General features: G+C 41.0%; 1 protein-coding gene and 2 long non-coding RNA genes across 14 annotated transcripts; 1 reads left to right on the top strand and 2 right to left on the bottom strand.

Annotated features, from left to right (window-relative positions):
• Nucleotides 1-14,067: 14,067 nt before the first annotated feature.
• Nucleotides 14,068-21,111, bottom strand: LOC118237456. Its single transcript, XR_004767175.1, has 2 exons — nucleotides 20,361-21,111; nucleotides 14,068-14,219 (listed from the first exon to the last, which is right to left on the bottom strand). It is a non-coding gene; the product is annotated as an uncharacterized LOC118237456 (long non-coding RNA).
• A 10,003-nt stretch (nucleotides 21,112-31,114) lies between these two features.
• Nucleotides 31,115-32,085, top strand: LOC118237457. The gene is made up of 2 exons (XR_004767176.1): nucleotides 31,115-31,277; nucleotides 31,686-32,085. It is a non-coding gene; the product is annotated as an uncharacterized LOC118237457 (long non-coding RNA).
• Nucleotides 32,086-89,819: 57,734 nt separating this feature from the next.
• Nucleotides 89,820-275,249, bottom strand: LOC118237336 (formin-binding protein 1-like). 12 transcript variants are annotated; one of them, XM_035435926.1, is made up of 18 exons: nucleotides 274,892-275,230; nucleotides 238,641-238,756; nucleotides 199,235-199,291; nucleotides 196,813-196,960; nucleotides 192,419-192,481; nucleotides 169,487-169,591; nucleotides 169,071-169,199; nucleotides 156,085-156,231; nucleotides 142,201-142,362; nucleotides 138,051-138,257; nucleotides 135,064-135,153; nucleotides 99,307-99,321; nucleotides 94,318-94,427; nucleotides 93,386-93,518; nucleotides 93,150-93,262; nucleotides 92,570-92,706; nucleotides 92,017-92,175; nucleotides 89,820-90,913 (listed from the first exon to the last, which is right to left on the bottom strand). In XM_035435926.1, the coding sequence occupies exons 1-18, from the start codon at nucleotides 274,922-274,924 to the stop codon at nucleotides 90,906-90,908; spliced, it is 1,932 nt and encodes a 643-aa protein (XP_035291817.1). In that variant the 5' UTR covers nucleotides 274,925-275,230; the 3' UTR covers nucleotides 89,820-90,905. The 12 variants fall into 12 exon arrangements, 11 of the variants coding, with proteins under 11 accessions (XP_035291817.1, XP_035291818.1, XP_035291820.1 ...); XM_035435927.1 differs by having other exon boundaries at nucleotides 135,064-135,150; XM_035435929.1 differs by having other exon boundaries at nucleotides 138,051-138,227.
• Between the last annotated feature and the right edge of the window lie 13,109 nt (nucleotides 275,250-288,358).

The following is a 288,358-nucleotide window of genomic DNA, read 5'->3' as shown; positions in this document are numbered from 1 at the left end:
GTTCGAACTCCATAGCAACGTATAAAAACGCAGTTCAATTCAAAAGAGAACGTTCTACCACTGCTGTCAACGGCAACGAAATACCGAAAATAAACTGGTATGGGTATATGGTAAATGGCAATACAAACGCTACCAAGAAAATAGCGTAATCAAAAGATATATCAAAACTATTTACTACAGCCGGGACACAATGTTGCAAAAAGCAAAATAACACTGTTACTAAAATCCAAAACTGGTACTACTGTAATCCCCGCGGGACGAAAAATCGTACCAAGCAAAGTAACACTGCTAATTCCCAAAGTAACCTAACAGCATGAATGAAAACAGAGTGAAATCTGCGATCTATGGTTCAAATAGGACGAGCCCCCATCTGTTACGGAATGAAATATACCTGCGTTGCGATAACCAGGTGTACAATATCAGACGTAACACTAAGCCACTTAATCAACCACCACAACCCGAAAGGAGTACCAGTGAAGCAGTATTATAGAAATGATTAAACGTATATTTATTAATGTGTACACATTTAATGATTAGTTCTCTCTATCTATAACTAAAGTCCTTTAAAAGACAGTAGTAGGCTGCGAGGTCTCACCGGGCAGCCAGCTAGCAGTTCCAGACCCTCGAAGATGACAGGGGAGGTCTTCTCCTCGGAGTTCCCAAATTAATTACGGTTAGTAATAACAATAATTAATTATAATAGTTAATTAACAACTAGGCGGTCAAACAAAGTAACGCATTAACAAAGCTGTAATTAACAATGTCGTAAAGGGAACTGATGGCATTCAGATGGCAACAGCTATATATAGTCCGGCATCTCCTAAAAGATTCTCCTCGGCGATGGTAGTCAGAATCTGTAAACATGTGTCTCCCCAGTGACATTGCCCAGCGATGTCCTCAACGCGTCACGTAGACAGCAGGGTCCCCCTGGAAACCACGTGTCTCGCTCCAGCAGGGCCATGACGTCATCTCCACTTAAAGGGGACACACAAAGAGGCACGGCAGCACGCAAAACCAAAAGGAAAAAGGAAGCAGTGCTAATACAAAATAGAGGGACGTAACAGACATTGAAAAAAAAAACGAAATATCAACTCGCCTACCGTCATTTATTTCGACATTGGCAGACTACAGCATAAATTGCGTCTTTTGTTTATATTCAATATTAGTAATTGCAGCGAGAAACTGCAGCTACACAAGAAGGTTTGTTATATTATGGTAGCAATGGAAGGAAGCGGACTATATATATAGGCTATATTGACCGTCATTGTTTTATTATACCAGCGTGTTTGCGTGCATTTGTAGAGAAACTCAAATACAGCTAAACCATTTTTATTGATGGTATCTGAGCATAATGCCGGATGGGGATGGGACTATATGAAAACAATGTTCAACCGTCAACCACGTTTGGCAATGTTCCAACACTCTCGTCATCACTGCTGCATCACAAAAACACTACAGTGTGCAATATCCACATTATATAATACCACTAACCTATTTAAAGACACTCTATTTCAAAAATAACGTATAACCGAAATATTTTGAGCAGTAATACTTACATAGCAATGACATGTTATCTGTGTTCAGTAGTATAGAGACAGAGACAGTAAATCAATGACAAAGTCCTGTCCGCTTCTGTTTTGCGTCAGAAAACGATGTCAGATATGTCTATAAGCAACGATATGGCTTCGCTATGCCCCAAAGTCCTCAATAATAATAGTACTCTCGCAGAAATGATGAAAATCGTTGACAACGTTTCGTTAGGTGCAGCGTCTTTCAATGCTGCCCCAGATGCGCAAGTGAATGCGATGATAAGACAATTTTCCGTTACGCTGACCAATAAAACGCTATTCCAAAAGCAAAATCAGACATGTTATACATCGTTAGAAAGCTTATACTCTCACCTACTGACTAAATGAATTGTCAATCAAGCCAAATTGCACTAAAAAGGGCGACAATGCCGGAAGCAACAGGTGTGGTATTACGCACAGCTATCTTTGAAGTTAGCCTACCCAGGTATAACAAATGTATGCATATTTCACAGGTGGATTGTCCAAGACAATATATGACCACTCATTCGCAAAAGGGACATCTACGCGCAAAACCAACGATAAGATTGTATATTTATTCAATGTTTAGTCCCAGATATTGACTGTAGAATGACATGGTATAATTTAACAAGAAAATTTGTCTTGTTTTCTTCGTTATTAAGTGAGCAGCGTTTTCACTGCTGTATTGGCATATTTTAGGGCTAATGTCGGATTTATCTTGTTGCTACGGAATATTACATTACATTACAGGCATTTGGCAGACACTCTTATCCTGGGTGACGTAAAGCAAAGTGTATAACCATAACCAGGAACAAGTGTGTCGAAAACCCTAGAGAGAAATACCGTTCCAAGTGCAGGGAACAATCGCATAGTTCAACTTGGACCCTGTAGATTAAACTGATTAACACTAACACAAACAAGAACAGCAACAACGCAGGCTATGCAAAAATACAAGCAATAGTTAAGACGAGTGCATTAACTAAGTCACCTATGAAACAGCTATTTAGAGATTAAATTGAGAATACGATTTCTTTCAGCATAATGACGGATTTAAAGACTAAACGAACTCACCCGATATTGTCTTCAAATGGATCCATGCCAAAGAAAAGTAATGATTCATCCTCTCAAAGCTTTACCGTAGCGTATTATTTATTTAGACATTGGCAGAGTACAGCATAAATTGCGTCTTTTGTTTATATTCAATATTAGAAATTGCAGCGAGAAACTGCAGCTGCAGACACAAGATAGTCTGTTATGTTATGGTAGCAACGGAACCAAATGGACTATATATGTATTACCGTCATTGTTTTATTATACCAGCATGTTTTCGCGTGTGTGCACAGAAACTCAAATACTATCAATAAAATGGTTTAGCTATTTCTCAGCATATTGACAGATTTAAAGACTAAACGAACTCACCCGATACTGTCTTCAAATGGATCCATACCAAAAAAAAGTATTCATCCTCTCAAAAAGCTTTTACTAACAAACCTTTAATAGCCTAGCATCCTAGCATGCACTCTGGCTGGCACTGTCTTCCATTGCTTCTCCGACGTGCAGACCCTACCCTCACTGATAAAAACTAGACCTTTGGTGTCGGATGACATGGATGTCGCTTGCCGTAAAGAAGTTTACTAGATGTCGTAACACTTAGTTTTGGAGCTCCAGCTCTTCCGCACCCCAACTAATAAAAAAGTCCAAATGGCGGGCAAACAATATGACGGACATAGGTGCTCCCAATAGCAAAGTTGTAGAGCACATTCAGATGCATCGGTCGATGAAGTTTTGTGTTGATTTGACTTACGGTGTGGGAGTTATGACCTTTTAAACATGACCCATTTGTTATAGCGCCACCATCTGGCCTACATAGGTGATTTTAGTGCCTGAGTAGTGGGGTGCCATAGGAACCCACTCACCAAATTTGGTTGGTGTACAACTTATGGTTGCTGAGCCTCAGACATTTTAGCGGAGAAAGCTTCCACACCCCAACGAAAAGGTCAAAATGGCGGGCAAACAATATGGCGGACATAGGTGGTGCCAATGGCAAAGTTGTAGAGCACGTTCTGATGCATAGGTCGATGAAGTTCTGTGTTGAACTAACGTATGGTGTCGGAGTTATGGCCTTTTATGCATAACCCTTTGTTATAGCGCCACCATCTAGCCTACATAGGTGATTTTTAGTGCCTGAGTAGTGGGGGGCCTTAGGAACCCACCTGCCAAATTTGGTTGCTCTAGGACTTATGATTGCTGAGCCTCAGAAACTTTTAGCGGAGAATAATAATAATAATTAATAATTAAAGCCGCAAGCGGCGTTGGGAGGGGTCCAAGCATTGGCACCATCGCGCCCCCTACGGAGCGATTTTAAAATGGCTTTGTCCTCATGATCATATGCCTTCACCCAACATATCTACTGAATATCATGATGATTGTATAAAATATTGATGACTTGCGGCCAATTTTGTGCTAAGAGACGCTGTCGGATGACTTAGTTACGTCGCCATGGATGTGTCCTGGCCGCTTCCCGTCAAGGCCTTTACTATGTCGTAACGCTTAGATGGGATGTCGTAACACTTAGATGGGATGTTGTAACACATATATGGCCCGGCGTGTATGTACAGCTGCAGCGCTTCCATGCTGTAACTAAAAAAGGCGTCACACTAGTGCTGTCACGATTCCAAAATTTTGACTGTCATACCGATACTAGGTTTAGTATCACGATACTCAATACTGAAACAATATTGATTCAGTATTCGGTACCTAACAATACTGAAAATACCTTCATAGATCAGAAACCTAATGTCCAAAAGGGTTAACCTCATTTTCGAATTCACAGTTTATTAAAAACCTGGTTTATGAACAACCTTTAAGTTGAAGCCTGTTCAACATATTAATAAGCATAGGCCTATCATGTTACAACACTGAACAATAGAAAAAATATTAAATAAATTTCAAAAATGTAACTATTGTAAACTAAATAATCTTTAAATAGGTCTTTCACTTTTAAATAGATCTAAAACAGCATATTCTACTGAAGTGAACTGAGTCAAAGCTTGCGCTGTATCAGGGAAGTGAATGCACAAGCGCAGGTCACCTCACTTGGCAACCTTAGTTGCTACTGCCACCTAGCGAAGATTCTGACAAACTACACTTTTCATCCTCTAAATCAGTAATGCGGGAGACACATTTCCCTGGCTTTTACATTTGACGCAGAACTACCGAACGTTGAAAAATTCAAACACAAAACCGTTTTTTTTTTTTTTTTTTTTTAAGTACCGAGAAAGTGCTGAAGTTTTGGTATACCGTGCAACACTACGCCAGACACATATTCCAATCCATTGCTCAGTTTAGCAGAGAATGCACATTTCAGAGCGCCTCAGAGACAGATGGATTGATAACACATAAATACACATTTCAAATAATAAATACGACATTGAGAAAAAACGAAACAAAGATGAGTTATGAAGTCGCGACCTACGCGCAGAGCAGCCGACCGTTTATTTATTTATTGGCAGATGAGAAGCAACAGGAATCACAAACGGATTGTCCAAGACAATATATGACCACTCAGTCGCAAAAGGGACATCTCTACGCGTAAAACCAATGGTAAGATTGTATATTTATTCAATGTTTAGTCCCAGATATTGTCCTATCCTATCCGCTTCTGTTTTGCGTCAGAAAACGATGTCAGATAGGTCTATCAGCAAAGAAATGGCTTAGCTATGCCCCGAAGTCCTCAATAATAATAGTACTCTCCAAGAAATTATGAAAATCGTTGACAGCGTTTCGTTAAGTGCATCGTCTTTAATGCTACGCCACAGTGAATGCGCAAGTGAATGCGATAAGAAAACATTCTGTTACGCTGAACTATAAAACGCCATTCCAAATGCAAAATCAGACATGTTATACATCGTTAGAAAGCTTATACTCTCACCTACTGAATAAATGAACTGTCATTCAAGCCAAATTGTACTGAAAACAGTGACAACGCCGTAAGCAACAGGAATCACAAACGGATTGTCCAAGACAATATATGACCACTCAGTCGCAACAGGGACATCTCTACGTGTGAAACCAGTGGTAAGATTGTATAATTATTCAAAGTTTAGTCCCAGATATTGAATGTAGAATGACATGGTATAATTAAAGAAAAATTGTCTCGTTTATGTCGTTATTCAGTGAGCAGCGTTGTCACTGCTGTATTGGCATATTTTAGGGCTAATGTCGGGTTTATCTTGTTGCTACGAAATATAACATTACATTACATTACAGACATTTGGCTGGCGCTCTTATCCAGAGCGACGTACAACAAAGTGTATAACCATAACCAGGAACAAGTGTGTCGAAAACCCTAGAGGGCAGTAGCCTACCGTTCCAAGTGCAGGGAACAACCGCATAGTTCAACTTGGACCCAGTTGGTTAAACTGATTAACGCTAACACAAACAAGAACAGCAACAACGCAGTCTATGAGAACATTCAAGCAATAGTTAAGACGAGTTAAGACTAAGTCACCTACGGAACAACTACCTAGTTACAACCCTAAACTTACAGTCAATTTAGAGATTAAATTGAGAATACGATTTCTCAGCACAATGACGGATTTAAAGACTAAACGAACTCACCCTATATTGTCTTCAAATGGACCGTATTATTTATTTAGACATTGGGAGACTACAGCGTAAAATGCGTCTTTTGTTTATATTCAATATTAGTAATTGCAGCGAGAAACTGCAGCTGTAGGTCGTTATGTTATGGTAGCAACGGAACGAAGCGGACTATATATGTATTAGGCTACCGTCATTGTTTCATTATACCAGCGTGTTTTCGCGCGTTTGCACAGAAACTCAGAACCTATAAATAAAATGGTTTAGCTGTTTCTCAGCATAATGACGGATTTAAAGAGTAAACGAACTCACCCGTTATTGTCTTCAAATGGATCCATGTCAAAGAAAAGTAATGATTCATCCTCTCAAAGCTTTACCGTAGCGTATTATTTATTTAGACATTGGTAGAGTACAGCATAAATTGCGTTTTTTGTGAATATTCAATGTTAGAAATTGCAGCGAGAACTGCAGTTGTAGACATAAGATAGTCTGTTATGTTATGGTAGCAACGGAACGAAGCGGACTATATATGTATTACCGTCATTGTTTCATTATACCAACGTGTTTTCGCGCGTGTGCACAGAAACTCAGAACCTATCAATAAAATGGTTTAACTTTTTCTCACCATAATGACAGATTTAAAGACTTAAGAACTCACCTGATACTGTCTTCAAATGGATCCATGCCAAGGAAAAGTAATTATTCATCCTCTCAGAAAGGTTTTACTGAAAAACTTTTGGTAGCCTATCCTAGCATGCACGCTAGGTGGCACTGTCAGACCGTACTTTCACTGATAAAAACTAGACCTACGGTGTCGGATTACTTGCGTCGCCATGGTTGTCGCTTGCCGTAAAGAAGTTTACTCGATGTCGTAACCGTTTGGATTTGGAGCTCCAGCTTTTTCCACCTAATGAAAAAGTCCAAATGGTGTGCAAACCATATGGCGGACATAGGTGCTCCCAATAGGAAAGTTGTAGAGCACATTCAGATGCATCAGTCGATGAAGTTTTGTGTTGATCTGACTTATGGTGTGGGAGTTATGGCCTTTTAAAGTATGACCCTCTTGTTATAGCGCCACCATCTGGCCAACATAGGTGATTTTTAGTGCCCGGGTAGTGGGGGGCCATAGGTACCCACCTGCCAAATTTGGTTGGTCTACAACTTATGGTTGCTGAGCCTCAGACATTTTAGCTGAGAAAACTGCCACGCCCCAACTAAAAAGTCTAAATGGCGGGCAAACAATATGGCGGACATAGGTGGGGCCAATGGCAAAGTTGTAGAGCACGTTCAGATACATATGTCGATTAAGTTTTGTGTTGATCTAACTTATGGTGTGGGAGTTATGGGCTTTTACGCGTTACCCTTTGTTATAGTGCCACCATCTGGCTGACATACGTGATTTTTAGTGCGTAGTTGTTAGTGAGTAGTTGGGGGCCATAGGAACCCACCTGCTAAATTTGTTTGCTCCAGGACTTACGGTTGCTGAGCCTCAGACTCTTTTAGCGGAAAAAAATAAGAATAATAATAATAATCCTAACAGATACAATAGGGTTCCACCAGCTTCGCTGCTTGGACCCCTAATAATAATAATAATAATAATAATAATCCGAACAGATACAATAGGGTTCCACCAGCTTCACTGCTTGGACCCCTAATAATCCGAACAGATACAATAGGGTTCCACCAGCTTCGCTGCTTGGACCCCTAATAATAATCCTAACAAATACAATAGGGTTCCACCAGCTTCGCTGCTTGGACCCCTAATAATCCTAACAAATACAATAGGGTTCCACCAGCTTCGCTGCTTGGACCCCCAATAATAATCCTAACAAATACAATAGGGTTCCACCAGCTTCGCTGCTTGGACCCCTAAAGATGCATGGGATGCTATTACTCGTTCAGTGAACGCCGGAGAAGGGTGCACAACTGATGAAGTAAAAAAAAGTGGTTTGATGTCAAATCTGAGGCAAAAAAAAAAGAAAAATGCTGATAGGAGTGTGCGCAAGGAATTGCGTGTTATGCATTCAAATGACAAAGCGCTTCTCGTCACATTAATACCGCTAATTAAATCAACCGGCAGTAAACTGCATCGGAGTAAACCCGTCGCTGCACAACACACTGCACAAAAAATGTATTGCCAGTCATTTTGCTGTCATCCCCCTAGTGACGCCTCTGAATAAGTGTTCTCTTCTTCAACGTGTCCATGTGTTTAAAAAGTGTTACCCAAGTGCTTAGTTTGTATTCAAAATTTAAACATTTGCTTTTGCAGTATAGACCAAACATAGCATAATTGAAACCCCCAAAAATAAAAGGTCACTACAATGGTTTGTTTTTTATCATTTATTTACAGATGAACTCCCGCTGAGGCCCTCTGAGGTGGAACCTGGCACCTTAATGCTTTGTAAAATAATGAAAATAATTATTTTTAAAAATATTAGAAATGATAAAAATGTTATTGTAATTTAAATCCTATAATATGCAACTGTAGAATTGAAGAAAACGCAATAACCAATTATTTTGCACAAACATGTCAGCACTCAAATGTGCGTATGTGTGCTCTTGAGTTTGCGTAGATTCTGTTCTTACCTAAGAACAAATCCCAAATAAGAAAACATTGGTGAATGTCAGAATCTTTGTGAAAACTGCGTAAGTGGGTTTTAAGAAGAACATTCTTTTTAAAGGAGTAGCATGGTGGTTGAATGTAACACTTGCCAGTTGTCTTTAGGCAACAACAAAACAAATGTGCATATTTTTTTATTATTCAGTCATTTAAATGTATTTTAAAAAGTATTTTTCTAAGCCTAAATTTCCCACTATAAAAGTTTACCCGAACTGTCTGGGCGTGGTAATGAGAACTGTCAGTTATGCTTTTCAGCTATGGTTGACAGACCGTGCCCCGTTACCATAGCTACCTCCATGATACGCGCTCATCTTGGGAGACTGAATTTTTACAAGCTAGCTAACTTAGTATATCAAGTATCGACAGCTAAGGACGTTGATTTATATCCAATAATAATTTTTGCTAGCTAGCTAGCCAGCCAAGTTAAGATAAAACCACAACTAATGTCCTTATGAAAGCAAACTAGCTAGCTAACGTTATCAATAACATTACATTAAGAAAGCAAACTGCATAGCCAGCTAACATTAGCTAGCCAGCTATAAATTAATATAACCAACCAGAGATAGTCTAATAGTCCCTAAAAGGCACTCTAATAAGTGAACCTAACATTAGTCAAATATTTGCATTGTCTTGCCTGCACAAACTATGGGTCACGAGTTATCCATTTAGAATGAGCTATCACAGCAATGTGACTGACTGTACGGATGGCAAAGCGTAGTTTTAGAATGTCGCCAGCAGTGTATGCGCGTGAGCTCTGCAATACATTTCTCACAGAAAAGATAGTTTGTCGCCTTTTTTTTTTAGTTCATTACAGTGGTGATAGAAGTGACAGTAATTAAGTGGTGCTGTGCTGTTAGCCTTTACTGATCGCCGTACAAGGTTAATGTGAAGTAGCTAGCACAATCGGACAGCACTAACCCATAAAAATGTACTTTGAATGCTACTTGCTCAATCGAACGGTAAATCTGAAAAACATTCGATTATAGTCAGCGGCAACAAAATTTTCTTTCACACCCTCAATAAATGGCACAAGTCCCAGTAGAAGATTTAATTAAACCTTTTAAGGTTATATATTTTCTGAAACGTTATCGATTCTGCTTGGCCACAGTGAGTGAAACTAGGCGATCTGAGCGCATAGTTTCTATGTAAATTACGTCAGAAGGATTCAGCCTTGTTGTTTGCTACCTAAAATTCACAGCACACTTGTAGTAGGACGGTGTGTCCAGTCAGATTTCTTTACGGGCGTGGAAAGGGGAGTGGTTCATAACATTCTCAACCGGCTGAAAATAGGACGATAAATTTAAAACGCATATTTCTCCAAAAATAAAGAACGGACATATTTAATACTTTACTCATCGTGTTTCTTCAATGCCTCTTGTGCAAATAGCACATAAAACTGAAAAAGTGTGAAAACCACCATGTTACTCCTTTAAGAACGGTTGGTGAATGACGCCCAATGTGTCCATTTAAGTGCAGCCTTTGATATCATTGACCACAAGATTCTCATAAACCACCTTGAAAATTATGTTGGCTTCTCAGGGGCTGTTCTAAATTGGTTTAAAATGTACTTAACTAATAGTCACTTTTTCGTTAGCCTAGGGGAACATGCGTCCAAAAAACATGATACTCTTTATGGTGTGCCACAAGGCTCCGTACTTGGTCCTTTGTTGTTCTTTGTACATGCTGCCACTTGGTGAAGTAATTAGAATGCATGGAGTCAATTTCCATAGCTATGCGGACAATACTCAGTTGTATGTTTCTCTTAAGCCTGATGACCCTCAGAGCTTAAATCAGTTAACTAACTGTCTGACCAGTGTTATAAAGTGGATGAATGAGAACTACCTTGAACTAAACAAAGATAAAACAGAGATACTTGTGATAGGCTCAGATGCAAAAAGAAACTAAATCTTGAGCAGGCTAGGGAATCATGCTTTACAAGTCATGCCAGCCGTGAAAAGTCTAGGAGTCACTATTGACTCAGAGCTAAGCTTCAAAAGTCAAATTGGCAATATCAATGTCTTCTTTCTTCTCAAAAATATATCAAGAGTTAGATCATATTTGTCATTACAATTTGCAGAAATATTGACTCATGCCTTCATTTTCTCAAGACTGGATTATTGTAATGCTTTGCTCACTGGACTGCCAAAAAAATGGATTAGTAAAGTTCAGCTTGTTCAAAATGCAGCAGCCAGAGTAATGACAAAAAAAAAAAAAGGAAAAGTGAACATATCACCCCGGTACTAGCCTCTCTACACTGGCTACCAGTATCTTTTAGGATTGATTTTAAAGTTCTTTTACAATGGACTATCATACATAGCAGACTGTCTCTCACTTTATTCTCCAAATAGGATGCTAAGATCATCAAATATTGGCTTACTTACTGTTCCAAGAACTAAAAAGAAACATGGTGAAGCAGCTTTTAGTTTTGTGCCCCAAAGCTATGGAACATCTTACCAGTGTCAGGGTTCTGTGTCTTCCCCCCTTGTTGTTCTCTGTTGGGCCGCCAGATGGTGGCACCCCTACTTTGTGTTCTGTTAATTGTTTCATTGTTTCCAATTACCCCATTATTAGTTACCCATTGTCTCGTGTTCCCTTCCCTCTCTGTGGCCTGATTGTTCATTGTGCCCTCCTGTGTCTCGTCTGCGTCGCTTCTATTTAAGTCTCCCTCTCCCCAGACTCAGGCGCTGGATTCTTGCGGTTCTGTTCCTGCCCTTACCTGCTTGTGGTTTTTGCCTACCTTCATGCTTGTTAGTAGCCTGCCTGTTGCCAGCCTGTTTCTCTATGTTTTTTGGAGTTTTTGTACTTTTGTTTTTCCCGTATTTTTGGATTCTCGTTGTGTTTGTTAAACCGCCCTGCGAGGCTTTTGGTTCCCTTTGTTCCCAGTTGAGTTTATTAAAGTCTTTTGTTTTCCCCATTTTGGAGTTTGTGTTTTTGCACTTTGCGCTTGGGTCCCTTCCCACGCCCCGCCCTGACAACCAGTACATATCCCACAAGCAAAATCTGTGGATGATTTAAATAAAATAAAAAAAACAGCTCAAAACTTACCTTTTTACCCTAGCCTATCCCGAGTTTGCTCTTAATGATCTTACTATCTTATTTGTGTTTTTATACCTTTAGCTTGCTTTTCATTTCTTCACTATCTTATTTGTGTTCTTGTTTTTTTTGGTTAATTTATATTTTTATTATTTTCATTTTATGTGAAGCACTTTGAGCTGCATGTTATGTATGAAAGGTGCTATATAAATAAAGTATTATTATTATTATTATTATTATTATTACCGCGTCTGCTAAATTTAAATGTGATGTCACCACTAACAAAAACCGGTCTTAGAAAAACTGTGGGAAACTGGTCGACTAATTGGGCACTACTTGTCTGTATTGTTGACTCAGATGTGTCTGTGTTAATATCAAATAGGCTAGCCTATTAGACCTAGAGCGAAAGCAGACCTACTATAAGGCTCATAACGCATTAGCCAAATGCTTTGTGCAGTAGTAGCCCTATTGCGCTTGCTAATTAAAAAAGAGTTCGGATTTTCCGCGGTTGGTATTTCCGAAAGCGTATATGGGCGTATTCCGCAGCGGTGCTGGACCCTTTTATCTCTTGGCAGCGATTTTGCCTAAAATAGAAACAGCCAGCTGTCTCAAGGCGACACGGGTCGACAAAACGTAGGGTTTATTCAGACCCGCAGGGTTAATGTTGAATGTTAATGTTAATGTTAAGGTTAATGTTAAATAAGAATAACGTGGCAGAGATATTCTATATAGTTATATTCAGTGTCCTATATAGGCTACATATCATTTTTAGCAGAACCACAATGTTACAGTATAGAATACTGTACGGGACATGTCGACATTGAAAATGAACGGTAGATATGTTCATGTATTATTACTTGCATAATAATTATATCCATTCTGAAGAGTTGAATTACAACAATGCAATTTTTTGTTTTCATAGAAATTAACATACCTCCAGTTTTAAAGATTCCCGATGTCCTATCGAAGCAGCGGGCACGGAGAGCGTCAATGAATACTTCCATTTAATTTGGAACTATTTCCAAAGTTTTTGTTGCAGCTCGATATACACTGATACTGTTAGAGTGAAATGAATCACCCCTACCCTTCTCATTTTCTTTTTGTGTTAGCTTTCCTGAGGAAGTTAAGAATAAGACGGACAATTGCAAACCGGAATTCCCGTGAGTGTTTCCAGCTGATAAAAACAGCACAAACATCCGCCATTCTGCTTTAAAGTGCCTAATGAATCACATTTTCAACACGACTTACGCTGTCCGCGCACGACAGCAGAGCTACAGTCATTTCTAAACGTTTAGAGCAGAGCCCTCATTTTGACCACCCGTCAACCGTTTTTAGAAATAAACTTTAAGACCAATAATTATTGGTGAACATTTTGGGAATGCAAAAACAGTCCGTTTTTAAAAAATCAACTAAGACCAAGAGTCAGTGTAGAATTCCACTGTACAAACATTTGCTATAATGTCATACACGAAGCTGCTGAGGGCAATCAAGAACTAGAATCGCCTTTCCATATATTTGGATTTAAAAACGTAGCGCATCAATGATATGGCCACTAATGTGTGTTCATACGTGTGTGCATGGAAATGTGTATGTGTGATAGATTTTCTGTGTGGCCATGTTTCTGCATGTACAATTTTGTTCATGTGTGTAAGTGGCATGTGTGGTGAATACACAATTTATGATTTAAGGTTACATCGGCGAATCCTGTACATTCAACCTTAAGATGTTTTTCCAAAGGCCCTGAGAGGAAAGAAAAATGTGATGAGTATGTTGTCACTTCTCTTGCGTCATGTTTGTATTTAAGCGGGGTGGTCAACTCATAACTCAGTTCTCCTCACAAGGTTGGAAATTGAAATGATTAAAATGTTATACCCAAATACATATAGGTATCTTGAGGTGCTAAATTGGGAAATTAAACCTTGGGATTAACACCTATTCTGTTGAAATCATGGTATCATTAATAACAATGGTGAAGATCTTGGTCTAAACAATTGACCACATTTAATATGTTAAGTTATTGCAACCTCTAAAGCAGTGGTTCTTAACCTTGTTGGAGGCACCGAACCCCACCAGTTTCATATGCTCATTCACCGAACCCTTCTTTAGTAAAAAAACTAACTAACTGCAGACTAGACTGAGGGGTGGACCTCTGCGGCGGAGGCTCCACCGAACCCCTGAGACCGACTCACCGAACCCCTAGGGTTCGACCGAACCCAGGTTAAGAACCACTGCTCTAAAGTATCACAGACAGGCACCATTCTACACTTATTGCACCACCATGTTTATTAGCCTTCATGAGGTTGGTTTATCTGAACTGATACTAGCAGCTCTCTTGCGTTTTTAAGTATTGAAATGTAAAGGTCTTCTTCATCTTCTTCATTATGGATCAGCACTGGATAGCTCCTGTGTAGCAGACCCTGCGGAGGATGGGAGGCAGTGTTACAACTTCAGCACAAGAGCTGTCCAGCCTAGTACCACAACCTTGTATGATGATTTATTATTTTGAGCACCTGGGGGCATAAGTCCCTGTAGTGTTTCCCCATTGCTTAATAAGTAAAGCACAGCATTAAAAAAAATACATATATATATATATAAATATATATTCATTCATTCATGTTAGATTTACCCAAAAACGTTTTCCTTCACTTCATGGCATAATTATGAAATTTAAGGGCTATTATTTATGAACAAGTCCTGAAAATGATATTTATAAATTCACCTATATCTTGTTATATATGAAGAATGAATACATTTACTCTTAATATATACTCAATATATTAATGGTGTGAGTGTACTGGCACTCATTACGTGTTGTAACAACTTTGTGTTAAAGATTGGTCAAACACAATCATTTATAGTTCCATGAAAAATAAATGGTCCCAATATACTTGAAATCCAGGTGATAGACTTAAAGACCCTGTGCAGTCAAAATCATGATTTTAAAATGCTTATATTTTGACCAAAGTCTATAAGGTTACTTACACATTGATTTTAAAAGTATTTCATTCATGTATGTAATGAATTAGATTTTTTCCCATAAAAACTATACAATGCTCGACATTGCCGCCTAGCAGAGTATTTGGTATTGGTGGTTTTGAGACCAAATTTGTGACGTTGCGAATGTTTCTAATTTGCATTGACCAATGTGCGGTGGCCAAAACCATGGATATAGAAACATAGATACCGCATTGACCGCTTCGGCCCGTTGCTGCCATACACCAACGTCGCCGCCATATTGGAGCGGGCAAGACTGGCCTGTAAACAAATACAACCGATTTCAATGAGTCGTTTTTATATTCAAGGGTTTATGATCTACGTGGAGTAGAAAAAAAGTTTTGAGAAAAAAAGTTTTTTTTCTCCTCCACGTAGATCATATTACCCTTGAATGAAAACGACTAATTGAAATCGGTTGAGAAATGTAAACGTTAGCCATCTACAACTGTTCTACTGTCTAGCTAACTGGCTGTGGCTAGTCAGTAAGACAGTTCGAGAGCTAGTAATAGTTATTTAGTTAGCTAGCTAACCAGAACTTCTCACTGCATTTCAGTCTTGCTAGCTCGGCGTAGCTTTTTCATAAGTAGACAACGTATCTAGCTAACTAGCTAATGTAATGTACAGTCTTGCCGAATGCTTCTATAAAAATATCGACTGCCTTATTTATTACTTTTACTCAGGGGTGGACAGTAACAAAGTACTTGAGTACTGTACTTTAGCACATTTTTTGAGTATCTGTACTTTACTTGAGTATTTATTTTTTTGGAAACTTATGACTTTTACTCCACTACATTTGAAAGATAAATATTGTACTTTTGACTCCACTACATTTCTATGAAGGTTGTTGTTACTCGTTACTTTGAAGCATAGCTTTGAAGTCAGCAGTTGAATCTTTTTTTATTTTATAAAATGTGATTGGCCACACGCTGTGTTCCTCACAGGAGAACAACCAATCACAGTAGCCTACTCCTAACATGCTGTCGGTCAAGTTCAAAGTGCTTGCTTATTGCACCAGTGACTGAACAGTTCAATTTGAACTTGGCAGCGGTAATGATGGCGACGGCAGAAGATAAGGATGATTCTTCGCCACCAGAGCACCCATGGCCATATCTCAAGTCCATGTTTGAGATTTGTGAAATTCAAAAAGATTCATATTGTTTTAAATGTTTTCTCTGCTTACCGCACACAAACTACATCGCTGCATTCAAAAACTCGCCGTCCAACCTGAGAAAGCATGTCGAGCAGGGGTTAAATTGGGGGTGGACGCGGGTGGATGGCGTCCACCCACCTTTGGTAAATAAATAAATAATTTTGACCGGCAGGTTTACAAATGACTATGACAATCCAGTCCAGTTTTTTGTAGGCTCCAGTCCATGTGTTCCCTCTAGCCAGTTACTCGCTCAACCAATCAAAAATCAGAAGAAAAAAAACAGTCGGACAGTCGTTTATATAGACTGGCACAGAAAAAAAATATTGTTGATTGTCTTGATTGTTTAGAAGTGGGCGCGGTAGGTAATTTCATTAACATGTAATTTTATCTATGCAACATTTTAAAGAGAGATGAATAAACAGCCCCCACGAACGCCGGCTATTATTAACGGCAACTTTGATTGCTTGAGCAAAATCAGCAGGTTGCTGGTCAGCAGCTAAACTAGGATTGAGTAGGCCTATTCCCCGCATAGCCTACATAACATTTTATTCAGCAGCGACTGGTAAGCTGAAAATTGGTGGGGCACAAAACTTTCCTTTAAACTAATCATTGATCTCAACCTGTTGTCATTAGTAATTTTCCTTTATAATCAAAAGCATGCCAACGATCGGATTAATCAAATGGCAAGTAGCCTAACATAGGCTACAGCGTCTTCATAGCCTACCGTGTTTGAGGGATTAAATCATAAATTCAATTTATCCGTTAAAAATCCGTTTTAATCACCAAGTAGCTAGTCTACACTTAACAAACAAGATACACCAGTCTGTTATCTACCGTGTTAGTTTTCAGAAAAATAATACCTGCACTTCTATTTTGTTTACAATCTACGCATTGCAGATATTTGCCATGAATACGAGTGCATGTATCCGCAAACAAAATGTGCACAATTTTGTACAGCTAATGAAAATAAATGTAGGCTATAAGGCCTAGGCTACTCGCTAAAACTGCTTATTTGGGGAGAGCTGGCTATATATGATAGTATTGAGTAGGCTTAGCCTATTTTGTGGATTAATTGTATTGATACTCAGTGAAAATCGGCGGAATCTTCCGCCACTGCTTAGTGATTAAAACTGATTTTTCTAAATCGCATTCATCATTTAATCTCGCTAACACAATGCGAAGAAGATGTGTCCCTTTCCAATTGATTAGTCAGATGTTTGCATGCTTGTTAATCACTGAAAATGAATTAAAACAGTTTGAGATCAATGATTAGTTTAAAGGAAAGTTCTGTGCCTCACCAGTTTAAGAAAGATGGATAAATGAGGAAGAAAGTGAGGACAAGAGGATTATTTTCATGGGTAAAAAAAAATTCTCTGCATTAATGACAGTCAATAAACTTGAAATATATTATGTAAAAGCTTGCATCAATGGTAGGGGAGAACCGGGACAAAAGAAAAACTTTTCACTTTTATCCCGTTTATTCGAAAGTTAATAGAGATTGAGATGCCATTATTCATGACAAACAACTTGTATGTGTCCTTCACTAATAGCAACTGGAATTTTGTTTCTAGCATAAACGAGTCGGATATATATCAGCCGCAAACAGGATGAGTGCAATGTTTCTTTCGTCCCTGCTGCGGGGGACGGAAGAAACACTGAATTGGGTCGAAAGAAACAACTGACGAAAAGTATGCATTTGCGGTCTTATCTCTGTTGTTGTTTTTTTATTTTTCATTCCTTTCAGCTAGTGTACTGTTACCCACAATGTCATGTTAGTGTGAAGTCAATAAACAATGTTACAGGTATAAAATCCATGAAATTGATCTCAGGGTCCACCCACCTCCCAAATCCCAATTTAACCCCTGATGTCGAGGTATGTAAACGTTAGCTAAGGGTAGCCCGTTTGCTGATTATGAAGTTGTCTGAGCTTGTAGTGGTTGCAGTTTTTATGCTAGGTTTGGTCAGATGAAATTTTATGGAATTTGAGCAAAGGGTCATCCAACTGTTTCACATTTCAGGCAATGCTGTCTATCATGTGTTGCTATCTAATAACAGTACAAATCCATCTGTAAATGAGCTTCTGTAAATGCATCATAGAAACAATACAACAGTGCGTTGGCATTATAAAGAAAATGTACTTTTGAATACTTAAGTATTTTTAAAAGTAAGTACTCCAGTACTTTAACTCAAGTAAAAATTTGACTGAACAACTTTCACTTGTAGTGGAGTAATATTTGACCAGGGGTATCTATACTTTGACTCAAGTAATGGAGTTGTGTACTTTGTCCACCACTGCTTTTACTTGCAGAAATGTTATAAACCATATCAGAAATAGCCACAATGAGTCCTGTAGTTAGCCAGCAAAGCATTCAGTTTCACCTAATTTACATGACATCACACAAGCTAACGGAGCGTACACAAATACCACACACACACACACACAGACCCAAACTTGTATTTTGTTCATATGTTTATTGTACTCATGCTTTGGCAATATGTATGCCAATAAAACGTATTTGAATCTGAGAGAAAGACGAATCTTTTGCTAGCTAATACAACACTAACTGATGGTGAAGCCACTGTACGTGACACCGCCGAATGAGAGGTGGCAGCACATCCCCGCAAGGCATGTTCAAGGATTTATGATCTAGGTGGAGTAGAAAAACTTTTTTTTTCTCCTCCACGTAGATCATAGACCCTTGAATATAAAAACGACTCATTGAAATCGGTTGAGAAATGTGAACATTGTAGTGTTTTTTATCCAGAAAAACCGCAGCTCCCCCGTTTACTTGTATTTGTTTACAGGCCAATCTTGGCCGCTCCAATATGGCGGCGACGTTGACATACGATCCAAAGGCCAATGCGGCGTCTTTGTATATGTCTATGGCCAAAACACTCACCCAGTATGAATATTTATGTAGTGTGCGCTCCCAAGTTCAAAGCCGGTTGAACAGGCCAGTTCCGGCAAGCATCCGTTCGGGCTAGTTGACGTTCTGCTATTAATCAAGCCTACAAACTATAACATTACAACCTCGTCTCCCCAATTTACTTGCTGTCTGGCTATCAATAATTTTGCTAGTGTAGCAATGAGCTGTACTTATCTTGTGTAAATATAGCTAACGTTAGCTGGCGAGTGTAACGTTACTTTATTCTCCAGACTGGTATAACGTTACTGCCGCAAAAAACCAATTGATAATATTATGTGCTAATGTAGGTTATCCTATAACGTTAGGGTCCTATAATGTAGGCTGTAAGCGATGGGCTCATACATATACGACTCAATAAACAATGCTGTTATTGCTGTACTCGTTATCCATTATTACGGTCGTATGATATCTAGCTAACGTTAGCTAACGACTGACGTTACGTGGAGTGCAGTGTTGCCGGATCAGATTGACAGTTTCCAGCCTAATGACAACGTAAAACCCGGCCAATTCAATGAAAACCAACCCAAGTCATAACAGGGCCTGCCTGTTTTAGATAGGTGGGCTGTGGTCGAGGGGAGGGGGGGTGCTGCTTGGTGTGGACGCGAGGAATTGCATGTTATGCATTCCGCTAATACCGCTAATTAAATCAGAGCATCAGTTTGGTAAATCAGTGCTACTTGTTTGGTAATATTGCTTTCACAATATTTTCAAAAACCCGCCTAACTTTTTATAAAAGTAGCCCAAATTTCATCTACCAGCCCAAAGCAATTTCCCCCCGCCCAACATAATCAAGAGGAGTTCAATTGGGCGGATATGCCCAATATGGCAGCACTGGAGTGAACACTGATCCAGGTCAGTGGGAGTGAGCGGCCCGAGCTGTCAATCAAACGTGAATGCATAAATAATGAGGACAGAACTGACATGCCCAGCCAGTCTTGAGTCTGCTATATTAAGAAATTCAGGTTTTACATCAAAGCAGGTTTTTTATCTTTTCAAAGTCTAATAAGTAGAATAAATACATATATATTGTAATTTAGTAACTAAAGCAACAATTTAAATGTAAGAAAAGGGAGGCTGCACGGGACTTTAAGCTTAATTTACACTATCCATTGTAGAAGACTGTCATGTTTTTATTCCCTGACAAAAAACAAATATATGATTTGGCTCTACTCCACAAATTTAGCTTTGTAATCAAACAATTGACACAATTAAAGTGCAGATCCTCAGCTTTTATGAAAGGCAGGGTTCATACGCTTTTTCACCAATGATTTTCAATGACTTTTCCATGACTTCTCCACAACCTTTAACTGAATTTCCATGACCAAAACAAATGACTTTATCTCAGCGGGACGATTTAAAATTATTTAGTGTAACAGCTCCAACTACCCTGTACCCTCCAACAGACCCTGAATGGTCTTGATATCTGGGTAGAGGAGCACAAAATCAAACTCAACCCAAAGAAATGTAAAGTTTTACATGTCACCCACATGAGGCATCCACCCGCCCTGCCGACTCTCTCCACTGACCAGAACATCCTGGAAGTCTGTGACACTGTCAAGGTCCTGGGGGTCACCATCCAGAGTAATTTTCATTGGGACAGTCAGGTGGACCACATGCTGACCTCAGCGAACAGGAAGCTTTTTGCTCTGCGTCGCCTGAAGAAATTTGGTGTCCGAGACCCAGAACTGGTTTCCATCTACACAGGCTACGTACGCCCGGTGCTGGAGTATGCAGTCCCCGTCTGGCACAGTTCCCTGACTACAGACCAGGCTAAAAGGCTGGAAAGCACGCAGAAACGGGCTTGTAAAATCATACTTGGCCAGAGGTACTCAGGGTATCCAGAGGCTCTCTGCACTCTCGGGTTGTGCACTCTAGAGAGACGCACTCAACTGTGTCTTGGCTTTGCCAGAAAGCTGCTAAAGTCCAACAGTGACTGGCTACTCCCCCTCAGGGAGGAGCTCGCAGGTCGTCAGACAAGGAATTCTAACCAACTGGCCATCCCAAGATGTCGAACTGAGAGATACAGGAGATCACCAATCCCCTATATGTGCAGACTCCTAAATGACAGCGGATTTTAAATTTTAATTTGGGATACAAGATTAGATCTCAGCTTAGATAATTGCAATATTTATTGTAACAGCAAAATAATTCAGTGTTTTTAATGACAACTGTCTTTATGAACCTGTAATAATGCTGAAAGGTCAATAAATAAATAAATAACACTAAGTAAAATTAGGTCTGCATCTGAAACATATGCTGCCTCTCTAAAACAAATAAACACCAGACAGACACACTTAGATACATTCTCTCATATTTTAATTCGAATAGTTTAACATTTTTGTCAATGTCTCAAACAGGGCTCGAAATTGCGACAATTTTGGTCGCATATGCTCCCGAAATTTAATCTGTGCGACCTCGAAATATAATTGGGAGCATTTGTGCGAGTGCAAATAATTGTTCTGGTGAGACCTTTTTTTTCTTCTTCTTTTTCCAGTCGAACGTTTCTTTCTCTGTACATTCGCTAGTTAGTACACTTGTGCTTGTCCCTTGTAAACTGACGGTGACCCTTCTAACCAATCGCGAGCTTGACATTCTTACCTTTAATGCTGATTTTAAATTGGTTAATATTAGCCTTCAATCACTCCCTTTCGCTGCACTCCACTGTCACGCGACACAGAGAGCTAACGCGTTAACTAATGTTACCTGAAGACAAAAGTTTATGTTCAATTTATTAGCATTATCGAAAGCTGAAAAGTTGAAGCGGACGTTTTGTGTAGCGACCCGGTAGGAACAGCTAATTTCTCCGATGCAGTTTACTGGCGGTTGATTTAATTAGCGGTATTAAAGTGACGAGAAGCGCTTTGTCGTTTGAATGCATAACACGCAATTCCTTGAAGAGTCGGTACATTTTATGACAGTTTAACTGTTACTTGTAAACCGTACTGTTATATTGTCGTTTTTTATTAATAAAAAATCTATTGCATATATTGTTGGTGCTCCTTACATTTCGGTGGGTGTTCCTAAGTTTTTGAAGTTGGGAGCACCAGTGCTACCGAGTAAAAAAGTTAATTTCGAGCCCTGATATATTACTGAAGCTGCACTTCCCTGGCATATTGTCGGCACAGTAGGGCCTACGTTTACTAACTGCTACATCAGCAGAGGCGTGCCCGTAAACAGACTGAGCCGGACCGAATTAACTTCTCACACCACCAAAATACCGCGAAGGTTACGTGCCAATTTACGTTTTATTACTATACATACTATTTTTATGATTGGATTAATTTGTAATTATATTTGATGCAACTTTAGCTATATTTCCATTAATTTTCAAAAAATATTATTTTCCATAACTTTTCCAGGGCCTGGAAATTGCATTTTAAATTTCAATGACTTTTCCAGGTTTTTCATGACCGTACGAACCCTGGAAAGGGTATTTTCATACATTTTGTTTTCACCATGTAGAAATTACAGCACATTTTATTTATACAGTCCTCCAGTTTCAGGATGCCATTATGTTTGGGACATATGGCTTCACAGGTGTTTCTGATTAGTCAGTTGTGTTCAGTTGCTTCCTTAGTGCATGTATAAGAGAGCTGTCAGTATCTTGTATTGATTCTAAGCTTTTGATTGCCTTTGGAGTCTGATATTGGTGTTTTTCAACATAAGGACCACAGCGCTAATGAATGTCAAGGAAGCCATTATGAGGCTGAGAAACGCAGTCAGAGACATTGGCCAAACTTTATGCCCACCAAAATTAACTGATTGTAACATCATTAAGAAGAGAGCACTGGTGAGCTCAGTAATAGCAAAGGGTCTGGTAGGTCAAGGAAGACCTCTACAGTTGATGACCGGAGAATTCTCACCATAATGAAGAATAACCCCTAAACACCTGTCCGACAGATCAGAAATACTCTTCAAGAGGCCAGCGTGGATGTGTCAGTGACTACCGTTCACAAAAGACTTCACAAGCGCAACAATAGAGGGTACACTGCAAGATGCAAACCACTAGTTAGTCGCAAAAACAGGACAGTCAGGTTTTTCAAAGTCAAAAACTGGAAAATTCTTGACTGGCCAATATCATTCACCTGACCTGAATCTGATTGAACATGCATTTTGTGTGCTAAAAACAAAAAACTTAATTAGCAACAGGCCCCCTGGCAGAGCATCACCAGAGAAGATACTCAGCACCTGGTGATGTCTATGGGTCACAGACTTCAAGCAGTCATTGCATGCAAATGTCCGGGGTGTGGTAGTATGGACCCAAATGCAGACCAAGAGTGAAGTCAAAAAATGGATTTAATAAAGATTCAAAACAAACAAAAGGCAAAAATCAGAATCCTAAAAACAAGCAAGGTTCACAACCAGGAGATCAGAGGCAACAAATCCAAAAACAGCAAACAGAATCTTAATTTAAAAAAACAGGCAGAGTTCATAACAGGAGTTCAGGACAAGAAGGCAAACAATACAAAAACAGCAGGCAAAAAACTTGGTCTAAAACAGGCAAAGGTAGTAACAGGTCAGACTAGCGCAAGCTAACAGGCAAGAACTGGCAGGAACACAAGGGACAAACTGATGATCTGACACAGAACACAGACAACAGTGGAGAATAAATAGCAGGCAGAATGAGGAGATAAGCTGCAGGTGAGGTAAGTGGCTGTGGCTTGATTGAATAATAACATCAGGAGCAGGGTGTGGCAAAATGGCTGACAGCACCTGAAGTTGGAGAAGTGGGCGGGGCCAAGGCATACATGGACTCTGTAAACAAACACAAGCACATGCTCTCACCCACAAACAATCACACAGACAGACAGGAGGAAAACAAACAGAAACGGGGGAGTTCAGCCCGTGGTACTGACAGCAAAGGATATGAGACAAAGTACTAAACATGACAACTTTCATTAATGTTATATAAATAACATTAATACGTCCCAAAAAATACAGTTATGTATAAAAAGTGCTGTGATTTCTAAATGGTGAAACCAAAGTGTATAAAAATATCCTTAAAGTTACAATCTCGAAGATTTCCGTTTCGTTCTCTTTGGCGGTACCAATGGCGAGAAGCGGTAATTGCAGGTGTGTTTTTGGACCTCACTTCCCATAGATCCAACCAGATCCAACCAGTGTTGCCTGTGTGACGTCAGTCAGTTGGCACCTGGGCCACGCCAACTATAACTACTATTTACTGAATAAAAAATGGTTGTTATAAAAGTAACATTATGTACATACTCATTAATTGTCTAACATTAGGCTAACTTAAGCTGTCTTTACACTGCTGAGCCAGGTTAAAATGCTGTAGCGGACCTGGTGTAGAATTAGTGATGATCAATTTCCACAAACGTTCTTTATCCACCTTTTGCCCGGTATGAACGTCTTTGCACTGCAGAGAAGAATTCGCGGGATTCGCTGTGGTTCGTGCAATTATTTATCTTGTGCACAATAAACAGTCTTTTTCGCGAATGATTGTTGCGTGATATTTTTGAAACAACCGCCTTGCAAAATGTTACCCTTGGTGTTTCTGGTTTTGCTAGCTAAACTGTTTGAGGATAAAGCTGAGCTGGGTGTTAAATTAGCAATCAGAACAAGAAGAATAAAACAAAAACAAAGGAGATTTCATCAAAAAAGGGCATCAAGGCTGAAGGAACATGAGGAAGCGTAATAAAATAATAACAATGCTAATGCATACTGCCGTATTCTTTTATTTAGTTTTTTCCGGCTTGACATCATTACACAGAAATCAGACCCGGCTCTGCTCCACCTATACCCCGGCTTTATTCCGATCATTATGAACTTGATGGCAATGTAAATAACGGTAACGTTAAGGCCAGTTCAGATCTATCATTCGCAACGAGACGAAACGGTTTCAGAATGTTGCAGAGAAAATTGCAGCGGTGTGAACTGGTTAGTTGCAGAGCGTATGAAGCCGTTGCCTGGGGTCTCAAAAGACCCACCTTGTCAAATCGCCGAGTGCAGTTTTAGATCGTTTACAATCAGACGTCTTGGAATTTTGCAAGTTGCATCCAGTCTCGTTGCGAATCATTGATCTGAACAGGCCTTTAGTTAGCTACACTGCAACGTTGCACAAGGTAGCATTGCATTCGAGAGACGGTTTGCGAGGTCGGTACCAGTCGGTAGCGTTAGCTAACATTTTTTTATAGTTGTTAGCTGACATTAGATTGTGTTATTTACATTAGCTAGCTAGCTAACGCAACGTTACCTGATATGAGAGATGGATACTGTGCGCAACGTTGTCTAAACTAATGTTGCCTTTCTTGACATGGTCCGGTAGCTAGCATTAGCAGTGCAAATAGCTATGTAATTTAGTAACGTTACATTATCATCAAATGTAATACAAAATGTACATCAACAAATAATATGACCTCTCATATTACACAAAATCTTTTTAGGGTTCCATAACCAACCCCCTGCCCCCTTCTCTGTTATTGTAACGCTGGCAGACACCGGAAAAAACAGTACGCCGCTCACACACAAGTGATTTGAAGAGCGAGCCTGTTGCGTTAGCTCTGCCTACCCTCTCTGGCGGACCAACCACTGATGGGTGATGGAAAATGCGTCACTAACTATGCGCCGCTTGTGATTTTTTTCCCGGGAATGTCGCCACAGACACCCAGTTCTTTAATCATAAATAATAATAATAATAATAATAATAATAATAAAAATAATATAAATTAATATAATAATACGCTTAATCACCATTGTTTTACCTAATTTGGCGATAGATAGTGACTTAACAGACATTTATTTTAATGAAAATCTTTGAGATTATTACTTTAAACAAAATCTGAGAATGAGCATACTATCACGTGAATTGTATGATTATAAATCTAAGTACAGAGCCAAATCAAGAAAGAAAAAAAATCTTTGTCCTAAACATGGAGCTCACTGTGTATTAAATCTGAACAAATTTATGCAAATTCTTTTTCATAGAAACAAAATGTATTATATGTTCATGAAACATCACCAGTGAAATGATTAATGTCTTTCACCAGTGCTCTTCATCAAAACATCTAGAATATTTTGTCCTTAAATGATAAAATATAAGGAATGATTGTCTGCCATTAGTTGACAATAATTATTCTCATAAACTAAAGGAGCCAGTTGTAATGACATACCTGGAAAAAAGCTGTATTTCAATATCTCTCATCAAAATGATACATCATTTATTGTAATCCTTTGTCATGCGCAATATCTGGTTTATTATTTATGTTAATATTTGTTAAATTCAAGGTAACTGAAAATAAATTTTCTGTTAATTAATTTGCTTTCATTTTTTAAAATATATTGTTAATGACTTGATATGAAAGTATACATAAATACAAAACCTTTAAAAAAGAAAAAACTGCCTCAAACAATGGCTGGCCTGGGGAATTTCTCAATTACTTATGAAACCAAGTGTCTAAAACTAGTCTTATTGGATCTTCTTGTTCATTTATGACTTCAAAAATGTTTTTTAAATTTATTTAGTTCATTTTTTTTTTTTTTTACAACAAATGTATGGAGTCAATTGTGCCAAAAGTATTGTCCGCATAGGAAAAAAAATTGCAGGCGTAAAAAAAAATTGTAGGCGTAGATGTGGAAATGTTTCTTGTGATCAAAAAAAAAAAAAATCAAACGCATTCTTCTGAATTGTAAACGAAAAAGTTATGTTCAAAAATGTAAAAAATAAAATTGCAATTGTTTTTCTCACTCGTTTACCATTTAATTTTTTACGAGTACGATTTCTGTTTTTCTCGCGCTTGGGGTTTTTGGCACGATTTTGACGTGAGGCGGGGTGAAGGTCACTCGGACAAATGCGTCATTGGAATGCGCCATCTTTAGCTCTCCTGACTGAAGGCAATGCACAAAGAGATTCGAATCTCTGGTTAAGTTACTAAAGTTAACAATTTAGCTCAGTCATATATCCAGCTGTTCACAATGTCTAGTCAAGCGGATACCGAAGGAGTTGCTGTAAACAGCTAGCTCTAGGCTATCATACCTTTATCTTCATTTTTAGGTAGGTAGCTAACTAGCTTAGCTAACGTTAGCTATGGTTGTTGATGCCTATGGTTAAGGCTGTTTTATAATTCTGCGTAGTCTGCATACTTCGCGTAGTTTGCGTTGTGTGTGGCACTCGCAAACGGGCAGATGCTCAAAAATGCTCAGCTAGATGTAACTTGTTGCAACGAAGACATTCACCTGACAAAAGCGCTTTTAGCAGCATATTTAACGTTGAGGCAAGTACCTCCTCAAGAAATTAAAAGCGCATCGTTAGCAGTTACCAGTGCCAGCAAACAGTAAAGGTTGACTGCTGGTCACTGACATACGGCTCTGGCTAACAGGTTATAACAGTTGATTCACAAAACCGATAGGCAACGTTAAATATGCGGCTAAAAGCGCTTTCGTCAGGCGAATGTCTTTGTTGCAACAAGTTACATCTAGCTGAGCATTTTTGTGGTCATTGGTGCAGTATTTAGTAGGTTTGGAAATATGAATGAAGGTATTTTCTTTTGAACTATAAATGGTCAGTAACAAAATCTAATTCCGTGGCCTGCACAACTTGCCCCACAAGTATAAATGATCTGCCCGTTCGCGAGTGCCGCACACAATGCAAACTATGCAAAAGTATAAAACAGCCTTAACAGCCATAGCTAACGTTAGCTAAGCTAGCTACCTACCTACCTAACTCTGCCAGCAATCCATTACTTGGTATTTCATTATCCACAATACCAAGTTTAATAGCTAGCTAAATACCTGAGAAGGATGTAAGAATAGTGTTCAGTGTGTGAACTAAACTGTGTTCTTGGCTAGAAATAGATGTACAAAATAAGTATCTTATTGAACATGTGTTTTGTAGTTGTCCATGACCATGAAATGCACTTTTGTACGTCGCTTTGGATAGAAGCGTCTGCCAAATAAATGTAATGTAATTGCTCCGCCATTGAGCTTGTAAGTCAAATTGCCTCCAGGGGGCGTCTGGTTCGTGATGTCACAGCCCAATGTTAAAATCCTATTTTAAAAATCATTGATTGTAAAATATCTATAGCGATTAAAAATAAAATACTTCTCACGTTTTTTTGGGACCGTCATTCTCTACCGTAGCATGTGCTTGGTTATATTTATTTCAATCTCTGGAGGGAAAAAACGGATTTATGTCAATTTACGATGTGCTGGTGGTCCTGAACTACACTAAATCAATCAATCGCACGTATACACGTCACAACCACGTGCGCTTGTAAGTCTACCCGCCAAGTGCGGTGCCTTGGCTGCCCCTAACTGCTGGTCTGGGATCCGATTTCCCTTCCCAGGTCCTAACTTTAACCATTAGTAGGAGAAGAAAATAACTGACTCAGGACCAGCAGATAGGGCCAACTGTACCCAACACCGATGGCTGGCTAGCTGTACCCACGACAAATGCGGTGTCACTGGTTAGCTTAATGCATTTTTTCAATGGTCAGGACAATAATGTTAAGTTAAGAAGGGAGAAAATCATTCCAAATCCAACCATGTAGAGCAGGTCATATACAGCCAGTGTAGATTAGCGGAACTGTCAGTGCCAGCATGAAAGATATCGTTTATAAAGTTTCGGTCAGCTAATGTTAACGTTAGGAATGGCTGGATCAGCAGGTAGCTAGCTAGCTGTCAAAGTCAGGTTTATTTGTCATTACAAACTATATGCTGTACAGTGCACAATGTAACGAAACTTCGTTTCGCAAGGCTTCAGTGTAACAGACTTTCAGTCTGCTCACAGCACTTACAAAGGAATAGGCCTACACACATTGTGAAAATCAGAATCACGGTGCACTTAGACAAGACAGGTGCAGTAGGCAAGAGATAGACAATTTCTAATAAATAGTTTTATTAAAACAGTAAGTAGTAAATATATTGTCGGTAATTTAACTGCTGGCTAGCTATATTGTTGTTGTGTTGTGATAAAAATATATATGACGTTATATTCCATTTGAAATTACGTCTTAAGTTAGTTAGGTTAGGTTGTACTCTTTTATACGGTCTGTGGCTGTACTTTATAGATCCCTGAAAGGAAATCCTGTTGTCATCACGACCGTACAATTATGATGTGAAATAAACAATATAACTTAATAGTAACAAATCTGTTATTTCCAGTAATTTTAAATTGAAATACGATATCAAAGTGACACTAGAAGTAGAAGGACGCAAGCGTGTTCCAGCTGAGCCGTGACGATATAAGCGTGCGTCGTGAGCACAGTACCGGTATGTGTAGTTCCTAAGCGTACTAAACGTACACAACGTTGTGCCTTGTACTTCTCATGGGTCAATCGTGCTGCTGATATTATATTTCATGAGTCATACATGTCATGAGTACCGCATACCAATAGCTAACTGGTTCCCGACTTGTAACTAAAAATATCGCTTATTGAAAATTGCCCCATTCATTTTCCCATTGACAAATTTTCAGGAAAACGAGGGGAGTGGCTTGGTGACGTTTTCACTTACAAGCTCTATGTTCCCAAGTAAATTATGATGTATACATTTTTGCATCATACAGCCTACAACACCGTGGACTGTTACTAATATCCTCTGATAAAACATTCAATGTAAACGATCCAGGGTGTGGAAAAGTATTAAAAATTGTTCATTTTCAGGAAAGCTCAAATAATTTGGAATTACAACACAATTGTTACAAGCAACAAGAAATGTTTACAAGTCTTCCAAAGATAATTGATGTGTCCCATTGTGTGGCTAGAGAGAACAGCAGGAACAGCAAATTCAGAGGTTTTACAAAGACATTTACTTAACATAACATAACCTAATATAATGACGAGACCTCGCCATTTTCCTAACTACAGACTAGATCGCATCTAACACTGTATCAAGCCTAGTCTTGAGAATCCCCAGAGTTTCTGCCTGTACTACATGACCTGGCAGGCTATTCCACACATTGACTACTCTGTGTGAAAAAATTATTCCCAATGTCTGTATGGAATCTACCTTTTTTCATTTCCATTTGTGTCCCCTTCCATTTATGTCCTGTGGCTGATTTACAGGCTGATTTATACAGCCAGGAATAAAATTATTGAACCATTGTATTAATGTGGAATGTTAGGGGTAATTCCCCTAACATACACTTAATGTACATTAAAAGTTTTAAGGTTGTTTCATTTTCAGGAGCTTAGTATCAACTAATAAGTTGCCTTGTTATGAGAAGTGACAATTCTTAGTCACATCATTTTATTTGGCTGTGAGTGATTGAAGAACATTAACCATTAATTTTTCTAATCTGTGTTCTTACATACATTGCATTCTAATAGCGGTATTTGAAGGGATTACAGGTAAAAGATGTACTGCCTCTTATGAACCATTTGGCTGCTTCCCACAAAGTATTGTTAGAGTCTTTGACAATGACATGCACTAAAACAAAATAAGCCTTTTCCTAAAGATATGTAAAAGTTGTCATTTGTCCAAATCAAACTGTCTGGCTGATCATATTAGCCACATTTAGTATTCATTCTTCTTTTTAACCATACTGATGACAAGTCAGTGTTGCTCATTATAATTAATACACATGCATTCCTAGTCTTCCAGTGTTTTGAACTAGCTAGATAAGATAATTGTTTATTCGTGTAGCACTAAGTACAGCTTCAATTGACCAGTCATTTCATGCCTTTAAAAAAAAGACATATGACATTCATCCATCCATCCATCCATCCATCCATTATCTATACCCGCTTATCCTGGGCAGGGTTGCCGGGGGTGCTGGAGCCTATCCCAGCATGCACTGGGTGAGAGGCAGGATTACACCCTGGACAGGCTGCCAATCTATCGCAGGGCACACACACCACAGCACTTACTCACACACTCATATCTACGGGCAATTTAGAGCGTCCAATTCAGCCTCTACACAGAAAGGCCCAAGTAGAGATTTTCACCCACAACCTTCTTGCTGCGGCAGTGCTACCCACTGCACCACCATGCCACCCCACATGACATTCAATAAGTTTCAGTTGGAACACTTAATCAGATCAGTAACTGTCAATATCTTAGTGGTTCCCTTCCCAAACAATGGTTATATGGTTCTGTAATTGCTGCAGTTCCAGTTCAACACACTTACATGGTTCAATCTCTCAATATATCCATATTGCCCACGAAAAACACCAAGGTTTCCTTCTTCTGTTTAATATAACATTGAATTTAATAATTTAATTTCCAAAATTCACTAAAGTAAAATGGCTCCCTATTGAATTGAAATATTATGACTGCCAGCTTCTACAGTCAATTGACAAATTGTTTTGATGATTTGATGGAAAGAATTACATTTCTTTAATTCAGGACACTCCTATCCAGAGTGACTTACAGTGAAAGAGAGCATAAGTGCATCTCCCTTTATGTGAGCCACAGTGTCAGACCTGGCGAACAACAGTCCCAGATGAGTGAGTTTAAGTGCAACATCAATAAAGCATTAAATGTAAATTGATTTTTGCCAGGCTAGAACTGTAATACAAAGCATAGCTTCACACAGTTAACATCCATTTGAAACCACAAATTGCTACTCACAATTTACTTTGTGGCTTAAGACAGGGGGGCATGATTGGTGAAGACACAAATAGTTACTAGATAGAGGTCAATTTAGAAGCCAACGTTCAGTTTGTATTTTCACAGGAGTTGTGCTGCTGTCTAGATTATACAGCACCATGACAACAATCACTTGCTGACTAGTATGAACTTTCTCAGCTAGGACAGGAGGATAAGGTTACGGGGTTTACTTTTTACTAAAATATTTTCTGTCTTTAAAATCAAAGCTTAACTAATCCAGTTTCATTTATATCCTGCACTTACAGATTTGTTCTGGAGAAAGCAAAGAGAAGCATTTCTGGTCAAGCAGGAAGCAGGAAGTGGCTGGCTGAATTAGATACATGCACCCATCCTTGAACAATAGAAATGCGACCCGCACAGGAAAGGGATCTGCGTCAGTGGGGACCTGCACACTTGTAAGAGGTCAATGACTGGCCCTGAGGTGTGTCCACAAAACTAACAGGACCACACGGTCTGCAGGATCATAGGACTGCACCATCCTCAGCTGCTTCTCTTTGGGGTTTATTTATATATTTATTATTTTTGCCTCACTTGCTGGTGTTTTGGGGGTTAAGGCTCAGGCATTGCCAATTCTCCTGTTTCCTTTTTTATGTTAAGGGTCTTTGTGTCTGCGCATGATAAAAATAAAATTTACTTGAACTGAAATTGAATGTACAGCACTGGTATAATGGAAAGCTTATAAAACTGACAGTACTGTTGGCAGAGTATGTGTGTGACCAGGGATAGGGGTGTGTGTGAGATTGTGTGCACATGTGTCTGTGACTCAGGGCAAGGCAGTACTGTGTGTGGTAGAAAGAGAGCACAGATCCATCTGTGTTTGAGAGGGCAGGAGTGTGTGTGGCAGAGAGGGGACAGGTTTGTGTGTGTGTGTTCATGTATGTGTGTGAGTGTGTGTATGTGTATTGCAGAGAGAGCAGGTACGCTGTAAGTCTGGCCTAAATCATTCCCATGAAGTAGTAGGAGTAGTAGTGAACATTTCACCGTGTGGCAGCACTATATCATGTTTATTTCAGAATTAATTTGTACCAATATTTTAAAAAATCTGCTTTACGTACAAAAAACTCACAGTATAAATTGTGGGCTGACGTGGGTATGTTGCGGTGCATTCACAGTCTGCCTGCAATTAATGTCTTATTTGCTAAGGCTACAGCTAATTATGCAATCATTGAATGGTACCGCCTACTATTCACATCTACTATTCGCATATGAAGCAGAGCTTAAACAGCACAGTTAAAACATTTTTTTTAAAACTCCCGTTTAGTGCATTGAATACACAGCAAAATGTTCACTGTTTATTCAATATATATAAATGGTAGGGGAGCCTGGGGGCGTGCTCCCCCAGGAATAATTTTTTTAAAATAAAAAAAACGCTCTACATAATGTGCCATGTCACATGTGTAGGATATCTGACAGATCCATCACATTGTAAAAGGATATATTAGACCAGGCGTCGTGAGGAGGATGGTTGAGAACACTCAGAGGCTTAGGCAGTTGTAGGTCAGGAAGATGGGTTTTATTTTCCTAATTAAGGCAACAAAAATGCAGAAAAAAAATTACAGCTTAAATAAAGCAAAAGTGTAAAAATATATACAATAAGCAAAAGAAAACGACTTGAGAGTCAGAGCACAATGATAAGCAAATAATATGCAACTAAAGGAAAATACTTAATGTTAGACTTCTGTCTAGTCGACAATTTTGTTGCTCACACAACTGAGGTGGAGCCGGAAAGCAGACATCTGCAGTCATTCCAACCCTGAGCAACTGAATTGAAGTGCTTAAATAAACCCCTCACTCCCGCCACGATTGGACTAAACCAATTACTCATCACATCACAGGGGGAGATTTGGGGTGAAATAAAAAAAAAACGCAAATAAACTGCAAAGAAGGTTAAAAATCAACCACGAGAAGAAATTCATAATTATTATAAATAATAAAGTTAAATAATGACTGAGTCAAAATGGCACAAAACAGCATAAATAAAAGTTAACTAAATAAAGCCGTACTTCCGGCAAACTCTGAGAATTACAGACACATAAGACACCCACTCAGACGTGCGCTTTCGTAGTGAGACCGACAAACTGGAAGATGGGAAGATATTACCACAACCTTAATGTTAAATAAACTAAACCTTCAAACAACAAGATGGTGTAGTGTTTTTTTGTGTGGTTCAGATGATTGAACATTTAAACGAGCAAACGGAGGGTATTTTGTACTGTATGGATAAGGGATAATTGTTCTCGCCGCAGCGCAATTTATTTAAATGGTGCACACATTTAAACAAACTGGTATGAACTACGGGAGTTATGGAGGTGGTGTAAAGTGAATGGATGAGCTAGCCAGGTGAATGTTGGTGCTGTGAAGGTATTAAACCAATTGTCAACCATATACAGACATTTAACAAACACGCAAACAAAGAATTCAGTGGCGGTATTAACTGCCATGACGGTGTGTGAATTCTCCCCGTCAAAAACCCCCCTCCTTATGGGAGTCCCTCCTCATAGAGGCGGGACAGAAAGTCAGCAGTCACATTGTCCTTGCCAGCCTTGTACCTTACAGTGAACCTGTAAGGCTCCACCACGTAATTCTTACATTGCTGTCTCTCATGCGATGCAACCATTGCAAGGCTCTGTGGTCCGTCTCAAGGACAAACTCTTTCCCCAACAAATAGTACCTTAGTGTGTCCAAGGCCCACTTGATAGCCAGGCCCTCCTTCTCCACCGTATACCTGGTCTCACGAGGAAAAAGCTTACGGCTGATGTACTGGACAGGTTTCCTGTCCTCTCCCTCACCCTGCAGCAACACAGCCCCCAGACCCAATCCAGAGGCATCGGTCTGGACCGTGAAGGACAGTTCGAAGTCTTGGCTCTGCAGGACCGGGCTGTGACACATGCTCTCCTTTAGGTCATGGGCTCCTCCTGCTGCTCGGGTGACAGGTGGGCCACAGAGGGATGAGAGGCCTCCCCCCCAACAGTGGGAAAATACTGCTCTTTTAGCTCCTCTTCCTCCTCGACTGAACGAGCCCACATCTAGTCGCTGACAGTCTCTGGTCGGTCGATCCACTGTTTTAACAGGTTAATGTAGAATACCTGCTTAGGTCGGCGTCTATCTGGCATGGCAATCTCGTACGTGACCTCACCCAGTTTGCAAAGCACCACATACGGACCCTGCTATTTCGCCAGCAGTCCACTCTCGGATGACGGTAGCAGCAGCAACACTTTCTGTCCGGGGTCAAAGGTGCGACTGCGTGCATTCTGACCATTCCAGGACTATTGGCGTGACTGTGCCTGGGCCAGGTCTTTGGGGATCCCCATCCGTGAAAATAACTGAATTAGGCAGTTGGCTACCTGTCTGGTTTCTGAGGGGAAAAGCTTCTGGATAACGTGTGGCGTAGTTGCATATCACTAAGATGTAGTGGTGACCTGCCCTGCTCTTCTCTAGGGGTCCTACTACATCCATAGCTATACGGGAAAAGGAATGTCTATGATGGGAAGGCTCACTAGTGGTGCTTTGGTGCCTCTCTTTGAGCATGCTGTGAGTTGGCATTCTAAGCATGACTTGCAATAGCCAACTACATCCCTGTGCAGCCCTGGCCAATAGAACCTACTTGTTATTCTTCCTTCAGTTTTATCCTGACCGAGATGCCCTGCCCAGGGAATGCTATGGCCTAAGTGTAATACTTTAGCTCTGAGAACTTCAGGGACCACTCACTGCTCTGCATTGGCCTTTACTGAACAGTTTTCCCTCTTTCTGGATAAAACACAAGTTCCCATCCTCTATTGTCTTTTCTGCCTCATCTGGTGTCTTGAATAGAGCCCGACCGATGCCAGATTTTTGGGTCCGATGCCAATCCCGATTTTGGAGAGTCCTAGCCAACCGATTACCGATGTTTTGGCCGATATTTTGTCAAAAAGTGCGACATTATCAAATCAATTTGAAAAACTTATATTTTATTAAAGTTTCTATATTTAAGAACATTTAACTTATAAGCAAACAAATAAAAATACACACAAATAACTTTTTAGATAAAAAAGTAAAAGATGATATTAAATTAAATATATATATATTTATATATTAACACCATCTTTAAGTGTGTGAAATCAAAATAACTCCACACCTTGCTTTTACTCCTTTCTTTTCCAGCCATCTATAAAAACATTATTTAATAATTAAATTATCTAGTGAAGCTAAAGAGTGAATCAAGTGTAACGTTAGATGAAATTAAATTGACTGGATGAAATACGTGAAAAAAACTACAATGCGCTTTCGTGCAGGTTACCCACGCTGTTATCAACTGTTGGTTGATTCACTTCTCCAACAACAATCCTTCTCTCATGTTATCACGACAAAGCTAGATAACATGGCTTAAAATGATCCATGTTAGAAGTGTTTTATCTGCATTTTTACTGCCTGGTTAGCTTGCTACGATGACGCGTGACTAGATGACACACACGCTTGCAATCACGCGTTGGCTATTTACACAGCATCATATAGTAGCTAATATCATTATCTCAGATAAAAAACAAATGTGTGATACATTCAATCACCATTTTATTTTGGCTGGTTATTTAAAGTGAACCAAATATGTTAGCTAGCTCGCTCGCTTGATAATGAGGATTGATAAACATAGTGGTCGTATAAACGCATTTAATTAGAAACTTTCACTAAATATACATACCTTTATTGCGGCAATCGAATCTGTGCAGACAAGTCTTGCAGTGGAGAATATTGGATGAGGCACAAGTGACAAATGTCTTATTACGCCGGGCACCCACTCAGCAGCACTGCGAAGCAGCACGGCGCGACGCGTAGCGTGTCTCCACTGGTTCCGTTTGTGTCGCGCAAAGGCTTGCTTAAAGCTCTATATTCCTAGTAGCTCTCGCAGTCTGCAGTGGGCTTACATCATGTATTTCACGTTTGTTCAGGACTTTTGATTATGGGTAAGTGAATACTTGGTGAGAGACCTTTTTCAGTCTGTTAATATGGTAATATTTTTTAACACATGTAAATACGTGAGAAAGTAAACGCTTTAAAGAATTACCATAAGCTTAAATCGCAACGTAGCCTACATAATAATCAATCTCAAACTGCATTCATTAATTTGCTTGGTTAACAAGCGTGCCAACTTTATGAAGAATATGTAATGATCATAATAATAATAATAATAATAATAATAATAATAATAATAATAATAAATAATCCATAATCAACCATTGGGAATTCCCGTGTCGTCTTGTTATTCACGTCCAGACATTTATATGATCATATTTAGTAAAATCAGTTAATCGTCAAAAAGATAGCGTAACAGTTTAAACTTGAAGGGATATGAACACCACAACGTCATGAACACCGGAAGCTTTGAAGTACAAGTGCAATAAAGGCTTGCTTACAACTTAATTTATAAAATAGGTGCATTTTAATCGGCAAGACCACTAAATCTGATTTTTTAAAGCACTGTGGATAATCTGATTTTATTAATAAGCCCTTTTTAAAAGCACGGCGAACGAAGACATCGGAAAAGTCAAATAGGCTGAGCAATGGTTGGTTAAAAACTACCTTACAACACTCGAGCTAACAAACCGCTGCTCGGTGCATTCACGTCTACATCATTCAATAGGCTACGTCTTTCTGTGGTGTATTTTCAAATTTACCCCGCCCCCTCCGCAAAATAAGATAGCGAAACTAAGTTTGCCTTTTCCCCAGGTTTCAGTTTTTTGTTTGTTATTTTTTTCTCTGCAAGGACAATACAAAAACGAAAAGGCTTGTATTTTTTTAGCTGCTTATAAAATGTCTGGGAGGGAACTAGGGACACACCCCCAGTAATATAAGGATTAAATATAAATCAGAGCATGTATACCTAGCATTTTAGAGCATATTTCTGTGTATAAACAGGCCATCGTGACGCGCGACAAGCCGAAAAAATAGAACAGAAGCGAAAAACTACGCTTCAGTTCGCTTGTGTCGCGCGAGCTTCGCAGCCGGTACGCGACGCGTTCGCATCTGGTGGAGACGACGTCGCCCGCTGCCGTTGTAATAACAGTACTTCAACTACGCTTCAGTTACGCGTGTAGTGCGCTCGCGGTCAATACGCGTGCGGTGGGTGCCCGGCTTTATTTTGCGGAGGGGGTGGGGTAAATTTGAAAATACACCACAGAAAGACGTAGCCTATTGAATGACGTAGAAGTGAATGCACCGAGCAGCGGTTTGTTAGCTCGAGTGTTGGAAGGTAGTTTTTAACCAACCATTGCTCAGCCTATTTGACTTCTCCGATGTCTTCGTTCGCCGTGCTTTCAAAAAGGGCTTGTTAATAAAAATCAGATAATCCACAGAGCTTTAAAAAAATCAGATTATTTAGTGGTCTTGCCGATGAAAATGCACCTATTTTATAAATGAAGTTGTAAGCAAGCCTTTATTGCACTTGTACTTCAAAGCTTCCGGTGTTCATGGCGTTGTGGTGTTCATATCCCTTCAAGATTAAACTGTTACTGTCTTTTTCATGATTAGCTGATTTTACTAAATCTGATCCTATAAATGTTTTGACGTGAATGACAAGACAACACGGGAATTCCCAATGGTTGATTACGGATTATTTATTATTATTATGATCATTACATATTCTTCATGAAATTGGCACGCTTGTTAACCAAGCAAATAAATTAATACAGTTTCAGATTGATTGTTATGCAGGCTACGTTGCGATTTAAGCTTATGGTAATTATTGAAAGCGTTTACTTTCTCACGTATTTACATGTGTTAAAAAATATTACCATATTAACAGACTGAAAAAGGTCTCTCACCAAGTATTCACTTACCCATAATCAACAGTCGTGAACAAACGTGAAATACACGATGTAATCCCACTGCAGACTGCGAGAGCTACTAGGAATATAGAGCTTTAAGCAAGCCTTTGCGCGACACAAACGACTTAAAGCTCTATATTCATAGTAGCTCTCGCAGTCTGCAGTGGGATTACATAGTGTATTTCACGTTTGTGAACGACTGTTGATAATGTCCTTACCTTAGCTATCTATCGATACTTCATATACTACTAAGCTAGCTAGCTTGTGAAAAGTCTCCCAAAAACAGCACGTATCATGGGGGTAGCTATGGTAACGGGGCACGGTCTGTCAATCATAGCTAACTGATAGTTCTCATTACCACGCCCAGACGGTTTGGGTGAACTTTTATAGTGGGAAATTTAGGCTTAGAAAAATACGTTTTAAAGTACATTGAAATGACTGAATTATAAAAAAATGATGCACATTTGTTTTGTTGTTGCCGAAAGACAACTGGGAAGTGTCACGTTCAACCACCATGTTACTCCTTTAACCTGCTTTTACCCTCACTAATAATTGTCTACTTCTCAATTATTGCTTTTGCACCATATCTACCAGCCGTTCCCCGAACGTATACACTGTATTATGACGTACCGTCTGCACGTTCAATTGTTAACTGGCTACAATGTTGCAAAGCCATATGGATTCAACGGGAGCTCAGACTGGTAAACCTCCGGTTGAACGATTGAATCCCGCCTCGTCCTCAGGCAGATAATTTCCTCTTTTACACTAACGTTCTCTTACGCTTATATTTGCTTTACCAAAACTCACTCATGGCCACCCATATGCATTTCATGACGGCAAATGTATTCCTTTTATTAAAAAGTTACACCAGTTCACCGCTGTGCCATTTCTACTAACTACATTTCTTCACTTGGCTACCGTACAAAACCTTCTTATCAGCAAACGCCACATTTCTACATTCATGTTACCTCGCCCTGTTCTCTATCTAGCCACATACAAACAATTACTACGTATGTACGTTCTGCAACTCCCCATTAAAACATTACATTTAAAATCATGATTCACTCATAATTATAACTACTAGTACTGAACATGAAAAAAACACAGCAGTGCAATAGATTTCACACGTTACTTAATCCTCCACTTTAACGGTTAGCGCTTTATAGCGACTGTTATATATACCATTCGATAAGGAATATAAGCTCGCTCATGGTTACTCCATTTACTTCGCACTATACTCCGTGATCATGTCAACCTTAAAACATATTGTTTCAACTATGCAATTTCATAATTTCATCCTAATTTCTCTCACCCTGTTGTTATTTTCTCATATGCAAAGCCTGCTGGGACATATGCGTCTGCTCCTATTCTCCACTATCATGTTTTCCGGTTCTAGTTTAGCAAAACAGCGAAGAGGATTCCTACCTGCAGATAAGCCTATCAAAATGCCTTATAAACCTTACAAACACTAAAAGTGCATCTCCATGAAATAACAGACAACGGAGCAGGACAGAAGGATAAACCTTACAAACACTAAAAGTGCATCTCCACGAAATAACAGACAACGGAGCAGGACAGAAGGCTACACAAGTTGCGACCAAGGGAGTTATAATTCTACGGGCTTGCTGATTCTTTTGTCAGTGAAGGCTCGTTGGATGGACGTCAAATCCGTGAGTACATACACTGGCCATATTTCATCTGCGTTTCTGATGCGTTTACGCTTACGCCACCGCACTCTTTCTCACAGCCACTGTTTTACATATATAGCAAACCGAAACTGCCGAACGGTACACGCTCATCAGACTGTACAAATTCACACGATAGCCATAATCCACAACCGTTTCTTACAGGGTCGCGTTTCTCACTCTCATAATAAAACGCTTTGCAAAAAGAAATGATATCTCATAAAAAAACACATTTTCAACGTACAAAAATGCAAAGTTACTCAAAAGTATTGATATCAAAATGACGCCAAGTTACGGTACTACAAACAATATAGGCTATCTTGCCTCACCGAAATGACATAAGATGTATTTCAAAGCAATGCTACCCAATATTTCCTCAGTTCTTTCAAGTCACTTGGCCCTGTGTTTTGTAATCTTACCATTTTACAATGTCATGCAAACTTTTTGTCAAATCAAAGAGTCAAATATTTCGAATTGCCTCATGGAACACATTGAAATTAATGCACAAAACTGCTGCTGAGTAACTACAGGAAGCATATTTCTCCAGAAAACATGTTTATACTTGCTTCTGAATTTTATATGAGTACATGTGCAAGTTATTGTATATTTGTTACGTACAATAAATACTGCATGTAAAATACATATTGTACATACATACATAGAGAACTTCTTTATCCCCATGGGGACATTTCCCTCGCAGCATGTTACATTCACATTTACGAACACACACCAAGAAACATACTATCATTCATGCAACAGAAAGGCTGGGCAGCGAAATACATACATACCAATACAAATTGGACATATACACGCCTATTCAATCAATCTTGACTGTGAGAGAGCCATCCACACATATGTTTGGCCTGTCCATGTAGTGCATGCTTATACACAGGGCCAAGTGACTTGAAAGAACTGAGGAAATATTGGGTAGCATTGCTTTGAAATACATCTTATGTCATTTCGGTGAGGCAAGATATACTATATTGTTTATAGTACCGTAACTTGGCGTCATTTTGATATCAATACTTTTGAGTAACTTGGCATTTTTGTATGTTGAAAACGTGTTTTTATGAGATTATAATTACTCTCTATAGAAGGGGACTAGGGGAGGGGCGATGCAAGATCCATGTGAGAAATGCCAAGTCTGCGAAAGCAGGATAGAATGTCAAAGCATAGCCTAATTCACTTTTTTGAAGTAAACATTTCGTTTAATTTTGGAAAATGGCACGGATGACTGGACTCGACCTGCTTCATGCCTTGTTGGAGAGCGGCATCATTTCGAACAGTGAACTGATCCAGCTTAGGATCAACTTCATGAGTAAGTATATTTCTTATGATCATATTGCTAAATATGTACTGTATTACAACGTATCTCTGTGTTTGTAGGAATATCCAGCAATATGCGCATTTGTAAATTCCCACACTACGAACGATTCAAACTATTGCATCTCAAAATTATAGGCTAGGCTCTCTGCATCTGGTTGTGTTAGAAGAAGCAGGTAGACTGTATTTTTTTCGATCATAATAAATAGCCCATGCCTGGCGTGGTGGCGTGGCTAGAATTCTAAAACTGAGTGTCCTCGCACAATCGATATTAGCATACTGTATGTAAGTTCAGGAAATAGCAATAAAATAACCACTTAGCTAAACAGACCTATAGCCTACTTCAGATTGAGGCTATGCTGTATTACATTCTGTGTGTGTTTGTAGGAATATTCATTAATATGTGCGTTTGTAAATTCCCATAGGCTACGAACGATTCTAACCATTGCGTCTCAAAATTATAGGCTACCTCTCTGCATCTGGTTGTGTTTGTTTGGTTCTTGTTTGTATAGATTTTTTTTTTTTTTTTAGATTCAACTTTATTGTCATTGCACAGAGTACACGTACTGAGACAACGAAATGTTAGCATCTAACCAGAAGTGCAAAAGAAGCAGTAAAGTGCAGTAAGGTATATGTACATAAGTGAATAAATATGAATACAATGTTGATAAATATGAATACAATACAATGTGATATAAACAGTATAGACAGTTATAAACAATATAGACAGTGGATCGGTATAAATATGATAAATATATCATTAGCAAGGTGCGGCAGTGCAAGGTTCAGTCACTGGAGTAAGTTGAGTGGGGGGGGGGGGGGGGGGGCTGGGGGGGGTCCAGGTGGGGGTATCCGGGGGGGGGGGGGGGGGCGGGGGGCTGTCACCGTGGTGCAGAGTTCAGCAAGGTGACAGCTGAGGGTAAAAAGCTGTTCCTGAACCTGCTGGTCCTAGAACGGAGGCTCCTGTAGCGCCTCCCAGAGGGAAGGAGGGCAAACAGTCTGTGGCTGGGGTGAGAGGTGTCCCTGGCGATGCTGCGTGCCTTCCGCAGACACCGCTTGTGCTGGACAGTCTGAATTGCTGGGAGTGCAGTGCTGGTGATGCGTTGGGCGGTTGTCACCACCATCTGAAGTGGTTTCCGGTCCGAGGCAGAACAGCTGCCGTACCAAACTGTGATGCAGTTGGTGAGGATGCTTTCAATTGTGCAGCGGTAGAAGTTCATCAGAATCTGAGGAAACAGATGGGCTTTCCTCAGTCTCCTCAGTTGTTGTTGTCCAAGTGGGAGAGGGCGGAGTGTAACGCTGTGGAGATGGCGTCCTCCGTACTCCTATTTTGACGGTAGGCAAATTGGAAGGGGTCCAGTGTGGGTGGTAGGCAGGATTTGAGATGAGCCAGGACCAGCCTCTCGAAGCACTTCATGATGGTGGAGGTGAGTGCAACAGGGCGGAAGTCATTTAGGCTCGCTGCAGAGGAGTTTTTCGGCACCGGCACGATGGAGGTGGATTTGAAGCATGTGGGGACAGCTGCTTGGGCCAGTGACAGGTTGAAGATGTCAGTCAGGACCTCAGTCAGCTGCCCAGCGCAGGCCCTGAGCACGTGTCCGGGGATGCCATCAGGGCCAGCAGCCTTGCGTGTATTGATCCTGCTCAGTGCTGCACACATGTCGGTGGGTGCGAGTGTAAGGGGCTGGTGGTCTGCTGGGAGTACAGCCTTGATGGCCGCCTCCTGGTTGTCCCTGTCAAAGCGAGCGTAGAAGTTATTAAGCTCGTCAGGGAGGGAGGTGTCGCTGGTTGGGGGGGAGGTGTAGCTGGGTTTGTAGTCCGTGATGGACTGGATGCCCTGCCACATGCGTCGGAGGTCGGAGTTGTAGGTGAAGTGCTCCTCAATCCTTAGCTTGTGGCTGTGCTTGGCCCTCTTGATGCCCCTTTTCAGGTTAGCCCTGGCTGAACTGTAGGCCTGTGCGTCACCTGATCTGAAAGCAGCGTCGCGTGCCTTCAGCAGTAGGCGGACCTCACTGTTCATCCACGGCTTCTGATTGGGGAATGTTGTAATCTGTTTGTGGGTGGTAACACTGTTGATGATAGCGTTGATATAGTCCAAAACAGAGGAGGCATAGGCATCAATGTCTGTGTGGGAATCCAGGGTGGCCTGAGTGGCAAACATACTCCAGTCTGTGTGTTGAAACCGGTGCTGTAGGACAGAGTCTGCTCCCTCTGGCCATACTTTAACTGTTCTAACTGACGGTTTCACACGTTTGATGAGTGGTGTGTACTTAGGGAGTAGGAACAATGAGAGGTGATCAGACTGTCCCAGGTGGGGGAGGGGAATGGCTTTGTATGCCTCAGCCATGTTAGTGTAAACATGGTCTAAGGTCTTGTCCCCTCTAGTAGGGCAGGAGACATGCTGATGGAATTTGGGGAGTACAGTCTTTAGGTTGGAGTGGTTGAAATCTCCTGCAATGATAAAGGCTGCCTCCGGGTGTGTAGTCTGTTGTTTGCTAATGGCGGCCTGCAGTTCTTTCATTGCAAGCTTAGCATTAGCGTCCGGGGGTATGTATGCTGCAGTCACAACAGCAGATGTAAACTCTCTGGGCAGATAAAAAGGTCTGCACTTAACCATGAGATGTTCTAGGTTAGCAGAGCAGTGACTCTCGATAATGGCATTGTCTGTGCACCAAGCTTTGTTGACATAAATGCACAATTCCCCACCTCTGGTTTTACCGGAGTCATCAGCTGTTCTGTCTGCCCTGAGGATGTAGCGCCCAGGTAGCTCAATGGCGCTATCGGGAACGCCGCTGTTAAGCCAAGTTTCCGTAAAAATCATGACGTTGCAGTCCATAATTCTTTTATGAGTGGTGATCCGCAGTCGCAGTTCATCCATCTTGTTCGCCAGGGACCGTACATTGGCGAGGAAAATGCTGGGTAGAGATAGCCGATGAGGAGATAGCCTTAGCTTGGCTCTTAGCCCTCCTCTTGTCCCCCGCTTTTGTTTGCGGTCTCGACGCCGCCTGCGAGTACTTGCGGCCGGCGGAGCCGGGTTGGTAGCCTCCGGTGTCCTGACGGTCTCAGTTTAGAGCCGGAGATCGCTGATAAAGTTGTCCGAGTTGAATAATCCTATATCCAAAAGTTCTTGTTGGGTGTACGATACGTATGCAAAACTGTTCTGAGTGAACAGACTTAAAACGACTAAGTAGATAACCGCTAATTTGCGAAAACTGGAGAGACGCTGAGCCTCGCGTTGTGCACGCGCCGCCATCTTGGTCAATATCGGTATATGATGTAACTATGTCACATTTCCAAAGTTTTGTTTTCATTAGTTAGTGGTTTGTCCCTTTTTTTGTAAAGCACATTTAATTTTCACCTGTTGAAGGAAATGTGCTGTATAAATGAAGTATTATTTGATGTCACATTTCCTAACAATTTTGTTTTTATTATATTTACAGAGATGCTGATCAGGAAACACGGCCTAGTTCACCACTAGCTAAGAGGCCACCCAGCCGTACACCAGTCTCATCTCATCTCCCATGCATATAGTTTACTTCAATAAATGTTCCAAAATCAAAAGATGTCTTTGTTTCTCTCTTTTAAATGGCTCACCGAGTCTTTGTTTTAGTGATGGGGAGGCATGCAGCAGGTGTGAATAGCTTACTTAGCTGGCAGGTCCTCCTGCCCAATGCATATTCATTATAGAAAGGCCATTTGCCCTCCCATTCTCACCTGGTGTTGAAAAATAGTAGTCACAACACTAACTTTTAGCAATTTATTTTATAGTTCTCATTGGATTTGCTAAAATATTCTGTCACCTTTTGATACCCAAGATCTTGGTGAACACATTTCAGTGATCCAAAAACTTTGATACAATTGTTTAGTGTGTGTTATTACAACATTCCTGTGCATGTTCAAAACTACTGTTTACAGTTTGTGTGATTTTAGAGCAATTTACAATCCACATATGGTTATGACCTACTTACTGCTGCCCTATTATTGTAGCTGGGTTTGTGCTGAAAACATAGATATGAAACACTTTGTAATCACTGCATATAAAGTTGATGAAATTTACACAAATGTCAGAGCATGGCACAATCACCAATGTTCCTCAGTTTATCCTCAGACCCCAGAGGGTTAACATGTACTTCTGTCCATTAATCTCCACTACTACATTCACTGTCTGATGTTCATTTTCCTCACCATGAATGCAACAAACTCTTATTTTACCTGCAGTAGTGAGCTTGCCTGGGTTTAAGCATGCTCTGCGTATAAGGGTATGACTACTGCCAGAATCTATCAGTGCCTGCCATGTCTTACCAGTTACACATACTGGAACTGTAGCATCAGTGAAGCTATGTGTAGGCTTGTTGTTACTGGCGCCTGGGATATAGCAAAGCCTGGACTCAGACAGTTTAGCTACTGGATATTCTGGTTTAATATGACCTGGCTGAGCACGATTGTGACAGATGATCCTAGGTCTAGTGGATGGATGGGTGTTGGGTAAGAAGATGGCGTCTTGGAGATGTGTAGATGCCTGGCTTGTTGATTGTTGATCCAGTCGCTCTGTGCTCACCAAGGTCTGTAACTGCAGGAACTGGTGTTGCAGCGACCGCCACCTTTGGTCTCTGCCGACGTGTCTCCGCCTCCCAATGGTCTTGCTGTGCCTGTTGGGGCTGCATGAAGGACGTAAACGCAGCTTCCAGCCTCTCTGTCCGCTGTTGCCAACAGCGGCCTGCTTGTGGCTGCCGATTGCGGCCCGGCTGTGGCCCCATCTTCCTCCTCACCAGAGGATGGTGCTGCAGCAGCTCCTGCCGCACTTCTTGGGACCCTTCCCTGCTGGCCTTGTCTGCCTTGTGTTGCCATGATGTTAAAAAAAATAAAATAAAATTTTTAATTCTGAGTGCCTCCTACTAGCCACTGGAATCCCACCGCTGCCACCAAATGTAAAAAGATAGATTAGACCAGGCGTCGTGAGGAGGATGGTTGAGAACACTCAGAGGCTTAGGCAGTTGGAGGTCAGGAAGATTGGTTTTATTTTCCCAATTAAGGCAACAAAAATGCAGTAAAAAAGTTAACTAAATAAAGCCGTACTTCCGGCAAACCCGGAGAATTACAGACACATAAGACCATAAACATATATACGTAGACGCTGCATTGGCCTTTGGATTGTACGTCAACGTCGCTGCCATATTGGTCCAGGCAAGACTGGCCTGAAAACAAATAGAAGTAAACAGGGGGGAGCTGCAGTTTTTATGGATAAAAAGCACTAGCACTTACATTTCTCAACCAATTTCAATGAGTCATTTTTATATTCAAGGGTTTATGATCTACGTGGAGTAGAAAAAAAGTTTTGAAAAAGACCATAAACCATTCCAGGCAACTTGCCGCCATCTGGCCATAACTGTCAGAACATAGACATGTATATATGTCTATGTGTCAGAAGACTGAGAAGACTGGACTGGAAAAAAGATGCCTGACGTGTGCAGCTTGGGGCTGTACAAACTGTCGCACAATCCAAACCAGATCTCGGGGAATTACATTTCACAGGTAAGACTGAACAATTGTTTTGGTTGTATTTGACCATTATAACATTATGTTGAGAGCTAACTAGTTGAGTAGCATGTTCCTGCAGTAGCGGAGGCTGCAGTTTTAGGACCACAGTCCTAGGTCCACATTTCTAGGACCCTAGTTTTTTGCCACAATGCCATCTACTACTATAGCTAAAATTACCAACATTTTTTTAAAAAGCTGGCTGTTTGGATAACGTTAGCTAACTGTCTTTATCCAGCATGTTAGCTAGCTGAGGTAAATAGCTAGCTAGATATATAATGTGGAGTTAGGTTAGCTAGCTAGCTCTCAATAGCTCACTTTATTTTTAACAGCTCAATTTATTTTTAGTTTATATAGCACTAACATTAACTAGTTAGCTAGCTAAAATGACCAACAATTTTTAAAAGCTAACATTAGCTGTTTGGATAGCTAGCTATGACAGCTGAGACTTATATGAAATCATATAAACTAAATTGCCCATAATCAAGATTTTCATCTATATTGGTGTTTTTCTCCAAACAGACTTTTTATGACATTCAATTTGTAAAGTTAGCTAGCAAGCACATAGCATGAAATCAAGCTTGTTCAAATGAAAAACGTTTCAGCTAAAATTAATAATACATTCATTACTTTCTAGCCAGCTTGCCAGGTTAAAATTATTGTGGTTATGTTCAGTTTAATTCGTTCAAAATCAAAACTTGCAAGAAAACACTGGTTAGGTAGCTAATGCTGGCCCCACACTAGAGGATAATTGGGCCGACTTGTGCCCGATTCGCTCTTCCCGACAATCGCAGGGGCGTTCCCGATTTGAGGCTAGTCTGAACCGATTATCTGCCCAAATGATCCTGCATTGTGAGGTGTTTACAGACATAATCTTAATGTTACCGACTGGATCGGAGTCTCCCCGATCTCGAATCGTAAATATCAATCATGACTTGACATCTTGTAGTGTGAAAGGAACAGCGATGGAATATTGAGCATAAACCCACAAGAGCCAATGAGAGCGAGCTGACCGGGAAGCGTCATCAACCAAATTTTTTTCTGCTTGCCAAAACTGAAGAAGTTCTCTACAGACGAAATTGTTTTATACTCAATGCTGTTAGGCAACTGCATGTTGCATCAATATTATTGTATTATGTATTATGTATTGTATTATGTATTATGTAATTATTGTAACTTTGCCGGCAGTGTGGTCTCCATGGAGACAGGGAATCAGCTTGCGGAAATAAAAAAAGGCCCTGGAATCGCCACTCTGAAATCGTGTAGTATAAATGCCAAGTATGTGGTTGCGATTAAAATAATAAAAATCGGTTAAATCTGTCTGTGGTCTCCCACGTTTTTAAAATCGGTTAAGATTTGCAGTGTCAAACATCGCGTGAATAAAATGAACATTACTCTCCAAGTATAACTAACTTAATTTTTTTAAATTATGTTTTTGGGTTAGGGCTAGCGGAGTTAGTGCCAAGTTAACAAGCTAGCTATCTATCACATATTAAACCGGATAATTCGCCACCGATTTAAAATCCAGATAACATCACAATATATCGTAAACCCGCCACGGACCTCAACAAGAAGCTAGTAAGAGCTGCTCTGTACCTTGTATAACACCGGGAATGCAGCTACAGAAATTATCAGTTTTTCCTCCATCCTCAAAATGTGCGGAACTTTTTTTATCGAACAAGATTTTGGCTAGCCGGCTGACGAAACAGCAGCACAGCCTTCACCTGATTGGCTCAATGGAACGCGCTCAACGGATTTATTTGCATAAAGTTGAGCTTTGCTCAACTTTTTCGTCCCGCTGCTACCAAGCGGCCAAAACAAGGGCTGCATCCGAATAGTCTTTTTTGTTTAGGAAGGTTCCTAACTGAATGAAATGACCCAGAAGTATCTAAGTGGCAGCCGTGATGAGAGCTGTTTGAATTCTCTAAATGCTAAGGAAAGGTGCTTCATTGCTTCCTTTCTTATCTCCTTTAGCATAGGGGACACTGGATCGTTCTTTACGAAAAGAAAGGAGATAGTGCCATCCCATAATTCCTTGCAGCAGCAACATTTAAAGCGACGCACCATTCGGCCGTTCACGAAAACAAACGATCAACATGATTGAGTTGTGTGGTGGTTCTTGATCTATTATATGCATAGGCTTATAATCAGATCATAATCAGCATATTATTCATAACACAGTAATCTGTCTTTCAAGAAAAAGGGATATGAGATGTTTTTAACCAGATTATGTTTTTAATGCAACATGTTTGAAACTTAAGAATGATGATATGTACAGTAGTAAATGTGTAGGCCTAATATGTTATGCCTATCTTCCATTACATTTAATGAATTATTTTCATACAATCATACTAATTGGGATTCATGTCGATAAATATGAGTGGACAGGAGGGTGAGCGTGAGCAACCATTCTCAATGTGACAACCATTTCGTTTCACTTTTGTGACTGGTAGCCTATATTCCTTTTTTATTTCAATTCCAACCTTGGTAATGAAGTAATATTTTTCACCGGGTTGTCCACGTTTATATAGCCTGCATGAAACAACATGGTAAGAACGCACGGGGCGAAGTATCTAAGATGCGCTTTTAGTAGTCCATCTTCGGAACATTGTAGTTTTACCACGGCAGACTCACGTCAATAACATCCGCCGTTGCATAATTATGTAGCCTAGTGTAAGTGCAGTCGGATTCTCTTAGCACCGCGGTTGTCTTTTCCTAAGTCCTTTTGAATTCTCCTTCACATCTTTCCTTAACCTCATGACGTTTTCCATCAAGGTCAAGGAAAAGTGGTTAGGAAAACACATAGGACGTAATTTTTTTGACTATTCGGACGCAGCCCAGACTTTATTTTTGAAGCTCATTTCCTGGTCTTGTTGTTCCTGGTTGCTCACTAGCGCCACTGCGGTTGGCTCCAGTATAGGTGTTTTCATATCCGGTTTCCATGTAAGTCTACGGTACAAATGCAGTCAAAATACAAAGTCAATAATTTTTTCTCACAAGAACAAATAGTCACAATATTTGTATTTCATTCATCTTATGACTGTCCATGGGTCGATTTCATGATTTATTGTGTCATTTGGGCACTGTTATAATATTTGTTGTGGACCAATGAGGTACAGTTTGCGTCACTTCCTGATTAATGCGGAGGACTAAGCTACAGTAGGGGTACAGTCTATGGTCACTGGGGTGGGAGGTGGGGCCTCTTGGCCTTGAAATTGCGGCTTTGACTCATCATCCACGGTCCACCACGCATCCCATTTCGTAGTGATTTCATTATGGCGTGTGCTATTTACAGCTGCACTAGACGACCATAAAATAATCCTCCTCTGAAGTTTTTTCGGTAGCCAAGTCATTTTTACTATTTCCTTTAGCCTACTTAACCAAATAATTAGTTAGCAGAAAGCGTAATCAGCTAACGCTTATTTGATATATTTGGTAGTCCAGTAGCCTATGCTAAAACAGTTCGCAACTGCGGCTACCAAGCCATTTGACTAGCTAGCTAACCCTAACCGGCAAATATTCAATCTGTCAAACATGTTTGACGGCTTGCCAATAGTGTACATTCCGTAGGCTAAATGCTTCACGGATGTGACAAAGCTACTATAATCCCGATTTTGGGATAAACACTGCAAAATTTTCAGTTTCACAGAGCGAATTAAGAGTCTTAAGGTGTATTTCCTGGATAACATACTGTGGGAAAGAAATGTATTCAAAAAAGCACTAGCCCAATGTAACGGGAAAGAAATGTATTCAAAGAGCACTAGCCCAATGTATATGGGAAAGGAATGTATTCGAGAGCACCAGCCGCCACCTCCATGATGGATTATATGGCCAGCAAAGGAAGTGCGCGCAAAGCTGACAAAGGTCGACCTGGGCCATAAGATTGATGAACTGTAGCAGTAAGCACTACACACCAAAAACACATGCAGTAAAAACATATATGTAATGCGAACGCAGCTTCTGTCATGCAAATTAAGCCTTTCACGCAAATGTGTCGTCAGAATACATGATTTGTGATAGAAGGGGGAGGGAGATTTAGATGGGAGACGGGAGCCACTATTTTTTTTTAAATAAAGAAAGGAAAGGGCTCGTAAATAATGGTGTCTGAGAATTGGGAGATAATGGCGTCAAAAACAAGACCTAAGAAACAAAGAAAAATAAGTGGGAAGTACCGAGTTGAAGCTCCACAACAGGAGGGGCTATCAAAAATGGATAAAAGAAGCGCTTAGCCCCGGGGGATTTTAGTGTGTTTTGGAGTGTTTGCTGAGTGCTTGGAGAGTGCTTGAAGAGGGATTGAAGAGTGTCTGGAGAGAGTTTGGTGAGTGATTAGGGAATGATTGGATGTATTGTCTTTACTTTGTGAATGACTGTTGTTTGTACTGAACTGCGCAGATCAGCCCGGGTTCTTGTATGTAATCTTTGATTCACCAACAATAAACCCAGTTACATCAGACTCTGTGAAGTGTGCATACTTTGAAGAAGTATTCAACAGTGTGGAAGAGAGCGACCCTGGCGTTTCTGGCCCAGGCAGGGGCCCATTTCCTCCTGCCCACAATACAACACACGATGAAATCACACACACAGAATTTAACCATCATTTAACCATCATTTAACCAAAATTAACCATCATTGTAAGACTGGCATTTAGAAAGGAATATGTTTTTAGCATTTACGAGACCAACAAGAGCATTTAAGCCTGTGGTTCTCAGAATCGCTCCTGGGGGCTCCTTGCATATATTGGCTTTTCTCCATTGGTTTTGATGATCTACAAGGGAAAAAAAAATAACAATAATAATTAGAAATTCAATGTACATTATTTTTGTCTTCATGCACCAGGTGGAAAACTTGCTCTACAAAGTGCATTGTCATATTTACACACCTGCAGATCAGTTATTAAAATACTTGGTAGATTTGTTAATCACTGCTGACTGTGTTAATTTTTATTTGTTTAAAAGTGACTTGCGAACGATCGGTTAGCTAGCATCACCCAGCAAGTGAACACCACAAACGGCGATGGAGTAGCAGTTACTGGCTCATTAACTGACTGTGGCGAAAACCTACGGTGATAACTTGCTTGGTTAACAGCAGGTCTACCTGACAGAGTACAGTCACAGACGGAAATTAAACTCCGTAAACATTTGATAATATATTTTAAAACATAACGACAGACTGTCAGCTAGCCTCGAGTTCGTTCTGCAATCGTTCGTTCAGGTTGATGGGCTTTTCCGCACCGGACTGTCAATCACATTGTAAAACTCCAATGTTTTGGGTCCAAATCGACAACATGGCCGCGCCCGCCATTGAGCTTCAAAACATGTTTTAGAGACCCACGGAGAGTCAATGGGTGACGTCACGGTAGCTTTGAGAAAAGTGAAAATTCGGATTAAAATATCTCCTGAAAATTATAAGGTCTCAAAGTTTTGACACTGGTTCATGACGAATGGGGTCCTGGTCTACAACCTACCGCATTTCTGTGAAATTTTACTGTAGCATTTTTTAATATTCCCACTCCAAACCTTCAATGTAATCCAATGCAAAACAATTGAGAAAAGTGAAAATTTGAATTAGAATATTACATTACATTACATTATAGGCATTTAGCAGACGCTCTTATCCAGAGCGACGTACAACAAGTGCATAGGTTTCATGATGTAGAGGCGCAAAAGAAACACTAGAGTGAAGTAAGGATCGTAGTGCCAGAAGTGACCACATCGATCAGGACTCCAACCCTGTAGAGTAAGCTTGTTCAGCAAGCAAGAATCCTACCAAGTACAAACTAGCACTGGAATCACACCTAATCATACAAAAACAATCCTGCCCGATACACTAACATAATCAAATTATCCTAGCTAGATACAGTGAGCTGAACTATAGGCTAGAGAGGGGTGGGGAGAGGTGCAGCCTGAAGAGATGAGTCTTCAGTCTGCGTTTGAAAGTGGTGAGATTCTCTGCTGTTCTGACCGTCACGGGGAGGTCATTCCACCAGCGGGGGGCCAGGACAGACAGCAGACGGGAGCGGGAAGTGCAGACGCGAAGAGGGGGAGGTGCCAAGCGTCCAGAGGTGGCCGAACGGAGAGGTCTGGCTGGTGTGTAGGGTCTGATGATCCTCTGAATGTACCCTGGTGCTGACCCCTTAGCTGCCTGGTATGCAAGCACCAAGGACTTAAATTTGATGCGAGCCATAACAGACAGCCAGTGGAGGTCAGTGAGCAGGGGGGTGACATGGGAATGTCTGGGGAGGTTGTAGACCAGACGCGCTGCAGCATTCTGGATGAGCTGCAGGGGTCTGATGGCGGATGCTGGCAGTAGCGAGTTGCAGTAGACCAACTAACTCCAAACAGTTCTAATATAGCGTCGCTCCAAGCCAGACTACAAGCCCTAATTAGCAAATGAAAAGCAGCTGGTGACTAAGCAATTGCCCCACAAACCAGCAGCTAACTAGCTCCACACAATACCTGCTTGATGCAGTCAGTTAAGAGCAAATGAGGCTAATAAGATACTACACTTCAAACTACACTTCACAAACAAACACCAAAACTAATGCTGGGCAAACTACAAAACAGGTAGAAGTCTAATCTAGCTACACTAATGGCAAAAAACAGATACTTAGCCCGCTCTAGGAGAACTTCTGCGGGTCCTGCACAGCTGAATCCTGATTGCACTTTCTGACCAACTAACTCCAAACAGTTCTAATATAGCGTCGCTCCAAGCCAGACTACAAGCCCTAATTAGCAAATGAAAAGCAGCTGGTGACTAAGCAATTGCCCCACAAACCAGCAGCTAACTAGCTCCACACAATACCTGCTTGATGCAGTCAGTTAAGAGCAAATGAGGCTAATAAGATACTACACTTCAAACTACACTTCACAAACAAACACCAAAACTAATGCTGGGCAAACTACAAAACAGGTAGAAGTCTAATCTAGCTACACTAATGGCAAAAAACAGATACTTAGCCCGCTCTAGGAGAACTTCTGCGGGTCCTGCACAGCTGAATCCTGATTGCACTTATCTCCTGAAAATTAAAAGGTCTCAAAGGTTTGACACTTGGTCCTGACAGAAGGGGTCCTGGTCTACCACCTACCCCATTTCTGTGAAATTTTACTGTAGCATTTTTGTTCATCCACGGTTCATTTAGTGCGCATCTGATTGTGTCGTCACTTCTACTCTGCGTTTCAGATAAGCGTATCTTAACTTAATTTGTTTCTGCTGTTACTATTTAGAGAACATAGTTGTGTGTTAGTTTAGATGTCCAGAAAGCTGACTTCATTGCTGCCTTTGCCAAGACGAAGTCTCTTGACTTCCTGGCTCGCACAGAAACCTGGATCACTCCCGACAACACCGCCACCCCAGCTGCACTGTCTGCAGGATACTCCTTCTCGCACACCCCCAGGGCCTCTGGCCAAGGCAGGGGCACTGGTTTGCTCATTTCCTTGTCCTGGAAGTTCTGTGTCCTCCCCAGTCCTAACCTTATTCCCTCCTTCTTTGAAGTCCATGCAATTACTGTAACTCATCCCTCAAAACTTCACATTATTGTTCTGTACCGTCCTCCAGGTCCACTCGGCTGCTTCCTGGATGAGCTGGGCACTCTCCTGAGCTCCCTCCCTGAGGATGGCACTCCTGCTATTTTACTGGGAGACTTCAACCTCCCACCAGAGACCTCCCAACTATCCAGGGTTGCCTCACTCCTCCAGTCTTTTGCCCTATCCCAGTCTTTTTCTCCCCCCACACACAAGGCTGGTAACCAACTAGACCTTGTATTCACCAGAAGCTGCTCCATTCCCCAACTCACAGTGACGCCCCTCCATCTCTCAGACCACTTCTTTCTTTCTTTCTTTCTTTCTCCCTACTTACTCCTCCACAATTCATTTAACAGCTCACCCACAATAACTTTCAGGAGAAATCTATCTTCTCTGTCACAATCCTCCCTCCTCTCCACTGCTCTCTCTACACTTCCCCCTCCTGCTTCTTTCTCTAACCTGCCAGTTGACCTTGCTACCTCCACCTTCAACTCCTGCCTCTCCCAGTCCTTCGACTCACTTTGTCCTCTTGTCTCCAAACCAGCATGCTCTTCACCCCCTGCCCATGACTGACTGAGTCACTACGCTCCAGCAGAACATCACTGCGGGCTGCAGAGAGGAAGTGGAGGAAATCCCGATCCTCTGATGACCTGACCGCATATCACACCCTGCTGGCAACCTTCACATCTGCCCTCACATCAGCTAAAGCCTCATGTTTAGGGATGAGTGAGTACACCATTATCTGTATCTGTTCAACCAACAAAATTATCTGTATCCGTATCCGTACTCAGAATGGGCGGGGCTTAAACAAGAAATGGGTGGGGCATGACCGGAAGTTGGTATTTTAACCTCTTAGCGCAAAGTCCCTAGTGGTCGGCACGCCGGCGCGCCGAGATTACTGAACTCAGACATTCAGTGCTACTGCAACCGAAGTATGAGTTAAAAACAGAAACGCTCTGTTTTAGTTTAATTAGTCGACGATACATGATATCTATGCTGAATACGGAGTTTTGCTGCGCCACCATTGTCACTCTGGTCATTCATTTAACACGCACCCCCTCCCTGCAGTCTCATCTGCAACTACACCCCCCACCCATGACATAATGGATAATATTGTCTATGTGGGCATTTATACAAATATTCTTTCACCACTCAAAAATCGAATTCCGTCATGGCAACAAGATAAACCCGATAATAGCCCTAAGATATCCTAATACAGCAGTCAAAATGCTGCTCACTGAATAACAAAATAAACGAGACAAAGTTTTTTAAAATGATACCATGTCATTCTACAGTCAATATCTGGGACTAAATATGGAATAAATATACAACCTTACTGTTGGTTTTACGCGTAGTGGTCATACATTGTCTTGGAAAATTTGTTTGTGAAATATACACGCATTTGTGATGTCTGGGTACCTCACAAAATAGCTGTGCGTAATACCACACGTGTCGTTTACGGCGTTGCCGCCCTTTTTAGTACAGTCTGGCTTGATTGATAATACATATATTCAGTAAGTGAGAGTATAAGCTTCCTAACAATGTATAACATGTCTAATTTTGCTTTTGGAATAGCGTTTTATAGTTCAGCGTAACCGAAAATCTTCTTATCATCCCATTCACTTACGCATTCACTCTAGCAGTAAAAGACGCTGTTATCGTTACTCTGGTTTTTTTTTTTTTTTTAATGAATTGACGGTGTGAAGACAGTAGTAGACAGAGCGCGCCAGGGTACGATTGGCTAACCACAATGTAATGTATGTGTTGTGATTTCAGGTGAGCGACAACGTCTAAATGTGCACAAAAGTGATATTGCATTTGTACAGTGGATGTATAAGAATGCTAGGATGTCAGTGATGCTAGTAGAGTGTGTGTATGAGTTCGCTAAATGTTAGGAAATAAAAGTACATGCTTTATCATGTAGTCGCTAGCTAACTGGCTAGTTAGCCCCACTGTAGCAGCTAGTTAACTGGCTAGTTAGCACCACTGTAGCAAGCTAGAAGCTATGTCTGTTTGTAATCAGTAACATGTGCTTACGTGTGAATGTCCAGTAAATGTGTGTTTAGCTATGGTGAGAATAATGTGTTGAGCCGAATCTGAGAATTGCAAACTTTATTTTATTGAGAATATGTGACAATAGATAATAGATCCCTGTAGACAGAGTGGCGGTTACGATGGCAAGATTGTGTTGTGTTGTGTGGCCGAAGCACAGCAGTGAACTTTGTATAGGCTCTGTGTAGAGGAGGGGCTTTGTGTGCGGCTGGCCTATCATGGAACGATATGGACACTGGACACAGCTACCCAATGAGGATTTTCCTTCACCACGACTATGGATGTTGACACATTTTACTCGGATGGTACTCGTGCTCGTAAAAAGTACATTATCCGTACCGGATACTTGTTTCATCCGAGTATTCGGCTCAACCCTATCATTTTTCCAATCAAAGATCAGTGCATGTGTGTCTAACCCACGCAATCTATTCTTCACCTTCTCTTCCCCTCTTTGAAGGGAAGGTGGCTACAATCCGGAGCTCCTTTGCCCATCCAGTGAGCCCCCCAACCCCCCGGGACAAACCCACGGCCACACTGACCTCTTTCGAGATGCTGGAGGACTCTGATATACTGCAACTCATCACTTCTCATCGCGCAACCACCTGTCCACTTGACCCCATCCCATCTACAGTCCTCCAATCCATTTCCAGCGAGATCCTTCCCTATCTGTCCTCCATTGTTAATTCCTCCCTTGCCTCTGGTCATTTTCCCTCTGATTGTAAGATTTTAAGGCTCGCGTTACCTCACTCCTCAAAAAACCCACCTCAGACCCCTCTGATGTAATGAATTATCGACCTGTATCACTTCTACCTTTTCTGTCCAAAACCCTTGAGCGAGCAGTGCTTAAACAACTAACCTCTTTTCTCCATTAGAACGACCTGCTAGACCCTCACCAGTCTGGCTTCCTATCCGGGCACTCAACAGAGACTGCCCTCCTGGCTGTGACAGAGGCACTCGCCACTGCAAGAGCCTCACGCCTCTCATCTGTCCTGATCCTCCTTGACCTGTCTGCAGCATTCAACTAGGGCTGCCGCGATTAGTCAACGTAATCGATGACGTTGACGCTGAAAATGCGTCTACATCAATATTTTAAACTGACGCATCTTTTAAAAATTTAAAAAAAAAAAAATGAATTTACCTTTTTTATTTATAAAACGCTTCAATTCATTATAACAAATGTTTTTGTTCAATATCACTACATAATTGCTACGTAACCTCAGTCGGTTTTGGCTCCAGTCATTGGTCGGCTCCAGTCAACGCTACAGTTTTTTAAAAATCATGGCATCTGCAGTAGAGTCCGACTCGGTTCCAAAAATAGCTGTGCGTAATACCACACGTGTTATTTACGGCGTTGTCGACCTTTTTAGTTCAGTCAGGTTTGATTTACAATTCATTTATTCAGTAGGTGAGAGTATAAGCTTTCTAACGATGTATAACATATCTAATTTTGCTTTTGGAATAGCGTTTTTTAGGTCAGCGTAACCGAACATTTTCTTGTCATCGCATTCACTTACGGATTCACTCTGTGGTAGCAGTAAAAGATGCTGCACTTAATGTAATGTTGTAAATGATTTCTTGTAATTTCTTGGAAAATACTATTATTATTGAGGACTTCTGGGCATAGCTAAGCCATATGTTTGCTGATAGACCTATCTGACATCATTTTCTGGAGCAAAACAGAAGCGGATAGAACGGTCATTGATTTACTGTCTCTGTCTCTATCTACTGAACACATAAAATTTCATCATTGCTATGGAAGTATTACTGCTCAAAATATTTCAGTTATATGTTATTTTTGAAATTGAGTGTCTTTAAATAGGTCAGTAGTATTATATATTGTGGATATTTCACACTGTAATGTAAGCGTTAGTTAGTAGTGAAAAGTTTCTGAGAAAAGAGCTAGCCTACTGTATGTCCAGAACATGTGTTGACATTCTTACATCATAACACACATGTCTAACAGACATTTGATTCCAATACCAAGAGAGCCCCCCCCCCCCCCCATATCTTCCTGCCTGGCTGACATCTCTACCTGGATGGCCAGCCACCACCTGAAGCTCAACCTCAACAAAGCTGAGCTGCTGTTCTTCCCATACAAGACCTCTCCACTACGTGAGCTCTCAATCACGGTTGATGGCACCACAGTGACTGCCTCTCACTCTGCAAAGAGCCTGGGGGTGGTCCTGGACGACCAGCTGGACCTCAAGGAGCACATCAAGGCACCATCACGGTCCTGCAGATTCCTTCTGTACAACATCAGAAGGATTCGACCATACCTGACTACGCACTCTACCCAGCTGCTTGTCCAGGCTACAGTGACCTCCCACCTTGATTACTGCAACTCTCTCCTTGCAAGCCTGCCAGCCTGTGCCATACAGCCACTACAGATGATTCAAAATGCCGCTGCCCGACTCATCTACAACCTTCCCAAATTATCCCATGTCACTCCTCTGCTGCAGTCACTCCACTAGCTACTGGTCGCTGCCAGGATCCGGTTCAAAGTCCTGACCCTCGCCTACACTGCAGTTAACAGGATGGCCCCTATCTACTTGCAGCACATGATTCGATTCTATACGCCTGCTCGACCACTCCGCTCTGCAGCAGCAGGGTGCCTTGTACCCCCTCCCCCAGAGTAAAGGGATCACAGAGCTTCTCCACCCTAGCTCCCCAGTGGTGGAACAAACTCCCTGTCCCTCTTCAAACCTCTCCCTCACTACCCATCTTCCGCCATAGTCTGAAGACTCATCTCTTCAGACTATACCTGGACTAACTACCACCAATCTGTATATCACCAAACGCCACTTTCAAACGCAGACTGAAGACTCATCTCTTCAGGCTGCACCTCTCCCCACCCCTCCCTAGCCTATAGTTCAGCTCACTGTACCTAGCTAGGATAATTTGATTATGTTAGTGTATCTGGCAGGATTGTTTTTGTATGATTAGGTGTGATTCCAGTGCTAGTTTGTACTTGGTAGGATTCTTGCTTGCTGAACAAGCTTACTCTACAGGGTTGGAGTCCTGATCGATGTGGTCACTTCTGGCACTACGATCCTTACTTCACTCTAGTGTTTCTTTTGCACCTCTACATCATGAACCTATGCACTTGTTGTACGTCGCTCTGGATAAGAGCGTCTGCTAAATGCCTATAATGTAATGTAATGTAATGTATATCATTTCACTTTAAATCCCCCCCTTTCATCACACTCATTACATGTATATCCCCATTCCAGCACGTTTTGGTAATCTGTATTTGTCCTAATATTGTAGCTTGTTCTTCTGCCTAGTTGGCTTGGCAGAGGTTAGGTCAGAATAGTGTTCACTGTGTGAACTAAACTGTGTTCTTGGCTAGAAATAGCTGTACGAAATAAGTATTGTATCTTACTGAACCTGTGTTTTGTAGTTGTCCATGACCATGAAATGCACTTCTGTACGTCGCTTTGGATAAAAGCGTCTGCCAAATAAATGTAATGTAATGTAATTTTTGAATAATCTCACTTCAAACCTTTAATGTATTCCAATGCAAGCAAACTGAGAAAAGCGAAAATTTGGATTGGAATATCTTCTGAAAATTAAAAGGTCTCAAAGTTTTGACACTTGTTCATGACAGATGGGGTCCTGTTCTATGTCCTACCCCATTTCTGTGGAATATTTCTGTAGCATTTGAGAATAATCCCATTTAAAACCTTCCATGTAATTCAATACAGACTAATCTAAGTAAATTAAATTTTGGATTGAAATATCTCTCCAGAATTAAATTATCAGTTTTTTTTCAATATGGTTGTATTCACATGCATAGAAAGTCTGTAGTGGGTTATTTAAAAATGCTACAGTAGAACTGCACACAATCGGGCTAGGATGTAGAACAGAACCAGGACCAGTGACATAGCTCAGGAGGTAAGAGTGTTTGTCTGGCAGTCGATCCCCCGCCCTGGGCGTGTTGAAGTGTCCCTGAGCAAGACACCTAACCCCTAACTGCTCCCAACGAGCTGATTGGTACCTTGCATGGCAGACTTTCATTGTTGGTGTGTGAGTATGTGTGTGAATGGGTGAATGAGAGGCATCAATTGTAAAGCGCTTTGGATAAAAGTGCTATATAAATGCAGACCATTACCTTCTATTACAAACAAGTATCAAAAGTTTGAGACCTTTTTAATATGGGGAGAAATTCCAATCCAACATTTCACTCTTTTACAGTATATTAGCCTGCATTGGATTACATTGAATGTTTGAAGTGGGTTTATTTGAAAATGCTACGGTAAATCTTCACAGAAACTGGGTAGGACATAGAACAGGACCCCTTCTATCATGAACCGGTGTCAAAACTTTGAGACCTTTTTATTCTGGAGAGATATTTCAATCCAAAATTTCACTTATTTAGATTAGTCTGTATTGAATTACATGGAAGGTTTTAAATAGGAATATTCACAAACGCTTCAGAAAAATTCCACAGAAATGGGGAATTTTCTCTTGAGCCATATCTCTCATTTAGAAGCAAATTATAGCCTTTGTAAAAACATAAGGAAGACCACAAAACTATCAAATCATATAATGCAACCAATTTAAGGTGGACCGCAATTTTTGAATCGGGAGCTGCAAATCGGGAGCCTACTTCAGCGTCGTAAACGCAATATGTGTCAAAATGTCTTTTTAAAAAAGCGGCCTCGTGGATTCCATTCCATTGCACTGGAATCGACCAGGCTTATGTCCCCATTTTCACCCTAATAATACATTTTTTTTTAAAACATCCATTTATAAAACTGAAATCTTTTATACCATACTGTAGACATTATCTTTGAGAAAAAAATATATGTAAAAATAGTGTTGTTTAAACAAGTTTTCCCAGTGATCTAGCCGACAGAAAACATGTATACTAGCAGCAGGTCATAGCTGGCTATGGAATACTATTCAAGCGTCTGGGGATTCGGAAACCAGAGTGTTGCACATGTCTCCTTTTCACCATAATTAAAAAACACACCAATTTGTAAAACTCAAATGCTTTGCCGCTTTTCAGGGATCCCTACAAAAATAACCGGTGACCACAGACTCTCAGCCCTTAAAAGAATTTTGTTCTGTCCACATTTGAACAGACAAAATTCACAAACACCTTCACCCATCCACAAATAAATTTCCAAAATGAGGGGATTTTGCATTTCTCCTTCTTATTTTTCCTGCCAGATTACACCATCAATGCTCCAAGCCCTCAAATAATGTCTCCCCATTGGTCAATTTATGTACACCAGGCAATCCTTCACCAACACCAGCCAATCAAAATGTCACATGCACATGCAAAATGGACTTACATCTTTCTCCCCAAAAAAATTGCACCTGCCTGCAACATGGCGAGGTTCGAGCCCCACTCGGACTCATGAAAACCTTTATTTCACTCCTTAAAATAAAACATTAACACTTCTGCATCTGTATAATCTCTCCAGGAAACGAATTCATATTTCTGAAATACACATACCCTCACTTTGCACAGTTTTGCTTTCGCCATTTTAACCGAGTTTAACGTTTGCAATACCTTGCTTAACGACACTACAGATAGACTATTACTACTGCAGACGGCTGTGAAATTAATGAGCACTAAATTCAGCGTTGCACTTCAGGTGACGTTATTGGTTGAACAGAAACTGCCGCAAGATACTGACTTCTTCATGGCAGGTATGTCGCACGGGGTCTGGGGTGGTGGTGTAACCACACAAATAGAACAAAAGTGTTGGACAGTGGCTGCACGCAATGTTGTGAAGAAAGAACGGTAGGACTAACTCATTCCGCTGCACACGTCACAACCACGCTACTTCATCGTGTGCAACATGTCTACAATTTCATTAAGCAAACCCAAAAATTGTATTTACTAAATCCAACTATTTCTTCCTTATGTTTACTAAATAATACTGCATATAACCACTAGCCAACATTTCGTGTGTCTGCGTGTGTGTAATACATTTCCTACACGTGTAGGTGACTGTTGGGCAGAGCTACTACCTTAAGCCTACATTTTCTATTACCATGTGTGTACTTTCTGTTTCTAAAATCAAGTACCTAAAATGGTTGGCTAGCTGTATTGGCATAAAAGTGCGTTCGTTACACCACCATCATTTCTTCACTACGAAAATCCCTGTTCACATTTAAAACCCCATTGTCCATCGGATATTGAAAGCAAAACCTAAAATAGACCACATCGTGTTAACATGATTTCCTTGCGCCAAGTGCACTGCCAATGTTATTATCACATGCAATGTAAGCCAAATTGTATGGAAACCTGTATTGGCATAAAAGTTAATTAATTGCACCAATGTCATATATGGACGAAATCCCAGCTTGTACATTCATGCCATTATCCATCAGATATTTACAGCAAAATTCCCTGCCTAAAATGGACATTATTTATCCTGTTACCACAGCGGCTCTGCCCCATAGAAAATGCAAGTAATCGTGTTGAAGTCAAGTAATATTTGACATTTAAGTTACCATACCACTAATGCACACGCTTAATGTAACAAAGTTCTCAACAGCAGCATGTTGGCCACATTTCACATCAATCAAGCGTACCTGTCAGTCAGGCAGAAGCCGTAGGGAATGGGATGAAAATGGCAAGAACTCAGCACTCTTTAAAACGACACGCCTATCTACCAGCATGGCTATGAGAGGTTGTTTAGGCCATAAATCTTACTTCCTCTCACAAACACCATCATACTCTCTCAAAAACACCGTATACTCTCTCACACACACCATCATACTCTCTCACACACACCATTATACTCTCTCACACACACCATTATACTCTTTCACACACACCATCATACTCTCTCACATGCACCATTATACTCTCTTACACACATCATTATACTCTCTCAGAATACACCACCATAGAGAATAGTAGTGTGTGAGAGAGAATGATTGTATGTGTGAGAGGTTATAGTAGTATGTGTGAGAGAGTATGATTGTCAGTATGCGAGAGAATAGTAGTATGTGTAAAAGAGTTTGATTGTATGTGAGAGAGAATAGTATGTGTGAGAGAGTTTGATTGTTAGTATGCAAGAGAATAGTAGTATGTGTAAGAGAGTATGATTGTCCGTGTGCAAGAGAATACTAGTATGTGTGAGAAAGTTTGAGTGTCTGTGTTTGAGAGAATTTTGATTGAAAAACGGAAAGTAGTTGTGGTAGGGTGGTTTTGCATTGGCTGCAGAGAGAGAGTGGGCGAGGCAGCTCTTGGACTCTGCGCCACAGCTGTTGGGGATTGCTAATCAGCACCGATGTTTAATTGTTTGATTGATTGACAATGTGCTGATTACCTCGACAGTGAGCCTGGGCGCTTAAAAGATGGTCTACGGAGGCAGACGGGGGCTGACTGGAGACGGAGGAGGTGCTGACCAAGAGTCTGTAGCACAAATTGTGTTTTGTACTGTTGGTTATTCAAGACATTACCAAAAACAAGTAAAATGACCGTTATCCCAGGAAGAAGAAGATCAGAAGTTCGTAGTAAAAACAGGAAGATTTATTACGCAGCCGGCTACGGGAACAATTCAGCAAGAAAGTTCAAAAAAGTACCAGTGGGTAATTAGATTTATACAGTTTTCAGTGGGTACATTTTGCATAATGTCAGAACTGGAGCGCTGCCTCTGATTGGTGATAAGACGCTGTGTTTCCTTCCGATTGGACCATTCAAATTCAAACTATCCTATCTATTCAAACAGGTTCCATTCACATTGAAATTGAAATACAACAGGGGGCTCGCCCCCTCCCCCCCACAGGACCCAGCGGAAACTTCCCAAATGCAGAATACACAAAAATATCTGTTTCCTAACAGTACGAAACCGAAAGCCACGTGGCGGCCGTGAAAATAAAAAGACGCCTTTGCGTCCTGAAATAAATCTCGTCTCTCTTGTCTGTTAACCGAGCGGTGGCAGTCAGCTTGCCACAGTGGTGGCCCGTGCAGGGGGGACGGCAGGAAACAGAGAGAGAGTGAGGTAGATCAGCGTTAATTAAATCAGAGATGGATCCGAACCCGAACTGGAGCGAGACGGCGTAGCCTCTCGTAGCGCTGGCGCGGATGCTGGAAGGGATGACCCAAATGCAGGAGCGGCAGACGGCCGTACACGCAGAGAAGATGGAGGCTCTGCGTGCACAAGCCTCCCTCCAGACACAGGCGCTGCGACAGCTGGCTGCCGCCGGGGAAGCAAGCTCCCAGGACCCGCCGTCCCGATCCCCTCTCCGGATCCACCTCCCCAAAATGACCGCAGAAGACGACATCCAGGCATTCGTCAAAAGTTTTGAGGTGGCATCGGAGGCGTGCCAGTGGCCTCACGAGGAGTGGGTAGTACACCTCCTGCCCCTCTTAAGTGAGAAGCCCAACAGGCGGTGCATGGGCTGCCACCCGGCGCCCGGGCAGACTACAAGACCGTGAAGAGGGCGATTCTGGACCGGCTGGGCTGCAGCCCGGAGGATTACAGGCGCTGGTTCCGGACAGCAAACCTGGTGGCGGACGACCGTCCCTTCGCGTACGCTCAAAGGCTAACACATATGGCCCGGCGTTGGCTGCAACCGGAGATTCGGTCCGCCGGGGGCGTGGTGGAGCAGGTCATCCTAGAGCAGTTCCTGGACGGATTGCCGGAGGGAACGGCCAATTGGGTGCGGTGCCATCGCTCGACCAACCTAGAGGGGGTGGTCACCCTGGCTGAGGACCACCTAGCGCTATACCCCAGCACCCAGCAGCAAGCACGGCCAAGGAGACCCCCTCCTCATACTGGCCCCTCTCCTGTCCCCAGGGCTCTGCCCCCTCCCTTTCCTCAAACTAATCCCCCCTCTTTTCTGATTCCCTCTCCAGGGCCAGGCTCAGTGGCGTGGGGCTTCGGCTCGCAGAGGGCTCCTCAGATGCTCGGACCGGGGTGTTGGCGGTGCAGACAGCCGGGTCATCTGTGCCACGACTGTCCACTTATGGAAGTGGGGCAGGTGGTCCGGGTGGTCGGGCCGCCCACTTCCGCTCCCGATCAGGAGGGACCGTACTGCATCCCGGTAAGGGTGCAAGAGAGTGAACACCGGGCGCTGCTGGATTCAGGGGCTAGGCAGTCCCTGATCCAGCAAAACCTGCTTCGAACCAAGGCAATGGTAGAGGCACCCTGGGTTTCCATTCGGTGTGTGCATGGAGATGTGCACAAGTATCCAGTAGTGCCCCTGGAAATTTGTTACCAGGGAAAAACGCATATCGTGCTTTTGCATCCCCTAATCTTGGGTACTGATTGGGTGGGGTTTAGAGAGATTTCTAGAAACATGCTGGGGGTGCGATCACGACCGATAGGGAAGTGTGACGTGTGTGCTGTTGACGGTGGTGACGCAGGGCCGTCCAACACAGCCGGGGTGGGGAGGGACCCAGGCGAGCCTCAGGTTGAGAATCCCCGGGGTCCTGTGTTCCACCCCGCAGAGGATTTCCCACTCAAGCAGTCTCAGGACGACACCTTACGCTTTGCCTGTGACTAAGTGATGTGCATTGATGGTCAGCAGGTGCGCCCCGATGCAGTACTCTCGCACCCTTATTTTTCTATTATTAGGGACAGGTTGTATCGAGTGTGTCGTGACGCTCAGACAGGTGAAGAAACGACCCAGTTGTTGGTACCAAAAAACCGCCGGGAAATGGTTTTCCAGGCAGCTCATTACAACCCCATGGTGGGACACTTAGGGTATGATAAGTCACTACACCGAATAATGGCTCGGTTTTACTGGCCGAGCATTTGGGCAGAGGTACGTCGGTGGTGTGTGTCCTGTCCCAAATGTCAATTAGTGAACGCCCCGGCCACCCCAAAAGCGCCTTTGCGCCCACTACCCTTAATAGAGGTCCCCTTTGATAGAATCGCTATGGACCTCATCGGGCCATTTGAACGGAGCACCCAGGGATACTGTTTCGTGTTGGTCTTGGTGGATTATGCGACCCGGTATTTCGAAGCAGTGCCGTTGCGCAATATTTCAGCTAAGAGTGTTGCACAGGCTCTGTTTCAAATTATCTCCCGCGTCGGAATCCCGAAAGAGATTCTGACTGACCAGGGCACTTCGTTTATGTCACGTACACTAAATGAGCTATACAGATTATTGGGCGTTCGCTCTATTAGAACCATTGTATACCATCCCCAAACAGATGGGTTGTGGAGCAGTACTCTGAACATAGAACTTAGAACATAGAACTCTGAAGTCCATGATTCGAAAGTTCATTCACGACGATAGCCGAAATTGCGATAAATGGTTAGTCCCTCTATTATTTACAGTGCGGGAGGTTCCCCAGGCCTCCACAGGATTTTCTCCCTTTGAGCTATTATTCGGTAGAAGACCTTGGGGAATATTGGACCTAGTTAAAGAAAGCTGGGAGGATGGTCCAAGCCCCAGCAAAAATGAGGTGCAATACATCATGGACCTGTGAGAGAAACTCCATACACTGGGTCGGTTGTCACGGGAGAATTTGCTCGAGGCTCAGGAACGTCAGCAGAGGCACTACAATAGAGGGACGAAACTACAACAATTTTTGCCGGGAGATAAAGTCCTGGTATTACTTCCAACCTCCAGTACAAAATTACTTGCCAAGTGGCAAGGGCCCTTCGTGGTCACACGACGAGTTGGGAAGGTTGACTATGAGGTGGAGCGTGCTGATAGAGAGGGAGCGAAACAGTTTTATCGCCTCAATTTATTAAAACCATGGTGGCTGTTTCTCTGGTAACGGTGGCTCAGGAGAGGGACGAGCTGGGGTCAGAGGTATCAAATTCAATCAATCAGACCCCACCCCTTTCAGATAGCCACCTCTCGCCAAGTCAAAGAGCAGACCTTGCCCTGTTGCAAAAACGGTTTGCGGATGTGTTTTCTCCCCTACCAGGGCGCACTAACCTCATACACCACCATATCGACACCCCCCTGGGAGTGACGGTACGTTCCCATCCCTATAGACTGCCAGAGCACAAAAAGAAATTGGTGCAGGCAGAAATAAAGGCCATGCTGGAGTTGGGAGTAATAGAGGAGTCTCACAGTGCCTGGAATAGCCCTATCGTGCTGGTAAGTAAGCCGGATGGCTCTATTCGGTTCTGTGTGGACTATAGGAAAGTGAATGCTGTGTCACGTTTTGATGCCTATCCTATGCCTAGGATCAACAAACTCCTGGATCGGCTGGGCACGGCTAGTTTTTTCTCAACTCTGGATTTGACTAAGGGCTATTAGCAGATTCCCTTGTCTGCAAATTCCAAAGAGAAATCAGCTTTCTCCGCTCCGGACGGTTTGTACCAATTCCGAACACTTCCGTTTGGGTTGTTCGGGGCCCCAGCCACCTTCCAGCGCCTGATGGATCGGCTGCTGCATCTGCATGCTGCGTATACTGCTGCCTATCTGGATGACGTTATCATCCACAGTAGCAGCTGGGCACAACATATGCGGCATGTGGGGGCGGTGCTCGAGTCCTTGAGGCAGACGGGGCTCACGGCTAACCCAAAGAAGTGTGCGATTGGCCGAGCGGAGGTACGGTATTTAGGGTACCACTTGGGAAGTGGACAGGTGCGACCTCTAGTGGATAAAACCACGGCGATTGCGACCTGTCCACGACCCAAGACGAAAAAAGAGGTGAGGAGGTTCTTGGGGTTGGCTGGCTACTATAGGCAGTTTATTCCGGAGTTTTCACAGCTGACCAGCCCCTTGACTGATTTAACTCGCAAAGGTGCCTCAGATCCCGTCCAGTGGACGGAGCCGTGCCAGCGAGCGTTTGAGAGGGTAAAGGAAGCCCTCTGCAGGGAGCCACTCTTGTTCACCCCTAATTTCTCTCTTTCTTTTATCCTGAAGACCAATGCGTCGGACAGAGGGCTGAGGGCTGTTTTGACCCAGAAGGTGGAGGGAGTCGATCGCCCGGTGCTGTACATCAGTCGCAAACTATCCCAGCGGGAGGCGAGGTACAGCACGGTAGAAAAGGAGTCCCTCGCCATCCGGTGGGTGGTCGGGTCCCTGCGCTACTACCTGCTGAGTCGCCCATTCACCCTCTGTTCGGACCACGCTCCCCTCCAATGGCTCCACCACATGAAGGATACCAACCCGCGAATCACCCGTTGGTATCTGGCTCTACAGCCCTTTAATTTCAAGGTGGTCCATAGGCTGGGGGCACAGATGGTGGTGGCGGACTTCCTCTCTTGCCCCGAAGGGGGTGGGGGGGGGGGGTGGGGGTGGGCGGTCATTGACCGGATGGCTCCCCGGGCCAAAGTCGGGCGGTGGGGGTATGTGGTAGGGTGGGCGTGGTTTTGCATTGGCTGCAGAGAGAGAGTGGGCGGGGCGGCTCTTGGACTCTGCGCCACAGCTGTTGGGGATTGCTAATCAGCACCGATGTTTAATGGTTTGATTGATTGACAATGTGCTGATTACCTCGACAGTGAGCCTGGGCGCTTAAAAGGTGGTCTATGGAGGCAGACGGGGGCTGACTGGAGAGGAAGTGCTGACTAAGAGTCTGTAGCACAAATTGTGTTTTACATTACATTACATTCATTTGGCAGACGCTTTTATCCAAAGCGACGTACAAAAGTGCATTTTCATGATCGTAGACAACTGCTGAACACGGGTTCTGTACGAAACCAAAAGCCGCGTGCCGCCCGTGAAAATAAAAAGACGCCTTTGCATCCTGAAATAAATCTCGTCTCTCTCGTCTGTTAACCGAGCAGTGGCACTCAGCTTGCCACAGTAGTTTCATTGAAACAGAAGGCAGTTTCTATCATCAGTTCCTGATTGGCTTACAGCCTTTTCACAGACAAGGCCCACCCCCTCTCAGTGGCACCTCCACCGACAGGGAGTATCTAAATTAAGCTAGTTTTAATAAGACAGTTAGTTTAAATAACACTTTAAAATCAACTAGTTTTGTTTATACGATAGCAAGGTGTATGACGCTGGAGAAGTACCAAAAATCAGACTGCCGAGAGGCCGGCGGTGGCTATATCCTAACCAAAGCCAGCTACTGATAATCCGGTGTTACACCGAAATCTGTGACCCACCAAAATCTGTGACCGCAGAGGCCGTTGTTGCACATTTTCTGCATGTGTGTTGTCGAGAACGGGCATGAAGAACAGCGTATACGTAGCTACTCCTAAACATTGGATTGCCATCGCTCCCTGTCCAGTGCATGTAATCGCTGGTTTTTATTGCTTCCAATGGAGAAAGAGGCAACGTTGGTAGATCATACTAGCCACCCCAGGCATGGTATCTGTCAGTAGAAAGTAAATAAAAGAAGTTTAAAAAATGTTGTAGAAACAACTGTTTTATTTTTATTATTACTACATTTTATGAAATTAACTATAAACAGTTTCTAAAAATGTGTTTATTTGTGCCTGCATGCACAGTGTGACATTTGCATTACCTAATCTTAAAACTCTTTATGAGGCCTACAGTAACTTGTTTTTTAACTGTTAAACTAGACTAGCACATACTATTTAAATAACAGTTTTACAGATTTTACTGTAAGGAAACATAAAAATAAACACTAATTGATGAACCACCACATTGGGTACCCATGTGCAGTTGTCAGAATATGTGACCCCATTGTACCTTCACAATAAATGAGTCAAACACCAAACAAAATGTTTTCAGGTGATGTGTCATCCTCTCACATTCATTTGCACAAAGGTATTCATGTCTGGGATCAGCAGAGAGCCAGCAACGCAGGTCACCATTTCTGATGGCTAATTAAAGCCGCAAGCCGCGTTGGGAGGGGTCCAAGCATTGGCACTATCGCACCCCCTATGGAGTGATTTTAAAATGGTTTTGCCCTCATGATCATATACCTTCACCCAACATATCTACTGAATATCATGCTTGTATAAAATATTGATGACTTATGGCCAATGTTGTGCTAAGAGACGCTGTCGGATTACTTAGTTGCATCGCCATGGATGTGTCCTGGCCGCTTGCCGCAAAGGCCTTTACTATGTCGTAACATTTAGATGGCATGTCGTAACACTTTGGGTAAACGTCCCTATTAAACCCACGTACCATATAAGCCCACTTGCAACTTCTGAGTCAAATAAAAAAAACTACATCATTTTTTGCTGTGTGATGTTTCTTCCAATGAAGCTGCTTGTTACATGGCCACAAGCATGGTTTTGGCGGTTTTCGGCCTCGTGTAAATGGTCCTCACACCCAGAGTGAGAAGCCTACAAGCTTGGCTCACTCTAGCTCGCGAGTCATGAAACAGACTGGCAGTGGATCTGTAAATCCTAGAGAGGAGCGATTATGTTTTTACTGTAAAAAGCCTGGTCACCGTATTGCTGACTGCAGGGCATGGCAGAGCAAAAATAAGACATCCAAAGCACTAAAGCCCACAGGCTTTGTAGGAACAGTCTCCCAGACATCTCCCCTGGTTGACCCTGATAAGAAAACTGACTCTGGCTATGAGCCGTTCATTTTCGAGGGTCTGATATTTCTTCCTGGTGCGCTGACCGGTAAAAAAAATCTGTGCGGTTTCTCCGAGATACTGGTGCGTCACAGTCGTTCATGTTGGCTGATGTGTTGCCCATGTCAGAAGCAACTTCCAGTGGCGCTAATGTGATCGTTCAGGGAATTGAGATGGGGTATAAAACTGTTCCATTACACAGAGTGCAGGTTGACACTGAGTTGGCCTCAGGATCGATGTTGCTGTGTGTTCTGCTCTGCCTGTCGTAGGCGTAACCTTTATTATGGGAAACGATATTGCTGGTGGCAAAGTGCGACCTCTGCCAGAGGTTGTAGAACAGCCCAAAACATGTCTTATGTCCCAAACCATGTCTGAGGTGTTTCCGGCCTGTGTGCTCACTCGCGCCCAAGCACGGAAGCAGGAAGAAGAGATTAATTTATCAGAGTCTGTGTTAGCACCCCCTTGTGATGTTGATGAGTCAGAAACGGAGTCTAAAGTTTTACATAGTGAGATGCTTAAAACTGAGACCTTACAGAGTGAGCTGCAGGAGGCGAAGGAAAGGCAATCGACTAATCGACTAGTCAGAATTGCCCTCTCTTGTACTGCCTGTCACTCGTGAAAATCTTGTTTCAGCTCAGCAGAGTGGTCAGTCACTCCATCAGTGTTTTGAGGCAGCTGTCACACCTGAAGCGGCCAAAAAGATGCCTGTAGCTTATTTTGTGGACAATGGTATGTTGATGCGGAAGTGACCTTCTCCTGTTGCTGCTGGTATGGAGTGGGGCGTGACTTATCAGATTGTTGTGCCCGTTGCTTACCGACCGCAAGTGTTATCATTGGCACATGAAAACCCATGGTCTGGTCATTTGGGTGTTACAAAGAAGTATAACCGTGTGTTAAAGCACTTTTTTTGGCCTGGACTGTTGTGTCTGTAGCGAAACACTGTAGGTCATGTCATGTTTGTCAGATCACTGGAAAACTTAATCAGGTTGTTCCTCCTGCCCCTCTCTGTCCAATTCCTGTAATGGGTGAGCCCTTCCAGCATGTAATTGTGGATTGTGTGGGACCCCTCCCCAAGGCAAAATCTGGTCAACAATTCCTCCTTACAATTATGTGTATAGCAACCAGATTTCCTGAGGCTATTCCTCTGCGTACAATTACCGCTAAAAATGTGATTAAAGCACTGACTACATTTTTCTCTACATTTGGGTTCCCAAAGGTCATTCAGACAGATCAAGACACTAATTTTCTTTCCAAGGCTTTTAAACAGTTCTTACATTCTCTGTCTATCACGCATCGGGTTTCTAGTGCGTATCATCCAGAGTCGCAGGGTGCACTGGAACGGTGGCACCAAACACTCAAGTCGGCTCTCCGCAAATACTGTCTGGAGACGAGAACATGTTGGGATGACGCTGTGCCCTTTGCGTTGGTTGCTTTAAGAGAAGCGGTGCAAGAATCGTTAGGGTTCAGCCCAGCTGAACTGGTGTTTGTACATTTGAAGGTTTTAAAAGAACAGTTTATGTCTGATGACTCGACCTCCCAGTCTAATGTATTGGATTGTGCCAGTCAGTTTAAAGAGCGTTTACACAATGCCTGCTCGCTTGCCAAAGAGGCATTTACGTTATGACGAGAAGACTGTAGTCCGCTCTTTCAAGCCAGGAGATCAGGTCCTGGTGTTGCTGGCTATTCTTGGATCTGCTCTGTCTGCTCGCTTTTCTGGTCTGTACGCTGTGGAAGAGAAACTTAGTGAAACTGACTATGTAATTCGAACACCAGACCGCAAGCGCCAGTCGCGAGTTTGCCACATCAATATGCTTAAGACATATCATGTTAGAAAAACACCCCCGTCAGTGGACGGGAAGAAGGTATTGCCTGTTTCTATTGCTAGTCCTGTCCTAATATCCTCCCGTGCAGAAGATGAAGATAGTCTTGTGCTTCGGAACGCACCTCAACAGTGCGCTAGACTAACAAATTCTGAGACCTTGTTAAACTTGTCTTCTCATCTGGCTCATTTATCACTTCATCAGTGCTGTGATATAGTTCAGTTAATTGGTGAGTATCTGTCACTTTTCAGTGACATCCCCTCTCAGACAACTGTCTTGCAGCATGATATTGATGTGAATGGCTCTGTTCCCATTAGACAACATGCATACCGTGTCAATGCTGTAAAACGGGATGCTATGAAACAGGAAGTGCAGTATCTCTTAGACAATGAATTGGCTAAGCCCAGCTCCAGTCCCTGGAGTTCACCCTGTCTTCTCGTTCCAAAGCCCGACGGTACAGCACATTTCTGTACAGATTTTCGCAAGGTAAATGCAGTTACAGTGCCAGACTCCTACCCTCTGCCGAGGATGGAGGACTGTATCGATAACATTGGTTCTGCAAAATTTGTGACTAAACTCGACCTACTTAAGGGGTATTGGTAGGTTCCTTTGACACCCCGTGCCTCTGAAATTTCTGCCTTCGTCACCCCAGATGACTTTCTGCAGTATAATGTTTTGGCATTTGGACTTCGTAACACCCCCGCCACCTTTCAGCGGTTGGCTAATACAGTCCTAGCTGGTGTACCTAATTGCTATGCTTATTTGGATGATTTGGTTGTAAAGTCGGACAGCTGGTCCGATCACATTCAAGTATTGCGAATAGTGTTTGACAGGTTGGCCAAAGCAACGCTCACCCTGAACCTGGCCAAGTGCGAATTTGGTAAAGCGACCGTAACCTACTTGGGGAAGCAGGTGGGTCGAGGTCAGGTCCGTCCAGTTGAAGCGAAGGTTGCTGCCATCGCTGAGTTTCCTGCGCCTACCACAAGGCGTGAACTACGCCGTTTTCTCAGAACGGCAGGTTATTATTGAAGTTTTTGTAGAAACTTCTCTGTGGTTGTCGCCCCTTTGACTAGTTATGTAGTGCCCCTGTGCTCACTGCTCCAGACTTCGCACTACCATTTAAGTTAGAGGTAGATGCAAGTACCCTGGGAGCTGGTGCAGTGCTCCTGCAAGAGGATGCGGAAAGAATTGATCACCCTGTCTGTTTCTTCTCCAGGAAGTTTAATATCTTCGCAGGTACTGCGGAATTCTTCACCCTCGCGAGAAACCCCTTGACCAATTTGGTATCTGGTACAGTGTGAAGATACAAAGTTAAGCTGCACCGTTACGGCTTGTTACCCTACCAAACTTTATATCCATGGGTCCCTACAATGGGAAAATCACATATGTCAGACAGATACAGAGGTGCCACGGCTGCAATTCCCCTGATCACCAAGTGAAAGACTGCAACCTACTGAAGTGCTGGAGGTGTGGGCAATTCGGGCACAAAGATAAACACTGCTTCAATGAGGGGATCTGAAACTATTGCAAAGAAGTGGGACACTCGTACTCTGGATGTCCTGGCTCAGAGAGAAAGCAGAGAGAAAGAAAAGGGCTCACAGCAGCGAGCAGCCTGAGACCAAAAGGGATGCAGAGGAAGCGAAAGGAGATCCTGCCAAACCTCCAAAGCAACAAGCACCTGCTGCAGAATTAAATCGGACTCTAGAGGAGGCGGAGCAGCAGAGGAACCAGGGCAGGGGCATGGAGAAGCAGTCGGAAACCCCCCCCCCCCCCCGAGGTTTCTCACCTTGTAGTGGGCCAGTTGCAGATAAAATTGCTTGCCTACCACCTAATCCAATTAAATTCACTCCCTTTGTTATGTAGTACCTTTGTGTGCTATCCTCTAATCCCCACTTCTGTCCAATTCCCCCACACCTTGTTTCTTCCCCCAAAAAGTCTGATTACCCCCCTTTTCCTGTGATGTGTATTTATTTAAGGCAATGACCATTTGGCCCTTTGTTTCCTTGAAGGAACAGGGTATTCACTGTCTCCGTCATTTGTTGCTTCTTTGTTTATCTATACTTGGGTAACAGACCCACTAGTTCCTTTGCTACATTAAACTACATATTTTGAAACGAAGACGTGCCTGCATTTATTTTTCTACTTACAAAAGTACGGCGGAATAAATTGAACTCTTAAAAATTCCACAGAAACATCTTCAGGAGTGGGAGCAGCAGAGGAGCTTAGTGAATATGAAGGGGATGACAGCAATGACGACAGCACTAACGGTGAAAGAGAAGAGGAGTTCGAAAGCGGCTCAGAGTCAGAGGAAAGTATGGCCTTGTTTTCTCCGGACTCCTCCCCTGTGGAGATACCTTGTGATAATTTACCCAAAGAAAAGAGACCCCTGTCAGCGGAGGGTAACATCAGCAGAAAAAAGAGTAAAAATTGGGACATAAAGCCACGTTTCCACGAAAAGTACCCAGAACTTTTAGTCCCAGGAACTACTTTTCAAGGGACTAAAAGGTTCCTTCAGCCCATTTTTGTCTGCGTTTCCACCGCGGTCTAAAGTCCCGCGAAGATTAGGCAAATTAGCCCACTGACGTATGAAAAAGCGACGTTGTCGTCGGTCCATCTGTCCTATGATTTCTTCTGTAACCCCATACTGCCACCGAAGTAGCCTACATTATTTTCTAATAACCGGGACAGCCCGGAGGGGTTTATTCAACTTATATACAACGGGTTACCAACAATGACTATATATGGTTACTTTTGTATTTATTGATTTTTATCGATTTAATCACCTGAAATTGAAATATTCTTCCGCGGCCGTTTGGGCATATTTTACCATTGTCAAGCAAAACTGTCGTTGGTAGTTGGACTTGGACCGTTGTTATGCAACAAATAGGATATAACAGGCCAATAGTCAGATTGTAACTGTTTTATATATCCTCTCAAACACACAAAAAGACCAAGATGAGAATAGACAGGATTTATGTCTCAAAAAACATACAGCTGAGGTCGTACTCAACGGAGGTCTGCGTAAATTCAGACCACCTTGCTGTGAGGAGTACCATTATTATAATGGAAGGTGATGAAAGAATTCATTACTGGAAACTAAATGTAAATTGTCTGAAAAATCAATCCTTGGTTGCAGAATTAAAACTAGAAATTCAAAGAATAAAACAATTAAATGTTTAACAAAGTCCAGTGTAGAGTTGTGGGATATTGTGAAGAAACAGATTGAAAATTTCCTTGTACATAAATGTAAATGAATTCATATAACGAAATAGTCGATTGAGCTATAAACCCTCTGCATCCCACTTCTACCAGACAAACTTTCCATCCTCGCTGTTCAGTTTCTGCTACCAAATCAGCATATCTAAGCTTTTTCCTTTCATAAGCCTCCTCCACTGAATCCTCCCAGGGCACCGTCAATTCTATAAAATAAACTATTCACTGACTCACAGACCATAACTCTAGGTCAGACCTCAAGTTAGTGCTAACTATCTCTCGTGGAACAAGTTTTCCTCCCAAATCTACCTGCATCTCTCAAACATTAGCTCCCTTTAGGTGGCCTGACACATGCCTGTCTAAAAACCTACCTCCTCTACATTTCTCTCCCTGCACTCTCTACCCAACTACATCTTGAATTCACCTGTACTCTTCTGCTTTCAATTCCTGCCGCTAAGCTTTTCAAAACCTGGTTATGTCGCCATGTATACCAACCTTGAGAAAGACTAGTCTTACAGCCTGACAGAATACGCCTCAAAGTTGCCGTCTCTGAACACAGTGGACACGACGGGCCCCTATCTACCCACTGTTTTAGGTTCTGTGGTGATGGCAGCACATCATAAGTAGCCCCTATCAGGAATTTTATACAATATTCCTCCATACTCCACAGGTCCCTCCAGCTAAGCTTCCTCTTCTCTACACTTTCCCAGTTCATCCACTGTCCCTGCTTAGCCTGGGCCACAGCCTTTGTACACCTCACTACTTCCTCATGTTGACGTACCTGCTCCACTACCAGCTTCCTCTTTTCTGTGGGGCCTGCTTTGCTCCATATTGGTTTCCCTGCGCTGAGCCCTAAGCCCCCCTTACCTACAATGTCTGTATGCCTAAAGCCGGACACCCACCGCACGCGTAGCGGCTGCGAGCGCACGACATGCTTACTACGTCCCTAGTTGAAGTACTGTTATTACAACGGCAGCAGGCGACATCCTCTACACCAGCCGCGAACGCAACGCAAACTGAAGCGTAGTTTTTCGTTCTGTTCTATTTTTCGGTTTGCCGTGCAGCATGATGACCTGTTAAATATGCTCTAAAATGGTAGTTATACATGCTCTGATTTATATTTCATCCTTATATTACTGGGGGTGTGATCCCAGTTCCCTCTTGCAGTAATGGAGAACAAGAGAAAACCATATAAACGCCAGATATTTTATAAGCAGCTAAAAAATACAAGCCTTTTCATTTTTGTATTGTCCTGGGGGAAACAAAATTAAACTGGAACCTGGGAAAAAGGCAAACTTAGTTTCGCTATCTTATTTTGCGGAGGGGGCGGGGTAAATTTGAAAATACACCACAGAAAGACGTAGCCTATTGAATGATGTAGAAGTGAATGCACTGAGCAGCGGTTTGTTACCTCAAAGTGTTGGAAGGTAGTTTTTAACCAACCATTGCTCAGCATATCTGACTTCTCCAATGTCTTCGTTCACCGTGCTTTAAAAAAAGGGCTTTTATTAAAAATAAAATAATCCACATAGCTTTAAAAGATCAGATTATTTAGTGGTCTTGCTGATGAAAATGTACCTATTTTATAAATGAAGTTGTAAGCAAGCCTTTATTGCACTTTATTGTACTTCAGAGCTTCCGGTGTTCATGGCGTTGTGGTGTTCGTATCCCTTCAAGTTTAAACTGTTATGCTGTCTTTTTGATGATTAGCTGATTTTACTAAATCTGATTGATTACTAAATAATTTAAATGTTTTGACGTGAATAACAAGATGACACAGGAATTCCTGGAATGGTTGATTACGGATTATTTATTATTATTATTATTATTAGTAGTATTATTAGTATTATTATGATAATTACATATTCTTCATAAAATTGGCACGCTTGTTAACCAAGAAAATAAATGAATACAGTTTGAGACTGATTATTATGTAGGCTACATTGCGATTTAAGCTTATGGTAATTCTTTAAAGCGTTTACATATTTTTGATTTGATCTGAATTAAGCAATCTTTTTCCCTATCCAGCTTCATCAGGTTTCGGTAGCTTCAGCACAGACTTCTGTCAGGTTTCTGTTCCTGTTTTCTGTTTTTTCCTTTTTGGGCCGCCAGATGGCAGTAGTTCTGTTCCTTTTTCCCTGTTTAATTGTACGATTGGTTCCAATTATTCTATTATTGTTTTTCAGTTGTGTCTAGTTATCCCTTCCCTCTGTGGTCTGATTGTGCATTGTGCCCTCCTGTGTCTCGTTAGTGTTCTGTCTATTTAAGTTCTTTGCTTCCCTGACTCGGGTGCTGGTTCCTTGTGTTTCCGTATGTGTTTTCGCATGTGTTTACACTTCTGTGTTTCTGCCTGTGCGACTTGCCCTGTGTATCTCCCTGTGAGTTTTGTCCTGCCTGTTTGTTTTCCCTAGTTCTGTTCTGCGTTTTTTGGACTGTGTAGACACACGGTGCGCCGCGCCGTGCTTCTTTGTCGTGCTGCTTACGTGTAGCTTACGCTACATGTGCGGTGGGTGACCAGCTTAAGAGCTGCCTTTGCTTCCTGTACTGCCTGTCTTGGGTTCCATTTCCTCCCTCTAGTTGGATTTGGGAGCAAGTTACTAACTACTGTATCTTTGCTCCCTGATAGCAACAACTCTGTTCTCACCTTCATACACTTAAACTCCTCGGTTAGACTAGTTACTGATAGCTGGAGAATGCCTTTCCCATACAATGCCAGACTACTAATACACCGAGGAACTCCTAGCCATTTCCTAGTATATGAATTAATCAACCTCTCAAGCCTTTCCACCTTTGATATTGGCACTTCAAATACTGACAGTGGCCACATGAACTTAGGGAATAAACCGAACTGTAAACACCATAACATCAACTTGCCTGGAAGCCCTGACTTTTCTATCCTTCCTATCCCCTCTATGATGTCTTTCCTAAGTTGTTCTGTCTGTTTACTGTCATTCAACCCCCCATTATATCACCTACCAAAACTTTTCACTGGCTTGTCCCTTATAGATGGAATTTCTTCCTCATCTACGTAAAACTTTCTCTATTACCTTCCCTCTGGTCAATGAAATGCTTCTTGACTTACTAGGCTTAATCTTCATCCTAGCCCATTTGAGATTCTCATTTAACTTCTCTAGTAACCTTTTTGTACAAGGCACTGTCATTGGTGACACTGCGCCTCCCACCCTAATTGGTGGGAGGCGCAGCCCGCCCTGCCGACTCTCCCCACCTACCACCCACTTTGATGCTCTAATAACTACTTCCATCGCCATTGTGAAATCTAGTGGGGAAATAGTACACCCTGCCATAATGCCTATCTCTAGTCTCTGCCATACTGTTGTAAAATCTATAGTACTAAAACACATTCTAATATCTTGGAAGTATTTTCACCAAGATTTCACCAAGTTTACAATCACCCCTGGCACTCTAAAGAAATCAAAAGCACTCCAAATAAGACTATGCAGTACCGAACCAAACGCATTTTCCAGCTCTAAAAATACCATTTCTCTATCTCTTTTCTCTATCTTGGCTGCCTGAATCTGGTGCCATATCATGCTAGTGTACTCTATGCACCCTGCAAAACCTGGGTTTCCTGCTTTCTGCACTGTGGTATCTATTAAACTATTCCTTTCTAAATAGTTTGCTAGCCTCTGTGCCACTATACTAAATAGTAGGGGGAATTATGCGAAAAGTCATTATGTGGCGGATAGAAGCATGAAATTTGGTACATATATCCCTTGGGTGATCCTAAGACATCCATGCCCAAATAAATCTTAAACAGGAAGTGAGTTATTGAAGAAATTCAAAATGGCCACCTAAACAGATGGCAGTTGACACAAAAGGCACCTAAAGAACCTCATAAAAGCATGAAATTTGGCACACATGCCCCTTGGGCGACCCCAAGACATCATAGAAAGGGTTCCCAAAATAATATTAAACAGGAAGTGAATTATTGAAGAAATTCAAAATGGCCGCCTAACAGTAGGCAGTTGACTCAAAAGGCACCTAAAGGATTTCATAAAAGCATGAAATTTGGCACACGTCCCCTGGGAGATCCAAATATTCTTAAACAGGAAGTGAGCTATTGAAGGAATTCAAAATGGCTGTCTAAACAGTTGGCAATTGACCTATGATGCACCCAAGTGGACTCATTTCAATCTCAAGGTTGCTAACATTTGTCATCAGGTATGTGAAGGAATGGCCCTTCACTAGCCTGTTAATTATTTAATTGTATTTATCATTTAATTGATTTAATTTAATGTAATTTGTTAATTTGAGGCAATTGAAACCAGGTGCAATTGATTAGCTCAAGCTATTTAAAGATTGTCAGTAGGGGCAGAGGGGAAGAAGGTGAGCCACAACGATCATTTGTACTGCTGGTATTTTTAAAATAAATTATTTGTCTTTTTAAAGTCTTGTTTTTCTCGGTTGTTTTTAAGCCTTTTTACATTTGGTGTCAGAAGTGGGATTTAGCCCCTATCTCTGTGGGGTGACCCATTTTTAAAAGGATTTTTATACTGAGTTTATTAGACTTGGAAGTAGGGCGATATATTTATCACGATAAAAATGTTTCATTTCAGTCGATGTCGATAATTATTGATCATTTTTAATGACCTATTTTTAATAAAGACCAGGAGAAAAAAGGTTGAATTTAACCACTTTATTTATCAAGGCACACAGGTAATAATTTTACTTTTAGTGTTATTAAATAAAACGAGAGCCAATTTAGTCCCAAAGTTGTCAAGGTCAGACTGGTGGAAAATCTTACCTTCTACATTCAGGAGGGATATGGTCCAAAACTGGCTTAAAACTGAGGACTCTTCCTCCTTGGGAATTAGGATTCTCCCTGCTCTACACCAAGCTCTTGGTATAACCTGTTTGTCCCATATTACTCTCAGTAACCTCCACAAGAATCTAAGTACATCAGGCGCACTTTTTTACTAAACCCCAGGGCGGAATGGAGGGGACTCCATTTGGCCCTGGGGCTGAAAAAGCCTTTGTACGCCTTACTACAGCTTCCACGTCTTTCCACCTATTAGGTGGCCTAATATCCATCGTATACTCTATCAATCCTAACGGTGGTATATCAGGAGGAAGTCCCATTTCTCTATTCTTTCCTGTATCTGAGTAAGTCTTTTAAAAATATTCCTCTATCTTGTTTTGAAGCTTTAAGTTGCCCTCCCTTTCCTTGGCTGAACATTCCTTTAACAAACTTAAATGGATCCCTATAAAATGCTGTCCTGACTTGCTTGTTCTTCAAACTAAATCATGCAAAGACGGAGTGTGTTTGGATTGGTGAGAAAGGGGAGAAGCCTGCATTGACTATCAAAGACAAGGATGAAATTAAAATCCTTGGGTTATATATAAGTTCGGACAATTGTGTTAATAAAAACTGGGAAAGGAAAGAGATTGAGGTTTCAGAAGAAACAGAGAAATGGAAACATAGGGACACCTCTTATAAATCTAGGGTAGATATTGTGAAAACTTTCATTTTGTCCAAATTAATGTTCCTTGCGACAGTTTTTCCTCCACCGGACAAGTATATTTCCAGGATAAATAAACTTTGTGTAAAATGAATATGGGGAAATAATAGAGAGGTAACAAAAAGAGAACTAATGTACAAGAGCACAGAATATGGTGGTCTCGGAGCAATAGAAATCGGTTGCGAACTGAAAATAGCATTCTGTAAAAATATTTTTAACGGAATATTAAGAAAATCAGCCTGGGTCGGAGATATAGAATGTTGGAAACAGAAAAAAGGCTCGAAAAGGAAGGCCTTGCCATATTATAAACTCATATACAGTGATTTTATTGAAAAGCAAAAGGGTTAGGTATCAACTGGGGCACACCAATAAGACCAATAAGGTTATACATAACCTACATACATACATACATTATACATAGGGGCGACATAGCTCAGGAGGTAAGACCAATTGTCTGGCAGTCGGAGGGTTGCCGGTTCAAACCCCGCCCTGGGCATGTCGACGTGTCCTTGAGCAAGACACCTAACCCCTAACCCCCAACTGCTCAGGCGAATGAGAGGCATCAATTGTAAAGCGCTTTGGATAAAAGCGCTATATAAATGCAGTCCATTTACATAAATTAATCAATGATGATATAAATGGTGGATTTGTTATTTATAGAGATTGTACAGAATAACAAAGTAAATATTTGATAAAACTTTTAAACGATAAATATATATCAGGGGAGATGCATGATAAAATGTGGTTGACAGTGAATGGCAGACTCCCCATAAGAGCAGTGGTAAAGTGGAGTTGTTTTGTGAAAACAGTAACCTGCCACAATGAGTGTACCGAGAGAGAAACTATAGGACATCTTTTAATTGATTGAGGTCAAAGGAAGTGTGGGGCAAGTTAAAAAGAATTGGGCTAGACATAATATGTGACCGGAAAAAAATCTTTACTGCCAGATTTGACGAACATTTTAATGACAAAAAAAGGAAACTATACTGGTTGTGTATTTGCACCACTGTTAAATTGTGGAAAAACAGATGTAAAATGACAATGGAAAGTGTCTTCATAAAAAGTGTTACTGTTTTTAAACAAATTGTAACTGCCTTGAGAAGGAAAACGCACTGATTTGGAATGGGCTAAAATCGAGATATAGCTTTGTGTGATTTGTAAAGGGATGTATGTTATGTAATCTATTTGTGTATGCTCTTTTTTGATGTATTGTGAAATGTTATATAATCAATAAAGTTCTGTAAATACTCTATAACGTGCTGCTTGTGGATTATTTCTGGTGGCCAAGTCACCGGGAAAACTTGTTTGAACAACAAGATTCTTACAAGTATTTTGTTTTACAAATGGGTGTTTTTTGTAATTACGATGAAAGAAGACATGTGCCGTCTCTGGTTTCCGAATCCCCAGGAGCTTGAATAGCCACTGTTAGCTATGATCTGCTTGCCAGTGTACATGTTTTCTCGTGGCTAGGTCACTGGGAAAACCCGTTTGAACAACACAATCCTTACATGTACGTCTTCGTCAAGGTCTTATCTACATTGTAGTATAAAGGAGGACGGAGTGTAGCACAGTGGTTAAGGAACTGGACTTGTAAAAAAAGTTGTGTAAGTCGCTCTGGATAAGAGCGTCTGCTAAATGCCTGTAATGTAATGTAATGTATAAAGCATTTGAGTTTTATGAATGGTTGTTTTTTGTAATTATGGTGATAAGTGCAACCTTCAGGAATCCAAATCCCGGGCAGCTCAAATAATATTTTGTTGCCAGTGTACGTTTTCTGGTGGCTAGGTCACCGGGAAAACTCATTTGAACAAAAATATTATTACATATTTTTTTTCTCCAAGACCGTGTCTACATGGTATAAAGGATTTTAGTTTTACAAATGGGTGTTTTTTTTATTAGGGTGAAAATGGGGACATGAGCATGGTCGATTCACTCCCCAACTGCAATGGAATTTTGAAGCCATGGGGCCGCTGTTTGAAACGGAGACATTTTGGCACGTATTGCGTTTTGAGAGTACACTTTTCATTAAATGACGCATCCCATAACAAAACATACCAGTAAATGCGTACAGTATATTCATTTTACTGTACGAATACCACAAAATATTGGTTCAGGTAGTTGAAGGAAAACAGATAACCCCAACCTCAAAGTCGCACAGGTTTCTCTCCAACTACGGTGATTACATGCGGAGCGAAGCGGCTAATTTTTAAAATCGTATTATAGGAAACAACAGCTATATTCTGGCAAACTAGCTATTTATATCTTGTTATTTGCCTATACTGTGCCATTTATGACACTATGCATGAAGAATAAACTATCAAAATATGTTTTCTGAAAGATCGATAAAACAGGTTTGACCTCCCTACTACTCACACCACTGTATCACCGAGGTTCAGAAAATGTAAGCTGAAGTTCAGTGCTACGCTATGATCAACACAACACACACAGCATTAATTTGCCAGTATGCACTAATAGCTAGCCACCGCTACAGCATTTTTAGTAATATGGGAGCATGCAGCTGAAATCTACTGAAAACAACCTCACAGCGATCTTATCTACGATCAGTAGGTAGCGTTGTGCTTCACTTCGGGCGCTTATTCCGCTCAGTGGTTTGGCCTAGCTTGTTTCCAGGCCAAACCACTGCAAAGAGAGCCAACTTTTTCATTTAATTTTTTGTCAGTGACATTTCCTTCTGACGTCTATGGCGGTGATCGCAAACACAACATTTATTTTGCCTTTTTATATAGCCATTTCCGTGGATCAAATTGCATTTATTATTATTATTATTATTATTATTAATAATTTATTTTTTTTCTGTTAAAAACATTGAATTCATATTCAGGGAGATAGCCAACTATTTGCAAGTTAGATGACATGTGTAGCCGTTCAATAATACGATCGCATTTCAGGCTGGAAAATAACCCATTGAACGAGAGAAATTTCTGAGTCGCCTTAGAATCTTTGTCATCAGGGAATGTAGCAAGGCTCGCAGCGTCGGCATAGTAACGACACTTTAAGTACGTCACAATGGTTTTAGAATGTCATTACATCACCTGGATCATTTTTGCAGCCCGGATCAAATTTGGCATGAAGTGATAAAGTGATAACTGGCCATAAAGTCACTCAGAGAGGGAGGGGTCCACTTGGCAGCGATGTCGTTCACCAGCAACCCCACTGGCTAATTGGATGCCCGCATTCTGGCTGCTCAAGCTGCACATTAATTGTCTTCTTCTAACTGACATCCATGCAAGCTTTGCATGTGGACTGCAGTGTGAAATGAAGCAGCAGCTGACTTCCCATTCAGATGAGATCACAAGCTTGCCTGGTGGTTGTATCTAGGAGTGTGGCTTGTGAGTACAACAGGGAATTTCAAAATGAGAGAATTAGAAAAAGGAGAGAAAATCATACAAAAATATGCTTAAATGAAAATAATAAGTATCCTGTAATTGGTATGTAGGATATGTACTGCAGTGTTTATATTTTGGCCTTAGAGAGGGAAACAGTGAATAAATTCCACTGATACCCTAATCTAGGCTGACAATACGGGTCTCACCTCCTCAGAAAAGACAAACCAGATGACACAGGACACCATATCGGGGGTTGGAGACCCTGCATGCTTAGCATTACCCATTACTTTTAGTTTGAATGCAATCTTTAGGTAGGCCAGTCCTTGCCATGAATTAGTCTGACCCCCCTTCCCTTCTTTCCTAAACCTTAACTCAGCCAATCAGGGCAATCAAGCCATGGTGGGTAAGGTATTTAAGATGGCCACAGGAGAAAGTTTGTGTGTTGGTGTTGGTTTTGGAGCCTTGACGAAGAAAAGTTTTCCTCTTTTTATTTTGGTGGTGCTTCCTTGTTTGTGTGTTTTTAGCTGGTTTGCTTTCATCCTGTGAAGCTTATACTGGAAGTGGTTGAAACGTTGGCAAGGTATGGCTTATCCGTCCCTCTCTCTCTTTTTTGGTATTTCTAGATTAATTGTTTAATGTCTTGTATTATGTCTTCTGTTGTGTAATTTAGAAGTAGTGTGCCTGCATTCAATAAAGAATGTATGTTTTTAATTCATTAATATAATTGATTGCTTCTTATTGAATTCAATTATTTAATATTAAACCTGGTATAGAGCTTGTTTTGACTTGTTGATGATTCCACCAGTGCACTGTAGACTGACCTATCAATGAATTCGGTGATTTAATTGATAATTCTCATTTTAAATAATAATAATTAAATTAAATCACATAAAATGTATTTTACATGTGGGTAAGTGAGGTGTTTTAAAGGGTGATGCGCTTGTGTTCGGGATTCAGAGTGCCGGACATCAAACGATGGTGTTAATGGATAAAACCGCTAGATTCGACAAATTAAACATATTTAAATTAATCCTCATCTTGCTGACAGTTAAATACAGAATACTGCAAGCTTTCCAGTGTGATGGCCACCGAGTGCTGAATGCTAACATTAAAGAACTGAAACGCCCTTGCTAATGATTAAAGCAATGTCAACTTGTTTATTTTCAATGTAGGAAACCGTCATTCGCTCAAGCTGGTAGTTAAGGCAGTTGCCTTGTTACTGCTGCGTGAGTACAATGCTACATAGGAAGGATATACAGTGGGATCCAGAATTATTGGCACCCTTGATAAATATGCACAAAAAATGCTAAACTAAAAAATAATACAGTTATTGACATAGGCTTCATTTTCCAACATGTGTAAAATAGTGTGCTTGATTAATGATTCATTGGAATCAACCAAAGTCTTAAATTTTTTAAATAAAAAGAAATATTTCCCCAAAAAAACAAGTTCCACAATTATTGGCACCCCTGGTTTAATACTTTGTGAAAACACCCCTGGCAAAGACAACACCCATGAGTCTTTTCCCATAATTATGTGTGAAAGGTTAGAGAACACATTTTTGACCATTGCTCCATGTAGAACTTTTCAAAATCATTGATATCTTTGGGTTTGCGCTTATGGACCCATCCCCCCCCCCCCCCCCCTTCAGTTCAGACCACAGGTATTTGATGGAATTTAAGTCGGCCATTGGAAAACATGGATGTTGATTTCACTTAAGCATTTCTGTTTAGATTTTGATGTATGCTTGGAGTCATTGTCCTGCTGGACAATCTACCTATGACTAAGTCCTAGCTTCTTAGCAGAGACAACCAAATTTTCTGCCAGAATTTCCTGGTACTATGTTGAATTCATTGTGCCATTGATCTAAAATAGTGCCCCAGCACCACTGCCAACAAAACATCTCCAAAATATCAATGCACCACCTCCATATTTGACCATAGGTATGAGGTGCTTCTCCTATATGCATTCGTCTTTTGCCCGAAACATGTCGATGGTGTGTATGGCCAAAACGTTCAATTTTGGTTTCATCTGACAATAGCACTCTCTTCCAGTCATAATTCCAATGAGGTTTGGCAAGCTCCAGATTTCTGTAAACTATCTTGCTTAAGCCCTTTCTTCAGTATCATGTAATTTCAAATAGTAAATAAAGCACACTGTCACCATGATATGGCTGCGTCTTGATATTTTAGTTCCATTAAAACAAAAGGCTATATCTAGCAAAGGTTGACAATTTGCTAACCATTGCTAGATTGCAAATGAAATCAATCTAGATATTATAAAGGTACTCTGATAATGCTGTAGGTTAATATAATTTCTTATTATTGGTATATAGCCTACATAGACCAGAAAGGGACGCAAAGCAGAAGCCTACTTCATGTACACAAGTTTTACATTGGTTTGATGGAAGCTTAGCTATATACAAAACTTTATTTAATCTATTTCTCATAAAATATGTGGCCTGATGTGCACCATTATAGCTGATATTACAGGTGTTTGGGGAAAAAATACATATTTTTTATTAATTTGGGTCTGTACTCCACAATTTTTGATTTGTAATCAAACATTTCACTGGTTCACTGTGGTTGAAGTGCACATGCTCAGCTTTGATTAAGGATTTTTGTATACATTTCAATTTCACCATGTAGAAATAACTGCAATTGTATGCATACATACATTCTCTTTCATCACTGTTATGACTAAAGCTTGACTAAATGACTATGACTAAGCTATGACTAAAGCTCATACAGCATGTGCTTGTGAAGTCTTCTGGAGACAGTAGTCATTGACACATCCACGCTGGCCTCCTGAAGAGTATTTCTGATCTGCCGGACAGATGTTTTCTTCATCATGCTGAAAATTCTTTGATCATCAACTGTAGAGGTCATCCTTGGCCTACCAGGCACTTTGTGATTACTGAGCTCACCAGTGCTCTCATACTTCTTGATTGATGTTCTAATTGGATTCAGTTGATTTCGGTAATCCTAAGGTTTGGACTATGTCTCTGACTGTTTTTTCTTATTTTACATAATAGCGTATTTGACTTTCATTGGCACAGATCCGATCCTTCTGTTGACAAATGCCAACAACAAACTCCAAAGGCAATCAAAAGCCTAGAATCAAGACTAGGTATTAAAAGCTCTCTTATACCTGCACTAAGGAAGCAATTGAACACACCTGACTAATCAGAAACAACTGTCAAGCCATTTGTCCCAAACATTATGATGCCCTTAAATGTGGGGGCTATGTATAAAAAGTGCTGTAATTTCGACAACTAAAATGCCCCTTAATAAAAGCTGAGAATCTGCATTTTAAACTCATGTGAATTGTTAGATTACAAATCTAACATTTGAACGTTCAGAACTAAATCAAGAAAAAATGTCTTTGTCCCAGATATTATTGAGCTCACTGTACATGACGTGTTTTTTGCGATTTAGCTAACACTTAGCTATTTCCAAATCAAATGCTGGATTTTTTTGTGTTGCTTTATTATAAAAAATTTAACCTCCATTTTTACTGTGTGCTAAAACAGTAGGGTAAAATTAGAAAAAATATTTTTTTTTAAATAGGATATTACACATTCAGGGATATCGTTGTCAACAGATGTCAAATGATTAAGTAATTAGTGTAATATAGTGCCACATAGCCTAATAGTATAGCTAGCCTACCCCAATATGGATGACTTACGGCATATATTTTGCACACTATCTTCCCAACTACTGGCTATTTTCTGGAATAAATGCCACATCAGCACACTAGAGGGGCTACCCCTACTGCAAAAGCAGTGACATTGGAAAATTCTACTGCAAGTAAATTGTGATACTGTACACAAAAAAGTCGGTAGCCTGGCCTATTTGTACCACAATCTCAAAAAAGTTCTGGCCACAGTTTTCCAGAGACTTCGTAGCCAAATGCAGACCAATTCCTTTCCTGTAATTGCAACTCTCTTGCATGACCGCAACACAGTAACAACTAGAAGAGTGCACTCAGTAGAGTGCAGATCTCTGCCAGGCGTGTTAGCTTTGCTGATGCAACAATAGAGGCTACACAATCAATGAAACCAGACAAATACAATATTACAAGTTTTTACCATGTGCCACTGAAAATCCCAAAAACGCCAATTCAGTGAAGTAACGCTAAAGGTGGGGACGTTAGCTAATTTCATTCATATCAGCCACGATGTGTTAGACAGAGCTAACGTTGACGTTATACTGTAGTCTGGCACTTTCGTTTCAAATCTGGACATGAACAATTCCAAAAGACCAGCAATGTAAAATATCAGTTTCAATGTGAAAATGCCAACAAAATAATTGCCACAGATTCAAACATTAACGTACCCCATTAGTTGGCGGATTATTTTGTTGGCATTTTAACGTTGAAATTGACATTTTACATCGCTGGTCTTTCATTTCAAACGGAAGCAGTTGTTGATCACTTGCGGCCCCTACCGGCCGGTTAGGAGGAGTGAGGAGTTAGCGATCAATATATTTCAATGGACAATGATGGAAATTTATTCATACTTGTCGTTGACCGATTTGCTAAATATTCGAGAATTCAGGTCCTTGGGCTGCTGTCAGCATGCACAACAAATATTAGGCTGATCGGCCCAGTAGTATGTGAGATAAGCTGCGGACAGATACACAAACAAACACACACACGCGACCAAACGCATAATCTCCTCCAGGCTCTCGCCTGATGGAGATAATGATGACTGCTATTCAATCTTCTGGTGAGGAAAATAAATTTGTAAAATGAAGCACTTTGTAGCTATAGGAGAGATGTAAGAAGCAGGTTAATAAAAATATGTAAGAACTACTTATGCTACAAATTATCTTTTTGATAGTCTTGTTTCCCTTATCAGAAAATGCTATGAACAAAAAACTATAGGCAGCATAATTTGACAGTCTAAATAAACTCATTGGAAAATTCTACCAACATAAGCCCACCATTAATCTTTAAATATGAGGAAAGAACAGCTTCACTCATATTACAAAGGTGATTGAGTAAACAAGTGATGGCATACAGCATCCACAGTCAAAATCCACAGCATGATCACCACCATCTGAGACCATTCGTAAATTATTTGAATGATATTACTAAATTTGTGAGAAATCAAGCCAATCAATTGCACCCAAAATTAACTTTAAATAACAAGTTGCTTCTAAAATGTTACTGTACACATTTACCTTGATACACTGTAATATCTGCACTGCAGTAATAAGTTTTCCAGCCTTTTGACATTTATCATTTATTTTGCAAGTAGGTTACATTAGTGACAATCAACGTTTGGCCATTTGGATAACACAAACAAAATCAAGGAACTGAAGAACAATAAGTTGGTTTTGTACAATATGCTTGAAGAAAGGTTAAATTAACACCACAAATGGAATTATAATTTAATAAAACCACACTAATGATGAAAAACATGCAATACTAAACTTCGGTCAAAAATCCAGGTGAAAGTAACATAAATTTTTGTGTGCACCGCTAAATGTGAGAAAAACAAAGTAACTGTGATGTGCTCATGCGCAATACTCCTTAATAGGACAAAAACCAATAGGTTGGATGACATGTTAGAACACCATCTCCACAGAAAGCACCTTTCAACAAGGTAATGATTATAAGTTGTTCTGAATTTGTGTCTTGTTTATTGTTACTGTCAACTCAGTTCTGTTGCACTTTCCTTGTTTAGATGCCATTGTGAAATTATCATGAGAACATAACTAACTGTTTTTTATGCTTCGTTCTAACTATTATTCCATTCTTTTTTGTGGGCTGAACTCTGGAAATTAAACCTTATTTAACCATTTTTGTTCGGAACTGAACTAAATGAAAAATCATTCGTTCCTAATCCCTGGTTAATGTAATGTAATTTGAGGGTTAAGGCTAATGAAAGAGGCCATATTGTACTTGAGTTATGAGATAATGAAAGTGGCTGTAATGTATTTTAGTGCTGATGCTAATGACAGAGGCTCTAATTTATTGGAGTGTTGAGGGTAATGAATGAGGCTGTGTATTGTACTTGAGTTTTCAGTTAAAGTGGTTATAATGTTTTTGAATTTTGAAGGTAATGAAAGAACCTGTATTGTATTTGAGAGTCAGAAACTGTACTGTATTTGAGAGCTGTCGGTAATGCATGAAGTTGTAATTTATTTGAGTGCTGGGGTAATGAAAGAGGCTGTAATGTACTAGAGTGTTGAGGGTGATGAGGTGAGTAGTGAAATGCCTCATAGCGTCTCTGAGTCTGTGTCTAACTCCCTTTCAGGAACCGTTTCCCACTGCAGCCTGGCTTCCAGCCACACACTTAGGAATCTGCAATACAAATAAAATAAAAGAACAAACAAAAAAGAATGTTAGTGAGAATGCAAGAAAAATACACACAGATGGATAGATTCCAATGGGCAGAGAGGGAGAAAAAACATTTTCCAGATGGTTAAAAAAGTGCACGCAGAAGTTTTTTAATATCACATTAGACTGACATGGAAACTGAAAAATAAAATAATACATTCAACCACACTTCAAATACAATAACATAATACACTCAACCACACAGTAAAACTAAACTTTTGCACAATAGCAGTCTTGCTATATAGGAGAAAGCACGGTGCTGTGACAGCAAACATATTTAAGATATTTAAAATGGCCACAGGACAAAAGTTGTTGTGTTGCCTTTGGTTTCGGAGCCTTGAAGAAGAAGAGTTTTCCTCTTTATTTTGGTGGGGGTTCCTTGGTTGTGTGCTTTTAACTGGTTTTTACAAAGTGAGTAACACTTTGGCAAGGTCTGGCTTATCCGTCTCTCTCTCTCTGTCTCTCTCTCTTTTCTGGTATTTCCAGATTAATTGTTTATTGTTTAATGTTTTCCTGTATGTCTTCTGTTGTGTAATTTAGAAGTACAGTTTACTGTAGACTGACCTATCAATGAATCAGGTATTTAATTTTAAACATAATTATTAAATGAAATCAAATAAAATATATTTTAAATGTAGGTTAAGTGAGGGGTTCTAGCACGCAATATTGCTTGGTTCAGTGTTCAGTGCGCTGAACATTTTAACAAGGGCATTGACTGTTAGAACTGCTGGATTCAGAAAATAAACATGGTCTTAATTAATCCTCACTTGTTCGACACAGTGTAGGATATTTTCCTTCCATAATGAGGCCCAGAGCAGCAGACTGAAACAGGAGTAAGATTCCTTCTGGAGCTCCACACACATTTCAGAACCCTCAGGTATATGAGATGTGTAAAAGTATGTCACAGCATATACACTTACATACAGCTGGCCAGCCCACATTATGGATGTGCTTCAGACTTCACGATGAGATCATGCCCTTAACCCCCCCCCAAATTCTGCATGAGGACCAGAACAGAAGAAAAGGGGTTTTTATTCCCGGTTGAAGTTAGAAATATGTGACAGCACCTTGGCCGCTGTTGTCTAAGAAGACCTGGATGTAGGACGTGGGCACATATCCCTCCTCCTCATCATTCCTGCGCACGCGTGTCCAGCCATCGCCCTTGTCCTCCTCGATCATATGCAGCAGTTCGCCCTCTGACACAGACATGGTGCCTTCAGTTTGCCCTGAGACACAAAAACACATTAGGAAAGATTCATCACAGCCTAATCACAGCTACACTGCAGCCACATCACACTGACACGGCAGTAAAAGTTTGGATGGTGAGAGACTAGGTGACCAGCAAATTCTTGCCTAAAATAATTACCTGTACGAATAAAAAGACTTAGCTTTTATTTATCAGTGTGGTATCCCTTTATAATTCTTACCCCTGTGATGTTGTATTGGCAACAAGACCATGTGACAGTGTCATAGCAACAGGTTGAGTTGTGCTGCACAGAGATGCCTTTCGCTTCAAAAAAATGCAGTGCAGCCCACCCCATCACCATGACACTGTCACAACACCCTGTTACTATAACAACATTACAGGGTAAGGTGACAGTGTCACTTTTGCAGCATTACCTTCAAAAGGGTATAGCACTTTGCAGGTGCTGATGGCAGGCAGCGGTTCCTCATCTTCAAACTTGTCGGCCATCTCGTTGCTCTGACTCCTCTGCTGCATCTCTAAATTCTGATCCTCGGTGTAACTGCCATCTGGACTGCTCAGAAGGAGCACGTCACAATTATAAAAAAATGATATGTTTTTTTTTTAAACAGCACTTTTCATTTTATGGTGAAAAATCTCTTAAGTGCTTAAGTTACGCAGTGTGGCAACACTAAATAGGAGAAATTAACTAGGGTATGTGTGGTTGAGTAGGAGGCATGGGTGTGGCAAGTGTTGGAGGTGTGGCTTGTATACATATGCATGTGTGTATAGAAGCCATGGCTCAGGTGTGTTTAGGAGCTGTAGCTTAGGTGTGCGTATGTGGTGTCGCACAGGTGTGTGTAGGAGGAATGGCTGAGGTCTGTATTTTGTATGTGTGTGTGTGTGTGTGTATGCATGCAGGAGGTACAGCTCAGGTGTGGGTAGGATGACTGAGGAGTGTATGTGTGTGCGTGTGTGTGCAGGTGGTACAGTTCAGGTGGTTGCAGGTGACGCTACCTCTCACGATCTTGCCCACAGCTGCTGCTGTTCTTTGTCCCATATGGTCCACTCTGCTTTCTGGGGGGATCAGACTTCACTGGCAACCTCCCCTCTTCCTCTGCCAGCCAGCCCTGGAACACTCAAGCACACACAGACAAACATGCGCGCGCATATTCCCAGTTAGACCTAACTGGACTTTTTAGAGGAACAAGAAAGCAATGTTTCTTGGAAATACTGGAATAATCTAACACTACCTCAAATTTCTGGGCCTCAAGTCTAAGTCTATCGATGTTCTCGCAAATCTCAGCCAATCGCGGTTCCACACTGCTGGGGTCCCCCATCTGAGGGCTCTTCTGGTAAACATCCTTCATTTTGGTCAGAGCCTCTCTGAAATGGTCCAATCACCCTCAGTAACAAATCTCATGACACCAACAAAATCATAATCTCTATAGCTATTGATAACATCATATCTAGCATTTATAGAAAATGAGTTTAATGAAAAATTCTGTCATACTGGCTAGCTTGATCACTGGCCATGCGTAAGGCATGATGAATAAAAAACATGTCTGCGGCAATATTTCTCTGGCTATGCCAGCATATGCATATAGTAGTCTACCTATGTTAGACCACTATACAAATTACAAAAATGTGGATACAGTTGAGTTTTTAAATTTACATCACTGCTTAGTTTCAAATAATATTAAGCATACCAAGCATAGCTTGCTTGATAGCCAGGAAATGAACAATATGTTAGCCTTAATATTATGATTTCATGAGTTCTTCAATAAGCAAGATAATTGGTGAACTGATTTGGTTGGGCTAGTTTATTAAAGTTACTAACAAGTAAAATTATGTACTTTACATTATATATAACTCAAGTGAGTACATATTATTAATACTATTTCATTATTATTTCAGTTGGTTTCAATTATTTCAGTGTCTTTTAAAGTTAGTGGCTGAGTGGGCAAAAGGAAAATACATTTGTATAGGATCATATAAAAGAACTGTTAAGACCTGGTGATAACTATGCAAGAGTCTGAATGCTTTGACAAGCCACTATAGCTATATTCCTCCAGTGTTATAATTGTAATAGCATGTAAAAATGTGGCTAGTGGTGGCAATCAAATTGCCCCAGTGGAGATTTATTTTATTCTGTTTGCATGTTCTCTTCTGTTTGTTCCTGTACTTTTCGTCCAGTTCTTTCTGAAGGTGGCGGCCGATGTCCTGGATCTTAGCCTGCAGCCTTTTCCTCCGCTGCTCTGGTGGCAGGTGGCTTAGGTCTTCTGATCCTGATCCCTACAGGAGACATGCGCCAAAAGAGTCAGTGCTGTTCCCCCCAGAGACACCAGTCAGAGTTGTACCCCCCCTGAGAAACCAGTCAGGCCTGTGCATCTAGGAGAGAGCAGGCTTGGGTGTGTCCCCCAGGATACAACTTCACATGTGCCCACAATAAAGCCCCAAACTTGTTTTTTTTGTTGGTTTTTTCCTGTCAATTTCATCATCACAAGTGCTTCAGTCCCACAATCAATAATTCACCCCACTGGTCATTTAGCAACATCTGCCAATAACAACTTCAGGTCAAAGTAGTCTGATGAAATTAGCCAATTGCAGGATACTCAAAATACTACCTGCAAAATACTACCAATTTAATTGCAGTAGCATTGTCCAATAGGGCAGTAAGATTGATAGATATGACAAGCCTGTAGATTTGTGCTACCAGTAGGACCATTCAACAAAGTAGACAAATGGTGATGAATACTCTTTCTCCCCTATTCAAAATACATTATTGACCCCGAGTGGTAATGACATTCTGTAACTATTAGTAATTTAAAGTTAAGTATACAAGCCAAAAAATCTTCTTCTTTTTTCTCTGCAACCCAATACATGTATGTACATACATTACACTGCTCAATTATGCTTGTGTGAACTAATGCATGCAGGAATTTGTAATGATTATTACTTGTTTGATACAAATGCTAATAATTTCTACATTTCTTTTATGTAGATATTACATTTATTACAGATTACATTTATTATGCCAAAAAGAGATTATTGCAAAATATTGCAGTAATCATCAAAGTGTTTAAGAATGCATATCCATAATTTGCGCTAATACTGTAGCTGTATCATTTTAACTTCAGTCAATTAAAATGAAAAGAATGTTCAAGTTGTTTACTGTCACTCTTCTCATTACAGTCGGATGTAAGAGAAATAACTAAATACGGTACCCCAGGGACCACAATGCAGTACAAGAACAGCCAGAAACAATTAAAAATGGAAACTGTTCATTGGCTTTTGAATAGGCTATGATCTGTTGGACAAGTAAGGATTAATTAAAAATGTTTATTTTCCGAATCCAGCGGTTACAACAGTCAATGCCCTTGTTAAAATGCTCAGCACTCTGAATACTGAACCAAGTGATATTGCGCGCTGGAACCCCTCACTTAACCTACATGTAAATTATATTTTATGTGATTTAATTTAATAATTATTATTGAAAATGAGAATTATCAATTAAATCGCCAAATTCTTTGATAGGTCAGTCTACAGAAAACTGGTGAAATCAACCAACAAGTCAAAACAAGCTCTATGCCAGGTTTTAAGATTAAATAATTGAATTCAATAAGAAGCAGTCAATAATATTAATGAATTGAAAACATACATTCTTTATTGAATGCAGGCACTCTAATTCTAAATTACCCAACAGAAGACATACTACAAAACATTAAACAACTGATCTAGAAATACCAGAAGAGAGAGAGAGAGAGAGAGAGAGAGAGAGAGAGAAGGATAAGCCAGACCTTGCCATCAAGTATCACCCACTTCCAGTATAAGCGCCACAGGATGAAAGGAAACCAGCTAAAAGCACACAACCAAGGAACCACCAGCAAAATAAAAAGAGGAAACTCTTCTTCTTCCAGGCTCTGAACCAAACGTAACACAAACTTTTGCCTGTGGCCATCTTAAATACCTTACCCAGCATGGCTTTAGGATGTTTGCCCTGACTGGGTGATGTCGAGTTAAGGTTTAGGAGAGAAGGGAAGGGGGGTCAGACTAATTTATGGCAAGGACTGGCCTACCTAAAGATTGCATTCAAACTAAAAGTAATGGGTAATGATAAGAATGCAGGGTCTCCAACCCCCGATATGGTGTCCTGTGTCATCTGGTTTGTCTTTTCTGAGGAGGTGAGACCCATAGATTGTCAGCCTAGATTTGGGTATCAGTGGAATTTAAAATTGCCCCAATCACATTTGCTTTGATGCTTGTGTTCTTATTTACTGTTTCCCTCTCTAAGGCCAAAATCTAAACACTACATATCCTCCAGATCATAAACACATTGCATGGGAAAGACCGAAAATTAGCAATCCGCCATATGCTGGGCTGCAGTTTGCACCGTAGACCTAGTCTTAGCAGGCAGGCGTTGGGGGGGCCAGTCCCAGACTAGATGGACATGGAAATGGCAATGAGCTGCACTAAAATGCATTGCCTGATGTTGACCGACTCACTCCCAACAGCGACTCTCCTCCCACTTCGGCGCACGGCAAGTCACAAAATGACCAAACAGCTCAGGCGCATCAAAGTCAATGATGAAAATACCACTTTGCTAGTGCGACAGCTCGCAATACTCCATGCACAGAAAATAGAGCACCTAATCCTAAAACTGAAGTCACTTTGTATTTTGACAGCTCTGATCATTGCAGTGTGGACTGAGGGGGTGGTGACTCAGAGAAAGCCAGGAGCCGCACAGTCCAGCAACCTCAGCATAGCCTCACTTTCTTGTATGCTGAATATCACAGTGCAGTCAAAGATATAGATATATATAAAGATATTTATTAACTGAGCAATCCTACTGAAAGCCGTATTTGCTGTCACACAACCCATATAAGTTAAAGTCCCAATCAACCTCAATATTATTATTTTTTTTAAATTAGGTACATAAAATGTTCTCAGCTGTCAGTAAGAAATTTGCTGCAGAAATTAAATATTATTATGAAATGAGAAATGAAATATTCTGACCTTTATTATGACCTTGCTGGCCAATGTGAACTGTATAATTACAGTTTGTGTTGGATTTAAAATAAAAAAAACCTGGGAATGGCCCACATTCAATTGCCAATGAACTTTCTCTCTATAGACTAGCAGGAGTTTACTAGCTAGGCACTACAAATATGGAATATAGTTGCTAAGACTACTGCTATTAGGGTTTAGCACTTTCCCTTTAACCTGCTCTTATCTCTTCTTGAAAATTGCCGTTTCTACCCTCTTCCCCATGCTGCCGGCGGGGCTCTTGCCCCAACCCTCGAGAGTGCTTTGAGAGTCGTCTGGTCTCCCCCACCTCTGCGGTCCAGCCCCTCTTTCGTCATTGCCTCCACCCTGCCCACATCTGTCGCCACCTGCTGTTCCCCATCACCGCCACTCGGCCCCACCCATCATCTGAGCCACATCATAAACCTTGTAAAACTGACTGACATGTTGGTCACCAGTCGGCACCCTGAGCAAACCAGAGGAGGATGGGTTTCCCCCTTGAAGCTGGTTCCTTCCAAGGTTTTTTCCCATCTGCCACAGGGAGTTTTTCCTTGCCACTGTTTTCCTTTCACTGTTGCCTTAGGCTTGCTCCTGTGGGGGTTTATGCCAGGGTTGTATGTAAAGCGTATTGTGACAACTGCTGTAAAATACGCTATACAAATAAAATTTGATTGATTGATTGATTGATTGGTACTTTTGTTGCTGTTATTGTTTTTACCTCCATTACTATTTTTGTTGTTATTAAGAGGTGTGGAGGACATGGCAATGGTGGTCGTGGGTGCTGCGGGCGCGCGCACCTGCCGGGCATTTTCTCTCCCTCTCGCACGCTCATTCGGCATTTTCCTCCCCCTTCCCCCTTCCCCCCCCTCCGCGGTGCGGCCCCCGTGACTCCCCACCCAACCTTCGGGGGACCCGACTTCACCCAGGCCCCCGTGACTCCCCACCCAACCTTTGGAAGACCCGGCCACACCCAGGCTCCCGTGACTCCCCACCTGACCTTTGGAGGACCCTGTCACACCCAGGCTATCTCGACTCCCCGCCCAACCTTAGGGAGACCCGGCTACACCCAGGGTCCCATGACTCCCTGCCCAACCCTTGGGGGACCTGGCTATACCCAGGCTCCTGTGAAGTCCCGCCCAACTCCTGGGAAGACAGGAATCACCCAGGCTCCCGTGACGCCCCACCCGACCTTTGGGGGACCCTGCTACACCCAGGCTACCTTGACTCCCCGCCCAACCTTAAGGGGAACCGGCTACACCCAGGCTCCCGTGACTCCCTGCCCGATCTTTGGGGGACCCGGCTACACCCAGGCTCCCGTGACGCCCCACCCAACCCTTGGGGGACCCAAGGGACCCACAATCACAGTGGAAGCTCCAATGGCTAAATGATGTGAAGGTCCACGATGGGGAAAGCTCTGTTCAGATGGAAGCTGATATGGACTTGCATGGCATTGGCCACATGATCCAGCCCTCTGACCTAACCCTGGGAGGCTGGGCTGTGGCCCCATAGAAACTTGTGAAGATCCCAGGCAATGAAGCCCAAGCAGCTGGAGTTGGTGGAGCTGGAGGTGGGTTTGCGATTGGCTCCGGGTGGGTTGTGTTGGGGGGGTGGCGGTTGTGCTGTGGGGTGGGGGGGGGGGAGGGGCTGTTGGGTGCGTGTGTGTGTGGGGGTGGGGGGCATTGGGGGGGGGGTCTGGTGGGTGTGCGTGCCTGTAGCATTTATGACTACAATTTTATTTTCTCTCTTTCTCTTCTTCTTTTGTTCTGGTTTGATTAGGTCTGTTTATTTTATGATTTTGTTACCTCCTCTGCCCTTTTGTTTTGTTTGTTTTTGCTTACTTAAAATAAAAAAAGAATTAAAAAAAGAAGTAACAAATAAAAACAGCGTATACAACTCTGAAAAAATCCAGAGACCACATTAAAAAAAACAGGATACAGTGAGCTCAACGGACACACACAACTGCCAAAAAGGAAACTAACACATCAACAACAACAACAGCAACAAGAGAAACATGCAAAATCCACAAGTGCCCCCCACTGATGGTTTTTAGAGCTGTATGAAGAGCACAGCAGGCTATGTTCTGTGTGTTAGGAATGAGGCACATGTCAGGCTCAGATAAACATACGAGTCGTATAAGGCTAATGCTTACCAGCTTCAGAGAGAGCTTCAAACAGGAAACGGGAGTTGAGAGAGAAGAAAAAAAAGATAAAAGGTCAATTTTGCATATATGCCACACAAGAAGTGCTTGATCGGTATGGATGATGTCTAAGCACAGATAGGTCACAGATTTGTATGTCCTGTTGCGACCCACCTGTGTGGGACATTCACCAGGTAACCAAGCTGCAGACGACGCACGCACACACACACACACACACATACAAAACATACATGGCAGAGGCAGATGAGAGAAGGCATGTTTCCTGCAAAGGGAGAGACAGCCCTACCAAACACACACATAGCCACCAAAGGGTGTTTCAAGAAATGAGTAAATACATTGAGGGCTGAATTTCTCCATTAAACAACAGTACCACAAAGGACAGCAGTGTAATCATGAAAAGTCCTGGATAGCAGGCTTCTGCTTAAATTGTATGAGATGGTTATTCATTTATAATTAAATCAAACATAGAATGCATAAGTGGAGCTTGGGGGATGCAGGGGGTGTGGCTAAAAAAATCCTGCATAGGATTTAATGTACTAAAGCCAATACGGAGACAAAATTCTGAAACAGCCATGGCTCAGAATGGACAGAAGTTCTCAGAACTGATCAACTGACTCCATTGATATAGCTGCTAGTGATAGGAAGTTTGATTCTTTTTCCTGACTGGTTTGCGAAAGATTTGTTCAGTGAAAAGAATTAATCTTTCAAGTTGTTCAATTGATTCTGTAATCTCCACTTCCCCAAGTGCATAGGAACCCCCTTATCGGTGAACAAAGATTTGAAAATGTTGTGATTCCTGTTCAGAGTTCCCTTTACTGTTCTCGAAGTAATTTGTTCAGATATGTCTTATTCATTCAGCTGTTCTCTGGTGTGATAGATATTAACTTGGCCCAAAACCAAAAGTGCTAAACCATTGCAATGCATGTCTGAAGGAAAATATGACTAGATAATGTGCCCGATTAGAAGAACTCAAAAGAGTTATTATTTTCGAGCCCCGAAAGAGTTGTGATTATTGTTCATTTTGTTCAGTAGCCTAGGGTAATCCCATTCGTTCACTTGAGTGAAATACGAGTTTAAGCAGTCAGCAGCTAATGGGTTTACTTTTGGTTTTACAATGTTATGTCCTGCAGCATCGTGTCCATTTAAATGCTTTTGCACAATGTGATAAATTATCATGTTTAAAAACATGTTGATTGGACGCTGAGTGCAGAGTAGGCGGAGTAAAAAAAGTGATCAATTCAAACAAATCGTTTGCGAACTACATATCACTAATAGCTAGTGAGGTGGATTTCTAATGGTAGGCCAATTGAATGGATAGTATTATTTTATCATTAGACTCAATATTAATCATGAAATAGGTAACCATAACAAGTTTGCTATGCGTATTTGCTAACTGGCTGGCTAAGGAAATAACCTATAGTAAATGTAAGCAGATCGCTTCTTTGCTAGCTTTTAAAGTTTAGCCTACTGGTTGTACAATCTTGTTTCATGCAATGCATAGCTACCAGCGTAGTCATATCACATCATAAACATGCATTACATTACAGGGCTCAACATTAACAGTAGCCACGGTCTACCATTGCATTGCAAATGAGCAGTTTTGGCTACATTTCTTTGCTAACTGGTTGCCAGGTCAGACCAACATTAGCAGTTTCAATTACTTTTTAGTATTTTACTAATTTGCAAATATTAGCTAGCCAGATACATCCGTTTGTAGTAGGCTAGTATAGCCACTAATTGAGAGCAATGGTTAGAAGTAAATGTAGGGGATAACAGGTGTTCTGACATTTCATCCTACCAATTAAGTTGTCCTACCAGGGGGTATTGTGCACATCACAATTCCGTCATTTTTCTTGTGTTCAGCGGCACACCCATAAATGTATGCTGCCCGGTTTTTTAACCGAAGGTTTTTAATTGCATGTTTTTCATCATTAGTGTGGTTTTTCATAAGCTTTTATTCCATTTGTCATGTTAATTCAAGCTCTGTTCAACTAGATTATACAAATGTTATCAGTATTGTTATTGTTATCCAAATCACCAAACATTGATTGAAGTCAGCTAACACACCAATAGGTTTAAGCAAGTCCTTTAAGGCATATTTAATTAGTGATGTTCATGCACGAATTGGCCACTTTATCAGGTAAAGATACAGTACCATATAAGTGTGCCTATACTGCCATACGGCAAATAAGTAAAGTTAGTTTTGAGTCATGATCTGTTTTAAGTCTACCATTGCATGCAGACGTTAGGTGATGATGGCGTGTAACATCATAGGCTACTCTCTACAAGCCATGTCAGGCTGTTGGCCTTATTCATGTATACCTGTTTCAAACAATAAGGCAGCACAATCTTGCTGTTTTTGGATCTTTTATGTACTTTATGGAGTCAGGTTGTTTGAATTGATAAATTCATATTAAACACCAATGGTATGATTTTGAGATTTTCTGCAAATTATGCCATTGAAATATGCTGCCTATTGTTTTAAGGACAATGTGCCACTATTTACAATATTTGTCTGAAAGATAAATGGTAGTTTTTATGTTGGAACTGGGAAGCATTCTCTTGTGGTCAAGAGAGTTGAGATTAGAGGAAAGAAATAGCCTTTGGCTTTTTTGCTACAAAGTCGCTGGGAAACCGACGCCAAAACATTTTTGAGACTGTTGATGGATGTATTAATCAAAATAATTATGTAACTAGCCTAGAATCATTTTCTGATAAGGTACAAAGGCCTACCATACTTTTTTGGCTACTAAAGTATTTTCTGATGGGGTAGTAAAGATCGATAGACATGACTATAAAATTGTGCTACTGTAACAGTAGGAAATTTTCACTTTGAAAAGGTAATGCAATAAAAAGCTGTGAAATTCCACTACAAAGGGTATACACTTGTCTGCTACACTTTACATTTGAGGTGATCACAAACTGTTTAGCCTACAATTTAATCAAATGTAGGTTAAATGTTGTCCGGTGTTTCAGTTGTAAAGTAGGTTATGTGTGGAACAGATGTGGTACAATTTTAACAAAGAAAAATAACTGCATAATTCACTAATTTCTGCAATATTTTCCAGGACAAAACACACTTGGATCAAAGAGTATACTCTCCATGGATGTGTAAGGACTGGGCGCCATTTTAGTGAAATGACGTCACATCACAGGATCACATGAACTGGGTACTTCCTGTTGCTGCCTGTAAAATGTGCGTTTCCTGTCTATCCTCATCCCTTCTGCTCTTCGCTGCTCAATTGAAGAGATGTGCACAAGGCACTCTCTAAGGACATAGGCCTAAAGAAAGCTAAGGCTTCCCTGTAAAGGAACACATGGAGAGATGCACTGGGGTTGCTCTCTCGGGTTAAAGCCATGGCGTTTATAACTCAAAGTGAATGTGTTAGCTATAATGCAAGTAAGCGAAGGAAACTGATCGATCAATGGATCAATTCCTTTACCAACTTTACACTTGCTATCATTGTGCAAGAAGTTGAACGCGTGTCATCCATGTACTTTCCTGCCACAGAAAGCAAAAATAAATTCCAGCTCCAGGACAAAGAGAACAAAGACGAGGACCGGCCTTTCTAAAGCGCAACTGATTCACAGCAGGTGCCTAAGTCGCGTTTCCTTGGACAAGCCTGCACCATACGGAACCATCTGCACTCAAGCAGTATGACTGGCAAACATCCAAGCATCAACTAGCTTAGGAAATCTCTGTTCTTTGTCTTTAAGGAACTGTGTCATTGATTGTATATAATGTTGTGTTTAGATTACATTGTGTCTCTTGTTAATTAGCTACAGCCGCCTAGCCTGCATAGCTAATGTAAATACTCTTACTAGCATTAACTAACAGTCCGCCGTCGTTTTAACCAAGATCTGTGCATGTGATCTCTCATGCACTAACATACTCATTCGATATATGGTCTCGTATATTTAGAATTCAAAGGTACACCAAAATTAGCTAGACGTAGCCTTTTATCCATGCCATTCCCCTGAATTCCAGGCCAGCTTTTAGCAGCACATGATTCATAAGTTCACATGAACAGAGGAGCTTTTGTTTCCTGCCCCACGTGTGCTGGTGAACACACACATGACTAGACATATGCAAAACAGTCTAGTGCCGCTTTCATTTCATTTTCTATTTAGCCTATAATTACTTTAATTTACAACCCCAATTCCGAAAATGTTCGGACGGTAAATGAAACGCAAATACAAACAGAAAGCAGTAATTTGCAAATTTACTTTGTATTCAAACAAAAACAGTATAAAGACAAAGTATTTCATGTTTTACCTAATCAACTTAATTGTTTTTTGAAGATTACGTTTATTATGAAATTTATGCCTGAAACACGTTCCAAAAAAGTTTGGGCAGGGGCAATTTAGAACTAATAACGATGTGACAAGTTTAAATCACGGTGATGTGATACAGGTGATGTTAAACAGGTGAGGCAATCGTGTTATAGTATATAAGGAGCCTCCAAGAAAGACATAGTCCTTCATGAGCAAGAATGGGTTGAGGCTCGCCAATTTGCTAACAGATGCGTCAGCGAATAATCCAGCACTTTGAGAACAACGTTCCCCAAAGACAAATCGATAGGATTTTGGGCATTGCACCCTCTACACTGCACAGTATAATTAAAAGATTCAAGGAATCCAGTCAAATCTCAGTGCGTAAAGGGCAAGGCCGACAATCACTTCTGAATATGCATGACCTCCAATGCCTCAGATGTCACTGTCTTAAAAGTCGTCGTGTCTGTAATGGATATCATGACATGGGCTTGGGAATACTTCGATAAACCTTTGTCAGTCAACACCATTTTCTGCTACATCTGCAGATGCAAGTTAAGGCTTTATTATGCAAAGCAGAAGCCATACATCAACACCGTCCAGAAGCGCTGCCGACTTCTCTGGGCTCGGTCTCATCTGAGATGTACAGTAGCACAGTGAAAGCGTGTTTTGTGGTCCGACGAGTCAACAGTTCAAATAGTTTTTGGACAAAACAGCCATTGTGTCCTCCGGGCCAAAGAGGAAAAGGACCATCCAAGCTGTTATCAGCGTCAGATCCAAAAGCCAGCATCTGTCATGGTATGAGGGTGTGTCAGTGGCAGTGCCCATGGCACATCTGTGAGGGCACCACTAATGCAGAAAGATATGTACAAATTGTGGAGCAACATATGCTGCCATCTAGACTCTTCTCCCGGGACGTCCCTGCATTTCCCAGCAGGACAACGCCAAACCACATTCTTCCCGGATTACAAGTGCTTGGCTGCGTAAGCAGAGAGTGTGGGTGCAAGATTGGCCTGCCTGCAGTCCTCACCTGTCTCCGATTCAGAATGTGTGGCACATTATGAAGAGCAAAATATGGCAATGAAGGCCCCGTACAATTTCGCAGCTGAAGACCTGCATAATGGAAGAATGGGGGAAAATTCTGCATGCTTTTTAACCAATTAGTGTCTTCAGTGCCCAAACGCTTAATTAGTGTTCTTAAAAGAAATGGCAATGCTACACGGTGGTAAACTCTTGACTGTCCCAACTTTTTTGGAGTGTGCTGCAGTCATCAGATTTGAAATGCGTGTATACTTTCAAAAAACAATTAAATTCACAAGGTAAAACATCAAATAATGTTCTGTTGTAGTGTTTTCAATATATTACAGGGTGAATAGAATTTACATTATCACTCTTTTTTGTTTTATTAGCATTTTCCATACTGTCCCAACTTTTTTGTAATTGGGGTTGTAGATTAAATGTTAATTATTAAATTCTATTTCATAAAACCTTGTCGTCGGTCTGATAATTATTTGGATAAATACTTGACCTCAAAGAACTTACGCAAGTTATATCATTGGTTATTGATTTAATATTTAATATTGAAATTCATAATCACGATTTAATTAATTTTATGAGACTGATTAATTAAAAGACTGATTATACTTTTACACCATTTCATCACATGAGGTAATATATTTCAACTTTGTGCATTCTGTGGTGCTTACTTGTGAGGATTGTTAAAACGGACAGGTTTTAATAATTTATCCTCACTGTTCTACAATTCGTAGAGGTGTTTTTTCCTACAGATGCTTAAACCAGCAATCAACCTAGGAAGGTCATTTATTTTAGTTTATTTTAGGGATGGGTATCAATCAATTTTTATAGATACTAATATCAATACTGACAGTGCTTATTGATACTGGTATTGATATCAATGCTCTTATTTATACTATTCTCCATAATTTGGTGCAAGAAAAGAATCATGATGTGAAAAGACTTAAAGACTTGTTTTTTTTGCCAGAACATTACTATACTTCTTGAGCTTCTCAAAAGCTGACAAATGTGTCCCTGGAAGGGGGTGATAATTGGGGTCCAGGGCTATGGTCATCTCCCTACAATGGAAAAAATATTAACAACCAGATGTAATACAAAATCAGTTCTCTGGTTATCAGGACAAGGCTGGATTTGTTCATACTAAGTTCAAACTTAGCCTAGTTCAGTGTTATCCCTGCATAGAGGAGCCACTGCTGAATTTCTTCTGCCAGAATTTTTCAAGCTATGCTTTGAGGCAAATGGGTCATTTGGCTCAGAATATCTTTGTTGAAACAAACAAGTGAAACTGTGGCCTGTGTTATCATGTAAAACATTTTTTCCTAGACAATACTATCAGTAGAACATCTTTTGCCATACTGTTCATATACAAGCATAAAATTTGTGTAAATGGTTGCACTGATTTACTTTCACTTTTAAGTCAGGTTGTAATCTGCAACATCTGAGACACTAGCATGAACATCGGTGAATCAGCTGAGGTACGAATCAGCTGTAGTGAAGTTCCAAGAATCAGCCGTGTGTGCGCGCACGCCGTGTGTGTGTGTGCACTTTGCTATGGAATACCAAGTAGGTAACAATTACACCTTAAACGCATTTTACTTCCAAAAATGTGCATTATTACAAGCATCTTATGCCACTTGAAACACTTTCTCCTAACAGTCAAATTAGCTCCACCTGGTGATTTTCAGGGCCAGTAATGGTGTAATTGCTTCACCCAGTCAATGATGATCAAAGTCAGACTTGACCAGACCAGTTCACTACATTGCTACAATTCTCAGTACAGCTGTTCATACCACACCTTGCTGGCAGCCTTCACATCTGCCATCACATTGGCTAAGACTTCATTTTTCCAGTCTAAGATCATGTGTCTCTGACCCACGCAAACTGTTTTCCACCTTCTCTTCCCTCTTCATTCTCCCTCCACTGCCCTCTCCCTCTTCCCTTTCTGCAGATGACTTTCTGGCCTTCTTTGAGGGGAAGGTGGCTAGTATCCGGAACTCCTTCACTCATCCAGTGATGCCCCCTACTCCCCAGGACAAACCCATGACTACACTGACCTCTTTCAAGAGCCTGGAGGACTCGGATGTACTCATGACCACTCATTATGCAACCACCTGTCCACTAGACCCCACCCCATCTACAGCCCTCCAGTCTATATCCAGCGAGATCCTTCCTTACCTATCCTCTATCATTAATGCCTCCCTTGCCTCTGGCTATGTTCCCTCTGACTTTAATATGGCTCGTGTTACCCCAGTCCTTAAGAAACCTACCTTAGACCCCTCTGATGTTAGAATCAGAATCACTTTTATTCACCAAATGTATCATACAGACACACAGGAATTTGTCTTGGCAGATCAGCATGAGACAAAGTATAACTGAACAGGAAAAGACAGAAACAAGAAATGGCGGGACAAACGCACCATATTAATAAATAGGTGAAATAGGTGCCAACCTTTTTTTATAAAAATTAAAAACAGAATCAGAATAAAATAATATAAGTGTCTGATTTGAGTCCAATTAAAATGAAGTACCAAGCGTAAGGGGGGGGGGGGGGTCAGTTCCTGCTGATGTTCTGGGACTTATTGAGAAGAGAAATAGCCCTTGGGAAAAAACTGTTCAGGTAGCGTGTGGTTCTTGTTCTGATAGCACAGAACCGCCTACCTGAGGGGAGTTTTCTGAACAGGTGATTTCCTGGGTGGAAGTGGTCAATGGCGATCTTTCCTGCTTGCTTCCTGGCCCTGGCGTTGTACAGCGTATTGAGTGTCAGCTGCTGTTGTCCTGTCAGTTTCTCTGCTGTGCGCATGATACGGTGCAGTCTACCTTTTGCAAGGGCGGAGACTGAGCCAAACCACACAGTGATGGATGAAGAGAGAACACTTTCAATGGTGGCTCTGTATAATTTAGACAGGATTGGGCGGGAGACGTTGAGTTTCCGTAGCTGCCTGAGAAAGAACATCCCACTGTGAACCCTTTTGATGAAGGAGGAGGTGTTCGTCTCCCATTTGAGAACTATCTGTCTATCACTTTTGCCTTTTCTGTCCAAAACCCTTGAACAAGCAGTGCTTAAACAACTATCCTCTTTTCTCCATCAGAACAACCTGCTTGACCCTCACCAGTCTGGCTTTTGACCCGTGCAACCGAGACTTCCCTCCTGGCTTTGACGAAGGCACTTGCCACTACAAGAGCCTCATCCCTCTCCTCTATCCTGATCCTCCCAGACCTGTCTGCAGCATTCGACACGGTCAACCACAAACTACTCATCTCCACTTTGGCTGAGATGGGCATTTCTGGGACTGCCCTCTCTTGGTTTGCTTCTTATCTTGCAGATAGCTCCTACCAGGTCACCTGTATGGGGTTTGTCTCTGCACCTCACCTGCTTGTTATAGGAGCCCCACAGGGATCTGTACTGGAGCCTCTGCTGTTCTCTGTATACACTAAATCTCTTGGTTCAGTAATTAGTAAACATAGCTTCTCTTATCACTGTTATGCAGATCATATACAACAACTTCTCTTCCTCTGCCTTACAGATCAATGAAAGAATATCTTCCTGCCTGACTGACATCTCAACTTGGATGGCCAGGCGTTGCCTGAAGCTCAACATCAACAAGACTTATCTGCTGTTCATCCCCTACAAGACCTCCCTACTACAGGAGCTCTCAATCACTGTTGATAGCACCACATTGGCTGCCTCTCACTCTGCAAAAAGCCTGGGGGTGGTCCTGGATGACCAGCTGGACCTCAAAGAGAACAACAAGGCAAAATCATGGTCCTGCAGATTCCTCCTGTACAACATCAGGACTGACTACATGCTCCACCCAGCTACTTGTCCAGGCTATGGTGACCTCCCGTCTTGATTACTGAAACTCCCTCCTTGCAAGCCTGCCAGCTTGTGCCATGCAGCCACTGCCTGACTTGTCTTCACCCCTCCTAAGTTCTCTCACATCACTCCCCTGCTGAGGGCACTCCACTAGTTGCTGCCAGGATCAGGTTCAAAGTCCTGACCCTCGCCTACACTGCAGCCAGCAGCCCTTGCCTTCTTATAGGACACGATTCAATCCTACACACCAGCTCGACCACTCCGCAGGGCAACTTACACCCCGTGCCATCCGAGTAAATGGCTCTCACTCCTCTCTATCACAGAGCTTCTCCACCCTAGCTCACCAGTAGTAGAACAAACTCCCTGTTTACATGTTTTTCGTGGCCTACCTATATCAGTGAAAATCTAGAAAATCACTAGACTGTACATTATTTTCTGGTTCCCGTCTAATTCCTGTTCCATCCAAACAGTTGTATCAATTGATGTCACATGTCACCATGTAGCCTAAAGTTAAAGTTGAGTCAAATATATTTACGAAGATCTGGTCAAAGTTTAACAAACAATGTGCAACGCTGAACTGGCAACTACACTGCACGAAATTGTTCGCGAAGAAATATCTGAAGCGTTTGACACAAAGTTGCAACCTGTGAATGAGCTAATTGCAAGTCTAAAATCAAAAGTGGAGAAATGTGAGGGGAGTTTGGTAACTCTTGAATCTTTTGCTAACGACTCAGCCAAAAGGCTCTCACAACTCAAAATCGATCAGGCTACTCCACGGAATGAGAATAAAACCTTGCGATTAAAATTTGATCAGCTCGTGAACCACTCCCGTAAATGTAACATCCGAGTTCTGGGTCTGGAGAACAACATTGAGGCGGATAACCCAACTAACTTTATTAAAACTTTCTCTGTGAGCTGCTTGGGAAGGTGAAATTGGGGCCCATACCACCAGCAGTTACTGCTCACTGTACTGGCCCACCACACAAGACCTCTCGCTGCATGATTGTGCGACTATAAAGCTCTGAGCTGAAAATGACAATTATTCGTTTAGCAGCAAGACATGCGCCTTTGATGTACAGGGGCAAAAGAATCCAGACTTGAATGCAGATACCAGGAAACAGAGAGATGAGTTCAAGGAGCTGAGATTGAACCTGTGAAAATTGAGCATAAGAAATGGATTTATCAACCCGGCCAAGCTGATCCTCACGTTTCAGGACAAGACACTCACCTTTCCCTCTTTAGAAGAAGCCCCGGAATTCTATGGGAAAAATATCAAATCCAACCTGGACGAAGAAACTGAGTGATCACAGGAGTGATATATTCCATGGAGTGAATAATTTGATGGTGTAGCCTAATGATGAACACTACATGTGGACTTATAAACCTGAGAATGGACTAATAGCTCCTTAAATGTTTATTAATGGCAATTCTTTGGAGCGAACTTGGAAGGATCAAGCAATTGTCTAAGGCAAGGTTGTGTTTTCATTTTATTTCATTCTCTTCGTTAACTATGTTATGTTATGTTAATAATTTGTGTTCATGTATTATTTTTCTCCTTTTTCATAATGTAGTATATTTATCTATTTTGTTTACTTATTCTTATTGTTCTTCTATCCTATTTCTACACATCTTGTTAATTTTTTGACCTTGAATTAACATAAGTATAAATGTATATTTGAATAAGTCCAATATGAAAAGTATAGGATCTGTCAGGAGTGGTTATCTTATCGCCGCTATGCTTCAACCCTGCAAGGATAAAGTAGGGTGTTGGGGACGGGGGGGATGGGGGGGAGGGCAAGTGGGAGGGAGGGAGGGTAACTGGTTGGGATGTAGGGAAGGTGTGTATGTGGGGAGGGGGATGGAGGTGGGGGGTAGCATAGGGTCTTCTCTTTTTTTTCTTTCTTTGTGTGCAAATATAAAGTCAGGACTCACTTTAAAGTTGTGAGTGTCTTCAATCTGTACTTTTACTGTTTGCAACCTTTGGTAAAAATAGATTGCTTTCTTGTAAACATTATGGGTCTAAAACCCTATGGCTAGTTTGAATATTTTTTGTTGCAACTTGAAGGGCCTTAACTGTCCTAATAAAAGAGCAGCCTGCTTAGACTTACTAGCGAGAAATAAGATTGATTTAGCTATGTTCCAGGAGACACATCTGCTTAGAAAGGATGTTAGTAGATTGGAAAACCACCACTATAAAGTGTGTGCTTCCTCTTCTGCTTTAAATAAAACAAAAGAGGTAATAATACTAACATGTAAAACACTTAAAATAACCATTATTGGTAAAGGGTGTGATGAAGATGGTAGAGTCGTGTTTATTAAGTGTATATATAATCTCATAAAAAAAAACACGTTTTCAACGTACAAAAATGCCAAGTTACTCAAAAGTATTGATATCAAAATGACGCCAAGTTACGGTACTACAAACAATATAGGCTATCTTGCCTCACCGAAATTTAATAACATGTATTCCAAAGCAATGCTACCCAATATTTCCTCAATTCTTTCAAGTCACTTGGCCCTGTGTGTATATAAGCGTGCAGTACATGGACAGGCCAAACATATGTGTGGATGGCTTTCTCACAGTCATGATTGATTGAATAGGCATCTATATGTCCAATTTGTATTGGTATGTATGTATTTTGGTGGTCAGCCTTTCTGTTGCGTGAATGATTGTATGTTTCTTGGTATAAATGTCTGTTCGTAAATGTGAATGTAACATGCTGCGAGGGAATGTCCCCATGGGGATAAATAAGTTCTCTATGTATGTATGTACAATATGTATTTTACATGTATTTATTGTACGTTGCAAATATACAATCACTTGTACATTTAGTCAAATTCAGTTCAGAAGCAAGTATAAACATATGTTTTCTGGAGAAATATGCTTCCTGTAGTGACTGACCAGCAGTTTTCTACATGAATTTCAATGTGTTCCATGAGGCAATACGAAATATTTGACACTTTGATCTGACACAACGTTTGCATGACATTGTAATATGGTAAGATTAGAAAACACAGGGCCAAGTGACTTGAAAGAATTGAGGAAATATTGGGTAGCATTGCTTTGGAATACATGTTATTAAATTTCGGTGAGGCAAGATAGCCTATATTGTTTGTAGTACCGTAACTTGGCGTCATTTTGATATCAATACTTTTGAGTAACTTGGCATTTTTGTACGTTGAAAACGTGTTTTTTTTTATGAGATATCATTTCTTTTTGCAAAGCGTTTTATTACGAGAGTGAGAAATGCGAAGTGACCCTGTAAGAAACGGTTGTGGATTATGGCTATCATTGTGTGAATTTGTACAGTCTGATGAGCGTGTACGTTTAGCAGTTTCGGTTTGCTATATATGTAAAACAGTGGCTGTGACAAATAGTGCGGTGGCGTAATTGTAAACGCATCAGAAAAGGTGAAATATGGCCAGTGTAGCTATGTAGGCTACTCACGGATTTGACGGGCATCCAACGAGCCTTGATTGACAAAAGAATCAGCAAGCCCGTAGAATTAGAGCTGCCTAGGTCGCAACTTGTGTACCCTTCTGTCCTGCTCCGTTGTCTGTTATTTCGTGAAGATGCACTTTTAGTGTTTGTAAGGTTTATAAGGCATTTTGATAGGCTTATCTGCAGGTAGGAATCCTCTTTGCTGTTTTGTTAAGGTAGAACCGGAAAAGTTGATAGTGGAGAATAGGAGCAGACGCATATGTCCCAGCAGGCTTTGCATATGAGAAAATAACAAGTGTGAGATAAATTAGGCGAAATGATGAAATAGCGTAGTTGAAACAATATGTTTTTTAGCAGAATGGGCATGTAGGTGAAGGTTGACATGATCACAGACTATAGTGCGAAGTAAATGAAGTGACCATGAGCGAGCTTAGTTTGCTTATCAAACGGTATATAACAGTCTGTATTTAACGTTAACTGGTTAAATAACATGTGCAATCTATTGCACGAATGTGTTTTTCTCATGTTCAGTGCTAGTAGTTATACTTATGAGTGAATCATGATTTTAAATGTAATGTTTAGATTGCGGAGTTGCAAAACACATACGTAGTAATTGTTTGTAGCCTATGTGGCTAGATAGAGAACAGGGCGAGGTAACATGAATGTAGAAACGTGGCGTTTGCTGATATGAAGGTTTTGTACGGTAGCCAAGTGAAGAAATATAGTTAGTAGAAATGGCACAGCGGTGAACTGGTGTAACTTTTTAATAAAAGGAATACATTTGCGTCATGAAATGCATATGGGTGGCCGTGAGTGAGTTTTGGTAAAGCAAATATAAGCGTAAGAAAATGTTAGTGTAAAAGAGGAAATGATCTGCCTGAGGGCGAGTCGGGATTCAAGCCTTCAACCGGAGGTTTACCAGTCTGTGACTTCGTTAGTGCAGCACCATGTCATAGCTATGCAAAGCGTGAAATATCATTAGCAAACCTGTCGGTGGTTTTAAAGAAGAACACAGGCCGGTAAGCACAGAAGAGCTCCCGTTGAATCCATATGGATTAGCAATATTGTAGCCGGTTAATAACTGAACGTACAGACGGTAAGTCATAATGCATATGGCTTAGCAATATTGTTGCCGGTTAATAACTGAACGGTGAACGGCGGGTAGATATGGTGCAAAAGCAATTATTGATAAGTAGTAGACAATTATTAGTGAGGGTCGAAGCAGGTTAAAGAAACGTGTTCCTAGCTGGGCTTGAACCTACGACCCCATGTTCCCAAGACTGTAACCTTGCCCACTAGGCCACAGGTGGACTAGCTGTTTAGATTGCGGAGTTGCAAAACACATACGTAGTAATTGTTTGTAGCCTATGTGGCTAGATAGAGAACAGGGCGAGGTAACATGAATGTAGAAACGTGGCGTTTGCTGATAAGGTTTTGTACGGTAGCCAAGTGAAGAAATATAGTTAGTAGAAATGGCACAACGGTGAACTGGTGTAACTTTTTAATAAAAGGAATACATTTGCCGTCATGAAATGCATATGGATGGCCGTGAGTGAGTTTTGGTAAAGTAAATATAACCGTAAGAAAACGTTAGTGTAAAAGAGGAAATGATCTGCCTGAGGGCGAGTCGGGATTCAAGCCTTCAACCAGAGGTTTACCAGTCTGTGACTTCGTTAGTGCAGCACCATGCCATAGCTATGCAATGCGTGACATATCATTAGCAAACCTGCCGGTGGTTTTAAAGAAGAACACAGGCCAGTAAGCACAGAAGAGCTCCCGCTGAATCCATATGGCTTAGCAATATTGTAGCCGGTTAATAACTGAACGGTGAACGGCGGGTAGATATGGTGCAAAAGCAATAATTGATAAGTAGTAGACAATTATTAGTGAGGGTTGAAGCAGGTTAAAGAAACACGTTCCTAGCCGGGCTTGAACCTACGACTCCGTGTTCTCAAGACTGTAACCTTGCCCACTAGGCCACAGGCAGACTAGCTGTTTAAACTGGAAATGTTTCAGAGTAAAAAGGTATGGGTATTTTGCGTGTGTATGCGCGTTTTTGATTGGGTCGTGTAGGTGAAGATTTGGCTGGTGTCAGTGAAATGTCCAATGGGGAGACATGTTGTTAGTGGGATAGGCGGCAGGAAAAATAAGAATGAGAAGAAGAAGAAGAAGAAGAAGAAGAAAGAGAAGAAGAAGAAGAAGAAGAAGAAGGAGAAAACGCAAAATCCCCTTAGTTTGGAGCTTTATTGTGTGGACATGTGAAGTTGTTTATGAATTCTGTTTGTTGAAATGGGGTCAGAATGTACAGAATTTAATGTTTTTAAGGGCTGAGTGTCTGTGGCTGTTGTGGTTATTTCTGTGGGGAACCCTGAAAAGTGCCAAACTCTCGGTGCTGTATAGGTATGGGGCATGCCCCCGCCAAGGCGTAACTTGGCGGGATGGCATACCTGCCATCCCAATGGAAGGAAAGTGGCATTTTGTCAACATAAACTCCTCAAAAAAAGTTTGGAAATTTGTGTTTGGTCGATCATGTCTCTGTTGTTACTGTATTATTAGCATTGTATCTTACATCATTGGAAAGCCTGTTCATTTCCCTTTACAATGATTCCCCATTTGTAGGGATCATGCATTTGTGGGATGAGCAGCACAGCTGATTATGTGGGTAGAGTCCCAAGTGAAATGTGGCAAATTTCTCTGCCAATGTCAAACAGTGTATTCTTCTGTTGGTATTGACTCTATTGTTTTGAGTTATTTGGGGGATTGGATGATTGAACTCTCTATAAATATTATTACATTACATTACATTACAGGCATTTAGCAGACGCTCTTATCCAGAGCAACGTACAACAAGTGCATCAGTTCAAGGTGCAGAGGTGCAGAAAAACACACTAGAGTGAAGTAAAGATTGTAGTGCCAGAAGTGACCACATAGATCAGGACTCCAACCCTGTAGGGTAACCTGTTCAGCAAACAGACAAAAAAATCCTGCCAAATACAAAACTAACGTGATCGCATTAGCCTAACTAGGTACATTGAGCTAAACTAGAGGCTAGGGAGGGGTGGGGAGAGGTGCAGCCTGAAGAGATGAGTCTTTAGTCTGCGCTTGAAGGTAGTCAGATTCTCTGCTGTTCTGATCGCCACGGGAAGGTCATTCCACCAGCGAGGGGCCAGGACAGACAGCAGACGCGAACGGGAAGTACAGACACGAAGAGGGGGAGGTGCCAAGTAACAAGAAACAAACAAGACATATTGGTAATTTTATGCTTTATTCATTGAACAAACAGTCAGGAGCAGTCAGGAGCCTCAGTAGCGGGTGGAAGAACCATACGCAGCCACAACAGCCTGGCACCTCTTCCTCATGCTGGTCACCAGCCTGGTCAGGCGTTGCTGTGGGATGGCATTCCATTCCTCAACCAGGATTTGTCGCAGGTCAGCCAACGTGGTTGCGTTGGTTTTTCCACCCGCTACTGAGGCTCCTGACTGTTTGCTCAATGAATAAAGTGTAAAATTACCAATATGTCTCGTCTGTTCCTTGTTACTGATTTATCCTCTGCAAAGAAGCGTTCTTTCCTACTACTTGGCAAATCCGCCATTATAATAGCAATCCACCAAGGTACAAGCTCACCTGGCTTTTAAAGGGAATGGGAGATGACACTCTGATTGGTTTATTTCATGTTATGCCCAAAACACACCTATGATTAATTAAGAGACTAAGTACAACCCCTTTGAACCACGCGCCTTACCTTGCGCTCAGATTATCCGCTGTTAAACTAGCAAAAGTGGATTTGGACACGCCCTAAATGCACTTGCGCCATGCGCTTTAGACCATGCGGTTAGATCGTTAGAATATAGCCCATTGTGTCAAGTCAAATTCCTTGTATGTATAAATGGACTTGACTATTACAATTACTCTGATTCTGATTAGTTCTTATTGCACATCGCAGCTTTCACCTTCTAATGGTCCGTGTTGGCTTGAACCCCGGAATCGCCGCTTGCGGCTATATTTATTCTTATTCTTCTTATTTCCTTACCACCTAAATTTCTGCACGCTGCTCCTCATACAGCTTTTAAGCTGGACAAGCCTTTCCAACTTCATAATATTCAGCTTGATTCAGAGTAGTGTGCTTGTTCAAAGCTTTTTAAAAATAGTTTTCCAAATGTTTTTTGGGAAAAAATTACCACCGAGAATGAATGGGGAATGAAAAGTAAATTGCAACAATGGCAAATGTTGAACCATTAGTACATGTGATGCTATTCAAGCCAGTAGGATACATAGAAATAGCACGTGATGCTATTTCAGCCAATCGGACACACAGAAAGAAAGCCACCACGCATATTCATAACAACCAAATTCCTTAAATAATGGCAATGTAACAATAGTATCACAACAGATAGGTATCATACATTTAAATTGCAATTAAATTGCAGATTGGCATGTCTTTGCTTGAAAACTGCATTCATCAACTGGTATAGTGAAGCCAGTCAGCTGTGTCACTTTAATCTAGCCTATTATATTACATTACAGGCATTTAGCAGACGCTCTTATACATACTGAAGCAATTTCGGTTAAGTACCTTGCTCAAGGGTACAACGGCAGTGTCCTACCCGGGAATCGAACCTGCAACCTTTCGGTTACAAGCCCAGTTCCTTACCCACTGTGCTACACTCCGTCCTATATAACTACGCTACCTTAATATTTACCGACTGAATAAATACCGCACCCCTAACCACAAAAATGTTTCGCTATATGTAATATGTTGCGCCTAAGATATCTGCTGAATAAAAACACTTTTTCTCAGCATATTTAACCATCTTTTAGCCATTCCATCATGTAGGTGTCTAGTGCATGTTCTGCCAGGTCGTGGGCAGCCGGTTCACTCTTGTGGTTAACTTTAGTATATTTCTGAATTAACAAAGTGTGAGGCAATATGCCTTCTAACTAACACTTCTGCTATTTTAATATTTGTTATTTTCAGCAAATGCAGTTACATGTATGGTGAAACAGAACTAGACTATCTAGAGTTGTATCAGCCATTAAAAAATACGCCTTCCATTCTATATCGATCAAAGGTTTGGGAATGTGTGGTCTAGGCTACACTTTATAGCTAGCCTAATTACCACTAAGTGAGTGTTCTTATCTTCTTATTATCATTATATAATATCAATAGTGATGATAATAGCATTGGAGTGAACTGACTTGACACAACTCACTTATTCTTGGGCTGTGGTAAATGGCAAGTGAAGTCCCTAATTAATATAGCAATATATTTACAGCATTTCAAGAGAAACCAGTTTTGGAATTGATTCCCAATTTCAATCCAAATGCCCAACACTACTAGAAATGTATTACAGATTACCAGCATATAAAAAAAAATTTTTTTACAATCAAATTTTCTTCACAGTTTTCGGCTACAATACATGACCAAAAGTATCTGGACACCCCAAGGTCTGGGGCTGTTTTCCATGGTTTGGATTAAGCCCCTTTGTTACAGTGAAGGCAAATCGTAATGATATGGCATACAATCACATTCCAGATGAATCTGTGCTGCCCCAACTGTTTGGGGAAGGTCCTTTCCTGTTTCAGCAATGACAATGTCGAAGAACTTGACTGGCCTGCACGGAGCCCTGACCTCAACTCCATCCAACATCTTTGGGATCAATGGAGTGGGGTTGTTATAGCAGAAAAGGGTGGACAAACTCCATACTAATGCCCATAATATTGGATGAGATGTTGGATGTCAGGTTTCGACATACTTTTGGCCATAGAGTGTATGTTAGAATTATAGTGAATGGATTATGTGGTGTAAATACTGATAGAAGGACTGTTTCACCAGGACCACATTCATATTTCAGTTCAGAAAGATTAGGAACTGGTACTAATACTGGTTGTGACAAATGTTTTATTTATATTTTTATTTAGGCTATGTTTACTTTGCATTTATTTTAAAGGCTGCAATATGTAAAGATCCAATACCTAAGTGTCACACAATTTTTTTATACCCAAATTCTAATTGTCTCAACATTGTATCGTGTGTATGAGAGCAAAAATTAATGTACATTTGAAATGGTGTGGATAAAATATTGCTCCACCGTTTGTAAATGCACTCCAAACTGTCTGTGTAAACCAATACAGTAATATGAGCCTATTGAAAAAGGATTGCAATTTCTCCCTGAAATTTAGGTTAAAACTTTTGACACTTGATTATGACAGAAGAGGTCGTGAAGAGGCACTGACCTGATTTGGAAAATGTTTACTGAAGCATTTAAAAAAAAAATCCCAATCCAGACCTTCAGTATAATCCAATGAAGGCCAATTGGAAAAAGTAAAAAGTTGGATTGGACTGAATTTCTCATAGTCTTCATTCTAACCCATTTCTGTGAAATTTTACTGTAGTGTTTCAAAATAATTCTACTTCAAACTGCCTATGTAAACTAATACAGGTTTATTGAAAAAAGTGAACATTTGGATTGTAATTTCTCCACAAAATTAAAAAGTACTGTAGCATTTTCAAATAATCTCACTCCAAAATTTATATGTAAACTGGTACAGGGCTATGGAAAAAAGTGGAATTTTGGATTGGACTTTTTCCCCAAATTTAAGAGGTCTAAAACTTTTGACACTTGTTTATGGCAGAAAGGGTTTGGGTTTACTGGATTATCCAATTTGTAAGCAGTTTTACTGTAGCATTTTTTAACCCCACTTCAATCATTCTATATGATCTGTTCTAATGTTTATAGGTACAATGAAAACCTTATATTGAGGACGGACATCAAGCACGCGACCGCAAGCACATGGCACTTAATCCAACCCTTTGTTGTTTCCCCGTGTGCAATACAACACATCATATGAATGGTTCCTATGTGACATATTGGGACCCATAACTACATAATCCAATACAGACTGAAATACAAGTGAAAAAAGTTCAATCTTGCATTAGAATTTCTCACAAAATTTTAAAGGTCTCAAACTTGTGACACTTGTTCATGACAGAAGTGGCGATTATCTTGGTGAAAATGCAAAAATGAAGTTGTTTTCCTACTGTTTGAAATTAAATACTGAGAGATAATGTATATGTAACAAGTAAAACTACATTTCCTGGATCATAAACTCCTTGACCACACGTGTGCAAAATCTAAGGGTGATATGCGAAACTACTAAAGGTCTATGAAGCAAAAGGTAAGCAGTGTACTCTGGTGTCCCTTAGTATCTCCAAATCTATACAAAATGCCTAAATTTAACTTTGCTGTAAATCACAACATAAACATATATTTAACAACAAATCAGCTGTTTTGACTCATGAATCTTACTTCTGAATCGTTTTCACATGGGAACTACTATCTATTCATTAGTATGGGGTTCTAAGATATCTAGGGCCAAAAACCAAAACCTCTCTAAAATGAATTAAATGCTTTTTGTCCATTATAAGGCATAGAAATCTGTCTCTTACAATGTTTTAAAAGGAAACATTGATTCACGTTAAATCTGTGCATCAAACATAACACATGACTGAACCACTTATGAACACTGACACTACAGCATGTGAAATCCCTGCATTAGAGAACCTCTTGAAAAACATCTAATTTTAATGTGAATGATATGAATTCAAACAAAGCAGGACACTATGAGACACTACACTACGAGCCACTGACACTGCCCAATATATGCCAACAATGCTAGTATGCAAACACCTAGGTCTGTTAGCTCCCAATACGTTCTGAACATTATTTGCAAATGCTAATAGTTGTCTCTTATGATCAATGCAAATACAAAAATATCAAAAATATGACACAACATTAACCCTTTAGCACACATGCCAAATCTTGCCAATCCTTGCCCATTTAGGGGGTGCCCTATTTAAAGCCTTATGTGAACACCACAGAGACTTGAAAAATGTCTTAAATTAAGCAGGACAATTGTACAATTTACAATACTAATTAGTTTATATTCATAATTTTGGAAGAAATAAAGTTCCGCAAATGCAATTGTCTAGACAAAAAATCAAAAATGAATTTGCACTTTTTTAGTTTGCAACGAAATACTGAGAGATTGCATATATACAGAAGGTTAAACTATACATGTGCTGGATCAAAAACTTCTTGACCACAAGTTCATAAAATCTAAGGGTGGATATGTAGAACTACTATAGATTTATGAAGCAAAAACTAAGCAGTGCACCCAGCGTCTCGATGTCTAAATCATGCATTGCTGTAAATCACAACATATTCACGTGTTTCACTGCAAATCAACTGTTTTGTCACAAGAAACTCACTGTTGCATCATTTTTCAAGTGGGAATTACAAGCTTTCCATCAGTACAGCAGTGTAAAATATCTAGGGGTCCAGAAACATATCCAAAATCTCTCCAAAAATGAATAAAATGCTTTTTGTTCATTATAAAGCATATAAATGAGCCCCTTATGAAGTTTTAAGATGGAACATTGCTATCAGGTTAAAAAATAATGCAAAAAGATTGTCACACAATGCGATTCAATACCTAAATGTGTAATAATTAACTCTTGTATGTATTTCTATACTCTGTACTCTCGTATCTTTCCTTGTATGGGGATGGGACGGCATGAAAACAATTTTCAACCGTCCACCACGTTTTGGCAATGCTCCAACTCTCACGTCATCACTGTTGCATGCTTCACAAAAACTATTACACTACTAACTAACGCTTACATTACAGTGTGAAATATCCACATTATATAATACCACTAACCTATTTAAAGACACTCAATTTCAAAAATAACGTAATACTTACATAGGAATGATGAAATCTGTTTTCAGTAGATAAAGACAGAGACAGGAAACCAATTATATAGTTCTATCCGCTCCTGTCTTACACCAGAAAACGATGTCAGCTAGGTCTATCAGCAAACATATGGCTTAGCTATGCTCAGAGGTCCTCAATAATAATAGTATTTTCCAAGAAATTCCTAAAAATAGTTGACAACAATTTGTTAGCAGCGTCTTTGTTTTACTGCTACCACAGAGTGAATGCGTAATTGGATGTGATGATAAGAAAATTTCCGGTTACGCTGACCTATAAAACGCGATTCCAAAATTAGACGTTATACATTGTTAGAAAGCTTATACTCTCACCTACTAAATAAAGGAATTGTTAATCAAGCCAGTCTGTACTAAAAAGGGCGACAACGCCGTAAACAACATGTGTGGTATTACACACAGCTATTTTGGAAGATACCCAGGCATCACAAATGCGCGTATATTTCACAAAGGGATTTTCCAAGACAATGTATGACCACTCAGTCTCAAAAGGTACATCTCTACGCGTAAAACCAACAGTAAGGTTGTATATTTATTCAATATTTAGTCCCAGATATTGACTGTAGAATGGCATGGTATCATTTTTTAAAACTTTTTCTCATTTATTTCGTTATTCAGTGAGCAGCGTTTTCACTGCTGTATTGGCATATCTTACGGCTGTTGTCGGGTTGATCTTGTTGCTATGACAGAATACGATTTTTTAATGGTGAAAGAATATTTTTATGAATACCAAGATAGACAATATTGTCCATTATGTCATGGGTGGGGGGTGTAGTTGTAGATGAGACTGCAGGGAGGGCGGCGTGTTAAATGAACGACCAGAGCGACAATGGTGGCACTGCAAAACTCCGTATTCGGCATAGTTGTAGTGTATCGTCTACTTATGAAACTAAAACAACGCATTTCTGTTTTTAACTCGTACTTTGGTTGCACTAGCACTGAATGTCTGAGTTCAGTAATCTGGGCACGCCGGCCGGCCGACCACTAGGGGGCTTGCGCGAAGGGGTTAATTATTGAATACAAGCAGTAATATGTACATGTTCGTATGCATCCTGACTAGACTGCATCCCCCTTTTCTGAACTCTCCCTAGAATTTTCGTCATGAGTGCTTGTATTTTACTGTGTAATGTTATGGTTTACTGCACAATGCAGTGATGAAGCAAAAGTTGAAGCGGTTGCACAGGTCTGAACCCTTCTAGAGAAAATAAAATGAGGCATGCGATACACCGTTGGAAAGCTTATACTGTCTCCTACTGGATAAAAGAGGTATCATTAAATCTAGAATGAACTGTTACATTAGTCTAAATTAGGAGTGGTGTTTTGCAAATGGCTGTTGTAAATATCTACCCCTGCTTTCTATTTGCTTATTTATTTCTCAAACGGATTGTTCATGACAATTTCAGTCAGGACAACTCACTTATTAAAATATTTACTTGAATACTTAAATACATTTTTTGGTTTGGTGATGAATGGATCTGCTTCAGGTATTAGTGCATGCACCAGCGTGCATTACCCTATCGAACAGGGAGTACTATACATCTCCCCTACTAAACAGGAGAAATACAGGAAAGCCCCCAAAACAGCAGATCTGTCATGGTTCTGTGTTTCTGTCTCTCGTTTTCCTTGTTGGGCCACCAGATGGCGGTACTTCTGTTTTGTATCCTGCTCGTTCCCCTGTTGGATAACTGTATTATTGCTTTCAATTATTTTATTATTGTTTCTGCTTGTGTCTCGTTGTTCCCACCCTGTCCTGGTTTAATTGTTAATTGTGCCCTCCTGTGTCTTGTCAGTTTTGAGTCTATTTCAGTCCTTTGTCTCCCTGACTGGGGTGCTGGTTTCTTGTGTTTCTGACTTTGTTTATGCCTGTGTTTCTAGATGCCTTTCTGTCTTTGTATTTTTGCTTGTGTGTTCTGCTTGTGTTTCTGCCTGCCTGTGTTCTGACCTGCTTGTGTTTCTGCCTGCCTGTGTTCTGCCTGCCTGTTTCTGTTCACTGTTTTTGTCCTTGTCGTTTGTTTTTTTGTTCCAAGTTTTTTCTATTGTTTGAGTGTTTTGTTTATTGTTATAAGTATAAGTCTTTGTTTTATATACCTTTTGAGTCTCTTTTTTCACTCTGCGCTTGGGTCCAACCCACCAAAACCCTGACAAGATCATCCAATAGACAAAGACTAAAACTATGTATACAGTAGAGCACCTGCTGCTTCTTGAAATCAGGAAGACCATACTGATATCCCTCCAGCTCAGAGGAGGAACACAAGCTGTTATCCTGGATCAGACATTGGCCATGCTAGCATAATGTGATAGTGATGGTGAACTATGTGGACAGCAGAGCACCTGCTGTTTCCTGAATGACCATACCGATGGAAGACCATACCGATATCCCTCCAGCACGCAAGCTGAGATAGTGGATCAGGCGTTGGCCATGCTAACATTGTAATAGTGATAGAAAACTATGTGCACAGCAGAGAATCTGCTGTTTTCTGAACGATTGGGAAGACCAAAAGAACAAAAAGAGGGCTTCGGTGCTTCTAGAAAGGGAAAAGCCGAAAAAAGTATTGTGAAGGTGCTCTTTGGAAAAAATCAGGGGAAAAAACCAACAACATAATGAGTACAGCAAGTCCAAGGCACTCTTCTTAGAATAAAAAGCCTTTAATGAAGGGCTAGTTCATATAGAAACATTTAAAAACTACACCAACATGTTTCGGCCTCACACGGCCTTCGTCAGGGCTAAACAATGAAAGCAATTCAGGTAAACATTCAAAGGAGTAGCAATTAGTTCAAATGACTAACAGCTGATCAGAAAATCAGTTGGTACAGAAAACACTATAGACCAGTCATCACCAGAGGTCAGTGTAAGACTAAATCCACTGAAAATCGACAAGTAACAATACACAAATATAAACAATAACAGTACAAAAATAATCATACATCTATATCTATAGGAACTGCTAAAATACTAATAATCAATACATAAATCTATAGAAACGAAACCATGCCTATAGAGCCATTAAGTCCTGGAAATGTAGTGGCCTGGAGCTTCTGAATCCAGCAGCTCTCTTTTTGATTGACTACTCTCTGACTTTCACTTCTTCTGGATGTTAACGGGACAAAGTCAATACCTATGGCTGTAAATGAAACGGAAACGTCTTGGTGGGCATCTTTAAAATGTTTAGCCATTGCATAATAAAAATTGCCAGTTTTGATAGCATATTTATGTTTGGCTAAGCGGTCCTGTAAACAACGTTTTGTGCATCCTACATAAAAAGCATCACAATTAGAACAAGAGAGTATATAAACAACATGTGTAGTCTTACAGTCAATAAAATGATCAGTAGTATGCGTCTGTTGTGTTACTGGGTGTGTGAACCCTTTTGATCTGACTACTACGTCACATTGTTTACAATGTCCACATCTATAGGTGCCAATGGCAACCATGAGACTTGTTCATCTGCGGGTAAATGGCTATGTACCAGTCTAACTTCAAGGGTAAGAGCCCTTTTAAAGAGAAAACAGGTGGGTCAGGAAAAATGTTGCGCAAGGTCTTATCACATTGGATGAGATCCCGATTCCTTTTAATGATATTACGTACAGTATGTGCCTTGTTATTATAATGGGTGGAAAAAAAACCTTTTAGATCAGGAAGACCAATTTGATATTCCACTTACTAATACATGGCACCTGATGATACTGGGATCAGAAAAGGACATATTACTTTTCAAGAGTCAGTGCCCAGAAACCACCTGAATTAATATTATTTTTTAACACAAGTAATTAATGTAATTAACACAGCACAAGCAATGAATTTCCTATTTGAGCTTGGATGACGTCCTTGGATGATATACTGAGCCTGATATATCCTTCTAAAATGGCAGGGGACCACCAGAACATGGATTTGAGTGTGGCTGTTTAAACCTTAGGAGCTGCTGTGGTAGCAGCACAAATCCTGAAGGACAGGGGAGAGAGGACGCAGTCTAATGTAAATAGCAAATGTTAGCAGCACAGGCAAACATATTTAGACATGCATGTTTTGAGCTTGATTGAAGCCCTTGGTATTGGTGGTGGCAGTGTAGTGTAATGGATAAGGGACTGGCCGTGTAACTTAAAGGTCACAGGTTCGATTCCCGGGTAGGGCACTGTCGTTGTACCCTTGAGCAAGTGACTTAAGCTGCATTTCTTCAGTAAATATCCAGCTGTATAAAGAGATGCAATGTAAATACTATGTAAAAATTTGTATAAGTCGCTCTGGATAAGAGCATCTGCTAAATGTAATGTATTTTACTGTGCCTAATTTAGTGTTGGAAAGCAGGAGATGACTACCGCCATGATTTTTGAATGTTGCCTTGGGAACTTTAGGAGCTGACATGGTAGCTGCACCGATCCTGGATGACTGGGCAATTGTAACGGCTATATGGCAGTCCTCCACCTTAGCAGAGAAGGAGTTTAGAGCACAGCCAGGGCTGGACAGCATTGCTGGCATCAGTCATGAATGGAGGCTCATGAGCAACTGCATAGTGTGAAATGGAATGCCTGCAATAATGACTTTGTTAGAAATAACTGAATGTAATGAGACTGGGCTTTAACTAGGTTTTAATTCCATCAGGCTATTGAACTGTAAATCATTCTCTTATATGGACCACCCAAACCTAGAGGGTGCCACATTTGTATGAAATGCAAGGATTTGTAAGTATTGACTAGGTCAAGCAAATGAAACGTCATTTCAGGGATTAAGAAGCAAGCCCAGAACAGAACAGTATCCTTCATTTAGAAGGACTGAGCAAATCATGCAGATTCATCACAATTTGAGATCTAGGGCCATGTCTGAATCAGTGCACTTGCCCACCATAAACTACACAAGTAGAGCAGAGTGGATGGGAAAAATTCCAAGTAGGCAAAATTGCCTTTGTATTCCTATTTCTGGCGTTTGCTAAACATATTCAGAAACAAACTTTTCAGGAGTAAACAACCATTTTGATCCCATAAATATGGTGCACAGCTTCATTTTATAGGTGCACCTCAGCTGACATTTTACTTCAATGCATGAGCAGGGGCGCACAAGGGTGGAACATTAGTACACTTCCACAGTATATTATGGAGTATATTTAATATTTCTTATTATTATAATTTCATTTATTTGCATATTACACATTTCATTGGCCTATTAAAAATATACACTAAACAGTATGCTTATACAGTACACATTTTGCAGACTCAGCCTAGGCATTTAGAGAAAGGCATGTCCCAGAATTTCAATCATTGCAAAATTCAGATGAACCAACAGAAAAGCAAATCAGGTTTGGTAATGCTCTTGGATGCTACTGATGTAAAAGAGGACAGGCAGGGAAACTTGCATGAAATTACATAATACTCTGGAACTACAAAGGAGGTAGCAGGCCATAAAGTCTTTTGCCGATAGGACATTTGACCAGGCAAACGTTTCAGTATGGTGTCAGATTGATAGATTAGGTGGGGTCGATCATTAATTGCAATTTGTCTATGAATTAATTTATGCCCCCTCTCGATTTAATAATCGTGAATAAAACCATTTAGGGATCATTTCCGGTTGCCCTGTGGGCGGCTCGGCACTCTGAATACTGAACCCAGAGCAGCCGCGGTTCACCCTTATCAACCTTACCACTTAATTTATATGCGAGTGGGATTTTCTCCCAATATATATATTTATAAATCTGAATTCAGATACCTCTGTTCGACTTCGCTAGTGGATCATTCTGTCAACGTGAGAGAGAAACCATAACTCAACGTTTATCAATACAGTAATTTAATATGAAGTGACGCAGCCGCAATCAAAGCAGTGAAGTTTACACAATAAAAACAAAAACCTAATACGACACACAATATATAAAGGCATATAACTAAGGTAACCAAAGGAAGACAGACGGTACTATTCTAGGTTTAACAATGATATGATTATATCAATACAGTAATTTAATATGAAGTGACGCGGCTGCAATCAAAGCAGTGAAGTTTACCCAATAAAAACAAAACCTAATACGACACACAATATATAAAAGCATATAACTAGGGTAACAAAAGGAAGACAGACGGTACTATTCTAAGTTTAACCACAATATGACTATAGATGATTCACACACACAAGCGGTTAAGATAATGTAACACCACCTACTGAAAGTATTAAAATATTAAAAGCTAAGACCTTGTGGACAAAACATATAATATACTTAAACACAATGGGATCTAAGCACGGGGAGTTAGTAGGTGACAGAGAGGCGCGCATGCAAGAGGATGTCAGGAAGTCAGCCTGAGTCTCCGTTGTGTTCCTGTTTCTTTATTGTTTATTTCATTTTTTATCGGTTTATTTTGTTACTTTTGCATGTTTGCTTTTTGTGTGTGTGTGAGTGCATGGGGTGTGCTTTGGTTTTTTTTCCCTTAGGTTCCTGGTTCCCGCCCACGCTCCGCCCCAGTCCCACCTGCTCACCTCATCATTCAATCAAGCCTCAGCAGCCATCTTCACCTGCGTCTCATCTTCCACTCATTTCTGTTGCTATATATTTTCTGTTAGCCCTTTAGTCTTTGCCAGATCGTGCCTCTGTTTTTGTCAGTGCCGTTCAAGCCTTATACTCCGTATCTCTGTGTATTCCCGGTTTTTGAATTTTGCCTGTTTTTCGACTACGTATTTAGCTTGCCTACTCTGTTATTCTAGCTTCTGGTTTTTGACTTCCGCCTATTTCCCTCGACCTGGTCTCTGCTCCTGATTCTGTGCCTTTGCTTGATTGTGTTTGGATTTCTGGATTTTCGACTTGCGCCTGTATTCTGACTACGAGACTGTTGCTTATCCTGTACCCTGTTTCTGGAAATAAATCTCCACGTTTTTTCTCTGGACATCTGGTCTGCTTTTGAGTCCTACCCCGGAACCTGCCAGAGGATAGAGAATGCAGAAATACAAATTTGGCTACGGAGTAAAATTAATGTACAATAGAATGGAGGCTTTCCGGGTTGTACTGTGCTTGATTGCACCGTCGTTAACCAACCACCTAGCTATTAGTCTCACAAGAGGCGCACTTGGACAGCTAACAGCAAATGGAAGGTCAATCTGTTGGGATACTTACGAGAGTAGAAGGGAAGAAAGGAAAGGAAGAAAGATCTCCGAGACCCCAGCCCAGGCGGAATGCGCTGATTTTAAAAGTTACCAAATGTAGCTCGGACCCGACGAAATTGCGCCGTAATCGGCGGTACAGGAACCCCGTCCACGGACGTCACAGCAAGCACGGATGCGTTGGTGTACCAAGATGTAGGCGGCTACGGTTCTGGAGCGGAGAGGACACCTGGAGGTCCAACAGTATAACGGTCCAGGCTTACTAGGCGGGGATATGAAGGCCACGGCACTTTCAGAACGCAATGTACTCCAGGGCTTAGGTAGCAGATGAAGAACAACAAAAGTAAGACGAAACGAAAGATGAAAGAATAAAGAAAAAGTAATGGGTTTGAGTGTCTCTCACCTAAAAATATCTGCCAGAGTGGGGGGGGGCGGTTCAGGCTACCATTGGTCGTTTAGAGGCCCACCCTCCATTCCCAATCGCCTTCCCCTCAGGGGTAGGGTCCGATAATTTTTATTACGATATTAAGACGAATTTGATGAGGTGGTATAATATTTTAACTGTACTAGCTATTGGAATATGCTTCGTTCCCCGACCTTCGTCGGGAATTTTGGACAATAACCAGACCAAACATGATCATTTTAGGAATTGGTTACAATGAGATGATTAATCCTTCCTTAGTGGTGCCAGCTAGGGGATTCAGAACTGCGGTGCCGTCTAATTCTAATAGCCTGCACTCACTTCGCATTTTGTTTCGGACCAGTTTGGTTAAGAATTGTATTTAGTAATTGTTTAATCTAAACCTACTTTTGTCCATTCGTTTACGTAGATGGAGCGGCCTTGAAATACCTAGGGTGCCCGCTAGTCATCAGTAGCGTTCTGTGGGAGTGCAGCGCAATTATCCAGGCGCCAAGCTGTCGTGGTCCGAAGCTATCAGGCTGTGAGAGAGTTCGCACCTCATGCATGGTTCGCCAGGCACGAACATCTGTTCCTATGTCTCTACCATATGTAGATAGATTGTAAGCCCCCCGGTGTCATCAATAGCCTTTGATTCTTCAGTTAAGGGCGTCTGGCATGGGAGATATGGAGATCAAGAGGGGAAGTAGTAGATAAGGTCGGAATGTTAGAATTAACAGATACAGGGTCATTTGGGAGTTTACAAAGGGATATGGTGTTTTATGTCCTCAGACAGAGAGAAAACAAGAGAGGAGAGCAGAAAAGGAAGGGAATTCTTTTTTTTTGGTTGTCCTACAATGGTAATGCGACTGCAGGAGGCAGATTGGAAACTTCTCAAAAAAAAAATAGGGCTGTGAGATTTAGGTGTAAAAATGTAGGTGTAAAATCTAACGCAGAGCCTTGTTAGCACTAATAATGTGCATTACAAATTATAAGCTACTAATAGTAATACTAATACTTTAGCGAAATGGGAAATAAGCTTTGCAACAATAAATATGCTCAAAATTGTCAAATTTAGCCCGACAGGTAATACAGGCTTTGGTATTATCGCAGATTACTTCTCTGTTTTTGGTACACTGTGGCAAAAGCAAGATTAATAAAAATCTAAATAAAGCTGCACAATTTGCACTCCATTGATCTAGGATAAAGATAGCCACAAATAATGCATAATTGCAGGCTGTAAAAATAGTTAAATTATTAATTACCTTGCTTTTAAAGAACATCTCTGTAACAAAATGTCCAGAAATACTCCAGAAGACATTGTCCTTCAGCTCAAAAGCACAATTACTCCACAAAGCATTTGTCAAAGTAGTTTTCCTTATACCCAAATGCAGCACCACTTAAATGCAGGGAACGCTAATGGTTTCAAGAAATGGCAAGCTGGAACACATTACCAAATCTGTAACTTCTAGAAAAGGAATGAAGTTCATTTTAAGATACTGAACATCAGTGTGGCAGGGCTCAATTTGCGAGAGGAATTCAGGGCAATTAGAGGACCACGCCTACAGGTAAAGTAGGCACACACATGGATTGTGTTATGAATCAGCCCAGGATTTCCACAGTAGGCGCCTGAGACTGGGATCCCCATGACGGCGAGAGAGAGCACGTACAGGCTGCGAAAAAAGGCTGAAAAGCGACCGGGTATAATTTAATTTATTTTTTCTTTGTTGTTCTAGTTTATTGTTTTTGCCCAGATCCCATGAGGGTGACGGGTAAAGGTTTTTGCATTTGTTTGTGCTCATTTGTGCCAGAGGTGGGAGTAAGTCACACATGTGCAAGTCACAAGCAAGTCTCAAGTCTTAACCTTCAAGTCTCAAGCAAGTCCCAAGTCACTGTGTTTTGACTCAAGCAAGTCAAGTCGAGTCACTGCTAAACGTCAAGCACGACAAGTCAAGTCATTGCTCAGATCAGGCAAGTCACAAGTCAAGTCACCATGAAAGAAGCGCTTAAATCAAGAGAGAAAGGGGTACAATGGCAAGCCATGTCATGATAAAACTGCACCTGTTAGTTAGTTAGTTAGTCTCTACAACTAGGGATGGGTATGGTTAGGATTTTATCAATACCAATACCAGTATTGATACTGCTTATCAATACCAATACTTATCAATACTCTCATCGATACTTCCTAATTTTGAGTGCAAAATACATGTTAAAATAATTATCAGTACTACTTTTATATTAGTTTGGGCAAAAAATATTTAACAAAATTGTTTTGTTGATAAAATGAAATAGATTGTTTTTTCAGACAAAACATGATGATGGGACCAATTGGTATAGATATAGCTAGTAAAATATATTTACTTGATTTAATCTGGTAATTATTATCAAAGATAAGAATTATCAATCAAATTGCCAAATTCATTGATAGGCAGAGCAAACTGTTTGGATCAACCTTTATCAAAATGTACAACTCACAACAAATAAAAATTAAGAAATTTATTAAGTTACAACAAATATTCATGTCTAATCTATAGACGAGGTTCAACTACCTTAAAACAATTAACAAAGGTTACTGACAAGAACAGTCACATAAGAAATAAATGAAAGCAGACACCAAATCACAGCTTTTGTTCCAAAGTAACCCAAAATGCAGAAACCAAAAGACAGCAGAATAGTCCAAAAGAATCAGAGATGATTGCAAGAATTGGATTGCTATAAAATTAAGGGGAATGTTTTTTTCTCTCATTCAGGAGGTGTTCTATACAATCATGTATTCGCACTTCTGGAACAAACTGGTCTAATCCAAGCAATTCACCACAGAAGAACAACAACCAGTTACCAGCAGTGATACAAAGTTATACGATCATGATATCACGAATATTAGACAGTTTACGTGTTAGCAGCTGTAAATGCTATTAATCTCTGGCAGGAGAATCAAACAGGTAATGGAAAAAACCAAAATACTAAACAAGGCCCATTCTTGGAATTTTTCCCAGTGGGACGCAAACGGATTGTGCAGAACGCATTGATTAGTTTAGGCTTCAGAGGGATTATATAAGCGTTAGCAACAAGATACTCATTCGGTGCCAACAATGCTGACCACCTAAACACCCAAACACTGGTCAGGACTTTATTGTAATGCAAGTTCAAATCGTAGTATTTATATATTTTGTTTATTCATTTATTTTTATACCAGACAGAATTGATCATTTAATGTTGAAAATACACTGGCAATTGACGGAGAGCATGTCTTCCATAACAACGGTCACGTTAATACTGAAAATAAATAAGTTTCTTTCTTGCAAGCCAGCCCTTGCTGGCTAGCAATGCTTTGGTGCTATTATCAACCAGTTGGAAAAATCTTACAACAACCAAGCAAGGACGATAAGAAATGCATGGGTTACACAGGGTTTCATTAAAACCAAATGCTTAAATAACGCTCTCTTTACAGTCATATGGCAGGTACAACCGAGTTAGAAGTTCAACAACGGTAGCCGGACGACACATTACATTTACATTTATTTACATGTATTTGGCAGACGCTTTTATCCAAAGTGGCTTACAATAAGTGCATATTGAAGGTCATTGGAACAACTACAAAACACAGGTCCGATATGGTACAATACTCACAACACAAAAGTTGGCGTCATCAAATGTCACGGAGCATGCAGGAAACACAGCTCTAACTATCCAGCAGGTAGGCTATAGCCTATACCCATTTAAGCAGCGATTTTTAGAGCAGTAATTCTTTCAGCAGCAATTGTTACAACAATAATTATTTGGGCAGCGATTGTTAGAGCAGTAATATTTTGAGCAGCGATTGGAAGAGCAGCAATTTTTTGAGGAGCGCAATTCTGAACAGCAGCAAGTGAAGCACGCAAAGCCGAGCAGGCAAGCAGCGGCACTGAGAGGACTGAATGTTGGTTTCAAAAAGGTTTAAAAATTGGTATTGTGTGCCTGTGATTTTACGGGTAAGAGCAGAATGTTGTGTGTATGCAATTGGATGCATTCAATGGGGCCGACCAATTTTTCGGCTGCAATTTTGAGTTTGCTGGCTGAACTTGCTTTGGGCATTTTGTGCGCACTGCTCATAAGTGACCACTGAATTTTGAAAGGGACCTGTTTACATGTGAAACTAATGGTAAGATAGTATATTTATTCCACATTAGTCACAGATATTCATAGCAGAATGACATAGTATAATTCCAGAAAAATTGTCTTGTTTATTTCGTTTTTCAGTGAGCAGCGTTTTTCACTGCTGTATTGGCAATATGGGGCTATTGTTGGGTTTATCTTGTTGCTATGACAAAATACGAATTTTTGGAAGTAAAATAATATTTTTTATGAATGCCCAGATAGACGCTATTGTCCAGTGTGTCATGCTTGGGGGGTGTAGTAGCAGATGAGACTACAGGGAGAGGGTGCTTGTTATATGGATGACCTACGCCACTGTGGTAGCGCTTAGAAAGTCTGTCGTGTACTGTCTACTAATAAAGCTAGGACACAGAGTTTGTTGTTTCATCTCATAGTTTGATTGCAGGAGCATTGAATGTCTGAGTTGAGAAATCCGGCGTCATGGCCACTCGAGGGCTTGTATGAAGGGCTTAAGATCTCGCCAAAATGTTTGTTCCACTTATGCATTAGTTGATTAATTGCAATTATTGTGCCCCAGCTCCACAAACATATGAATCGGATGAGAAGGGGTCTCTGTCCCAGCTCTGGGGCCTCCAGGAGCTCCTATACACAAGATTCACATACAACATAGCACTAGTCACCAACAAACGAACAGGCCAGAAGAAAGGCTGTTGGTCCCAGATGACTCGGAATTGATGGGACAGGGACAGGCAGAGCTAGACAGGAGAACTCAGTTTCTCAGCATTCCAAAGTGTCACCAGCACAAAGATAGATCCAGCTGAATTGGACAACATTTTTTGTGAATCTGACCCCTGTCCCTACCACCACCCCCCACCACATTTACCTCTCTGCCTCTGTACCTGCGACACTTTGTACATGAACCCCTTACTATGTGAATAAGGAGAAGATATCTAGACTATGGGCATGTTACAGTGATCATCAGCTCAGCCACAAAAGCATAGGGGACTCCAGACAAGACTGTGTGATCATGTGATCTGTCAGCTAATTTGACCAAAAGCTATGGCAGTGGCTGTAGCCCAAGACACTAGCCCCATCTGACAGATGTCATTTTAAGTTAAAAACTGAGCTTCTCTTCTGGTAATATAAACACCAAAGCATACAACTATATGCAACTATTCACTGTTTGATATTGTTATTATAAATGGTTTCTTAAATATTTTTTCTCAGAAAAGGTAGAGATAGAATAAAAAATCAATGCAAAACCATGGAATGACACAATTTCAGAGCAGAAAACCATTAAAGTGCTCTGAATGGAAGGACAGAGTGCACTGATCTGAGATCAGCCGGGTGGAGCCGTCCACATACAGTAGCAGAGATTTGGACACCTCTACCATCTTTGCCTGAGGATAGTGTCTGTGTGGCACATCTATATCTCTAGTCAACCAATCAACACATACACACATAAATACAAACACATACAGAAAACCTGGGACAGACAGACACGTGCGCACACAAACAAACACACAGAGAAATACACACAGTAACAAACACACATTCTCACACTCACACACATATGCTTATGTGTGTCTCACAGACACACCCAGAAACATGAACATAAATACAAAAAAAACACAAATGCATACATACATATAGACATATGCACACTGACACACATGCATACTCACAAAAACAAGTGCATACATATGGCACAGACATAAAACCACATTAGCACATTACTCACACACACTCACTCTCTCCCTCTCTCACACACACATAAAGGAATACACATGCATAATTACACACATACAAACAGAACCCATTATAATTACTCCATTATAATTACTGCAACTTTTTATTTCTGCTCTGTGCTTAAGCAGTTGGGGTGTGTGATAAAAATAATGAATTTATGCAGAGCAAGTACAGGATGTGCCATTTCATTTCTGGCTAGTTCTAGAAATGCATATTTTGCCATTTTAAAATAACAGGACCCATTTTATCCAATCCACCATTTCAGGTCACATTGGGACAAGTTAACTTGGGCTTATTTACAGCCTGCTGAAGTATATTCTCCACTGCACATTCTTTTGCACATTTCATTGACATAACCAAACCCTTTGTTTATTCATTTGAAATGCTTTGCAATGGCTTTGTTGCTGTAGTAGTGTGCTATTCAATGTTTCTGAGCTGAATAAATCCTTGCTCAATGATTTTCCACTTGATGTGAATTCATAAGATCCAGACGTGTTTCACTTAATTCATCCATTCATACTGTAACTCATTTATAATTTATGTCATCTACAAAACAAAGGGAGTAGAACAAAGTTTTGGAGCTACCTTTCAAAAATTGTACAAATTCTTATTATCTTAGTACACTGCCACTGGATCTAATTAGCACTTGGAAATAAAAAGTATGAAATATTCAGTGTTAATCTTAAAAATGTAAATAATACTGGGCATGCAAACCAACTTCACTTTCCCAGTACTTACGATGGGCACTGCACATAAATACACACATATATACATACATACATACATACATACATATATATATATATATATATATATATATACACACACAATACATACATACATAGAATATTGCTACACATACAAAAAAAAAACATATACACATATGTACGCACTTATACAAACACACAAAAACTGAAGCACATGCACACATGTATACACACACACACACACACACACACACACTTAGACATGTACTCACAGAAACAAAAACACACATACACACAGAAACAGAAACACATACACAGAAACATAGAGATACACACACAAACGCACACACACACACACAAAAAATACACACACACTTACAACATATTGTCTGGCCTCGAAGGCATATGTTGGTTTGCCTAAAGTCCTCTTCATGAGCTCTTTGTCAAAATAGTTATCGCTGCTGGACTGCTACAGCGCAGATGATGAAAGAGAAAATGTATTAAATTAATAATGAATGAACACAGAGCCATACTTTTTACTTACCTCAGCCTACACACACACAATACACTCTACTAATACAGGGTTGTCCTTAGCCTATACTCACTTACCCCTACCACATCAAATGCAAATGCACTGAAAACACACAACTTCAGAGGTACCTTTATGGGTATACTGTATACTTATATGTCCAACTGTGCCCCAGAGAAGGCTACATAATACTGTACCCCACTGGACACTACAGGAGGTTATTCAATACTACTGTAACCAATTACAGAGATGGATATTTAATACTACTGCAGGAAACTATGTCCCAGAGGATGTTATTTAATACTACTGTACCCCACTGTGCCCCAGAGGAGGTTAACACTACTGTACCTCACTTTGCTCCAGAGGAGTATATTGAATACTCCTATACTTCAGTGTACACCACAAGGGGTTATTTAACACTACTGTACCCCAGTGTACACCAGATGTGGTTATTTAATACCAATGTACCCCACTGTATCTGAGAAGAGCTTGATACTACAGTAGACTACTATACACCTGTGGAGGTTAAAGAATACTACACGTCACTATACCCCAGAGTTGGCTTATGACTGCCTCGGTATTAGTAACTGCACCATGTGGATATGGGTTTACCTTTTATGTTTATACCTCATCAGCACAAATGACAAACCATTCAAAAATAAAATCTTATAGAGCTCAAAAAAGGTTTTCCTATTTCCTTAGCTATGTCTACTTCCTGTATGAGAGTACCCTTAACAAGAGACGCAGACATTCCGTTCAGCTTCATTTTTGTCTCTCACAACAGTTCAATGCAACTTCCTGTTCATTTAAAACACAAGCCAACTCTGTATGTTCAGAACTTCTACAATCCACAACCCACTAATTTCAAGGAATGAAAATGCTAGCCACCTGTAAATATGGTCTTATATATATAGTAAATCTTGTTTAATCTTACTATGTGCGGTGAAGGCGATGGAACCAACGATTACAATGTGAAAAAATTAAAAATTCTCAGTGTTTTCAAGCTTTAATTTACACACGGAGCAGTAGAGTAATCAGTTTACTCTGCCACAGTATCATCAGGCAGTTTCATTAAAAGGGGAAAGTGGAGTAAATTGTTATAAAATATGGAGTTATCTGATATGAACAGGTTTTTTGAAACATTTGCCACCTGCTGCACAGAAACACCAGAGAGAGTTCTCTGCAGTGGACTATCAGGAGACACATAGGAGCTTGTTCATGAGAGCCCTGCTGTTGCTTATGTCAACCTAGTCTCAATGACCTATTAATTAGACGACACACAGTCCCATGCTTAAAGGAAATAGTGTGTATTACAGATACTAACACAAAGAGTTACTATGTAAAGAATTACTAAAAGAATAATCCTCCCAGACATCAACCTATCCAACATAAGAGATGATCACTGATTTTTCAGTTCATATCACCTGAAAAATGCAATAAATAAACAGTGAATTCAAATTCAAAATAGAAGAGATCAATAATAATGAATATGAATCATGGAAATTAATGACAGACAAAAAGAAGAGAAGGACAACTGGTCCTTAAATTAAAGAAGCCCTATTTTTATTACACTAACAGCAACTTCTGAGACAAAGAAGTCTTTTCCTACTACATGGTGTTACTGTACACACACTCATATCCAGCACACACACATACACCATTTTCACAAATACTCAAACTTGAGTGCTATATGTATGGTCATACAGCAGATTTTAAACTGGAAATTGAATAAAAACAATGCAGAAGAAGAAACTGGTTAAGGGAAGGGGATATTTTCTATAATAAAGATGTACTGGCTATGGGAAGGAAATACTGGTTGTGGTAAAGGGGATACTAATAAAAAACTACACGTTCCTAAGAAAGTTAAAGGATACAGGATGGCATTACAGCAAGTAGTATTATGGGTCTCATGGCTGCCAGCATTTCAAAACCAGTGCATCAAAATCTTTGCTAAATGGATAACTCCACTCATTAATCTCAAGAATACAAGTCAGCCACTGCAAGATCATGTGACCTGAAGTATTCAATCAGAAGCAGGAGGTGAAAGGTGTTAAGAGGATTCCTGAGTGAAAGAGTTAAAAAATTAAAACAAAACCGAGGCCGAAAAGGAGGGACTACGGTAACATGCAACAAGCAGAAAAAGGTGAAGAAAGCTGAAGGGAACTCAGATACCATCAGAATCAGCACAGAATAAATAATTAATTAATGGAGATAACATGAATTAATGATGAACAAATACATTAATTAAGCATGAAATCTAGATAGTAGTTAACAAATACATTAACTAATGTAATAGTTACATGATTATTTATACATTATCTAAACAGGATAAATTTATAATTGGTTAACCATTAACAAATACATGAACTGTTTTAATAACAATATGAATTGGCATTAACAAATGTAGTAGTTAACATGAATTAATGATGTACAAATACATTAACAAAGCTGTACAGATTAACTTTTCAGTAGTTAGCAGTTTACAACTACATTAGTTAATGCCAATTCATGTGACCTTATTGTAAAGTGTTACCCATCTTTTTAATTCTGTGGCCATTTTAATAGAATCAAGCGTGACAAAAAATATCAGTTATGAGGGAAGAGACATCTAATAATTGTGCAGAGTCAATTTTCCGACTGAAAAATAATGAAACAATTGAAGTAGGGATTCTGCTTCCTATTTTTGGTGGACAGATACACCTTTTCTCCTTCATTTTCAATATCATCATTATCTTAATTTCTGACAGGTCCTTGATACCGCCCATACAGAGAATAAGAGAGTGAGAAACATGCTCACGAGTTCACGCTTATGGGAACATGCCCTCAGAATGACTTACCCCACGCTTCAGGCTCCGCAAGCAGTGCATTCTGGGTTTGGAGCTGCAATGCATTCTGGGTTTGGAGCTGATGAGTTCGGAAAGGCGATGTGAAAGAGGCTCTCTCTGTGGTTTGGGTGAGTGGGGGCCATTAGGGAGATCAGGGGATGGCGGTGAAGAGGGTGGGGGAGGGGGGGACTGACGAGGAGAGGTTAAAAGGGACATGAGCTATTGTTCAGAGAAATGGAGTCAGCAGAGAGAAACACAAAGGAGAGAAGTAAGACTCAACAAAAGTTAGTCAGGAGTTAGAAAACACTGACAAGGCCATAAGTATGTTACATATTCCTATTATTATCTTTTTTCTGATTCACATGAAAAGTATATTTGAAATTTAGCCCTTTCTCCTGAGTAACCAGCACATTTCTTTCCAAGCTGAAATGGAAGCTGGTGATGTCAGGGCTAAACTTTGGAAAATGGTAGCTTAAATTGAAATCCACATTCCCATCCCTATCCAACAGTATATAGTGTAAAACCGTGTGATCTGATGTGAATGATAATGCAATCGGATATGAACATCAATTGGGTGTGGAATGTATCTGACAGGGGACTTAAAGTCAGACTGCAAAATACCGGCAGGTCAGTTGGTTTCCTGCCTTCTTGTCATTCTAATAAGGCAACTGATAGACAGGGAGGGAGTACAGCAGGTCATACTGATCCTACTTACTTAAGCAGGACCAAACCAGATTAATAATAATGGCTATGAACTCGACAAATTCAAAGTACTTCCAGAGAAATAATTATCAGATTGCATTACATCTAGACTGTCCACTGTAGTCCACATCAGCAGCATACAGAATTTTGGAATGTGATATTCCAAAGAAACTCTCTCACTATGACGGTCCAGTATGGAACAGATAATCTTCACAAAAGCAATTTGCCCACTGTGCAAGGGCAGGTAATGGCTGCTCCATTAATGCCACACACTGCTTGTGTTCTTTTCTTCCCAAAGTCAAACACAATCCCACAATCTCCTGTGATTTCCTGTGTCCTTGGCACAGGAACTAGGCCACACTGAGACATGTGGTCCCCTGGTTCCAATGCAACCTCATTTTCCGGATCATTTTGTTCCCCACATTCTTCAGTCTGAAACATCTATAAACTCTACCATTCTGTACCACCAAAATCTCCTTCATCCCCAAACAGAGGCTGATCTCGCACACCTGCAGAGCTCAGAATGAAATATACTTTACAGGTAATGCACAGGATGAGTCACACAAAAATGCAAACACAAACATACATGCCACAACAGACAGACACACACATACATAGACCACTACAGACAGACAGACAGACAGACAGGTACATACACAGGACTACAAACAGACAGACAGACAGGCACGCACACACAACTATAGACAAACAGACACACTGACACACACACACACAATATTCACATACACACATACTACATACATGACAAACACATACCTACAGAGATGCTACATGCACAAAAAGTATGCACACATACACTACCGGTCAAACATTTTAGAACACCTCCATTTTTCCAGTTTTTATTGAAAATTACGCAGTTCATTCAATGTACTCTGAAATTAAAGCATAGAATGAATAAACAATTGGAGATAAAAAAGAAATCTTGGAATCATTCTGTTTAACACAATTTATTCTAATTTTTGAACTCATCAAAGTAGCCACCTTTTGCAGATATAACAGCTGAACATACTCGTGGCATTTGTTCAACAATGGAAATCCAATATTGTTTGGAAAGATCTTCCCAACACTGTTGCAGAAGTTCCCACAAATGTGTTGCACTTGTAGGTTGCTTTGCTTTCACCCTTCTGTCCAGTTCAACCCAAGCCAGTTCGATGGGATTTAAGTCTGGAGACTGTGCTGGCCATTCCATGATTTGAAGCCTAATGTCTTGTTCTTTTCTTCTAAGATAGTTCTGACATAGCCTGGAGTTATGTTTTGGGTCATTATCTTGCTAACAAGGCATAACAAGGCATTGACCAGAGGGTATTGCATGGCACTGCAAAATGCTGTGGTAGCCCTTTTGGTTCAGGGTGCTAGTCACTCTGTGCAAGTCGCCAACTCTGGATCCAGCAAAAGACCCCCTGATCATCACGCTTCCTCCTCCATGTTTGACAGTTGGTGTCACACACTGAGGAACCATCCTCTCACCTACTTGACAGCGTACAAAAACCCTGCGTGATGAAACAAAGATTTAAAATTTTAAAATTAAAAATTAATCAGTCCATAAGACCTTACAGTCTTCAGTAGTCCTCTGCCAGTGCTTCATGGACAAGACAAGCCTCTTTTTCTTATTTAATCATTTTAGCAATGGCTTTCGTACTGCCACTTGACTTGTCAAACCTGCAGCTCAAAGTCTTCTCTTCACAGTTGAAACTGAGTCTTGCTTACTTCGACCACTGTTAAGCTGTGCTTGAAGCTGTTATCCTGTGAGTCGCCTATCATGTAAACTGCTGACTCACAGAAACTTGTCTTATGATTCTGTTGTGGCTTTGGGTCTGCCGAACCTCTTCCTGTCAGAGTTTCCTCCAGTTTCCAAGTGCCTTTTGATGGTGTAGGAAACTGTACTCACTGACACCTTGGCTTTCTTCGCATTTTCTCTAAAGGAAAGACCTACACTTTTAAGGGTTATAATAGTCTGTCTTCCTTTGTTAATTGCCTTTATCTCGCCATTATGATAGCAATATACTACTTCCTGCAGTGCAATATTTTCCAAATAATACTTCATAGGGTGTAGCAATAAAGACTGTTCCAACACTGATTTGATACAGACAGAGGGTTTGTAGGTAATCAACAGGGACACCTGTAGGAATTATTTGCATCAACTTTCAAGGTTTAATTTACTTCTATTGCTGCAAAAAAGCTGTAAATTGTTAACCAATTACTTGTTCCCTGAAAAAGGCCTTTTTTATAACCCATTATTTGACATTATTTTCAGTTTGTGGTAACCTAAACTTTTTTTAACCTCTGGCAGTTTACCACTTACCTTCGTACCATTTCAGGTCATTCACTGGACTTGAAAAATTGGGGTGTTCAAAACTTCTGACCGGTAGTGTACATGCAGCACACTTATAGCACAGTTAACACTACTTACATACATCCCTAAAGACCTACAGACACACATACTATACACACACTACAAACACAAAATACACAGACAATATACACACTGTTCACAAACACACACTATATCAGGGCCGGCCGTAGGATTTGGGATTTTGGTGGCCCTAAACCCTAAACAAGCCTGTCTAGCAAGGGGGGGGGGGGGGGGGGGGGGGGGGGGGGGTTACTACATTACATTCTCATGAAATGTTCTGTTGCCGTTCCATTTTAAATGTATACCGCTAGTTCAGTGATAGGGGATGAATAGCGTAAATACGAAAATAACGTTATTTACCTTAGATAAACATTGGATCGTGTGGCCCCCCCCTAGCGGTTGTGGCCCTAAACAACTGTATAGAGCGTTTATGCCACGGGCCTGCCCTGCACTATATATATTATACATATACAGATGCATGCACACTCTTACATTGACAAACACACATTACACACACACACATACTCAGGTTCACCTCCACATACATACACACACAAACACTCAGAGGTATCTGTGCGTTCCCCGTAGCACCAGCAGTTTTATTATTCAGGGGGCATTAAGGAAAACCCCAGAAACTCTCATTATACACTACAACTCAAAAATCAACAAGCGGATCAGACACATAGGATTTTGGAAAAAGGACCAGGCAGGGGAGGGGGTACAAACAGGGAGAGCTGGTTTAGTTTAACAGCTATTTGACTACACATATGCAGACCTCACGCAAACAATGGTGTGTGTGTGAGTGTGTGTGTGTGTGACATGAACAAACTGAATAGTAATCAAAATTCTAACACTGGGTGAAAAATAGTTTACATAAAAAAAATAGAAGAAGCAAAAAAATAAATAAAATGCAACCACAAAATAACTGAGGCAGACCGAAGTGCAACAGGAAGTAAGGCAGGGACATTCTGGGAGTTATGGTGTGCTCTCGATGAGAGTGGCTGTTCTGGGATCAGTGTTTTTGTATGTTTACTCTGTTTCTCTTAATGGCAGGGGATGTTCTGGGATCAGTGTTTTTGTGTTTACCCTGTTTCTTTTGATAAATGGCCACAGTTTGCTCTTGCTCCTGCTGCGTGTGTGAGACAGGTTGGAGTCTGAAGCTGTCCTCTTTAGCCCGTAATCTTCAAACTCAACATCCCCAGGCGGCTCAAACCCGGACTTGTAGCACTCCACCACCTGCTGGGAGTCCTGTGGGCAGAATACATTTTAAAATGTATTCATTCTATGACTAGCAATGTCCTCAGGACACTCCAATTCACATCGTACAAGGGAGTAAATGTGTACTCTCTCCCCAGCAATGTTATTTCATCGTTACATCACACAAGGAAACAAAATCTGTATTTTCATCATATGGTACAGTGATGAAACTGGTTTCAGTTGACAGAATAGATTTGAGAGCAAAACTTTCCACACTGCAATCAAAAAATAGATTTGATTGCAAAACTATCGACACTGCAATCAAAAAATGTTTTATTGCAAGTAAAATAAATTTGTGATTAAAAATGTATTCATGAGAATCAAAAACTTTTGTTTGCGAATCCAAAAGTTTTGAACGCTGTTTTTTGCGAATCCAAAAGTTTTTGTGGGCAGGACCATCTATGAAAGATGTAAGGCACGTCTCTATTGGCCAGCCTCAATAGAGTCAAACACTGTATAGTTCCAGCGTTGAACTCCATTCATTTTCAGTGTTTCCGAGGCACGCTCGCTGGAAAGTTGATGAAATGACTGCATTTTTTGACATTTTAACGCATTAGCGGACCTTTCATCAATTTAGTCAATAGTGGTATTTTATGTAGCCAGCTTTAGTTAATGTTTATTGTAAAATAATAGCTCGTTAGTTTATAAATGCAGTTAGCTAACGTAAGCAACACTTCGCTAGCTACCATAACCAGATGTCAGTTGGCCTACATTTACCTCAAATTAATTGCGGTTATTGGTGTTTGTTGGCATACAAAGTTTATCTTCAGTTATTAGATCTATTGTTAAAGTTAACAACACTTAGTTTCGACTGTATTAGTACATCTGATTACAATGAATGGTAGCTAGCTGAACTAGATAACATGGCTAGTTTGTATCTAGCAAGGTTGTTCCTTGGTTAATTCAGTCATTACACACATCGCTTGTTAGGCAGTGCATCAATGACAGGTGATAAGATCAGCAGCATAAATGTGGATGATCACAGTAAAAAGAAAGTATAACTGCAGGTAGCTAATTACTTCACATATTATTCTGTTGAAGGCCTGACATGTGAAAGCATGGAAGACTAACTTTGATGACCTAGCAAGCCAGCTAACTATAAAGGATCCAAAAAGCAACAAGGTATGTAATTGTCAGTTATATCCAGGGGTTCAATTGGGATTTGGGAGGTGGGTGGACCCTGAGATCCAGTAGGAGGTGGGTGAAAAAAGGTACAAACCAATGAATGTCTCAGCTCAAAATAGTTGTATCTTTATTGTATTGTGCACATAATTGTAATTAAGGAAAACACTGTTTTAAAAAGAATGTCTATTGATTCAAGCTTTTACATAAATATTTCAAGTTTATTGAGTGTCATTAATGCTGAGAATTTTTTTTACCCACGAAAATAATAGGTTATCCTCCACTTTTGTCCTTCCTTTCTTCCTCCTTTATCCATCTTTCTTAAACTGTCGAATTGAAATAAAAGCGACTGGTGAGCTGAAAATTGGTGAGGCGCAAAACTTTCCTTTAAACTAATTATTGATCTCAAACTGTTTTAATTAATTTTCAGTGATTAACAAGTATGCAAACGATCTGACTAATCAATCGGAAAGGGGCACACAGCTTCTTCGCATTGTGTTAGGGAGATTAAATGATAAATGCGATTTAGAAAAATCAGTTTTAATCACTAAGCAGTGGAAGAATCTTCCCATGATTTTCCTTCAGTATCAATACAATTAATCCACAAAATAGGCTACTCAATACTATCATATATAGCCAGCCCTCCCCAAATAGGCAGTTTTAGCGAGTAGCCTAGGCCTTATAGCCTACATTTATTTTCATTGGCAGCACGAAATTGTGCACATTTTTAATCAACATTATTTGCGGATACATGCACTTCTTTCTCCGCACTCGTATGCATGGCAAATATCTGCAATGCGTAGATTGTAAACAAAATTGAGGTTTTGTTTTTGCTGGTTATTCTGAAAGCTAACACGGTAGATAACATACTGGTGTATCTTGTTTGTTCAGTGTAGACTACTTGGTGATTAAAACGGATTTTTAACGGATAAATTGAATTTGATTTACCCTAACACGGTATATGTATGTGTGTTAGGCCACTTGCCAGTTGATTAATCCAATCGTTGGCATGCTTGATAATAAAGGAAAATTACTAATGAAAACAGATTGAGATCAATGATTAGTTTAAAGGAAAGTTTTGCGCCCCACCAATTTTCAGCTCACCAGTCGCCGGTGAATAAAACGTTATGCATGTGGGAAATATTCAATTCTAGCTTAGCTGCTGACCAGTAACATGCTGATTTTGCTCAGGCAATCAAAGTTGCCGTTAACAATAGCCGGCGTTCGTGGGGGCTGTTTATTAATCTCTCTTTAAAATGTTGCATAGATATGAAATTACATGTTAATGAAATTACCTACCGCGTTCGCTTCCAAATAATCAAGACAATCAACAATATTTTTCTTTCTGTATCTGTCTATATAATCGACTGTTTCTCCTGAGTTTTTTTCTTCAGATTTTTGATTGGTTGAGCGAGTAACTGGCTAGAGGGAACACATGGACTGGAGCAACGAAAAATGGACTGGATTGTCATAGTTATTTCTAAAACTGCCAGTCAAAATTATTTATTTATTTACTAAAGGTGGGTGGACACTGTCCACCCGCGTCCACCTCCAATTTAACCCCTGGTTATATCTGTAGCATCCAAAACTTAATGCCAATGCCACTTAAATAGTTGAAGATGTTTGAAGATACAGTTAGACACTGAAACAATTTCTGCTTATATAATCCCTGTAAGATATGTGATATTTATACTAAAATACCAAGTTTCCCACAGAAATTTCTGAAACTGTGGTGGGTGAACTCTAAACCCTCTAAAATATTCAAATCAAATGAAAATAAAATCAAATCAAGTTTTATTGTCACATACACAGTGCAATGTATAGTGAAATTCTTAGGTGCCTAGCTCCAGAACGAAGCTAACAATTAGATAAATACAATATAATAAAGGTGAATTTAACAATAGAATAGAAAATGAATCTAGTAATTAGATAAAATAGAATAAAGTAAAATAGAAAACTGGGGTGGTAAAAGAGAAGAGATACAAGATGTGTGCTGTTGTAGAGAGCATGATCAACTAACTCGCTATCTCCCTGTTTTGTTTTCTACGATAAAATGTGCAGGAGCTGAATAATTTGGATATTTTATATTTTAACCACTATAATGACGTGTGTGTCTCCAGTCTGAGGTTTGTCAGCGGCAGTCGTGACAGCAAGGCCCGGATCTAGCACTACCAACAACAGGAGTGGAAGACCATGGGTGGGGGAACAGACTGGACCTTTACCCTCTCCCTGGACATATTATATAATAAAATGTTTTGTTGAATGCAATTGGTTGCCTTGTACATTCTGTACTATTACACCAAACTTCTTTCTTGGCTTAAATTGAGCAGTTGCTGGCATGACTGATATTTAGATTAGATTCAACTTTATTGTCATTGCACAAGGTACAAGTACTGAGACAACGAAATGCAGTTTAGCATCTAACCAGAAGTGCAAAAGAAGCAGTAAAGTGCTGTGCAGTGTAATGTACATATGTAAAATATATAAATAGGATAAACAGTAAGTGTAGGTATGAACGTGCTAAAATATATACAGTATGAACAGTATTAACAGAATGAACAGTATGAACAGAGTGGTATGAATACACTAAGATATGTGAACACTAGTATGGACAGTATGAAATGTAAACCCTAGGAAATGCAGAGTAACAGCTCGAGGTATGATAAGAATACGATGTACACACTATAGATCAGATATCAACACTATAGATAGTAGTATAAATATGAATACACTACTGTCTGTAGTGTTTATATCTGATCTATAGTGTGTACATCGTATTCTTATCATACCTCGAGCTGTGTGCATGTATATGTGAATGTCTTAACATAAGATAACATTAGGATGTGAGTAATTATAACCATAGAAGCAAGAGAAAAATATTAGTGCATACATACTGTAAATGAATACATTTACAGTATGTATGCATTCATATTTTTCGTAACTGTTCACTATGTCATGGGAACAGTCCCCTTCCCTCCAAAATTAAACACAGAAAAACTGATTAATGCTGTCTCTCCATCACTCCCCAGAAATGCTATTATATATATTGAATATAAGTTTCATCAACGTAGTAAATTGTAATGTAACATGAGTAGGATTGCAAGCATCATTTATCATTTATAAAGGCTAGCTTTGCTTGTTAATCAGCTACCAATGTTTTCTTGCAACATTAAATTTGTGTTTTGATTTATTATTTTAATATATAACATATTAAATGTCCAAATTGCCCCAATAGTTTCAGGCTAACCATTTGCTTTGTTAAATTGTAAAATCATTGTGGTTATTTTCATTTCAATTCGTTCAAAATCAAAACACGACTTGCAAGAAAACATTGGTAGGAAGCTAACAAGCAAAGCTAGCCTTACAATCAAGGTTATTTGATGCTTACAATCCTACTCAAGTTAGTTAGCAAGCAGTGAAAAAAACAAGCATGTTCTAATGAAAAACGTTTCAGAACCAGCATCTAAATGTTATAATGCATGTATTACTTTCTAGCCAGCTTGCTAGGTTAAAATTAACTGTGACAATTCCTTATGACAATTAATTATTTTCTACCATGTAAGTAATTTAGTTCATGTAAACCTAATGTTGATACACACTCCTCTCTTGAGCGTCTAGCAGCGATTATAGCCTAACTATCGAGATTCTAAGTAGGCTAACGAGATAAAACTTTTTTGTACTCCACGTTGATCATAAACCCTTGAATATAAATCGGTTGAGAAATGTAAAAGTTATGGTCATTTTTATCCAGAAAAACCACAGCTCCCCCGTTTACTTGTATTTGTTTTCAGGCCATTCTTGCCTGGTCCAATATGGCGGCGATGTTGACGTGCCGTTTTCGCGGCATTCAAGCTGAACACTAACGGTGAAGCCACACTATAGGCGGCCCCCAGACCCCGCAAGGCATGTTGGGATTGCCGGCGGCGCGGCGAGAGCAGAGACTGTAAAAAATATGGACACAGCTACTGTGACGTCACCCATTGACTCTCCGTGGGTCTCTAAAACACGTTTTGAAGCTCAATGGCGGGCGCGGCCATTTTCTCGATTTGGAGCCAAAACCATAGAGTTAAGCGGTCTTGTGATTTTTACAATTTGATTGACAGTCCGGTGCGGAAAAGCCCCTCAACCTGAACGAGGCTAGATGACTGTCTGCCGTTATGTTTTAAAATATATTATCAGATGTTTACGGGGTTTAATTTCCATCCGTGACTGTACTGTGTCATGTAATCACGTTATGTATGACATTAAAAATACAATTAGGCTATGTTCAGTTATCTTCAATTTATGTTTCTCAGCAAAACGAATATGCTTAGCTAGCATATCAGCTTGCCAGTGAGCTAGGTAGGCTGTCCGTGGTTAGCTCACGCGTTAGCAATATGAACCACAGGGGAAGACTTACATGGAAACCGGATATGAAAACACCTATACTGGAGCCATCCGTAGTGGCGCTAGTGAGCAACCAGGAACTACAACACCAGGAAATGAGCTTCAAAAACGAAGTCTGGTTTTGGCCGCTTGGGCGAGAGGCGGCGAGGCCGCGGGGGAGATGGCAAAAATTCAACTTTGACCCCCTCGCCACACCGCGGTAACCAATCTGATTTGATCTAATGATCAGTCAAGTAAACTGTCCCTATTTTTTTTCTAATTTTAGTTCCACATTCTATCGTTCCACAATGGAGGACCTAACTCGTAATTTCCGTATCGGGTTTCCCAACTTAATAAAATCTCCTACAGAGACATTGATAAGAGGAACGCAGCGTGGGGAAAAGTCTCTGAAATTGTCGGTGGCTCTGCAACGTAGTTATGGCCGTTAGCTACTATCACTGTCCAGTCTGAATAAAAATCTTTGCAGTAACCTAGCTCTGAAAAATGTTAATAAGCTGCCTAGCTAGGCTGTCTAATGTCTAGCTATAGTGAGGAACAACAAACAATAACAAACAAAAAAAAATCTTCCTAATGTATTAGTTGCAAGTTGTTAGTTTCTACCAGCCACCTAGCTAGCTGACCAGATGTAACTCTGAAGGCATTATCTGGCTAATTAGCCAGACAATGTTTTTGTTGTTGGTTGTTACTCACTAGCTAGATAGTAAACAGCCTAGCTAGGCAGCTAACTAACATCTTTCAGATCTAGGTTACTGCAAAAATGATTTTTATTCAGACAGGACAATGAATATGAAACACGATATTAAACCCGGTCAACATTTAACGAACACAACTGTCTGTCAAAAATAGGTGACACGCCCACAAACAGCCGACTGTGGGGACGCGGCGCGGCGACCGGCGGCTGTCGCCGCGTATAGTGTGGCTTCACTGTAACGCATTCAAGCTGAACTAACGCTGGGCACCCACCGCACGCGTAGCGTAATAATCAATCTCAAACTGTATTAATTTATTTGCTTGGTTAACAAGCGTGCCAATTTCATGAAGAATATGTAATGATCATAATAATAATAAATAATCCGTAATCAACCATTGGGAATTCCCGTGTTGTCTTGTCATTCACGTCAAAACATTTATAGGATCAGATTTAGTAAAATCAGCTAATCATTAAAAAGATAGCGTAACAGTTTAATCTTGAAGGGATATGAACACCACGACGCCATGAACACCGGAAGCTTTGAAGGAGACCGGGGGCAATTGTAACAAGGGGCAATTGTAACATCTCAAATTGCACCAATCAGAAACAAGACAGAACCATGAAACTCATTATGCACATGGTCTGTGATGATCCCTCTCTGCCTGCCAAAGGACAAACTGATGTCTCATACTTCTCAAAGTTTTTCTGCCAAGACTCATTTTTGAGGTCTGAAAGTAATTTTTTTTCATCTACAGTATTTTCCTCATACTGTTTTAACCTTTAATGTCTATGAATTTATATTTGTCTAGTTTTGATGACCATTCTGCTGGCTAAAATTTGATATAAATGTAAGCTAGCTTCGTTGTTCGTAGCTAGCAGGGTAGCTTGTGTCATGGGTGGTACGGTTGGGGGCAAGTTACAATTGCCTGTGACACCATCAAAATGATGTCTGGCTTAATAATGACATCAAAATAGCCGATTGTTTTTTTCTAATAACATCAGAAAAGTGTTTTGTGTTCAGTTTAAATATGTATATGAATGACCTATAACCTACTATATTATGTATACTGTGTTATTAATATGCTTAGTGACTGTGGTAGGGTGGGCGTGGTTTTGCGTTGGCTGCAGAGAGAGAGAGTGGGCGAGGCGGAACTCTGCGCCACAGCTGTTGGGGATTATTAATCAGCACTGATGGTTAATTGTTTGATTAATGAACAATGTGCTGATTACCTCGACAGTCAGCCTGGACGCTTAAAAAGCCAGTCTACAGAGACGGAAAGGACGGACTGGAGACGGAGGAAGGCCTGACGGACGGTCAGCCGGGAATTGTGTGTCTGTGTACCAAACAAAAAGCCGCGTGGCGGCAGTAAAAATAAAAGACGCATTCGCGTCCAAAAATAAACTCTCGTCTCTCTCATCTCTGACACGAGCGGTGGCACGCAGTTTGCTACAGTGACATAGTCCAGAGGTTAGAGTTCTTGCCTCTCAATCTGGTGACCAAGGTTCAATTCCCACTAAGAGCCAATTTCTCATGCTTTCAAAATCTTCAATGTCTGTGAATCAGAAGTTGTCTTAACTTTAAATACTGCCATATTGGCTGAAAATTAACATTTTTCAACTATTATTTTTGGTTTGTAATAGTAGTATTGAAACTCAGATTCAAAACCTGGTTGGAACAATTTAATTTTTACACATTTTACAGAGTAGGGCCTATACACTCTCTGTTCACAGCATGCCTAGGTTCAAACCAAGAAAAACAGCAAGGGGAGTGCCACTGTCTATATTGGAGGTTGCCTCTAATGATGTGTCCAGGGGCAACTCAGTGAGAGCTGTGGCAAAGTCCTATGACATTTGTCATGTGACCTTGTACCGCTTCATAAAAAAGAAGGAGAAGTTTCAGGCAGGAGAAAGACAGGGAACAGCAGCCCCAACTGCAGGCTACAACCCAGCTAGTAGGGTTTTCTCAGTGGATCAGGAGATCAAGTTGGTGGAGTACCTGAAGGAGGCACAGACCTGTATTATGGGTTGTCTCCTAAAGAGGTAAAGTACAATAGGTCTACACAGAGCCGGAGGCCACACAATGCATTTTATAAGCTATTTATTATTTTGCTGTGTGTGCGCGCGCGCGCATGCAAGCATGCGTGTGGTTGTGTGTGTTTGTTTTCATATAATTCATATTACATTGCATTCATATAGTTAATGTAACAGTAAATTCATTTAGTAGCCTTTTTTCATAAACCAAAAACCATGCTTAACATACAACCCCCCCCCCCCCCCCCCCCAGACCCGCAAGCTTGCCTACCAACTGGCTGTGGCATATCATCTTAAGTTCCCAGCTTCATGGAGTGCCAATGAGATGGCAGGGCCAGATTGGCTCACTGGCTTTCTTCAGAGGCACCCTACACTTTCCGCAGTCCCCAGGCTACAAGCCTTGCCAGAGCCACAAGCTTTAACAAAACCAATGTTTGAAGGTTCTTCAGTAATCTGGAAGAGGTTGTGGAGACATACGGTTTCAGTGCAAAAGACATATGGAATGCAGATGAAACTGGTATAACTACAGTCCAGAACCCCGGCAGGGTACTGGCAAGACGGGGTGCCAAACAGGTTGGAGCTGTGACCTCTGGGGAGCGTGGTTCTCTGGTGACCACGATGGTAGCCATCAATGCCTTGGGTAACACTATTCCTCCCCACTTTATCTTCCCAAGGAAGAACTTCCATCTTCACTGGACCACCTGGATCTACTGGGACGGCGAATGGATCCGGCTGGATGCAAGAAGAAGATTTCCTTGTCTTCCTGCGCCACTTTCAAGTTCAAACAAGATCCAGCCCTCAAGCTAAAGTCTTGCTGATTCTGGACAACCATGCCTCCCATCTGTCAGTGGAGGGGATTGATTTTTGTAAGACACATGGCATTGTGCTCTTATCTTTCCCCCCTCATTGTTCACATAAACTTCAGCCTCTGGACCGCAGTGTTTATGGCTCGCTGAAGAAATATGTCAACCATTTCCAGGACAAATGGATGAAGATACACCCTGGGCACACCATGAGCATCTATGACCTCCCTGGAATAGTGAAGGATGCCTTGCCACTGGCTGCCACCACCACAAATGCCCAGGCAGGCTTCAGGTGCTCAGGAATCTGGCCTTTAAACAGGGATATTTTCTCCAACCAGGAATATGCCCCCTCACATGTCACTGACCGTCCATGCCCACCACAGCCCTCAACCTCTGCCTCAGAGTCTGCACCTCTGCCCCAGGATCCTCTGCTCCAGGCACCTCCATCTCAGGCTCCTCTGCCCCAGGCTCCCCCATCTCAGACTCCTCTGCTTCTGCCTATAGATCGTACCTCTTCATCTCAGCCCCTTTGTGCTCCTTCCACTTCAACACCAGGGCAATCATCTGAGGTTGTCTTCTCACCTGTCTCAATCAGACCTCATCCAAAAGCTTCTCCACGCAAAGTGAGCGTCAGGAAAAGGAGAAGAACCACAGCAGTCCTAACCGATACACCAGTCCGAAACTCTCTGCAGCTGGAGAGGGACAGAGCCATTGGATCAAAGTGCAAGAGGAAGATGAATTTCACTGAATCCAAACACAAACCAAAGAAGAAGAAAGTGAATAATAGAAGAGAAGATGATAAGGAAAGTGTAGAGGAGTCATTCTGCATTGTCTGCCTGGAGAGCTACTCCAGATCAAGGGAGGTTTGGATATCCTGTGTATCGTGCCACTCCTGGGCCCATGAAGAATGCACAGATGGGAGCAAATACTATTTGTGCCACAACTGTGAAAGCAACTGAGACGTGCCCTGCCAACCTCTCTTCAGAAAAGAATAAGAGTTCCTCCATTTGTTTTAACTCCCATGTGATTGTGTTCCCATTTTGTCAGTTGTCTGTTTTCCAGTTGTTGTTTTTTTATAACTGTTGGTTATAGGTTTTATATTTGTATAATATATGATTATACTGTTTTAATTAAACTGGAATTAATTGTTCAATGAATATTAAATTGTTTTAACTATATCAATATTCTTGGGAGTTTATTGTGGTCCTTGGTATTTATATGAAGGTATTATGTGTGTTGTTACAATTGCCCCCATATGCTGTTACAATCGCCCCCGCACGTGGGGGCAGATGTAACATTTGACTTCTAGTCTTTCAATCAATATTGTGACTCTAACATTGCCTGTAAAAACATTTGATGACGGTTAACAAGTAGAACACAGATACAAGTTACCTACATAAAATTTGTATCCAAATAGTTCAAGAGGTTTTTGAGTAATGACATCAAAACCAAAAATTGTTACAATTGCCCCCGGTCTCCCTACAAGTGCAATAAAGGCTTGCCTACAATTTCATTTATAAAATAGGTGCATTTTCATCCACAAGACCACTAAATAATCTGATTTTTTAAAGCTCTGTGGATTATCTGATTTTTATTAACAAGCCCTTTTTGAAAGCACGACGAACAAAGACATCGGAGAAGTCAAATAGGCTGAGCAATGGTTGGTTAAAAACTACCTTCCAACACTCGAGCTAACAAACCTCTGCCCGGTGCATTCACTTCTACATCATTCAATAGGCTACGTCTTTCTGTGGTGTATTTTCAAATTTACCCCAACCACTCCGCAAAATAAGATAGCGAAACTAAGTTTGCCTTTTCCCCAGGTTCCAGTTGTTTTTTTTCTTTCTGCAAGGACAATACAAAAAAGGCTTGTATTTTTTTAGCTGCTTATAAAATATCTGGGAGGGAACTGTGGACACACCCCCAGTAGCCTAATATAAGGATGAAATATAAATCAGAGCATATATAGCATTTTAGAGCATATTTCTGTGTATAAACAGGTCATCGTGATGCGTGACAAGCCGAAAAAATAGAACAGAAGCGAAAAATTACGCTTCAGTTCGCTTGTGTTGCACAAGCTTCGCAGCCGGTTCGCGACGCATTCGCATCTGGTGTAGAGGACGTCGCCCGCTGCCGTTGTAATAACAGTACTTCAACTACGCCTCAGTTACGCGGTGGGTGTCCGGCTTAACTCAGTAGTCTTTCTGCCACTCAGTGGGTGTAACCGCAGTGACTTCCACTTACTGTGACGTCATGTGCATACCCTCTATATATGTCTAAACTCTATAAATGTTCAAAACTCCCTCTCTCGTTTACTAACTGTGGATGTTGCCAAGCTGTCACTACGATCGAGACTGGCCAATAGTCTTACATCTTTCAGTGTAGGTTTTGGATTCGCAAAAAACAGGGTTCAAAACTTGGATTCTCAAAAAACAGCGTTCAAAACTTTTGGCTTTGCAAAGAAAACTTTTGGATTCGCAAAGAAAACTTTTGGATTTGTAAACAAAACTTTGGATTTGCAAACAAAAGTTCTTGATTCGCATTAATACATTTTTAATCACACAATTATTTTACTTGCAATAAAACATTTTTTTATTGCAGTGTCGAAAGTTTTGTTCTCAAATCTAATCTGTTTGATTGCATAATAAAGACATAAAAGTAACTCCACCATTCTGCATTGTACTTGACGTCACGCCGCGTTGCATTTCAGGGTGATTCACAATCTTAAAATGAGTTTAGTTAATGAGTTGAATGATTTTAAGATAACATTAGAATTTGGGAAAAAATAAAGCCCTAATACCAGCTAATATTGGGCTGGTATCAGTAAATTTTAAATAATAAATAAATAAATTTTAAAATCGAGAGCTAGTTCTGTTTATGCAATTATATGTTTAATATCAGTCAGCAACACGAATAACCAATTGATTCTCGTTTTTAGATTTATGTTTTTAAAATGAATATCGAACACCCATTAATTTCTCGCTTTTTTTAATTTCTGTTCCTGAAACGGAAAACGATAGCGATAGCAAAAAGTGCACAGATCCTTTCTCCCCAACGATAGTTATTACTTGCCGAGAGAAGCAGCTAATTTTTTAAACATCGTATTAAAGAAAACTATTTTCTTATGTTCTGGAAAGTCAGCGATTTATATATTATTATTTGATTATACTGTAGCATTTATGCTATTATGGATTAAAAATAAACTGTCAAACTCTGTTTTCTGAAAAATTGGTTTGACCTCCCTATATGCATCATTGCACACCGGCAGCAGGTTTGGAACTGGGAATCGAAAAGACGCGTCTCCTTTTCACTGTAATTAAAAAATAAAAAACACCCATTTGTAAAACTAAAATGCTTTATACCACACTGCAGACATGACCTTGGTGAAGCTTAGGTAATGACCATGACCGATAGATGACCTAATGTAATCTTAATCAATTTCTTTGATAACAGACTGTCCAATTTACGCCTCTAATTACTCATTTGCGAAACAAAAGGAACCTGCCGGGTGAACGGAGATTTCACTTGCTTTCTTACAAATCTTCGAGCAAATAGAACATAAAAAATGTTTTTATGTGTTTTTACACAAATATGTGGTCATTTAACATTTAAAAGGCTGTGTTTTTATTACTTCTGTTACTTCCCACAACAAGTTCAGGTGTATTATGAAACAATAGGCTATGTTGCAAAACTATTTTCTTGAAATAAAGTACACAGCTGGCTCAATTCCAATAGTTGTATTTCTGAAATGTAGAATTTTTGTTATATAGGCGATAAGGGAGGTATTACCCCTTTACCCAGAAACAAGTTAGGCTACGGTGAAAATGGAGACTTCATATTTAATACTTGTTTGTGATAGTTAATACTTGCCAGCTAGCCTACTAATTAAAACGTTTGTCTTTTTTTTTTTAGGAGTTGGGTGTACATATGGGTGTTAAACAAACAAACTCAATAATATCAGCCAAGTCTGAAAGGATGACTTTTAATTTTAGGGCAGTTTACTTGAGTTTGGCTTGTCTTCACACCCCCACTGCCAGACGCCAGGTGTTGATGCAGAATGCGGATGTGTGAATGTGTCCGTCTCTCCTCTGGCAGGCTATTTAGCAACTGAACGATCAAACATCACACATTATCAGTGGAATAAACTATATTCACATTGTAGGCTACTGTAGGATACAGTGCTAACGAGGATAAATTGACAATAAATGTGTACAAGTCAATATATTTGAGGGGAAAGGATTTTAATGATATTGAAACAGCAACACCAGACCACAGATAGTGGGATGAAATTTTCTCCAATTAAATTGCAAAGGCTACATTCCAGTTGGTCCTGCTCGCAATTCCACAACTCGGCACAACACTTTGTTCAGATGATCAATGTATCTGTTGTAGAGCTCTGTGGTCAGCTTGTCAGTCCAAAATGTCTCGATAGCCGATACGAGTTCTGCTTTGATTGTGGGTTTGGCAAGCGAGAGCGCAGGATAAGCCAGCTATCTGGCGGGCGCTCCGATCATTACGACTGTTTCCTGTTCCAAGCTGCTGTTGGCACACACCTGTCATCAGGTAATGTCAGTATTTTGTAGAGACCACAAAAGACAGCTCTCAATAAATCTACTGACAGCTGAGGAAGTGCAGTCTAAACAAGCCAACACTTATAGCACTGGCTGGGTTCTAACTTACGGCTTTGGGTTGGATGCTCTCAGCAGCGCGGCTCATCTCGTCCAAGCACGTCCCCACGATGGGGAGGACCTGCCGCTCTACCTCCGCAAACGTCTTCATGCACACCCCCACTTGCTCCACACGACGCTCCTCCATCTCCTGGATCCTCTGAGGGAAGGGGGAGTTATTGAGTTAAACTGGACAAGCTTCCAATGGGTCACACCAGATCACTATTCACAGGCTGTCAACTTCAGTACATAAGAAAGAATAATTTTATTAGAGGAACACCTATTAAACATATATAGTGGTTTAGGGTTTCACTAGGGAGTAGGTATAAATGTAACGCATCATACATATAACACAGCCAATAACTTTTTGTACAATGCTGCTATATTAGCCATTTCAGGATAGTACACATGCAATTCAGACCTTTACCAAATGATTCATGGAAAAGAAACTGCCACCTGTCACATGCATTTATAATAATCACACACCGGATTGGTAGGTGTGGTTTGCCATTCGGCTTTGTGTTTGTTTTTAATGCATACATTTGCTATGGCCAAATTATCTTTTCATTTATTTCATGTAAGATAGCCTAATCTTGTTCAAAATGAAATGGTCTAAACATAACGTCATAACTAGTCCTCATACCATTTTGCAGAAACTTGGAACAGTTGGAAGTTTTGACGCAGCCTACAGTAATTTACAGTAATGGTTGAAAAATTCCAATAACTTATCCAACTCAATTAAGTTATAAACATAATTGAAACGATAATGACTATTGACATGTCAGTTGTTTGAAGTTAAATTTCATAGTGCTAGGCTAAATGTTTTCTGAGTAAATGAGCAAAATCCTGTTACATTTATACCGACTGTGCAATAAGTATATAGTAAAATTGTTTTTAATTTTGAATTTATTCAAAAAAATTGCCATCGTGCCTTTACTGTCAGAATCTAGTTCCTTGTTTATCCAATAAGGAAAATAGACTGTAGCTGAAATTATTGAATTATTGAAATAAACAATTATTTTTTATATATTGATGTGTAGAATTTTTTTTTTTTCCAAAGCACCTTTGAGAGAGCCGGTTAAGAAGTGCGCAGACAAGAGAAGCCAGCGAGCAAGGGGCAAGTGAAACCTAACACCACGATATTTTGAATAAAAATTTGTAATGAGTACTAGTTAGATTTTGTATTCAATTGTTTTTACTGGTAGAGGTCAAGAAAACATGTCTTAACGTGCAATGATTTTAAAAAGGTAATAAATCACTTATTCTGTTTTCTTGTTTACTTTAAGGTAAGGGGCGCAAATGACCCCACCTATAGTGTTGGAGCCATATTTCATTTAAGTTTATTATGTTCTTATTAGACTGAAATAGATTAAAATATGTTTATTTAATAATTACAAATATCAGTAGCAAAAGATGTAAAGAAAGTGTGTGAACCGTAAACTAGAAAATAACATCCTACACTTACCTCCTGGGGGTAAAACGGGGAGTATGCAATTCCCCGGATGTTCTGGCAGGAAGCATACGGTTTTCAACCATGTCATACGAATGGCAGTCAGAGTGTTTGGAGGTTTGCTATCTGAGACATGGGCAAGTTTGAAATTTATGATTTATTGTCTGTGAATTACCGTCGTGGCAACTGAAATAAAAGAAACGTAACTTTTATTCAAACGAAGGATCTAGGACTGTTCATTATTTGTGCGTTGAGAATCCACCCTGCCGGGACATGGTGACGACAAAGGAATCACCATAACATATAGTATATACACTACCGGTCACAAGTTTTGAACACCCCAATTTTTCAAGTCCAGTGAATGACCTGAAATGGTACAAAGGTAAGTCGTAAACTGCCAGAGGTTTAAAAAATAAATTAAAAAATTAAAAAATAAAAAAAGGTTTGGTTACCAATAACTGAAAAATAATGTAAATTTCAGAGTTATAAAAAAAGGCCTTTTTCAGGGAACAAGTCATAGGTTAACAACTTACAGCTATTCTGCAGTAATGGAAGAAAATTAAGCCTTGAAAGTTGATGCAAACAATTCCTACAGGTGTCTCAACTTTTGTTGATTACTTACAAACCCTCTGGCTGTATACAATCAGTGTTGGAACAGATTGTATTACTACACCCTCCAAAAGCATTATTTGGACAATATTGCACTGCAGGAAGCAGTATATTGCTATCATAATGGCAAGAAAAGAGCAATTAACAAAGAAAGACAGACAGACCATTATAACCCTTAAAAGTGTAGGTCTTTCCTTTTGAGAAATTGCAAAGCAAGCCAAGGTGTCAGTGAGTACAATTTCCTATACTATCGAAAGGCACTTGGAAACTGGAGGAAACTCTGACAGGAAGAGGTCCGGCAGACCCAAAGCCGGAACAGAATCAGAAGACAAGTTTCTGAGAGTCAACAGCTTACATGATAGACGGCTCACAGGATAACAGCTTCAAGCACAGCTTATCAGTGGTCAAAGTAAGAAAGGCTCAGTTTCTACTGTGAAGAGGAGACTTTAACCTGCAGGTTTGACAGGTCGAGTGGCAGTACGAAAGCCATTAATAAAATGGCTAAATAAGAAAAAGAGGCTTGCCTGGGCCATGAAGCACCGGCAGTGGACTACTTAAGACTGGAAGAAGGTCTTATGGACCGATGAATCGAAATTTGAAATCTTTGTTTCATCATGCAGGGTTTTTGTACACTGTCAAGTAGGTGAAAGGATGGTTCCTCAGTATGTGACACCAACTGTCAAACATGGAGGTGGAAGCGTGATGGTCTGGGGCTCTTTTGCTGGATACAGAGTTGGCGATTTGCACAGAGTGACTGGCACCCTGAACCAAAAGGGCTACCACAGCATTTTGCAGCGCCATGCAATACCCTCTAGTCAACACCTAGTTGGTCTGGGGTTCATCCTACAGCAAGATAATGAACCAGAACATACCTCCAGGCTATGTCAGAACTACCTTAGAACAAAAGAACAAGACGGTAGGGTTCAAATAATGGAATAGCCAGCACAGTCTCCCGACTTAAACCCCATCGAGCTGGCTTGGGTTGAATTGGACAGAAGGGTGAAAGCAAAGCAACCTACAAGTGCAACACATTTGTGGGAACTTCTGCAACAGTGTTGGGAAGATCTTTCCGAACAATATTTGATTTCCATTCCAACTGTGTAACTTTCAATAAAAACTGGAAAAATGGAGGTGTTCTAAAACTTTTGTGTATATATCTCATAAAAAACACGTTTTCAACTTTAAAAAATGGCAAGTTACTCACACCTAGAAGACATACACTGTCTATAACTCATTCATTCAAACTGGCAAAATCTAGGCCTGCCATTAAAAGTATTGATATCACAATGATGCCAAGTTACTGTACTATAAACAATATAAGCTATCTTGCCTCACCAAAATTAAATAAGCTGTATTCCAAAGCAATGCTACCCAATGTAGCTTTTCAGCCTATCAGTCTCTCCTGACAGAGTTTTCTTCCGCTGTCACTGCCGCTAAGGCAAATTTCTATCAAACTAAAATTCGTAACTCCATTTCTAACCCTCATCAAATGTTCTTATTTTCTCCTCTCTCCTCAGCGTGCCACCTCCCCCACCCCAGTCTTCCTTCACTGCAGATGACTTTGCAGCATTCTTTGACGAGAAGATCGCAGACATCTGCAGCTCCTTTGCCCCCTCTGCGCCCTCTGCGACCTCCGCCTCCTCTGCTCCCTCTGCGCCCTGTTTCTCCACATTTTCTCTCCTCACAGACTCTGAAGTTTCCCAGCTCCTGCTCTCCCACCGCCCTACCACCTGCGCCCTAGACCCTATCCCCTCATCTCTCCTCCAGGCAATCACACCCGACATCCTCCCATTTGTCACCTCCCTCGTGAACTCCTCCCTATCTTCTGGATGTTTCCCCTCATCCTTCAAGAGGGCCCACATCACCCCACTGTGAAGAAGCCGACACTAGATCCCTCAGTCATCCAGAACTACCGCCCGGTATCTCTCCTTCCTTTTCTATCCAAAACACTTGAACAAGCTGCATCTAACCAATTCTCTGCTTTCTTCTCTCAGAATAACCTGCTTGACCCCCACCAGTCCGGCTTCAGGCCTGGCCACTCGACAGAGGCTGCACTCCTCTCGGTCAGTGAGTCACTCCACGCCGCACGAGCAGCCTCCCTCTCCTCTGTCCTGATTCTTCCAGACCTCTCCGCTGCATTCGACACTGTGGAGCACTCCATCCTCCTGTCCTCCCTGGCAGCAACAGAGATCTGCGGCACAGTCCTTGACTGGATTGAGTCTTACCTCTCCGATCGTTCCTTCCAGGTTGCCTGGGCTGATAAAGTATCGCCGCTGAGTTCCCCAAGGCTCAGTCCTCGGTCCCCTTCTCTTCTCCTTATACACCAGATCCCTTGGCCCTGTAATCTCTGCTCATGGCTTGTCCTATCACTGTTATGCCGACGACACACAACTCTTTCTCTCCTTCTCCCCATCGGACACACAGGTCCCTGCCCGCATCTCCGCTTGCCTGAGGAACATCCAGAGCTGGATGGACAATCACCACCTGAAGCTCAACCCAGGAAAGACAGAGCTAATCTTTATTCCTGCTCTAACCTCTCCCCTCCTCGATTTTTCCATTTCCATTTTTCCATTTTCCATTTAGTAACATCATCACCCTGTGCCAAGAATCTCGGAGTGGTGATAGACAACAGGTTGTCTCTCTCCAAGAACATCGCAGCGTTAAGCCGGGCATGCAGATTTTTCCTGTATAACATCCGGAGAATCCGCCCCTTTCTCACCACCTACTCAACCCAGCTCCTGGTCCAAGCAATGGTACTATCCCGCCTGGACTACTGCAACTCTCTTCTGGCTGGATTACCAGCATCTGCCATCAGACCCCTGCAACTCATTCAGAATGCTGCAGCTCATCTGGTCGTCAACCTCCCCAGACACTCCCACGTCACTCCCCTGCTCACTACCCTCCACTGGCTGCCTGTTATGGCTCGCATCAAATTTAAAACATACCAGGCAGTCAAGGGATCAGCCCCAGCATACCTCCACAAGATCTTCAAACACTACATGCCAGCCAGACCCCTCCGTTCCGCTACCTCAGGATGCCTGGCACCTCCCCCTCTTCGCTCCTGCGCTCTCCTGTCTGTGCTGGCCCCACAATGGTGGAATGACCTCCCCGTGGAGGTCAGAACAGCTGAGACACTGACCCACTTCAAGCGACAACTGAAGACTCACCTCTTCAGGCTGCACCTCTCCCCATCCCTCCCTAACTCCCTGTAATCTCTAAATTGGCTGTAAGCTTAGGGTTGTAACTAGGTAGCTGTTTCGTAGGTGACTTAGGTAATGCACTCGTCTTAACTACTGCTTGTATTTTTGCATAGACTGCGTTGTTGCTGTTCTCGTTTGTGTTAGTGTTAATCAGTTTAACCTACAGGGTCCAAGTTGAACTATGTGGTTGTTCCCTGCACTTGGAACGGTACTTCTCTCTAGGGTTTTCGACACACTTGTTCCTGGTTGTGCTTATTCACTTTGTTGTATGTCGCTCTGGATAAGAGCGTCTGCCAAATGCCTGTCATGTAATGTAATGCAATGTTTCCTCAATTGTTTCAAGTCACTTGGCCCTGTGTGTATAAGCATACAGTACTTGGACAGGCCAAACATAAATGTGGATGGGTTTGTGAGAGTCAAGAATGATTGAATAGGCGTCAATATGTCCAATTTGTATTGGTATGTATGTATTTAGCTGCCCAGCCTTTCTGTTGCGTGAATGATTATCAGCAAGCTCGTAGAATTAAAGCTCCCAAGGTCGCAACTTGTGTACCCTTCTGTCCTGCTCCGAGATGCACTTTTAGGGCTCTATTTTAATGATATAAGCGCACGGTTTAAAGCGCATGGCGCAAGTGCATTTAGGGCATGTCCAAATCCACTTTTGCTAGTTTAACGGTGGATAATCTGAGTGCAAAGTAAGGTGCCTGGTTCAAAGGGGTTGTACTTAGTCTCTTAATTAATCATTGGCATGAAATAAACCAATCAGAGTGTCATCTCCCATTCCCTTTAAAAGCCAGGTGTGCTTGCACCTTGGCGGATTGCTATAATAATGGCAGATTTGCCAAGTGGTAGGAAAGAACGTTTCTCTGCAGAAGAAACGGATCTGCTCGTGCGCGAAGTGGAAGCACGCGAGCAGACCATCTACGGCAACAGCAGGATTCCACCAAATATTATATTATGAATATTATGTTAATATATATAATATGACTAACCATTATGACATGTATTTTTTTAAAATATCACGCATTGTGCACCCACCTATGTAGATACATATTACTATCTTAATAATGCGCCCTTAAAATAACAGTAAAATACTGCGCCATTGACATAGGGCGCGGTCACACATGTGTGAATGCAGGTGAATGACCATCGCCTGCCGAGGTGAAATTCGTATCTTGTCGTGCTGAATGTGGGCAGTGCAGGATGTGATGCACATGGAAATCAGTTTGTTGTTTTGTAGTCCGTTTGAGTGGTTGTGGTTGTTGGTCACATGAGCGGTTGTGATATCACATGAGCGGTTGTTGGTTTTGCGGTTTTGCGGGAAAATGTATACTGAAGATCATACAATACCGGCTGGTTCGACACAGCAACAATCAAAGTCTCCTCCATCCTGGGTCACTAAGAAAACTACAGCCAATTACAGCCAAGTGGGGTCAACCACACACACTACTTTGCTATTGGTTGAGGCTGCGAATTCGCCGGTCAAAGTTCACCAAAGTTGAACTCGTGAATCGAAGACGCAAATTTGCGTCGCCAACAGAAGCAAATGTTTTATTCACCCCTTCGCTTGCGTAGAATGTAAGTGCACGGTATGTGGTTCATTTTGCGTATGTGTGACCGTGCCCTTAAGACCAGGTTTTTGTTGGTCAATCGCGCAATCACTTTCCGCTGCCTCAAGATAGCAATGCGCCTGACCACACCTCATTTTAAGACCAACATGTTGAGCTTGTTGAGAAGTAATAGACAATATTACTGAAAAAAAAACGCAGGTTAAAGAATCTTGCTTCCAGCAGGGCTTGAACCTGCAACTTCACGATCCATAGGCTGTGACATTAACCACTAAGCCACAAACGGACTAGCTGGGAAATTTATTGGGTGATAATAGAAGTGTAAGAAAATGTTAGTGTAAAATATGAAAAGATCTGCGTTAGGGTGAGGTGGTAGTCGATCCTTCAACCTCATACTCTCCAGTCCGTAACTTTGGCAATGCGCCACCATGATATAGCTGTTCAGTACGTGAATTGTCTTGGTCAAATGTGTCCGTGGTTTTAAAGAAGAAGACAGGCCAGTATGCACAGTCGAGCTCCCATTCAATCATATGGCCTGACAATATTGTAGCCGGTTAACTGAACATGTAGATGGTACATCATATTGCAGTGTATACGTTCGGTGAATGGCAGCCGATGTGGTGCAAAAGCAATAATTGAGAAGTAATAGACAATTATTAGTGAGGGAAAAAGCAGGTTAAAAAAACTTTCTCCAGGCAGGGCTTGAACCTGGGAACCTATGATCCATAGATTGAATAATTGACCACTGAACCACGAACAGACTAGCTGTTTAGACTGGAAATGTTTTAGGGTAAAAAGATATGTCTATTTTTTTTTTTTTGTGTATGTGAGATTTTGATTGGCTCGTGAAGGATTTGCTGGTGTTGGTAAAATGTCCAATTGAGAGACATTTTGTTTGTGGGCTAGGCAGCAAGAAGAAGAAGAAGAAGGAGGAGGAGGAGGAGGAGGAGGAGGAGGAGAAAAAACGCAAAATACCCTTAGTTTGGGACTTTATTGTGTGGAAATGTGAAGTTGTTTATGAATTCTGTTTGTTGAAATGGGGTGAGAATGCAGAGAATTTAATGTTTTTAAGGGCTGAGTGTCTGTGGCTGTTGTGGTTATTTCTGTGGGGAACTCTGAAAAGTGCCAAACTCTTGGTGCTGTATAGGTATGGGGCATGCTGCCCTGCAAAGGCGTAACTTGGTGGGATGGCATACCTGCCATCCCAATATATGTGTTTTTGTTTTTTTTTGCACCTACGAGCACAAGCACCCCAGAGGAGCAGTTTTTCCTTTGAACATATTCTGTTGAAGTCAAAATGTGTGTGTCATATTAGTGATTGAATTAAATCATCACCAAAAGTTAATAGACAGTGTCAAGTTGCTAATTTGAAAATGCTGTCATTATTGCGCAGTTTCTTAGCAATCACGTAAAAGATGAAATGGGGCAGAACCAAACCCAGCCACCACTACAATCAGATGGCAAGTACTAGAAAGTAGGGATAAGCGAGTACACCATTATCTGTATCTGTATCTGTTTAACCAACAAAATGATCTGTATCCGTATCCGTACTCGGAATGGGCGGGGCTTAAACCGGAAGTTGGTATTTTAACCTCTTAGTGCAAAGCCCCTAGTAGTCGTTCATTTAACAGATACCCCCTCCCTGCAGTCTCATCTGCAACTATACCCCCCACCCATAACATAATGGACAATATTGTCTATCTGGGCATTCATAAAAATATTATTTCACCACTCAAAAATCGTATTCCGTCGTAGCAACAACATAAACCGAACAATAGCCTTAGGATATGCCAATACAGCAGTGAAAACGCTGCTCACTGAATAACGAAATAAACGAGACAAAATTTAAAAAAATGATACCATGTCATTCTACAGTCAATATCTGGGAATAAATACACAACCTTACCATTGGTTTTACGTGTAGAGAAGTCCCTTTTGAGACTGAGTGGTCATATATTGTCTTGGACAATCCGTTTGTGAAATATACGCGCATTTGTGATGCTTGGGTACCTTCCAAAATAGCTGTGCGTAATACCACACGTGTCATTTACGGCGTTTTTCACCCATTTTAGTACAGACTGGCTTGATTGACAATTAATTCATTCAGTAGGTGAGAGTACAAGCTTTCTAACGATGTATAACATGTCTAATTTTACTTTTGGAATAGCGTTTTATAGGTCAGCGTAACCGAACATTTTCTTATCATCGCATTCACTCTGTGGCAGCAGTAAAAGAGATGCCGGTACTCGGTACTCTTTTTTTTTTTTTTGAACGAGCTGACGGTGTGAAGACAGTAGTAGACAGAGCGCGCCAGGTTACAGTTGGCTAACCACGATGTACTGTATGTCTTGTGATTTCAGGTGAGTGACGACATCTAAATGTGCACAAAAGTGATATTGCATTAGTACAGTGGATGTATAAGAATGCTAGGATGTCAATGATGCTAGTAGAGTGTGTGTATGAGATCGCTAAATGTACAAGTGCATGCATGTAGTCGCTAGATAACTGGCTAGTTAGCCACACTGTAGCAGCTAGTTAGCCCAACAGTAGCAAGCTAGAAATGTCAGTTTGTAATCAGTAATATGAGCTTACGTGTGAATGTCCAGTAAATGTGTGTTTAGCTATGGTGAGAATAATGTGTTGAGCCGAATCTGAGAATTGCAAACTTTATTTTATTCAGAATATATGACAATAGATAATAGATCCCTTTGGACAGAGTGGCTGTGACGATGGCAAGATTGTTGTGTGGCGCAGCAGCAGTGAACTTTGTATAGGCTCTGTGTAGAGGAGGAGCTCTGTGTGCGGCTGGCCTGTCACGGAACGATGTGGACACTGGACACAGCTACCCAATGAGGATTTTCCTTCATCACGAGTATGGATATTGACACATTTTACTCGGATGGTACTCGTGCTCGTAAAAAGTACATTATCCGTACCGGATACTCGTTTCATCCGAGTATTCGGCTCAACCCTACTAGAAAGGCAGAGGCGACCCCATTAGACTTTTAGACTTAATAATTAAAATGACTCCAACACTCTAAATGCCTTATCTATACCCTCCTCCTTCCATAACCCCAAAATATTTGTCCTTAAAATTACTGCTTTTAAAATGAAAAAAAAATGAATCAGTAAAGAAATACAGGCATTTTGTGGCATTTTCTTCACAAAAATCCCTCACAAAAAGAAAATGGGCAGCAGGTTTTGGTACCCAGCCAGGTGTGAATGTGTCGCTCTCTCCTCTGGTACGCTATTGAGAAACTGAATGACCAGCACTTTGATACAATTTGCTCTAATTGTTTTGCACATGTAGCTATAATCACACTAAATTCATTCATTGCAATCATGTGATAAAGTTGATAAAGAATTTAGCGTGGAGATGAATAACGTTGGGCATTGTAGTTACATAAATGATAGTTTTAGAACCCTGTGGAGGTAATGGCTCAGACATATTTTCAGTTTTTCACTGAAATTGAGACAGACTAAACTGAGCAGACAACATGACAACTGCTAAAATGCAATTGACCTGTGTATTACTTTACAAAAAAAAACAGTAATATGTATTTCTTTTTTACTATTACTATTTTTGTCCATTTTGAGTTTTGTCATGTTTTGCACATTTTAGTACTTTTCTGAATGTGCAAGTAATATGCCTTGATACATTTTTCCCTTAGCCTATATAATAAAACCACTAACCACTCGTTGATTTCTCCACAGTAGCACAATAGCTGACAGTAGCCTAAAATTTAAATTTAGCTTATTCCACTGATCTTGGATGCTGAAAGAATAAGAAGAATCAGAAAATAATATCCCTCCTCCCCTCCTACATCATTCAGTTGCTAAACAGCAGGCCAGAGGAGTGACAGATACATTTTCACTTTGGTATCAATATTGTCTGGCAGTGGGGGTGTGTATTTATTTACATTTGTGTCAAACTTCTTTTTTCTCTCAAATTTCGACAGTAGTTCATTATCAGTTTCCACTTCAGTGTCGCAGGATTAACATTCTTGACCAGGCACCTCTCTTGGTAAAAAAGTTTAGCGCTGCTTTAATTTAAAGCCAAATATCTCTGCTACAGTAGAACTAGCGTTAGCACACCACTGCTGCAATCACTGACTAAATCTGCCAACCGATTTCTCTCTTGAAGTACCCAGAGTAGTGTATGGTATGCTTGATATATATACAGACAGGTGACAAATGAAAGGATCTGAATAAATGAGTGGAGAAACATGACGAAGGCAGATACTTCCATATAGGTATACTGCAGGATACAATCAAGCAATTAAAATCTGATGCTCATTTTTATACATGCTCTGTGGCATGCATAAAAATGTCAAGCAGGCCCAGTTGACCTCAATTCTGGATCAAAATGGCAAAAGGAAAAGATTTAAGTGACTTAGAAAGTGGTTTCACTGTTGGGGCACAGCCAGCAGGAGTTTTAGTCACAAAGACTGCTCAACTGGCTAGTGTTTTAATACAAACAGTGACAACATTAAGATCAATGGGAAAAACGTCAGTAAATAGGGTTGGAAATAGTGGTCAAAAGGGCAATTCAATGACCGGTGAGGCTTGTGCCTTAGTGTGATATATAAGAACAGAAGTAAACATAAGAACAGCTCTTCCTCAGGTGACTGAGAATGTCAATGCAGGACGTGATCAGACTGTGTCAGCGAGAACAGTCCGTCGACAACTACATAGAGAGGGATATTATAGTAGGGTTGCAGTGCATAAACCCCTCATTACAAAGACAAATGCACATTTGAGAGCTCAGTGGTGTAGAAACCATAGGCACAGGTCTACAGAGATGTAGAAAAAGTGATATGATCAGATGAATCATCCTTCACCATATTCTTGACATGTGGCAAGTGCATGTGTGGCATACACTAAGAGAATGGTACAGGCCTGAATGCTTGACCCGTACAGTGAGGGTCAGGTGGCTCTGTTGTGCTTTGGAGGGCATTTTCCTATCATGGTTTGGGTCTAGTTGTCCGCTTAGACGAAAGGGTCCCTGCAACTCAATACAAAGTTATTCTGAGTGATCACCTTTTATTCTATGATGAAAAATTTCTATCCTGATGGGAGTGGTCTCTTACAGGATGACAATGCCCTCATCCACAGGGCACGAGGGGGCAATGAATGGTTTGATGAGTATGAAAATTATGTGAATCGTGGTACAGCCTTCGCAGTTCTCAACCCAATTGAACACCTATGGCAGATTTTGGACCAACGTTTGAGACAGTGCTCTCCACCACCATCATCAAAACACCTTTTGGAAGAATGATGTTCCGTCCTCCAATAGAGTTCCAGAGAATGGCAGAATCTATGGTCCAAGGTGCACTGAAGCTGTTCTGGTGGCTCGTAGTGGCCCAACACCTTACTACGACACATTATGTTGGTTTTCCCTTTAATTTGCCACTCGTCTGTATATATTTGAACAGTACACATAAATAAAAAATTAATCCATGTTCCTTTGAATAAAATTCAAAAATAAAAACATATGCTAGACCAGGAGAGATAATATCTATATGCCAAAGCAAGCTAGCTGGAAGAGAAACTAAGCTTATTAGCTCCTTAAGCACAGAGCATTGAGCTTATGTTGTGGCCATTAACCTACCAGTTCAGCACATCCCATCCATTATCTATACCCGCTTATCTTGAGCAGGGTCGCATGGGGTGCTGGAGCCTACCCCAGCATACGTTGGGTGAGAGGCAGGAATACACCCTGGACAGGCCGCCAATCTATCGCAGGGCACACACACAATTCACTCACACACTCATACCTATGGGCAATTTTGAGTGTCCAATTAGACTACCTGCATGTCTTTGGACTGTGGGAGGAAACCAGAGTACCCAGAGGAAACCCACGCGAACACACCGAGATTCAAACCCACAACCTTCTTGCTGTGAGGCCCACTGCAGCTCAGCACAGTATATAGCATAATCAGCAGGAATGTCAGGCTACTGTCTCTGAAGTTCAGGAGAGTGAGAAGAATAGTCAGGGTACCGTCCTGTGAAACACCAGAACAAAACTTTGCAGCCGCTGCTGGAAAAAAAAAAGCTTTATAAGGTGGTTTCCAAAGGATGTGAAGTTGAAGTGTGTGGTGGCACCTGAAAGGTGATTGATAACAGTTGTACTATTACCCGAGAGATGTGTGGTAGCAGGGTGTGGTGTTACCTGGAAGATGAGCGGGAGAAGGGTGTGGTAGTGCTGGTTCTGTTCCTGGTTGAAGTTCTCCAGACAAGAGGAATACTCGCTCTTGCTGTCTTCTGCAATCTGGGCTCTCATCTGGGCCTGCAGCCTTGCCTGTGCAGAGTAGCCACAGATGCAATGCAGACCATGCCCTGCCCCACTGCTGACATTACTCACACACCATACACACATGCACACACACACACACACTCACAGAACACACGCAATCCCACTGTAACAACAAAAAGCTGTGTCTTGGCTAACAAGTATTGTGGCAGCTAGTTAGTAGGACTGGCTAGTTAGTAAACGTATCGCAAACGTACAATATGCATAATTATAGTTTCCATATCTGGCAAATCAATGTTCCTTATCTGTGATATCTCAATCTTTTATTATCTCACCTTCTCAACGTCAGCCTTGGTCACATTGATGTCAGCATCCATCTTTTCAAAATGTTGCCGCGCCCTGTCTGCCTCTCTGCAGTCCCTCTCAAACCTGCGTTTACTCTGAAACACAGACACAGTCCTTCCCAAACCTGTGTTTACTCTGTGACACAGAGACAGTCCATCTCAAACATGCACTTACTCAGAGACACCTCTTGACTCTTGAGCCCTGAGCTCAGTTGAAATATTTGATAAATCAGTCTGGAGTCTGATGGGTCAGACTGCACTCCTGTAATTCGTGATTTTCAAGAGCAATGGTAACCAACCTTGACCCTGGATATCTACCATCCTATTGATTTTCATTCCAGCCCTAACAAACCACACCTCATTGAAAAGCTAGAGATCTCACTGAGCTGCTAATCAGTCATCAGGTGCGCCAAATTAGGGTCGAAATGAAAACCTACAGCCTAGTCTTAAAAATCCCCAGAGTTTCTGCCTCTACTACCTGACCTGGCAGGCTATTCCACACATTGACTACTCTCTGCATGAAAAAATTCTTCCTAATGTCTGTATGGAATCTACCTTTTCTTAATTTGCTTTTATGTGCCCTTTATGTTCAACCTGAAGAATCTCTTGTAGTTCACTCCGTTGATCCCCTTTATTAATCAAATCACCACTGATTCTCCTTTTACTAAGCTTGAAGAGGTTAAGCATCTTAAGTCTTTCCTCATAGTTTTTATCTTTCGTACCAGGAATCAATTTTGTCGCTGTTCTTTGAACTTTTTCCAGAGCCTATATATCTTTCTTGTAGTACGGTCCCTAGAACTGCACACAATACTCCAAGTGTGGTCAAATGTATTGTATAAGTATAACTTCCTTGGATTTATACTCAATATTTTTGGCTATATATCCTAGCATCCTGTTGGCATTTTTTTTACTGCTACAGCATTACTCCAAAGTCTTTTTCAAACTGAGCACATTCCAATTTTGTTCCTCCCATAAAGTAATCCTGTCTAATGTTTTTATTTCCCACTTTACATTTGGCTATATTAAATTTCATTTGCCAGGTTTCCGCCCACCTCTGGATTTTATTTAAATCTTCTTAGATTACTTTAGTAGCTTCCAACCTATTAGCTGGGCCTCCCTGTTTGTATCATCTGCAAATTTGACTAATGTACTTTCTATGTCCCTGTCGAGGTCATTGAAATAAATGAGAGAGCAGTGGTCCCAGCACTGATCCTTGTGGGACTCCACTTCTAACACCTCCCTGCTCAGATAATATCCCTCCTACTACTACTCTTTGTGTTCTACCCTGTAGCCAGTTCTAAATCCACTCTGAAATACATCCTCTAATTCCTACCATCTTCATTTTACTAACAGGTCTCTCATATATGCCTTTTGGAAATCTAAGTAGATAATATCATACACCTTGCTATAATCAAAACACTTGGTAGCTCCTTCAAAGAGTACCAGAAGGTTTGTCAGACATGACCTTCCCTTACAAAAACCATGCTGGCTATCCCTTAGGATGTTGCTATTTTCAAGAAATACTTCCAACTTGTCTCTAATAATAGATTCCAGTATTTTACATATTATGCAAGTTAAACTTACACGCCTGTAGTTTCCTGGATCAGTACGGTCCCCTTTCTTATATATTGGTATTATATTACCATGCTTCCAGTCCTCAGGTATTTCTCCAGTTTCTAAGGACTGTCTAAAGATACCTGCCAATGGTTTAAAAATGTATTCTTGGGTATATGCCAACAGGACCTGCTGCCTTGTTTGCCTTTAGTTTAAGTAATTCATGCAGGACTTCTTTATTCTCTATTTAAATATCTGATGAGACTTTCTGAGTACTGAATATGCCTTCCAGTAACCTCTTCTCTCGTAAAACTCAGCAAAATAACTATTTAAGGCATCATCAGTATCTTTATTCTTAAAAAGCAATAAATTCTTCATTTTTGATGCACCTGATATCCTCTTTGACTTTCCTTTTCCTACTACAGTATTGAAGGAAACGTTTGGGATTTACTTCTTAAGCCCTATTTGCACGGGACTAGTGTTACCCGGAGACCCCATGTGATTTAGAAATTACCCCCCCACGTCTGTGTTTCATGCGGCGCATTCGCACGGGATAAGCGAATTCTGTATTTTGCTCGAATTTACTGACATTATCTCCCCGGATATGATTGGAAATGTCAAGGCTCTGCTCTGCGTAACGGTAAAATACGACCCCAAATCACCGAGACGCCGATTCGCACGGGACTAATCGCACGGGACATGGCCTGTGTTTGGTGAATATGGTAGGTAATTTGCGGTGGAATTTTTACTTTACAAATTATGGACATGGCAGATTCGAACGGGATTAAGATCACAGACGACCTCCGCAATTATTACAAGTTACTAGAGGTCCCCAGGTAATACTAGTCCCGTGTGAATAGGGCTTTATACACCAGATCCAGAATTTATTTCCCTCTTTGGGCTGATACTGTGCATACTGTGCCAAAAAAACTTCATTTATAACAAAAAACTAAAAATTCTTCATCACATTTTCCTTGCCCTGTCATCATTTCCAAATTAATAGCAGGGTAATTGAAGTCACCCATAATAACAGTCTCACAATCCTGACAAGCTTGTTTTATTTTTCCAAAGAGCGTTGAGTTCACACTACTGTTTGAAGCTGGCCTACCATAAGGGCCTTTTCATGTTCCCCTATGAGCTTTATCCAAATATCCTCACTAGGCACAAGCTGGTCAATTTCTGGAATTTTTTGCACATTAAAATTTTCTTTTAGATAGAGAGCTACACCCCCACCTCTCTTACTGGATATATCCTTCCTAATGAGTTTGTACCCTTCTATATTATATTCATCCCCATCCTCATCTCTAAGCCATGTCTCTGTAATCCCAACTATGTCATAAACACCCTATTTATAGCAGCCTCAAGTTCCAAAAAAAAAAAAAAAAATACTTCTAGCATTTAAGCAGACATTTCAGATTGTTACTTCTACACATCCTCTCCCGTTCCCTCACCCCCCGCCGTCCCAAGCCACACTTACTACAACTTTGCTTTAACAAGACTTCATTAGTGTTCACACTATTAAAGGAAGCCCTGATAGCTTCCATCCTGGCAGTCTGCTCTTCCCTACCCTTTCCATCTCTGACCTCCCTGCACCCAGTCCCTAGTTTAAATAATCCTGTGTTACCCTAAGCATATGCTGGCCCAGTGCTGCAGTACCCCTCCGGTTCAGATGCAGCCCGTCGTGCTTGTAGGTCACCCCTGTCCCAGAAGAAATCCCAGTGCCCCATAAACCTGTACCCCTCTTTCCTACACCAGGTTTGTAGCCACGTATTAAACCTCCAAATAAAATGTTGCTTTCCTCTATTTGCACATGCTACCAGTAGTATTCCAGAAAAAACTACCGTGGAGGTTCTGCTCCTAATCCTTTCCGCTAACTCCACAAATTTGTCCTGCAGAACCTCAAACCTACCTTTACCTATGTCGTTGATTCCTACGTGAACTATGACCACTGGATCTAGGGGTGGGCGATATGACGATATTAGATTGTGAACAATTAAAATGTCTCCACGATCTACCTTTCCAGAGAGATCGGGAGTATTGGGCTACAGTGAAACTGCACATTTTATCAGTTGCACTGACAACGCTCATACACGGTATCCAACGTTGTTTTCTCAGCCAAACCTAAAATCACACTATTCACTAGTCCCTGTTGCGCCTCCCCTAACGGACACACCAATAAACCAATAATAGCAAACAGTACATAGCGCCTTGGATTTATTTTCCTCCCCCTTTTTTATTTGACAACATAGCGGTATGGTGGACACCACAGAGGAGTTTGTCCCTAAAAAAAATTTGACGTTGGTGATATGGAACTGGTTTGGGTTTTCCGAAACCGACATGGCGCAAAACAAAGTTATTTGCAAAGTTTGCAAAGAAAATGTTTGTACGTCGGGTGGCAACACGACAAACCTTTTTAATCACCTCAAAAGAAAGCACCCCAAAGAGCACACAGAAAGCCTAACAATCGGGGGATCTCATGCCACCCAGCTAGAGGCTAGCGGTAGCGGTACAAAGCCAAAACAAACAACCCTGACGAAGGCGTTTGCGAAAGGTACTCCGTATGAGAAGTCCAGTAAGCGTTGGAAAGAGGTAACTGATGCAGTGATATTTTACCTGGCCAAAGACATGATTCCATTAAAAACCGTGGAAAATGAGGGGTTCAAAAGACTGCTCAAAACAGTTGATCCACGTTACGAGTTACCCAGCCGCAAATATTTTTCCAACACCGCCATTCCACTGCTGTACTCCGAATGCCGCGACAAGATTGAACACAAAATTAAAAACGTCCAATTTTTTGCTATAACAAGTGATTTATGGTCTAGCCGCACTTCAGAACCTTATTTGAGTTTGACCATTCATTTCATTCACGACTGGAAGCTGTGCAGGGCTTGTCTTCAAACAACATACTTCCCACAAGACCACACAGGGGAGCTCATAGCACAAGGCCTGAGGGAAGCACTGGCATGTTGGGGACTAAAAGAGGAGAACATGGCCTGAATGACCACAGACAGTGGGGCGAATATGGTGAGGGCCTAGGAATTTAACAGCTGGACTCGTCTGCAGTGCTTTGGGCACAGACAGAATAAAATAAAATATTGTTACTGGCATTCAGATAAGGCCAGTTGGTTCACAATAACAATGCTGTTATATTAATAAAATAACTATAAATTACAGTAAGAACACAGAACAGAGTAAGATGATGCAGTTAGTCTACAATATACATTATTACAATATAATTTAAATGTTATTATATTAAAAGACTGTGTGTGTGTGTGTATATATATATATATATATATATATATAGTATTGTAGACTAATCAGACTTACTGATACTATTGTATTAAAACAGACAGTTTTAATACAATAGTACCATTTATATAAACCGTTATGAATTAAAATGTACAGTATGATTTAGGTTAAATTTAATTTCTAAATCTTATTCTTCTTTTTATTAGAAAAAAGTGCCAGAGACCCTCGTGTTGATCGTGCAACATCTCTCTGCAATAAAGTGGTCAGTACATTCTCCTTCAGCTGGAAGAAAAAGACAGACAGAGCTGAAGCTACCTCTACAGAAGCTCATCACTGAGTCACCAACACGATGGGGTTCCAGACTCAACATGATTGAGAGAGTATTGGACCAGGAAAAGGCAATTTCTCAAGTCTTGAAGGCAGACAAGAAGACGAGGCATTTGGTGCCTTCATGGCAAGAAATTGATGTGCTGGATTCTGTTAAGAAGGCCCCGAGTCCACTAAAAGACTTCACAGATGCACTCTCAGGTGAGGACTACATAAGTGTGTCTTACATCAAGCCCGTACTTCACCTGTTGAAAGTCAACATCTTGCACCTGGACGACGATGACACTGAACTGACAAAAACAATGAAGACAACCATTCTCGATTACCTCACTGCCAAATATCAGGATCCCACCACTTATGACCTGTTGGATATGGCTTCACTTGTTGACAGAGGGATTACAAGTCAGAGTGGTGTCTGAGCTGGAGTCCCTCCTGACAGTACAAGCACAGCATCCAGCAGCATCGGCTCAGCCTAGACCGTTTACCTCCACATCACAGAGCATTGAGGCAGAACAAGGACGGAGTGTGGCACAGTGGGTAAGGAACTGCGCTTGTAACCGAAAGGTTGTAGGTTCGAATCCCGGGTAAGGACACTGCCGTTGTACCCTTGAGCAAGGTGCTTAACCTGCATTGCTTCAGTATATATCCAGCTGTATACATGGATACAATGTAAAGTGCTATGTAAAAAAAGTTGTGTAAGTCGCTCTGGATAAGAGCGTCTGCTAAATGCCTGTAATGTAATGTAATGTAATGTAACAAGCACCACCAAAGAAAGCCAAGAAAACACCAGCTTTTTGAAAACCTCAGGTGCTGCTGCAGCCGCCACATCTGCTTCCGCATCTTTAAAAGAGCCAATAGAGGGGAATTGAAGGCCTACCTGTCCACACCAAATGCAGACAGCAAGATGGATGGTGGAAAGTCTACAAGGGAAGCTTTCCAAGGGTTGGCCAACTAGCTAGAAAGTACTTCTGCATTCCAGCAACAAGTGCTCCCTCAGAAAGAGTCTTCAACACTGGTGGCAATATTGTCACATGCCAAAGGGCAACTCTAAAGCCAGATAAAGTAGATAAACTGGTTTTCCTGGCAAAAAATCTGTGATCTGTCATACTTCACACTCATGTCATGTTTTCTTTTAGAAGGAGATATAAGATACAAGATGTGAAAAGATATGTTCTAAACTCTAAAGCTGCTGGGTTTTCAATAGTCAGGATTCAGAAATATTGTTGTACTTTTGCTTGATTGTTTTGGTTTTGAATCATATTGCACTTTAAAAAATGTACTTAAGAGATTTGTCATTTAGAGTTAGTGACATTTTTTTTACCTTACAGCTTATACTAGCTTGAAACTGGCTTTGAAGTCTTGTTATTCTGTTTATTTTCATGTTTATTAGAATGTCAATTACTGTAAGGAGGGTGGCTGCCACTTCCTCTACTGGTCGCCAGAGGGCAACATAATCATTGGCTGCCACTTCCTCCACGGGTCGCCAGAGGTCGACATTGTCATTGTATTTTGTGTTCCGTTGACTTATTGCTTTCACCTGTGTTGATTTGTGATTCTTTGCACCTGTGTTCATCCCTATATTAGTTCTCCCTTCTGTTGTGTTCACTGCTTAGGCCGCATTTCCACTCAAAGTACCCGGAACTTTTAGTCCCAGGAACTACTTTTCAAGGAACTAAAGGTTCCTTCAGCTCATTGTTGTCTGCGTTTCCACCACGGTCTAAAGACCCGCGAAGATTAGGCTAATTAGTCCGCTGACGTATGAAAAAGCGACGTCATCGTTGGTCCATCTGTCCTATGATTTCTTCTGTAACTCCATACTACCACCGAAGTAGCCTACATTATTTTCCAATAACGGGACAGCCTGGAGGGGTTTATTCCACTTATACAACGGGTTACCAATAATGACTATATATAGTTACTTTAGTATTTATTGATTTTTATCGACTGATCACCTGAAATTGAAATATCTTCCGCGGCCGTTTGGGAATATTATTTGTCTAGTCTAGTCTAGCCTTGTCTAGAATTCTTGATCTTTTTGTGGAACTGAAGAATCGCAGAGTAAAATTATGGCAGTTTGAAAAAGCAAAAGGGACAATTGCTAGAATTAACCTGTTATTTTACTCTGACAAAAAGTGCGGAAGGTGGTTTTTTTTGCCTGTTTGCCTTTACTGTATCCCCGATGTAAATTACACAGAACTACCGCATCCCTCACATAACTGTCAAGCGTTTTGAGTCAATTATAACGGGCTAACAAAGAAAATCCAGATTAAAATATTCAGCAACCGTACTAAACCGGTTTAATGTTTTGGTACGTAATATGCTGTCCCAGCACGAATGCTTAATATTTTATAAAACAGACTTAACACTAAAGCAAGAAAAGAAGAGCATGCATGTTATAATCCTCAATCTTAGTTTCTCATCTGTAGACGTTGGCACTTGGCAGGCTATAACCAAAAGTAGGCTACTGCGCAGCATAACATAAAAATTTGAATTCAAGTTATTATTTTGAAAATAATCGGATTTGCGGCTGCAGATTTTTACAAAATGGCGGTTGAAATAAAATGCTGCGAGTAGGCTACTCGACCAATCAGAAATGTTTGCGCTTACGCCCCACCCCAAAAGTTCCGGTACTTTTGGAAAGTAGGCTACAGCCGCGTTTCCACCGCAGGAACTTTCCCCAGGAACTAGGAACCTTTTGAAGAACTCAGTGCGTTTCCACCGCAGGAACCAGGGTCTAAATTCTGGGGACTTTATTTTACCCCCAAAAAAGTCCCTGCTCGGGGGGTAGTACTTTCCAAAAGTACCGGAACGTTTGGGGTGGGGCGCAAGCGCTGAATATTTCTGATTGGTCGACTACTCGCAGTAGCCTATTTTATTTCAACCGCCATTTTTAAAAATCTACGGCCGCAAACCGATTTATTTTCATAATAATAACTTGAATTCAAACTTGTATGTTATGCAGCGCAGTAGCCTACTTTTGGTTATAGCCTGCCAACTTCTTGGAACAGATGAGAAATTAAGATTGAGGATTATAACGTGTGCTCTTCTGTTCTTTTCTTGCTTTAGTATTCGTTTTATAAAATGTTAAGCATTCGTGCTGGGACAGCATATTACGTACCAAAACATTCGGTTTAATTCGGTTGCTGAATATTTTCTTTGTTACGTTATAATTGACTCGTTATAATTGACAAAACGTTTGACACAGTTATGTGAGGTATGCGGTAGTTCTGCATAATTTACATTGGGGATACAGTAAAGGCAAACTAGAAATCACCTTCCGCACATTTTGTCAGGGTAAAATAACAGGTTAATTCTAGTAATCGTCCCTTTTGCTTTTTCAGACTGCCATAATTTCACTCTGCGATTCTTCAATTCCACAAAAAGACCATGGCTGCGTCCCAAATGACTCACTTGTTCACTCATTCACTATTCCCTATATGGTGGAAAATATGTAGCACACTACATAGGGAGTGAGCGGCAGAACGAACGTTTGCTTCGGGACACTGTTGTCATCACCCTGCACCGCTACTATCTTTTGAATATCTGTCGCACCATAACGGAAATTGCGTTCGTTTTTGATGTGGCGAGAAGGTGACGTTGTCTTTGGTCCCTGATAAAATATTTTTTGAACGTAATCTTTATGTGTATATATGAAATTCTCGGTTAAATATTCATTAATATAGGCATTGACCAAATGTATAGCAATATACTGTTCAAAAATCTTTTATCAGGGACCGAAAATTACGTTTTGCTTGAGTTGCACTGCTAGTACCGAGATTAGCTAGCTTCTTAGCAAGCAAGCAGCTCTCCGGAGAAAAACCATTAACGTTACACTTGGCACTCAAATTGGTGACTTTTTTGTATCGAATATGCAAATATAATTAATGATTTGACATAACTATGGACAACTTGCATTTATACAAGTAGCTACCACTTGCTTTTTCCAACCGCCATCTTTGTTGAAAAAAACCGTAAAGCCCTACCGCAGTGTAATGTGGGATGCTGGGCTTCCGGATAGTGTACATAGCTTGTACCCTACATTTTGCAGTGCATTGTGGGGCGGAAGTAGTTCACTATATAGTGTGCTACAATTTTGTTTCTCAGATGGGATACACTACAAAATGGCTGATGCCAAAAGTACTGCACTATATAGGGAATAGGGAGTGATTTGGGACGCAGCCCAGGAAGACTAGACATGGACTATATTCATGGTGCATGGTTCGCATCCGGAGGACACACTTCGCTGCTCCGCTAGCAGTAACTTTCAAGGAAAGCAAATGGTGGCTGTACCACTGCAATATTAATAAAAATTTTCACGCTAGTCCGAGTATTCTTTCTATTTATTCCTGCCATTTTGCGATTCAATAGCAAATTGCTTACGACGTGTGCTTTATTTCTGCTGTTGTTACCAGTTATTTGTGGAATGTATTCTGTCGCCTCGGATGTCAAGACATGAAAGTGAATGTTCGCATAAAAACATAATGAATGTGTTTGAGAGGATATATAAAACAGTTACAATCTGTATATTAGCCTGTTATATCCTGTTTGTTGCATAACAATGGTCCAAGTCGAACTACCAGCGAGAGTTTTGCTTGACAACGGTAAAATAATATGCCCAAACGGCCGTGGAAGAATATTTCAATTCCAGGTGATTAAGTCGATAAAAATCAATAAATACTAAAGTAACCATATATAGTCATTGTTGGTAACCCGTTGTATATAAGTGGAATAAACCCCTCCGGCTGTCCCGGTTATTGGCAAATAATGTACTTCGGTGGTAGTATGGGGTTACAGAAGAAATCATAGGACAGATGGACTGTCGATGACGTCGCTTTTACATACGTCAGTGAACTAATTCGCCTAATCTTCGTGGGTCTTTAGACCGCGGTGGAAACGCAGACAACAATGGGCCGAAGGAAACTTTAGTTCCTTGAAAAGTAGTTCCTGGGACTTTGGGTGGAAACGCGGCTTACTATCCCCCGAGCACTGACTTTTTTGGGGGTAAAATAAAGTCCCCGGAACTTAGGCCCTGGTCCCTGCGGTGGAAATGCACTGAGTTCCTCAAAAGGTTCCTAGTTCTTGGGGAAAGATCCTGCGGTGGAAACGTGGCTTAAGTTACTGCCGAAACAGAAGCACCAAGACCATACTTTAAAAAACGTGCAGGTGGCTCTGGACAACTAGCAGCAGAAACCGGAGAGGAAAAATAAATAAATAAATAAGGGTCATTTATCTAACGTTAAGTGCTGAATAAGTAACAAGAAAACAAACTACCCGGAGTGGAATCGTAAATAGTTAAAAGTGCATTAATTATTTTTATTTATCTAACCTTGAAGCGTTGAATTAATAACACTGAAAAGAACTACCCGGAATCCCTCTGGTTGTAACCAACTAACTTGGCTAGCTTTTTACTAAATAGCAATGACTGGAGGAACCCCTGCACTAGGAAATATTGTGTGTACCTCAGAACAGAGTACAACCAAAATCTACCCGGAATCAAATTATAATATTATAAGAAACTACAGGTAATGTTAGCATGTAAAAATAAGAGAAATTTATCTAACTACAATAGCCTAATATTTTGCTCCTGGGGGGTTCAAAAACCACAGAAAAAACCTGTGTTCATCAAGAAGGAGGCCGAATTATCTAACCAGCTAGTTTGCTAGCCAAGTGCTTAACGGAGGAAAAAAGTGGAAAAGCCCCCCCTGTCCCCTAATGGCAACAAAAACTTTCACTTTAGAAGCAAAACTGTCTTACCTTACGTGATATGGGGGTTTTGTTTAAACAAAAATCCCAAAATAATATCAAAAACACACTTGAAAGCACAATACAACCCTGATGACTTTTACCCTGACTGTTGATATATTCTCAAATTGACCATCATAACGTTATACTGGAAAATATGTACAACTAAAACGTTAACCCATAGAGCAAAGATTAACGTTACTGTCCGAACACACTGTGATTTTACTTTCACTCTCACTCTCTCACACACATAACTCAGCTATCATACATTCACTCGCCGATTGAAAATCGAACAGCTAACGATGCTAATGATAAAATTCACTTTAAATTTGTTGACAAACTGGTAACGTTAGGATTATATAATTTAACGTTAGGGTTAACCGATTTAATGTTAACAATAGACTAGGGTGACTTCATTCTTTATAGCTCCATGGGGCAAACATTACCAAGTTCCGCACGTGAGGCTGAGGCTTGTTTAACGTACAAAGGAAACCTGTTAAAAGTTAGCTTGTTAACAGTTAGCTAACGTTAGCTAGCCAGTAAATTTCATCCAATATTTTCATGGCACATGATAAGGGGCACATGTTATGACATTCTAATGTGCACTCAGAGCACGGGCTGAGACAGTCACGGAGCTCACCGCTCGCCGAAGCGTGCACTGCTGCGTCCCGCAAAACCACGCCCATCCGGGAGTCCCATAACGTGAGACGGTATTATCGACCATCTGAAATGCTACCGTATTTATTTCCTATTTATTCAAGCGGACTGGACGCCGTTACCTATTCAACTGCAAGTCCTGTACAAATTACACATAACTGTCTAAATGGAAAATAACCCAACTTAATAGGCCTACATATACATTTTAGTTATATTGATACAACCTATTTTATAATATCAATTTATAGACTAATTAATTACTTAATCGCGAAGTACATTGGTGCAAATGCAGCTTCACAGTTTCCAACTGTTCCCCTATGGCTATTTTACTTCCTGCAACTTGGTTTACAACTGTGAATATGTGACGGATCGCTATAAATGCTAGTTGGGACCAGCCTTTTTCATATTAACCTGAAATACACAGGACGGGACACTTCTACAATATGATCTCAATTAAAGACAAGTTCCATTAATCTCTATGGGGTGGTCGATACTAGGGATGGGCATTTAAGTAATTTCCATATTCGAGTACTCGCATTAAATTATTGAGTACTCCCAAAAAAATAAAAAATCTAACGTAAGAATAGGGTCCGAAATGAACACACAAGCGAAAATGCGGGTAGATTTTTTAAACCGATATGATTCATTGCGCCGCGTCAGCTCTGATTGGTGTCTGCACAGCAGGCTAGCCTAGGCTACGCGCCACCCGCCTTTCTCAAATCTGCTCATGCTAAAGGCTCAAACTTTTGGCGCACGCTCACAGCTGACAACTATATGTTGAGTGTAGCCTAAGTCAGCCTATGCATGTAGGCTAAATGTTTTATTAATAAACTGTTCACTGAACGATGTATTGAGAATCTGTGTGAGAATTTTACCCGTGTAAATGATATCGCTGTCAATGCTCATATATTGTGCTATCACCAAAACATCTTTTTTTTCTAAAATGTTAACTAAGTATTTGTTTTGGTGTAGCCTACTTTATTTCAAAAACAGATAGCCATCGCACCATCTGTTTCATATGGTCGACTCGACTCAACCTTATTGAATTCAGTTCGTGCTATACATTATAACCGCGGGTACCGTTACATTTGCGTGATCTGGATTCTAATCTGCAGTCATCGCCTAAACAAAAATAAACATGAGCGGTGCTCATATTCGCGACGTGATTATCACTTGTTTTATGTTAGGCTGACTGATGTTTCATTTCAAATGGGTAATTGATGACGCGTCTAAAATCCCAATAAGCCTACCTTGTCTGCGCTGCACAGACTGTAGAGAGATTAGCCTACATAAAGAAAACCCATATCCACAAACATTAAGATGTTGCAATAATTTCAATAATTTGGCTGGTAAAAAATCTGTGGCTGGTTTAATTTTTCATCTGCAGCCACCCTTGGCCCGTAGTAGCTAAACAGTTAATTGTAAAATATCTATTAGGCTACTATCTAGGCCTAATGCTTTCACATTTATGTAAATTGGCCAACAAGGGAAAACAAGTGCAATTTGAAATTCATTTATTGAACAATCAGGCTTCAATTCCCTACAAACACACTACGTAATGACAACGTTGCACTTTGGTCATAATTTGGTAAATCGCAACATTGCAAACAGGTGACGTTGTGACAACATTGCTCTATGGTCGCAAAATAACCAGTCCTCTGCAACATTGCAGTAACGTTATAAAATGACGCAAATACGATGTCATTTAATAATGTAACAATTACGTTATATCACAGTCCTCATCCTTTCTCCATTTGAAACGTTACTGGTAGGTTGTCAGAACGCTTGTAAATGAAGTATTGGTTTACATTAAAATATCTATTTGTCTATCTGTCTGCGTGTTTACGCTTGGACAGTAAACACGTTATATCCAATGCAGGGTTTATTTAGTTATTATTTATTTTATTTTTTTATAGGATATGATGGAAAAGCAGGTATAGGGTTCTAGGGTGGCTGACATGGATAGGGGTTTTATAGTAGGCTAGGTGTAAAGCATGGATGATGAAATATAGTTTAGGGTGAAGGGATTTAGAGTGTAAATCTATTGTCTGATCCACACTCCGGAGCAGAAGGTAGTGGTAATTCACCAATAAGCTGGACACCACCGGCTGTAAAACAAGAAGAAGAAGACGTTATATCCAATCACATGCGCATATTGCTGACGTGCTCTTGGAAGAAGGTGGCTGTGGTTTCAAATTCTCCGTGGGAAAATCGGCGTTCAAGAGCAGTAAGTGTTTCATTATGCCTTTATATTTTTTAACTGAATATATTAATGCGACAATACTGAATGCCAACCGCCGTAAAAACTAACAAGAAGAAGAACTGAATGTATTGCAGACCTTTTCAGTTAGTAGTATTTGCAATGTAATGTTGAAGTCCTACTTTCAGCATGCATGTTTGCAATTCTAGCTGAATGTTGCTAATGCTTTAAGTCAGCTGGTGAAATTGTGATGTTCAGACTTGGCGTCTGTTCTGGGACTAATTTGAGTTAGTGTTCTGTTAGATAACATATTTGCTAGTTTGAGTATTTAACGCTAATAGCCCAGTGCAAATGTAATGTAAGACCAGCTAACATTACCTAGCTGATCTCAGTGATGACCTGCTTAATTAGCTAACAATTGAGCTAGTTCAACATGTATGAATGGGGGTCCGTAAAGCACCGTTGTTCATTTCCTTTTAGCTAGCATTGTTGCCGGCGCCTCTTTTGAAAGCTAACGTATGTGGCGCTCTTTTGAAAGCCGTAATTCACCTTGTCCATGTCCTAATGAGATATCAACATGCTGGTTAAAATATGCATCATTTGGTTTTTGGTGTTTGACTAACTGGAGCTAGCAAGCCTTTTCAAGCTAGCATTGTTGGCGCCTCTTTTGAAAGCTATTTTTGCGCTCTTTTGAAAGCATTTATCTAAACATTATTCCCATTAGAAATACAAAAACTCAACTTTTTCCCCCAAATCATCTAGCACTATTACTCTATACCTGGTGTAATCGTGGCCTTAAACAATGAAATAAAATAAATAAATTGGCTTTGGCTTCGCGCCAGTGCATTGTGTAATCAATATTAATCAAGAGTATTTCTCTGTATTTTCACCAAATACTGACTTAAATTGATTTTCTTTTGCAGAGTTCTCTACATTTGGCGCAACAGCTCAAATGGAAACTAGAGCACAAGATCAGAATAAAGGTAGTTATGGATATTATATGGAAACAGCTCTTTGCTCATTGACTGTTTGTCATTGTCAAAACAGAATTACAATTTTAGCCTGCTGCTTGTGTTTACTCAATTTATTTTTCTTACTTGGTCCAATTTCATATCCTTTCAGCTCCCACACATGGCCTTATGACTGTTGCCCCCAGTCAAGACATGCCTGAGACAAGAGTGACTGTATTCCAAGTTACAATGGTTACAATGTGTTTGTATTTGAATGGTGAAAGCCTGCAATGTGTCCTTTCTTGGACCAAAATAAGCATTTGGACAAATGTCAATGTTGTGGTTTTATATAATTGTAAAAATGTCAAGTAGCTAAGAGTACAACTTGCCTGTGCTTACTTATGTGGCAAACTGTCTTAAATGTTATTCTAAGAAACATTTAAAATGTCTAAAAAGCCTTAAATTTAACTTGCTAATGTCTGCAGAAATCCTGCTTTACTTTTCCGAATTAGCCTATTAAACCATACATTCAAAGTTAACATAAATAAGAAAAATCTATTAAAAAGTGTTGTAACCCCAAAAAGAACGAACATAGAGTCCAGGGGCGCATTCAGCCCCGACAAAACAGCGAAACATTTATTTAAACGGAAATGGTGGTGCGTTTGAACACCTTGTTGTTACGCAAAGCGTTGCAACTGACAGCTGAGAAGGCCATTCTTTGCGTTCTTTTCGAAGAATTTTCGGAGCCTGATGGAAAACGGTTTAAATACATGTTTAATACTATAAAATACTTACTTCTAATGTCTTCAATTGTTGCATACACCAAACTGCAGTGGACGCATTTTATAAAGGATTTCAGTTGGATCCACTGTGCGCACTGCCTTTTTAATACGGCGGGTTTATGCACTACATTCGCTGCTGATTGGGTAACACCTCTGACACACCCACCAAATGAGAGAAAACGTACCTTCGAGGAAACATGTCGTTCAAACCCGGAAACCGTAGCAAAAACGGTGCACACCGTTTTCAGATTGAACGTGCCCCAGGTAATCAACTACGCTTTATTGATTTTTCTTCTCTGCCCGCTCTACACTGCTAGTGCAATACAGTAGATAAAGCCTAGAGCTCCACCCAATGGATAACCTGATTACATCACAAAGTTAACAATATTTAAATGACGTAATTTTTGCGCAACAGCGCAATAAACTCTAGACACGGCCATCGGGAAGCGATCAAGTTAAAACAATATGAATTACATCACTGCATCCCGTCCAAAAAATGTAAACTTTTAATGTAGAACAGGGTCAATTTACGTGTACAGGTTGTTGCCTATACATTGCCTATTTTATATAGACTACAGTTGCAAATCTGTTTACGTTTTCCTGTGTACCGAACGAACCCGGTCGATAGATGCTCACACTCTAAGTAGTAGGCTATATATTACTGAAATATTATGATCTAGACTAACCAGTGATATCAGCAACTTTTTTGCGAGCTAGCCACAATTGAATTCTCCTTTTTGCTGTCAGAAGAGCAGTGGAAGGCAACGATAGCTGTTTGGTATAGCTTTCAGTGAACTGTCAACCCCATAATAAAGTTGCCATTTCATTGTAAACAGTCGTGTCTGATTTTTCATTATTTTCACACTGTATACCAACTGTGTGCGAACAACTGGGTACTCAGTTAGGCAACAGATATGGAGCTTGTCATGTTTGTGGTGGCTACTCCATAGGCGGGTGGTGTATTTAAAATTAAATGAAAAGAAGATGGGCAGTGGCAAGGATAAGACGGCAGTTTATAATTCAAAACGGGACCCGACGATCAGCACCAATGTAGTCAATATAGCTTGCTACACTCGTTAAAAGTACATATCTTTAAACAAAAAAACAACAACTCATACTTTACATATTGTGTTATTCATTAACACTGTAGGCCTACCACTTTATTTATATACAAACTACCATTTTCCTATGGCATGATTTCAGTTTCCAATCCGAGAGGCAGCGACCGCAATAGACTACTGTCATCCGCCATTACCGTTGTTCTTGACAGTTTTCTCAAAAGGAATTACGGGATTTTTCTCAGTCGGGGATGCACGGATGCACACTTCAAATTTTGATCAACGGAGTGTGCATCCGGGTACTTTATCCATGCTCCACACTACCGAACTTCGGTTTGGACTCACACTCCAAGATGGAGGCATGCTCGCTATGCGCACTCGGAGCATGGAAGTATGCGGTTTGGGGCACAGCCAGAGTCATACGCTTTTCCAATATCCAAGAATACCCCAATTACAGCTTCCTTATTAATAATAGCTTTCCTAATATCCTGGTCTAAAACTGCAATGGAATCTATAGTGTTTCTTCCAATTCTGAACCCATTTTGATAGGACACAAAAAATTCATTAGTTTCAAGAAAATAAACTGGTCTATTTGTGACCATTCTTTACATTACCTTGCACAGAACAGATGTTAACGCTATAGGTCGATAAGACGATGGACAGGATGGGTCTATTCCTGGTTTCAAAATTGGACACGCTACTGCATGTTTCCCATTTGGTTGGTAATTTATCCCCCAGATATAGTTAAAAAGAACAAGAATTTCTTCTAACACAATATCATCTAGATGTTTAAGCAGTTCATAGCTCATCTTATCTTGGCCTGGAGTGGTAGTTGCCCCCGCCTGCACAGCATCCTTAAGCTCTTTCAAAGAGAAAAACACATTATGTGAGCTGTTTCCTTCCCATACATAATTTAATTTCCATTTTTCTACTTTCAAGACTTCTTCCTTTATCCTAAAGCCCTCTTCTAGTGGCTTAAAATTACGAACATCCTGAAAAAATCTTAACACACATATCTGCTTTTTCTTTACTATTTACTGCCTCAGTACAACCATCATTCAGCACTGGCATTGCTGTCTTAACAACTTTTCAGACATATTATGGATTCTGTCCCATATCCGCCTGATTGGTGTATCCAAACCTAGAGTTCCACAAAATGTCCTCCACATTTCTTTTTTGCATCTTTAATAGTTTTCCTCGCCAATGCTCTGCATCGCTTGTATTCAATAGCATTTTCCTGAGTAGGATTCCTACGTAAACTTCTAAATGCTTGCTTCCTCTTCTTCACTGCCTTATCACAATCCCTATTCCACCATGGAACAGTAACACGATCCTTGGGGGCCTCTCTGCAAGGGATTGCCTCTGAGGCCACCCTCAAAATCATTTCAATTAAAGAGTCATTATACTCATCTATTGATACATCACTATTGATTTCCCTTAATCCTTCTACTGTACCTTCCTTAAACTTGTCCCATTTAACTCGGGAAATATCAAATCTTTTAATTCTGTCCCCAGGATCCCTAATTAGGGACCTTCCAAAATGGCTCAGAACAGGAAAGTGATCACTACCCATTGAGTCTTTTCCCAGGACATTCCATTCCCCCAACTCTTGCTAAGGCTGGTGAAGCTAGCGTAAAGTCTAAACAAGACATTTTAGAAGACTTAATTTCAATCGAGTTAGTCTGCTGTCATTCATAATTACTAGATTACCAATATCTAAAAATTCTTCAATCACAACACCGTTTGCATCTACAGTGGGCTCCAGAATGATTGGCACCCTTGATAAATATGCACAAAAATGCTAAAAAACATTACTAAACTAAAAAATAATACAGTTATTGACATAAGCTTTATTTTACAACATGTGTGAACTAGTGTGCTTGATTAATGATTCATTGGAATCAACCAAGTCTTACATTTTTTAATAAAAAAAAATATTTCCCCAAAAAACAAGTTCCACAATTATTGGCACCCCTGGTTTAATACTTTGTGAAAACACCCCTGGCAAAGATGACAGCCATGAGTCTTTTCCTATAATTTGTGAAAAGGTTAGAGAACACATTGGAAGGTTTTTGACCATTGCTCCATGTAGAACTTTTCAGAATCATTAATATCTTTGGGTTTGCGCTTATGGACCCCCCCCCCCCCTCTTCAGTTCAGACCACAGGTTTTTGATGGAATTTAAGTCTGGAGTCCTGAGATGGCCATTGGAAAACATGGATGTTGATTTCACTTAAGCATTTCTGTTTAGATTTTGATGTATGCTTGGAGTCATTGTCCTGCTGGACAATCTACTGCCAGCAAAACATCTACAAAATATCAATGACCCACCTCCATATTTGACCGTAGGTATGAGGTGCTTCACCTGTATGCATTCCTCTTTTGCCGCCAATATGTCGATGGTGTGTATGGCCAAAACCTTCAATTTTGGTCTCATCTGACAATAGCACTCTCTTCCAGTCATAATTCCAATGAGGTTTGGAAAGCTCCAGATTCTTGGTTTTGTTTATTGTGCTCAGTAAGTGTTGTCTTCGTGCTACCAAAGAGTTAGTTGGTATGGAGGTGCCATTATATGTTTTTTTTAGACTTGTTGACCGGAAGAAACAAACCAGTCTCTGCAATTCTTAAACAGTGATCCTTGGGTTATTAATGGCCTCCCTCACCATCTTCCTCACCATCCGTGGGGACACCATGCACTTGCTTCCTCTTCCTGGCAAATTTGCAACCATTCCATATGTTTACACCTTTTTATTATTTCCCTTACAGCGCTAAGTGGTATGTTTAACCATTTATGTCTTTTTTTGTACCCATTACCAGACTTGTGACGGTAAATTACCATCGGTCTCTTCTGAATTGACAATTATTTGACTTTTTCCATGCTGATGGATGACAAAGGGATTTTGTATGCTTATGCTCATTTTTATTCTCTAGTGAAACTGGAAGTGATGGAATGACACAATAGTTCCTTTAGGATGAGATTAACTAAATTAAGTAAAATTGTATTGCCGATTTCAGTTTGTTTGATTTTACTTACAATAATTGTTAGGGGTGCCAATAATTATGGCACTTATGGTTTTCAGAAAAAAATTAGATTACTTAATTAAAAAAAACATTGAAGCATGAGTAAATGTATTGAAATAAAAGTATATAGTTTTCCCATATGTTTGACCATAACATATAGATTATTATCTGTGTGATTTATTATATGTAACCTTTTTTCTTCATTTTTATTGAGGGTGCCAATAATTCTGGAGCCCACTGTATATCCTGACTTCCCCACAAGGGGTTATGAGCATTCAAATCACCTACCCAGATGACAAAGGAGCCAAATTTATTTACTATATCCTGAAGTTCAGACAGAACTAGAGGCTTACACGGATTATAGAAGTTGATTAAATTTATTTTAACCTGAGAACTCCACACTTCAACTATTAAGCATTCAATAGACACCTCACACTCACAAACTTTATACTGAATCCCTGACTTGATAAAAGTAGCACACCCACCACCTGACCTATCAGGTCTATCTTTGTGCAGATATACATAACCTGGAATTACAAAATCAAGGCAAGGTTTTAGCCATGTTTCCTGAACACATAAAAAGTCAGGTTTAATCTGACAATCCTGAATTAATTTCTTAAATTTGTGACCATTAGCAATAAGACTTCTTGCATTCCATTGAAGGATGCCGATCATCATGAAATTTTTTTAAACATCATCAATATCATCAAGGAGGTCACCCTCATCCGTATCCACTCCTTCTTCCATCCCATCCCCCCTCTCAGCATGGCTTGTTGTTGCTTGGCTTGCACTCATAAACTCATGTAGAGACTGGGGAGAATAATCCTTTAGACTCAAGAACCTGACTGCTGCTTCAGACACAAACTTAATTATATCAGACCTTGTTTTGTTATTGCGAACACCATAGATCACATCAACCATAAACACAAGACAGGATTCCTTGTTGATTATTACTTCCCAATCAGACATGACAGAAGAAGGCAGATGAGACATCAAGGATCTGCCCCTAGGTGTTCTTCCAGAATCCCTGAATCACTAGATCCCTCCACTTTTTTTTAGGGTTTCTGCGTACAAGATTTTGTGCTGATCTCTGACCTCCTGAACTTGTTTTGCTTTGACAAAGTGATAGCATTCTCAAAACGAAACCATATGACTTCCCCCACAATTACAGTTCAGGATGTCATGATCTCCTCCGCATTTTGCACACGGTCTGCTACCACTGCACAATGCAACCATCAGAGGTGGGTAACCCGGTTTCAAAGAGTAAAAATACTGACCATGTATTTGCTCCACCACCATGCACTAAACCAGCTGATTACAATAATTAGGTCTCCTATCATGCTGAAGAGTTATGCTAATTCGAGTCAGCTTGTTTAGTGCATGGTGGTGGAGCAAATACATGGTCAGTCTTTTTACTCTTTGAAGCCGGTTTACCCACCTCTGGCAGCCATATGCCCATATCTTTGGCATTTAAAACAACGTAGTGGGGGTCTTTGATAAACCCTAACTTGAAATGATAGGCATCCTATGAACATCCTTGCTGGGAGTACATTTCCATCAAAGGTTATCAAAACTGGGGCATTGGGATTTCCACCTTCCGGGGCTTTACACTTCTTCACATCATTTACTTCCCCTACCTTAATATTTTCCTTAATTTCTCTCTGTAATGTCAGCACAAACTCCATAGATAACACCCTTTACCACATTTTTCTTTTCTGGAATTACTACTTCCACTTTTTTCCCTCCTATCTTCCCAATTCTCTTTACTTTTCCTAGTTGATCCACACTTTTACAAATCACTAGTATCGCCTCATTAGGGAGAATCCGAGCATCTAGCCCTTCACCAACACACTTCAGAGATTCAGCCACTTTCAAAGGATTCACTGCTTTAAACCCTCTCGCAACCTGGTCTTTCAGTTTGAGAATAACTCTATGCTCCTCCACAGCCTTGGCCATTTTCAAAATCCTGTTTCCCTCCTTTTCTAACGAAGTATCAGCTCTATCTCTCTTTCCCATTGATTTAGAATGCTCTCTCCCAATTTTTCCCCCGCCCTGGTTCGCTCCATCCCCTCCCCATGGCCGAAGCCATGCAACAGATATGCTTCCAGGAAAGAAGAACAGGGAAGTACAGTTTCTGACTACACTTCAACAATCAAAGTGATTGCATCCAAGCTCATAAAAGAGTTCGCAAAATGTCTGAAAATTTCCAGCTGCACGTTGCAATCTCTCCACCAAGAGCCGTCGGCCGCTAGCAACTGTCTTCAGCAAAACAAACAATTTGTTCTGCCCGCAATCGTTCTCAGCATCGCATTCACTTAAGATATTCCAATACAGCAGCGAAAACGCTGCTCACTGAATAACATTACATTACAGGCATTTAGCAGACCCTCTTATCCACAGCGACTTACATTGTATCCAATTATACAGCTGGATATATATTGGAGCAATGCAGGTTAAGTACCTTGCTCAAGGGTACAACGGCATTGTTCTACCGGATAATCGAGCCTGCGGCCTTTAGGTTGCAAGATCAACTCCTTAGCCATTATACTAAACTGCCACTCTCAGAATAACGAAATAAACAAGACAAATTTTTCTAAAATTATATTATGTCATTCTGCAGTCAATATCTGGGACTAAATATTGATTAAATATACAACCTTACCATTGATTTTACACATAGAGATAATCAGTTTGTGAAAATGTACGTGCATTTGTAACGCCTGAGTACCTTCCAAAATAGCTGTGTGTAATACCACAGATGTTGTTTACAGTATTGTCGCCCTTTTTAGTACAATCTGGCTTGACTGACAATTAATTTATTCAGTACGTGACATTATAAGCTTACTAACAATGTATATACTGTACAATGTATGTATAATTTTGCTTTTGGAATAGTGTTTTATAGCCCAGCGTAACCAAACGTTTTCAAATCATCGCATTCACTCTGTGGTAGCAGTAAAAGACGCTGCACCCGACGAAATGTTATCAATGATTTATAGGAAAATATTATTATTATTGAGGACTTCTGAGCATAGCTAAGCCATATGTATGCTGATCGACCTAGCTGACATAGTTTTTTGAAGTAAGAAAATTTCTTTTGGCAAGTCAATTAGGGCATCTACTTTGTTAGATTAGAGACATATTTATTTCAGCTTTAATTAACTATATCAAAACTCCAGTGTGTCAAAAGTTTACATACACCAAGTTTACTGTCTCTATAAACAGTCTGTAAAATGCCAGAAATTGATGTAATGACTTTTTAGAAGGTTCTGATTAGCCACTTGCCATAATTAGGAGTTATAAAGCTTTAAATAGGGTACCCCCTAAATGGGCAAGGATTAGCCAGATCTGACATGTGCGCGAAGGGGTTGATGAAGTCTGACCGATTCCAACTGCTTCCAGGCGTTCTCCATGTGTTGCTGTGCTTTTCGCCCATCATGGAAATGCTATGGGAAGAAATAAAGGAAAGACAAATGCAGAATTTTACACACACCAGTCTCACCTCATTACAGATAATCACAACAATATATCAAGAAGTTGTGATTTTGATTGACCCCAGTTAAGTATATGTATAAGAATAATGAAAATGTATACTGTATTATGTAGAAGTCAGATGTGGTTGGCAGAATACGGCAGAATCACCTTGCCTCTCAGTGCTTGAGCAGAATCGCCTGTGTTCTACAGCACAGTGCTTCTGCAGGTCAGCCTGTGATCTAAAGCGCAGTGATTCAGCAGGACAGCCTTTGTTCTAAAGCACTGTGCTTTAGCAAGAAAACCTGTGCACTAAAGCGCAATGGTTTTGCAGGTCAGCCAGTGTTATGAAGAACATTTACTCAGCAGGTCAGCCTGTGTTATAAAGCCCAGTATTTCAGCAGGTCAGCCTATGTTATAAAGCACAGTTCTTTAGAAGAACAGCCTGTGTTATAAAGACTAGTGTTTAAGGAGGACTGATTGCATTCCAAAGCACAGTGTTTAAGCAGGACAGCCTGTGATATAAAGCACAGTACTTTTGCAGGTCAGCCTATGTAATAAAGAACAGTTATTCAGCAAGTCAGCCAGTGTTCTAAAGCACAGTATTTCAGCAGGACAGACTGTGTTCCAAATCGCAGTATTTCAGCAGGACAGGATGTGTTATAAAGCACAGTGTTTCAGCAGGTCAGCCTGTGTTATAAAGGATGGTGTTTAAGCAGGACAGCCTGTGTTCTAAAACACAGTGCTTTAGCAGGACAGCCTATATTCTAAAGTACAGTATGTCAGCAGGACAGCCTGTGTTATAAAGCACAGTGTTTCAGAAGGTCAGTCTGTGTTATAAAGCCCAGTGTTTAAGCAGGACAGCCTGTATTCTAATGCACAGTGCTTTAGCAGGACAGTCTGTGTTATAAAGCCCAGTATTTCAGCAGGTCAGCCGATGTTATAAAGCACAGTGCTTTAGCAGAACAGCCTGTGTTATAAAACCCAGTATTTCAGCAGAGCAGCCTGTGCAAAAAAGCACAGTGCTTTAGCCGAACAGCCTGTGTTCTAAAGTCTAGTGTGTAATCAGGACTGCCTGCATTCTAAAGCACAGTGTTTATGCAGAACAGTCTTTGTTATAAAGCACAGTGCTTTTGCAGTTCAGTCTATGCTATAAACAACAGTTATTCAGCCAGTCCACCAGTGTTCTAAAGCACAGTATTTCAGCAGGACAGCCTGTGTTCCATAGTGCCATATTTCAGCAGGACAGCCTGTGTTATAAAGCACAGTTTTTCAGCAGGTCAGTCTGTGTTATAAAGGATGGTGTATAAGCAGTACAGAATGTGTTCTAAAGCACAGTGCTCTAGCAGGACAGCCTGTATTCTAAAGTGCAGTATTTCAACAAGCCAGCCTGTGTTATAAAGTAGTGTTTAAGCAGGACAGCCTGTGTGCTAAAGCACTGTGCCTTTGCAGGACAACATGTGTACTAAAGTGCAGTGCTTCTACAGGTCAGCCTGTGTTCTATAGCATTGTGCTTTTAAAGGTCAGCCTGTGTTGTAAAGCACAGTTTTTCAGCAGGTCAGACTGTGTTCTGAAGCACAGTATTTCTGCAGGACAGCTTGTGTCATAATGCACAGTGTTTCAACAGGGCAACCTGTGATCTTAAGCACAGTGTTTAAGCAGGGCATCCTGTACTCTAAAGCACAGTGTTTCAGCAGGTCAGCTTGTGTTCTAAAGCACAGTATTCCAGCATGACAGCCTGTTTTATAAAGCACAGTGTTTCAGCAGGTCGGACTGTGTTATTAAGCACAGTGTTTCAGCAGGCCAGCCTGTGTTATAAAGCACAGTGCTTTAGCAGGATAGCCTGTGTCCTATATCTCAGTGGTTTTGCAGGTCAGCCTCTGTTCTGTAGCATCGTTATTAAGCAGGACAGCCTAAGTTCTAAAGTGAAGTGCTTTAGTGGAACCTGAAGGAAGCACCATTCCAACACACTGCTCTCTATGTCGGGATGACCTACAATGGCACGTTCCACTGAGAGAGCAGGACAGTGACTAAAGACCTCTAAAAGGCCAGCAAGCCGAGGAGTCACGTGTTTTACAGCTGAATACAGTACTGCACAATGTGGAGCCCCATCATTTATTCAGCCCCAGCCCGGAGTAAGAGGCAGCTGGGAGCTGCTGTAATACCTGCCCCTCTGTCCTGCATCAGCCCCTGCATTTCACCATACTGAAGAACGACAGAGACAGACACACACTGGCCCTTTCTCTCCCTCCCCCATGAGGCCAGAAATTCCAGAATGGCGGCTCCGGAACAAAGCCCCAGGCAGCTGATTTTACATCACTGAGATCATGCACCACTTTGATTATACGTAATATGCTACGCTTTCTTCACACAAACCATATTACATCACATCGCACTGTACTAAATTGATACTAGATTGACTAAATTGAACACATTCTGCACTTTGGTTGCATGTATACTGTTCTATACTTACATTACATCGCCAATTGTACTTTCATTACACATACTGTGCTATGCTTTTATCACACGTATGCAACTATATCACTAGTGCAGTACTATGCTTACATCACATATTGTGCTACATTTACATCACACATACCATGCTACTGTATGCTTACATCAAATTTAGTGCACACCACATAAGTCATGTCATGTGCTACACTTGCTTATATCACAGGGTTTCCGCCAGTGTATTGAAAGCCCGGCGGCATGCCGGGCCTAAGTTGACCCCCGGCCGGGCCTTAGCATCTGGGAATTTTTTTTTTTTTAATGTATTTTTAAGATGTTTTTTAAACTACAGTTACAGTGTGGCGGCTCGGCTGAAAAGCTCACCAGCGACATCTGTTGGTTAAAACGTGAATGCATAGGAAAACAGCAGGTCTGAGATCAGTGTTCTTTATCCTCATTGTGCGTAGAGTGACGTTCAGCACTTGACACTTCCAACTATCACAAGCTTACGTTACCTAGCAAGCCACCATTTCTTATTTAGTAGGCTAACTAACCTCGTTACAAACTGCGTTATCACTTAATCTCGTCAGTAAGTACATTCTTTTTATATTAACTTAAGCAGTGTGTAGGTAACGTTAAACTAGTAGCATGAATGTAACGTTCGATATATTGTAACATTACATGACTTATTAATCGCCATCGAAATAACGACTTCACTTGTTTATTAATAACGTTAGCTTGATGACATTGATGTGCACGACAACGTTGTCATAAAACTTTTCCCCACCGTGAAAACTGCCTGACTTGTTTACATTTTGGACAGATGTGGCTACAGAGTAAATCAATCGTTGTTTCCGTCGCAGCACTTTCGACACAAGTAATATCGGAAAAATCCTAAAATTTCTTCTTATGGTGAAGAGTGCCTGACCGGCAACCGTAGAAATGTGTTAAGACAGCACCAAAATTAGGCTATATCTAGAAATACCAATAACTTAGACAGTTTTTTAAATGTTTAAATGTGCCCAGCATTCCAAGGCTTGTTGTATGATTCAGCAGCCAATCAGGACTTGAATACAAGTTTTTTGTAGAGTGCAAAAACCTTGATATAATATATTTTAATTTAATTTATTGTGTTGTTGTTGAAATGTGCCCAGCATTCCAAGGCTGTAAGAATCAGTAGCCAATCAGGACTTTTTTCAAGTTTTTTGTAGAGTGCAAAAACTTTGATATTATTTATTTTAATTTAATTTAATTTCTTTTGTTGTTGTTGAAAACACAGCATTCCAAGACTGTACATTGTTGTCAGATTCTTTATAAGACTCTGCTATGCTGTAAATAGTTGCTGATTTTTTAAAATGTGTGTTGAATAAATGACTTATTTATAACAACATTCACATTACATAGTCATATTTTCTAATCTCCAGTCAGCTTTTAGCACTGACTTAATGTAGGGCCCTATGGAATCTGTGTTATAGCTTTTTTAAATTCTCAATTCCGCGATTCCGTCCGTGATTCTGTTATCACAGAAACTAATAGGGCCGTACCTTAATGCTGCCATCAGTCTGTCGCTGGCCCGCGCCGGGCCCCCGTTGGGCCCCCATCAAAAAAGACACTTGGCCGCCGGCCCACGCCGGCCCGCCGGGCCCTGTCAAAAGATACTTGCCACTGGGCCTAACAACTTTTCTGGGGGAAACCCTGTATCACATACCACTTTAGGCTTAGATCACATGTTCTCATGTACTGTGATACAAGGCATCTAACAATGGTTTCAATTTACAGAACAGTCCTCAAAATACAAAATTCGAAATGTCACGTCATGTTACATAGGGCTTATGGAAAACACCAAATTACATCTCACCGATTTCCTCTCGGCCTTGAGGTCCTGGATGTAGCGCCCCAGCTCTGAGACAATTTTGGCAGTGAGGTTTTCGGCAATGACCTCATGCTGCCCAGCATAGTCGGTCAGCTCATTCAACGTTGCCAGGAATGCCCGGCATGATGTGTATCTGCCACAGAAAGTGACGTGATCAGAACACTGACATCACAGTAAATGACTAGAGGAGCCCACTGTACAGGTTGCACTTTGCCCCCATATTCACAGAAAAAAAACCTTTTATTAAAGACACTCGCACTTATCAACCTGAGGAAACAGAGACCTATAAAATGGTGATCTAATTCATTAGTATTAGTTATATGTAGGAGGAGAGCTTTTTTCAGGGTTACAATTACACTACAACATATTGCATGTTTTAAGCAGATAGAGACAGGAGCCTGGTGTGTGTCTAACTGCCTGTTCTGTGGAAAACAACCTCCTGTCATGAAGCCCTAGTATTGAGCAATCAGACAGCTCTGGACTTTCAGTATCAGTATTTAGTATTCTAAATATGCCGGGAGTATTGGAAAGTTGAACTGAATGCACTTGTTCCCTAACGGTATAAAGCACCGTTTCTGTACAACTACTTGTAATCATTGTCTTCTGTACAACTTTTTCCTTTTTTATCTTTCAAAAGGATGAAGCATGCACCATCACAGTGAGTTGTTAGCCAATCATACTGCACCATCAGCCAATCATTCTGTACTATGAGCCTAACAGCATGTATATTTCTCCTGTAACTTTTTAATAGGCCGATTACATAACATACATTCTATTTAAATTCAGCCACATAGAAAAGCACATTTGAAAACCAGCTACAAAATAAACTGCTATACTGTAAATGCCATTTGTTTGGCCTTCCTAAGGTATCAAAAGTGGTCATTTCCAAGGTTTCCCACATTGTTTTAACACTGCTTACACTGCTCTCAAACATTGAATAAACTAATTTCTCATGTTGCATAAACTCATGGTCAATCATTTATGAATATTTTCTAACATTGTTTATATTTGTTATAAATTTTGTTTTAAATCAGTCAATCCTATTAAGAAAAATTATTTAGATGCTTCATTAGGACACGTTTAGTCCAAACGTTTTTAAAATGCCTAAACTATGTGAAGATGGCACATGCCTAGCTCTTCTGATTTTGCTAATTTTTTTGTATACCCATGCTGCACCATTAGATCAGATAATAGATCTAATCTGTCATAAGCATCATTCTTCCAAGCAATGCCCACTATAGGACCAGTCACCCTGTCATCCTTCAAAGTGCTGCCCTTATTTCTATAAAATGTTTTATGGTTATATGAGATCTTTTCCCACCTCACCATACTTCACATCAGGGAGCTCTGTTATTAAGTATGGTATTTTATCAAAATATAATTCCTTTTAAACATACATTTCCAATTTCCACCTCATAAAAACAGAAAAATTGTCACACACTCTACTATGCTCCCAAGTAATTTATTACACAACATTTTGCACATTTTGACACTCACATTCTTCTTCAGGGTGTAGATTTTTTTTGTAATATATTTGGAGCATAGTAGAGTTTGTGACTCTATTTCTCTTTTCATAATTGTTTCGCATTAGTCAGCACCCCACTATCTTTTTTGTCCTCCCTCCCTGTCAATTTACACCTAAAAACATTGTTTCATAGAAACATATATTCAGTACAATAATCAGATTATTTATTTATTTGTACATACATTGACTGATTATTACTGTTATTTCAAAAAATAACAAAAAAAAACAATAAAGTCATTTACTTCTTATTTAATACAAATAATCAGAACAAAAATGTATAAATTTATAACAGATACCTTAAAATGTGTTAAATTGAGCAAAGAAAATAAAATTATAGAGGGTGCTTTGCTTCGTTGGAGGCCATTCATTAGGATTGGACTGCACTTTTAAACTATTATACTTTATATTTGTGAAAGGCATAGTATTTATCATATTATTTATTCTTAGCAGAATATTTTTATATAGTGCATCGTATTTCTGTCATATTTAGAGTATAAATATACAGAAATTGCCACCCCCAGTTATACAGTTAATCTCTTTTATTCATTTATTTTTTGTTTATTAACAAAGAAAAAATTTCAGTGCTTACTGTTTACAGTTACTGTAGGTTACAAGCTGCAGAACTGGTAAAGAAATTCAGCCAAAAAAGGGAAACAGCTTACTATTATTTATTTATTTATTTTGAAACAGGTTATTTCACAAAGACTGAAGTTTTTATTTTATAATTATTTATGTTAAATATGCATGTTTATGATTTCTGGCCAGTTTTTTTTGAAAAAGTAGTTAAAAAATAATAATTTTAGGCTGGTATAGAGTTGTTTGTCAAGCTTATTTCTGGCTTGGTTTAAATTAATTAATAAAGTTATTTCAACTCAAACTTACTTGCTCTCTTCTTCCTCTCGCAGGCTCTTCTTAGGCTGGTATTTCTTTGAAAGATTCCTGAATAAACAAAACTGCAGTCATTGAGGAGTCAAAAGGATGAGAGGAGGAAAAGGGAAATGAGGAGGAGGGGTGAATAGAGGTAGAAGGACTAGAAATAAAAGAAGAGGAATAAACAAGAGAAGGAGATGCCAAAATATTACTGCATTTAACATTGTGACCTGTCAAGATATATTTTGATATGTTCAGAATGTAAAACCTACAGCATGCAATAAAATTCACTGCCTTGCATGCAATTTGCCACCAGTGATGCCTCCCTAACTTAATGTCTGCTCACAGTTTTAGGCCACATTAAATCCATATCATTCAAAGTTTTTTGTTAATACAATTTTTGTAAAAAACTTTAGTAAATAACTTTTTCAGCAATTACTAATTCTTCTAAAACAGTGCGATATATCCTTACTGACAATGTCCCTGGGCACACAGCGAGGTCCATACAGAAATGCAGTTGAGGCCAAAAGTTTACATACACCTAGGCTAAAGACATTCAAACTCAATTTTTCACAACTCCACACATTTCATGTTACCATACATTTCCTGTGTTAAGCCAATTAGGCTATCTATTTTATTTCCATAAGAGGTAATATCAAAATAATAGCTAAGATACAGATTTATTTCAGCTTTTATGTACTATATCAGATTTTCAGTGGTCAGAAGTTTACATATACTTTGTAAGTATTTAGTGGCATTGCCTTTTAATTTCTTAACTTGAATCAAACGCTTGGGGTAGCCTTCAAACAAGCTTCTCACAATACTGTAACGTTACTAAATTACATAGCTATTTGCACAGCTAACGCTAGCTACCGGACCATGTCAAGAAAGGCAAAATTAGTTTAGACAACGTTGCGTACAGTATCCATCTCTCATATCAGGTAACGTTGCATTAGCTAGCTAGCTAATGTAAATAACACAATCTAATGTCAGCTAACAATTATAAAAAAACGTTACCGACCGGTACCGACCTCGCAAACCGTCTCTCGAATGCAATGCTACCTTGTGCAACGTTGCAGTGTAGCTAACTAAAGGCCAGTTCAGATCAATGATTCGCAACGAGACTGGATGCAACTTGCAAAATTCCAAGACGTCTGATTGTAAACGTTCTGAAACTGCACTTGGCAATTTGACAAGGTGGGTCTTTTGAGACCCCAGGCAACGGCTTCAGACCAAGCGGCCAAAACCAGACTTCGTTTTTTAAGCTCATTTCCTGGTGTTGTAGTTCCTGGTTGCTCACTAGCGCCACTACGGATGGCTCCAGTATAGGTGTTTTCATATCCGGTTTCCATGTAAGTCTACGGTACAAATGCGATCAAAATACAAAGTCAATAATTTTTTCTCACAAGAACAAATAGTCATAATAGGTGTATTTTATTGGTCTTATGACTGTCCATGGGTCGATTTCATGATTTATTGCGTCATTTGGGCACAGTGCCAATATTTGTTCTGGACCAATGAGGTACAGCTTGCGTCACTTCCGGATTACTGCGGAGGACTCAGCTACAGTAGGGGCTACAGTCTATGGTCACTGGGGTGGGCGGTGGCGCTTCTTGGCCTTGCCATTGCGGCTCCGGCTACGGTCCGCCTGTGCTAAGTCTGAAAATGCAGGCATCCCATTTCGTGGTGATTTCATTATGGCGTGTGCTATTTACAGCTGCACTAGACGACCATAAAATAATCCTCCTCTTAAGTTTTTCGGTATCCGAGTCATTTTTACTATTTCCTTTAGCCTACTTAACCAAATAATTACTTGGCAGAAAGCGTAATCAGCTTGCTATATTTGGTAGTCCAGTAGTAGCCTGTGCTAAAACAGTTCGCAACTTCGGCTACCAAGCCATTTGACTAGCTAGCTAACCTTAACCGGCAAACATTCAATCTGTCAAACGTGTTTGGCGGCTCGTCAGTCGTGTACATTCCGTAAATGTCTACCTGGGCCATGCTTCACGCATGTGACAAAGCTACTATAATCCCGATTTTGGGATAAACACTTTTCAGTTTCACGAAGCGAATTAAGAGTTTCAAGGTTCATTTGCTGAATATACAACACACGATGAAATCACACACACAGAATTTAACGAAATTAACCATCTTGGCATTTAGAAAGGAACATGTTTTTAGCATTTAAGAGACCGACAAGCTAGGCATTTAAGACAGTGGTTCTCAGAATCGGTTCTGGGGGCTCCTTGCGTATATTGGCTTTTCTCCATTGGTTTTGATGATTTACAAGAAAAAAATAATAGCCTAATAATAATTAGAAATTCAACGTAGGCTACATTATTTTTGTCTTCATGCACCAGGTGGAAAACTTGCCGTACAAAGTGCGTTGTCATATTTACACGCCTGCAGATCAGTTATTAAAATACTTGGTAGATTTGTTAATCACCGCTGAGTGTTAATTTTTGTTCGGTAGAAAGTGATTTGCGAACGATCGGTCAGCTAGAGTCACCCAGCAAGTGAACACCACAAACGGCGATGGAGTAGCTAGTAGTAGCAGGCTCATTATCTGACTGGCGAAAACCTACGACGATAACTTGCTCGGTTAACAGCAGATCTACCAGACAGTTATACGAAAATTTGCCTAGTCAAATCACCAGTAGCCTACACATCTCCGATTGATTGACCATCAGTGTAGTCAATGTTCTTCCCCTGTGGTTCATATTGCTAACGCGTGAGCTAACCACGGACAGCCTACCTAGCTCACTGGCAAGCTGATATGCTAGCTAAGCATATTCGTTTTGCTGAGAAACATAAATTGAAGATAACTGAACATAGCCTAATTGTATTTTTAATGTCATACATATAACGTGATTACATGACACAGTACAGTCACAGATGGAAATTAAACTCCGTAAACATCTGATAATATATTTTAAAACATAACGGCAGACAGTCAGCTAACCTCGTTCAGGTTGAGGGGCTTTTCCGCACCGGACTGTCAATCAAATTGTAAAAATCACAAGACCGCTTAACTCTATGGTTTTGGCTCCAAATCGAGAAAATGGCCGCGCCCGCCATTGAGCTTCAAAACGTGTTTTAGAGACCCACGGAGAGTCAATGGGTGACGTCACAGTCTCTGCTTCAGACGCTCTGCAACTAACCAGTTCACACCACTGCAATTTTCTCTGCAACATTCTGAAACCATTTCGTCTCGTTGTGAATCATTGATCTGAACTGGCCTTAACGTTACCGTTATTTACATTTCCATCAAGTTCATAATGATCGGGATAAAGCCGGGGTATAGGTGGAGCAGATCCGGGTCTGATTTCTGTGTAATGATGTCAAGCCGAAGAAAACTAAATAAAAGAATACGGCAGTATGGATTAGCGTTGTTATTATTTTATTACGCTTCCTCATATGTTCCTTCAGCCTTGATGCCCTTTTTTGATGAAATCTCTTTTGTTTTATTCTTCTTGTTCTGATTGCTTAACACCCAGCTCAGCTTTATCCTCGAACAGCTAGTAAAACCAGAAACACCAAGGGTAACATTTTGCAAGGCGGTTGTTTCAAAAATATCACGCAACAATCATTCGCGAAAAAGACTGTTTATTGTGCACGAGATAAATAATTGCACGAACCACAGCGAATCCCGCAAATTCTTCTCTGCAGTGCAAAGACGTTCATACCGGGCAAAAGGTGGATAAAGAACGTTTGTGTAAATTGATCATCACTAATTCTACCCCAGGTCCGCTACAGCATTTTAACCTGGCTCAGCAGTGTAAAGACAGCTTAAGTTAGCCTAATGTTAGACAATGAATGAGTATGTACATAACGTTACTTTTATAACAACCATTTTTTATTCAGTAAATAGTAGTTATAGTTGGCCTGGCCCAGGTGCCAACTGACTGACGTCACACAGGCGACACTGGTTGGATCCGGTTGGGAAGTGAGGTCCAAAAACACACCTGCAATTACCGCTTCTCGCCATTGGTACCGCCAAAGAGAACAAAACGGAAATCTTCGAGATTGTAACTTTAAAGTACAATAATATTTTTACCATTTATAATATTTTTTAATAATTATTTTCATTATTTTACAAAGCATTATGGTGCCAGGTTCCGCCTCAGAGGGTGGTTGCCTCAGCGGGAGTTCATCTGTAAATATATGATAAAAATCAAACCATTGTATTGACCTTTTATTTTTGGGGGTTTCAATTATGCAATGTTTGGTCTATACCGCAAAAGCAAATGTTTAAATTTTGAATACAAACTAAGCACATAGGTAACACTTTTTCAACACATAGACATGTTGAAGAAGAGAACACTTATTCAGAGGCCTCACTAGAGGGGTTTGGACCGCACCAGGTGACCCCATCAGAGGGGTGTGACACCAAAATCACTGGCAATACATTTTTTGTGCAGTGTTTAGTGCAGCGATGGGTTGAAACAGCTAGTTTCTCCTATGCAGTTTACTGCTGGTTAATTTAATTGGCGGTATTAATGTGTCGAGAAGCGCTTTGTTGTTTGAATGCATAACACGCTATTCCTTGCGCCCACCCCCACCAGCATTCAGATTTTACATCAAACCATGTTTTTTTACTTCAAACAGTTGTGCGCCCTTCTCCGGATACAGCGTTCACTGAACGAGTAATAGCACCCCATGCATCTTTTTTTGTGTTATTTTATATCCACTACTGACGCTACTAAATATGACAGGTTGTTTGCTGTTCACTTCCTGCAGCAGTACCTCCACTACTGCACTACTGAAGTTTTTCTTACGTTTGGAGTCCGGTGCTCCACCGTCTTTAGATTTTCGTTTGGGCATTCTTGACTTCTCTCTCAACTTTTCTTTTCATTTTCTGTGTGTGATTTCTGTGTGTGCACACGGCCCTGCAGTTTCATGCCCTTTTATGCAGATTGGCGGGGTGTTTACCTATGCTAATTAGGAACAACTGGCACGCGCTTTCAATTTACGAGGACAATGGGATTCATCATTATAAGAACACGGGTAGACTTTTCTTAGGACCCTTCTCAAGAACAAATTTAAGAAAAAACTTAGGAAGATATCGGTGAATGAGGCCCATTGTCCTGCTGGAAGACCAAGTTGTGACCAAGTTTTAACTTTCTAGCTGATGTCTTGAGGTGTTGCTTCAGTATTTCTAGATATTCCGCCTACCTCAAGGGGCCTCTCTTTTCTGAAGTGCACTAGTCCCTTTTCTAGCAAAACACCCTCACAACATGATGCTGTCACCCCCGTGCTTCACAGTTGGGATGTTGTTCTTCGGATTAAAACCCTCAACATTTTTCCTCCATATATAGCGCTGATCAATATGGCCAAACAGTTCAATTGTTTCATCTGACCAGAGAACACTCGTCCAAAAGGCTAGGTCTTCATCCTGATGATCACCTGCAAAGTTCATTCTGGTTTTTTTTTTTTGCCGGCCTTGGAGTAGGGGCTTCTTCCTTGCGCGACAGCCTTTCAGGCCATGGCGATGTAGGATTGTCTAAATGGTGGATGTACATACATTGGTACCTGATCCCAACTCCTTCACCAGTTCCTTTGTTGTTGTCTTGGGGTTCAGTTGAACTTTTCGGACCAAGTACGTTCAGCCATGGGAGTTAATGTGTGCCTCCTTCCAATGTAGACAATGTACTACAATGTAGTATCTGTATGGTCCCAAGAGTTTTATATTTGCATACAATTGTTTGTACAGATGCGTGTCATACCTTCAGTTGAAATTGCTCCAAAGGAGGAACCGGACTTGTGGAGGTCCACAATTGTGGCTGTGTAGCTTGGATTTTCCCATGGTATCAAGGGCAAAAAGGTAGTGGCTCTATATGTAGGCCCTTAAATATACCCACAGGAGCCAATTAACTCCCAGTTATCTCCTAATTATGACAATTGGCAAATCAGTAGCTTCTAAAAAGTCATTACATCAATTTCTGGAATTTTCCAGACTGTTTAAAGAGACAGTCAACCTGGTGACTTTTGACCCACTGGAATTCTGATACAGTGAATTAAAGCTGAAATTAATCTGTCTCTAATCGATTGTTTTAAAATTACCTCTGATGTGAACAAAGTAGATACCTTAACTGACTTGCCAAAAGAAATGTATGATAACATGAAATGTGCGGAGTTGTGAAAAACTGAGTTTGAATATCTTTAGCTTAGGTGTATGTAAACTTTTGGCCTCAACTGTAGTTTTGTCAAGAAGAATGAAAAAGAATTTGACTGGCCTGCACAGAGCCCTGACCTCAACCCCATCCAACACCTTTGTCAGCTGTCCACATACTTTTGATGATGCAGTGTACCAAATCACAGAATACTCTGTATTAGCATATAATTATTATAACATGGTTACATTAGCTCAGTAGTAGCCAAATCAACAGACAGGATCTAGCAAGCCAGCCAGCTAAAAATAATGCTAGTCATTTGGATGTCAGGTATGCCTTGGAGGGGCGGCATGCCCCATACCTATACAGCACCGAGAGTTTGGCACTGTTCATGATTCCCAACAGAAATAACCGCAATGACCACAAACTCGCAGCCCTTATAAACATTAATTTCTGTACCTTCTGACCTCATTTCAAAAGACAGAATTCACAAACAACTTCACAGGTCCACACAATAAAGCTACAAACTTTAGTTTAGTTTAACATTAGCTACCTTGCTAACAACACGACAGACTGTCTGTATTAGTATTGCAGACGGCTGTGAAATTAATGAGCACTAAAATCAGAATGCACTTCAGTCCGGTAAGTAACGCTACCGGTCGTATAGAAACTGGTGCAAAATAATGACTTTTCATGGCAGGTATGTCGCAGCGGTTGTGGGGTGGTAGTGTAACCACTAAAATAAAAAGAAAAGAAAAAACGTTGAACAGTGACTGCACGCAATGTTATTAAAAGAACAGTAGGACTACTAATTCAGTTGCGCACATCACATAATAGGCTACTTCATCGTGTGCAACATGTCTACAATTTTCTTAAGCAAATCCAACAACTGTATTTATTTACTAAATCCAACTATTTATTTCATCAGTCTACTTCATAATACTGCGTACAATCACTATCCAACATTGTGTGTGTGTGTGTGTACTACAGTTCTATATGTAGTGTTGGGCAGAGCTACTAGCTTAACTAGCTTACATTTTCCATTACCATGTGTGTACTTTCTATTTCTAAAATCAAGTAGCTACACTTGTAGACTTGCTGTATTTGCATAAAAGTAAGCTTGTTAGACCAGCATAATTTATTGACAAAGAAAATCCAAGTTTACATTTAAAACCCCATTGTCCATCGGATATTGAAAGCAAAACCTAAAATGGACCACATCGTGTCACCACCACGATTTCCCTGTACCAATTGCACTGCCAAAGTTCGTTACCATCACATTCAATATCAGTTCCCTGCCTAAAATAGACCCGCTTTATTGTGCATGAATGGGCACGTTTAATGTAACAAAGTGCTCAACAGCAGGAGATTGGCCACATTTCACATCAATCAAGCATACCTGTCACTCAGGCAGAAGCTGTAGGGACTGGGATGAAAACGGGAAGAATTAAGAATTTTTTAAAACGACACTGCAATCAATCAGCATAGCCTCTGCGATCGACGTATTGGCAACCCCTGACATACAGTACAATTTTATTTATTTGTCATTCACGGTCAAGGAAAATAATTTTTTTGAATCCATGCCTATGTGTTTCTTTCATCTAGAATGTGCGTTACCATGCATGTATGTGTATGCATGTCTCTTATAGCCTACATTTAAAGATTAATTCCTATTATCACTGTTGGTATTATAACTCATAACAAACACAATACAAAAAGATATAATATCTGATGAAAAACACGGTTTCAACGTACAAAAATGGCAAGTTACTCACACATACATAGCATCTATAAGTCATACTACTCAGGATACTAGGTTTTTATCTAGCTAACTGATGTGAAGTCACCTAACTGGCTGCTATGTATCATTCACCCATGCTATCCACAGGATTGTGCTCACTGTCCATTGGACCTTTCTCACAAGCCACTTTCACTCGTGCTCACTGTCCACTGGACCGTGCACACTGTTCATTGGATCCCTCTCGCAAGCTAGTTTCATTCGCTCAAGTTGCACATTGGACCAGGGGCGACATAGCTCAGGAGGTAAGACCGATTGTCTAGCAGTCGGAGGGTTGCCGGTTCAAACCCCGCCCTGGGCGTGTCGAAGTGTCCTTGAGCAAGACACCTAATCCCTAACTGCTCTGGCGAATGAGAGGCATCAATTGTAAAGCGCTTTGGATAAAAGCGCTATATAAATGCAGTCCATTTACCATTTACCTCTTTTGCAGGGTTTCAATCTCTCTTGCAGGGTTTCAAGGATCTCTCTTGCACAAAAATGGTTAGCTTACTATCGCTTTTTTTTCTAACTACACAACACAGCGACTTGTACCAGTGCAGCGTCAGTAATTCCACTGATTCCAGTACAGCATTAGTATTCCCACTGATCCCAGTACTTCAAAATGACTCCCATTGATCCCAATACAGCATCAGCCCTCTGTACTGAAATCAGTGGGAGTACTCACTGAAATCTCACTGATCCCAGTATAGCATTAGTACACCCATTGATATCAGTACAGCACCATTAATCTCATTGATCCCAGTACAGCATCAGGCGTCCCACTGATCCCAGGAGAGTTTCTGAAGGCCCACTGATCATAGTAGAATGCGGGGACATAAATGGAAATTATCTTAAGGTAAGTTCAATACAGACATTGGGAAGAATTTCTTCACACACAGAGCAGTCCAAGTGTGGAATAGCTTGCCAGGTCACGTAGTTGAGGCAGAAACACTGGGAATTTTTAGGCCTAGGCTTGATACGGCATTAGATACAATCTAGTCTGTTGGTAATCACAGCACTAATTTAGTCAGTAAAATGGCAAGCATTGTTGGGCTGAATGGCCTGTTCTCGTCATTATGTTATGTTATGATCCAAATACAGCATCAGTACTCTCATCAATTACAGTAAAGCATTTGTACTCCCATTGATCCTGTACTCTTACAGATTCTTTAGCTGTAAAGATTTCAAATTAATCTATCTCATAAGACAGGAGTAATGAATCAACAGCAAAGAAATAACGATATGGTAAGAAACTGTGTTGCTCCAAAGCTAAACTAAATAATAATATACAAAATAGCAACCTTTAGCTTCATACATAAACAATGCTCATCAGAATAGAATGTTAAAGTAATAGTAAGAGTACAGCATAATAAATAAAAAATAAATATATTTCATATGTTGGAAGTGTTGATGCACCTGCGTTCAAATATTAAATGAGCGTGTTAGCCATTAAAACCACTGGATTCAGAATATAAACACATTCCTCTCCTCCCTGTCTTGACACAGTTCAAGAGCTCCCTGTTCTGTTGTCAGGTAGATCCCTCTCATTGTAACACAGGCAGAACACACTTGTATGGTCTTCACCATCTGGTCAGTATTTAACCAATCAGATTAGATGGGATTAAAGGGGGCACTTTATGCAGCATAAACATATTTGCCTTTTCATTAGGGGTGTACCGGCTGGTATTTGGTCCATAATACGCAATTGGTGAATGGCAGGTTTATTTTTATTTTGGCCTATCTGTTTTCCGGTTCTCTTTCATCATCTCATTTTGAGATCCACCTATGGGGAATGACATCTGGTCGTGACTCCTCAGAAGCATCCAATTGCACCAAGTCTGGCTCTGACAGACAGTAGCGCGTCCAATGCTACAGGAGGCACCGCCCTCCTGTAACAGCATATAGGACACTGCAGCGCTACTACTCATCAGTTGACATTTGCTTCTCGCGATCATCCAAACTGAGCTCACAGCCTCGACCTTGCATCTCACAAGAACCTTATCACTTAACTATCCGCAGGAGGACATATCGGATCAGCCTCCGCCGGACATGAAAGGTTCGAGAGTTCAATCAGTTCTATAAAGCTTGCTAGCTTGCCGCTCGCACTCGCTAGCTCCCTTCTGTATCGGGCAGCCCACGCCTTCGATGCACCTCCCTGCTCGCACGAACTCCGAACAGGACTGCTAGCTAACCACGCTAGCCTGTTAGTACTTAAAGCCAGCTGCCCACGCTGTCTTTTTACGCTTAAACAGACTGCTAGCTCCCTGCTACATGGCTCTTCCTAAGCCCGTCTCTCTCGAATTCTCCGAAGAGCTACGCTCGCGAGCCTGCCCGACAGCTTGCGGTGCTCTCATCGCCGCCAAAGATACCCATCCTCTCTGTGTCATGTGCTTGGGTTTTCAACATGCCCAGGATGCCCTTGACACTCCGGAGAGTTGCAGCCACTGCCCGGCTTTGCCAGCTCTCCAGAACCCCACCGTTGAGGAGCGGGATGTTTATGACGGGAAATTCCTAGGCCCTCCCCCGAGCCCTCGGAGACAGCTTTTCCCAGTCCTTCCTGCCTGTGCTAAACACAAGGCACCATTGGAAGGACCCCCTTGACTTCAAGCACGGCTTTTCCGGCCTAAAAGTCAAAGACATGGCTGCCTATGCCATGGGGGAACCCCCTGCTGTCGAACCCTCCATAGCTCGACACCTGAACCCCAAGCAGGGAGGGCTTTTGGCGCCACCAAAGCCCACCCTACCAAATAAGATGGACCGCTTTACAACCTCCATTCACCAGGCTTCCTACAGGTCCTCAGCTCTCACTATTCGAGCCCTCAGTGTCTCCTCTCTATTCTCGGTTTACCAAGCCAAGCTGATTGAGGAGATGGGGAAACAGCTCGAGAAGGGGAGCCCTTCCCCCATACTGTGGCAAGAGATTGTCACGATTAACGACCTGGTTCTGCGCAATGCTTGCCAGTGTGTCCAGGCCTGTGGTCGCTCCATAGCCCTGGCTGTAGCTGGTGAGCGGACCCTGTGGCTTAATCTCTCTGGTCTGCCGGACAGTGAGAAGAGGCGCATCGCAGGTGCCCCAGTTGAGCCAGGCCAGCCTCTTTTCTGCCCTGCGCTGACTCTCATGCAGCAGTAGTGCGATGATTAAAAGAAAGAGGATGAGGCCTTCAAACTCTGCCTCCCCCGCAGGGCTACGCCTCAGCCGCCTCCTCCCATGCGACCCCCACAGCCTCCAGCTGTGAACCGCTGTGCCCAACCGGGCTAGGGCAGAGCCAAGCCCCAGGGAAAAACCCTAGGCCAGCAGGGTAACCCCCCTCCCAGGCCTTAGGGTAACATTACCTTCGCTGCGGCCGCAGTGAAGAAACCATCACCCACCCTCGCTGACCGCAAGTGGAAGTGCCCTGCCTGCCCAGCTTCCCCGCTGGGGGGGCTAAGTCCATGTTCTGGGGCGACCAGCCCTGTGGACACAAGTTTGTCTCCCCTCTCCAAGAAGAGGAGACTTTAAGTTCAGGGGGACGGTCCCTCTCCCCCCAGGGGTTCCCACCCCTATATTCGCTGTGGTCAGGGCACCAGTTCCCGTGTCCCCCAGCCTCAGTCCCCCCTCTCAATGTCCCGAGAGGGAGACTCTGTTCTAGCCACACAGGTAGTGTTACCCACATTCAGTGCGCAGAACAACACCAGGCCATTTTTAATAAAGGCTTCCACCCTGAAAGGCCAAAAAATAAAAAACCATGTGAAAAGATTCTCAAACACATGAGGCCTCCCCTGGTTTCGCCACTAGGTAGAACGCCAACACCATTATTCGATTTGGCATCACCCGGCCAAATTTCCCCACGGTCCTCCAGGGGCACTCACAAGCCACTTCGTACCTTGGCAGGCTGCGTCAGCCCCAGAATGGGTCCTGAGCACAATAGCCAACGGCTACAGACTCCAGTTCAGAACCAAAGAGTTCTGAGGCCCATGTTTTAGAGGAGGAAATCTGTTCTCTCTTACACAAAGCGGTGATCCTTGTGGTTCCGTGAGATCAAGCCCAACGCAGCTTTTATTCTCGCTACTTCCTGTTTCCAAAGAAGGACGGATCCCTACATCCGATCTTGGATCTCAGGGTGCTGAACAAACATTTGAGGCAATACAACTTCAAAATGTTAACGTACAGCACTCTTCTACGCTCAATACGTCAGAACGATTGGTTTACATCAATCGATCTGAAAAACGCTCAGCTCACATCAATTATTTGGAGCTACTAAGGGGATATCATGCTGTAGCAGCCAATAATGTAATAACTACCGTTAATGTAATAACTGCCAATAACGTAATAATTTTTCTGTTCTTAATGTAATAAAAGCCGATAATGTAATAACTGACCAATAATGTAATAAAATTTCTGAACCAATAACGTAATAACTTTTTTGCACATAATGTAATAAGTTATTAGATTATTGACTGGTTATTACATTATTAGCTGGGTTAATAAAAATCATTAAAAATGTAATAATAGGAGCCGATAATGTAATAATATACTTGTATCACTATGTATAAGTTTTATTTATTATCAAGTGTCAGACTTCCATAAGACTTAGGCCTACCCTTACTGTTGCTTCTTTCAAATAGCTGCTCAAAAACCAGGCCAATCCTGACCCCTGAATCTTAGTCCTAACTCTGAGAAAACACACACACACACACACACACACACACACCTTCTCTCTCTCTCTAGGAATTAATTGTTTGTGTAACTTGATGGTTAGACTCATCTCCAGCCCTGCCTTATACTCCTTTGCCATTTGAGTACCAAATTAAGTGGGAGCACGCATGTTTGCAAACACAGACAACTACTCTTATGTTGTATAATATGAAATCTATACCTCTTTGAAGAAGCTGTGTTCTCAAATAAAAAAGACCACAACTTCTTTCCATGAAAAATATAATCTTTAATCAAGTGTATTTAAATAACTTCTTCAACCAAACTGGCACTATTATCCCTTGTGCTCAACCTCTTAATGCAAAATTCTAAACTGTAAAATATAGTATATAACATGACCTACAAAGATAACTTTGGTAACACATCTTTCAGTTGTATCATAATAATAAAGGATGGTTTACCGTCCCTTTTTTTAAAGAACTAAACTTCTCTTGATACACATTACATTTACAGTATCTATACCATTGGTCCCAGCATCATGTTTTGTCTCAGAAAACAATATGTTTCATTTTATCAACAGAACTGCTTTGTTAAACATTTTTTGCCCAAACTAATATAAAAGTAGTACTGATAATTCTTTTAAAAACATGTATTTTGCACACCAAATTAGGAAGTATCGATAAGAGTATCGATAAGTATTGGTATTGATAAGCAGTATCAATAGTGGTATTGGTATTGATAAAATCCGAACCATGCCCATCCCTAGTTGTAGAAACTAACTAACTCACGAACAGGTGCAGTTTTCTTATGACATGGCTTGCCATTGTGTCCCTTTCTCTCTTGTTTTAAGCACTTCTTTCATGGTGACTCGACTTGACTTGCTTGAGTCTAAACACAGTGACATGGGACTTGCTTGAGACTTGAAGGTTAAGACTTGAGACTTGCTTGTGACTTGCACAAGTGTGACTTACTCCCACCTCTGCCGCACTGTCAGGTGAAAAGAAGCAGTTGGCGACTCTACATGTATCAGAGGCATGTGGTAGTCTACACCCTCCCCAGACCAACAGAGGATAGCGCATCGACCAGGACCGTGATACACACAGAGAACTGGTATAACAACTAAAATTGGAGAAAATGGCAAAAATAAAAAAGAATGAACTATAGATATCATTTGCTTCGGGTTTTAGACTCTTTGTTGAGCTTGTCATGACTGTATTCAAATAGCCAGGGATGTCAATAGGGCAAGGATTCTGATTTGGTAATACATTTTCATGTAACCTTTCAGGAGTCAGGTTTGGTATATATACATAGAGAGAGAGAGTGCTGAATAGCTATAATAGTGTGGTTGAAACAGTTTGCTTGAAAAAGTTATTTAAATACATTTAATTAAAGATGACATTTTTCATGAAAAGAAATGGCGGTCTTTGTATTCGTGGACAAAGCATCTTCAAAGAGGTATAGATTTCATATTATATAACATAAGAGTAATTGTCTGTGCTTGCAAACATATGTGCTTGCACTTCATTTGGTACTCAAATGGTTAAGCAGTAGAAGGCAGGGCTGGAGATAAGTCTAACCAAGCACCACAAACAAATAAATAGTCATAATTCCTAGAGAGAGAGTAGGTGTGTGTGTGCGTGTGCGCGCGCGCGTGTGTGGTCAGGTTTTTGAGCAGCTATTTGAAATAGGAAGCAAGGGTAAGTGTCATAGAAGTGTGACACTTTATAGCCAATAAATAAAACTTAAAGCGATATAAGTATATTATTACATTATCGGCTCCTGTTATTACATTTTTTGTGATTTATTTAAAAACCCAGCTAATAATGTAATAACCAGCCAATAATGTAATAACCTATTACATTATATGCAAAAAGTTATTACGTTATTGGTTCAGAAAATGTATTACATTATTGGTCAGTTATTACATTATCGGCTTTTATTACATTAAGAACAGAAAAATTATTACGTTATTGGCAGTTATTACATTAACGGTAGTTATTACATTATTGGCTGCTACACATGCTAATCCGCTGCGACAACACAACTGCGGTTGCATATGTCAATTGGCAAGGTGGCATGCGCTCCCTCCAGCCCCTTTATGCGTTTCCTTCCCTCGCACTCATCTCTCCCTCTCTAGCCAGAGTGAGAGGTGGCCGAAATCACCGTGGCTGGCAGAGATTATCCCTTTCCTTTATGCATAGCCATGCGCACTCCCATTACGCTTGGACCTACTGTCTCAGGCGAACGGGGAAATACACCACCCCCTCCTGGAGCGAATAGCTCCTTGGGCTTGGCCCGTGAGAGGTATAACCTTATTGCATTAGGGGTCCCCTGTCGTGTGGCTGCTACCATCTAATGCGTGAGAGCGCCCTCTACCAGGTCACTTTATGAAAATAAGTGGCAGGTATTTGATGGATGGTGTGCTTCTCGTCAGTCAGTGCCTTACCAGTGCTCTGTTACTGACGTGCTGTGCTTTTTGCAGAACCTTATGGATAAATGGAAATCCTTTTCAACCATTAAGGTCTACCTGGCAGCTATCACTGCTTGTCACGTTGGTTTCAAAGACTATGCAGTGGAGCAACACCCCCTCATTCGCAGGTTTATGAAGGGGGGTCTCCGTTCTCTGCCTGTTGCTAAAAAGCCCATCCCATTTTGAGATTTATCACTGGTGCTGGAAGCTCTGTCTCTACGGCCATTCAAGCCTATAAATGACATAGAGTTAAAATTGCTGTGTCTCAAGACAGCATTGCTGCTCGCTTCGGCTAAGCGAGTCAGTGACCTCCATGCGCTTTCAGTGCATCCCTCGTGTGCAATGTTCTCCCCTAATATGGATAGGGTTTCTCTTAAGCCCAATCCAGCCTTCATGCCTAAAAGCTTCCCAGCTTTCTGGTATGCGGTGTTGGAGCTTGCTGCTTTTCACCCACCACCTTACTCCTCTTAAGAGGATCAAAGGCTGCATATGCTATGTACTCTGCATGTTCTCCACACGTATATAACAAGGACTAAGGCTTTCAGAATGACCGACCAGCTCTTTGTCGCCTGGGGCCCACCCTGCAAAGGGAAAGCCATATTTAAGCAGCGGCTGTCCCATTGGCTTGTGGAAGCTATTGCTATGGCATATGACTCAAAGGGGATAACACGCCCCTCGGGCCTGAGGGCACATTCTAAGAGGGGCATGGCTATGACAGACAAGCAAGGATTAATTAAAAATGTGTTTATTTTCTGAATCCAGCGGTTCCAACAATCAATGTCCTTGTTAAAATGTTCAGCACTCTGAATACTGAACCAAGTGATATTGCATGCTAGAACCCCTCACTTAACCTACATGTAAAATATATTTTATTTGATTTAATTTGATAATTATGTTTAAAATTATTAGAATTATCAATTAAATTGCCAAATTATTTGATAGGTCAGTCTACAGAAAACTGGTGGAATCAACCAACAAGTCAAAACAAGCTCTATGCCAGGTTTTAAGATTAAACAATTGAATTCAATAAGAAGCAGTCAATTATATTAATGAATTGAAAACATACATTCTTTATTGAATGCAGGCACTCTACTTCTAAATTACACAACAGAAGACATACAGCAAAACATTAAACAACTAACCTAGAAATACCAGAAAATAGAGAGAGAGAGACGGATAAGAGAGAGAGAGAGCGAGAGAGAGAGAGAAACGGATTGACCAGACCTTGCCAAAGCATCACCCACTTCCAGTATAAGCGCCACAAGGAAACCAGCTAAAAGCACACAACCAAGGAACCACCACCAAAATAAAAAGAGGAAAACTTCTTCTTCAAGGCTCCGACACCAACGCAACACAACAAACATTTCCTGTGCCAATCTTAAATACCTTACCCAGCATGACTTGATTTCAAATTGCCCCAATTACATTTGCTTTGATGCTTGTGACGGGGAGGCCAGGCCACATTCTTATTTACTGTTTTCCTCTCTAAGGCCAAAATCTAAACACTACATATCCTACAGCTACATCGTGGTCCCTATTCTGTGGGGTCTCCTAGCAGATTTGTTCAGCTGCAGGCTGGGATTCTCCACATACCTTTGCAAGGTTCTACCGCCTGGACGTCACCAGACTCCGGTAGCCCAAACAGTTCTGGGGGTGAGCTCTGTGTGAAGCTCACGCATCTCACCTGCTTTGTGTTCAGTACTTCCTTACATAGGATGTTCCAGACACGCCCTCCCCTCAAGGGTGGAGGCTGCCCTTGCTGGCCTGACAGTTTCTCAGCTGTGAGCATAAGGCAATCTGGGAGTTGTCCATATCTCCCCATAGGTGTATCTCGGAACGAGATGATGAAAGAGAACTTTAGGTTACTATCGTAACCCCGGTTCTCTGAAACATTGAGTGGAATCCACCAAGACTGCCCTGCTTGCCACGCACGAGAAGCGAATATGTTCACTGATGAGTAGTAGCGCTGCAGCGTCCTATATGCTCTTATAGGAGGACAGTGCCTCCTGTAGCATTGGACACGCTACTGTCTGTCAAAGCCAGACTTGTTGCAAATGGATGCTTCTGAGGAGTCATGACCGGATGTCATTCCCCATAGGTGGATCTCTCCACTCGATGTTTCAGAGAACCGGGGTTATGATAGTAACCTAAAGTTTTATGATGTTAGAAATGTGAACATGCGCAAGCTGTATTAGAAGGATTGCTGCTATATCTCTCCCAAAACGTCTGCCGTCTGGCCACAAAAAAGTATGTGAAGTGGACACTAAAGGTCTGTTTTTTAAACCTGGGTCTTATTTTTCGTAATATTTTTCATCAATCCTATCGGTTCTGACAGTATTTTATTTACCTGCTTCATTGTCAAGTTTCGTCTATTTAGAATTTTTTTTTCCTATGCCAGTAGCTTCACCACATTGTGTATGGGGCATATCAAGATAGGCTTCAGGTTCTTTGTACCTTCAAGCAAGTCCAGTTTATCTAAACCTGTTATTGGGAAGTGAAAATGTGAATGTTGAAAGTTATTTGCCGAAATAAAAAACAATTCTTGTTAAACTTGAAGAATTGATCGTAAGCTATTCTATTCTGTGCCTACACAAATTTAATTTTGCTCTTTGTCTGTCTATTCTGGTTCAAATAAATATAGTTGCCCATCAAAGTGATGAGGCTCAATAACATCCTCATAATATTCTGATGAATAATTAGCAAGTGCAACATGTTCAGGATTTAGATTTTCACCATTATCTTAGAAAGGTAATAAGTTAAAGGTAAAACACTCTTGATTTTACCTGCATCTTTTGAAGAGCTTACTAGAGAAAATGACTCTTCCGTAGTGTCATGAGGCATCCCAGGAGACGGCTGGCAGCAGAATGCAGTTCATCCTAGGGAGTGCACCAGCGAAGAAGTCTGTGCCACACCTGTGCCTCATTCTGGGACTCGTTACCCTCATTAGTTACAGTATTTAAACCCTGCCTTTTTTGTGTTTCTTTGCTTGATCTTGATATTCTATGGATACTCTATGTCACACACAGTTTCTCGAGCACTCTGTTTTCAGTATTTGCTATTCTCAGTTTTTAAGAGCCTTGTCTCTGTTTTCTTTGTTCCTTGTGAGTGCATTTTCATTTTCTCAAGTAAAGCCTCAGTTTGAACCCTTTTGCCTTGTCAACTCTTAAAGTGGGTCCAGCAATCTCAGTGAGACGTTACACGCAGCAACTGCGGCAGACGTCATTCCATCTATCATTGCACTGAAATGTCTCATAAGATAAAGTGCTGACGCAGATCATCGTGTGAAGCCATATATATATATATATATATATATATGGCATGTGGTAAATGTCAAAAAGTTTGATGGATTGAAACCCCAACCCTTGTCCCGCCCCCTGCGGTTTTTGACGAGGTCACTTGAGTTCAAACCCCGCCCCCTGGAACCTGTTCCTTTGCGGAGTTGTTCATTTTGTAATTTTATATATATATATATATATTATGTAGTCATTGTTTAATATTGTTTTTTATATTCAGGTTTCGTTTTTTATTTAGGGTTTTTGGTTTTTAGCATAGCACGTGTTAATTTGGTTTATATTTTATTTTAATGGAAATGTTTGTTTTTAAAAGAATCCGTGTGGGAAAGTGTTGAAGATCTTTGTGCTTTTTAAAGGTGTTTGAAAAGGGGAGTTTTGTGTAAAAGTGCTTAAGCAACTTAAAACATTTTATTATTTTTATTGTTTTGAAACACCATCCGCCACCAAATACATGAACATCAGGCAAATAAATGCATTAATAGGGTTACATGTGTTAAAAATGTTTAAAACAAATGGAAATTATGTTAGAAAAGTTTTGTAGTTGGTTCGTAAAGTAGATTAGTTTATTAGTTAGATGAGGAGACGGCACTGTGTGTATGAGAATTCGTTTTGTGTAAAATAGGTTTTAAGCGAAACGAAAGCGTGTTAAAATTGTAAAACAAGTGAAATTAGCAAATAGTTACATCTTAGCATTGTCTGTAAAGCAAATGCAAAGCGTGACAGGTGTCAGTTATCAGGCTATGTGTGAAAAGAGTTTTCTTTTTTAAAACTAACAGAAGAGACATTTAGATACAGAAACGAGCAAAACTTTCTTTCGTTATTTTCTCTGTGGAAAGCCTTCTTCGGATAGAAGTCCGTAGTTTGTTGAGAGAGCAAAAAGTGTGAGCTGCTCTATGTCCTGAGTCTGTGAGCGGACTGGCAACTGTCAGATCTTCCAGGTCCCGCAGAGGCTCGGTGAGGGGTGTGGTGTAGGCTGCGGTTTGCCATGTGACGCGTGTCGGGAGACCATGAAGGGAGGGATGCTTTGAGGGGACGGGTTTTTTAATTTCAACAATTTGAGGAATCTTTCCAGATACGCTATGATATTGTCACAAACTTTTTAACAGGATGTTAGCCTACTTAGATAAGGCCTACAATGAAATCTTATCTGAAACCGCCATACGAGCACGAGCAACGGTTTCAAGAAAAGCGGATTTTGCATTTTTGGCAATCCTTTTATCTTTATGTCTCCAGGCATTAACAAAAAAAATAGGCTATTAGACATGAACATTTGTTTTAAATAACGCAAAGAGCCTGACATATATTAATATAAACTAGGCCTACAGAATAGAGCTGCAATATATCTAATGAATGTAGCTCCACCCATTTGTTAGTAATTCTTATTTTCACGTATAGCCTACGTCCCTTTTTAAAGCAACCTAATGTAGGATGAATTATATGCACGAAGTTTTAAAACTAATGTTTTAGGACGACGTTTACGTTGGTAAGCTTTTGGCTAATAGGTAGCAGTAGTAACAAACAGCAGTAACAAACAGTTTGGGCCATGGACTTTGTTTTTTAAAACACGACTAAGCTATGATAGAGCAGAACCAGCAATAGCCTATATTTTAAGAACTAACGAGCTTATTGATCATTAGATCTAATAAACATTACAAATTAGCTTGTGCTATAAAGGTTATGATTGCCTACAGACATCAGACTATTTGTTAAACAAGGCTACTCTATCTGTGACCCCCTCACTCACACTGCCGTAAATTGCCCCGTTAGCTTAACAGTCCTTCAGGGCTGCTATAACAAGCTAACTGTTGTGTTGGCTAACGCAAGTAGCTAGCTACTACTCGATAAAAAAACGTAAATTTGAAAAAAGGAAATTTGGACAACCTCCTCTGCCTCTATGGACCAGCCTCCTCTGGTTGAAAAGGCCTAATAAAATGTAAGTTTTAATGATGTGTTTTAAAAGTAGTTCTACACAAAAAGTAACTTTATTGTAATAAATAAAACAAGTGCATCCTGTTAACTCGTGAGTTAGCTGGCTAGCTAAGTTAAATTGTCAGTGTAAGCTGTCAACGAAGAATAAAAGTAAACAAACTTGCTTATATTTTAACGGAAATGCGTAGGCACTGCCTTGTAGATGTAGCTAAATATAAAATTCTCCTGTTTCCAGCCCAGGCAGCACAGATTTCAGGCTGTATATTTTCTATTCCCTGGATTTTCAGCCCTTAGAAGCACAAGTTGGAACATTATGACCATAAGATTCCTTTTACAGAAGCTGAAAAAAGTTAATTCTTGTTTGATTGTTTTCCATATTCCCTTACTCATGTCTAAAGACCAGTTTTATTGTCCAGCGACAGAGTGTTGCTGAGGATCTTGGTCTGACATAAGTCAGATTGAACCCTGACCCTGTAAGCTAGCACATTCGTTAAAGATTAGAATGGATGCCGACAGACTATTGTGGAAAAACTTCTAAGAGCAGTCGGGGGCAGCCTACACATGCAGGCTATATGTGTAGCCTATGACTGCACTGTATACAAGGATTCTTTTTAATAATGAGAATGCCTCCTCACAGATTGCTGTTGATTAAACACTTCTTAACTGATGTTCGTGATTTTGAATTAAGGTCTTGTTTGGCTAATAAGTCAGCAGACACTGGTTAGATAACTTTCCTGCCTAACAAGCATGTGAACAGCATTATAAATGAGCACACACACATACTAATAACAATGTAATTTCAACAATTAATGCTGAGCTAGACTGTGTTGAAAACAAGATACTAGACTACAATCCAACACGGGAAGTAGCTGCAGCCAGGGCTTCCAATGTTACAATTTATCAATTAATTTAATAGTCAGTATTGTAAATAGTTATAATGACACATTTGTCCCTAGAAAACTCGATAGCAAGCATGTATGCAGGCTACTCCTGCAGATGTTTTAAAATTATTTGCTTTACCAGCAACTTTAGAGATACAGAAGGGTGACAAATTAAAGGAAAAACCAACACGAAGTGTCTTAGTAAGGTACTGAGCCACCACAAGCTGCCAGAACAGATTCAGTGCGCCTTGCATAGATTTGTGCCCCAATAATAAACCCTCTTTCAAAGTCACTTAGATCTTTTCCCCTTGCTATCTTGATCCAAAATAGAGGTCAGCTGGGCCTGCTCATCATTTTCTTTCCATGCCACAGAGCATGATAGTGTTGGGAAACAGACAGTTTTGTGTATTCTGCATTTGGGAAGTTTCCGCTGGGCCCCGGGGGGGAAGGGGACGAGCCCCCCTGTTGTATTTCAATTTCAATGTGAATGGAACCTGTTTGAATAGGTAGGATGGGTTTGAATTGAATGGTCCAATCGGAAGGAAGCACAGCCTCTTATCACCAATCAGAGGCAGTGCTTCTAACAATAGAATTCCACTATATGCCAATACCAATCTATTGGAAACTGTATAAATCTAATCATCCACCAATACTATTTTGAACTTTCTTGCTGAGTTGTTCCCGTAGCCGGCTGCGTAATAAATCTTCCTGTTTTTACTACAAACTTTTGATCTGCTTCTTCCTGGGCTAACGGTCATTTTACCTGTTTTTGGTAACATCTTGAGTAACCTACAATAGGATGTTGATTGCTTAATTGCATAATGCAATACACCTGTATGGAGGCACCTGAATTGGTTTGTTTCTCCACTCATTTATTCATGTTTTTCCTTTAATTTCTCACCCATCTGTGTCATTCTTATATAGGGATGCATCCATATATCAGCCAACGATCAGTACCTACCCATAAATTAACAACCAAAAACAACACAATAGTCTGTTTTATGTCAGATTATGCTGTCAATCAAAGGGGGAAAAAGACTATTGTTTATTTGTAATCAGAGTTGTTTTGCCAATCAGATATGAAATAATTGCACTTTATTTTCAATATTCATTGTTTCTCTTATAACTGCTGCGAGACCGACAAAATCCTTTTTTAAAATGCACAAAAATAACGCCAAATATCTATTAATTTGGAAATAAATCATCATTTGCACTTGGGAGCCTCTGTGGGGTGCTGTTCCAAAACATAAGTCAACCTCTATGTAGACATTTGACATGATGAGACTAGACATGCTGGCATTTATCTTTCTTCTCCAACAAAACTCCAAGTGAAAGTAAGTTTCTGATATTTTATATTTTCTTGTGGACCCACAATAGGTCTACCATAATAATCACTGGCACTGCAACTTCATCAATAATAATCCTGTTTAACAACAGGTTATTTTCTTTTTAAAACTGTGCTCAACACACAATAACCTATGTGTTATACAGTGCCTTCGGGAAGTATTCAGACCCCTGAACATTTCCGCATTTTGGTACGATTTCAAAAATTTCTAAAAACCTGTTCTTGCTTTGTCGTTATGGGTTATGTAGATTGATGAGAATGAAAACAAATTTAATCAATTTTAGAATAAGGCTGTAACCTAACAAAATGTGGAAAAGGTGAACGGGTCTGAATACTTTCCGAAGGCACTGTGTAACCATAGCACGCTTTTATAACACTGAGGTAAGCAAACATTCAAATCAAGTTTAAAAGCTTCCCTGGGTGGAATACATCTTCAGCTATTTAGCTCAAACCTCCCCAAGTTGTATTTTGTGAAGACCCACTTCTGCAAAGGAGCTGGGAGCTGTTTAGTGCGATAGGGAGACACCTGCTATGCTAAAAAGTTGCTTGTCAGAAACACTCAAGTAGAACTTTATTTGTCCCAGTGGGGCAACTGGTTGTGCAGCAGTGAAAACAGTACCAAGGCAATTAAATACAACATATAATTAAAGCCGCAAGCGGTGTTGGGAGGGGTCCAAGCATTGGCACCATCGCGCCCCCTATGGAGCGATTTTAAAATGGCTTTGTCCTCATGATCATATGCCTTCACCCAACATATCTACTGAATATCATGATGATCGTATAAAATATTGATGACTTATGGCCAATTTTGTGCTAAGAGACGCTGGTGGATGACTTAGTTGCGTCCCCATGGATGTGTCCTGGCCGCTTCCCGTAAAGGCCTTTACTATGTCGTAACACTTAGATGGCATGTCGTAACACTTAGATGGCCGAGTGTGTATGTACAGCTGCAGCGCTTCCATGCCGCAACTAAAAAAAGCGTCACACTAGTGTTGTCACGATACCAAAATTTTGACTTTGATACCGATACCAGGTTTAGTATCACGATACTCAATACTGAAGCGATACTGATTCAGTACTCGGTACCTAACGATACTGAAATTGCATTAATAGATCAGAAACGTAATGTCCACAAGGGTTGACCTCATTTTCGAATTCATGATTTATGAACAACCTGGTTCATTAACAACCTTTAAGTTGAAGTCTCTTCAACATATTAATATGCATAGGCCTATAGTGTTACAACACTGAACAATAGAAAAATACGTGAAATATATTTCAAAAATTAAACAGTTGTAAACTAAATAATATTTAAAACAGGTCTTTCACCTTTAAATAGATCTAAAAACAGCATATTTTAATAACAATACAGCATCTATCTATAATAAAATATTTCCAAATTGGAACAGCTATTGCTACTGAAGTGAACTGAGTCAAAGCTTGCGCTGTATCAAAGAGCTGAGTACACAAGCGCAAGTCACCTCGCTTGGCAACCTTAGTTGCTACTGCCATCTAGCAAAGATTCTGACAAATTACACTTTTCATCCTCTCAATCGGTAATGCGGAAGACACTTTTCCCTGGCTTTTACATTTTACGCAAAACTACGGAACGTCGGAAATTCTAATACCGAACCGTTTCTTTTTTTTTTTTTTTTTTTTTTTACGTACCGAAAAAGTGCTGAAGTTTCGGTGTACCGTGCAACACTACATCAGACACAAACGTTTACCAATCCATGGCTCAGCTTAGCAGAGAATGCACATTTCAGAGCGCCTCAGAGACAGATAGAATAATAACACATAAATACACATTTCAAATAATAAATACGACATTGAGAAAAACGAAACAAAAGACGAGATATCAAGTCGCGACCTACGCACAGAGCAGCCTACCGTTTTATTTATTTAGACATTGGCAGATGAGAAAAGTTTTGGTTACCCTGACCTATAAAACGCTATTCCAAAAGCAAAATCAGACATGTTATACATCGTTAGAAAGCTTATACTCTCACCTGTGTGTCGAAAACCCTAGAGGGCAGTAGCCTACCGTTCTACGTGCAGGGAACAACCGCATAGTTTAACTTGGACCCTGTAGGTTAAACTGATTAACACTAACACAAACAGCAACAACGCAGTCTATGCAAAAATACAAGCAATAGTTAAGACGAGTTAAGTCACCTACGAAACAACTACCTAGTTACAACCCTAAGCTTACAGTCAATTTAGAGATTAAATTGAGAATACGATTTCTCTCAGCATAATGACGGATTTAAAGACTAAACGAACTCACCCGATATTGTCTTCAAATGGACCGTATTATTTATTTAGACATTGGCAGACTACAGCATAAATTGGGTCTTTTGTTTATATTCAATAATAGAAATTGCAGCGAGAAACTGCAGCTTTAGACACAAGATAGTGTGTTATGTTATGGTAGCAACGGAACGAAGCGGACTACATATGTGTTACCGTCATTGTTATATTATACCAGCGTGTTATCGCGCGTTTGCACAGAAACTCAAATACTATCAATAAAATGGTTTAGCTATTTCTCAGCATAATGACAGATTCAAAGACTAAACGAACTCACCCGATACTGTCTTCAAATGGATCCATGCCAAAGAAAAGTAATTATTCATATATTTCGCTTCGCTGCTTGGACCCCTAATAATCCGAACAGATACAATAGGGTTCCACCAGCTTCGCTGCTTGGACCCCTAATAATAATAATAATCCTAACAGATACAATAGGGTTCCACCAGCTTCGCTGCTTGGACCCCTAATAAAAAGTTAAAATAAAGAATACAAGTAAAAACATAAAATGCAGTAAAAACATAGAATACAGTAAAAACATAAAAATACATTTTTGTAAAAACATAAAGTGCATAATACTATCAATCCTGGTTGGGTGGTCAGCTGGTATTACCTTTTCCTATTGGAGTTCAGCAGTGAAATGGCTGACAGTATGAAGGAGTGTTTGTATCTGTTGGTTTTGGCTAATGGGTATTTGAAGCAGAAACCCGAAGGCAAGGTCGGAAACTCTAGGTGCAGGGGGTGGGTGCTGTCAGACAGGATGGATTCTGCTTTCTTTAACAACTGCTTGTTATACAAATCAGACAGACTTTTCTATTGAGTACCTATGATACTGCTACAGACCTTGATCACCTTTGTTAATGCATTTTGGGGGGCAGGTCAGATATTTTAGAGCCACATGAGCCACTGTAGGGTGTGCCTATAATGTTTTAACTCTAGAAAGGCCGCGTTTTTTGTGATGTCCAGCAGCCTCAGACTTAATCCTGCATTACAGCATCAATTTCTGCACCAGCAATGACCAAATTTCATAAAGATAACAAAATCATATATTGCAAAACTAAGATCTATGGACACAAAAGAATCAATTTCAACATTCGTATTTCTAAAGTATAGCGGTATGTACAACCTGTGGCGCCCCGACCTACATTCGGCGCTCCACGGACACGTGGACAAGCCTGTCATTAGGAGAAGTCGTTGATTACAGGTATTTCCCACGTGAAATGCTGGTTTGTTTTCACGTGGCAGAAGAGCGCACGGGAGGAATGCAGCGCACACCTGAAACCAGTTAAACCTAATGGCCCAACCCCTCTCATAAGAGGAGGAGTGCAGGTGAGAAGAGGGAAGGACAGCTGGCTAGGAGAGCCGCAAAGTGAAGAGAGAAAGACGGTGACTTCACCCCAGCAGGAACGTCGTTTATTTGAAACTATAATCCACACAATATAAAACGTTGTGTTTTTTTCCTTTCTTTCCTCAGAGACTACGGGCGCTGTGAGCCCCGTAACCCTTTCCATGTGTCGTATCGTTTGTGCCGGATAACCTCTTGGTTCCCGTTACAGACCAGAGACTGTAAAAAAATATGGACACAGCTACTGTGACGTCACCCATTGACTCTCCGTGGGTCTCTAAAACACGTTTTGAAGCTCAATGGCGGGCGCGGCCATTTTCTCGATTTGGAGCCAAAACCATAGAGTTAAGCGGTCTTGTGATTTTTACAATTTGATTGACAGTCCGGTGCGGAAAAGCCCCTCAACCTGAACGAGGCTAGCTGACTGTCTGCCGTTATGTTTTAAAATATATTATCAGATGTTTACGGGGTTTAATTTCCATCCGTGACTGTACTGTGTCATGTAATCACGTTATGTATGACATTAAAAATACAATTAGGCTATGTTCAGTTATCTTCAATTTATGTTTCTCAGCAAAACGAATATGCTTAGCTAGCATATCAGCTTGCCAGTGAGCTAGGTAGGCTGTCCGTGGTTAGCTCACGCGTTAGCAATATGAACCACAGGGGAAGAACATTGACTACACTGATGGTCAATCAATCGGAGATGTGTAGGCTACTGGTGATTTGACTAGGCAAATTTTCGTATAACTGTCTGGTAGATCTGCTGTTAACCGAGCAAGTTATCGTCGTGGGTTTTCGCCAGTCAGATAATGAGCCTGCTACTACTAGCTACTCCATCGCCGTTTGTGGTGTTCACTTGCTGGGTGACGCTAGCTGACCGATCGTTCGCAAATCACTTTCTACCGAACAAAAATTAACACTCAGCGGTGATTAACAAATCTACCAAGTATTTTAATAACTGATCTGCAGGCGTGTAAATATGACAACGCACTTTGTACGGCAAGTTTTCCACCTGGTGCATGAAGACAAAAATAATGTAGCCTACGTTGAATTTCTAATTATTATTAGGCTATTATTTTTTTCTTGTAAATCATCAAAACCAATGGAGAAAAGCCAATATACGCAAGGAGCCCCCAGAACCGATTCTGAGAACCACTGTCTTAAATGCCTAGCTTGTCGGTCTCTTAAATGCTAAAAACATGTTCCTTTCTAAATGCCAAGATGGTTAATTTCGTTAAATTCTGTGTGTGTGATTTCATCGTGTGTTGTATATTCAGCAAATGAACCTTGAAACTCTTAATTCGCTTCGTGAAACTGAAAAAGTGTTTATCCCAAAATCGGGATTATAGTAGCTTTGTCACATGCGTGAAGCATGGCCCAGGTAGACATTTACGGAATGTACACGACTGACAAGCCGCCAAACACGTTTGACAGATTGAATGTTTGCCGGTTAAGGTTAGCTAGCTAGTCAAATGGCTTGGTAGCCGAAGTTGCGAACTGTTTTAGCACAGGCTACTACTGGACTACCAAATATAGCAAGCTGATTACGCTTTCTGCCAAGTAATTATTTGGTTAAGTAGGCTAAAGGAAATAGTAAAAATGACTCGGATACCGAAAAACTTAAGAGGAGGATTATTTTATGGTCGTCTAGAGCAGCTGTAAATAGCACACGCCATAATGAAATCACCACGAAATGGGATGCCTGCATTTTCAGACTTAGCACAGGCGGACCGTAGCCGGAGCCGCAATGGCAAGGCCAAGAAGCGCCACCGCCCACCCCAGTGACCATAGACTGTAGCCCCTACTGTAGCTGAGTCCTCCGCAGTAATCCGGAAGTGACGCAAGCTGTACCTCATTGGTCCAGAACAAATATTGGCACTGTGCCCAAATGACGCAATAAATCATGAAATCGACCCATGGACAGTCATAAGACCAATAAAATACACCTATTATGACTATTTGTTCTTGTGAGAAAAAATTATTGACTTTGTATTTTGATCGCATTTGTACCGTAGACTTACATGGAAACCGGATATGAAAACACCTATACTGGAGCCATCCGTAGTGGCGCTAGTGAGCAACCAGGAACTACAACACCAGGAAATGAGCTTCAAAAACGAAGTCTGGTTTTGGCCGCTTGTTACAGACACGGAGGGAGACCTAAGGCAGAAACCGGAGGACGCAAACCGGAAGCAAGACCAAGGGAGGACCGTTTTTTTTCTAAATAAGAGTTTTTTTTTTTTTCCTGCTCTGTTTCCAGCGAAGGGGCGTTCTGTTCAAAATAAAAGTCCTTCAATTTTTTTGTTCAAACGTGGTTCCTGACTCTGTTCCCCGCTAAATCCTGGTCACACCCTCCTGCACGGCAGTGTAGCTCACAAACCCCAATTCCAAAAAATCTCGGACGGTAAATTAAATGCAAATGGAAACAGTAAGCAGTAATTTGTACATTTACTTTGAGTTGTATTCAAACTAAAACAGTATAAAGACAAGGTATTTCATGTTTTACCTAATTAACTTCATTGTTTTTTGAAGATATACGTTTACAAAATTTATGCCTGCAACATGTTCCAAAAAAGTTTGGATAGGGGCAATTTAGGACTACTAACGATGTGACAAGTTGAAATATCACGATGTGATACAGGTGATGTTAAACAGGTAAGGCAATAGTGTTATAGTATATAAGGAGCCTCCAAGAAAGGCCTAGTCCTTCATGAGCAAGAATGGGTCGAGGCTCGCCAATTTGCTAGATGCATCAGCGAATAATCCAGAACTTTGAGAACGTTCCCCAAAGACAAATCCGTAGGATTTTGGGCATTTCACCCTCTACAGTGCACAATATAATAAAAAGATTCATGGGCTGCGTCCCTTCACTCCCTATTCCCTATACAGTGCACTAATTTTGGTACCAGCCATTTTGTAGTGCGTCCCATCTGAGAAACAAAATTGTAGCACACTATATAGTGAACTACTGCCCCACAACGCACTGCAAAATGTAGGGTACAAGTTCTGTATGCTATCCGGAAGCCCAAAATCCCGCAATACACTGCGGTAGGGCTTTACAGTTTTATTTCAACAAAGATGGCGGTTGGAACAAGCAAGTGGTAGCTACTTGTATAAATGCAAGTTGTCCATAGTTATGTCAAATCATGAATTATATTTGCATATTCGATACAAAAAAGTCACCAATTTTCGTTGGAGTGCCAAGTGTAATGTTAGAGTGAGAGCACCTATTATCCACCACCCGAGGGGGGGGCCGTGTATCGACCACCCTAACCGCTAGTGTATTTATTTCGCGTTTATTATAGAGAACTGGACATTGTTACCTATTAAAATGTAAGTCCTGTAAAAATACACATAAACTGTCTAAACGTAAAAAACCAACTTCATACATATACATTTAATTGTATTAATACAGCTTTATTTACAATATCAACTTTAAGACAAGCAACACGCTTGGAATTATCTCATCGGCGACCCATTAAATGCAATAGCGCAGACTTTGCTTCATAATGTCAAACTGCTTTCCTAATGGCTATTTTGCGTCCTGCGACTTGGGTTACAACAGTTAATATGTAGGGATTCCTAGACGTGGTGATAGCGACCACCCTTTCTCATATTAACCTCAAATACGCAAGACAGGACACTTGTACAGTGTGCTAACAAATTTATATCAAGTTCCATTAATTTATATGGGGTGGTAGATACACATCCCCTTAGAAACCAAAAACTAGCGCTGGACCACTTCTGACTTATTTGCTGGCACAAAAAAAAAATCACGAAAGTACTGAAAAAATAACCAATGGAGGATAACAAGGACATTTTTTCCTACATAACTAGGTGCAGGTTGTTACCAATATTTCACCTATGTCATATATAGTTGCAATACGTTTTCCTGTCTGTCAAACGAAGGTGGTCAATAATAGGTGCTCTCACTCTAACGGTTTTTCTCTGGAGCGCTGCTTCCTAGCTAAGAAGCTAGCTAATCTCGGTAGCCGTGCAACTCAAGCAAAACGTCATTGATAAAAGATTTTTGAACGGTATATTGCTATACATTTGGTCGATGCCAATATTAATGAATATTTTCAGAATTTCATATATACACGTACAGATTACGTTCAAAAAATATTTTATCAGGGACCGAAGATGACGTCGCTTTGTTGCCACATCAATAACAAACGCAACTTCCATTATTGTGCGATAGATATTCTAAAGATAGTAGCGGTGCAGGATGATGACAACAGTGTCCCAAAGCAAACGTTCGTTCTGCCGCTCGCTCCCTATCTAGTGTGCCACATATTTTCCATTATATAGGGAATAGTGAATGAGTGAACAAGTGAATCATTTGGGATGCAACCATGGAATCTGATCAAATCTCAGTGCGTAAAGGGCAAGGATGAAAATCACTTCTGAATACGTATGATCTCTGATCCCTCAGACGTCACTGTCTTAAAAGTCGTCATGCATCTGTAATAGATATCATGACATGGGCTCGGGAATACTTTGGTAAACCTTTGCCAGTCAACACCATTCGCCGCTACATCTACAGATGCAAGTTAAGGCTTTATTATGCAAAGCAGAAGGCATACATCAACACTGTCCAGAAGCGCCGTCGACTTCTCTGGACTCGGTCTCATCTGAGATGGACAGTAACACATGGAAGCTCTTATGGAAGCTTGTTTTGTGGTCCGATGAGTCAACGTTTAAAATAGTTTTTGGACAAAACAGCCATCGTATTTTATAAAACCTCGTCATCAGTCTGATGACTTAGCCCATGGTGAGGTCAGGAGTGTTGTTCCGCCACTTCTGGCGAAGCTGGAGACTGGGGAGGTACCTGCAGGTGAACTGACACCAGAAATGGTAGCGAGCACTTGGCTGCGCGTCCAGCGACAACGTCCAAAAAGATCACTGGAACCATAGACGACCTGTGGAAAGAAGGCATCCCGCCACCCTATCAACAAATGATTGGGTGTGATGGGATCTGGGTCAGATAATTCAGGGGCTTGCCATACCCTAGGGGCTTGGAATTGAAGATCCCCTCTGCTTTGATGAAGACAGTTGACAACACCTCTTCTGAAACAGTGTGATCCTTGAGGATAACGTGGAAGGAGGCCGTTACAGATTTAATCTCCCTCTCCTATGCCCCACTGAAGTGGGGGGTGAGAGAGGGATTGAACTTAAAAGCAATCCAATTTCCAATTTCCAGCTTTAAGTGCAGGTTCCAGGGCCACAAAGGCATCCCGGAGTTCCCATTCACTTCCACGGAAGTTTGTGTCTCTGTCACACAGGACCTCATTGGGCTTGCCTCTACTTGCTATGGAGCGATGAAGGGCTAACAAGAAGGAGTCGCTATCCATACTAGGAAGCAGGTTGAGGTGGATGCATCTGGTGGTAAGTTATTTAAACACTATGCTGCCTTCCTAGCTTAACTATGTACAGGCCAAAGCAGTCTACCTCGGTAGACCAGAAAACTAGTTGGTTGGGTCTAAGCCGTGCGGAAGGCAGGTCGGCCATCTTCGGGACCACAGGCTTGCAGCGCCACTTCTGACACTCCAGACACACTTGACTGCTTGTCGGCTGCGGAGAATCCAATAGGTCCTCTGATCTCGATGAAGACTCGCTCGGGACTCGCGTGCAGTAGGCGGTCATCATAATCCTGCACTATGAGCTGCGTGATTGGGTGATCCGGTGCCAGGACAATGGGATGAAGTGTGTCTTCACTAAGCTCTTCAGCCTCCCAAAGTCGACCTCCAACCATGACAAGGCCCAATGTCTGGTCATATTCCGGGGAGAATGGACTCAAACGACTGGCTGGGCGTACAGGGTTGCCACTTTGTAATATTTTGATTTCATTGGGAAAACTCTCAGACTGATCTCTTCTCAGGAGGGCAACCTCTGTGTCTAGACGTGTGGAGGCAGACATAAGTGGCGCTGCTGCCCCGTGAATCGACTGACATGCCATGTGGTGTACTGACCAGGATCAGGAGAGGTGACAATAGCCGCGTTTCCACCGCAGGAACTTTACCCCGGAACTAGGAACCTTTTGAGGAACTCAGTGCGTTTCGACCGCAGGAACTAGAGTCTAAATTTAGTTCCGGGGGCTTTATTTTACCCCCAAAAAAGTTCCTGCTCGGGGGGTAGTACTTTCCAAAAGTACCGGAACCTTTGGGGTGGGGCGCAAGCAGTGAAAATTTCTGATTGGTCGACTACTTGCAGTGTTTTATTTCAACCGCCATGTTTAAAAATATGCAGCAGCAAACTGATTTATTTTCATAATAACTTCAAATCAAACTTGTATGTTATGCGGCGCAGTAGCCTAGTTTTGGTTATAGCCTGCCAACGTCTTGGAATTATAACGTGTGCTCTTCTGTTCTTTTCTTGCTTTAGTATTCGTTTTATAAAATGCTAAGCATTCGTGCTGGGACAGCATATTACGTACCAAAACATTCAAACGGATTAATTCGGTTGCTGAATATTTTCTTCCGGATTTTCTTTGTTAGCCCGTTGTAATTGACTCGTAATTAACGTTTGATACAGTTATGTGAGGTATGCGGTAGTTCTGCGTAATTCACATTGGTGATACAGTAAAAGCAAACTGGAAATCACCTTCCGCACTTTTTGTCAGGGTAAAATAACAGATTAATTCTAGTAATCGTCCCTTTAGCTTTTTCAGACTGCCGTAATTTTACTCTGCCATTCTTCAATTCCACAAAAAGACCAGGAAGACTATGGACTAATTTATGGTGCATGGTTTGCATCTGGAGGGCACACTTCGCTGATCGGCTAGCAGTAACTTCGAAGGAAAGCAAACGGTGGCTGTACCACTGCTAATTTAAATTTTCACGCAAGTCCGAGTTTTCGTTCTATTCTTGTCATTTTGCGATTAGCCTATATGGAATTGACGATGAGAAAGTAATCAAACAGCAAATTGTTTACAACGTGTGCATGTTTTCTACTGTTGTTGCCAGTTATATTGGAAATGTGAATGCATTCTGTCGCCTCGGATGTCAAGACATGAAAGTGAATGTTCGCATAAAAACATAATGAATGTGTTTGAGAGGGTATATAAAACAGTTACAATCTGACTATTAGTCTGTTGTATCCTATTTGTTGCATATCAACGGTCCAAGTTCAACTACCAACGACAGTTTTGCTTGACAACGGTAAAATATGCCCAAACGGCTGCAGAATATTTCAATTCCAGGTGATTAAATCGATAAAAATCAATAAATACAAAAGTAACCATATATAGTCATTGTTGGTAACCCGTTGTATATAAGTGGAATAAACCCCTCCGGGCTGTCCCGGTTATTAGAAAATAATGTAGGCTACTTCGGTGGTAGTATGGGGTTACAGAAGAAATCATAGGACAGATGGACCCACGACAACGTCGCTTTTTCATACGTCAGTGGGCTAATTTGCCTAATCTTCGCGGGACTTTAGACCGCGGTGGAAACGCAGACAACAATGGGCTGAAGGAACCTTTTAGTTCCTTGAAAAGTAGTTCCGGGTACTTTTGGTGGAAACGCGGCTAATGACTACAAGCTGACCACAGAATTTCTCCTTCCGTCTTCTGTTTTCAGCAAAGGGTTGACTGGCCAGTGATCAGGAGACTGGTGTGGGAAATACTGGTCCTGGGCTCTGTCGGTTTGGCTGAGACAGATTGAGCAGGGTCTTTCCCCGGGTAATATATCGTCAGCAGGGTTCTGATGAGCGTCAACATGCCTCCAGTTTTCAATGCTCGTTAGCTCTTGTATCTCAGCAACTTTTGTCCCAACAAATGCCTTGTACTGGTAGGACTCTGACATCCCAGCATAGTAGTGGAGTCTGACTACATGGTGGTTTGCCTGATATGAAAAGTTAGCTCAATGTATAGCACCTTTGTCAGAAGTGCCCTGGTCAGCACAGTGCAGAGCTCTAAGCGAAGCATAGAAAGCTGCCATTTGGGTGCGACACGTGACCTGGCCATGACAAATGACACGTGTATTCCCCCTGCCTTATCTTCTACTCGCAGATAGGCTACAGACACATAGGCTTTCTCCCATGAGTCGCAGAAGATGTGGAGGTCTGAAATGTTAGAATTCATGCAGGCTGGTGTGTAACACCTGAGCTCACTCTCCTACACCTGCCATACTGGGAGAAGTTAATCTGCAATAGGCTTATCCCATCCTCTTTCTTTTCCTCGGACCAGGACTTTAGCTTGCGTTGTGTACGGAATAGTGCACCTCGGCTCTGTGGATGTCACTGGACTGAGCTTATAGCCCAGTGTGTCAGTGGGGCAGTGCCACCATAGGCCCAGTGGTGACTCCTGGGGGTCGGCTCTGTCTGCTGTAAGCCACAGCTCGCATCCCTCTGATCTTGCGTCTGTGAGGAGATGGGAGATCACCTCTAGCACATTGCTTGCTCACTGTTGTATCTCAAAGCCCTCAAGTAGCGAGGAGTGCCCTCATCTTGTCTATGAGCTGCTTCGGTTGTTGCTGGGATGGGAGAGACTGGAGACATATGTCAGCATAAATACCGGTGAGAACAGACGTACATCCTCATTGCCAGTGCTGTTCTTTCTGACATGATTTTGGAGGGTGTATACAGCACAGCATGGGCTGCAAACTGTGCCGAAAGGCAGCACACGCCACTCATTGATGTCTGGACTACGATCTCAGGTCATGTACCGCCACAAGAAGCAGAGGAGTGGCTGATCATTTGGGAGGAGCCTGATCTGGTGGAACATAGCATGTATATCTCTACTGATGGCGATGGTGTGTTCTCTGAATCTGAGAAAAACACCCAGCAATGGTGGGCCCAGTGTAGGCCCAGGAAGCAGGTTGCCATTCAGGGAATTCTGCTGATAGCTGAACGAGCAGTTCAACACTACTCTGGCCTTATTATTGTGATGCACAATGTGGTGTGGAATATACCATGACTCACTTGATTGGCAGCCTCTTTGCTGGTTATCTTCACCACATAGCCAGCATCCTCTAGCTTTTGTGTCTCCCGGTTTTACACACTGGCTAGCTCGGGGCTGTTAGCTAGGCGGCACTCCGTGGCACTCAGGAGAGGTATAACCGCTGTGGAAGCAGCTTGAAGGCTTGATGCAAGCTTCTTGTGAAGCAGTAGAGTGGCATAGCGGGAAATTCCATCCACTGTGAGGCGAGCTGTCCCTTTCTCCAGCATGTCTACGGCTTCCTGATGCAACTTTGAACGTGTTGCCTCCTCCTCATGTCTGTATGGCAGTGTGTTGAGTTTCCATAATCTCTCCACATGCTGGTGCAAACGGGGACTGGATGAGACCAGTGATGTGTTCAGACAGGAGCTCTCACTTGTTGAATGATGGAGTTGGTGGGTCCCTGTATAGCCCAACCCAGCTGTGTGCACACTGCCATGAGGCAGCCCCATGGCAGTGTGCACACAGCTGGGTTGGGGTCCCACACCTATAGGGTGTATGGGAGTTATTAGGTGGGCATGGTCGGATCCTATGAGCAGCATAGGCTGCATTTGGTTGAATGTTTGCAGTGGGACGTCTATCAAATGAATATACTCTTCTTTAGCGACTCCATTGGACATGACTTCTTGGCCAGTGAAGGCACGCTGAATGTGGTGTTTCAGTGGTGGGATTGAAAGAGCATAGACTTCAAATGACACAGTGACACCTCAGAGCTTTACCACTTCCTGTCTGATGGTCCTCAGTGTCAAGAGTTCATCTCTATTTAGGCCGAGGTGCTGGGCAGCACCTGGGAGCAGTATGGTTCGTTGTCCAGCACTGCATGTGTGGTCAGGGTCCATCTTCAATTTTGGAGTTGGACTGGGATGACCTTGAGCAGTCCTAAGTGGCTGGCCTAGTCCATATACACTGTGTTTGAGGTGCTTACTATGTGGACGCTGGCTGTGAGTGCCACATCTTGCAACATAACAAGGTGCTGCCCATTACAGGTTGAACAAGGCTTCTTGAGTGTACAACTCTCTTGCTTGTGGCCATGTACACATCTCCAGCACCTTTTCTACTCCTTTATCCATGCTGCCCTCTCAGTAGTGTTGAGATTGGTAAACTCAGCACAGGCACTGAGGTAATGTTTCTGATGGAACAGTAAGGACAGTAGTGCTTGAAACGCCCTCATTTTGTGGATGAAGGCTGACCTGAGCTGGAGTCAGTGGGGGGAGAGTCAGAGGCCCATAGGGGTTTCCTGACCTCTTGATCACTGCCAAGTTAGACAGTAGCTGTTTTGGCCTACTGAGACTTGGAGGGTCTTTGTTCCTTGTGCTCAGTTTGTATATGCTCTGATTGGCTGGCCTCAGTCACTCGCCTGGAGACTTGGATAGCTTGTGACTTCCTCTCAAGCCACACGGCAAGGTCAGGAAGCATGTAAGTCTTGTTGATACTGCTGCAGATTTTGCCCCTGAATAGACTATATTTGGTAAACCGCTCTCTGTAGCTGGTGGGCAGTTTGCAGAGGGGTGTGTCCACATGGGAACCACAGTTTGGCTCTGACCATCCATATTGATCATCATCCCCACTAGTGTGTTCAGAGCAGATGAGAAATCTTTGAATGCTTGGGTGTCACCTGGCTTGATAGCAGGAGAGGTCAGTATATCATGTATTTCACTAAAAAATCAACCGTTTTGACTCAAGAAACTCACTGTTCATCATTTTCACGTGGGAATTACAAGATCGTCAAGTGCAGCGGTCTAAAATACCTAGGGGTCCAGAAACCCCAAAATCTCTCCAAAAATGAATAAAATGCTTCTTGCCCATTATAAAGCATATAAATGAGATGCTTATGAAGGTTTAAGATGAAACATTGATATCAGATTAACAAATAATGCTAAAACATTTTACTCAATGTGGTACAGTACCTAAATGTGTAATAATTAACTCTCGTATGTATTTTTGTACTCAACAATATGTAATGTTTTTTTTGTATGGGGATGTGACGACATTAAAACAATATTCAACCACACACCAATGTTCCAGCTTTCACGTCATATCTGGTGCATGAAACACAAACACTACTGACCTACCAACGAACGCTTACATTACAGTGTGAAATATTCTCATTATAAAATACCACTAACCTATTTAAAGACACTCAATTTCAAAAATTACCAAAATATTTTGAGCAGTAATACTTACATAGCGATTATGAAACGATATTTGTGTGCAGTAGATAGAGACAGAGACATAGAATCAATGCTTCAGTCTCCTCTTCTGACTTGACATATGGCTTAGCTATGCTCAGAAGTCCTCAAAGATAATTATATTTTACAAAATAAGATGAAACTGATCGATAACGGTGCAGTGTCTTTTACTGCTACCACAGACTGAAGACATGAGGCGGCAATGATGATTCACAACTTTCGGTTATGCAGGTTAATAAAATGCTATTCCAAAAGTTGAATTAGACATATTATACATCGTTAGAAAGCTTGTACTGTCACCTATTGGATAGATTAATTGTCAATCAAGCCAGATTGTACTACAAAGGGCGACAACACCATAAACAGCACGTTTGGTATTACGCGCAGGTATTCTTAAAGGTACCCAGGTGTCACAAATGAGCGTATATGTCACAAATGGATTGTCCAAGACAATATATGACCACTCAGTCTCAAAAGGGACATCTTTACGCGTAAAACCAATGGTAAGGTTGTATATTTATTCCATATTTAGTCCAAGATATTGACAGCAGAATGACATGGTATAATTTTAGAAAAATTTTTCTTATTTATTTCGTTATTCAGCGAGAAGCGTTTTTACTGCTGTATTGGTATATCTTAGGGCTATTGTTGGGTTTATCGTGTTTCTATGACGGAATATGATTTTTTAGTGGTCAAAGAATATTTTTATGAATGCCCAGATAGACACTATTGTCCAGTGGGTTATGGGTGGGGGATGTAGCTGCAGATGAGACTGCAGGGAGGGGGTGCTTGTTAAATGAACGATTGGCGGGACAATGGTGAGCGCTGTGAAATTCAACATATTTGTTGTGTATCGTCTACTAATGAAACTAGAACACATAGTTTCTGTTTTCAACTCATAGTTTACTTGCAGGAGCCATGAATTTATGGGTTGAGCAATCTAGGCATGCCGGCATGCCAACCACTAGGGGGGATCGCGCGAAGTGGTTAAGTGTTAACTGAATCTAGGGATGGATCTCAATTACCACAGTAACACATCCTCTCTCTACCACTCAATCTATGTTGTTACCTCAGAACATTTACCTGATGGTGAACAGAGTGAGACAGTCTATCACTTTGAAACAGCACTTAGCCTTTAAGTTCAAACAATGCTCTTTAAAATGTGCATTGATATTTTGCATTGAAAGTCATTTGCTTCATACAGCCATTGCACTTACAAGCAATTCAGAGCCTATTCAAAGTTAAAAAGGTGGTCCTGGAGGTCATCTTGTTTGATGAAAATTAGGCACACTGTAGACATCACTGAGAACACTTTCCCTGATATAGTGCATTCAGCGTCACACACCATGATAATTCATATTGTTAACATTTTTAATAATACACTATATGACTAAAAGTATCTGGATACCCTTTGGTCTGGGGCTGTTTTTCATGGTTTGGGCCAGGCCCCTTAGTTCCAGTGACCCCTTCCTATTCCAGCATGACAATGCCACCGGGTACACAGTGAGGTCCATATAGAAATGGTTTTGTCAAGAATGGTGCAGAAGAACTTGACTGACCCACACAGAGCCCTGACCTAAACCCCATCCAACGTCTTTGGGATCAGCAGGAAAGCCAAATGCGAGCCAGGTCTAATCACCAAATTAGTACCAGATCTCACTAATACTCTTCCGGCTGAATGTAAACAAGTCCCTGCAGCAGTGCTCCAATATCTAGGTTAAAGCCTTCCCAGTAGAGTGGAGGTTGTTATAGCAGCAAAGGGTGAACCAACTCCATATTAATGCCCATAATTTTGGGTGAGATGTTGGATGTCAGGTATCCACATACTTTTGGTCATGTTGTGTACATTTGAAAGATGAAAATATGATACCAGTTGAAAACCACGGATTCATGTAAAATGTCCTTTTCAATGACCCAGGGACCCTTCAGGAGCTTAGCCTTTAAGTGGAAAATTGCAGGTTCAAATCCCAGATGGGACACTCATGCTGTACTCATGTTAACAATCACAGCTTTGTTAGTAGAAACCAGCTGTATAACAGGTGTGAATAACAGCGAGTCACCTTGAATAGCAGTGAGTGAGGCACCATAGAAACACTACCACTTGGACAGCACTTTCAGTCAGAGGGAGAATATTTACACAATCTCTTGTATATATTTTGCAATATTACGATAAAAAGACTTTTGCCTCTTACCTAATTTGCTTTGCATAGTTGACTTCGATCTCACATCTCTCTTTGATGAATTTAGTGTACCTATCAAGGAACTCAATACCCCACTGCGTGTGCTTTTCCAAACTGTCAAACTGATCCTAGAACAGAGAGAAAAACAGGTATAAAATTAGAAAAAAGACATGTGTTGCAAAACGAACACATTCATCTAAAACCCACAGTAGTAACGTCTAGCACAGTGGCAACCAACCTGGTTCCTGGAGATCTACCATCTAATAGGTTTTCACACCAACCCTAACAAAGGACACCACACTGAACAGCTAAAGATCTTAATTGAGAAATTAGTAGAGTCAGAAGTGACAAATTAGGGTTGCAATGAAAACCTACAGGATGGTACAGTTAAAGCCAAAAGTTTACATACACCTAGGCTAAAGATATTCAAACTCAGTTTTTCACAACTCCGCACATTTCGTGTTACCATACATTTCCTGTGTTAAGTCAATTAGGGTATCTACTTTATTTCCATAAGAGGTCATTTCAAAATAATAGCTAAGAGACAGATTTATTTCAGCTTTTATGTACTATATCAGATTATCAGTGGATCAAACGTTTACATACATCTTCACAATCATTATTTGGCACCAACTACATGATCCTGTGATCAAGTTTGACCACTTGAGGAGGTAATACAGAATTGAACGGTTTTTCTAACCTTAGCCTTCCTTCCTGGATCATGGCCTTGTCGTGGCAGAAGGCTCGCAAGGTATTATGATACCAGAGCTAGGTCATTGGGGCCTTATCCCCCCCCCCCCCCCCAGTAGGGTCTCCCAAGGCAAAGAAGTTTAGGGTGAGGACCCAGACAAATATGATCTAATAGACCCATTCTGAATGTGGTGAACAAAAATACAGCTAAGTTTTCCCTGCCCAGAATAGGGTTGCCGGGACACATCCCTAAAACCAGCCCTGGTGGTGGTGTCCACAGGCAAGTGCCTGTTGGCTGGGCAGCCCATATACCTTGCCCAGGCTTAGACCAAAAAGACTACACAAGGTTCAGGGTAGGCGTTGAATGCAATGCCCGATGGGCAAGGGGCGAGAGCGAAGTAGCCCCTAACTCTTTGGCACGTGGAACATTACCTCACTGGTGGGGAAGGAGCCAGAGCTGGTGCGTGAGGTTGAGAGGTACCAACTGGATATAGCTGAACTCACCTCTACACAAAGTGATAGCTCTAGAACCAAACTCCTACTCAGGAGTTGTTCAGGGAGAGGGGCGCCAGGCAGGAGTGGGGATACTCATGAGTTCCCAGCCGCTCATTTGGAGTTTACTGCAGTGGACAAGAGGGTTGCCTCAATGTGACTGCGTGTGACGGTGAGGAAAACTGTTATTGGCACTTATGCGTTTAATAGCAGTTCAAAGTATTCAGTGCTTCTTGGAGAAAATAACGTCGTAATATTACGAGAATAAAGCCGTAATTTTACAAGAAAAATTTCATAATATTATGAGAATAAAGTTGTAATTTTACGAGAAAAAAGTCATAATATTACTAGAATAAAGTCGTAATTTTAGGCTACGTGTTATTTTAGAGGGGAAATATCAGAAGAGCAGCCTGCCACCTGCATTAAAATGAGGAAGGTGGAGCATCTTGTGAAGTTATACTTTAGTATAGGTTTCACAAATAACAAAATCTTTTGGCTTATCATAAGTATCAGGACATTGAAAAGATTGTGCAAGAAACTGTCTATTCCAAAGAAAGAACCACACGGACTTGGAGTTAATTGCAGGCTCAGGCTGCCATTAGACTGTCCTCTCACCCGTTTTGTTGGTTGCTGGTAATATATTTTCCTAAAAATTGTTTTTTTCTCAAAATTTTACGATTTTATTCTCGTACTATTATGATTTTTTCTCGTAAAATTGCGACTTTATTCTCGTAATATTATGACTTTTTTTCTCAATTACGACTTTATTCTCGTAATATTACGACTTTATTCTCGAAATCTCTAATACTAATCTCTGATACTACTTCTTACCTTTAAAGCCTTACATGGGTTTGTCCCTTTGTACTTAAATGATTTACTTCTTCCTTATATTCCCTCATGAATGCTTCCTTTGCAGGGTGCAGGCCTCCTTGTTATTCCTAGAATAGCTTTCTCCTATCGTGCTCTCCTCCTGTGGAACGAGTTGCCTGCCCATGTTCGGGGCGCAGACACTGTCACCTTATTTAAAGCTAGGATCAAAACGTATCTTTTTAGTCTCTCGTATATTTGAGGGGCAGGAGTGGGTGGCGGGCATAGCTATAGAGTCTCTGGTGGACTGAGCGGTTAGTGCTGTCACTGGATCATTATTGGTAGTGCTGTGTTAAGCAGAACCGGTCATGGTCTGGAGATGACTGTCTCAACACTGCCCTCATGACTGCGTTGGCCCCTGCCTCTGTTTCCATTAGCTATGCTGCCATAGCCTTATTCTGCCAGTGTTTTCCTTATCGCATGCCGACGCCTCTGTCTCTTCTGCTCTGCTTGCTAATCTACCATTTGAACCCCCTAACAATGTTTTTTTCTCGTTTTCCTTGGCTCTGGGCACCTGCCCGGAGCTCTAGTCCAAGTTTGCTGAGCACCCCCCCCCACACGGCCTGGAGCTCCAGCCCTAGACCAGCTAGACCAGCTTTGGATTGGCTGTTTATGTATTATAATTTATCTGTTTTCATGCAAGTCATTTCTATAACAAACTGCCCGGGGCAGATGGGTTCCCCCTCTGAGTCCGGTTCTACTCAAGGTTTCTTCCTGTTATCAGTCAGGGAGTTTTTCCTTGGTACTGTTGCCCTAGGCTTACTCTTTGGGGGCCGGTTCTCTGTAAAACTGCTTTGTGACAAAGCTCCTTTGTTAAAAGCACTATACAAATAAAAATTGATTGATTTATTGATTATATTCACATTAGTCATAAGAGACAACTGTTAGCCTTTCCTAATAATGCTCAGAACTTTTGTACTGAGGTTAATTAACCGGCCTAGCTGTTCGTATAGGGACATTGTAATCATAGCCTGGGCAGTGTAGTGTAGTGGCTCATAGTACCTGTTTTGTTAAAATTCAATTTGATGGTGGAATATTATTCTATTGTAATCTTATTGTATTAGTACCTCCATCGGCTACACATGCCACTTAGGGTATGTGAATTATGCATTCCAATTTTCTGTGTGCTGATATGTGCAAGATGAATGTAAGATTTCCTTTGAAGTTATCATAAACAGTAACATTTGTAAACTGTCTCCCCATCCCCATGCAACAAAATATTACGTACTATAGAGTACAGACACAACTTACAAGAGTGAATGATTACATTTTACATATGTGTACCACAGTGTCACAATGTTTTTGCATTATTTTTCAATGTGATATCAATGTTTCAGCTAAAACCAGAGGTTTTATATATGTTTAGATATCTTAGACTCGTATAATGATGAAAATAATTGTAAAACATGATGATGTACAGCAATGCACAATTTAGACGTTTTGGACAGATTTGGAGACTAAGGGACACCAAGGTAGTAGTTTAGTAGTACTGCATATCACCCTCAGACACACTTGTGGTCATGGACTTTATGATCTAGGACGTGTATAGTTTTACCTGTAATATATGCATGACCTCTCAGTATTTAATTTCAAGGAGAACAACTTGATTTTTGCAATTTCAAGATAATTGTGGGGGGCATGGTGATGCAGTTTGCATGTTTCTCCCTGTGTCCGCGTGGGTTTCCTCTAGGTACTCCGGTTTCTTCCCACAGTCGAAAGAAATGTAGGGTACGCTAATTGGAGACTCTAATTTGCCCATAGGTATGAGTGTGTGAGTGAATGGTGAGCGAATAAGAAGTTGGTATACATAAAAGATAGATGGAAGATAATTATATTTGTGGCACTTTATTTTTACCTAAATTTTTAATATTATCTAATCTATGTTATTATTGTAAATGGTATTAGTGTCTTGCTTCATTTATGCCATTTTCCAAGTCTCTGTAACGCTCACATCTGGAATTATAATGCCTTAAATAAAACACCCCCTAAATGGGTTTGCCCAGATTCTCCATCTGCACAAAAGGGGTTAATACATACCATAATATTCCCATACACTCTAGTCTGAAGCCTTTCACGGATTTACCTTTACAGTCACTTTAAAAATGGTGAAATATGCAAATAAAAAGCTGAGTAATCACAAAACACATATCTAAAATTATAATTTCATTTGTTTAATAAAAAAGTTATCAAACCATATCACCCATTTCAAAAGGTAATTTCCCCCTTAGTAACTCAATCAACCAATTAACCAAATTTATTTGATAGATTCAGCTGATTGAACACATGCAGGCTTGATTGCAGCCAGCCCTGTTGAATCTAAACTTCACCCATATTGAACCTTACCAGCAGAATGAAGTAATCACCACAAAGTTTCTATAAGCACACTATGACACAATCAAAGGAAATTCCTTAAAGGAGTACCATGGTGATTTTCACACTTTCTCGGTTTTATGTGCTATTTGCACAAGAGGCATTGAAGAAACACAATAAGCAAAGTATTAAATATGTCCGTTCTGTATTTTTGGAGAAATATGCGTTTTAAATTCATCGTCCTATTTTCAACCGGTTGAGAAAGTTGTCATTTTGCTACGTCACGAATACAGTAACCACTCCTATTTCCACGCCCCGTAAAGAAATCTGACAGGACACACCGTCCTGCTGTTCAGACAATGCAAATATTTGACTAACGTTAGGTTCACTTAAATTAGAGTGCCTTTAGATTATTTCTGGTTATATTCATTTAGCTAGCTAGCTAACGTTAGCTAGCTAGAAGGTTTGCTTTCATAAGGCAATGTTATCGATAACGTTAGCTTGCTAGTTTGCTTTTATGAGGATGTTATAGTTGTGCTTTTATTTTAACTTGGCTAGCTAGATAGCAAAAATTATAACTGGATATAAGTCAACGTCCTTACCTTAGCTATCTATCGATACTTGATATACTACTAAGCAAGCTAGCTTGTGAAAATTCAGTCTCCCAAAGAGAGCGCGTATCATGGGGGTAGCTATGGTAACGGGGCACGGTCTGTCAATCATAGCTAACTGACAGTTCTCATTACCACGCCCAGACGGTTCGGGTGAATTTTTATAGTGGGAAATTTAGGCTTAGAAAAATACGTTTTAAAGTACATTGAAATGACTGAAGAATAAAAAAATTATGCACATTTGTTTTGTTGTTGCCTGAAGACAACTAGGAAGTGTCACGTTCAACCACCATGGTACTCCTTTAAAATATTAGAATGGTTACAAAGCCATTTCTAAGGGTCTGGGACTCCATGGAACCACAGTGAGAGCCATTATTTCCCCATGGAGAACACTTGAAACAGTGGTGAATCCTCCAAGGAGTGGTCAGCTTGCAAATTTTTTTCTAAGGGTGCAGGAAGTCCAAAAAAAACCCAGAGAACATCCAAAGACCAGCAGACCTCTCAAACCTCAGCTAAGGTCAGTGTTCATGACTCCACAATAAGAAAGAGCCTGAGCAAAAATGGGATTCATGGGAGAGTACCAAGGCGGAAACTACTGCTAACCAAGAGGAACGCCAATGCTTGTCCCACATTTTCAAAAAAGTACCTTGATGGTCCCCGAGTCTTTAGGAATAATATTCTATGGACAGATTAATAAAAATTTGATTTTGGCATGAAACGACATGATGACATTATGTCTGGCATAAAGCAAATACAGCATTTGACAGTAACAACATCATACCACCAGGGGCGACATAGCTCAGGAGGTAAGACCGATTGTCTGGCAGTCGGAGGGTTGCCGGTTCAAACCCCGCCCTGGGCATGTCGAAGTGTCCTTGAGCAAGACACTTAACCCCTAACCCCTAACTGCTCTGGCGAATGAGAAGCATCCATTGTAAAGCGCTTTGGATAAAAGCGCTATATAAATGCAGTCCATTTACCATTTACCAGTCAAACATGGTGGTAGTGTGATGGTTTAGGGATGCTTTATCATTACTTATCATTATTGAAGGAACTATGAATTCTGCTCTGTACCAGAAAATTCTTAAGGAGAATGTCTGTTCATCGGCCTGTGAGGTGAAGCTGAAGGGTAATTAGACTATGCAGAAATACAAAACATAAAACCAAGCCCATGTCTGAATAGCTGAAAAGAAACTAAATTTAAGTTTGGAGTGGCTTAAACTGATTACAACATGGATGCCGTGGTGGGACCAGCAATGAGCAGTTCATGCTTGGAAACCTACCAATTTGTCCAAATTAAAGCAGTTCTGCAAAGAGTGAACTAAAATTCCTCCACGGCGATGTGAAAGACTGATATTAAATTACAGGAACCATTTGGTTGCAGTTATTGTTGCAAAATGTGGTGCAACCCATATGGGAGTTTTATAACTTACCAACCATCCATCCATTCTCTAACCACTTAGTCAAAGTCAGGGTTGCGGTGGCAAAGGGGCAAGCAGAGCAGCCCAGATGTCCCTCTCCCCAGCAACTTCCACCAACTCATCCGGGTAGATCCCCAGGCGATCCCAGGCCAGCCTTTGGATATAATCCCTCCAACGTGTCCTAGGTCTGCCCCTGAATCTCCTCCCTGGTGGCCGAGCCCAGAACACCTCCAGAGGAAGGCACCCTATCCTACTTTGAGGTCCTCCCGGATAGCTGAGCTCCTCACCCTAGTAAGCCCTGCCACTCTATGGAGAAACCCCATTTTGACCGCTTGTATTCGCGATCTCACTCTTTCAGTCACTACCCATAACTTGTGACCATACGTGAGAGTAGGGACGAAAATCAACTGGTAAACCGAGAGCTTTGCCTTTGGCTCAGTTCCTTCACCACCACCACCGTCTGATACAATGCCAGCATTACTGTGCCCTCTGCACCTAGGCAGCCGTCGATCTCCAAATCCCTTTTTCCCTCACACGTGAATGAGACTCCAAGGTACTCCTCCACTTGGGACAGTTTCTTCTCCCTTACTTAAAGAGGGCAAACCATCTTTTTCCAGGAGAGGACCATAGCCACAGACTTGGAGGTGCTGATCCTCATCCTGACCACATCACACTCAGCTGCAAACCGCTCTAGTGCGCATGGAATGTCACAGTATGATGAGGCTAAGAGAACAACGTCATCTGCAGAGATGCCACTCCTATGACAGAGATGCCACTCCTATGTCCCCAAACTGGACACACTCCATACCTCGGTTGCGCCTTGAGATTCTGTCCATGAATACCACGAACAGTAGGGGAGACAAAGCGCACCCTTGGCGAAGTCCGACACCCACTTTGAACAAGCTTGACTTAATGCTGAGAATCCGGACACAGCTCTCGCTCCGAGTATACAGGGATCAAATGGCACCCAACAGCAACCCTAGCACCCTATATTCCCCGCAGCACCTCCCACAAGATACTCTGGGGCACACCGTCACATACCTTCTCCAAATCTACGAAACACATGTAGACTGGATAGGCAAACTCCCATGCCTCCTCAAATATCTGTGAGAGGGTATCACGCTGGTCTGTTATTCCACAGCCTGGACCAAACCTGCATTGTTCTTCCTGAATCTGAGGTTCAACTATTGGCCAAAGCCTCCTTTCCAGCACTTTGACATAGACCAGTGTTTCTCAATCCTGGTCCTGGGGACCCACTGCCCTGCATGTTTTAGATGTTTCCCTGCTCCAAAACACCTGATTCAAAAGAATGGGTCGTCATCAAGCTCTGCAGAAGCCTGATAATGACCCATTCATTTGAATCAGGTGTGTTGGAGCAGGGAGACATCTAAAACATGCAGGGCAGTGGGACCCCAGGACCAGGGTTGAGAAACACTGGCATCGACTTTCCCAGGGAAGCTGATGAGTGTGATTCCCCGATAATTAGGGTGTGTTCCTTCTTAAAAATGGGGACCACCACCCCGGTTTGCCACTCCAAAGGCCCTGTTCCTGAGTTTCACGCGATATTGAGGATTAGTATCAAAACACTCCACCAACATCCAGAGCCTTCAACATTTCTAGATGCTCTGCCACTGAGGAGTTCTCCAACCACTCCAGTGACTTCTGCCACACAAATGGACTCTGATCCCCCCAGATTGCTCTAGCTCAGCCTCCAAAAAGTAGGAATTTGTCAGATTTAAGAGGTCCTCAAAGTGTTCCTTCAATCTTCCAGCCTGGACTACTGCAACTCGCTACTGGCTGGACTGCCAGCATCCGCCATCAGACCCCTGCAGCTCATCCAGAATGCTGCAGCGCGTCTGGTCTACAACCTCCCCAGACATTCCCATGTCACCCCCCTGCTCACTGACCTCCACTGGCTGCCTGTTATGGCGCGCATCAAATTTAAGACTTTGGTGCTTGCATACCAGGCAGCTAAGGGGTCAGCACCAGGATACATCCAGAGGATCATCAGACCCTACACACCAGCCAGACCTCTCCGTTCTGCCACCTCTGGACGCTTGGCACCTCCCCCTCTTTGTGTCTGTACTTCCCGTTCGCGTCTGCTGTCTGTCCTGGCCCCTCGCTGGTGGAATGACCTTCCTGTGGTGGTCAGAACAGCAGAGAATCTGACTACCTTCAAGCGCAGACTAAAGACTCATCTCTTCAGGCTGCACCTCTCCCCACCCCTCCCTACCCTCTAGTTTAGCTCAATGTACCTAGTTAGGCTAATGCGATCACGTTAGTTTTGTATTTGGCAGGATTGTTTGTTTGTTTGATGAACAGGTTACCCTACAGGGTTGGAGTCCTGATCTATGTGGTCACTTCTGGCACTATGATCTTTACTTCACTCTAGTGTGTTTTTCTGCACCTCTGCACCTTGAACTGATACACTTGTTGTACGTCGCTCTGGATAAGAGCGTCTGCTAAATGCCTGTAATGTAATGTAATCTTCCAACAATATCCCCAGTTGAGGTCAGAGTTTGGCCTAAGGTGTTCTGGTACACTAATGTACACTTATGAACATCCTTGTGTTCGAACATGGTGTTCATTATGGACAAAAGAAAATAATAGCAGAACACTGCTATTACGCTCCTAAGTGATTTATTCAACTAAAATCTGTGAGCAGTGGCGTTTCGACCATTTTGGTCTTTCTCAGGTAAAGGTGGTCACGTGAGTACACCTGTGTAAGTAGACAATAGTGACACGTCAGCAACGCCTTCATAATTAATTCAAGATAATGTAACAATACATGTTGGTCACCGGACGGTCATCATGCAAGTAGTCCTGGGAATACACACAGGTGATTATATATCTGGAATATAAAAAACACATACAAAAAGTTAAAAGACTGTCATATTTTTCTGACATTAAATTTTTTATGTAGGAAGCTCCACATTCGTTAAATGCTTTTTCAAATATACCTGTTACATAATAGCTAAAGATATATTATCAGGTGTACATACACTTGTAATAGCTCATGGAGCTTCATAGATACAGTAAAAATCCAATAGCATTCTCTCTGCAAAAGCAATCTATTAATGTCTCCTCCCCTATGTGGGATTCTCACTTTTTCTATAGCTATGTATTGGACTAGACATTGTGATTCGCCTGTATAAAATGGACAGCTACTGGACTTCTTATATCTCTAGTCCTAATGTTGCTCCTATGTTGACTTATGTGTGTTTTTAGACTTCTGCTGGTCTTGCCTATGTAGGGTAAACCACAAGGGCATCTCAGAAGGTAGATGACATTAGCTGTGAAGCAAGAGATAATACATTATATTTTGATCTTAGTACCTGAATGGGGGTGATTGAATGAATTACATTTGTATGTAAAATTGCATTGGGCACATTTACCGCACTTTTAATTACCCTCTTTAACATCATTGAGGAAAGTTTTTTGTTTAGGGGGTGGCAGATCAGATTTCACCAACATATCCCTGAGGTTCGGTGCTCTCTTAAAAACAATACGTGGCGGCTCATTGAATATATTTTTTAAAGTGGGTCAGAATTTACAATGTGCTAATGTTTCTTTAAAATGTTTTGGAACTCAACTCCTAGTGGGGTGCATTGTGTGAAACATTGGACTGGTGTAGTAGTTTTTTCAACTCTCTTTGTTTGTAAACATTCTGATTGGGAGGTGTGTTCAAATTTCTGTCTGGATTATTGTCTAAATTTGTCCACTCTGAATTACTGGTTATGGGAGATTTAAACTTGGATTGGCTATCAAGAGCCTCAGATGATCTCAAGATTATTTGCGATGATCTGAATCTCACACAATTAATCTCGGAACCCACACGACCTAATAGAAAAAACCCATCAAAATCTAACCTGATTGATGTCATTTTAACAAACAGACCACATAAGTATATTTCTAGTGGAGTTTTCCCGATTGGTCATTGCCCTATCGCTTGCATCAGGGATGAAAGAACTATTAAAGCGCCATCCCATTTTATTATCAAAAGGAATTTTTTGAAATTCTGTGAACAAGGGTTTTTACATGAGTTACACTCAAGTGACATAAACTGTGCTGCTTACATCCCTGATCTGGAGTTAGCACTTAGTTACTTCTCTACAACTTTTAATTCTGTATTAAATAAGCATGCCCCACTTAAAAGACTCAGTGTGAAGAACAGATCAAACCCCTGGTTTTCAAATGATTTATCTAATGAAATGTACAACAGAGATAAGCCATGGCAACTTACTGACTGGCAGCATTTTAGACAATTTAGAAATAAATGCTCTGCCTCAATAAAGAAAGCAAAATCTAATTATTATATTACCTCACTAACTAATAGTGACAGCAATCTCTCAAAATTCTGGAAAATAGTGAAGTCACTGAAACATACGCCTGCTGCATCCCTCCCCCAGCACATCCATTCCGATAATGGTCCTGTTTTTGATAAACAAGAAATGGGCAGTGTCTTTAATCATCGCTTCATAGCGGCAGGAAATATTTTTGAGAATTCAAAACATACTGCTGCATTAAAAGAACAAGCTGACCACAATTCTGGGTCTACCATTAGGCCATCTGAAATTGGAGCTATCTTCTCCTTCAGAGAATTTACGGAAAAGGAGGTATTAAATACGTTACTCATTATATATGAAAAGAAATCCATGGGGGAGGATCAACTATCTTACGACTTGCTGCCCCTTTGATTGTTAAACCAGTAACTAATATTTTTTAATTTATCGCTTTTTACTGGGACTATTCCGAATGTCTGGAAAGCTGCACATTCTACCATTATTTAAAGGAGGTGATTCTAGTGAGGTAAATAACTATCAACCAATCTCCAAACTTTCCTATTTAGCTTAAGGTGCTGGAATCACTGGTAAATCAACAGCTGCGCACTTTCTTATCAATTAATAACATTTTAAGCCCACATCAATCTGGGTTCAGACCCGGCCATAGTACCATCTCGGCAGCCTCTCTGGTCATAAATACAATTGATAAAGGTAAAAAATGTGCAGCCCTTTTCATCGACCTATCTAAGGCCTTTGATATGGTCGACCACTCAGTTTTATTAAACAGGTTGGCCTCCATTGGGTTAGATAATAATGCTTGAAAGTGGTTCCAAAATTATTTAACTAACAGGACTCAATCTGTAGTGACTGATGAGGTTAAGTCTCCCTTCCTAGTGGTCAATAAAGGAGTACCTCCGGGGTCTATTCTGGGCCCTATATTGTTTACTATTTATATAAACAATATTGCCACCAAAACAGAGAACTGTAGTGTTCATTTCTATGCTGATGATACAGTACTTTATTCCTCAGCGCCCTCGACCAGACAAGCTCTTTCATATTTACAGGCTGCACTATTCAACGAGCACTGGCCGGTCTTAAATTGGTACTGAATGCCAGTAAGACAAAGAATATGATTTTTTCCATACTAAAACCTGACCCTATTGATGCACATTTGTCTACTTTTAACAATGATGAGATTGAATGAGTTGAAAAATACAAATATCTGGGAATCTGGTTAGAGTATGATCTGTCCTTCAGGTCACATATTACAAATTTATCCAACAAGATTAAGCCTAAAATTGGCCATCTTTATAGGAACAAGTCCTGCCTCTCTATGGACAGCAGAAAAAAGATTGTGCAGGCTACGATATTGTCAGTCTTTGACTATGGAGACATATTATATATGCATGCTCCAATCACTGTTTAAAAAAAAACTGGATGCTATTTACCACAGTGTCATGGGCAACGGGTATCAAACTCATCATTGTAACCTGTATCACTCAGTTGGTTGGTCCTCTCTGGGTCTACGGAGGAAGCAGTACTTATTCTGTTTATTTACAAAGCTCTACTCGCTTAACGTCTTCTGTATTTAACCAATCTTTTGTCAATGAACATCTCTAATTATACTACTAGATCTCAGGAATGGATCACTTTAAAACTACCAAGATATAGGACTGACTGGGTTAAGGCTGCCTTTAGTTTACTTTTATTACTGTATATTTTGATACATTCACTTTCTTCACGTGAGTGTGCGTATGTGTATACGTATGAATGTGCCCACGTATATGTTTTAAATTTTCTTTTCTGTGACTTGTATTGCCGCAGGGCCCCCCTGGAAAAGAGACTTCGGTCTCAGTGGGTCCCCCCCTGCTAAAATAAAGGATAATAATAAATTCTGAGATGCCTTCTCCACCCAGTTGTCTGGATAGCCCCAGTCTCTGAATCTCCTGCTCAGTTCTTGTGCTTGGCTCGTATAACGACTGTCTGAACTGCAGATTCTCCTTACCCTACTGAACTGACTAACCGGAAGACTCTTTTTAAGGGGTGTGGGGTGAAAACTATCTCCTCTCAAAAAAGAGTTCCTGTCTGTTGGCTTCCGATACAAATCAGTACTGATTGTGTTGTTCTCTTTAATGATCAAAATGTCCAGGAAACTGAGTTGAGTTTCATCAATTTTCATTGTAAAATGTTAATTCTCATCCTGATTATTTATGTACCAACTGAAATCAAGGAGTTCTGATTCTGTCCATGTCCAGATCAAGAATATATCATCAATATACCAACGCCAGACTTTAATGTGTGGAAGGAATGTGTTGTTTATATATAACATTCAGAACTTGTTCTCAAAATTTCCCATGTATAAATTAGCAAATATATGCCTACTGTTAGCGTACCTGTCACGGACAAAGCGCAAAAAAGCAAAGCACGTTTTTCACATAAGGTAGCCTAAGTGTTATAACAATTACAAACATATTTTCTTTACGACCCAAAACGACTTGGGTATTTTTCCTTTTGATGGTGATATGTTAACATACTCTGCCCGTTTAGCGGCTGTGTTGAATGCAGACACTCTGTGCCAATTAGCTAGCTTCTCGTAAATCTGCCATAGTCCGAAAGACCAGCAGGTGCTCTAAATCTACCGTTGAGTGAAAAGGGGGTGATTTTATGCTTAAAATTATTTGCATTGACTCAGAATTCTGCTGGTGAGCTAAAAAAAAACCATCAAATTCTGGCAAGTCTACCCTGAAATGTTACTGTAGCTAAAAAGGAGAACAAGACAACCACTAACTTAATTAATGTTACGGGAGCATATTGGAGGGGATGAAACAACCATTAATTGAAACATATTAGAATATAAATCCATTGAGTGCTGTATTATGAAAGTAAACGTTAGTCTTTTGTTGCAAAGCATACAATTTGTCGAATTTTTTTAGGTTCAGTGTATCATGTAGGATAGCCTTTGCGCCATTCTGCATTCATGTAGCCTTAAATATCATCATCATAATTGGACATATTTACAGCTTAGTTGACATTAATCCACACCATACATGTTTTGACATGTTACTTAATAGCCTAATATGTGATTAATTTGATTCTGAATCTTAAATCGGAATTACAAATTGTTAAATGGTTACATTTTGCAGTGTGTTCTGAAGCAATATGGTCTTAATTGTTTAAAATCACACTACTCCTGTTTCACTCTGACCTTAATGTTTAATAGAAATCAGTTCATGGTAAGCTTGCATAAAATGTGTGTCTGACAAACCTGTTGCAATTTAGCTACCACTTCATTGTAATTGCATTGCAAATACATTGTTTTGTTAAGTGTTTTGTGAAGTTGGCATATATAACAAAAATGTGGTGTGTTTTTTAAGTATCTAACACAATGCATTGGGCTTGCAAAATTTGTAGATCTCTACCAAAGCAGAGTTGTTGAAACATTATAGGTCACAGCCACGGTGGGCAACCTCTGCCATGTCCTCACCTGGATTGTTTTTGTTCCTTTAAAACATGTGGTAGCGTCAGTTCACATCTGTCAAGAAAACACTCAAATCAAGAAAGAGTGAGATCTTCTGAAATACTCAGTTTCTGTTGCCAGTGCTGAAGTGTAGGCACAATCTCCACCAAAAGAGAGTATTTTGAACATCTTGGTCGACATTTGCAAAAGCAAGAAACTGTCACCTGTGTTTTCAAGAACTGCAATTTCAAAACTAACATCTATGGAACGTTTGGTTCCCACAGAAGTCGCAAGCATACTCCCCACTCATTGGATCAGTTCAAAGAAGACTTGCTAAAGAGATATGTAAACCCTTCAAATACAGATGATTGCAGTGATCGAGTTAATCCGGAGGGTGAGCAGTCTGATATTGATGACATTGGAGGAGATGATGGTGATGTGAGAGAATTGCCAGAGTTGATTGAAAAAAGCTTGGCTCACTTGATGTTGAAACTAGAGAGCATCTTTAATGTACCCAAAAGATGCATTGATGAGGTTGTAGGGGAGTTGCATTTTATATCTCATCCAGCCTCAGTTCCCATCATGAAAGACATTTTACAGTCTTGCTTGAGGAGAAACAACTGTGAAATTGATGAGGCCATTGTGTCAGAAATGGTGAAGGACCTTAGTGGTGCTAACCCCATGAGCTCTGCTCTGGGTAGTGGCGGTCGTCTTTCATTTGCCTACAAAATAAGAACGTATTTTAAAGAGAACTTTTCTGTGGTTGAACCCATTGAGTATGTTCTCAGTAGGGAGAAGAACACCTTCCAGTATGTCCCCATTCTGAAGACATTACTTCAGGTTTTGAGTAGGAAAGATATACAGGACTTGATCTTGCATGAGGGAGAAGCTCAGAGTACTCTGTATAAGTCATTTTATGATGGCACTTATTACAAAACCAATGAGCTGTTTTCAGGAGGTGACCTTACCATTGCTTTCATTCTCTATGTGGATGACTTTGAGATATGCAATCCTATTGGTACATCCAGGAAAAAGCACAAAAACACAGCTGTGTATTGGATGTTAGCTGATGTCCCCTCATTGCTCCAATCTGCACTAAACTCAATGGGCCTCATTCACCAACCGTTCTTAAGAAGAATTTTCTTCTTAAAACCCACTTACAGAGTTTTCACAAAGATTCTGACATTCACCAATGTTTTTTTATTTGGGATTTGTTCTTAGGTAAGAACAGAATCTACGCACACTCAAGAGCACACTTACGCACATTTGTGCTGACATTTTTGTGCAAAATAATTGGTAATTGCATTTTCTTCAATTCTTCAGTTGTATAATATTATAGGATTTAAAGTACAATAATATTTTTTAAATAATTATTTTCATTATTTTAAGGTGCATCAGCATTAAGGTGCCAGGTTCTGCCTCAGAGGGTGCTTGTCTCAGCGGGAGTTTATCTGTAAATAAATTATAAAAATCAAACTATTGTAGTGACCTTTTGTTTTTGGGGGTTTCAATTATGCAATGTTTGGTCTATACTGAAAAAGCAAATGTTTAAATTTTGAATACAAACTAAGCACTTAGGTAACACTTTTTAAACACATGGACATGTTGAAGAAGAGAACACTTATTCAGAGGCGTCACTAGGGAGGTGTGGACCGTACCGGGTGACACCATCAGAGGGGGGTGACACCGAAATGACTGGCAAATTTTTTTGTGCAGTGTTTCGTGTAGCGACGGGTTGAAACAGCTAAATTCTCCAATGCAGTTTACTGCCGGTTGATTTAATTAGCAGTATTAATGTGACGAGAAGCGCTTTGTCGTTTGAATGCCCTTCTCCGGATACAGCGTTCACTGAATGAGTAATAGCATCCCATGCATCTTTTTTTTAGTGTGTAATTTTATATCCACTACTGACGCTACTAAATATGACAGGTCGTTTGCTGTTCACTTCCTGCAGCATTCTTGACTTCTCTCTCAACTTTTCTTTTCAATTTCTGTGTGTGCACACGGCCCTGCAGTCTCATGCCCTTTTATGGGGATTGGCGGGGCATTTACCTATGCTAATTAGGAACAACTGGCATGCGCTTTCAACTTATGAAGACAATGAGATTCATCATTATGAGAACACCAATGTGAACAATTCTGCGAATATGACGTACACTTTTCTTAGGACCTTTCTCAACAACAAATTTAAGAAAAAACTTACCAAACTTCTTACCCATTCTGTGCAGGGCTGGGGATATGAAGAGATTTGGTTACAGTGCTGTGTTGGAGCCACTGCTCAAAGATCTTGTGGTTTTAGAGGAGGAAGGACTGTATGTTCCAGCATTGGGCAGAAGAGTCAAAGGCAGTGTTCAGTGTTGTTGCAGACAATCTCGAGGCCCATTCTATCGGGGGATTTGTTGAGAGCTTTTCCTGTTCATACGTCTGCAGATTTTGTCTAGGTGAGCAGTCAAAGATTCAAATAGGAGAAGTGAGAACAGGGGCATTCCCACCCAGAACTAAAGAACAACACACACTGCATATTCAGGCTGTACAGGAGAATGCCAGTTTGACTCATGTGTGTGGAGTGAAGAAAACTGAAATATTTCAATGTTTTGTCTGGCTATCCACCCGATCCCTTTGAAAGTATAGTGCCCCTTGAAATGGCACTGTGCCTCAGAGTGTTCATTCAGAGTAAATACTTCACTTTTTAAGAGCTGAACAAATGCATCGAAGAGTTCCCTTATAAATGGTCAGACAAGACAGATGCACCACAGCTTGTCCCTGTAAACTTTGCTGCATGGAAAAGTGTTGGCGGGAATGCCCATGAGAACTAGACTTTGCTGCGACTCTTGGCGCTCATGGTTGGACCAAAAATCCCTGAGGGTGACCCAGCATGGGAAGTGCTTCTTGTGCTCAAAGACATTGTTGAGCTTGTTGTAAATCAAGTCCACACAGGATACTATTTGCTACTTAGATAGTAAGATATCTGAGCACAGACACAGGTTTCTCCAGGTTTTCCCACAGGAAAAACTCAAATCCCAAAACATAATTTTCTGGAACATTATCCAGAACTGATGGCCCTCTGGTGTCATTGTTGACTATGCGGTTTGAGGCAAAAGACAGCTTTTTTTTTTTTTTCTCAAACATTTTTATTGTACCCATGATGGTTGCAGGAACAATCTGTACGGTCAATATTTTTCTTTTTACATAACACAACAGACATAAAAACAAAAAACAACACATTTTCTTTACCCATCTCCTAAAACCAAATCAAATTTTTACATACACATGACTATATCAAAAAAAAAAAAAAAGTTTCCACAAATATACAGTTATTAGATGGTACAGATTAGGAAAAGCATAAGAAAAATAAATAAAAAACAGAATTAAAAGAAAAACCAGGTCACACAAGTCCATTTTAAATATCTAATCAAAGTTGTCTCTTGCCTCACTTACACAATTGAAAACAGGTCTCTATGTTTTATCAAATGACTTCAGTCTCCCAGAGCTTAAACCTCAACTTTTCTAAATGGAGTAGGCTACTTCTCCGAGTTCTCTATGCCACATTTCAAATGAAGGAACTGAATCTGCCTTCCATAATTGCAGTATCAATTTTCTGGCTAGTTTCATGCCTAGATACACAGCCCATTTATCACTTCCTGAGTCCAACACAATATTATTTGTACAACATAAAATGGCCACTAGTGGATCTGGATCCCATTTTTTCTTAAAGGCTTTTGAAAAAAAGTCAAAGACAGATGACCAATATAAATTCAATTTGGTACATGTGAAATATTGGTGACTAAGTGTACCTTCTTCCATATTGCATTTATTGCATATTGCTGGGACATTTGGCAACATTTTATTTATTGTGACTTTAGAATAGTGCAGTCTGTGAACAGTCTTAAACTGAATTAGTTTATGTCTAGAATTAATTGAAAGGTGGCGTATGTTCTTTAAACATGTCTTCCAATCTACTACATTAATGTCTATACCTAATTCAGTTTCCCATTCTCTTTTAACCTTATCTGTGTTAATGTCTTCCCATTCTAGTAGGCCTTGATGGAGGATAGACACAGCACAAGTTGAACCAGGTTTGATGGCAATAATCTTGTCTAATGTGAGATGGTGTGGCTTGCTACCAAAGTTTGGAATGTGTGTCCTGATAAAATTCCTGACTTGTAGGTAGTGGGAAAAATGTGAGGTTGGAATCTCATATTTCTGTCTAAGTTGCATAAATGATGCAAAGTGATTATCCGCACATAGGTCCGCTAATGTGGAGATTCATAGTTGGTTCCATTGTATAAATGTGGCATCATCCCTAGGAGGGATGTAGGCATGATTCTCTACAATAGGGCTGTCAATGTACATATTTGGGGCTTTTATATGTGCTCTAATTTGTTTCCACTCTGAATTGTGAATTGTGCATCAGGATGTTTGCTCCATATAGTGATTTATCAATCTTAATTGGGCTGTTTAAAAGGGCTGGGAGAGATGTCCCTCTGCATGCAGATTGTTCTAGCTTCAGCATGTGACTCCTCAGTGGTGTTGCCAGTACAATTCCTCCAATATGACAGTATATTTAGGTGTGCTGCCCAATAAAAATATTTAAAATTAGGGAGACCGAATCCACCAACCCCCCTCACTTTACAAATATGTTTTTTACTTGTACGGGCTGTTTTTTATTGCCAGATGAAGGGGATGATGATGGAGTCAATTTCCTTGAAAAGGCTTTGTGGTATAAAGCAAGGGATCAACTGTAAAAGATAGAGGAACCTCAGAAGAACCACCATAGTGTCTTCCAAAACTCTATATTCCACTTCAATTGTTCAATTTTTTGTTGCCAATTCACTCGAAGCAGCAACTTTTGCTTCCTGGTGACAATGATCCCCAGATAAGTAAATTTCTCATTCACTATTTTAAATGGAGTGGAGTTTAAAAGGGGATTATTCTGCCTCAGCTGAATTGGCATAATTTCGCTTTTCTCCCAGTTAATCTGAAAACCCGAAAAAGTACCAAAAAACTTTTAAAAGAGCCTGAACCGAGTCTGTAGGATTACTAATAAACAAAAGTAAATCATCCACATATAGACTGATCTGGTGTTCCTGACTCTCAATAACCACCGGAGTTATATCTGGGTGTTGCTGGATACTAGTAGCAAGAGGCTGTATAGCCAGTGCAAAAAGAAAAGAGGATAGGCAGCAACCGTGGCGAGTCGATCTATGTAGCCGAAATGGGGGGGGGGGGGCATCCTGATTTGTGATGATACATGCTGTAGGTTGAGCATATAGTATTTTGATCCAATTTATAAATTTATTACCAAAACCAAATTTTTCTAATGTGTTGTACATATATGGCCATTCAATTTGATCAAACTCCTTTTTGGCATCCAGTGATATAACTACTGTTTCAGCATCATGTTTACTATATAAAACATTAAACAAGCATCACAGGTTGGAAAACATATGACGATTAGGGATAAATCCTGTTTGACCAGGGTGCACTATAGTGTCAATATAATTCTTCAGCCGGTTAGCTAGTATTTTTCCGATCAATTTTGTTTCTATTGAGAGCAATGACACAGGGCGGAATGATGCTGGGTTTAATTCATCTCTGTCCTTCTTCAGTAGAAGTGCAATATTAGCTTTGTACAGTGATTGGGGCAGTAATCCAGAAGAAGTGGAGTGTTTGAACATTCATAATAGCAAAGGGGTTAGCGATTTGGAAAAGGCTTGGAAGAACTCCATGGTATAGCCGTCCGGCGAAGGAGCTTTATTATTGGGGAACTGTTTGATCACTTCTTCTATCTCCTCTAGTGTAATTTCTAGGGCTTCCCCCTGAAAGTCGATGATTCAAATCATCTGTCAGAGACCCCTCAGTCGACTGAGATTCTTTGAGTTGAGCAGTCGGTTTTTTTTTTAGACAGTCAATGTGCACTACGATACCGGAACACATCATTATAGCCTAGACAGAATCTTACAAAAATGGACAGTGGTTATATTATAATATTGAATTATAAATAAAATAAAGGTAATTATAAATTTATTGTTTATATTCTTGCAACCTGCGTGTGCTAGAAATATTCCACGTGACGAGAGGTCAGTTATTATTTCAATGCGGACAATGCCGTGAATTTATTTAAACCGTTGGCATTTATTTTAATCTAAAATCAGTCTAATCTTAAATTGCTTAATTTGTTAATTTATTATTTTACACATTTATTAGATTTATGTATTACTTTTTTGTAAGCTATTTAAGAGAAATAAAAAGGGTCTCATTGAAGACCAGACATCAGTTATGTCAATGCTGACAATACCATTAATTTAATCCGTTGTTTACAAATGCATTATTTTCAACTAAAATAATTCAAAGCTTAAATTGCTTAATTTGCTAATTTATTCTTTTACATGTTTGTTTAGATGTATAGGCCTATATTAGGCTTCTTATATTCAAAGAGAAATAAATAAGTAGCCTAGGCTCCTATCATGTTGAAGAAAATGTCCGTTATTTCAAAGCGGACAATACCATGAATTTATTTAAACTGTTTCATTTATTTGTTCATTTTTAATGTTTAAAGCAAAATAAAGAAGTTATAAGAGCTAGGTTTAACCAGAAATACTTGTGTATAGTCTCATTATTACGACACATGATTCCGACAAATCCGCATGCATGCCAATGAATTGCCGGAAACTCAAATCAGCCATCTGGCGTCATATCTCATATGAAGTTGTCTTAACGGATTTTTTATTTTAAATGCTCAAAATGTTCATATGACTTTGTTGCACTTGACTATGTAACGTGGTCTAAATCAGCACTGAAATGCATGCCAATGTACTATTTTGCCAGAAAGTCTTATAGACCTTTATACATAAAACAAATTGTCGCATTGAACTGCCAAATCCGATTCGACTAAGAAAATTCTGAGTCGGGCACCAGCCCTAGTAATTTCTGAGTCCAAGTCTTCCTCGGCTTCAATATTAAGCTGAGGGAGATTCAGATTGGCCATGAATTCATTAATAATTTCAGGGCTGTGGTTACATTTAGACTCATATAATGTAGAATAAAATTCCATAAATCGTTTGTTAATTTCTTTGGGATTTGTTAGAATATCACCTTTTTCAGTTTTATCTTTAATATTGCACGTGAGGCTTGAGTTTGTCTTAATTGTCGAGCAAGTAGTTTATGGGGTTTATCCCCAATCTGAAATTTTGCTTAATCCTATACAGCTGTCTCTGTATCTGGGCTGAAAGGATTGTGTTATATTCATGTCTCAGTGCCACAATAGATTTCAGAGTATCAGGGTTTGAATAGTTCTATATATCTGTTCATACTTAGATATTGTCTCATCAATCTCCTTTAGTCTTAATTTGCCATGCTTCCTCTTTGAAGCACTATATGAAATTGTTTCCTCTTAAAACTGCCTTCATAGATTCCCATAATAGTGAGTCGTTCACATCGCCTTGTCATTGCTGTCAACAAAACATATTTGATCAGACATGTATTTTAGAAAACTTCTGTCACTTAGAAGAGAGTTGTCGAATCGCCATGTATAGCTATTACCGACATTATTTAGTTGAATGTCAAGTGACATTGGGGCATGATCACTAATGAAAATATTACGGTATTGACATGACACTACATTGGGTATCAATTTAGAGTCCAAAATGAAAAAAATCAATCCTAGAATACAATTTATGAACCGGGGAATAAAAAGAGTAATCTCTACCCAAGGGATTTAACAGCCTCCAAATGTCCACTAGATTCAAACTAGTCATGGCGTTAATCAATACAGTGCTGGATTTACTAACAACTGTAGAGCAGGATTGTTTATCTAAAATGGGAACTAGCACGAAATTGAAATCTCCTCCCATTATGATATTAGTATTTTCATTATAAGGGATTTAATTTATGAGCATCTGGTAAAACAATGGGTCCTCAAAGTTTGGACCATACAAGTTTATTAATGTGACTGGTATACTGTCCATCACACCCGACACAATGAGGTATCTCCCATTGGGATCTGAAATAGTGCACCTGTTATCAAAGGGTACATTTTTGCGTATTATTATTGCTACCCCTCTACCCTTAGCCCCAAAGTTTGATTGAAAAATATGTGAAGCCCAACTTATGCATAATAATTTGGTGCTTGCAATCTGTTTAATACGAGTCTCCTGTAAGAAAATGATGTCTGCTTTTAAAGTTTTAAGAACTTTTCCTCTAGTGTTCCAGCTCCAGGCGTGGTCTTACAGGGGAATTACACTTTATAACACTTCTGCTTCTCATGACTGAAATTGTCATTCTAATGAATGTGTCGCCCTTCATTTTTCAATTAGCTATTTCATTATGTTAATATTTTACGCTGTTTTGTTGTTTTCCTTTACAAATGCAGGAAGTAGACCCAGGCAGTTTAGTGTCGAACTCGAGGATGCATATCATTGATGTGGGGGTACAGTAACATTAGGTCAGTCGTAGAAATCATATACATATATATGTCTATGGTAGAAATAGTGTTGTATGACTACTAGCTAGCGAAACCGAAAATGTCTGAGGATGAAGATTTTGTTTTTGATCATGGGATTGTTGAGTCAGGAGCGGACCGAGATTGAGGAACACAGGCTATTCCCTGGACAAACGGCAACTGGTGGTAGACCTCCTATGTATCACAGACAGACGCGATAGCGTTAGCCAGCCCGCATAGTACACCTACCTCGAACGGTTCGACCAACGATGGGAAAATGGTGGGTACAGCTCCAGGCTTCAGACAGTCACCTTGGTAGTCGGTGCCTTCAAAGTAGTCACTGCATACCCTTAGTCCTCGTTTGTGAACTTCTTTGGCTGTTATGTTGGGGTGTCTGATTACATCCAGCCATGTCTGGCACAAAGTTGCATCGCGTGGACAACTATGAAAATGTGCTTTCAAGGCAAGTTTAACGGGGGCATTGTAACAACCGGGTACAATGCACCTCATTATTACACCGATATCGCATTAAACAAAAGCTAGCAGACGTTAGTTTGTTCGATTTCCACGCTAAGTTAACAGAATTTTATTTACTACACGTTATTGAAAAGTGATCGCTATATTCTGTAGTCGTTTCCACCGAGTCAGCGCACAACAAGCAGCGGGCTGAGATCTGACCATTCCCGGCTATCACTCAGGGAAACTCTCGCATTGAGGAGGAGGTGCGGGAGCTAGCGAGACACAAGCCTGGGGTGCCAGCTGGATTTATTTCAAACTCCCACAACCTATAAACCAAAATGAAGCTTAGAGCCTGTAGTTTTTAGCTGTATGTGTTAATTTCCTCCAAACCCAGTCGAAATACTGAAAAAAACAACGTTTTACCTTGTATTTCAGTCAATATTCATCCGTTTAAGATGTAACATGCTGTATGTATCAGCCATAGGTCTTGGCTACAATGAACACTAAATCCATTCATGGTAACAGTTGCCATCAAGGGAAAATATGAGGACATCAGATGGTTTGCAGTCTATCCAAACTTAGTTCAATAGGGGAAAAAAATAAATAAATAAAACTAAAACAAGCAAAAAAAAGTTAGTGTAGGCTATTACTGGTATGTAATTACTGTTGAAAAGTAATAATTCACGTTTCCCTAGCGAACTGCAGTAACGCGAACACATCAAGAAACGTGAACGCAGCATCATTGAAATTTAAAATTATTCCCTTCAACAAGATGAATAGTACAGTATGAGAATGTGGAAATATATTTCATAATTAATTATATGCCAATATTAAATTAATTTGATCCTTCGAAGGCACGACAATTGAATTGCCAATGAATAGGTTATACAACATTTGCCCGATTTAACGTGACTTCCAGTATAAACCACGCCCACTTCCAGTCTTCTATCCGAATACAGATACAGACACAGATAATGACATCTCTGCACACAAAATTTTTCGTAATTTCTTGGAAAATACTATTATTATTGAGGACTTCTGAGCAAAGCTAAGCCATTTGTTTGCTGATAGACCTAGCCGACGTTTTCTGGAGGAAGACAGAAGCGGATACTGTATCATTGATTTACTGTCTCTATCTAACGAAAACATAAGATTTCATCATTGCTATGCAAGTATTACTGCTCAAAATATTTCGGATACGTTATTTTTAAAATTGAGTGTCTTTAAACAGGTTAGTGGTATTATATAATGTGGATATATCTATAAGCTAACGCTGACTCACCAAGACACCTGCCCAGTTCTCCACTGGTTCTCCTCACACCACAACTCAATTTCTCTCCTCTGACCGTTATTCCTTCTAACCCTGGTCTGTTCCTGGTCTCTTGGACGCCTAGCAGGCTCATAATTATAAGGCTGTGGTCCTTCATATGCATTTGCATAAACATTTGCAACTTCTTCAGTGTCCGAAATTAGCGTTGAGATCCATTCTTCTTTATTGTTCTTCTTTATTGTTCAACTTGACCACTCTCCCTTCTGTTACGTCACTTCCGGTTTAGCGTTTTTAGATGCGGAAGTAAAATTCTCTCACAAAAACGACTCCAGAAGTCACTGTAGTGTAGTGTATATATAAATGTATTTTTTATGAAAATCTAGTTCCTACATCATTTTTCTACACATTGATTCACTGGGGTCTCCAACCTGCAATATGCTCTTTTAACATTAATATTGGGCAAACTCCCCCCGTAATGGCCACAACGCCCCCCTCTCATCCACTGTGCCTCAGCGCCCCCTTCCAATCTCAGAACGCCCCCGTTGAGAAACCATAAGCTACACCCTTGGAGAAACTTTGCTCAGAGTCTGAAAATGGTTTTGTAACCCTTTCCACCAGACTGATATATTTGAACAACTTTTTTCTCATCTCTTCTGGAATTCTGTTGATCTAGTGCTGGTAGAACCTTGTGGCAACTACTTCATTCTGATGGTAAGCTTCAATACAAATGAAGTTTACATTCAACAGGGCTAGCTGCAATCATGCCTGGCTGTGTTCGATCAGCTGAATCTAATTATCAATTAAACTTTGTTAATTGCATAGCTAAGAGGGCAATTATCTTTCACATGGGTGATATGGGTGTTTGATAACTTTGTTCATTAAATAAGTGATCATTTAAGATATGCATTTTGTGTTTACGCAGCTTCCCTTTGCCTAATATTACAGTTTGTCTAGATATGTGAAACCATTCAGTGTGATAAATATGCAATAATAAAGGAAATCAGGAAGGGGGCGAATACTTTTTCACGGTACTCTATCAATGTATTATACACATAGGCGATTTGTTCCTAGTAGCCAGTTACTGTCTGTTGATCATTTGAAATTTCAAGCATTTGTTACGGTTGCTACAACGGCGCATGTTATTTGTGACGGGTGCTGGAGGAAAGGTCCGCAAGTCGCAAATCATGAAATCACGCTAGGAGGCAAAAAATGTTTTTTTTTTTTTTTTTTTTTTTTTACTGTTTTCCTTTTTTTCCACATTATGAAAGTTAAAGTGCTGAAGAAGTCACTCAATATAATAAACAACATTTTTAGGATCGCTAAATACTCATAATTTGTCAGCAAAGTCGGCTTGTTTTAGTGATTCTAACAGTGGGGTTTTGGGGGCGTGACGGGGGTGCAGTTTGATTAGCATGTTTGGTTTCGTTGGCTATTGTCACTTAGTTTCGGTCAAGCCGCCTCCCATAAATCAAGCCGCGTTTGTGTTCTGGCGATGAAGAGGACATTGGCTATGGCTCTGTGACTGTTGACATTGAAATGGTTTTAAGATCAGTTGATGCGGTAACAGGGGACACCGATTTTACAAAGGACATGGACAAAATACATAACTTTTATTGCAAGTGCCAGCAGAGGCGAAAAGAGAATACGAAACAACCGGCTGTCTCGTGTAGCCAAAAACTGTCTACAGAATTGGTCTACAAATCCAGACTGACCACAGCCTCATTGTCAGCAGACAACAAGGGCATGCTTGTTTTTGGAACTATACTGACTTCCATTAATGATTCAGAAATGACTCAATCGACGAAGAAAGTGCCTACCAAACGAAAGCATCAGAACGACGTACACGATTCACAACACCGTTGTCTGCCGTGAAACATTCTGTTTTGTACTTGGGTAAGTCTGATAATCTACCTGTCTGTCCTGTTTAGGGACTGTGTGACCATCTAGCTATATGTAGGCAAGCATGTTCATGTTGTTATGTGCTAAACATGCAGAGAATCGACATGGCTGTTTTTGATACAGCTATGCCTTTGTTAGCCAGTTAGGTTGTTGGCTAGCTAGCGCATTTAGTTGGACCACAGCCTGAGACCACAGCAGAGAATCGACATGGCTGTTCTTGTTACACAGCCATGCCTTTGTTAGCCAGCTAGGTGGTTGGCTAGCTAGCATTAGCTAGCTAGGGCAGTTAGTTGGACTACAGTCTGAGACCATTCTTTTTTTGTTTTTGTTTTTTGTTTTGCTAAACATTCAGAGAATCGACATGGCTGTTTTTGTTACAGCCATGCCTTTGTTAGCCAACTAGGTTGTTGGCTAGCTAGCGCAGTTAGTTGGACCACAGTCTGAGACCATTGTTTTTTTGTTTTGCTAAACTTGCAGAGATCGACATGGCTGTTCTTGTTACACAGCCATGCCTTTGTTAGCCAGCTAGGTGGCTGGCTAGCTAGCATTAGCTAGCTAGCACTGTCAGTTAGCAAGTGTTAGCTAGCTGAACCACAGTCTGAGACCATGTTTTTTTGTTTTGCTTAACATACAGAGAATCGACATGACTGTTTTTGGTACAGTCATGCCTTTGTATGCCTTTGTTAACCAGCTAGCTTGTTGGCTAGCTAACACAGTTAGTTGGACCACAGTCTGAGACCATTGTTTTTTTTTGTTTTGCTACACATGCAGAGAATCGACATGACTGTTTTTGTTAGAGCCATGCCTTTGTTAGCCAGCCTTCTTTGTTAGCCAGCTAGGTTGTTGGCTAGCTAGCACAGTTAGTTGGACCACAGTCTGAGACCATTGTTTTTTGTTATTGTTTCAGGATCAGCAAAAATCTTCTCCAGTCCATACTCCAATCCTACATGGAGAATGGTGCAGTACCTCAGAACAATACTGTCCGATTTTAGATTCACTTCAACTGTATTGCCCCAGCTGTTTCATTCTCTTGTAAATAAATGTTTTATTCTCTTTGAAAAGCACATCTGTTAATGGTGTTATTTTTTAAATAAATTACAAAGAATTTATATCCTTTGTCTGTCATTAATCACATCACAATTGTGCAAGATTTTTGCTGACTGTGTCTATTGGCTTAAAAACTTAATACACATTTTGGCTTAATACATTTGGCTTAAAAGCCTTAGATATAAGACGTACATTTTCACATTTTAAGGTGCTTACATTTGCGATTAAAGTTTATTTTAATGTACATTTAGCAATTTAAACATGTCAGCCCTGCAAGTTTGTTTCCTGAGGGTACCCCACTGACAGATAATGACAGGTACTCTAGTGGGGGAGTGGTTGGAGGTGGAGTTAACCAGCTATTGTTCCCACCCATTATCTCCCTCCCTGTGAGAAGTGTGAAAATTTCAAGATCTTTCAAGGAGTACCAACATTAAAATAAGCATATCTTCAACTATTTTCAGATTTCAATGTATGACACATCATTTGAAAGACTACAATCTGCACTTTTATAATCTGTAAAAAACTAAAAAATGACCTTGCTCTACTTGGACCAAAACACCAGCACCGGTCACATTTCAATCGTTTCCCACTTGTGTGCATGAGATCAATTCATTCAATAGGATAAATAAACATTTTTTTAAACTCCCTAATTTCTTCCACATTTGTTTCATTTTTTCGTGGTTTTCAACAACTATTCCATGACTTATCTGCAATTTCAGCCATTAGTTTCCATAACAAACACCCAGTCTTAGTCATAACATATAGCCTATATGTATTGTTAACAATTAATCAATGACTGTTCATTAATGGTAACAGAAATCGATCAAGGAAATTACTTAAAAAATTATCATCCCTAATTTGACCTGTAACCTAAATTATATATATATATATATATATATATATATATATATATATATATATACATATATAAAATTGTATTACTAAGAAGGTAAAGTCCTTTGTTGTGAAAGTTTACTTCAAGATTAAGGTCCATCACAACAGATGAGGTGAACTGACATGACAGTAACATTAAACATACAGCTGGGTAAATTAAATCAGGTAGTGTCTGCTATCACTCAGTAATCAGAGGCCGAATCAGTGGCATTCTTCATCCTCACTTCTCTCTGCCTTTGAATTAACTCAATTTAACTGTTTGGCCATAATGATCAGTGCTATGTATGGAGAAAAAAGGGTTAGGCTTTTAATCCGAAGAACACCGTCACAGCTGTAAAGCATGGGGGTGTCAGCATCATGTTGTGGGGGTGTTTTGCAGGAAAAGGGACTGGTGCACTTCGGAAAATAGATGGGATCATGAGGAAGGAGGATTATCTAGAAATACTGAAGCAACACCTCAAGACATCAGCTAGAAGGTTAAAACTTTGATGCAACTGGGTCTTCCAGCAGGACAATTATCCTAAGCATACCTCTAAAGTTGTAACAAAACAGCTTAAAGACAACAAAGTGAAAGTACTGAAGTGGCCATCACAAAGCCCTGACCTGAATCCCATAAAAAACCATTTGTGGACTGAACTGAAAAAGCATGTCCAAGCAAGGAGGCCCACAAACCTAATGGAGTTACACCAGTTCTGTCAGGAGGAATGGGAAAGCACTGGCAAAGTATTGTGATAAGCTTGTGGAAGGCTATCCCAAGCATTTGATTCAAGTTAAGCAATTAAAAGGCAATGCCACCAAATACTACCAAAGTGTATGTAAACTTTTGACCCACTGAAAATCTGATATAGTACATAAAAGCTGAAATAAATCTGTCACTTAAGCTATTATTTTGAAATGACCTTTTATGGAAATAAAGTAGATACCCTAACTGAATTAACACAGAAAATGTATAGTAACATGAAATGTGTGGAGTTGTGAAAAATTGAATTTGAATGTCTTTAGCATAGGTGTATGTAAACTTTTGGCCTCAACTGTGTATCAGTGAAAATCTATTACAAGACTGTACATTATTCTTCGGTTCCCGTCTAATGTCTGTTTGATCCAGAAAGCTGTATCAGTCGATGTCACGTCACCACACAGCATAAAGGTAAGGTTGAGTTAAATATATGTACAAAGATCTGATCTGAGTTAAATAAATCCAATCAATTGGTTAATTAATAGTCTAATGACAACAAATTAACAATGCCGCAGGGGGGTGTCTGCACTTCTGCCTGGCTAGCAATCCCAGCATTCTAGCATGTGTAATGAATAGGAATTCATATATTCAGTAGTCTACTGCACATGTCAGGCTGCGCTACCAGAAGTTGGCATTAGAGCGGACTCCAGATGGTTTATGGAGAACGTTAATAAACTCGCGACACTAAGAGAACCCGACGGATTCATGTCGGTTATTTCTATAGATGTCCAAACGACATTACAGCATGCTATATCAAAACTATGAGATGTGTTAGTCACTAAAAGACTGTTTACAATTAGCCTACATACATTTAGATTCCTTCACATACACACAATACTGTAGCCAATAAACACTTCCGATAAAAAAAATGCAATTGCATGTAGCCAAAACAGACTTTTTGGCAATATCTCCCAAAATATTTATTGAATTCTCCTGATGTTCGTTGGAGACAAAAAGATAGTAATTCAGCATGTTTAACCTAAAATGTGTCGTTCAAGCTCAATGAATCTTCCTAATAAGTCTGCGTTACATATTACCCCGTGTGGTACAAGTGTCTGGCTTCACTTGAACCATTTTTCAAGTCTCTGTGATGCTCACCAAGTTATAAAAAGACTTAAATAGAACAACTCCTAAATGGGCAAGCATTGGCCAGATTTAGAATCTGCACAAAGGGGTTAACAGGAGCAATGGACTTTCTGCCTGTAGCCTACTGGGAGGTGGCAGCAGGGAACTGCAGGATCTAATTGGCAGTGAACAGAAAATCTTGACCCAAACAGATGGGCTTACAACACGAAAGGGGCGGGGGGCGAGGGGCAGGATTAGTTTCCGGATCAAGAAGAGGTAATGTTAGTTTTAGCTTAGTTGTTCTCCTCAGCACCTGAGACAGGAGAGATTGTCTGTAAAAAGCCCATGGAAACAGAATTGATTGTTGCATCCTTTATATTCTATAGAAGTGTCTCAACTCTACAGCTGTGAGGCGAGACTGTGCATGTTGTGGGGTTACAGTTTCCTGGGAGTGACAGGTGTGTTTGTGCATGGGGATTTCATCAGTCTGCTGTGGATAATACTCTGGAAATGAAGAGGATTCTACTTGACATCACAATCTCCAGGCTAAAACCCACGACACCCATACTTTCCAAGTGAATGAAGGTGAAAGAACTAGCTGATGCATTAACAAAGCTATAGTTATTTGCAATGTCATCATTGACCTCTGCCCTACAAATACATAAACAAACACACACGGTTCACTGAGAAAATGTATTGTAATTTATATTCAAACATATTTAACAATTATCAGGCCAAGAATACCACAACATCGGCTAAACTTTGTATTCATGTGCTCCACTTTGATCTTATCCACTATAATGTGCTAGAGCAGTACACTTTGTGAGGGGGGGGGGGGATATTTCCAACTAGCAGTGTGAAATTAATGTCCACCTTTACCTTTACCACCTTGTTCTATAGACCACTCAAATCAAATCCCTGTGGTAGTTGTGTAAGACGTTCTGGATAAGAGCATCTGCTAAATGCCTGTAATGTAATGTAATGTAGTTTCAGGGAGGATGCTTAAATCCTAGGTCAGTAGAGCTCAGAGCTCTCTCAGTACTCCTTAACAATAATTATAATAAATCTACTCAATGGTCAGTAGAACTCAGAGCTGTCTACAAAACCACCACCACAAATACAAATAATAATTGTTTTATATAAATGCATAAAGGTGTAGGCTATTTAAGCAAAAATTGTAGTGTAGCTACATGGAGAGTCCCCCTTTTTCAGTTGTCAAACAGACCAATTTTGCTTTGTACAGCAGAACAGTTTCAATCTGTACTGCAGACCAGTTTTGCCCTGTACAACACAAAGGTTTCACTCTGTACAACCGGAGTTGTGAATACACTGCAGTTTAAAGAGGGGAGACTATCCATGCATGTTAGGAACACCATATCATTACATTCTTTTCACATAGGCCTACATTTCACTACTGAAGCAATTCAGGTTAAGTGCCTTGCTCAAAGATACAACAGCAGTGCCCCACCTGGGAATCAAACCTACAACTGCATAGTTGCCTAACAATTATGCAAGACTACCACATACTCAGAAGAGATATAACCTTTGATTTTTTCATTTTCACTTTTTCCCCTTTCATATTTATCTGATTTGATCATTTGTTTATTTATCTATTGTATTTTATGAGTTCACAATATTATTGGTATTAGTCATCAGTACCGCACATTAGTAACTGCTGTTGTTAGGTCTATGTTAAATCCATGCATTATAGGCAGGGGTTAAATTGGGATTTGGGAGGTGGGTGGACCCTGAGATCCGGTGAGAGGTGGGTGAAAACAGGTACAAACTAATGAATGACTCAGCTCAAAATAGTTGTATCTTTAATGTATTGTGCACATAATTGTAATTAAGGAAATCAATGTTTTCAAGGAGTAACATGGTGGTTTTCACACTTTCTCGATTTTATGTGCTATTTGCACAAGAGGCATTGAAGAAACACGATGAGTAAAGTATGAAATATGTCCGTTCTTTATTTTTGGAGAAATATGCGTTTTAAATTTATCGTCCTATTTTCAGCCGGTTGAGAATGTTATCAACTTAGTGCGTCACAAGTACAGTAACCACTCCCCTTTCCACGCCCCGTAAAGAAATCTGACTGGAGACACCATCCTGCTACAAGTCTGCTGTGAAGTTTAGGTAGCAAACACCAAGGCTGAATCCTTCTGACGTAATTTACATAAAAACCATATGCTCAGATCGCCTAGTTTCACTCACTGTGGCCAAGCGGAATCGATAACGTTTCAGAAAATATATAACTTTAAAAGGTTTAATTCAATCTTCTACTGGGACTTGTGCCATTTATTGAGGGTGTGCCGCTGACTATAATCAAATGTTTTTCAGATTTAGGCTACCTTTCGATTGAGCAAGTATCATTCAAAGTACATTTTTATGGGTTAGTGCTGTCCGATTGTGCTAGCTACTTCACATTAACCTTATACGGTGATCAGTAAAGGCTAACAGCACAGCACCACGTAATTATTGTCACTTCTATCACCACTGTAATGAACTAAAAAAAAAAGGCGACAAACTACCTTTTCTGAGAGAAATGTATTGTCGAGCTCACGCGAATACACTGCTGGTGACATTCTAAAACTACATTTTGCTACAGTCAGTCAGATTGCTGTGATAGCTCATTCTAAATGGATAACTCGTGACCCATAGTTTGTGCCGCTGGCTTACAGGCAAGACAATGCAAATATTTGACTAATGTTAGGTTCACTTATTAGAGTGCCTTTTAAGGACTATTAGACTATCTCTGGTTGGTTATATTAATTTATAGCTAGCTAGCCAACGTTAGCTAGCTATGCAGTTTGCTTTCATAATGTAATGTTATCAATAACGTTAGCTAGCTAGTTTGCTTTCATAAGGACGTTATAGTTGTGGTTTTATCTCAACTTGGCTGGCTAGCTAGCTAGCAAAAATTATTATTGGATATAAGTCAACGTCCTTAGCTGTCGATACTTGATATACTAAGTTAGCTAGCTTGTGAAAACTCAGTCTCCGAAGATGAGCTTATATCATGGAGGTAGCTATGGTAACGGGGCACAATCTGTCAATCATAGCTAACTGACAGTTCTCATTACCACGCCAAGACAGTTCGGGTGAACTTTTATAGTGGGAAATTTAGGCTTAGAAAAATACGTTTTAAAATACATTTAAATGACTGAATAATAAAAAAAGCAATGTATGAAGCAAAAACTAAGCAGTGTACCCAGCGTCTCCAAATCTACCCAAAATGTCTAAACTATGCATTGCTGTAAATCACCACATATTCACTGCAAATCAACTGTTTTGTCTCAAGAAACTCACTGTTGCATCATTTTCAAGTGGAAATTACAAGCTTTCCATCAGTACAGTGGTCTAAAATATCTAGGCATCCAGAAACATATCCAAAATCTCTCCAAAAATGAATAAAATGCTTTTTGTCCATTATAAAGCATATTAATGAGCCCCTTATGATGGGCTCATAAATGATGTCAGCTAGGTCTGTCAGCAAACATATGGCTTGGCTATGCTCAGAAGCCCTCAATAATAATAGTATTTTCCAAGAAATTATGAACAATAGTTGACAACGTTTCATTAGCAGCGTCCTTGTTTTACTGCTACCACAGAGTGAATGCGTAATTTAATGCAATGACAAGAAAATTTTTGGTTATGCTGACCTATAAAACGCTATTCCAAAAGCAAAATTAGACATGTTATGCATCGTTAGAAAGCTTATACTCTCACCTACTGAATAAATGAATTGTCAATCAAGCCAGACTACTAAGAAGGGCGACAATGCCGTAAACAACAGGTGTGGTATTACGCACAGCTATTTTGGACGATACCCAGGCATGACAAATGCGCGTATATTTCACAAATGGATTGTCCAAGACAATATATGACCACTCAGTCTCAAAAGGGACATCTGTATGTGTAAAACCAACAGTAAGGTTGTATATTTATTCAATATTTAGTCCCAGATATTGACTGTAGAATGACATGGTATCATTTTTAAAAACTTTTTCTTTTATTTCGTAGCTCATTGAGCAGCGTTTTCACTGCTGTATTGGCATACCTTTGGGCTATTGTCAGGTTTATCTTGTTGCTATGACAGAATACGATTTTTTAGTGGTGAAAGAATATTTTTATGAATGCCAAGATAAACAATATTGTCCATTATGTCATGGGTGGGGGTGTAGTTGTAGATGAGACTGCAGGGAGGGGGGGCGTGTTAAATGAATGACCAGAGCCACAATGGTGGTGCTGCGAAACTCCGTATTTGGCATAGTTATAGTGTATCGCCTACTTATGAAACTAAAACGTGTTTCTGTTTTTAAGTCGTACTTTGGTTGCAGTAGCACTGAATGCCTGAGTTCAGTAATCTGGGCACGCCTGCGTGCCGACCACTAGGGGGCTTGCGCAAAGGGGTTAATCCACAAAATAGGCTACTCAATACTTATATAGCCACTCATATATAGCCAGCTCTCCCCAAATAGGCAGTTTTATTGAGTAGCCTAGGCCTTATTGCCTTCATTTATTTTCATTTGCAGTACAAAATTGTGCACATTCTTAACCAACATTATTTGTGGATACATGCACTTCTTTCTCCGCACTCGTATTCATGGCAAATATCTGCAATGCGTAGACTGTAAACAAAACTGAAGTGCAGGTTTTGTTTTTGCTGGTTATTCTGAAAGCTGACACGGTAGATAACAGACTGGTGTATCTTGTTTGTAAAGTACAGACTACTTGGTGATTAAAACGGATTTTTAACGGATAAATTGAATCCCCCTAACACGGTATGAAGACGCTGTGTGTTAGACTACTTGCCATTTGATTAGTCTGATTGTTGGCAGGCTTGATAATAAAAGAAAATTACTAATGAAAACAGGTTGAGGTCAATGATTAGTTTAAAGGAAAGTTTTGCGCCCCACCGATTTTCAGCTCACCAGTCGCCGTTGAATAAAACGTTATGTAGGCTATGCGGGAAATACTCAATCCTAGCTGAGCTGCTGACCAGCAACCTGATGATTTTGCTCAAGCAATCAAAGTTGCCGTTAATAATAGCCGGTGTTCGTGGGGGCTGTTCATTCATCTCTCTTTAAAATGTTGCACAGATGAAATTACATGTTAATGAAATTACCTACCGCGTCCGCTTCCAAACAATCAATAAAATCAACAATATTTTTCTTTCTGTGCCTGTCAACGACTGTTCCTCCAAAGGTCACCCACCTTTGGTAAATAAATAAATAATTTTGACGCCGTCCACCCACGTTCACCCTCAATTTAACCCCTGATTATAGGACACATCTAGCGATCAGCACATAAATCTATGCTGCACACAAATATAGGAGAAATACACAGCAAAAGACAGTCTCCCTTATTATGAGCTGATTGTGAACACGTGTGTGTGTGTGTGTCCGTATATCCATATGCGTGTGCGTGTGTGGGTGGGTGGTGTGTATGTAAGGGTGGAAAGAGGTTTGGGGTTTTGACTCAACAATATTACACAAACACAATTTAATATGCAAACTTTGAACTGCCGGAATAAAAACCCTCACGTCATACACTTGTACAACACATGTCAGGAAGGTCGCTGGTCCGCCACACCTCTGCAATTGCACATACAAATGCATGCACAAGCACAGATGTACGCAACATAATGTAGGCTACTGTCTGACTACCATTGTGGTACACAAATCAGAAACGTAGCAACGTAGTTATTTAGTCTGAAATTATTTTCTGAGCCATCCAGCAACTGACATTACCAGAATCTGAACGCATCGACATTATTCTTATGTGAATGATAATAAAACTAAGTAACGCTTAGAATAGGGGTGGGTTTTTTATGATACCAGGGAAAATGCACTGATACAATATCAGCACGCTACCTAGCCACTTACTTAAATATAGGCTAACAGGAGCATTTATATTGTCTGTCTCACTAACTCGCCAACATCCACTTTAACGTAGTGTACAGAACTGTGTCATTAAATGTAATGTGGCAAGAAATCATTGCCGTAGCCCATATGCTAAATAAATTTTAAAAAATGTTTGTATACTTATCCAGCTAGCAAACAAGCTAAATTATTTCATGAACGGGGAAACAAGCTAACGCTACCGTTATACAATGACTTGACCAGCTGACGACCCACATACATATTGGCTATTAGTATTTTGTTTTGTGTGCTGCATGCGCTAACAGACATTGATCAACCACATCCCGACACTGGTTATAGTTATCTATCGTGCACCAGAATATCTATCTAGCAATGCTAAATTAGCTATTGAAATACGATAGCTGAAGGCTACATGACCTGCTCGCCAGCAATCTTACCCAAAGCTCTGCACCCCAGCTCATCGTTTCCATGCAGTTTCTCGTGGCGAGACGATAAAATACCCACGCGATTTAACCCTTTACTTCACGATGTATCGCATAAATTAATAATGTACTATATGTAATCCGCCGTGCAATGCCGTGGCTGTTATAGGTAGAAAAGACTGATTCATACTTTCACTCCTCCATTATATAAAATGACCATTATTACCACTGAGCGCGTGCACACGCCTCCTCACTAACAGCTGCACAACGGCGCCCCGCACCACGAGGGCTTTAAGGAAGCCGTGAGTCTCCGTAATTCTTCTTCTTCTTCCTGTCGGATTTTGCCAGTGTAGACGCTACTAGGCGTATTACTGCCCTCCGCAGGATATAAAGTTAAACAATCATACTTTATATTTAGGGGTCGAAGCAGCGAAGCTGGTGGAACCCTATTGTATCTGTTAGGATTATTATTATTATTATTATTATTATTATTATATATAATTAAGGGTCCAAGCAGCGAAGCTGTTCGAATTCTCTAAATGCTAAGGAAAGGTGCTTCATTGCTTCCTATCTTATCTCCTTTAGCATAGCTGGACCGTCCTTTACGAAAGGAAAGGAGATAATGCCGTCCCACAATTCCTTACGGCAGCAACATTTAAAGCGAAGCACCATCGGCCGTTCACGAAAACAAACGATCAACATGACTGAGTTGTGTCGTGGTTCTTAAGCTATTATATGCATAGGCTTATAATCAGATCATAATCAGCATATTAACCATAATACAGAAGTCTGTCTTTCAAGAAAAAGGGATATCAGACGTTTTTAGCCAGATTATGTTTTTAATTCAATGTTTGAAACTTATGAATGATGATATGTACAGTAGTAAATTTGTAGGCCTAACATGTTATGTCTATCTTGCATTAAATTTAATGAATTATTTTCATACAATCATACTAATTGGGATTCATGTCGATAAATATGAGTGGACAGGAGGGTGAGCGTGAGCAACCATTCTCAATGTGACAACCATTTTGTTTCACTTTTGTGACTGGTATCCTATTCCTTTTTTATTTCAGTTACAACCTTGGTAATGAAGTAATATTTTTCACCAGGTTGTCCATGTTTATATAGCCTGCATGAAACAACACGGTAAGAACGCACGGGGCGTTCTAAAATGCGCTTTTAGTAGTCCATCTTCGGAACATTGTAGTTTTACCACTGCAGACCCACGTCAATAACATCCGCCGTCGCATAATTACGTAGCCTAGTGTAAGTGCAGTCGGATTCTCTTAGCACCGCGGTTGTCATTTCCTAAGTCCTTATGAATTCTCCTTCACATCTTTCCTTAACCTCATGACGTTTTCCATCGAGGTCAAGGAAAAGTGGTTATGAAAAGACAGGACGTAATTTTTTTGACTATTCGGACGCAGCCTTGGATTTTTTTATTAGTTGCGGTGCGGAAGAGCTTTAGCTCAACATCTAAAGTGTTACGACATCTAGTAAACTCCATTATGGCAAGGGGCTAGAAGACATCCATGGTGACGTAACCAGAAAAATAAGTAATCCGACACCGTCGGGTCTAGTTTTTATCAGTGAGGGGAGGGTCTGGACTTCATAATGTTCAGAATATTGTGGCGCTTTCGCCAGGAAGCAGAGACAGAGACGGGCTTGGCTGTTTTCGAATCGCTCCCGGGGAGCTTTGCTTTATTTGTGACATATCTTCCAAACAGCAATTCGTAGACTGACCATCATAGCTGGGCGAAGCCTGCTTTTATCGAAACCCCGGGTTGCCGTGATTGGCTACCAAAGCACCGTAGACAAACCAATCACACAGCCTTAACGTCACATCACACAAAGGTTGGACAGTTTGCATACAGCGGGAAACAGCAGCGCGAGACACACGCAAAACAGGGGAGACAGGCAAGGAATACAACACAGCAGTAGTGGCTAGGTGGCTAAGGACAGAAACATGACGGTGCAAATCATAAACCCGAGGGGCTGCTAGCGCTACGTAAGCGATTCCTAGCAGGCTACACATTTAAAATGACAAACGAGTATTTACACGATCGCGGAGCGGGACAAGTTAACCACTAACAAGTTAACACAATTATTTAAATTATACACAGGCAAGATCGCCACACAGCCCCCATCTAAAGGGTCGCTAGTCTCCGACGACCCACAATTTCTACGCGATTTACCTCGTAGTCGACTAAATAATTTGGTAGCCGTCGCTTCCGAGTGGGTCGGCCCATGGTAGGCTGTGCCGTTTCCTCTGCTGCCGGTGGTGGGGAGGGGACAGGGCTGCTACCTTCTTGTCCGCCAGCTGTGTCTTCGGTGGCGAGTGGTTGGTAAGGTGCGAGTCGGTCTTGGTGGATTTGGCTCGATTTGGCATGCGCATGCGATACGTCAGCTCACTCAGCCGCTCCAAGATCTCGCCAGGCCTGCGCCAATGCGACTGCAGCTTAGGGGATAGGCCCTTCTTACGCACTGGCCAATGGACCCACACTTTATCACCTGGCTTGAAAGCCTGCCCCTTGCCGCACTGGTCGTAGGCGCGCTTCTGTCGCAGTCCCGCAGTGTCCTGGGCCTGGCGAGAGAAGTTGTGTGCCACTCGCAGTTGTTCCAGCAGCTGGCGAAAGTAGCATGCCTCTGTACGGGCTGGTTCCCTGTTTTCGGGCGGGGCCCCGAACACCAAGTCCACAGGCGTCCGGAGCTCCCATCCGAACATCAGGGCGGCGGGCGTGCAGAGGCTGGACTCCTGTACGGTAGTTCTGTAGGACCACAGGACCAGGGGCAGGTTGCGGTCCCAATCTCGTTGGTGTTGGCAGTCAGGGTCTTGTTGAACCGTTCAACCAGTCCGTCGCTCTGGGGGTGGAGTGGAGTTGTGCAGGTCTTAGCTGCTCCGAGCCGACTGCAGACCTCAGCCAGCACCCGCGATTCAAAATTTTGCCCCTGGTCGCTGTGGAGTTGGGAGGGGACCCCGAAACGGGCAAACATCTCCTCGACCAGCTTCCCCGCTGTTGTTGCAGCACTTTGGTCCGGCACCGCATACGCCTCGGGCCACTTCGTAAAGTAGTCCATAGCCACCAGAACGTAGCGGTTACCGGCCTCGTGACAGGGAAGGGGCCGAGGACGTCCACCCCCACTCGCTCCATCGGGGCCCCCACCATGTAGCGTTGCAGAGGGGCACGGGAGTGCTTGGTAGGCCCCTTGCATGCCATACAGGAGTCACAGCAGTGGACGTGCAGCTCCACGTCCCGGCGGCATCCAGGCCAGTAAAAGCGCCCCCTCAATCGTCGCAAGGTCTTGCTGTTCCCGAAATGGCCTGCCCCCACCGAGCCATGCACCAACCCGAGGACTTGGGGGCGGAGCGCTCGGGGAACGAGGAGTTGGAGGAGGTCGCTTCCAAGCCCGGGTGCCTGCCACCGCCGATATAGCAGCCCGTCCCACAGCTCAAGGTTCCTCCTTTGCCCGTAGTAGGTCTTGAGCTCGGGCCCCTCAGCCGAGACCTCAGCCCATTGCGGCGGTGTTTCTGCCTCCAGCCAGCCCCTCACCTTTCTTAGCGTGCTGTCGGCCTCCTGGCCTTCCCGCAGCTGCTCTTGCGACACTGGCAGCCACCCCGCCTCGCTGATGTTAGCGGTAGCCACCGCTAGCTCCACCTGGCTCTTATCTTCCTGTCGCTGGCAGTGCTGACAATCCAGCTCAGCACAAGGACGGCGGGACAAGGCGTCAGCGTTGGTGTGGTGCCGCCCCGCCCCGTGCTCGATCTGGAAATCGCACTCTTGTAACTCTTCTAGCCACCGTGCGACTTGGCCCTCTGGGTGCTTGAAATTTAGGAGCCAGGTGAGCGAAGCGTGGTCAGTGCAGAGGCGGAAGTGGCTACCTTGGAGATAGGGTCGGAAGTGCCTCAGTGCCTTGACTACGGCCAGCAGCTCTCGGCGGGTCACGCAGTAGTTTCGCTCTGCCCGGCTCAGGGCGCCGCTGTAGTAGGCGATAGCTCTCTCTCCGTCGCTGTCCTCCTGAGAGAGGACGGATCCTACCCCCACGTTACTGGCGTCGGTGTCGACGATGAATGGGCGGTGCACGTCGGGATACGCCAGTACGGGGGCCTCCGTGAGAGCCGTTCTGAGCCGGGCAAAGGCTTCGGTGGTCCAGACGAACGGCAGGTACTTGTCGGTGAGGCGATGGAGGGGACTGGCAATGGAGGCGAAACCCCGCACGAACCGCCGATAGTAGCTCGCCAACCCCAGGAAGCTGCGCAGCTCGTCTACATTTGCTGGAGTCGGCCAATCCCGCACAGCAGTCACTTTAGCTGGGTCGGTGGCTACTCCTTGCTCACTCACAACGTGCCCCAGGAAGGGCGTCTCCCTCCGGAGCAGCTGGCACTTCCGGGGATTCAACCGTAGCCCAGCCCGGCGAATCGCAGTGAGCACGTCGTGGGGGTTAGCGAGGGCGTGCTCGAAGCTACTGGCATGTACTAGGAGGTCGTCCAGGTACACTACACAGCAGCTTTGGGGGAAGGCCGACAACACCATTTCCATCAGCCGCTCGAACGTAGCAGGGGCATTGCACAGTCCGAACGGCATCACGCGGAACTGCCACAACCCTTGCCCGATGGTGAAAGCGGTTTTAGCCTTAGCATCCTCGGCCATTTTGACCTGCCAGTAGCCACTCCGGAGGTCCAGCGAGCAGAACCAACTGGACCCCGCGATGTGGTCTAGCACCTCGTCGATGCGGGGGAGAGGGTAGGCATCTTTGCGCGTTACGGCGTTGAGGCGCCGATAGTCCACGCAAAAACGCCACTCTCCGTTCTTCTTCTGCACTAGGACAGCAGGGGCCACCCACGGGCTGTTGTAGGGCTCAATGACGCCTGCAGCGGCCATCTCTCTAACCTTCTCCTCTGCCCCCAACCACTTTGCGAGTGACAACCGGTGAGGGCGCAGACAAACCGGTGTAGCGTCACCAGTGTCAATGGCGTGCTGCACTAGCTCAGTCTGCGTGCATTCCTCATCGCGGGCAGCGAAGAGGTCTGCATTGTCCTTCAGCAAGCGTTCAAGCTGTTGGCATTGGTGAGGGTTGAGGCCGCTGCAGCTGCGTCGCCACAGCTCGCGGACAGCACTCACCGTCTCGACAGAGGGGGGGGCAGGTTGTGACAGTGGGGCAGGCGAGCCACGCTCTGTGTTGGTTAGCTGGGGTGGCGGCTGGTGAGGGTGGGCTGAGGCTGCTCGGCGACGGGTCCTCCTGGACGTGCGTTTCCTCTTGGGGGTGGCGTGGAGGGCGAGGGTGGTGGCACCGATGGAGAGCCTGGCGTTGGCGACGTCCACCGTGGCACCCCAGTGGACCAGCAGATCCAGGCCGATTATGCACGCGTCGCTGATGTCGGCCAGCCAGAACTCGTGCGTCACCACCTCTCGGTTTCCGACCTCCACGCTCACCATCTTCTTGCCCCGCATGCCGAGCCTCTGCCCCGTCACTGACTGCAGCTGAGTGGTTGTTGGGGACCAGGCAGTGTTGGGGAGCGTTCTTGGTCGCACCAGGGAGATGGTCGCCCCCGTGTCGACCAGTGCCCAGCAGGATTGCCCATCCAGCCTACAATGCAGGTATAGCCCGCCCGCCTCCCCCAGTCGGCCCACTCGCTGTTGGATGGTTTGCTCTTCTGCCCTCAGAAGGGCAGGCTGCTCTCCTGCCCTGAAAAGGGCGGGCTGGAATTTGCTTTTGGCTCTCGTAATGGAAGGACTTTGCTCGGTTCCCGCCTTCACAAAGGCAGAAAGGAATATTTGCTTTCGCGAGTGGGACCGAACTGGTTTCAGGCACAGCAGGCTGCTCCTGATTGAGGATGGGTTCTTGGCGCAGCGGTTTCCTCACAACGCCACCCCCGCGTCGTTTCCCGCCGGCCGTGGCGATCGGGGCTTGGGCGCTGGTGCTGGGCAGTTGCGGGCCAGGTGCCCTGGCTCATCGCAGCGATAGCAGCCGCCGCGTCGTGCTGGTGGTCGGCGCTGTCGCCGCTGTTGTGGGGGTGAGCGTACCCAGCGGACTTCTTCCTCTTCCTCCTCATAGCAGTCGCTTTCGCGGACGCGGGGCCAGGTTGTCTGCCCTGGAGCCAAGCAGAGAACGTCCTCCGCCCTCTCTACTTCCTTGAGAGCGTCGTCTAGGGAGCAGGGCGTGGTCAGGATGACGTGCTGGCGCAGCCGTTCCGGGGAGAGGGTCTGGAGGAAGGCGTACAGCGTGAGCTCGTCCTGCCCTGCCGAGTCGAGGGACGGGTAGCCTTGCCGTGCGTGGAGCCGCACGTCCGCAGCCACGGTCCCCCAGCTCTCTTTTCCTTCACAGCGGCGGCTGTTGAGCTTCTCCCGGCTGCTCTGCATCGACCGCCTCTGGCCAAAACGCCTTGCCAAGGCCGTCGTCAGCGCCTTAAGATCGCCCTGTTCGGCAGCATCGAGGTCTAGCAGGACCTGCAGCGCTGGGCCCTCCAGGGCGAGTGCTAGGTGCGTCGCCATCTGGTTCTCGCTCCAGCCGCAGTGACGGGCAGCCAGCTGCAGCTGGGCTAGGTACGTCTCCCACTGCGCTGCTCCACTGAACCGGGCTAGCTTCGGCTGTGTACTAGCTGGCATGCTAGCTGGCATGCTGGTTGTCATGCTAATGCTAGCTGGCATGCTAGCGCTGGCTGGCATGCTCACGCTAGCTTCCCTCGGGCGCGTAGGTCGAACAGGACTGGCTCCCTCTGGTTGTCTGGGGGCCCTCTCTCGTTGCACCACCGAGCTCTGCAGGTCGGCGCCCGTCGCCATCTCTGCTGCCTCGGTCTTCCGCCGCCTGGGTACCTTCAAAAATAGCTGTGCGTAATACCACACCTGTTGTTTACGGCATTGTCGCCCTTTTTAGTACAGCCTGGCTTGATTGACAATTCATTTATTCAGTAGGTGAGAGTATAAGCTTTCTAACGATGTATAACATGTCTGATTTTGGTTTTGGAATAGCGTTTTATAGGTCAGCGTAACCGAAAATTTTCTTATCATCGCACTCACTTCCCAGATAGCACACATACGTCTTGCCGATGTCAGCCCGATGTATATGCCATCCCGCCAAGTTACGCCTTGGTGGGGGCATGCTCCATACCTATAGCTACAGCACCGAGAGTTTGGCACTTTTCAGGGTTCCCCACAGAAATAACCACAACAGCCACAGACACTCAGCCCTTAAAAACATTACATTCTGTACATTCTGACCCCATTTCAGCAGACAGATTTCATAAACAACTTCACATGTCCACACAATAAAGCCCCAAACTAAGGGGATTTTGCGTTTTCTCCTTCTTCTCTTTCTTCTTCTTCTTCTTATTTTTCCTGCCACCTATCCCATAAACAAAATGTCTCCCCATTGGACATTTTACCGACACCAGTCAAATCTTCACCTACACGACCCAATCAAAAACTCGCATACACACGCAAAATACCTATACCTTTTTACTCTGAAACATTTCCAGTTTAAACAGCTAGTCTGCCTGTGGCCTAGTGGGCAAGGTTGCAGTCTTGGGAACATAGGGTCCTAGGTTAAAACCCAGCTAGGAACACGTTTCTTTAACCTGCTTTTACCCTCACTAATAATTAGAGCCCGACCGATATATCAGTTTGGCCGATATATCGGCCATTATTTGACTTTTTTGACGACATCGGGATCGGCAGTTATGCAGCCGATGTGTCCCGATTTTTAAATAAGTATAATAAACAAAAAAAACATTGATTATTTATCTGTACTTGTCTATTCGAACGTTGTAATTGCTATTTACTAGAATTATCCAGTAGAGGGAGCGCTAATACAAGTGTGAACTGCAGCAGCTGACCCGCTACTTCTGTAATAAGACGCTTGTCACTCGTGCCTCATCCAATATTCTCCACTGCAAGACTTGTCTGCACAGATTTGATTGCAGCAATAAAGGTATGTATATTTAGTGAAAGTTTTTAGTAAAATGAGTTTATACAACCACTATGTTTATCAATCCTCATTATCAAGCGAGCGAGCTAGCTAACATATTTGGTTCACTTTAGCAAGCTAGCTGGCTAGCAAGCCTTTATGAAGTGGCAGTGAGCACATAAGCAGCGTAGGATCTACATTTCCAGAGGACATCGCTGTATTCTCAAATAAATAACCAGCCAAAATAAAATGGTGATTGAATGCATCACACATTTGTTTTTTTATCTGAGTTAATGATATTAGCTACTAGATGATGCTGTGTCATAGCCAACGCGTTATTGCAAGCAAGTGTGTCATCTAGTCACGCGTCATTGTAGCAAGCTAACCAGACAGTAAAAACGCCAATAAAACACTTCTAACGTGTATCATTTTAAGCCATGTTATCTAGCTTTGTCGTGATAACATGAGAGAAGGATTGCTGTTGGAGAAGTGAATCAACCAACAGTTAGCACGGGTAACCTGCACAAATGCGCATTGTAGTTTTTTTTCACGTATTTCATCCAGTCAATTTAATTTCATCTAACGTTACAATTGATTCACTCATTAGCTCCGCTAGATAATGTCTTACTCTTTGAGATCATGTAGTAGAAATAAAATAAGAAAATATAATTCATTTAACTTACTGAGAATATATAATAAGAAATAATGAGGCTGTGTCAATAGCTAATGCGTTATTGCGAGCGAGTGTGTCATCTAGTCACGCGTCAGAGCGCATTGTAGTTATTTTCACCACCAAATTCTTACGGACAGGGAAGCTTGGTAGATAAAGTCTTACTCTCTGAGATCATGTAGTAAGAATAAAATAAGAAAATATAATTAATTTACTGAGAATAGATACTAAGAAATAATAATAACAAATTAATAATAACAACAACAACAATAATAATAATATTCAGAAAAAATACATGTTTGAAAGTGGAAAACTGATTTTTTTAAATTAATTTTTTATAGATGGCTGGAAAAGAAAGGAGTAAAAGCAAGGTGTGGAGTTATTTTGATTTCACACACTTAAAGATGGTGTTAATATGTTTATTTAATTTAATATCATCTTTACATTTTTTTATCTAAAAAGTTCTTTGTGTGTTTATTTTTATTTTTATTTGTTTGCTTATAAGTTAAATGTTCTTAAATATAGAAACTTTAATAAAATATAAGTTTTTCAAATTGATTTGAAAACGTTGCACTTTTTGACAAAATATTGGTCAAAACATCGGCAATCGGTGGGCTACGACTCTCCAAAATCGGAATCAGCATCGGACCCAAAAATCTGGCATCGGTCGGGCTGTACTTATAATTGTCTACTACTTCTCAATTATTGCTTTTGCACCATATCTTCCTGCCGTTCACCGGACGTATACACTGCATTATGACGTACCATCTGCACGTTCAGTTATTAACCGGCTACAATATTGCAAAGCCATATGGATTCAACGGGAGCTCTTCTGTGCTTACTGGCCTGTGTTCTTCTTTGAAATCACGGACAGGTTTGCTAATGATATTTCACGCATTGCATAGCTATGTCATGGTGCTGCACTAACAAAGTCACAGACTGGTAAACCTCCGGTTAAAGGATTGAATCCCGCCTCGCCCTCAGGCAGATAATTTCCTCTTTTACACTAACGTTTTCTTACGCTTATATTTGCTTTACCAAAACTCACTCACGGCCACCCATATGCATTTCATGACGGCAAATGTATTCCTTTTATTAAAATGTTACACCAGTTCACCACTCTGCCATTTCTACTAACTATATTTCTGCACTTGGCTACCGTACAAAACCTTCTTATCAGCAAACGCCACGTTTCTACATTCATGTTACCTCGCCCTGTTCTCTATCTAGCCACATAAAAACAATTACTACATATGTACGTTCTGCAACTCCCCATTAAAACATTATATTTAAAATCATGACTCATTCATAATTATAACTACTAGTACTGAACATGACAAAAGCACATCAGTGCAATAGATTTCACATGTTACTTAACCCTCCACTTTAACAACTAATGCTTTATACCGGCTGTTATATATACCGTTCGATAAGGAAACTAAGCTCACTCATGGTCACTTCATTTACTTCGCACTATAGTCTGTGATCATGTCAACCTTCACCTACATGCCCATTCTGCTAAAAACATATTGTTTCAACTACGCAATTTCATAATTTCTCCTAATTTCTCTCACACTGTTGTTATTTTCTCATATGCAAAGCCTGCTGGGACATATGCGTCTGCTCCTATTCTCCACTATCAAGTTTTCGGGTTCTAGCTTAGCAAAACAGCGAAGAGGATTCCTACCTGCAGATAAGCCTATCAAAATGCCTTATAAACCTTACAAACACTAAAAGTGCATCTCCACGAAATAACAGACAACGGAGCAGGACAGAAGGGTACACAAGTTGCGACCTAGGGAGCTCTAATTCTACGGGCTTGCTGATTCTTTTGTCAATCAAGGCTCGTTGGATGGCCGTCAAATCTGTGAGTACATACACTGGCCATATTTCACCTGCGTTTCTGATGCGTTTACACTTACGCCACCGCACCGTTTGTCACAGCCACTGTTTTACATATATAGCAAACCAAAACTGCTAAACGGTACACGCTCATCAGACTGTACAAATTCACACAAGGATAGCCATAATCCACAACCATTTCTTACAGGATCACTTCACATTTCTCACTCTCACAATAAAACGCTTTGCAAAAAGAAATGATATGTCATACAAAACACGTTTTCAACGTGCAAAAATTCCAAGTTACTCACACATACAAGACATACACCGTCTATAACTCATTCATTCAGGTTGTTAATAAATCAGGTTGTTAACAAACTGTAAGTTCGAAAATGAGGTCAACCCTCGGACATTACGTTTCTGATCTATTAAGGTAATTTCGGTATCGTTAGGTACTGAGTATCGAATCTATATCGTTTAAGTTTCAGTATTGAGTATCGTGACACTAAACCTGGTACAGGTATCAAAGTCAAAATTTTGGTATCGTGACAACACTAGTCTGACACCTTTTTTAGTTGTGGCGCAGAAGCACTGCAGCTCTACATACATGCCAGGCCATCTAAGTGTTACAACATGCCATCTAAGTGTTACAACATATTAAAGGCCTTTACAGCAAGCGGCTAGGACACATCTATGACGACGCAACTAAATAATCAGACAGCGTCTCTTAGCACAACATTGGCCGTAAGTCATCAATATTTTATACAATCATCATGATATTCAGTAGATATGTTGGGTAAAGGTATATGATCATGAGGACAAAACCATTTTAAAATCGCTCCATAGGGGGCGCAATAGTACCAATGCTTGGACCCCTCCCAACGCCGCTTGCGGCTTTAATTTCATATATAATCCTGAATCATGCAGGAACTGTAATATTGCTTTTGTGATCAGCTGGTGGTTCTCATTTTCAAATCAAATCAAGTTTATTTATAAAGCGCATTTAAACGACCAAGGTTGACCAATGTGCTGTAATAAAATAACATACAGAATAAAATAACATAACAGGTAACAGCAAAAAAGCAGTAGAGATAACATAACAATATGCATACATAGTTAAATAAGTAAAGGAACAGTTGGAAAATGTAAAACACAGAAGGGTAGCAAGTAAAACCTCATAAAACCTTAAGGACACTCAAAAGCCTGAGAAAACAAGTTGGTCTTGAGTTTAGCCTTAAAAGTGTCCACAGAGGGTAATGGTAGTATGTTCCAAAGCTTTGGGGCGGCTACTGCGAAGGCACGATCAGCCTTTCCCTTTAGCCTCGATCGAGGGACGGCCAGGAGCAGCTGGTCCGAGGATCTGAGGGTTCTGGGGTTGGAGAGGGGGCAGAGGAGCTCAGAGATATACTGGGGCGCGAGGCCGTGTAATGCTTTAAAAGCAAATAAAAGAACCTTAAATTCAATCCTGTACTTGACCGATAGCCAATGCAGGGATGCCAGTACAGGTGTGATGCTCTCTCTCTTCCTGGTACAAGTTAATAATCTAGGAGCAGCATTCTGCACCAGCTGCAAGCGAGACAAGGATGATTGGCTAATTCCCAAATACAGAGCATTGGAATAATCCAGCCGAGAGGAAATTAAGGCATTAGTGACAGTCTTCAGGTCATTGAATGAGAGGAACGGTTTAAGTTTGGTGATGTTCCTAATGTGGAAAAAGCAACCTTTCACAACATTGTTAATTTCTTTATCAAATTGTAAAGCTGGATCAAAGATGACACCAAGATTTCTGGCATGGGCATGAAGGTTAGGCGCCAGGGGTTGTACCCCCGATAGAGTTGGAGGGACCAAATAAGACCACTTCAGTCTTGCTATCATTTAATTGGAGACAGAGTTTATTGCCGTCCAATATTTCACTTCCTGGAGGCAATCAAGGAGGAAGCTAACTGTGTTCTTATTACTATCACCAGGTTCTAATGGGAGGTATAGCTGAGTGTCATCTGCATAGCAATGGTAAGAGATGGTGTGTTTTTGGAAAATAGAGCCTAAAGGAAGCATATATAGGGCTAATAATATGGGCTCTAAAATGGAGCCTTGAGGTACACCACAGGTGATGGGGGCAGACGAAGAGAAGAGGTTTTTCAGTTTTTACAGAAAAATATCTGTTGGGTAGGAGGTGAACCACTGGAGGGCGCTGCCCTGGATACCGACCAGAGACTGTAAAAAATATGGACAAAGCTACTGTGACGTCACCCATTGACTCTCCGTGGGTCTCTAAAACACGTTTTGAACCTCAATGGCGGGTGCGGCCACGTTGTCGATTTGGAGCCAAAACCATAGAGTTAAGTGGTTCTGTGATTTTTACAATGTGATTGCGGAAAAGCCCATCAACCTGAACGTACGATTGCAGAACGAACTTGAGGCAAGCTGTCTGCCGTTATGTTTAAAATATATTATCAAATGTTTACGGCGCTTAATTTCCATCCGTGACTGTACTGTGTCATGTAATCACGTTATATGTATAACATTAATTATAAAATTATGTTCAGTTATCTTCAATTTATGTTTCTCAGCAAAATTAATATGCTTAGCTAGCATATCAGCTTGCCAGTGAGCTAGGTAGGCTACCCGTGGTTAGCTCACGTATTAGCAATATGAACCACAGGGTAAGAACATCGACTACACTGAAGGTCAATCAATCAGAGATGTGTACTGGTGATTTGACTAGGGTAATTTTCATATAACTGTCTGGTAGACCTGCTGTTAACTGAGCAAGTTATCACCGTAGGTTTTCGCCACAGTCAGTTAATGAGCCAGTAACTGTTACTCCATCGCCGTTTGTGGTGTTCACTTGCTGGGTGATGCTAGCTGACCGATCGTTCGCAAGTCACTTTTAAACAAATAAAAATTAACACTGTCAGCGGTGATTAACAAATCTACCAAGTATTTTAATAACTGATCTGCAGGCGTGTAAATATGACAACGCACTTTGTAGAGCAAGTTTTCCACCTGGTGCATGAAGACAAAAATAATGTACATTGACTTTCTAATTATTAAATGCCAGTCTT

Source organism: Anguilla anguilla, chromosome 10 (assembly GCF_013347855.1).
Source record: "Anguilla anguilla isolate fAngAng1 chromosome 10, fAngAng1.pri, whole genome shotgun sequence".
Classification (NCBI taxonomy): domain Eukaryota; kingdom Metazoa; phylum Chordata; class Actinopteri; order Anguilliformes; family Anguillidae; genus Anguilla; species Anguilla anguilla.
The sequence above is the reverse complement of the archived record's forward strand: the minus strand, read 5'-3'. Positions and strand labels throughout refer to the sequence as shown.

Excerpts from the sequence above, each read along its gene's own strand:
- LOC118237336 (XM_035435926.1), bottom strand. The coding sequence starts at position 274,924 with ATGGAAACGATGAGCTGGGGTGCAGAGCTTTGG. Across the intron at positions 192,482-196,812 it reads TCAAGGCCGAGAGGAAATCG|CATTTCCATGATGGGCGAAA; the intron begins GTGAGATGTAAT and ends TTCTTCCCATAG. Across the intron at positions 92,707-93,149 it reads TGTGGGCAAGATCGTGAGAG|TCCAGATGGCAGTTACACCG; the intron begins GTAGCGTCACCT and ends CCTTCTGAGCAG.